The sequence below is a fragment of the Hippoglossus hippoglossus genome, chromosome 13 (genome assembly GCF_009819705.1).
Source record: "Hippoglossus hippoglossus isolate fHipHip1 chromosome 13, fHipHip1.pri, whole genome shotgun sequence".
Lineage (NCBI taxonomy): Eukaryota > Metazoa > Chordata > Actinopteri > Pleuronectiformes > Pleuronectidae > Hippoglossus > Hippoglossus hippoglossus.
This window is the reverse complement of record NC_047163.1, coordinates 28,765,150-29,053,507: the sequence shown is the minus strand read 5'-3', so window position 1 is coordinate 29,053,507 and position 288,358 is coordinate 28,765,150. Positions and strand designations below refer to the sequence as shown.

At 40.9% G+C, this 288,358-nt stretch overlaps 3 protein-coding genes and 1 long non-coding RNA gene across 4 annotated transcripts; 1 reads left to right on the top strand and 3 right to left on the bottom strand.

The window, feature by feature from the left end:
* Positions 1–37,311: 37,311 nt before the first annotated feature.
* LOC117773160 lies at positions 37,312–38,715 on the bottom strand. Its single transcript, XM_034604865.1, has 2 exons — positions 38,325–38,715; positions 37,312–38,276 (listed from the first exon to the last, which is right to left on the bottom strand). The coding sequence occupies exons 1-2, from the start codon at positions 38,713–38,715 to the stop codon at positions 37,312–37,314; spliced, it is 1,356 nt and encodes a 451-aa protein (XP_034460756.1).
* Positions 38,716–50,640: 11,925 nt separating this feature from the next.
* On the top strand, positions 50,641–77,002 carry LOC117772579. The gene is made up of 3 exons (XR_004615806.1): positions 50,641–50,655; positions 68,439–68,443; positions 76,820–77,002. It is a non-coding gene; the product is annotated as an uncharacterized LOC117772579 (long non-coding RNA).
* On the bottom strand, positions 61,602–90,765 carry kcnj13 (potassium inwardly rectifying channel subfamily J member 13). Its single transcript, XM_034603789.1, has 3 exons — positions 90,427–90,765; positions 71,846–72,408; positions 61,602–62,366 (listed from the first exon to the last, which is right to left on the bottom strand). The coding sequence occupies exons 2-3, from the start codon at positions 72,360–72,362 to the stop codon at positions 61,792–61,794; spliced, it is 1,092 nt and encodes a 363-aa protein (XP_034459680.1). The 5' UTR covers positions 72,363–72,408; positions 90,427–90,765; the 3' UTR covers positions 61,602–61,791.
* Positions 90,766–102,277: 11,512 nt separating this feature from the next.
* Positions 102,278–259,422, bottom strand: LOC117772532 (neurofibromin-like). The gene is given in 59 exon segments (XM_034603738.1): positions 102,278–104,526; positions 105,549–105,775; positions 111,306–111,352; positions 111,492–111,634; positions 120,371–120,471; positions 120,583–120,701; positions 120,776–120,898; positions 121,023–121,183; positions 124,734–124,869; positions 125,721–125,852; positions 126,175–126,301; positions 126,496–126,636; positions 128,483–128,584; positions 133,839–133,980; positions 134,070–134,131; positions 134,455–134,669; positions 134,850–135,129; positions 137,154–137,294; positions 137,372–137,565; positions 138,910–139,112; positions 139,517–139,857; positions 139,941–140,373; positions 152,991–153,101; positions 156,398–156,544; positions 156,667–156,813; positions 165,489–165,586; positions 166,187–166,345; positions 173,564–173,626; positions 184,097–184,232; positions 186,953–187,050; positions 187,149–187,310; positions 188,156–188,367; positions 188,471–188,652; positions 189,501–189,617; positions 189,888–189,945; positions 189,948–189,970; positions 190,166–190,178; positions 190,181–190,287; positions 193,217–193,356; positions 194,801–195,190; positions 197,404–197,487; positions 198,833–198,906; positions 201,982–202,228; positions 202,325–202,448; positions 204,903–204,982; positions 207,482–207,595; positions 207,741–207,878; positions 210,466–210,597; positions 210,689–210,763; positions 210,851–210,979; positions 216,746–216,919; positions 217,011–217,168; positions 219,411–219,486; positions 223,413–223,480; positions 223,776–223,882; positions 224,641–224,831; positions 236,604–236,687; positions 237,319–237,462; positions 259,144–259,422. Coding segments are annotated over 59 exon segments (8,478 nt in total). The 5' UTR covers positions 259,204–259,422; the 3' UTR covers positions 102,278–104,240.
* Between the last annotated feature and the right edge of the window lie 28,936 nt (positions 259,423–288,358).

The window sequence follows — 288,358 nt, the reverse complement described above, 5'->3', positions numbered from 1 at the left end:
AGAGTAGGATTTGTTTCCATTTTTTGGCAGTGTTTTGCATGTAGTGCTTGAGTTCACATAACTATGATTGGTGAATTTTCATTAAATTGGGTCTGAAAGTCCTCTTTTTCGGCGAGACAAAAGCGGCAACAATATCTGGCACTGAATGATTCTACAAATCCGAATAAACAATGAAGACCAAGGTTGTATCCTGTTACTTGGACTATAGTTCCAAACACTGGCTGATCATATAAGTGGAACCTAATTCCGTCTCTCTCCAGTATTTTTATATCCTGTACCAGTGGATCAAGTATTTTTGAAAAGCCATACGTTTTGATGTCTTGGGCATGAAATAAAGCGACAAAATGAATATTACGCAAACTTGAGTTGTACTTTGGAGAAAAATTATGCAAGGTGAAATAGATTGCTCCTTACCTGTTTTGATCCCAGAGGATTTGCAGTTTCGAAATCATCATAGAAAGGCTGAATTTGTAATGCATACTTGTGTTAAAAGATCTCCATCATAAAGAAGATTTTCTTTAGAACTGGAATTAGTCTGCATCATCTCTTGTATATTAGGATGTTTGCAAATAAACTGTAATGTTTTCAAAATTGGAATGTAAACAAATTTATCAGCAACAACAACCTGATCATATGCTCCAGTAGTCCGATTACGGAGAGTATCAAATCTTGTACCAAGAACAACTTCCTCTGGGTCTAGCCTTCCCCACTTCTCTGTAAAATAATGCCTTCTTTTACTTTCAGAATTTAATTCACCAAAAGGATTTTCCATTTTTCAAAACACTGATCAATTTTATCCTCAATGTCACTTTTGACAGGCTCCTGTAAAGACAGACAACTTTTCACAGATTCTTTTAGTCAATTATGGATATCATCGACAATCTCTTCCATGGAAATGATCAAAGAGTTAATGGTTGTTTCACTGACACCGGCCACTTTAAGTTCAGCTATTGTTGCCGCGCAACTGCCTACAAGACTCTTATTGATAAGAACCGAGTATGAACTTGTTGATGGCAAGACTTCAACATGACTTGTTAACGCTTCAGGTTTAGATGGGGCTTCACCAGGATCAGAACAAGGTCTGTGTGCTTTATTGAGATGCTTTCTAAACCCAGAAAAAGTGCCATAAACTTGTGAACAACCAGCCTGACCACATTTAAGATGCAGTGTTTTCCTCAACAAAGTCCCTAGATCAACTTCAAGTGCTTTGTCAGGGAATTGGCATTTGCCTGAGGGCTTTTGCCAACAAACCATAACACCTCTGTATGAACTCAATGCAGCATCCGAGCCCTCAACTCTGAAACCCTAGGATTCACCTTAGTGGTACCAACATCGATTTCATAAATGGTGGTTTGGAAGAAGTTGGGCACATTTAACAGATCCTGGTTGTATGAGGTACAGATGACAAAATGAGGTTTGAAAAGCTTATCGAAACTGGCAAGAGAGTCTGATTACTTGCAAGGTATTGCATGTTTGTCAATCACATGAAGAGCTTGTGAATCACACTCTTCTTGGTCCCCACAGCAAGCAGATAGGGTTGAAGGCTTTCCATGATGCTGTCCAGATGCCCCTGGATGCTGGTCCCAGTCCTGTAACACAAGAACTGTTTTAGTATGGAATTGCAATAAGATACATTTCACACAGTTTGAGAAACTGTTCAAATTACAGATAAAGATTTTTTCTTGTAATTTCTCTGAACTGGAAACTCGCCTCGATGAACTTCACAAGATGGTCACAGGCTTGACTGGCTGAGAGTTTTCCTGGTCTCTTGCGGCCATGGGGTGATGGTGGTAGAAGGTGGACAAAGATAAAAATATAAAATATAAAATTAGTATAATTATTTTATTGCAGCGTACCATTTTCTATTTCCAATGTGGATTCGGCATTTTGAACCAGGTCTTAAAGCTCGCCTGTCTGTGCGAGACCACGGCTTTGTTCAAGGACTTTCTGCTTGTAAACAGTAGGCCACTTCTCCAGTAACTTTGCAGAGGCAGCATCAGACTGAAATCCTGCTCAATCTGTACACAGGATAGCATAAGTCAAGACAGAATAGTAAATGTTATGGTGTGGAACTTTTGACAGAGATATAACAGCCATATCCAGACTATTGTAGTACAGAAAACAAACTGACACGACTCACATACCATTCCTGCTATGTCCAAGAATCTTTGAAACGCTGCGAATATTTCAGAGGACTTCACTGGGTCCAGAACCATCTTTTGGCGATAGGCGAAGGTCTGCCTCATCTTCTCCTTTACAACTGCTTCATCCGTGCAATGGCCTCACAACAAAGGCTGTGGTTAGCCAGCTTTCTTATCTGAATTTGTCTCCTGTGAACAACTATGACATTGTCACCGATGATATAAGAAAAAATGCATGGAAACTCTGTGGGGATGGCTATTAGGTCTGACAATTGTCCTCTATAATCCCATTCCAATTTCATTCCTTACAAATTGTATTATTCAAATGTTTCCAGTACTGTACTTCACCTGGTTCACTGTAGCCTCAGCCCAACCTTCAGTGACACAGAGGTGATTCAAGAATCTTGACCATATCGCGTCTTCTGCTATCCGTTAGACTTTTTGCCCGAGCATACTCATTCATGATCCTCTCTCCTCCAGGTTTGTTCTTCAGAAAGCCTTCGATCATCTAAGTGGAGGCAATAAAAACTGAATGGTCATAGAATTAATAAAATATAAAATATTATATAAAACACCACGACTTTCTTTCAGCTGTCATTATCACTCAATCTTCAAGTTTGCCATTTGTTTAAACTTTCTGAAAGGGTGCAGGGAAATCTGTGGGGCTTACTTGAGCTAGATGAGTATCTGCAGCTCTATTTTTTGTTACCGGACTATGCTCCAACATGATGGTGTCATCAGAGTCTACCTCATTGTCTCCATTGGCGCTTGCAAAGGAGCTGTTTGTAGAGAAGCTCCACGAATCTAGTAATCATGTTGACATTTAATAGTTGTGGTTAACACCAACTATGACACAATTTAAGTCAAAACTTTAATGTGGACTTGTTTATGACAAGCAGTAGGGTTGGGCTGGTGGACAATACCATCATCAATCGACGATGGCTGACAGCCATCATGATGTTGGCTCAACATTGTGATATATCTGCTTGACCAACATATTCAGAACATGTTGGGATAGCCAGTAATAAGCGACTCACCACTGGAATCTGGGCCTTGAGGTAAACAAATCTCCAGGACACCGATGTCTTGTTTCTTTAAAAGAAACTCAAACACCTCCTCATCAACTTCAGTGTTTGATTCATCATAAACCTTTAAGTCCAAGGTTGGAAGGTCAAATTTCCTGGCAACTGTAAAAACAAAACAAGTTTGCACAAGTTTATAATATTTAATATTTGGTTGAAGTTTTATATATTATATGTGTAGAGAAAAACCAGAACAACAATGAAATAACAAGGTAATTTTTACCTGAACATTGAACCCTGTTACCATCTTTCATCATAGCAGACAATGAGTACATAGAACAGCAAGTAATTATTATTAATTACACTGTGTTTTGCTCAAATAATTCTTACTGTCACACAATGCATTTACGTTAGGGGCTAAGAGAAGACACAGGACAGAGGATATGACCCAGTGGCCAAAGTCTGTGATAATTTTTAAGATAAACAAAACCAACAGTGTCTATTTTAAAATGGAACTTGCCTACCACAATAGCATGACACATCTCAGTCCGACTATGTGAGACAGAATGTGGAGACACACTTGGGCTACATCTATACTGCTGTGCTTTAGTTTGAAAATGTGCTGGTTGTTTTCTTCCGGAAGGGGGTCAGGTGATAGGAGCATGACGAATTAGCGAAGGCTACGTCATGACCAAATAATGGAATAATCTGTAGAATGGAATACAGCTTCTTATAAACACATATACAAGGAAAGCCTCTCTCATTATTTTACTTACCACAATCCAAAAAGGATTTAAAGGTCAGTTGTGCCTCATAACAGATCAGAATCAGAATCAGAATTCTTTTTATTGCCAAGTATATTTACACATACAGGAAATTGCCTTGGTGTGGTTGGTGCCTTTGGACATAAAAACAACAAATTGGACATAAAACAACAATATATACAGAAAAAACAATAGGTTATGTTATGGGCACGTGCGGTGCTAAGGTGCAGTGATTGGTTCCGGATAGTGCCAACAATATATAAGTTATAAGTTATGTGCGGGGGGGGGGGGCAGAGTCAGTGTGATGCAGGGGGCTTGTTTGTGAGCCCCACTGCCATGGGGAAAAAACTGTTCAGGTGGCGCGAGGTTTTGGTCTTGATGGCCCGGAACCTTTTTCCAGATGGGAGTCTCTGGAATAGGTGGTAGCCGGGATGGGAAGGATCAGCAATGATCTTGCCTGCTCTCTTCCTGGTCCTGGAGTGGAACAGGTGTAGGAGAGCCGGCAGGTCACAGCCGATGACCTTCTCAGCTGACCGAATGATCCGCTGCAGTCTGCCCTTGTCCTTGTCCTTGGCAGTGGAGGCAGCGAACCAGACGGTGATTGATGCAGTGAGGATGGACTCAATGATGGCTGTGTAGAACTCGACCATCACTTTCTGCGGCATGTTGAATTTCTTCAGTTGCCGCAGGAAGAACATCCTCTGCTGGGCCTTCTTGGTGATGGTGGTGATGTTCTCAGCCCACCTCAGGTCCTGTGCAATTATAGTCCCCAGGAATCTGAAAGACTCCACTGTTTTAACTGGGGAGTCGCACATGGTGAGGGGGGGCGGTTTGGGCTGGGCTCCTCCTGAAGTCTGCTATCATCTCTACAGTTTTCGAAGCGTTCAGCTCCAGGAAGTTCTGGCTGCACCAGGAAGCCAGGCTGTCAACTTCCTCTCTGTAGGCGGCCTCGTCCCCATTGGAGATTAATCCAATTAGGGTTGTGTCGTCTGCAAACTTCAGGAGTTTGACAGAGTGGTGGCTGGAGATGCAGTTGTTGGTGTAGAGGGAGAAGAGTAGAGGGGAGAGCACACAACCTTGTGGGGCTCCAGTGCTGATGGTCCGGGGCTCAGAGACAAGCTTGCCCAGCCTCACGCGCTGCTTCCTGTCTGTCAGGAAGTCAGTGATCCACCTGCAGGTGGGCTCAGGCACGCTCAGCTGTGTCAACTTGTCTCGGAGATGTACTTCTGATGATCTCTGTATTTCAACCGCACAGCCTGCATTCTTGATGACAAGAAAAATTACAAGAGGGCAATTACAGATTAAGATGAGCAGTACAAAATATGTATATAATTTTACCTATTAAAATTAGGATATGATGCATGGAGTAATGCTATGCCTCCATTGTGGTAAATACAGTATCTTCATTATAGGATAAATGAGGTTTCAAACACATATATTACACTGTGTGGACACTGAACAAACCCCATAAAAGATGTATCAAAATTATACATTTCCATCTTGACAATAAATGCTTATGATTGATAACAAGTGTCAGCTATTGGTCATTTATCGGTCAACTCTCTCTGCTGTTGTTCTGCATTTATGGGGTGGGCGTGTGCTCATGTCAAGGCCAGCTAGATTTATCAGTCAACCCACAGCCATGCTCTATTCAGAGTCAAACACACATGTAGCACTGACCGCTAACTGACCACCTATTGTAATTATCCTCTGTTCAGAGTAAAACACACGTGTAGCACTGACTGCTATGATCCTGTTCAGAGTAACAAAAGTGTAGCACCGACAGAACAGACCACTAACTGACTGTTATTAACCCCTACGTTCAGAGTAAAACACAGTTGTAACTGTTACAGGTACCGGACTGTGGCACCCATAAACAGCTATTCTTTATTAACAATTTGTACTGTCCCTTTTTGGTTTTTAGAGCAGTTGCACTACTGTACAATAATTGTCTCTTCAGACACATGTTATCATGTTCACAGAACACACAAACAAACACAATTCAACCCTTTACACCATTCATCACTGTCTCTGTCATTGTGACATATTTGCATCATAAATGCACGCTCAATGATACCACAGTATCCCCAGGACAACACAACAGCCCAAACGCGTACACTTCAAACCTTTTATACACACAATGCAAAAATACTGAACTTATTCAACAGGAACAAAAACACACAAAATCTGCCTTTTCATATCGAGCTAACAAGCTAACTTTCTTAAACTAGCATGTTCGCTAACTACGTGCACCAGGTCACTCGGCCATTCCGGCTACACTCGGTGAGCACCAAACTCATATCAACAACACAAACACAAAACAAAGTTAATTCTCACTTTCAACCAACACACAGCTGTAAATTCACTCTGTTTTCGTGACATGACAAACCTGAAAGACAGGAGACAAGAGTGAGAGACATGGAGACGTGGCTTGCCTCTGCTGAGTTCCTCACAGCTATGAGAAACAGCTCAGCTCACGCTAAAAAGTAGCAGTGCCTTGGGCCAGCCATGGTCTCACACTGACCCCTACTGACCGGGAGGTGCCGCAATAGCTCAATCATCTTGGTCGTGACTTTAGTTTTTGCGCTCAAAAATAATACAAAAGATCATAGTTCCAAAAGGCAAAAGAAAATACACACACTTAAAAGTTATTATTAACAGTGTTAGGTTTCTGTTAATATGTGCCCTTATACTGAAGTCTATGCTTTATTATGAAATGACTGGAGCGTGCGCAATAAAGGGAATCACTTCCGGTTCAAGTAAACACCGATGATGGCTGCGTGTGTTATTCCTCCGTGAAACAAGGATATCGGTGCCCGGTTATTCAACCCTTAATGATGGCAACCCTAACAGGTTATAGGCCCAGGAGGGAAGGTGGAAACCGATGGAACCGTTTATGATTCGACAGAGATGAAAAGAATTACAAGCTGTGGGAAACAAAGTTTTTGGGCCACATGCGACTTCTCGGACTGAGAGCGACCATCTTGGATATGCAGGACAATACATGACTTAAGTATAAATAAATAAATGTATAAATAAATAATAATAAATAAGGAAAGAAATACAGAAATACAGAAATAAATACAAAAATGTATAAATAAATGTCTTAAATATATTTCCACATTTATATATTTCTGTATTTCTGTGTCCGTATGCTAATGAGAAAGGCGGGCCTAACCTCAGTCTCATGCAGGATTGGTCACAGGAGTGTGGTGATCCAGTCCTACTACTTCTGCCTTTCAATGCTGACTGGTGTCCAGTAGCTGTTTGCAGTGTTGAGCCAGTTCACACTTAAAATTAACTAGTTAGTTTAGGTTATTTTTTATTGGGATGATTTAGGTGTCGGTAGTCCTGAATGTGAGCGTCACGTCTCGTGTTGTACTGAGCACAAGGAGAGAGCAGAAAGGAGGAGGAAACAGAAACTCCAGCTCGGTACAAACCAAGTGCAGCTTCTGCTCTGAACACCGAGCAGCTGTGACCAGAGAAACCCACAAACACATACAACACATTTTTGTTGCTCCTAGTATTTCACTGATGGTCTGTTACGATGATTTATAAAATATATTAAAATAATAAATAAATAAATATATATATAAATAATAATAAAACTAAAATCATAAATTAAAAACAATCTTAATTAATCACATTCTTCATATGTAAATTGATTCGTTCAACGCATCGTTCACAAAAATAAATAAATAAAAATAAATGAACGCGTTCACGTACGCGTTAATATACAAACGGTCTCCAGAGGCGAGATAATAGGCACGGCGTGATTGGACCAAGGTGTAAGTGACCTATTTTTCAAACTGTCAGACGCGTGTTCCTGAGAGGTCCTGCTGTTTTCATCTGTTGGATGATTCCCCCCCGATAGTTCCCCGGAGTTCAGGTGCGTCCCTCTCCAACTAAACGCTTCAATCACTCGGTGTCCCTCAGTCTGACTTGAAATAATAAATAAAATCGTACAGCATATTCGCGACATCACAAAATCCTCCCTTGCAGCTAAAACATCACAAAGCAGCACCAGCTGCTTTCCTCAGCACTTCGCGATGCGCATCATCCCTCATGAAGCCCCTTAAAATTCCATCTATGGGACACGGCATCTCGCGCAAAAAATGTGTATATAATATGCTTGATGAAAGTGCCGATCTGACCTGCATTCTGGTCCCATCTGCACGATCACTGAAGTGATATCACTTTCTTCAAAAAATAGCTAGTGCATCCCTCTGATTCTCTTCAGTTATTCACAAATGCACTCCATCTGTGAGTTTTTGGGGATTTTCAAGGATAGTGGCCGCAAGCGCTGGCCCCCTCCTTCCCAAGTTGCAACTGGCTTCTACAAAACGGACCTTCTCCTAGCCATTGTCCTGTATTCCTCATCCCGGAAACTTCCTCTATCAAAAACAAAACATGGTTCTTTCACCAGCATAAACAAGTCTAATTAAAGCAAACTTTTGCCTGCACTCTATTCAGCTCATGCATTCAGGATAGGAGCTGCTACTTCTTCAGCCAACCAAGGTGTTTCCTCTGGTTCCGTACAACAATTGGGAAGATGATCTTCTTCTGCCTTCACTTCCTATATCCGTCCTCATATAAAAGCACTCCTTTCGAATCAAAGTTTTAAAAACCTGATGTCGGTAAATCTTGCATATAACTGGTGGTGGTTTTGTATTATCTGCTCGCTCTTTTGAGTCATGCTAGCTATACAGATAACTTCTCATTAAACACACACCTGGGCACTCTCCTCACTCATTGCCTACGCGGTCTTGGTGACCCTGCTTGGTCTGAAGGACCCCATACGTGCTTCGCGACGTATGTGTGCACACTGTATTTAATTTCGGTCCAGCGGACCTTAATTTCTGTTTGTCATGCGACTTAATTTCTGTTACGGGGGCTGTACCGATTTGCATTTCTGTTGACATTTCATTTTATTTGGTCTTGGACCTTAATTTCAGTTGGTCAAATGACCTTTTATTTAAGTTTGGTCCTTGCTGACCGTTTATTAAGTTCTACATTTAGATCTTGAACTCACCATGGCTTTAACTTGGTCCAGCGGACCTTTATTTAAGTTTGCCATGCAACTTAATTTCTTTTGGCGGTGGCCGTACCGTTTTAATTTCTGTTTGTCATGCGACTTAATTTCTGTTGCGGTTGCTGTACCGATTTGCATTTCTGTTGACATTTTTATTTTATTTGGTCTTGGACCTTAATTTCAGTTTGGTCAAATTACCTTTTATTTAAGTTCAGTCCTTGCTGACCGTTTATTAAGTTCTACATTTAGATCCTGCACTCACCACGACATTCACTTTCGGTCCAGCGGACCTTAATTGTGGGTATCAAGCAACCTAAATTTTGTTGCGGTTGCTTTACCGATATATATAATTTCGTTAGCATTTTATTATTTAGTCTTAGACCTAACTTTATTTATGTCTGATAACCTTTAGTTATGTTCTACATTTTAGATCCCATATCATACCTGCACATATGATCTTTTACTTGTCGGTCTCCAGACCTTTATCTCATGACATGTTCACTCGGGCTGCAGATGCACTCTAACGAGTCATCTCTATAATTCTATCCGATAAATGTTATAACGATTGTCTGTTTTACCAAAGCATGTATTATTTTGCCTAGAATACTACAACACGAGGTAAGACTCATCATTATCTCACTTCTCCTGATCTACCTTCTTTGTCTTACTTTCTTTTGGGGGTATTCCTGTTCGATGCTCTGCTCCACCCCCTTCTAATCCTGATGACATCTCACAGGGGTCTAAAATGCCAAAGACTGTAAACATTCACTTTGCTTCTGTGCATTTGTCAAATAAACATTGTTAAATTATGAATCAAGTCTCTCCTGATTGAAATGAAGCTTAAGCGTAAATTCAGTCAGGAAGACTTAACCTGCATGCTGATCAGCTGATTGTGGGCTTAACCTGCATACTGATCAGCTGATCGTGGGTGTTCCTAAATGTCCAATCAGGTCTGCCGCGGTCTCTTTCAGCCAATCATTCAGCACCTGTCAAACTTTAAAAATCCCTTCTCCTCTCTTCCGCAGTCAGCCGTCTTTCAGTGACGCGCATAACCCCTCCTCCACCTCAATCTCCTCCAGTCTCCAGCAGAATATCATCACCTCTTCCGGATCCCGACCTCAATTGATCGTATGCATAATCCCACATTGGGCGATCATGGACCTTGATGATGGATCCCAATAGTATCAGTGGATCATGACAAGGGATCATGGATTACGGCGGCACCCGATCATGGTGGCAGCTGATCGCAGACTAAAAAAATCAACAAGACTGCCTGACAATATACCTATTACTCGTGGCATCCATTGCACTTCTGTCCGTCCTGGAAGAGGGATCCCTCGCATGCGGCTCTTCCTGAGGTTTCTACGTTTTTCCTGTCAAAAAGGTTTTGTAGTTTTTCCTTACTCTTGTTGAGGGTTAAGGGCAGAGGATGTCACAATTGGCGAAGTCCAATAGGACAATTCTCACGAATATGGGCCATCCAAAACAATCGATTGACTGATGAACCACCACCAGTGTCTAGACCCCGGGGGGTATTCCTGTTCAATGCTCTGCTCCACCCCCTTCTAATCCTGATGACATCTCACAGGGGTCTAAAATGCCAAAGACTGTAAACATTCACTTTGCTTCTGTGCATTTGTCAAATAAACATTGTTAAATTATGAATCAAGTCTCTCCTGATTGAACTCTTAGTTTCGATGCTGGTAATATAAGCCAGGTAAAACTGTGATTTGCATACAAAAATTTTGATGGAACAAATTATTTATTTCATCCACCATGAATAAATCCAAGTTTGACTTGCAATGATGCTGATTGTTTATTTAAAACTGTAGATGGGCCCATCTTTTGTAACTGCTCTGGATATACAGTATACTGGGGAGTAAGTATCTTACAGTAATAAAATCTATAGTGAAGTGGATGTTTATCTAGTAAATTTGAGCAATACTATAGATGATTCATGTTTTTAAGATACCTTATCAGTTTGTGATTTCCGTCGATATGCCATAAACTGTTCAGTGCTGGTACAAAGTAATTCCTGCGCCTTCGTGGGTTCAGCTGAAGTGTGCGCATCAAAACTCCATTAGGATCCACGCGCCTCATGGATTCCTGAACAGCCAAAATCTGGAATAGCAGTCTAAGAAGGAGCTTCTATCTGCATTATAGGCAATTAGGACACTACTTCATTCATCAAAAACTATATATGCATATATATATATTCTTCAGAGAGGAAATGTTATACCATTCCTAATATAAAGAGTTATTATTGTAGGGGTATAATGTACGATGGAACAATTAAGTTAATACTAAACGCAGTACAATTACAATGCCATCTTCCGACGAATGGTTCTCTCGCTCATGCTGAACAGGTGTGCTATGTCCCCAGCTGTGTGCCCCAAATGGAGGTGAGCTTCGATAATATCGGGGGGCAAAAAGTATGACGGATGTCCAAAGGTTGCGTCTTCGTCTTCTGTCTCTGAGAGGATGCAGAGTTGCCGGGCAACTTCTTGAAGACTGGTCCACACTGCTGGGTCAACTTCCACTTCCATTTCAGCGTTGAGCTGAGCTAAATCGTTCACCAATCCATCCAGACGAAATTGAATATAGTCCTTGGGTGCATGGTTCTCTACATCGTTCGCTAATGACCTTAAACCGTTTGCGATGCCTTGTAAAAAAGACGACATTTATAAACCACTGGTGGATAAAATACATACCTAAAATGTAACTGGTTAAACGGGCTAATATCAAACAGCTACTGGTCAACAGTCAGCATTGAAAGGCAGAAGTAGTAGAACTGGATCATCACTCTCCTGTGACCAATCCTGCATGAGGCTGAGGTTTTAACCGCCTTTCTCATTAGCATACGGACACAGAAATACATAAATAAATAAATGTGGAAATAAATAAATGTGGAAATATATTTAAGACATTTATTTATCCATTTCTGTATTTATTTCTGTATTTATTTATCCATTTCTGTATTTATTTATACATTTATTTATTTATTTATACTTGAGTCATGTATCGTCCTCCATAATAAATCAGCAATAAATATTTAACTAAGCACACTTTATTCAAAAAGTGCAAAAATTCAAATTGCAATACATCAAAACTGATGTTTTATTGTTTTTATATAGCAGATACTTTAAGAAAAATACAATTCTGGCCTCAAAGAAACATGTTTTGCCTCTGTTCATTCTTTGATAGTACTTGTAAATGAAGAAGCCAACATTGCAATCAAATACATCTGGATTTTAAGAAAATACCATTTACAATTGTTGCTGAGTTCATTCCAGCAGAATCTACACCAGGGACTAGTAATACCACACGAAGCACAACCATGAGACCAAACTTGGTATTACTAAAACATTTAATACCAGTGCTATAAAGATAAAATTATCATGCAACCAATATCAATTATTTAATTAATTTAAGTGGTTTACTGCATTTTCATTTAGGCTGCCTGTCCAGTATGTCAGATGGAATACCCACTGGATTATTTACAAACCCATGCCAGCTCATGCGGAGACAGGTGAAAGAATATTATTTTTTCTCTGTAAGAGATAAACAGAAAATTCCTATTTGGAATAAAGGACCGGGTCATTAAAAGTTGAATTTCTACTGGATGGAGAAATTCTGCGCTATTGGTATATATGGCCTGAGAGAAAATCAATGACATTAATTAAGCACTGTTCTGACTCTGGTTATTTTGATACCATCAGAATCTGAATATAAAGTACATATTCTGGGATACATAACCCCCCTCAGGGAACTGCGGGACACCCCGAGGCAAAGAGACGGCAATCCAACCCTTTCTCGGCCCCCAGGGACGCGGTCTCAGGACCGCCGCGCTCCCCGGGTCTCCCCCTGTCCTGAGGGCCGGGCCCCAGGCCCCAAATATTTCGTGGCCCCTCCGCCCAAAAACATGAAAACGCAGCTGTTCGGGCACCCGCTGCCAGAGGGCACCTGTGAGGCAGCGCTGTCTAAACGCCTGCCACTGTCCCGAGCTTCATCTCCGGGCTCCCCCGGGGGCCCCCGACCAGCTAGAGGTCTGAAATTTGGCACACTCTCTCCCCTGGGTACCCCGATGGCTCAGCCCGGTTTTCAAAGCTCTGACCGTTACAGGGCCGGAGATATAGGCAACGCCCCCTTTTGCTCCCGGGGGCCACAGCTCAGGTCTCGAAGCACCCAGCGGTCCCAAACTTGCAGCAAACCTTCAGTCAGGCACCCAAATGGTGCACGTAAACTTTGGTGGCTCTAGCTCAACCGCAAGTATAAACACACCTCCATCTTTCACTCGCAGCCGCTCAATGCAAAGCAGGCCTGTTAAAAAGCAGTTCAAAGGGGCCCCTATAACGGGACCCCGACCGGCTAGAGGTCTGAAATTTGGCACACGCTCTCCACTGGGGCCCACGATGGCTCAGCCTGGATTTCAAAGCTCTGCCTTCTACGGGTCCAAAGTTATAGACGGCGCCCGTTTCAGCCACCGGGGGGTTATAGATCAACCGGCCGCTGCTTGGGCCCCGAAGCACCCAGAAACCCCACATTTTCATCTGGGGCCCCAGGTCGGGCACCTTTATTTTCGTGATCCTAGCTCAACCAGAAATAATTCCCCCACTTGTTTCCATATCAGAAGCTACAAAGGGTGTCAGACTCCCTAAGTCCAAGAGCCTGTATTTTTCCCCAAACTGGACAGGGCAACTTTTTTTCTACAGGGTCTGCGGACACGAGGCCAACATATGTTAACAAGCTATGCGTCTGGAAGGTGCACGTGGTGTTTTCAAAGCTCTATGTATTTCGTGGCCCTTGCGGGAGGCGGGTCATTTGCAATTCACAATGCATGGGAATGAATATCCACATGTTAAATGCCTACAAGTGTCCGGGGCCTAGTTTCAGCCTAAATAGCAATAAAATGTTGGAAACTTACTCTGATGCACTCACATGATACCAAGTATACACATTCTAGCACATCAGACCTGTATCTACTCTGTACGGCTAACTCCTGAAAGAAGCAATGTACTCCTATGAAAATCTAAAAGGAACCCTCCTAAAATTGATTAATTGATACAAAGGTCACAAAAGGTCACGTTGGCCCCTGAGTACTTTTTACTGAAATTAGAAACGCAGCCTGATAGAGCACGTCGGGAAAGGCCCTCAAGCTGGTGGTAATGGTCCCCAATGTAAAAATGCCTCCAAGTGTCAGAGTGTGTCTTTTGGGCCCCTGTCTGGGCCCCTGAGTAGCTAGAGGGCTGGGATCTTGTATACAGCTTCAAAAGTGATGACCCACTTGTGTTTTGAAAGCTCTGTGAGTTACATGTCAGAGAGACAGAGCCTGTGCCGGTTTTGCTGACAACACACCCAGGGGAAGTTCAGGCCCCTAGGCACCCAGGGCCCCCAAAATCGCAGCATTGCTTCAGCTCGGCCCCCAGGAGGTGCATGCAAAATGTGGTGGCTCTAGCTCAACCACAAGTACCAAAGCAAAGTTGTCGAACAATCTCAGATCACCAAACACCATCATCGAGCGTCTACTCGAAAACATATGGGTCGAAATCAAGGATGAAGATTTTGAGATCACCCCAAAAATGATGAAACACCTTGACAAAGCCGTTTTCAAAAAAATCTGCAAAAAGTGGCACGGTGTTGTAAGTGTGCTGTTTGAATTGGAAATGGAAGACCCAACACTGGACAAATATATTGTCTCTGTCTTCAAAGATCTGCTTGTGACACCACCATAAAGATCCAGCGCCATCAGTAGATTTTTCTCCTCATTGTGCTTCTCCAAACTCTTTTCCTGATTATTTCTGTTTCTTTGAGAATCAAACACTTAAAAACAGAAAACAGTAAACTAATAAAAAGATATTCAATATATCCTCATTTCTTGGTGTTTTTATTTATGCCTCTTAAGCCCTTACTCCTTTAAAAGATGTGGTCTCTTCTCTATTACAAAAGATTTAGGAATATACATATATAAATATCCATAAATTGTCTGTCATATAACCCCATATGTATCTCTTTTCCACATGACAATGTTTCCTTGTATAGTTTGCTGACATTCTCAACAAGGTTGTAGAGCAGGTTTTTCTAAATTGAAAAAATGAAAGAGTTGGGCACCAGACAGGGCTTCTTCACCTGTCAAAAATGTTAATATCTCCCGGTAAGAGAGTTAACCCGGATAGCTTATTTACCTAACTACAAAAGGCATCAAAGAAAAAGAAACCACAAACAATCAATTCGGTTAATCAATATATATTCCATTGAATTATTCAATCAAGTTAACAATCAAATCAAAAAGGTATAATTGATAAACAGACAGAACTCATATTGACCAAAATATCCAGTAATCAATGCAAACAAATTCATTTCCAAATAAGAACAATTAACCGTCCATCAAATGAACATATGAAAGAAGCTTCCATTAAGAGTTCATGATGAGTATAGGTCGAGTTCAGATCAAGTGTGAGATTGTGTGTGTGTGGGGAGAGTGTTCAGGAACAAAACCGTTTGTATATAATATGCCATTCAGTTCATAATTCGATTTGTAAAGAGGGATATGTGTGTGTGTGTGGGTGTGTGGTTGTTGGAGAGGGGAGTTAGGGTCCAATGAAAAGGTAAAGTGAGGGAAATGTGTGTTCTTTATGGCGGTCCTTTAATCTCCACGTAGAGGGAAGATGAGGGGTGAAGTTTCTAGAGGCCAAGGGAATTCGGTGAAGCCAGGAGAGTTTCAATAGGGAGACTTAGCTTGTTTGGTTCATCCAGGAAAGAGGGAATCACGTTCCAATCCGAGCAGGTTAGATGGTTTTTTTAAATCCACTTCAGGCTCCTGGAATCAGCTTTCTTGCCTCATGGTCCAGGACGATTGTGAAATAAATCCAGCCGGTTCTGGGATCATGCTTTCCAGAAACTAGTTTATCTTTTTTTATGATCTCCTTCCTACATTTTCTCTCACTTCACATGCTTCCACTCCATGCTGCCTTTGTTTGAATTTCCCTCTTCTCTCTGGCTCACAGGTGTGTCCCATTTATCATCTCCCTCGCCCCTCCTTTTCCTGTTGAGGAGTAAAGGGCCATTCTGTCTTTTTAGTTTTCTCCTTTTCTGCTACACTTCTCCCCCTCTTGACAAGATCAAGCTTAGTGGCGGCTCAGAGTTCTGGATCCATTTTTCAGGCTCAATCTAGAAACCTAGGAAATCTTCCTCCTCTGAGCTTTCCTGAAGGATGTCTAGTACTCTTTGTTTTTCCATTTTCTCCAAGTCTTCAGCACTAGGGTAGAAAGGTTTAAGGTTACAGACATGCACCGTTCTTACATCCTGACCGGAATCCTCCAAAACAACTTGATAGTTTAGGGGTCCAAGTTGTCGAACTACACGGTAGGGTCCTTTCCACTTTTTTGCCAGCTTAGAGGTGAATTTCTTCTCAGCATGGGACTGAGGGAAATTTCTAACCCAGACTCTTTGTTTAGGTTTGAATCCAACATCACGGCGGTTTTTGTTGTAGTTCCTCAGTTGCCTTTCTTTTGATTTCCTTATATTTTCCTCAACATCTGCTTTGAGTTGTTTTAGTTGATGGACTACATCATAAACAGGTGCATCAGGTGGGTAAATCTTTCCCTTCAGAACTTTATCCATTGGACTATTGAGCTTCCTACCAATTTGAAGTTCTGCCGTTGTTACCCCTGTAGTTTCTTGAACAGCAGAGTTTATTGCAAATCGGAACTCTGGGAGGTACTGATCCCATTTACCATGATTGTCATTTACATAACATGCTATCATACATTTAAGAGTACGATTCACTCTCTCAGTCATATTAGTCTGTGGATGATATGCTGTGGTAAGCTTGGGAGTCACAGTCCATTGTTCATAGAGTTCACGGAACACAGAGGACACAAACTGGGGACCACGATCAGACAAGATGTAATCAGGTATGCCCCATCTTGTAAAGATTTCCTTCCTTAGGAATTTAGCCACTGTCCTTGCTGTAGCAGTTTGCAGAGGAGAAAACTCAACCCAGCGGGTAAAGTAATCTACTACTACTAATAGGTATTCCTTTCTTTCTGAACTTCTTGGTAGTGGACCCATAAGGTCAATGCCTAACATCACATTAGGGCCTTTGACAGAGGTTTGTTGCATCTTTCCAGCAGGTTTCTGATTACCTGCTTTGATACTTTGGCAAACAACACAGTTTTTCAAGAAGTTCTTCACATCTGTCCACATTCCCGGCCAATACACTACTTCATAAAGCCTTTTATAGGTTTTGAAGATACCTGCGTGTCCACTTAATGGATTCTCGTGATAGTTTTCAAGTATCTCCTGAACCAGACTCTGGGGAATGTAGAGCCTATAGTGGATCTGATTTTCTGCCATCTGTTTTTTGTGATATAGTTTATCTTCCAGGACAACAAAATCCTGTTTCAGTTTTTGGTTGTCAGCTAGCTGCTTCATGATTTTCTCCACATTAGGTTCTTTATGTTGCTCTTCCCAAACTTTTTCCAGGGAAATAGGGATATTCCCATCTTTTTGATTAGAGTACAGGCAGCACTGGCTGAAAGGGGGGGATCCTCGAAAGAGCATCAGGAGCACCATTTAGTTTTCCTTTCCTGTATTCCACAATAAAGTCGAAACGTTGCAATCTTAGTGCCCATCTGATCAAACGACTTGTGGTTTTTGTTGATGAGAGGACCCATTTCAAGGCAGAATGGTCTGTAATGACAGTAAAGACATTTGGCTCCAGATAGTGTTGCCATCTTTTTAGAGCCCAAATTATTGCAAGGCACTCTTTTTCTGTTACAGAAAATTTCTCTCAGCTCGGTTTAAAGTTCGACTGGCATAAGCAAGAACGACTTCGCTTCCAGTCTCTGCTCTCTGCGTCAACACAGCTCCAAGACCTGTATTACTTACATCAGTATAGACAAAGAAAGGAAAGTTAAGATTTGGGTGGCCTAAGATAGGTGGTGAGATCAAACTGGTCTTTAGTTTGTCAAAGGAATTCTGGCATGCTTGACTCCAGAAGAAAGATCTTCCTTTTTTCTTGAGATCATTTAAGGGCTCAGCAATTTTTGAGAAGTCTGGTACAAATTTATGATACCATCCGGCAAGCCCCAAGAAACTCTGAACCTCCTTGAGGTTGGTCGGTGCTGGATAGGACCTAATTGCCTCGACTTTGTCAGGATCAGCACTGACTCCTTGACCAGAGACAATATGTCCCAGGAATCTGAGTTCTTGCAGGCAGAATCTAGACTTCTTGAGATTTATGGTCAGATTAGCTTTTTGGAGTCGATCTATTACAGTTCGCAGACGTTCAAAAGGCTGAGTCACAGATGATGAATAAACAATTATGTCGTCTAGATATACTAAACAGATTTCTCCCCGTAGGCCCTCCAGGACTTTCTCCATTAGTCATTGAAAGGTGGCTGGGGCATTCTTGAGACCGAAAGGCATGCCATTGAAATGATACAAGCCAGAATGAGTGACAAAGGCAGTTTTTGCTTTACTGCAAGGATCCATGGGTACTTGCCAGTATCCACTATTTAAATCAATTGTGGAGAAAAGGGAGGCTCCAGAAAGGGACTCCAGTATTTCATTTATGTTTGGGAGAGGATATGCGTCTGTTTCAGTGACAGCATTGACTTTCCGAAAATCGACACAAAATCGATGTCCCTCCATCTTTTTTCGGTGGTAGGACTACAGGGGACGCCCATGCAGAATAGGAAGGTTCAACAACTCCAGCAGTAATCATATCTCTTAATTGTTCTTTCACAATGGCTTGCTTACCAGGATTCATCCGGTAAGGCCTTTGTTTGATGGGTACACAGTTGGTAGTATAGATGGTGTGCTGAAGAATATCAGTTTTTCCAGGCTGATTGGTGCAGACCTGTGGGTTAGACTCAAGGAGCTGTCATAACTGTTTCTTTTCTCCATCTTGCAAGAGAGCATGTGACACAGCAAGGTTGATGTAATCTTTGGCTTCCAGTCACACCGGTTCCAGAGAGAGAATGGGAGGTGGAACAGAGCTTATCAATGAAAGATTCCATACTGGACTGGTCTTTGACGTTCGGATGTTTGATTGATTTTCATGAGCTCTTTTTCCTGGGGGATGGGCACTGCCTGGTTGAAAGGGATAAGTAACAGGGGGGTTGGACTTGAAACTGTATACATTGTCAGCCACATTGATTATCATACCGACACTACAAATGAAATCAAGACCAAGAACCATACCATAGGCTAGAGCTTCTGACCCAAGTACAACTGTAGGTAGAGTGGACACTTGTCCTTGAAGTTCCACAGAGAGGTTTTCCCATCCAATAGGAGTGGCGGCTTCGCCATTGGCCAGATACAAGGGACCTTCTACCCATGGCTGGAGGTCAGCCTTTTACCCCTTTAATTCCACCCAGAGGTACTCATGAATGAGAGTGTAACTGGCTCCGGTGTCAACTATGGCTTTTCCACGCCAAGTATCAATGGAAATCAGCACAAGGAGTTGATGGGGACTGGATGAGGTATCAAGAGGTTCGCATGTTGTCTCTGAATTTGCCACAGTTGAGGTTTCATGCACTCGTTGAAATATCGGTTGGACAGGTTTTTTGGATTTCACAACTGACACAGAGCCATTGCCAGGCAGACCTTTTGGTTTTGGAGGTCGGGGAGGGTGCTTAGGCACCTGCTGCTGGTGATAATTAGTGAAATTGCCAGGTGAGTGGTAATGTGGACAGGAACCAGGAGGGTGGTTTCCTTGACATCTCCAGCACAAAACTAAGTGTCTGGTTTGATTTTCAGGTTGAACTGAGGTGATATTTTTGGGAAAAGGGTAAGGATTTCTAACACCCATTCTCTGATTGTATCCAAGATGTTGTTCATGATCTCTTTCTAGTTGGTGACCAAGGCGTACTAAATCTTCAACAGTTTCAACCCTGCCCCTGAGCTGACTAGCAAGTAGAGGTTTAATGTTTTTCAGAATCATTTTAACAATGCTAGCCTCTGAGAGAGTGGGGTTCCATCTTTTACAGAGAGCTCTATAAGAGAAAGCAAAGTCTCTGATGGTTTCTTTCTCTTGTTGTCTTCTGGTTCTGACACGTTCAGCTAGCTCGTCCTCATAATCTTCTGATAGGAAAGCTGCTAGAAAAACAGTTTCAAACTGGCTCCAGGTGGTTACCGTTGATCGGGCAATTTCCCACCAGTCACGAGCAGTCCCATGGAGTACAGTTCTGAAGGTGGCCAGAATCTCAGCATTAGATAATGGATGCAGAGCAAGAAAGTCATGGCATTTTGACAAATAAGTGAGGGGATCAGGGTCATCCTTAGATGTTCCATAAGTAGTAAAGGTCAACCTGATATGATCACTTTTTATCATAGCTGAGGTTGTGGCTGCAGCTGAGGATTGTTTATCCAAAGGATAAGCACTAGAGCTTGAAGGAGATGGGGTAGATTTGGCTTCTACCATTAGAGTCAAGCTTTTCTTTCAGAAAGGAAGTTTTCTGTTCAAGACTTTGTAACCGTTCTTTGCTTTCCACCTCCACTTTCCCAAGGTTTGTAGTCAAGTTAGTTTGCTCACTGTTACTTGCTTGAATCTTTTCTGATAACTTGCAGAGTCTTTCTTCAGTAACTGTGTGAAACTTTTTGAGATCTTGTTGAATCTCCACTTGAAGTTGTTCTATCATAAAATGGATCCCTGACAGAATGGAGGTTTCTGAATTTTTCAGTTCCTCTTCCAGCATCAGTTTGACCCCCTTCACTATCTTATCCATTTCAGTTTCCATAACTTCTTTGTTGGATGTAATTTTTTTTAAAATCTGGCGATAATTTGCACTTATTTGAGCTACCAGATCTTTAACTTGTTCATTTGATAAGTTTTTATGTCTTTCCAGGCACACTCTCAGCTCTTTGATGGCTAGACTTTATCCTTCCATTTCTTCATGCATTTTGTCCCAACCCTCTTGGGTCTTTATTGCTAAAAAATAAAAGAGTTCGGCGCCAGACAGGGCTTCTTCACCTGTCAAAAATGTTAATATCTCCCGGTAAGAGAGTGTGATGGAAATCTGGAAATACAAGAGGCTGGAAACCACCAAAGTTATCCACGTGTATTTTAATAGGGGCTTTCTGCAGAAAGGATCAACACAGAGAGTCACAAGGATCTCAGAGTGAAGATGCAGGACACTCAAATACAAGCATCTTATATAGGAGAACTGAGGGCTGTCTCTCTGAACCAATCCAGACTGGTTCTCTGTAGGCGCAGGAGAGAGAGGAATCTAAACACAAACAACTGATTTACATGTGTTTCCTAAGGAGATAAGCAGACATACATTCCGTTCTTTGGAGGGTAAATAAGTGGCAAAAGGGTCTGGCAGTTTTCAGGTCATAAACAGTTCAGACCATAAAACAGCTCAGGTCATAAAAGTCTTTAGACAGGGATGCAAAAGTTACTCTTCAACTATAAAATAGGTTTCAACCACACTTAGTTCATTTTTCCAGTACATTTCCCTCCTTTTTGTCATTTATGACAACATAAGAGAACTACTGTAAAAAAAATCAAATACATCAATTCACAAAGATTCAAAATGCATCATCATCATCACTAGTGGTGCACCGATGTATCGGCCGTATATCGGTAGCGGACGATATTCACCTCGTTTACTGCCATCGGCGTATCGGTAATAAACTTGACTTTCACCGATAACATTGGCCGATGTTCATTGGTATGTTTTCTGCAGCCTGCCAATCTGGCATCCAGATTATGGTACACTGGCGCCGGGTTTACACCGGGCGCTGAAGCACCGCGCAGCGCAGTGCCAAGGAAAGCCAGGCCCCTCCCATCCACCCCCCTATTAAACCTTTGTGCGGTCACATGGGCTGCGATGCGCCGCGCCAGCGCCCTTCACCGATGGTTTCGGCGTGTGAGCGAGCGTATCGCGCCAGGAAACAGACTGAAAAATGATTTTAAACGATATAAATTACATATTTTATATGATATAAATGATCAAATATGCATCCCATACTTTGTATTCCCCTTCTGTTGTCCTGGAGTTTTAATTTTCCCAATCACATAATTAAATGTCCCCCTCTGCCCATCCACTACAAGCACACAAGCAGTCATATAGATAAAAAGAGAGAGAGAGGGGGAGGCTAAAGGCTGGCTTGGAGAATACGTCATTTACCCCCGACACCCGACATTGAACGGGTTACATACAACAACAAGCGGAGAATCGCGGGCTGACCGGCGCGGAGAAATGCGGGTCCGGTGTGCACATGCGCAACAGGTACTACATACAAACAGCAGAGACAATGTCGGCAGCATCGGCTGTGTGGGATTTCTTCACTGTCTCAGAGAAAGATCGCCGTTTAGCAATGTGCAAGACATGTTCAGCCGACATTTCAAGAGGGGGTAATACCACCAAGGATTTCAACATGGCATCTAAAGTTACACTTGTCACTTTTTCTGTTTTTCATATTATTCAAGTAATAAACAAATATCGGTATCGCTATCGGCTAGATTGTTGTTTTAAATATCGGTACCGGTATCGGCCAAGAATTTCCATATCGGTGCATCCCTAATCATCACTGTAGTGCAAAGCAAACTGCCATTGTTGTGGACACAGGTATGTGTCGCAAAAGGGAGTAAGGACTGATAAGAGCCGACTAAACAGCCAGTACAACATCATCACATTCTTCATCGCAGAGAGTTATTCAGGGCAATTGCCCTTGTTTGCTGGACGTCCGAACAGAATCTTAAATGGGCTCAATCCATATTTTGGTCTAATTCTCATCTGTATGAGAACAAGCGAGAAAGATTTAGTCCATGACAATCCAGTTTCCTCCTAAAATTTAGCCAAATTGTTTTTTAGTGTGCCATTTTCTCTTTCCACCGCTCCACCACTGGATGGGTGGTAGGCACAATGTTGTCTCAAATCAATGCCCAAATATTTACTTAATTGTTTTAATGCCGTACTAACAAATGGAATCCAAATCATGCATACGTGACAACATTTCTGAAAGTAGTTGGAAAACCCCTTTGTTAACCAGTGTTGTAAAATTGCAGCCAACATCGATCCTTTTGAAACAGATAGTTTGGCAGACAAGGTTTATCATCAGAGCCCACCCACACCCCATCTGTGTACGTGCAGCCAACATCTCCTCCAAAGTGCACGCTCATCTGCTGTGGCTCTAAGTTGGAGTTCCTGCAGGTCAGCTGTGGGGGTGGTTGGGTCGACCTGAAAGAGAATGTGTGAAGCAGGTAGTGGCTGGCGAGCAGTTGCTCTTGCTGTTGCATCCGCTCCGGCATTACCTTGTGATACTGGGTCATTATTAGAAGTGTGAGCATCACATTTACATACTGCAACCTGTTTGGGGAGGAGGACAGCATCAAGCATCAGAGACACTAGAGCATGGTGTGCAATTGGTTTGCCTCTGTTTCCAAATCGTGAAAAAATCATGTACTACACCAAATGCATATCTACTGTCAATGTAGATTTTCACCCCTTTCCCCTTAGCCAATTTGCATGCTTCAATGAGATCAGTGAGCTCTGCTGCTTGTGCAGACAGAGAAGCAGGGAGAGGTCTTGCAATCAATGTATCATGTGCTGTTACCACAGAGAAACCAACTTGATTTGCTCCTGTGTCTGAATTGCGAGATGCTGATCCATCCACAAACAGTTCAAAGTCTGGATTCTGCAAAGGTGTTTCCTGTAAATCTGGTCTGGGGAAACAAACTTCAGTTATTGTTACTACACAGTTACTTCTGTTGGAAAAAGTGTAGCCGGGTTTAGAACATTACATCTTTTTACTGTGATATTAGGCATTTCCAACAGAATAGCATGATATCGAAGCCACCGTGCAGCAGACAAATGAGATGTCTTTTGTTCGAACAAAATCATAGACACAGCATGTGGGACCAGCAGGGTGAGTGGGGAGTATCCTACTAAATCCTTGGATGCCATGACAGTCTTATCTGAAGCTGCTACAGCTCTAAGACCTGTATCAACAGGATCAAGTTTGGCTGAGAAAAATGCCACAGGTCTCTGTTTGCCCCCATGGTCTGGGAGTAGCACTGATGTCATGTAGCCCCCCTTCTCGTCAACTGCCTGAGTGAAAGGTCGGTCAGGGTTGGGTAGTCCTAAAGTCGGGGTCGATTGTAAGGTCAGTTTCAAGTCAGTGAAAGCTTTCTCTGTGTCATTAGTCCATATAACTATACTATATGCTTGTAGGCCTTGCCCGTGTGCGATTGCGCTGAGGGGCTGGTGTTATCTCTAATGATCTTAAGCTTTCTTTTAGTGCCTGGTTGTAAATAGTCGGTGATTCACAATAGCCTTAACGAAGGCATGTGAATGTATAACTTTCTCTGTTGAACTCAAATGCAAACCAGTATTGGCTGTCTTTATCAATTCGAACGCTGAAAAATGCATTTGCCAGATCAACAACAGAGAACAATTTACTATCCTTCAGAACTTGCTAAAGAATTGTTTAAGGATTTGGAACTGACAGAGCGCTTTGTTGTACTGTGGCGTTGACAACTTACAAATCTCGGATGAATCGCAAATCATCAGGTTGTGATTCATCAAAAATATGCTTGACCGGAAAAATCGGAGTGCGCACTAGTGAATCCTTGCAAAGAACAATTACACCTGCCTTCAATAGAGAGTTGAAAACTGGTGTAATACCATCGATGGCTTTCTGTTTCAGTGGATATTGTCAGATCATGGTCTGACAACCACAGGTTCCATGTTTTAAATTAAACCCACTTCATGATTGAAGGGCTATTGAAGGGCTATTCTACGTACTACGGTAAGCGAGTCGCGTCATTTCCTGTTTTCCTGCCGCTGGTGGTGGTCGCTGTCTCTGAACTAGCTCCTCTGCTAACACAGATATTTCTCTATATCACTACGGCTAAGTCTATAGTTAAACATCAACACATACCAACTCCTACTCTTTGGTGCTTAGTGATTCTGTGTCCTTACATCAGCGTGTCACCGGATTCTTCTGTTTGAGCTCACCCTCGTAGTCTAATATAGAAGCGATGGCATCTCTCTCTCCCTCTCGCTCCCCTGCTCTCTCTTGCTCCGAGTGTCTCATGTTTACTTACTCCTCTGCCTCCTTTAACAGTAGTGGTACATGTAATAAATGTAGTGTATTGGTAGCGATGGAGGCGAGGCTTAGCGACTTAGAAGCTCGGCTCCGCTGCTTAGAACCTCCGTTAGCTGTAGTTAGCCAGCCCCCGCTAGCCGCCGCGGAGCCACCTAGCTTAGCTTCCGCTATCAGTCCCTCGACTTGTCCCGTGCAGCCGGGAGCCCAGGGCGGCTGGGTGACTGTCCGGAGGGGGCATAGTGCTACCCTTAAAAAGCCCACGATTAAAGACCCACCAGCTCACATTTCAAATAGATTTTCTCCACTCAGCGACGCACCCGTTGAGAAGCAAACTCTGGTCATTGGTGACTCGGTTCTGAGAAACGTGAGGTTAGCGACACCAGCGACCATAGTCAATTGTATTCCAGGGGCCAGAGCCGGCGACATCGAATCCAAACTGAAGCTGCTGGCTAAAACTAAACGTAAATACAGTAAGATCGTAATTCACGTCGGCAGCAACGACTCCCGGCTTCGTATGTCGGAGGTCACTAAAGTTAATGTGGAGTCGGTGTGTGCTTTCGCAAAAACGATGTCGGACACAGTAATTTTCTCTGGCCCTCTCCCTAACACAACAGGTGATGACATGTTTAGCCGCATGTTGTCTTTTAACCGCTGGCTGTCGAGGTGGTGTCCTGTAAACGGTGTGGGCTTTGTAGATAATTGGCAAACTTTTTGGAGGAAACCTGGTCTTGTTAGGAGAGACGGCGTTCATCCCACTTGGGATGGGGCAGCTCTCTTATCTAGGAATATTACCCAGTCTATTAAATGACAACCCAGAGTTGGGACCAGGACGCAGAGCTGCAGTGCTAAACACTTCTCTGCGCTCCCTCTGGATCAGTCACACAACCACAAACCCATAGAGATTGTGTCTGTCCACCGTCCCGTTACATTATTTAAATCAAACAATAACAGAGGGAGAATTCCACACAAAAATCTAATACAAATTAACACAACCTCTGCAACAACTCAGGAAATAAAGACTTTTAAATGTGGTCTGTTAAACATAAGATCATTGTCATCAAAGGCTATTTTAGTTAATGAACTAGTCTCAGATCATAAAATAGATTTATTGTCCCTCACTGAGACGTGGCTGCATCCTGATGAATATGTCAGTCTAAATGAATCTACTCCCCCAAGTCATGTAAATACACACGTTCCCAGAGAATTTGGTCGAGGAGGTGGAGTTGCTGCTATTTTTAACTCCAGTCTATTAATTAATCCTAAACCTAAACTAAGCTACAACTCATTTGAATGTCTTGTTCTTAGTCTTCCACGCCAATCCAAGAAACACCAACAGCCAATCATATTTGCTGTAGTTTACCGTGCCCCTGGGGCTTATACTGAATTTTTAACAGAATTCCCTGAGTTTTTATCAAACCTAGTCCTAAAGACCGATAAAATTATTATTGTTGGTGACTTTAATATTCATGTTGACAATAATAAAGATAGCCTTAGCGTAGCATTTATTTCGCAATTAGACTCAATTGGTTTCAGTCAGTGTGTACACCAACCTACTCATTGTTGTAACCACACACTTGACCTTATATTATCATACGGTGTCAAAATTGAAAATCTAACAGTACTTCCGCGCAATCCAATTCTATCAGACCATAATTTAATAACCTTCGATTTTTCACTATCAGAATATATGCCACTAATAATGAACTCATTTTCAAGATGTTTACCTGATAGTGCTGTAGCTAAATTTAAGGAAATAATCCCGATTACATTTAAACCCGTACTATCCGTCGATATAAACAACAAATTCATTAAAAACCCTAGCTCCACTGAGATTGACCATCTCGTCAATAGCTCTGTAAGGTCATTACGATTAACATTAGACTCAATAGCGCCTCTAAAAAAGAAACATATAAAACATAGTAAATTAGCTCCGTGGTATAATTCCAAGACACATGAGTTAAAACAAGTATCAAGAAAACTAGAAAGGAAGTGGCGCTCCAGCAACCGTGTTGAAAATCTCCTAGACTGGAAGAATAGTGTTAAAGCATATAAGAAGGCCCTCCACAAAGCAAGAGCTGCCTACTACTCAAAACTAATAGAAGAGAATAAAAACAACCCCAGGTTTCTCTTCAGCACTGTAGCCAGGCTGACTGAGAGTCACACCTCCACCGAACCCAGTATTCCTCGATCCCTAAATAGCAATATCTTTATGAATTTCTTTAATGATAAAATTCTAACCATTAGAAATCAAATCAACCATCTCCTGCCCTCAATTGGCACTAATACCCCATCAAGAATAGAAAACTCAGAAACGGCCAAGAATCTTACCAATTATTTAGACAGCTTCTCTCTGATCAGCCTCGATCAGCTGACCAAAATAATCTCATCTTCTAAACCAACAACTTGTATCTCAGACCCCATTCCTACAAAATTACTTAAAGAAATTCTGCCCCTAATTGACAGTTCATTACTGAACACAATACATCTGTCATTATCATCAGGATATGTACCACAGTCTTTTAAAATAGCTGTAATCAAACCCCTCCTCAAAAAACCCACCTTAGACCCAGAGGTTTTAGCCAATTATCGTCCGATATCTAATCTCCCCTTCCTGTCTAAAATCCTAGAAAAAGTTGTAGCCAATCAGCTGTGTGAGTTTCTCCAGGAAAATAATATATATGAAGACTTTCAGTCAGGGTTTAGAGCCAATCACAGCACAGAGACAGCCTTGGCAAAAGTCACTAATGATCTTCTAATAGCTTCAGATCAGGGGTTTGTGTCTGTCCTCGTTCTGTTAGATCTTAGTGCAGCATTTGACACAATTGACCATAATATTTTATTACAGAGACTAGAACAGTTAATTAGCATTAAAGGAACCGCCCTAAAATGGTTTAAATCCTATTTTTCAGACCGCTCCCAATTCGTGCAAATTAATGATGAGTCATCTGTGCGCACCAAAGTTAACCATGGTGTTCCACAAGGCTCTGTGCTCGGCCCAATTTTATTCTCATTATATATGCTTCCACTTGGAAACATTATCAGGACACACTCGGTAAATTTCCACTGCTATGCGGATGACACCCAGTTATACTTGTCAATAAAACCTGAACAAAGTAATCAAATAACTAAACTCCAAGCATGTCTCAAGGACATAAAAACCTGGATGACCCGCAATTTTCTCTTATTAAACTCAGATAAAACAGAGGTTCTAATACTTGGCCCTAAACACCTTAGAGATGCATTATCTAACGATATAGCTGCGCTAGACGACATTGCCCTTGCTTCCAATGAAACAGTCAGGAACTTGGGAGTGATCTTCGATCCTGATTTATCCTTTAATTCTCACTTAAAACAAATTTCTAGGACAGCCTTTTTTCACTTGCGTAATATCTCCAAAATCAGACATGTCCTTTCTCAAAAGGATGCAGAAAAACTAATCCACGCCTTTGTTACATCCAGACTGGATTATTGTAATTCCTTATTATCAGGCTCCAGCAGTAAGTCGTTAAAGACTCTGCAGCTTGTCCAAAATGCCGCAGCACGTGTCCTGACAAGAACCAAGAAAAGAGAGCACATTTCTCCAGTATTAGCTTCGCTACACTGGCTTCCGGTTAAATCTAGAATAGAATTTAAAATTCTCCTCCTCACCTTCAAGGCCCTTAACAATATGGCACCATTATATCTTAAAGAGCTGTTAGTACCTTATCAACCCACTAGAGCACTGCGCTCCCAGAATTCAGGCTTACTTGTCGTCCCTAAAGTCTCTAAAAGTAGAGTAGGAGCCAGAGCTTTCAGCTATCAAGCTCCTCTCCTGTGGAATCATCTCCCACTTTCAGTTCGGGAGGCAGACACCATCTGTACGTTTAAGAGTAGGCTTAAAACCTTCCTTTTTGATAAAGCTTATAGTTAGAGCTGGTCCAGGCTTGTCCTAGACCTGCTCTTAGTTAGGCTGCTATAGGTTTAGAAGGTCGGGGGACACATGACACACGGAGCTTCTCTTTCCAGCTTCTCCTTCCTCTTCTCAATCTTTATCACATCAAAGTAATTCATATCCCATCAATACATGTTACTGACTTGACTTCTTCCCCGGAGTCCCTTTGCCTTATCGTCCGCAGATCCAGGGCCGCGGCTGTGGCCACATCATGGATTAGGATCTGTGGATCACGTATCAGAGGTCGTAATGGTGGATCCAGTATGGCGGATTCTGCATCGTGCTGGCTGATCGTGATAACAAAGGCAGATCCTTTATCGTGTTGGCATCAGATACTGGTAGTGGACCACGACCGAGGTGGCAGCTGATGATGGATCCTAATGGCGGCAGTGGACAATAACTGTGGACTATAGTGGCATCCGATCTTGATGGTGGATCATGATCTTGCTGGCTGCTGACCATGGACTATGATTGCAGCAGGACTGCTCGATACATAGTATTTCTCCTCAGACACTTGACCATTAATGACATTAATCCACCAATTCACTGACCTTCAGTTATACTTCAAAATGTTTACCCTAATCAATGCTGCTAAAACCTTTATCTTGATGTTCTCCTTTACACTTGACATCCATTGCACTTCTGTCCGTCCTGGGAGAGGGATCCCTCACATGTGGCTCTCTCTGAGGTTTCTACGTTCTTTTTTCCCTGTTAAAAGGGTTTTTAAGTAGTTTTTCCTTACTCTTGTTGAGGGTTAAGGGCAGAGGATGTCACACCATGTTAAAGCCCTATGAGACAAATTGTGATTTGTGAATATGGGCTATACAAATAAAATTTGATTGATTGATTGATTGATGATTACCTTGAGCCCTTGAAATGTTGTTTGCATAATGTAAATATACATATGCATATTGGGCATCTATATGTGTGTCTGGTACCAGTTAAACAGTCCTGAATGTGTGAACAACAGATGTAAATCATTTTCTAAACACTTTCAAAAATGGATTATACTGAACCATAGGATCTGATGTCTTTTCCCAAACGTCAGCATTGACACATTTTTTTTATCCACGGTCCCAAGTCTTGCCATTCATCATTTTTGTGTTTTGACAGCAAGTCATGAGTGTGAACCAGGAACGTCAAAAAAGAAAAGCATCCTCTGAATATCTGTGAAGGAATTGAGAGGGTGACTTATTTTCTGGTTGGAGTAAAATTACAGAAACAGCACATCTATGTTCATTCCAGAACATGCAACTTAGTGTTAAATTCTCTTTCAAACAACTTTCTTCACAACTTTCTCTAAACCATCTTTTTTCAAAACATGCATCTCTCCCTTTGTGTTTGAGTGCAGTGCAGTGTAAATCTTCTGGATGCATATACGTGGTGTCTGTTCTTAGTGTGACTGAATGTGCCTTATCCACTAGATCAGTGTTGATTGATGTGACAACAGATGAACAGAGCTTCCATTCATACGCATATAACAGTGAAGCAGCATTACACTTAATGCACGTGTAAATCTGTGGTGGATCCAGATCAGCCGTTCGGATCACTATGACTCCTGATGGGGTGGAAACGATAAAAATATCCACAAGACAAATTACATCACTTCCCATCAAATTAATTGGACAACATGAGGATAGCAAAAATGAACACATGAATTTTTCAGTGATGCCATCACTACATATTAAGGGAGTCATGTATTTTTCAACCACGGTGCTTCCTGAATCCAACACAGATCTAACAAATCATTCGCTCATTTTAGGATGTCTGTCAAACATATCACTCTTGATGACAGAATGTGTTGCTCCTAAAACTATAAGGAATGTAATCTCTTTCCCTAGCACTGTGAGTGTGTGCGTTGGCATATTAGCATATACATCTCATTGATATTTAACATATGTTCCTATCAGTAGTTTGTCTTTCTCTTCTAAAAAATCTTTACTTCTGTGATAAGTGTTTGTGTTGGTGTGGTGCATTCACCCTCTTGATGTTTGAGGTGTTCCTCACGGTCTTGTTCTCTGTTCAAAGTTGCTGGTTCCTCCCTCTCCTCCATCCCCACCTCGGTTCAATCAGCCTTGTCAGGTTGTTGCTGTTGTATATTTAAGCAGCAGTGATGTTGAAGATGATGATGAAGGAATCTCCGCGGACACCGTTCTTGCTTGTATAATAAGATTTATTACACAGAAGTTACAGGTCAGGACGGGTACCGGCACACCCGGAGACGTTCTCGGCCAATTCAGAAGTCTACCTCGCCGGTGCCGGACAAGCCTTCATATAGGGAAGTTGTTTCCGCCCAGGAAATAAGATAAAATGACATCATACATAGGGGCCTCTAATACAAAACATGCTTCCTACTTAAAGATGGAAACCCCTCTATCTACTTCCTACTTAAAGATGGAAACCCCTCTATCTAACAGGTCAAAGAGAGTTTCTCCGGGTCACAGAGAACTTAGCGAGTATCATATCGAATAATAATTAGATTCCTCTGAGAGTCAGGAAACGAGGGGCCCCCTAACCATGAACATGTCATTAACGAGGGGCCCCCTAATCATGAACATGTCATTAACAATCTATGTTAGCTGAATATACCACATATTTCCCCCCTTCGAGACTTCACAAAGTCTCGAAAGAACAAAAGAAGAAAACATACAGGTGTATAATCATGACAAAAATAACAATCCGTCCTGTAACATAATTGTAACAATAAAGCAACTGTATGGAGCGTAAAAGTGAGAGTGAAAAACCCGTCAGGCAGCTATCTTTCCTGAAATATCCATCAAACAAACTAGACGGGAAAATTCTCTCACGGCCCCTCTGCCTAGGCGACCATACATAGTACTCCATACCAATGAAATTAGGAATTTTTGCAAATTGTGTAAGGAAATGACTTAAGCAAATACATATGGAACCCTCAGCAAATCAAAACAAAACAAATGTCCAAAGTCAGGCTGGTCGACCCATCGCACCTTCCAACGGACCTTTTCCTGCCTAGCCCCACTATCCCTAAACACCAAGAAAAAGAAAACATCTGAGGTCCCAGTATATTTACCCAATAACAGAAAACATCATCATCATCACTCATGCAATATATAAGAGAAAACATAAGAATGTATAACACTGTAGTTTCTCAGCAGCATTGATTCTCAGTTGTAGTATCGATGACGTGTTGAATCTGGATATCGTATCATAAGTCCTTGTTCAGAATCCTTCAGTCCATTCGTATTGTCCATGTTTGAAGTGTCTGAATCCATTCAACACATCGGAGTCCCTGAACAATCAACCACCCTCACAGTGGTCTTCCCCCAATATGTTCTAGAATGAAAGAAAAGAAAACCAGTATCTTTTGCATACAAAACAGATACAAATCAAACATCAAATATAGATTAACACTCTTTAAGTAAATGTGAAATTATAAGTCATATTGTCCATTTCCCCCCTGTAACACACCACTAATATAAGAAGAAACTACAAAATAACTAAGCAATAACAGAGGTAAATGTTAGGATTATAATAACATCAGATATTCAAAATGGATATACATCCACCCTTATCACGTCGTCCTCATCAAGGTCCGTGTCAGCACCACATAATAATGGCATCTGAGTTTGATCACCGGGCATCACAACTCCAACCCATCTCAATATCATAACCTTCGCAAAGGTCAACAACAGCGTACAAAAACAAAACATCACACTCAACACTAGAACAAGTGCTGCCAAAACCTGAACTAACACTGCTCCTACTGGCCCTAATTTGTCTTGCAACCAAGCATTTGCAGACCATCCAGCGTTTTCCGACGGGCCAAACGCATCCCTTATAAGCTTCAATGCATCTATAACACTAGTCATATTATCAGAACTATCAGGAATCAAAGTATAGCAAGCATTCCCAGTTAAGTTCAAAGCCACACATAGGCCACCTTGTTTGGCCAAAATATAGTCAAGAGCCATGTCATGTTTTAGCAACGTCAGTCTGTGGCTTTTCTCAGTATTTGACAAATATTCAAAACCTTTTATGGTTTCGTTTGCAAAACCCTGTAGGGTATAGGTAATATTATCAATGTGATCTGCCAAGAATGTCACCCCATACCATGGAAATAATCCTATAGCCCACTTCTCTGCTAGACTTATTCTCCAATGGTACGATTCCAAATTGTTAAACTGTGCCATCTCCCTGTCTGGTGTATGTTCTTCCACATTGTCTTTTGGCACTCTTGAGCCTTCAACATCTTGGTTCTGTAAGTGTGGCGTCTCTTCACTTGGCGCTTTGACACAATGTGATAAATGATACCATGTTGAAGACCCTTTAACCTGGACAGCGGTTCCAGTACTGCGAACCACTTCAAATGGTCCTTCATGGCGTTCGTTATACCACTTCCTTCTAAACACCTTCAAGAACACCTTGTCTCCAGGTTGCACTGTGTTCCTTTTTTGTTCATCGAGCTTCTCCTGCACCACCTCTTTTCTTTGCCTGTCAGAAACATATGTGGATATTCTTTTATGCAGATTAACCATATATGTAACATACGCTCGCATTTCATCTTCCAAAAGGGCCAGGCTTGGACCCTTTCCACTTGTAAGCAAACAAGGCGTTGGCATCAGCCTTCCTGTAACCAACTCATGAGGTGTCATATGCAAATCGCGCAGCTCACTAGAGCGACATACCATTAGCGCCAGTGGAAGTGCTGCTATCCAATTTAAACCCGTGTGCTGACATATTTTGACAATACGATTTTTCAAAACACCATTCATTCTTTCGCACATCCCTTGACTTTGCGGATGATAGACTGCACCAAGACGCTGTTTAATTCTTAGTTTTTGCAAAATCAATTTTACTGTCTTATCCACAAACTCTTTCCCATTGTCTGAGGATATTCGATCTGGAAGTCCCCACCTGCTTATGACCTCTCTACATAAAAACTTGGCCACTGACTGAGCATCCTTTCGCTTGGTTGGACACGCCTCAGGCCATCGTGAAAATCTGTCCACAACGACTAGCATATATCGCTTACCTTCAATCGGTTTTATCATGTCAACATAGTCCACAACTAGTTCACGCATAGGACCCCTCTGAGTTGGAATGTGACCAGGAGGAACCGTCACTCCCCTCCGAACATTGTTTTTCAGACAGATAGTGCACCTGCCTATGACATAATCAATCTGTTCAAGCAAACATGGTGCCCAAAAACCATACTCCTTTGTAATTTTTCTCCTAACTTCCCCCCTTGCAACGTGAGCCAACCCATGCGCCTCCTGAATCATTAGACCCAACAAGTCTGGAGGTGCTATTATCAGCCCCTCATGATTTCTCCAAAGTCCAGTAGAATCTTGGGTGGCACCTCGGTCTAGCCACAACTGTTTATCCATTTCAGGAGCAGCTTCCTGAATTAAAATCACATCCTTAAGCGTAATTTTGTCTTCCAAGTTCACTTCATGAGTGACCAGAAGAACTTTGCCCAATTTATCTGCTCCAGTGACTGCTTTTGCAGCTTCATCAGCCGCTCTATTCCCTTGTGAAACCTTTGACGCATCAATCTTATGTGCCGCGCATTTAGCTATTGCTATTTCTTTAGGCTTCATCATAGCATGTAACAATTTCATGATTTGGGCGTGATGCTGTATTGGAGAACCATCCGTTTTCTTAAACCCTCGGTTCTTCCACACCGATCCAAACAAGTGACACACATTATGTGCATATGCAGGGTCGGTATATATTGTCACTCGCTTACCTTCTGCCAACAAACACGCTTCAGTTAGCCCCACAAGCTCAGCAAGCTGTGCAGATGCAGGCTGTGGTATCACTTCAGCCTTCTCAACAACAAATCCAGTTCCTTGGGCTTTTACTACTGCATAGCCAGCACTCAATTTGTCTCCCACACGATAACAGGACCCATCAGTCCAATACTCCAGGTCCGCCTCACGCAATGGGAGGGCTTGTAAATCTGATCTAAGCCTAGAGTATTTCTCTGCTTCTTGAACACAATCGTGTGGCTCACCGTCTTCTGGAGTTGGCAAATTCTCAGCTGGATTCACCGTGGCACACCTTGCTAGGGTGACATCTTCCTGCTTTAAGAGCCTATGATAGTCTCTGAGCCTAGACATAGTCAATGTGTATTTACCATAATTCAAAAGATTTCTGAGACTATGATGTGTAAGAATTGTCACTGGATAACCCATTGTGACAGATGATGCTTTATTGTACATTAGAGAAACTCCCACCATTGCTCTGTAGCACAGTGGTAGCCCTAACTCTACTTCTGAATAAGCAGTGGAATAGTAAGAAATAGGTTGAGGACTCGTCCCCGTACCTGTTGGTTGACAAAGAACTGCACATGCATATTTACCCCCAGTAGAAGTAGATACATATAACAAGAAATTCTTAGAGTAATCTGGAAGTGCTAGCGCCGGAGCCTCTTGCAACTTCTTTTTGGTCGTTTCAAATGCCAAAAGGCCATCCTGTGTCCAAGAAAGATTACAATGGAGTTGAGCATTCCCAGTATCTTTAATCATAGCTCTTAAAGGCCCAGTCAAACTAGCATAATCCTCTACCCATGCTGAGGAATACCCTGCGATACCAAGAAATGTCATCATCTCTCGGACTGTTCTGGGTTTCGGAGCCTTGCGAATAGCCTCCAAATGACTATCAGAAATGCTTCTGTGTCCCTGCGTTATTATCTGACCCAAATAAGCTACCTTCTCCTGACAATACTGCAGCTTTTTCTGAGAGGCCTTGTGCCCCTTTTCTGCCAGTATTTGTAGCAATTTAATTGAGTCCTTATGACATGTCTCCTCATCTGGTGAACAAATGATAATGTCATCCACATATTGAACAACAGTGCTTTTTAATACCTGATCTATCCCTACCAAATCATCCTTCAATACTTTATTGAAAATGTGAGGACTATGTTTGAACCCTTGTGGCAATCTCTCATACTCATAAAACTGTCCATTGTACGTGAACCCAAATAAGCCTTGACTTTCTATACTAAGTGGAACACTGAAAAACGCACCACATAAATCTAACACTGTGAAATGTGTCGCATCTGGAGGAATTTGGGCTAACAAAGTATGTGGATCCGGCACTTCTGCTGGAAAATCAGCTACCACTTCATTCACCGCTCTCAAATCATGTACCAGGCGATATGAATCATCTGGCTTCTTTACAGGCAACAAAGGCGTGTTACTCTGGGGATTCTGTGTTATCTTCAAAACACCTGCTTTCGAAAGTCCTTCAATCTGTGGTTCAATTCCTCGGATTGCCTCTTCCTTCAGTGGATACTGGTTCTTCCAAGGAGGTTTGACTCCTGGTCGGAGTTCAGCTCTCACTGGTTGGGCTGACTTCACAAGTCCAATATCGGTACTATGCCGAGACCACAAACATTCTGGAACTTGTCGCAGCATCTCTTCTCTCATTAAGTCTGAGTCCATCTTAGCACTGCAAATTGACTCATGTGTCATCCGCACAGTTTGTGGCTTTCCTTGTCCTTGAGCAGAGATCATGATCTTAATGAATCTCTGATCCTCACTCCTCCAGATGGCAAGATTCTCTTATACCGGTATAAAAACAGCTTCTTCTGCTTCTGCCATCATTTCTCCTATATGCTTCTGCGTATATTCTTCACACACCAACAAGGTCACATGTGGCACACTCTTCTCGATATCAAACTCTTTATCCAAATAGTCATCTCTGTGTATCTTCATAGCTGCTCCTTGTGGTCCCAAAATTATACAGCCCGAACTGAGTTGAACTTGCTTTGGTTGACGACTCAATCATTCCTCTGTGTTTGGTTGGGCATCATTATTGAAATACTTGAGCGTGCAGTGAAATGGATACTCTGGAAGCTTCGCATCAGGCATATTGGCAATGTAAACTTCTCCCACAATTTAGCTGGCTCAAAAAAATCTGCATTAAGACTTCCGATCCAAAATACTGAAGAAGCTTCAGTCTCCGTTGTCATCAATGATTGGTGAAAAATATCATTTGGCACTTCCACCAGACAGCCGTCTGGTGTAAACTTTATTGTACACTTCAATCTACACAAAGCATCTCTTCCCAAAAGTGCAATAGGTGTATGTTCTGATACCAATATGGGTATTGTAATCTTCAGATTTTTATAGCTGAGCTCAATTGGTTCTGTGAGAGGAATCAGCTGTTTCACTCCCTCAAACCCGATTGTCCGAATCAATTGACCGGACATGGGGAGATGTATAGCATCTTCAGGCTGAATACAGGTAAAAGCAGCTCCGCTATCCACCATCACTTCCAATGGTCGATTATTTATTTTCACCTCTATTATTGGATCTCTCTCCGGCCCTGACACTATCAGCTGACACCCCCCTTTCGAGTCTTCAGGGCATCTCTAGAATCCTGGTTCCGGGCCTCTGTAAGGGTTCACCGGTCCCCTGGATGGCCCTGATTGGCCCCTGAATCCTCCTCTGAAGTTTCCTCTGGAGTTCCCTCTGAAATTCCCTCTGAAGTTGTTGCACTCACGGGCAAAGTGGCCTAATTGTCCACAATTATAACATTCTTCTGAACGCTGTTGAAAATTTGGATTAAACCTTCCTCCTCTTCCTCTTCCGAAATTTCCTTGATCCCTTCCTCTCCAAGTCTGCGCTTGACCAAAAGTTGGCTGTGGGTAGGAGACGACTGGAACCACCGATGATGGCTGGAACGATTGGAGCTGAACCTGGTTCGGCTGTAGTTGTGGTAATGGTTGATTTAGTGGAGCCTGATTCTGCATAACCAGAGCCTGCTTCTTCTCCATCTTCTTATTATCCACCAGTTGTATTTGATTGAGTTTTCTGAGGGTCTCTTGGTCCTGTTCTTTCTGGTCATGTTCCTTTTTCCTATACAGCACCACTTGATGGGCTATATGATCCGTATAGACACCCTTTGCCATGCTTCCAAGACCAACCACCTCTGCCAGTTTGCTCCTCACTGATAGGGGCAACCCCTTCTGTATTCTGGCTCGCAAAATTGACTGCTCCATTTGATTCAAATCCGGGTCATTTCCTGTGATATTTCTCCACACTTGATGAGCTCTCGACACATAGGCCCTCTGGTTTTCTTCCTGTCCCAGTGGTTCAATAAAAATGTTGTCAGGATGTACGTTTGTCGGAAATGTATCTTTCAGCGCTCTCCACGCTCGACCTCTATTTGCAGAAAACAGCTCTGAATCATTCACAGCAGTTCCCACATATCGATTAAGTCCAGCTTTCTGTAGAATCTCTCCCATAGCATGAACTCCAAGGAGATTAGCCAAGAGTCTCTTAATATCTCCAATGGCAGGTTGTTCTCCCACCATAATCTCTTCCAACTTCGAAATCCAATAATGTGCTTCATCTTGGAGAGTAGGTAACTTCTCAAGTATGTTTGACATATCTGTACTCTGCCAAGGCTTATACTCCAAACTCTGCCCTCGGATGACCACTGGAAACATCTTCTTGAGTGTCAACTGTTTTCTTGAGCGCAATGCATTTTTCATGCCTTCTTTCTGCAGCTCTTCCTTCCGTATCTGCAACTCCTCTAACTGGTTCACCAGTGTTCTTTGTCTTTCTGGACTACTAGTTTTTCCCAAGTCATAGGAGCATCGGTCCATACTTCTTTCGACCTCTCTTAAAGTCCTCTGTAAGTCCTCTTTTATTTCAGTACTGGATGTCGCAGGACAAAACCTTCTTGAAGATGAAGGAGTCCTGGTCTCCAAATCTTCATCGTTGTCTTCATTCTCACTGTCATTAGTGGTATCATCTCCTCTCTTTTCCATCCTTTCCTTCTCCACCTTCTCATTTTCCATCCTTTCCTTGTCTACCTTCTCATTTTCCATCTTTTCCTTGTCCACCTTCTCATTTTCCATCTTTTCCTTCTCTGCCTTGTATGTGGACACAAGTACCTCCATTATTATAATTACATCTGGGTTAAGAGTCCCCTCTACTGGCCATGGTTGGTCAATTTCAGGCCAGAATTTATGCCATTTTTCCGATATTTTTGCAATGTTTGCGATGCCTTTACTAAAGGATTATTCTTCTGTACTACATCAACAGGAGTATTTACTTTTGGACTTTTAGTGCCCTTTTTCCACATTGTAACGGCTTCCTTATGTTCCCTTATTGTAAATTAAAAAGTAATTGCTAAGATTAAAACTACTTAAAGCTATTTAGATTACTTATCTCCCCCCCTTTTTTTTTTTTTTTTCAATCAATCAACCAATTAACCAATCAATCAATTAAACAATTAACAAATTAGTCAATTTACCAATTTACTTCACATGCTTCCACTCCATGCTGCCTTTGTTTGAATTTCCCTCTTCTCTCTGGCTCACAGGTGTGTCCCATTTATCATCTCCCTCGCCCCTCCTTTTCCTGTTGAGGAGTAAAGGGCCATCCTGTTTTTTAGTTTTCTCCTTTTCTGCTACAAGGTCATTTATTTATGTTCTAGTTTATATTTCGAAAAAAACAAGTCGGCAAAATAAATCTAAAGTACAAAAACACAACCTACATGATCATAACTAACTTCACACAAACAATCTCCTGAACAAAACTGTTTTAACGACTGAAAATTCAAACTGTAAAGTGTAAATAGAAATTGTCAGGTAGAGATTAAAGACATCTCATCCTCTTTGGAGAAAAATAGGCAGCAGGTAGTTGTTCTGAATGTGTAAGAATATAACGTAAGATTCTTCATGTGTTCAGCCAATCAGGACAAAGTTATGTTGTCACAGGGCTGGTTCCATAGACTGTGGTTCCCAGGTTCTGCAGCTGAAGGAGAACAACTGCACGGTCTGATTGCAGCTGACTCGCTCCCACAATATTTTAAGGTCATGTGACATGGTGATGTTTTGCAGCGCTGGTAAAAGTCAGACAAAATTTCTAACCAGCATGCATCACGTTAAATCAGTGCGGTGCAGAGTCACATGAAGTCAAAAGAACCCATGGTAGCTACCGCTGCTACAGCAACAGTCAATATTTGGGGGCGTGGCTTGTTGGAAAGCCTGGTGCTATGATGTCAGACTAGCTGCTTAGTTATCTTTGATGTGTGTGTTCTCTTTGGTGTGTGCTATAATCTCATCTCTGATATCTCCTTTGTCCTAGTTGATCAGTGTATGGTAGGTGTAGTACACAGAGAACAGAGAGAGCACTTCCGACAGGAATAGTACGATTTTCAACCCGATTTTTAAAAACTAAGCCTAACAATATCAGAAACATGAAGATGGACATCGACAGCATTCTGCCCATTGTGACGTCCTTTTTCAAAGGCATGACATCAGAACAATGGAATCTTTCGAAAGCAGGCAAACCTGATGTGGCCACAATGACCATACTCGGAGAGAAACTGCTGGAAATTGTCATTTTGATGACACAATCCATCATGAAGGGTCTTGAGAGCACAGCTGTGCCTGTGTCTGAGAAGAGTGTGATTTGCTCTTTGGGCAACACACTTCCTCAGGTTTTTGCACTGGCTCTTGATGTTCCAGATGAGATCAATCTTGTAAGTTCAGAGAATTTGACCCAGTTGACTGCTAAAGAGATTGCAGAGTGTTTCAACTCTGTCCTTTCCATGAGCGTGGACAGTGTGAAGGCAACTACTCCTCGTGTCACACCTCCAAAAAGACTACAAGGTATGATTCAACAGGCCGGCAAAAATTATCAAAGGACTCATGAGGAATCTGAAACGTATGTGTGCACATTCTAAGAGCAAAAAGAAGGTCTACCAACAACTGGTCAATGAAGATGACAGTCAGTCATCATCCTCATCCCAGAAGACAATCTCAGAAGACAGGGAAAGTATTCTGTCTGCAACATCCAAAACTGTCCAGGAGATCATTAAGGAGGAGGTCTCTCAATACACAGAATCTACTTACGATGAAATAACCGACTATGATTATGATCAGTTGGAATCTGGCTCCACTCTGGGGATTAAGAATTGTGGTGGCAGTTTCTGTTTAATAATGATACTCTATTGTATAATAATACACACATAACATTGTCTCTCGGAAAGTTCAACCAAAACACCTGCAGGTGGGCTCACCCCACACAGCCACCTAGTGTGACGTGTATAGAATGAGCACAGAGCACAGGAGAATCACTTCACTTATACAATCAGAAGCCCCTCCCTTCGAGTAGCCAAAAGGTATTCTTCAGTCTCTTGATGTCTGACCAGGTTGGGCAGAGTTCCTGTCTCAGATCTCCGTCTCAGACCCCTGGTGTGCCTTTCTGGTGTGAGACAATCTGTCTCCGAGATCCCCTATCTAGATTTACAACATCAAAAGACTCCAGTCCTGTATACAATGCAGAGTTCCCCTCACCCATCTCTATCAGACACACTAAGTAACACCCCTGCAGTGAAGCATTTGCTAAGACACACATGTGGGGGCCATAAACACTTATAGTCCCCTCTGCAACTTTTGTAAGTCACAGAAACACATTTGTTATCTACTTCTTCTAAATACATATCTGTTCTTCTATTAAACATTACACAAATGCAAAATCTGCCATTACAGAATGTTGCAGATGACGTTGCTGAGGTGATTGTTGATGAAATCATGTCGCAAAAGAAAGATGATCTAGAAACAGCCCAGAGCACACCCTCTCTGAAGAAAGTGTCTGAAAGGATGAAGACATGCGCTGCAAAGCAGTTTGCCCAAGCGTCCATTTGTCATATTGTGGGCAGACTGAATAACAAGTACTTTGACAGCCTTTACAACCCAGCCTTTGACAAGGTTTTAAGTAGGCAGTCAATGCAATCTGTCATGAGTGATATTGACACTCTGCTTCCAACAGCAGTTGGTGAGATACAGCAGGGGCAGAATGGGTCTCAATGGATGGATGATATTTTCAGTGGTGAAACCCTCGAGTTAACCAACAAGCTGAATAATATCCTAAACAATCACATAGATAGGATGAGATTTAAGATTACCTCACGACCAAAAGCCTCACAACCACAGTGCACAAGCATAACGGTTTGTCCGCCACGTGCTATCATATCAGCTGACATCCTTGCCATTGTGTGGTGTTTCCTTGGAGTAATGAGGTGGTGGCTTCACACACAGTCAGAAACTCTCACTTCCAGGGTGATAACACATACTTTAGAAAAAGCTGTGTCAGAGGGCCCGATCGGTGGGGCCAGTCTGCCTTCGGCACCTGGTAAAGGGTCTGGCTCAGAAAGCAAGGTGACCACTCCTGAATTCAATGAAGAATACAGAGAAGAGCAAGAACCAACAGTGGAAGGAAGGAAATTACCCATCAGGATAATTGTTCTGAAGCTGGTTTCGAGGATCTTTGCTAAAGCAAAGTTGTCGAACACTCTCAGATCACCAAACACCATCATCGAGCGTCTACTCGAAAACATATGGGTCGAAATCAAGGATGAAGATTTTGAGATCACCCCAAAAATGATGAAACACCTTGACAAAGCCGTTTTCAAAAAAATCTGCAAAAAGTGGCACGGTGTTGTAAGTGTGCTGTTTGAATTGGAAATGGAAGACCCAACACTGGACAAATATATTGTCTCTGTCTTCAAAGATCTGCTTGTGACACCACCATAAAGATCCAGCGCCATCAGTAGATTTTTCTCCTCATTGTGCTTCTCCAAACTCTTTTCATGATTATTTCTGTTTCTTTGAGAATTAAACACTTAAAAACAGAAAACAGTAAACTAATAAAAAGATATTCAATATATCCTCATTTCTTGGTGTTTTTATTTATGCCTCTTAAGCCCTTACTCCTTTAAAAGAAATGGTCTCTTGTCTATTACAAAAGATTTAGGAATATACATATATAAATATCCATAAATTGTCTGTCATATAACCCCATATGTATCTCTTTTCCACATGACAATGTTTCCTTGTATAGTTTGCTGACATTCTCAACAAGGTTGTAGCATAGGTTTTTCTAAATTGAAAAAATGAAAGAGTTGGGCACCAGACAGGGCTTCTTCACCTGTCAAAAATGTTAATATCTCCCGGAAAGAGAGTTAACCCGGATAGCTTATTTACCTAACTACAAAAGGCATCAAAGAAAAAGAAACCACAAACAATCAATTCGGTTAATCAATATATATTCCATGGAATTATTCAATCAAAGTATATTTTGGACGATATACAAAACTGAGTTTTTAGGTGCTTTCTCGCGACTTTTTGACGTTTTTAACATATTTTGGACGACATACCAAAGTATGACTTTTTTTCATTTTATTTTCTCATATTTTGGACGAATTACTAAACTGTGTTTTTAGGTAGTTTCTAGCCACTTTTTGACGTTTTTAACATATTTTGGACGACATACCAAAGTATCACTTTTTTTCATTTGTTTTTCTCATATTTTGGACGAAATACAAAACTGTGTTTTTAGGTGATTTCTAGCCACTTTTTGACGTTTTTAACATATTTTGGACGACATACCAAAGTATGACTTTTTTTCATTTTATTTTCTCATATTTTGGACGAAATACAAAACTGTGTTTTTAGGTGCTTTCTAGCCACATTTTGACATTTTTAACATATTTTGGACGACTTACCAAATATCACTTTTTTTCATTTTTTTTCTCATATTTTGGACGATATACAAAACTGAGTTTTTAGGTGCTTTCTAGCGACATTTTGACGTTTTTAACATATTTTGGATGACATACCAAAGTATGACTTTTTTTCATTTTATTTTCTCATATTTTGGACGATATACAAAACTGTGTTTTTTAGGTGCTTTCTAGCGACTTTTTGACATTTTAACATATTTTGGACGACATACCAAAGTATGACTTTTTCCTCATATTTTGGACGACATACAAAACTGAGTTTTTAGGTGCTTTCTAGCGACATTTTGACGTTTTTAACATATTTTGGACGACATACCAAAGTATGACTTTTTTTCATTTTTTTTCTCATTTTGGACGATATACAAAACTGAGTTTTTAGGTGCTTTCTAGCGACATTTTGACGTTTTTAACATATTTTGGACGACTGTTACGACCCTGAGGTCGTGGTCTTTGGTGAACGTGCTGTTATCTACTGTGCCTGTGGTGTGGATCTCTCTCTCTCCCTTTCTCTCTCTCTCCCTCCCTCTCTCTCTCCCTCTCTGCTGTGATGCTTGGGTGTGATGTGTTTCAGGTGTGTCTGGCTCCACAAGTGACTGAGTGGATGAGTGACTGAGTGTGTAGGTGTGTTTCCAGGGAGCTGATTGGTTCCAGCCTCCAACCTTGAAGGATAAGAGGATGGCTTCCCCCAGCTCCTGCGCTCTCTCCTTTCGCCACTGCCAGCCAGACCTCCAGCCGGAATCACCTTGTGAAGCGTTGTCAGAACTGTTCTTTGTGTACCAGCCCGGTTTTGGTAAGGGTGGGTAGCATTTCTGTTTAAGCCATGTTTTCCCCTGTTTTTGGTTGAGGAGTTAGGTTAGTACCATGTCTTTTTGTTTCTTTAATTTGAGTAGGGAAGTTTAGGTTGTTCGCCTTAGGATTGTTTTCGTTTATTGTTTTGCTGTTAGCCCACCCTGAAGCAAAAGAGTTAATAAACACAAACGGGCTGTAAATTGTTTGTTGCTGGTTCTTCTTGGGAGCTGGGAAAGGGAAAGGGACTCGTGTATCATGTTGTGACTGGGTTTTCTCCTGGGCGGGGTCGTAACAACGACATACCGAAGTATGACTTTTTTTCATTTTTTTTCTCATATTTTGGACGATATACAAAACTGACTTTTTAGGTGCTTTCTAGTGACATTTTGACGTTTTTAACATATTTTGGACGACATACGGAAACACTGACTTTGATGGCGAGCTACCCGTATGGAATAATATGAACTCAACCTCCCTGCCATTACGAGTGGGAGGAAAGTGAACTCTTTTATTTATTTATTTTTCTCCTTTTACATTCCAACGCGGACTTCCTTGGACAAACTGAAAATATATGACTGAATTGAAAACATAATAATGAATTGAAAATATATGAATGAACTGAAATGATATGAATGAACTGAAAAACTAGAAATGACCTGAGAAAAATATCTATTGTTGTGCAATAGTAAGCAGACTTGATGTTGGCTAATTATTAATTATCATAAAATATGATTATTAAAATAATAAAATTATTTATTAAAAACGATAAAGTTATCAATTAAGAATAATGAAATTAGTAATTATAATTTATAAAAGATGGGGCACCACCCTGGTATCAGGGACCAACAATCAATCTGTAAAGATCAGTCTCAGTTTGATCTAGTTCAATTAGTAATCTCAATATTTACTATTAATGATTATATAATGAACAGTGAAGGTTTTAAGTTCGAGCACTGACTATCATAATCCAGCTGTATTCACATACATATGCACAAATAATCACAAACTACCGGTACTTTAATTACACTAGAATTTATTAAAGATAATAACATCAATGTCAATCAATGACTACTATCCTAACAAAAATCCACTATATCAAAGATAACAACACAAACACTTATTTATAACACACATGCAATACCTATGGTAGGTGTGTGTGTGTGTGTGCATGTGTGTGCATGTGTGTGTGTGTGTGTGAGAGAGAGGAGGGGGAGTAAAAATGGCGTACGAAGTCACGCGGGTGACGTCGTATGGCCGAATTTACGATGGCGGTGGAACCACGTGGTTTGTACAAAAGGGAGGTCGAGAACAAAGGATACTTTGATCTATCTCGTGGTTCAAAGCGCCGAATGGCGTCGAGATGCGACCACACTATCTAGGTCCCAGAATGTGTATAAAACACGAGTATGTGGGTGCGGGTCGGAACGTGTTCGGCGGGTTAGGAGAAAAGAGAGAGAAAGGGAAACATGCAAGGAATGATCAGAGGAGATCTCAAACACCGCCAGAGACAATTTTGCGGGGACTTTACCACTCGGTACCCAAGCGGACGAACTAAGGTCCGTCCAGCTGTGTACCGATCTTTTAATGGTAAAAGGTAAAAATCTCCGCTATTGGTCTGACGATAACAGTCACTGGAACAATGTGGACACGGCGGTCCTACACAAATATACACTCAAATAATAACACGCTAATTATTAAACTAGTCTCTGCCCAGACATAAGCCTCTTACTTGTAGCTGTTCCACGGTACGTTCATGCGCCATCGGCGCGTTCCGGGAAGACAAGTGGATTGTGTGCGCGGCCTCGAGAGCAGCGATCAGCTGATTCGCGCGGTGGCAGCGGGGATCGAGCTGTTGCCAGATAGGAGAGAATTTGTCTCGTTCTCCTTGGCGAAGTTTCTTCGTCCTTCTGCAGGGATAAACAGCTGAGGAGCAGCTGTGGTTATGGATCTGGGAAAAGTCTGTGAACTCGGCCTGCGAGTGAAAGACTTTTGCCGCGGTCTTTAAAAATAAAAATCAAGTAAAAAGAAGTTTACAAAAAGTGGGAAAGGTAAACTTAAGGTAAAAATAAAAATACAAACGTCTGGATGATTGCTCCCTTTGAGCAGCTGGATCGTCTAGAGCACATGTCAAACTCAAGGCCCGCGGGCCACATCCGGCCCGTGAATGAATTATCTTTGGCCCGCATGATAAAATCTATTTACTATTAGAGCTGGCCCGCCGGTATATCGCATGCACCACCATAATACTACAAATCCCACAATGCACTGCCCATGTGTCGGCACGTCAATCGCGGGCCCGCGAACGCGCGCCTCACAGTCTGTATTATATACCACTTGTGTCAACTTTCAACTATCCCTCTCCCCAAAAAATGGCTAAACGAAAGGTGGAATTTGAAAACAGGAGTTTTCAAGACAGGTGGGAGGCACAGTATATGTTCGCGGATGTAAAGGGCAAAGCTGTGTCTTCTGTGCGGAGACAGTGTGGCTGTAATGAAAGAATACAACATAAGAAGACACTATGAAACGAAGTACCAAGACAGATACAAGCATCTGGACACGACACAAAGTCTACAGTAGGTAGAGGAGTTAAAAAGAAGTCTGGTGTCACAGCAGGCTATGTTCACTAAAGCCAAATCACAAAGCGAGGCTGCTGTTAAGGCCAGTTTTATTGTGGCAGCAGAGGTTGCAAAATCAGCCCGGCCCTTTACCGAGGGGGAATTTGTCAAAAACTGCATGATTAAAGTTTGCGACGCCGTGTGCCCAGAAAAAAGGCAAGCATTTTTAAATGTGAGCCTAAGCCAAAACACCGTTGCTGACCGTGTGCGTCACCTTGCTGCCAATCTCCAACAACAGCTTGTGGGAAAGGGAAAAGATTTCATCGCATACTCCCTTGATGCGGATGAGAGCACCGACACTTCTGATACTGCCCAGCTGTCAATTTTCATCCGTGGAGTGGACTCAAGCCTTTGCGTAACAGAAGAGTTTTTGGGATTACACCCAATGCATGGCAGAACTACGGGGAAAGATCTCTTTGAAGAGGTGTCCAGATGTGTAGATAAAATGGGGCTGCCGTGGGATAAACTTGTGGGACTGACAACAGATGGAGCGCCTGCGATGTGCGGTCAAAAGAGTGGATTGGTGGGGAGGATCCGAGAAAAGATGAAGGAGGAAAACATCACAAGTGAGTTGACAGCTTATCACTGCATCATACACCAGGAGTCGTTGTGTGGCAAAGCCTTGAAAATGGAACATGTGATGAGCATCATAACATTAGCGGTTAACTTTATCAGAGCCAAAGGTTTAAATCACCGCCAGTTCAAGTCTTTTCTGGAGGAGTTAAGTACAGAATATGGTGCCCTATCACACAGAGGTGCGATGGCTAAGCCAGGGAAAAGTGCTGGAAGATTTTTCCAGTTGCGTGAGGAGATCTGTGAGTTCAGATCTACCCCTCAGATCTACCCCTCAGCCACAGCCACAGGGCGGCTGAGGGGTAGATCTGAACAATGAAAGAGCAGGTCGCTGCCTTCCCAACTACACAGTTTGCTGAAAAACTTGGCATACTTGGTGCTGACTTCATACGGCGATTTGCCGATTTTGAAGCCCAAAAAAGCAGGTTTGAACTGCTCAGTAATCCATTTGCAGCTGACGTGGAAAACGCACCATCAAACCTACATCTACATTGGAGCTGATTGAGCTCCAATGTAGTGACACACTGAAGGCAAAATATGAGTCTGTGGGCGCTGCAGAGTTTCCACGTTTCATCCCCGACACAATGCCCCAGCTGCGCTCCCAGGGTGCTCAAACGCTCTCTATGTTTGGCAGCACATACTTGTGTGAACAACTGTTCTCTTTGATGAAGATAAACAAAACTTCACACAGGACTCGTCTTACTGATGAGCACCTTCACTCAACCCTGAGGATTTCCTCAGCTCAGAGCCTGACCCCAGACATTGATGAACTTGTATCCAAGATGAGACACCAAGTGTCTGGCTCAGACCAGTGAGCATCACAGAGCAGCAAACGGTGCTTTGACGCATTTTCAGTTTTTAATGCAATTTCATTTTTGCATTTTTTTTCTCTTGCTACTACAGGACATTTGATTTTTCTTTGAAGTAAATTATTTTGGCTGTTTGCCTGTAGAAAATGTTTTCACTTGAAATTACTCTGGAAAAACTGCAGATAGAGCCATAAGCAATTAATGAAACTGATTTTATTACTTTTATTTTTATTTATTTATGTATTATTTATTATTTTTATTTCATTAATTTCATAATTAATGTTGTTTTATAGGCAATACTCTATAGGCCTTGTTAGTTCCAGGTTCAATATGTGCACTAAGGTTCTTTCAATAAGTTTTCAATAAACGTTGAACCCGTCTGGCCCTTGACTTGTAGCAATTTTTTAATTTCGGCCCACTGTGTATTTGAGTTTGACACCCCTGGTCTAGAGTAACTGTGAGAGGTTCTCGTCCTATCTTCAGCGCACGGGAAAAAGCAATGAGTTGCAGGGGTGCTGCCCTATTTATTACCTGAGAGGTGTCCGGCCTCCCTCCAGGGGGGGCCGTGGGGTCTGTTGGCTCTTAGCCAATGGAAGGCCAGAGTTTAAACTCCAGCGGCAGTTAACAATGGTGGGGGTCCACAAAGGAATTTTGGGTGTGTTCCGACCACATGGCAGAAAAACTTTAGGTCAGGCTTTTCAAGTCCCATGCAGGCCTCTCCATTGTCCTTTGTCTGGCTTCGATCCCAACACTATTCTTGTTGTATGTTTGAATTACTGTTTATTATTGTGGCTTAAAGCAATACAATTTGTATTTAAAACCTACCTGTGTCTCCTGTGTCTTGGCATTCATACCTTGGGTATACCAAACCTAATAGTCTGTAATAATCTGCCTAAACCCAATTGGCTACACATGACTCAGAAACTGAAGTCTGAACTGCACTGTGGATTTGGAGAATTATTACACCCCTAGTATGGAATAGGGATAGTATAGCCAACAAATCAATCAATTAATCAATCTTTTTTTGTAGTTTTTCCTTGCTCTTGTTGAGGGTTAGGGCAAGCCCTATTAGGCTAATTATGATTTGTGAATATGGGCAATAGAAATAAAGTTTGATCGATTAGTTGATTGATTGATCAGCGCAGGCATGGTGACCCACCTTTTGCTGGACTGCCAGGGGTACCATGGTGTACTTGTGGCAACTGTAAGGCCATACTCAAGGACCAGGAGAGGAAATACTGACGCCTGGATCCTGAAAACAGTGTTAGTAGACTACCTCACTCCCACTACTGGGACAGAGCAAGGGGGCTCGGGCGGACGGCCCAGAGGCCGGTCAGATACAGATGCTGGGAGCTCGGGCGGATGGCCCAGAGGCCGGTCAGAGACAGAGCATGTGGGCTCAGGAGAAGTTCGCTGCTGCAGTTCAGATACAGGGGTCTTTGGGGAAGAAAGCAGCTGCTGCAGTTCAGATACAGGGGTCTCTGGGGAAGAAAGCAGCTGCTGCAGTTCAGATACAGGGGACACTGGAGGAGATGTTAACTGCTGCAGCTGTTCAAATACGGGGGACACTGGAGGAGTTAGCAGCTGTTCAGACACAGGGGACTCTGGAGAAGATAGCTGCTGCTGCTGCAGCTGTGGAGACACAGGAAGGGGTTTGAGGCCTGCCCCCCCGTGCGATTAGCAGAAACAGGAAGGGGCGTCGGCCTGATACCCTTGCGTGGGGCAGGAACTGGAGTGGCCCCAGCCGGGACCCCCAAGCGTGGGGTAGGAAGTGGAGTGGCCCCTGATTGTGGGGCAGGAAGTGGAGTGACGCCTGCCGGTACCCCCTTGCGTGGAGCAGGAACTGGAGTGACGCCTGCTGGGACCCCCGTGTGTGGAGCAGGAACTGGAGTGGCGCCTGCCAGGACCCCTGACGCCAGGACAATTCAAAAACCTATGATGACCCTTGATGTTATGTCTGGTGTTCTCAAACCATGCTAGTCTGTACTGGGGAGTAACAGGAGAGCTAAGTAGGAGTTGATGGTGGGGAATTTCAGGAATGTCTCCAGTGTATCGAAAGTAAGTAAAAATACACTTGTATTTCAGTATATTAATAAGAAATTAAGGTCACTGATATATCCATTTTATCCTTTACGACAACATGAAACGGAATGTTCATAGCTATAAAGTAGATGCTAGAGAAGTGAGGTGTTCACAGTGCATTAGTTTTCACAACCAAGTAAAAAAACTCAACAACTATATGAATGGATTTGAACTGTAAAATATTGTACAGTGTGAATGTTAATGTTAAAATACTCATAACGTGTAACATTTTGTACACTTTTTACACAAGTGGACATTTCTTTGGTTACTACAGGGCTAAAATTATTTAAGTTTGTCATTCATTCAGTGATACAAACTGCAGTAAAATGCTTAATACATTAAGGTTAAAACTTCACTTTTGGTTAAGATGGGAAGTTTCTCATTCACATATTTATACAAATTGCAATAAAATGCTTAAGATGATCAATTAAGGCTCAAACTCCAGCCTTGGTTAAAATGGTAAACAACTTAATTAAGATTAATTAAGATTCCTTTATTGTCGCGCAATCATGCACACACAAGCATTACAAGCAATGGGGAAATTGACCCTCTGCTTTTAACCTATCCTTGTGAACACAGCACATGGAGCACAACACACACAGTGACCAAATGGAGCAGTGGTCTACTATGGAAAGCGCCCAGGGAGCAGATGTTAGGGGAGTAAGGTGCCTTGCTCAGGGGCACTTAGACAGTGGGATAGGGAGAGTCCATCTGTCCTCTTGGACTTGAACAGATCCAGGTCTGGTCCATCCTCTGGTCCAGGTATGTTTTGCCAGTCCATGGCCTCGGAACCAGCGACCTTCCCGTATGATGTCCCTCTTTTCTAACCACTAGTCCACAGCCGTTCCTAATCAATCATTTATGCAAACAGTATACAGCCATATAATACTTAAAACAGTAAATAAAGCCAAAACAACAAATTTGGTTACAATGGTGAGTTCATTTAGTCACACAAAATCCATAAACACAATTAAAACAGCAAATTAAAACTTAAACTACAGTATTGGTTAAGTGTGTGACTTTCTCACTCAGTCATTAAGACAAACTTTTTAACACGACAACTTAAAAATGTGAAAAAACTAAGCTTTTGGTTAAGATGGTTAGTATATCAATCATTCATTTAGTTACTCAAAATGGAGAAAAACGCTTAAAACAGTGAAATAAAGCCAAATTTGCAAAAATGGTCAATGTGTGGAGTTTTTATTAATCATTGAGTTACTCAAAATTTAGGAAAATACTTAAACAGTGAAATAAAGCTAAATTTGTAACAATGGTTAAGATGTTGAGTTTTTTTTAATGACAGAGTTTGTCAGAGTGCAGGAAAATGCTTGAAATGGTGAAACAAGGCTAGATATGCAAACAATAGCTAAATGTTTAGTTTTTCAATCACAGCAGTACTTATAATGCATGAAAACACTTGAAATGGTTAAATAAAGCTAAATCTGTAACTATGGTTAAGATGTTGAATTTTTTAATGACAGAGTTGATTCGAATGCAGGAAAATTCTTAGAACGGTGAAATTAAGCTAAATGTGCAACAATGGTTCAAATGTCAAGTTTCTTAGTGAGAGAATTGCTCCTAATGTGGGGAAATGCTAGGCACGGTCGAATAAAGCTAAATTTGCAACTATGGTTAAGATATTGACTTTTCTGTTTAGTTTTTCAATCACAGCAGTACTCCTAATTCATAAAAAAAACACTTGAAATGGTTAAATGAATCTAAATTTGCAACTATTGTTAAGATGTTACATGTCTTAATCACAGAGGTACTCAAATTGTAGGAAAACACTTGGAACGGTGAAATAAAGCTAAATTTGCAACAACGGTTAAGATGTTGAGGTTTTCAATCACATTATTGGTCAGAATGCAGGAAAACACTTAGAACTGAGAAATAAAGCTACATTTGCAGCAATGGTTATTATGTTGAGTTTGTTAATGATAGAGTTGCTTACAGTGCAGGAAAACACTTAAAATGGTGAAATGAAAATAAATTTGAAACAATGGTTAAGATGTTAAATTTCTCAATGACTGAAGCTCAAAATCAGAGCGTTTGGAATGCCATAATGAAATGACTGTCCCTTTTCCCCCCATTTTCTCAAATTCCACGTCTTCATCATGATGCATTGAAAAAATGATAAATTCCCCCACCCTAATATGTTGCCACATATATGTGACCTATTTAGTTAGATCACAGGAGCAAACATAAATTCAAACAAAAACAAAACAAATTGCCTGACCCAATCTTATTTTAGGTGCAGGCTCCACTCTGCCTGTGTCAGACTCATCTTCTCTGTGGCAGCTCTCCTCCTGCCTTTTAGGCTGGGTTTAATCAGCTAACTGCCATCAGCAGCACTGATTATCCCCTGCTACAGCTGGAGGTGCCACCTTCGCACCCACAGACCCTATTGGGATTGATCTGATTATTATTAGGGCCTGAGTACTGACAGTACTAGGACCCTATGGTTTTTTCTCTGATTATTAGGGCCCAAGCACTGACAGTGACCCTACTGTTTGCTCTTCTTCTTCTTCTTCTTCTTCTTCTTCTTCTTCTTCTTCTCCTTCTTCTTCTTCTTCTTATGAACGAATTGCCTTTTTGAGGAACTCAACATCCAACTTTCCAAAAATGGCTAAATAATGCCCCCTACAGTTTTTCCATGATGGTGTTCCTATTCATTTATTTTTGTCTAGAGTATTGGAATTTGGCAAACTTGTGTATCATGCTAAAACACAAAAAATCCTCAAGCTACTCTTTGCCACAACCAATAGGAAGATGGCTATGGATCGAACATGCAAATTTGGAATGATTTGGGGCATTTTCACATGTGCAACAAAATCCTACTCCTTCATAAAAATCAACTTCACATTTGGTATATGTCATGTTAGGGACTTTTCAATTGAAAGATATATTTTCAGTGAGTTTTGTTCAAGGGACGTGGCCCTGACATGGCGGCAAATTTCAATAATTCGCCTCAAAAGAGTAAGTGCTTATAACATCCATGTATACTGTCCAATCTTCCACATTCACATGTACAACGAAGGTCCCGCCCTGAACAGAACCATATGATAATATTTGAAAATAGTCATAGTGCCCTCTACCTGTAACAGGAAATGTTATGTTTTATATTTGGTGTCCTGTGGCTAGCCCGTTTACCCGATGCATGTGACATTTGGTCAGGAGAGCCTAAAGGAGTTGGTGATCAATCAATCAATCAAATTTTGTTTGTATAGCCCATATTCACAAATCACAATTTGTCTCATAGGGCTTTAACAAGGTGTGACATCCTCTGCCCTTAACCCTCAACAAGAGTAAGGAAAAACTACTAAAAAAAACTTTTAACAGGGTAAAAAGAACGTAGAATCCTCAGAGAGAGCCACATGTGAGGGATCCCTCTCCCAGGACGGACAGAAGTGCAATAGATGTCACGTGTGAAGGAGAACATCAGCAAGATAAGGGTATTTACAGTATTGATTAGAATAAACATTTTGAAGCATAACTGAAGGTCAATGAATTGATGGATTATTGTCAGTAATGGTCGAGTATCTGAGGAGAAATACTATATATCAAACAGTCCTGCTGCAATCATAGTCTATGGTCAGCAGCCACCACGATCATGATCCACCATCAAGATCGGATGCCACTATAGTCCACAGTCATTGTCCACTGCCGCCATCAGGATCCACCATCAGCTGCCACCTCGATCGTAGTCCACCACCATTATCTGATGCCAACACGATACAGGATCCGCCATTACAATCATGATCTCTGATACGTGATCCACAGATCATAATCCACGATGTGGCCACAGCCGCGGCCCTGGATCTGCGGACGATAAGGCAAAGGGACTCTGGGGAAGAAGTGAAGTCAGTAACATGTATTGATGAGATATTAATTTCTTTGATGTGATAAGGATTGAGAAGAGGAAGGAGAAGCTGGAAAGAGAAGCTCTGTGTGTCATGTGTCCCCCGACCTTCTAAACCTATAGCAGCATAACTAAGAGCAGGTCTAAGACAAGCCTGGACCGGCTCTAACTATAAGCTTTATCGTAAAGGAAGGTTTTAAGCCTACTCTTAAACGTACAGATGGTGTCTGCCTCCCGAACTGAAAGTGGGAGATGATTCCATAGCAGAGGAACTTGATAGCTGAAAGCTCTGGCTCCTACTCTAGTTTTAGAGACTTTAGGGACGACAAGTAAGCCTGAATTCTGGGAGCGCAGTGCTCTAGTGGGTTGATAAGGTACTATCAGCTCTTTGAGGTATAATGGTGCCATATTATTAAGGGCCTTGAAGCTTGAAGGTGAGGAGGAGAATTTTAAATTATATTCTAGATTTAACCGGAAGCCAGTGTAGTGAAGCTAATACTGGAGAAATGTGCTCTCTTTTCTTGGTTCTTGTCAGGACACGTGCTGCGGCATTTTGGACAAGCTGCAGAGTCTTTAACGACTTACTGCTGGAGCCTGATAATAAAGAATTACAATAATCAAGTCTGGATGTAACAAAGGCATGGACTAGTTTTTCTGCATCTTTTTGAGAAAGGACATGTCAGATTTTTTAGATATTACGCAAGTGGAAGAAGGCAGTCCTAGAAATTTGTTTTAAGTGAGAATTAAAGGACAAATCAGGATCGTTGTTTCATTGGAAGCAAGGGCAATGTCATCTAGCACAGCTATATCATTAGATAATGTATCCCTGAGGTGTTTAGGGCCAAGTATTAGAACCTCTGTTTTATCTGAGTTTAATAAGAGACAATTGCGGGTCATCCAGGTTTTTATGTCCTTGAGACATGCTTGGAGTTTAGTTAATTGATTACACTGTTCTGGTTTTATTGACAAGTATAACTGGGTGTCATCCGCATAGCAGTGGAAATTTACAGAGTGTGTCCTGATAATGTTTCCTAGTAGAAGCATATATAATGAGAATAAAATTGGGCCGAGCACAGAGCCCTGTGGAACACCGTGGTTAACTTTGGTGCGCACAGATGACTCATCATTAATTTGCATGAATTGGAATCGATCTGAAAAATATGATTTAAACCAGTTTAGGGCGGTTCCTTTAATGCTAATTAACTGTTCTAGTCTCTGTAATAAAATGTGATGGTCAATAGTGTCGAATGCTGCACTAAGATCTAACAGAATGAGGACAGACACAAATCCCTGATCTGAAGCTATTAGAAGGTCATTAGTGACTTTTGCCAAGGCTGTCTCCGTGCTGTGATGGCATACAGTATAATGAAACTTTCATCAGGGGGCATGTCCATGTTGTAACGGGGAAAATCAATGTTTTGCCATGCAACTTCAAGTTGCTGTAATTTATGTGTTTTTGCTCCAATCACTGTCAAACTTCATATGTGGGATTATTCACAACTGCAAATTTATTTATCCAACTTCCTTAAAGAGACACTGAGTGGTGATTCAGTTTGACCTACTTTTGGTAGCTCTTTCCACATCCAAGTCTACAAGTAGAGGGCTGGACCACACTTCCTCCTTTGTCTCTAAACTTTTCACCCTGGCTGTTTGTTTGTAGGTGTTTGCCATGAGTCTTTTGAGTAACCTTCAATGTAAGTAACAATTCTTTAACTTTATTTGCATTACGTTGTATTTAAGAATGAAGGTTACTGGGAAATGTTTGAGAAGTTTGATCTGATTTGTAAAATATTATGTTTAAGCACATGTCTGGGTAATTATTTAACATTTATCGTACTTTAATTTGAACATATCTAACTTACTTTAAAGGCTGGATTTATGATTAGATAATTTGTTCGGCAAGATATTATACCTTCTTTATCTTTGTTTAGAACCATGGCAATCATCGAAGAAATCATCATTTGTCATGATTAGGTTTGATCAAATAAATGGGCATTTGATGACCAACACTTGTCTCCTGGTGGTTTGTGGCTCCAGTTAGAACCTTATATCCTCAGCAAATGGTCCTTTGATTGGGAGACTGAGCCACACTCCACACAGTGACCTAAAATAGCTAATTCAGAGACTGGTGGTGCTAAGCCTATTAATGAGCCCACTACTGAAGGTCAGAGTCTTTATCCTGAGCTTATAGATGGATTCCTAGATGTAAAAGACCCAACCAGACCCATGGCTGGTGATGGTGTTTCTTGTGACACACAAGATGGTATCCCGTGTCTGTCAGCTGGTCGCTCTCCTCTAAAACTAACTTTTACCTAGTTTTTTATTAGTGTATTTACGCTACACGTCCTATACTAGGATTGTTTTAAATGATATAATTTACCTGGATTTTAAATACAAACCAGCTCAAGTTCTTCATTCATTCACTCAGCCAGTTGACGAAAGCTGGCTGCTAGATCTGTTTGTTTGTTTTTAACCAGGCAGCTAAGACAGCTGTTTTGCACTAAACAGTGGATTAATCTCTGAGAGCTTTGTGGACTGACTGTAGATTCTCAGTTCTTAGGCATTGTAATGGACAAACTAACTTTATGAAGGCTGGATCTGAGTGTGAATCTTGCAATCTTACTGTGTCAAAGTTGAGGGAAAGCATTATTTCTCTGAAGGCTGAACTCAAGGAGAAAGACAAGCTCATCATGGGCTTCACCACTATCGCCATGACTCAGGCATCACACATTGCTGCCTTAAAAACCTCTGGTTGCAGTTATCACCTGAACGCAACCAGGCCAAGTCTCCATTGCCACTCCGCTCCAGGGTCGGATAACAAACTACTCTGCCGTGGCTCGGCTCCACCGTCACAGGAGTTCCAGATCCCGAGGCTACTCCAGCACAGCCTGATGATCCGTGGGTGACAGTGGGAGCACAGCCTAAAATAATAGCCAGCTTCACTTCGTACCATGCTCCAGTGGAGACGCGTTCACTCCAGGGTAGTTGTACCGCAAAGGCCCCGACTGAAATGACCCCTTGCCAACAGGAGCAGTGGATTGTAGCAAGCAAGGACAAGCACAGTGCTGGGCGCCCGTCTCCCACTCATCCACCTCGAGACCTCCAGCTGTCCAACAGATTCGACATCCTGAATACTCAGGACTTTCCGCCTCTGGAAGGACCCCCACTCCATCCTGTGGACAAGTCCTCCACCCACGCCCGCCGCAGGTTGTTGAAGGAGGCTTTAACCAGGCGTAGCTCCGGAGGTTTCACTGGTTTGGCCACAGCAGGGAATCCATCCCCTTTGGAGGAAGACGCCGCCTCGCTTCTGCAGCCCACGGTCTCTTCCATTCCACGTACTGGTGCAGCAACTCGGCACTCTCCAAGATTGTCCAAACCAGGAACATCCCCTGCGTCCTCTAATCTCTCCAACTACCCTGATAATTGGAAGCTCCGTAGTGACAAATATCCGCTTCATTAATGCAATCATACACTGCTTTCCTGGGGCTACAATGCTGGACATCATCGGGAAACTTCCCGGCCTCATCACCTCACTCCCAACTACTATTAAAAGAGTAATAGTCCAAGTCGGATCAAATGAGCCAGACGACAGCAGTCCGAGCTGACAAAAGCTGAAAAGCTCCGCCATGGACAGAAGGTAAAAATGGCTCTTTTAACAATCGTGCACTTACTAATAAGACTTTCATCATAAATGATTTTATCAGTGAACTTAAGTTAGATTTTATTCACCTGACTGAAACATGGCACAATTCAGATGGAGCTGCTCTCTTAAACGAAGCCTCCCCCCAAACTTTAGCTATATACAGACAATACGTGAGGGGAAGAAAGTGGGAGGTCTAGCAGCCTAGGCAACCACCTATGTCGCCTATGCCAGGAGCCGCCCCTGGTCTAGCTACCTTTTAATATCTTTTGAATATCAAGCCTTTAGATTGGAAAGTCCAAATCTAGTGTTTTTATCTCTATTTATCGCCCTCCAAAACCCGTAGCTTAATTTTTAACAGAAATGTCTGAGCTGCTGTTACTCTGTTTAATTAACCATGACAGGATTTATCATAACTGGTGATTTTAATCTGCATATTGATGACACCTCGGACTGCAAGGCCATGCACTTCATGAGACTTCTAAAGTCTTTGGATTATACTCAACATATTGCCGGGCCTACTCATAACCATGGCCACACACTAGATTTAGTGATCTCCAAAGGTGTATATACTGTATGTTTGTTAACAAGATCTTTGATACTAACCTGTCAGATCACTATTGTTTGTTTTTTGATGTGATCAGCATTTTATGTATGAAAGGCGCTGTATAAATACATTTATTATTATGATTATTATTATGATGATGATGATGATTATAATAATCATAATGATTATGATGATGATGATGATGATGATGATGATGATAATTATTATTATAACCTAGCCTTCAACCCAGCCCAATACGGACAGGGCCACCTAAGAAATTTCTCAAACATTACCGAAGCCAAATCCCTTTCCCATTAGTATCTTGTGAAGTATCAGCTAAAACCAAGCCAATTAGCCATGACCCCAAGGCTAGGCCTAAAAGGAAAAAACGCCCCCCTGACTATTAGGGGATTCAGCAACAGCCAAAGCAGAAGGCATTCACACAGTCCCATGGCTCAAAGAGTTGTCACAGCAAGAGGTCTTCTTACACCAAGTCAGCCCCTACTCTACCGACAAGATTTCAATTTAGTAGATATTCCAGGAGCAGCCATGCCTCTAATTTGAGTGATCTCCAAGCCAGCATTCATGAGGAAAAGAGGACGAAATATGAGCTAGAGGAGCTAAAAAGACAAAGAGAAGAGGAAAGGGAGCTTGATGATCTATGTTGATGAATTATGAGCTTGATGAACTATTAATGAGAAAGCAAGAGCTGCCCAACACATGCAATGGTGCAGCTTGGGCATTAGCTACGGAGACTAAACTGAACAGCAGCAAAGCTTTGCTGTAATAGTTGAAGATTTGCTCTCCCAAATTTGATGTATACTGACTCTCAGTCACTCTTAACTCCCCTGCTTTCCAAACTAACATTCCCCAAAGGAAAGCAAAGAGGAAAAAAAAACTCCCCAGGCTTCAACCATTACAGCAAAGTGTTGCTGCTGTTCAGTTTGGTCTCTGTAGCAAATGCCCAAGCTGCACCCTCTTTGCCTTTCATAGCTTCTGCTCAAGCTGCACTGTTGTCCATTCTACATGCACCTGTGCATGCACCTCCAGTCACTGCCCAAGCCTCTAATCATACTGCATCCATGTCTGTGCCTGGAAGACCCTTAAGAGTGTAATGAAGACATCTTGTGAATGTTGTCCGTTTTTATAGAATGTTGATCTGCATTTTTTACAGTTGATCATAGCCAGACTTACCGATGTAAATTGCTGATTTCGATTGTGATGTACAATTTTTGCTTGGTTTTTGCTATTTGCAGGCATTTATGAACTCCTCCTACAGACTAAATCACAACAACTTCAACTTGGTCAGTGCAAATAAACAACCTTGACAATGAAAAGCTCTGCTTATCATTAGTTTTCCTTCAATAGCATGCCTGGGGCCATATCACCATGACACTGGAAGTTCCACTAATTTGACAATACAATGTCCAATCTGCAGAATACTTAACATGTTTGATGATCTGGCATGACCACATTTACATGTCAAAATTTAACATAAACATAGTATCACCTACTGGCAGCAGGATGCACGCCTCAAACCAAATTTAAATAAATGCAGGTATACCGTTTTTGGTTCAAAACTAAGATGGCAGAATGCATTTTAGAGAAGAGCAGCATACTAATAAAATGTTCCGATACCTATTTTACCTTCCCGATAGCAATTCCGATACCTGGACATTCGTATTGGCCAATACCGAGTACCAATCTGATACCAGTGCATTTGAAAAACAAACAACTTGTATAATGTACAGGGTGTATTAACAGCTGTCTGCTAGTAACCCTGTATGGAAGTGATGACACTATTGTTGCTGTATGGCCGAGCTCAGGTTTAACCCTTTGAAAAACAATACATACAGATAATGAATGCCATAGAACTTTTTTTATTATCTCGTTTGACAGTCATAACTGAAAAAGAACACACATAAATAAATCAAGGAATACACAATAATTACTTCCTTCAAATAGGTTGCTGTTTTACTTGTGGGACTTTCCAGCATGAAATATTGTCAAATTCCTGACATTTTAGTTAGCTCTGGCAAACACTACACTACTGGAAACCACTTCTTCTATACCACTCTAAAAACATTACTTGCCAGTGGCAGTAGAGCACAACTACTGGTATAGGGTTGGTACAGGCATTCGGATGCTGGTATTGGTATCAGAACATCTCTAATCAGGAAATCTCAGTGTTATTCTAATACCCCCCACATATTTATTTGATCACAATATAGATGATTGTCAACAAGGTCAGAAATGTTCAAATGCACACAGGCATTCAAATTAAATTAATATTTTTCTTAAAGCAAAATTTTTGACAAGAGAAGAAGCTGGTAGATTCCCCTGTCACATACTATCATCTTATAAACAAATTGTGTTTACCTGATTTATACCGCCCTATCTTTTATCTTTGTTTTGGTCTCCACCACCTTCTGAGGGAAATACTTGTCTCTCAAATGCTTCACTAGGTTTATCAAAAACAGTCTAACCAGATGTGTTTGCTTTGTGCTACTAAGTAGTGGATACTGGGTTTTTAGAGCTTGTTTAAAAAATCAGTAGCTGTGATGAAGGTTGATGGAGATCATGAAGCCTGAATCAAGAACCAAATTAGATACAACAATAAGTGGTTAAAAAAACCCCACAATAATAATAATTTGTGACCCTCTGTGTGTCCATTTCTATGAATTTCTAATTCCATGCTAGATATAACAATTGATTATTTATGATTAAATGTTGATTACAGCTGCTGAATTTGAAATTGATTGTGCCATCCCAACCAAATCAAATATTTTCAAATATAGCTTGACCTCACAATTTCGCCTTATGCAAAAATAGGAATAATAAAAGACAATATCATTTTGATAACATTTAAACAGAAGTGTTTTATTATACCTTGGATTTTGTTTTTGTGTTCTGGCCATTGGTTTCATCAATTATAATAAGACTATATGAAGAATAGCTCAAAATGCAGTCATATTCTAACAAGCAGCTACAGTAGCAGCAGGTCAAAGTTGAAACAGGATGTGGGTCTGTAAACTGTTAGAATAAGTTTTTCCTCAACCTGTCTGATGGTCTGACCATTCCTGTTACTTGCCCCTCTAGATGACTTTTAAGTGGTGTAACCATGTCTTGAGTTATTAGCATTTCACATGGTAAGAATGTTGTTATTCTAACAGACAGAACCAAATGACAAAAATAATATAATGGGGTCATTATTACACTTGGTGTTGAATTAGGGCCTCCAGGTGAGGGAGTCCACTGTAGCACCAATGTCTGTTACACATTTTAATTTATAATGTTTAAACATAAATTCAGATCTATCAATTTAAATCAAGTAGTTTGAGACACTTCTCCACGAATGTTTTGATCTGTCCCTATGAGCACTGTCCATCAGCATCTTTACTCCGTCCTGTCGCTGCCATCTCCATTGATCTGCACAACACAATCCTTGTTAAAAGGCTCCTTTGAGTGGGCCGTATCAAAGTGTTGGGTGCTCACCATGTACCTCCCCCGAGCATCCATCCCCAACGCTGGGACAAAGCAACGGTCAAACTGGATTTCTTGGCGCAAGTAGGAGGTCCTCTTCTGACAGGAGTCGCCAGTTCCCTCTTGCAAAGCTGACAGAAAGACCACCAACTCAAAGTTGTTTGATGTGCCCTCACACAGTGTGGGGTAAAGGGGGCTCTGGCGATCCAGGGGGTGGTAAAAGGTTAGTGGGAAGATAAAGAAGGGACAGGGCTGCTGCCCCAGATGATCCAAGAGGAAGTCCAGAGAAGTCTGGTGGAGGGCCTGACCTTCATGCTCCTCGTAGAGCACAGCACTCACCTTTACATCCACCAGAGGTTGCTGCAGTAGGTTGGTGGCTCGTAGCATGAGGCACATTTGGCCCTGGTGTTGGCCCACCACTGCCTGGGGGCTGAATTGGATGGCTCCTGCTCGCTTCTGGGGGCGTGCAATCTTGGCTACAAATGCACCTGACAAAAGACAGTGAGACATCAGTATAATATGTTAATGAGATGTTTTGACCTTGCCATTGTCTCATTCAACTTAACAGTAAATTGCAGCAGAAGAAATAAGGAGAGATAAAACCACATATGGAAAAGATCTATGTTGTGGAAATTTCGTCCTCACATAACCTTTCTCACGTAACCTTTCTCTTTCAGCTACTTTCCAATTGAACTAATACCCTCTATGCAATTGTCAATGTATGAATGAGTTTTTTAGCGAGATCATTATACTGTTACATAGTCCAGTTTTTGATTTACTGATTCGATTTTGCTGCAGTGATACTCTTTAAACACACAGGGTGAATGGTTAGACTATGTATTTTTGTTTTCCACAATTAACGAAAAACTTTGCTAAATCACCCTTAAGAATCAGGTTTGTTTGAAAGAATTGAACATTATGAGTTATATCCTTGTTTGTCATGAGAGGTTCTCCCGGGTGTTCAGTTCAGTTTGAGTAGATAGTTTGAAAAGTCTTTTTCCATCATTTCCGCCAGCATGAAGTGCGGTTTTTGGCTTTTCGCCAGTAGGTCATGTATGACATGTCACCTCTGCTAATAGCTCCTTATACACTCAGTGTTATGGGGATCCTTATCGTTTAACATTTTCTCCCATGACGACCATATATATATATATATTTTTTTATTTATTAAATAAAATGTTAAGTATTAAATTCTTTATGAATAAACAAAAGGGAGAAGAAGGGGAACAATTGTTCATTCCAGTAAGCTCTTAATTGGTGTTCCTTCCCTCCCTATGACATGTAGCAAAACCACATGCTTCATCCAAGGTTGTTTCTCTCATTATATAGCGGTACTAATGACTTTGTTTCTTATCGACACACACAGTGAAAAGTTTCTTCTTAATAAAGATATCACAGACAATTTCATTGTTTTTCAGATTTCCACCACAACTTTGTGTAAGAAGTGGGATTCGCAGATAATTGTGCATATCCTGAAGAAACTTCTTTAACCTCATCCTCCCCTGAAAACTACGTGTTGAGACAGAGGACCTGAGACCGGTGCCAGACTCGCTCACACACTGAGATCAAAGAAATACATTTTAATATTATTACATTTTCATGAAACATTCAAGCTTGTTAACCTGATATTAAGATATTGCACACTTTTAATATAATTTTGGGTCCCTATCTGTTGGGGTTTATAGTCCCTGCGGGTTCATGGCCCAAAAACTGTTTTCAACTAAGGTTTAGAAGAAACTACAATGAGTTTACTAAGACCACAATAAGGATGATTACTATTTGTAATAATAACATTGTGTGAAGTAAGACTCCAGTAAAAAAGGTGCTAGAGGCACAAACAGAAAAAATTCTTTCTTCAAAAATAAAAATTATATTGACAATTTACAAGATTTACGTAATTTCAAACAACAGACACAAATTGGTCATATTATATTTGGTATAACAACATTGATTGCATTCTAGGGGTTTCTAAAGGGGTTTACTGGAGACTAGTCAAAGAAATAACTTAAAAAATATATATATATTTAGAAATTAATTTAATATATATATTTATAATATTTATATAAGAATGTGGTTTTCCAGGCAAGGAAGGTTTCAGTCTCAGATGGGTAGAACAACTGCAACAGAAATTAGAAGAAAAAGGAGACAGAGACGGCGGGAAAGAAAAGCCACAAGAAGTTTTTTGCAGATTGGAAAGGATTTAATATGTAGCACGAAATAGGGATAGATGACAACAGGCAGAAACAGCAAAATTAACAGCAGTGTCTCAGTGTTTAAATCAGGATGACCTCGACCAAGCCCTGCCAAGAAGGCTCTATCCGTCACTGCACACCCTATAACCCACCACAGAGTCAGCAGACAGCTGCAGCAGACACCATGCCATCTACATCCAGAGTGCTATCGTCAGCCACACCCTCATCAACATCTGTAACATCAGCAACTTTGCTGAAAAGCTGTTAAACGAAAACCAGAAAAAACAAAAGCAGAAAAAAGAAGACCAGCTGCACATGGCAACACTGACAATGTTTCACGGGCATGCGTAAGGGCATGGTCGTGGCAGAGATGGCTTCAGAGTGGGCAGAGGACGAGGCAGACATGTGGACAACGATCCAGATGCAGGAGGGTGAGCAGCCTAGTCAGGCTGGTAATTACACTGACGTACAAACACACACCTGACACCCTGACAGACATATGTGTATGAATGGAAGCTCTGCACATCAGCTGTGAATTTGTTAAATGCTGATCTCATTCAGAAAGCACTTAAGCCCACATTTCACACAAACACAACATGAGTGAAGACAGCTTACATTGCACTGTACATGTGAGTGAAGGGAAAGTTGAAGAGTTTGAGAAGAAAAATGGTTAAGGGAAGTTGGAAAGAGAAGTTGCAAAACAGGCAAGCTGATGTTAAAATGCATGTTTGGACAAAGCACAGATTTCCTGTCTCAGTTTCAAAACCCAAAACCACAACTATAGCAAAACGGAAACTCAAAACTTTCAATGATTTGACATTTCACAAATCTCATGGATGGTACGATCCTGATGCACTGTTTGATGTTGTTGATTCATAGCCACACATTTCTTTACATGACAAAGACAAATGGCAAGATTTAGGCCATTGGGTTAAAAGTGTGTTGAAGCTGAAATCTTGGAGCCTACTGCAGATCTACATGTTCAACATAATTCCTCGATGAAAGTTTTGTGTATGCCGACAGGACAGTCACACTCACAACGCATCTTGAACACATATTTGGCAGGGACAAGTGACGTCACCCAACATCCACCTTGCAGGAGGTTCCTAGAACACTGTGGGCTCAAGTAAACATGGTGTTGGTCTAATCAAGAATATGAAACCGGTTGTGATCAATCCAAAATCAGACTTCTGGTCAGGTCAACCTTAATATCCTCTAAAACAAGAAACCATAAATGGTATAACACCTGTTTTTGAGGCATTACTGTTCCTTCTGAAGATTGTCCTCTGCGCAATTCAATATGTCCAGTTAAAAAGATCAGACCAGAAGGAAATGGTGTGATGTTAAATGGTTTTCTATTGTTGATTTAGCAAATGCCTTTTTCAGTGTTCCCATTAAGAAGGACCGTCTTGGTTTGCTTTCTCCTTTAAAAGGAAAAGCTACACCTTCACAAGCTTAGTTCAGGGCCTGTCTTTATTGCCTACGCTGTACAATGCAGCATTGTGTGACAGTTTGAATGCCTTACAGCTAACACCAAGCTCAGCTCTTCTCCAATATGTTGATGATTTGTTGATAGCAACACCAATCAAAGAACGGTGTAAAAAAGACAAACTGTTGAAACTCCTAGCTCAGGAAGGTCACAAAGCTAACTTATCAAAACTGCAGTTTGCTTAGCAAAATGTAACATTTCTGGGTCATGTGATCACAGCTAAGGGGAAATCCCTCCAAACCAATTAGAGTTGAGGCAATCCAAAACATTCCAAAGCTTTTAACAAAACAAAAATGTGATGCCATTTTTGTGAATGTGCTCTTATAGCAGGTCTTTTATTCCAAACTATACTGTACTCGAGGCACCTTTTATCGCACACGGGCGAGGCTTAAAAGCACACAGGAAAGTGACGTGGACTCCAAAAGCTGACAAAGCTTTAACTGACTTGAAACTGGCACTGCAGTCAACACCGACTTTAGGGTTACCAGAACCAAACAGACTATTTACATAGACTGTTGATGAAAAGAATGGTTGTACGACATCTGTTAAAGGAGCATAGAGGCAGACAACGCCCTGTCACCGCCGTAAAAAAAACAAAACAGAACCGGTTGTAGCGGGTTTGCCTATGTATCTCAGAGCCGTGGCTGCTGCTGAAAAGGCTATTCAGCGCATCCAGAGATATTTTGAGTTATTCTCAGCTCACCCTTTGGTGGCTCATTCTGTATCATTAATTTTACTTGAGCAGAAAACATCACTGTGGGCGTGGAGGGAGCACCTCCAGCTGTGCCAGGGAGATAATCAGCATAGCTGAAAGCTGTTGGCTAATTACTTCCCTGGTTAAAAAGGCTGCAGAGAGCTGCCACACAGACAGAAACACATGGACAAGAGACACAGAGAGACTGACGCACAGAGGATCTGTGACAAAGAGAGGAGTCACAGACAAGGACAGACCTAAGCAGCGACCTGAAAGGATGTGTTTGCTGTCATTAACGCTAACTGCAGGTAATATCCCAGGATGCAACCCCTGCATCTGAAACATTAACCCGGTGTTTGTTAACCTTAACAGAGGAGGTAGTGTAAAATCACACTCAAGCCACATGGAACACAACCTGCCTCACAGCAGTACAAGGGAGAACAACTGACATCATGTACTTCAACAAAACAGAGTGCAGTCTCCTATGTCATCTGAGATGGATGATAACTCAACTGACTCTGGGTTAGGTGGTTAAGCTGGTCGTATACAACAACAGCACCATATGGTATTTGCAGAGGTATGAATCAGACATGTTATAAGAGTACACAGCTTCTAGCTGGTAACTTTAAGAGACAAGGGAAATTTTGGGGGAACATCATCATGTTTAAAATATGAAGCATGTCAGAGTCTTATTGATGGAAACACTGCCTGCATGTCAGTTGATGTTAAACTCGAAGATTCTTTCAAACCTAAGTTGTAAAGTCCACTCCAGGTCTTGGTACAGTTCAGGGTCATTATCGGGTTTGTGCAGATCAATATTACGGATCCTTGTGAGCTGTGTTATTTCAGATTCTTATTCCCATTTTTGCTGTTTTGGCCCTTGGTATTTGTTTCTGCACTATGCTTATGAGGTGTACGTTGGTCAGTATGTGCAACTAACACCGAAAGATGCTGATGAACTGAAAAACACTTGTACCAGATTCCTGATTGGATTCATCCCTTCGACAACATGGACAATGACTTTGAAGACATTGTTGCATAAATTATTTTAATACTGATGATGTATAAATTATTTAAATATTTTTCACACTTTTAGCTTTGCTATGAATATCAGGGGGCTTTTCCCTACAAAAACAGCCTTATCATATTTTAAAGTTGCAGTTTATGAAGTATTAATTTAAACCATGTCTTTTCTTTTTTTATGACTCCATATGACATTGTTACATGATCACACTAAGAACGTTTGTTTTATTTGCTTTTTCCCTTCTGTGTGATGGGTGTAATTAAACTGCAGAGATAAGGTTTACACTCTGATGGTATTGAAGGGTTAAATTTATATTCACTTTGCTTGCTAAGATTATTAGAATGCTGTGTGCTTAATTTATTTATTTATTAAGACAATCTTCATAATCTATTACAGGAAGGATTCATTTCATTTTAGTTTAATTACACATTTTTGTTTTGAACTAATAATCTATGCAATTGTCAATGTGCATTTTAGCATGATCATTACACTGTTAAGTTGTTCAGTTTTTGATTTACTGTTTTGATTTTGATGCAGTGTTACCATTATGTACATTATGAAAACTTTTGGTGAGTCACCCTTTAGAATCACGTTTCTTTGTAAGGAATTAAACATTGTGGGTTTTATCCCTCGTCGTCATGAGAAGTTTTCACAGGTGATCAGTTCAGTTTGAGTAGTTAGTTTGAAAAGTCTTTTTGCCTCATTTCCACCAACATGAAGTTATTTTTTGGACTTCTCACCAGTAGGCCATGTCTGACATATCGCCTCTGTTAATAGCTCCTTATACACTCAGTGTTATGGAGATCCACCTCTAACCTCACTGTAACCCCACTTCACGTCTCTCACCACTTCTTTATCTCTTACTCTCTCCCACTCTCACAATCTGACAACCTTGTTGGGACCTAGTATTTGTGAACGATAGTTCGGCCCACATAAATTCCTGACCACATGTTGGTTTGTTCTGGGCACAAAGTAGAGCCTCCAGAACTCAGTCTCCCAGGGTGCTTCAACTTCACACCTAGGTGCCCCTGGACACAACTTTCAACCATTATTGGTCACTCTGGGCCCCATGACCCATCACGTCATCAGGCCAATAAAAGCCCAGTTCCCTCTCTCTTTTTTTTCTACTCACTGCTCTCTTTCTACTCACTTCTCCTGGAGGAGAGGTGTAGCTCTCCAGCTCACCAAGCCAGGGAAACTTCCTCCCTACCCAAGCTCTACCAACCTTCAAGCAGGCCTGCCTGGAGCATACTGCTAAAACTTTCCAAAAGGCAGCGACGCTAGAGCCTGCCTAAGAAATTCAGCACAAGAGCTGCATCGCACCGCAGAACCACAACAGGAGCTACAAACCAGCAAGATGACTTCACTGGACTTCAAACAGCACATCAACATTTTTCCCCTTTTCATGGACGGGTAACACAACTGGGCTTAATAATTACACTAGGCTAAGCAAAGACTGTTCAATTCTATTCATGTGATGTTTGATTTGTGTGGTTGTGATATTTGGAAATAAGTTATTTGAAAGCTAATGTTAGTTATGTTATGCTCTTCACAGTCTATCTTTGCATGCAACTAACTTCTTTCTCTAACCTGGCACCAACACACACACACATCTTCCCAAACTTAACACATACATGTGACCTCAACCACATGGTGGAAACACTCCAGGGGGTCTTTTGTCTTAATAGTGGCCAGCCGCCATTTTGAAAGCACACTCACTCACACATATACACAAACACACACGCATACTCATATATGGTAATTTTGGTTATAGTTATTAATTATATTAATAATCAGAGTTCCAAATTTGTAGTTAGTACTTTTATGAGACTTAATTGATAAATTGGCTATTTTTTCCCTTCCTTTGAAGGGTGGTGCCCCAAGGTAGAAAATCTAAACAACCTGATGACCTGCTCACTTATCAGTCTCTTCTCTCCTCTTTCTCTGCCTCTATTTCCCCCCTCTTCCTTCCACTCTTCTACCAAGCCACGTTGTCAACTATTTTACAAAAGAGATAGATGACCTACGCTCCTCATTCTCCAACCCACCTTCTGTAATTACCTTTCTATCAACTTCATCTTCAGCCCCTTCTCTTTCCTCTTTCACCCCCGTCTCCCAATCAAGTTTTTACTCTGGTAACCTCAGCCCGCCCAACCTCCTGCCCCCTTGACCCCATCCCATCTCACATTCTCCAGTCTATTGGTCCTGACCTTCTTTTTCTCACCCATCTTATTAACACTTCCCTGACAACTGGCTGATCCCCTAACTCTCTTAAGAAGGCAAGATAAACCCTCTCCTGAAGAAACCCACCCTCCACCCGTCTGAAGTAAAAAGAGCAGCCTCTCTCTCCTCTGTCCTTATCCTTCTAGACCTCTCTGCTGCATTTGACACAGTGAACCACCAGACCCTTATTTCCTCCCTTCAGGACCTGGATGTCTCAGGCTCTGCTCTCGCCCTGCTCTCATCCTACCTCAATGACCGCACTTACCGGGTAACGTGGAGAGGATCTGTATCAGAACCTTGTCCTCTCACTACTGGGGTCCCTCAAGGTTCCGTTCTAGGTCCTCTCTTCTTCTCTCTGTACACCAACTCTCTCGGCCCTATCATTCAGTCACATTGATTTTCTTGCCACAGCTACACAGATAACACCCAACTAATTATCTCTTTTCCCAAATCTGAAACACAGGTAGCAGCACAAATCTCTGTCTGTCTGATTGACATCTCTCAGTGGATGTCCACACAACATCTGAAAATTAACCTTGACAAGACCGAACTACTTTTCCTTCCAGGGAAAGGCTCCCCCACCCAGACCACTAGGAACCTTGGTGTGACACTCGACAGTCAACTCTCCCTTACTGCCAACTTTACTGCAACAACCCGCTCGTGTAGATGATGTCTAATAACCCCAAAAATAAGTGTAATTGCACTTATATGGCACTTAGATGTAGCACTTGTAGTTATGCTTTTTTGAAGCAAATTGTACTTGATTTCTTGCACTTATTGTAAGTGGCTTTGGATAAAAGCGTAAGCTAAATGAAATGTAATGTAATCCTTAATCGTTTAACATTTTCTACTATGACGGCCCTAGTTGGTCTTGGGGAAGAACTTAGCCAGACTCAAGACGGGTTCTGGGGGAGACCTGTTTTTCTAATTATCAAGCTGATGAAATTCAGAATTGAAATTTGCCTAAAATTCTTTATAAATAAACAAAGGGAGAAGTATGTCGTGGATATTTATCTTTTAGCTAGTCTCTTTGGTATAAATTGTTCATTCCAATAAGCTCTTATCTGGTTTTCCATCCCTCCCTAAGACATGTTGCGAATCCACCTGCTTCCTCCAAGGTGGTATCTCTCAGTCGGTAATAATGACTTGGTTTCTTATCGACACTCTGACAGTATGCTGTGCAGAGCTCTGGGTAAATCATTTTGCAAGAGCTTCTTCTTAATAAATATACACAGACAATTTAGTTGTTTGCTCTTGATTCTCAGATTTCCACCACATCTATCGACATATTTTTTAAATATCAAAGTTAGCAGAACTTATCTCCTGTGAGTGATGTTTGAATCCATTATATTATTACATCATTCATGTATGCATAAGCAGCATTTTATTGTTGTAGCTGCTTGAGGAGGAGCTATTTATCTTAATTTAGATACAATCAGACAAATTTTCCAGTGGTTTCCAACCTAGGGGTCACCAGATATATTGGGTGGTGAAGTTTATTTTTTGTACTTTTCTAGTATTAATGGTCACTCAAAGCACTTTACACTAAAAGTTACATTCACAGAGCACTTTTGTGTAATGCGTACATTCCATTCAAACATTGACGGTACAGCCATCAAGGGCAATTTGGGGTTTAGTGTCTTGCCCAAGGACACTTCGCCACATTGACTGGAGGAACTTTGGATTGTACCCCCAACCTTCCAATTACTGGACAAACACCTGGTGGATGACCACATCTACCTTCTGATTCACAGCTCTCCCTCTTTTTCAGAGTGGTAACTAACTAAAGATTACATAAGAAATAAACATTGCATAGTAGTGTATATCTGAGTTCCACCTCAGCCAGCAAAAACATCATCAATGTTATCATCAATGGTAATAGACCAATATAATAGAATCTATAATTAACAAACACTTTGAGGTTAAGTAAAGTACATTATGTTGCAAATACCTATATAGTTTTACTAATAGATTTTACTCAAGATGTTCAGGACTTTTGCAGTGGGATACTGCAACTTTTACTGAAGTAAAAGATCTGAGTAAATCTTCAACTGGAGTTGGTTGGGATTAAGGTAAGTGAAGGTTTGGTTGAAGTTATCATCACAAAAGATGGGGGTTGGCCTAAGACTGATGGAAGGGGTAACAGACAAAATATTAATTACATTTAACACAATATATAACATAATACACAAAAATAACAACACTTACGTAGTCAAATGAAATATCCAGAAAAAATGTGTTTCTTTTAAAATTTTGACCAATATGATGATTAGATTGGGTTTTCTTGTGTCCAATACACAGTTATTAATCTGATTAAAGAGAAGATTTTAGTAGGAGAGGTGTACCTGTGATGAATGCTTCCAACATGAGCCCCAACAGCATCTGAACAGCCAGCAATGCAATGGCACTGGGACAATCCCCACTGGGGAACATGGTGCCATAGCCAATGGTCAGTTGTGTCTCCAGGGAGAAGGAAAAGGCAGCAGTGAAGCTAGTAATGTGTTTTACACAAACTACATGCCCCTGGGGTGGGGCATCGTGATCCTTTACAGCCAGGTCTCCGTTGAGGTGGGCCAGTAGGTACCACAGACAGGCAAACAGCAGCCAGTGGGTGAGAAAGGAGGTGCAGAAGGCCAGCAGGACCCATCTCCACCGTAGACCCACCAACAGTCCCCACAAGTCCTGCAGAGCCAGCAGCCAGGCTTTGCCTGATGTCCTGCACCATGAGCCAGAGGGACACATAGGGGAACTTAGGGCACAGTGTCCATCTTTAGTGACCAGGCGCTGGTGAGGTGGAGAGGACAAGAGAGGAGAGGACGAGGCTTTGCCACCCAAAACACTGCTGGTGGATTTGGTTGTCATGGTTGCAGGTGGATGTCAAGCAGGATAGGTCAAGGTGAAGATTATCCTGAAATTAAAAGATGAAAGACCACCAAACACATTTCACAAGCAGTTTGAGGCATACAATTATCAGTTAATAGCAGTATTATGTCCATCTCTTAGTCCAGTGCAGGGATCGATATCATATGTTGCAGCTGTGACTCAGGAGGTAGAGGGGGTCGTCCATATACCAGAGGATCAGAGGTCTCTGCATGCCAAAGTGTCTTTAGGCAAGATAGTGAACCCCAAATTGTCCCTGACGGCTGTGCCAGTGATGTATGATAGAGAAAGTGCAGCACATAGAAGGACTGTATGAATGTGTGTATGACTGGGTGGATGGGAAAGCTTTACTATAAAACTTTTGAGTGGTCATCAATACTAGAAAAGCACTATATAACTACACACCATTTACCATGTTCCAGCCTAGCCTGGCACGAAGAATGAGAGCAGATCCCAAAGCCTTTGACTATTGTGAGCTGTTTTAGATGTTAACAGCTAGATTGCTCAGCGTTTAGGGAGCTTGGAGCACAAACCCGATTTTTTGATTATATGAGAACTGTTGCAATCTGCTAAACTGTATTTTGGCATTCATACACTGTCATCTCAGGGGCAATTTGGGTCTCAGCATCCTGTCCAAGGACACTTAAGAATGCAGACTGGAGGTGCTGGGGATTGAACCACTGCCTTCTGGTTAGTGGATTATTTTCTACATTCTGAGCTACAGGATGAATTTTTATGATCTCTAAATCTATAGCCACTACCATTATCAGGTCAAAGTTTAAATTCATCCATATCGGTTTATGATCAGACACCAGTAGAGTTCCATTCAGCCTCAGCTGCACATGGAGTGGAGTTTAATGCTAAGTTCCAAATATTAACGTGCTAACTAGCTAAACTAAAATGTTGAATGTGGTAAAAATTACAACTGCAGCATGATAGCATACTGATGTTAGCATTTATCTCCACTAACTGGTGTACTCCAGCCTCACAAACGGGCTATAGCATGGCAGAAGGCTCTTCGTGCTGTTTGTTATGATTGCATTAATGCATCCTACCAAAAGTATTAACATTTAACATTTTTGACACACCAGGATAATACAAGCTTTGCAGACTATAGCAGTGTTAGCAGAAGTGGCATGAAATATGCCAAGCACATTATGTAAGAGTTGGCACATAATCATAGTCAGTTCATAGTGGGCTACGAACTCAAGTTTTCAGTCCTCAACAATGTGAGTTGCTTTTTAAATATTACTAAGAGTAGTACATTAAATATATATATATGTGCGAGACAACCAATTGTAGCATTCTGACTGCTTACAAACTCTTCTATCATATGTTAAAGTCTAGCTCTGTTGACGATGAAGAGCTGATCTTCTAAAAATGTGATTAATATTTGTGTAGGATAAGAAGTCATTGCATGTCTGCCTGAGCCAATAAGTCACTGGCCTTCAAGTCTACGTTAAGTTAAAGTTTAGATTTTGTCAAATCAATGTTGGGACCTAGTATTTGTGAACTATAGTTGGGCCTACATGTGTAGCCAAAGCCGGCAACCACATGTTTCCTTTGTTCTGAAGACAAAGGAGAGCCTCCAGAACTCAGTCTCCCAGGGTGCTTCAACTTCAAGCCTAGGTGTTAAAACTGCCCCTGGACACAACTTTCAGCCACCATTGGTCACTCCATGACTCATGAGGTCACCAGGCCACTATAAGCCGAGTTCCCTCTCTCCTCTCTTTTTTCTTCCTACTCACTTCTCCTGGAGGAGAGGTGTAGCTCTCCAGCTCACCAAGCCAGGGAAACGTCCTCCCTATCCAAGCTCTACCAACCTTTAAGCAGGCCTGCCTGGAGCAGACTGCTAAAACCTTCCCAAAGGCAGCGAAGCGAGAGCCTGCCTAAGAACTTCAGCATGAGCTGCTCCGACAATGTCTTTCCAGCAGAACCACAACAACAGGAGCCACAAACCAGCAAGACCACTTCACTGGACTTCAAACAGCACATCAAAAAGGACCTTTCCCCCTTTTCATGAACGGGTAAAACAACTGGGCTTAATAATTACACTAGGCTAAGCAAAGACTGTTCAATTCTATTCAAGTGATGTTTATAAGTTTGATTTGTGTTGCTGTGATATTTTGGAAATAAGTTATTTGAAAGCTAATGTTAGCTTTGTTATGCCCTTCACTGTCTATATTTGCATGCAACTAACTACTTTCTCTAACCTGGCACCAACACCTCACACACACATCTCCCCAAACCTAACACATACATGTGACATCAAACACATGGTGTAAACACTCCAGGGGGTCTTTTGTTTCATCGTGGCCAGCCGCCATTATGTAACTTACTCGCTTACTCACAAATACGCACACATACTCACGTACACATCTGTACATCTGTATATAGTAAGTACACCTTTAGTTAGTTTGTGTGTTTATAGATGTTGAATGCACTAATTGTAAGTCGCTTTGGATAAAAGCATCTGCCAAATGACATGTAATGTTTATACTTTTATTACTTTCATAATAAATGTTTTTCTTTAACACAAATGTTGTCTTCATTCATGTTGCATAAGTGTGAGTTAAGTTGCCAACCTCTACACTGTCAAGAACTCCATATCCTTCAACTTTGCTAACTACTTATGTGGTAATTTTGGTTATAGTTATTCATTTAATTATTAATCAGAGTTCCAAATTTGTAGTAAGTTTCATGAGACTTAATCAATAATTGGCTATCTTGTCCCTTCCTTTTAAGGGTGTTGCCCCGAGGTAACTCTAATCAATTAAAGTTATTATTTAATATTAATATCTTTATTATTAATATTCAATATTTTTCTGATAACCAAATTTATTGAATGCCCAAAGGCACACCATTGAATAGTGTCACGCTTAAGGCATAATAATAATGGTGCCCCGTGTGAGGCAGAGTACAGTTGGCAATAATTCATAATTATGCAATATAATTATTTTAATTTTTGGCCAGAAATAAGTGGAATCTTGTCTGTCACCGGAGTAGACATTCAACCGTACTTACAAACAAGTGCATTGTGGTGAAATTTAATTTAATTCATAAATTAACTGTTTATTAATAATAAATTAATAATAACTACCACTTTAAGTCCTCATAGTGTTACGCTAAGAGCTTGCTATTGTTGCTAATAACTCCAGTTGAATATTCTTTGTTGAATTTTAAGAATTTCTTTTAACAGTTGAATATCACATATTCAATGTTAACTGGTCAAGTTGTAAAAAACCCAACTGTTAAGTGCGTTTTAATTAAGACATAGCGTGCCACTGGCCCTATGAAACAGAACTTGTACCTGGCTGTTACTGCCATGCATTTCAGCCTAAGTTGAATAAGAGAGCCTGAGAAAGAGCCACATCGTGCTTCCAGCCCTGTGAATTTATAGAACCCCTAACTGTCACTGCCCTGCATATCAGTTAACATACCTAGAAATTTGATAAACTGATTTACACCATATTTTTTTCAGTAAGCCTAGTGTACAACCAAAACTACAATACAAGGTGTCTGCCAGTGCAACACCAAAGCCAACCACACTGCTTTGTTGATTTTAAAACTTTTAAATCTAACCCTCCTATTACAGACCCAACAATGGAGTACCCCTATGTAGAACAGTTTGTTTCTTCCCTAGCACAGAGCCTGACCCCTGGCTATCCTGGATTCATCAGCAAGGTGAACTTCAGTGAGTGTAGGAAAGAAATATACTCACTACTTAACGACAGGTGTGATGCACAAACACCATCCAAGGGTCCATTGTTGAGATGTTTGATTTTAAATTTCCACAGGCATGCCAACATTGCCTGTCAGAGCAAAGCAGCCCTAGAACAGGGGGTAAAAGCCCTAAGGTTGCAAAATGTTCTTCTCCTCCAGGAGGTTCAAACGGCTAATAAGAAAGCCCTGCACTATTTAGAAGACCTGCATTTAGCTGAGTCAGATCTCTATTCAGACAAGGAGGAATTGTTAAAACTTAGATTAGAAGACCCTGCCTCACATCAGTTGTTCAGCCAATGTGATTCTGGTTATTTCGATTCACACTCCTCCGATAGTGTATGGTTAACTCCCTCTTCACTCCCAAGATGGGACAGAATCCCATCCGATCCTAAGTCTTTGGGAATTAAGTCACCTCCTGAGCCTCCACTGACAGGAAGAGGGAACAGCCCACTAACTTCCTACCTCTCTGACACTGACATTGATGACACATGTAATTTATCCTCCAGAAGATATTCTGCCACATACACTTCTCAGCTACTGATGCATGACACATTTATCCGTGCAGGTGTAACCCTCATGAAATTAAGGCTACTAACCTCAGGAGTAGTAAAAGTTATTGCCAAAAGGGGGCGCACTATGCGTTCCATTCAAGCGAACTCCCCACGAATAAGAAAGCCCTTTTTTCTCCTCCCAAGATTTTCCCATGAAACGTGTAGAGAAAGAAGCTCCCGGATTTCGGTATGAAATAACATAAAACACTCGAAATATTACCATAGTCTACCTGTAATTATACTAATAAGGTTATTTTCCAACTAGACGTCCAACTTGAGAGTGTCAACTGAAGTGATTCCATAGAATAATCCGATACTGGAAACTCCGGTGAGTGAACACGTTAGCTAGTCACTGCTAGTCACTACTAGAATCATGCTAGCGAACTTGGGAGAGAACTAATACTGCTTTTAAGTTGCTATTTGAAAGATTACCTCTTTAAAACCAATCGGAGTAATAACATAGTAATCATCAATGTTTCCAACTAACTTTAGCAGCCTGTTATCATAGTTACCACCATGTTTAATGTTATAGATGGAAAGAGTAAATGTTAACCTCCCATACTGGTGCTCACTGTATCGTGGAGGTAACGTTGAGACTAACAGCTAATGTCTTGACTGACTAGCGCAGCTAGTCAGCGTTGCGATTTGGAATGTTATAGGATGTGTGGCACTAAGTTGTTTACGGTTCAGCCACGCAGCTTATGTTAGTAGCGGATAGCAATGGTTTACTATGCAAGTGCATTACAGGTGCATAGAATCTGAATAGCCAATGCATATCTTAAATGAAGTTCAAGTTACACTGTAAATTATTCTCATGTTTAAGTCAAGTATAGTGACATGATATAGTAATGAGTTATCACATAACATATTACTGGAAAAGGATGTGTAAAACAGATAAGCCCTTTGCTTAGAGATGTGAAATACTTTATTGTTTTGATTTGTACATTATTATTTAGTGAAGCACATTGAAAATGCAAGCTTCCAAGCAAGTGAAGTTCTAATGTTATATTAGTGGTTACTGTGATGTTGTTCTATCATCTCAATGTAATCTGAGTGCACCCAGGTAATGGTTACACATATAGAAAAGAAGTTAATGAGATCTCATGTAAGAAATAGAATTAGAAAACAGACACTGATTATTCTGCACTTTGTGTAGATTGGTTTTTTATTCATACTAGAAGAATCTGAATCCTGTGAATCTGAATGCTGAGATGGCGAGCTAAACCCAGATCGTGGATGTGGTGTGGCCTACCGTATGATCCAGACCGAACTTGATTCGCTTATCAAGAAGACATCAGACCCCAGTCCTGCCCGTCAGGTAAACAGGTAGTAAGGTAGTTTAGAGATACAGTACACATAAAGACCCGGACCAGAACGGAACTGGTGGAACCTTCAAGCACACACTATTCATGGACTGAACGGACTATATCCTGGGAACTGTACATATACACACACTGAAAGGACTGAGTTCTTTTACAAGAATCATACAATTTCCAAACAATCTACTCTTTTTTATTTTACACTGTTTTATATTGTGGTTGTTGCATGACCGATTGTGAATCAATAAACTGGTCATTTGTTCAACTTGTTCTTTGTCTTAAGCCTACCTCTCCTTCGAATCTAGGTAGATGTTTAGTGCTTTTTCTAATACTGGCCCCAGACAAGTGCTACACAAGACTCTCCAACGGGGGGACTACAACATTGCAGGATAGTTTAGCCCCTCCCCCTCAACCAGAGAGACTGTAGCAGGTGATGCATGCGCCCGGACCTCACAGTGTCCTCGCTTTGATTTGCTTGAGTTTCTAGCTAAAGATATTGAACAATTTGATAAAGACAACTTTGATTACAATATTGATAATTACTTTAGGGAACTAGATCTCAGCCTAATTGATGTGCCAAATGCAACAGAAAGAGAGAAGGTTAAACTTGTGTTGAAAACCAGCTCTACAGCTGTTTACAAGTTCATTCAGTCACTTCCTTCCAGTGTCACAAATAACTACACAGAGCTCCGTCAAGCACTAGTCAAGGAATTCTCTTCTACTGCTGACGAGATAACATCCATCGTTACAGCATCCCAAATTAAACATTCATGTTGTGAAAATCCTAGAGATTATTTCAGACGTTTCAGGCATGTTTATTTTCAGGGAAAGAACGCACCGGGCCTAGAAGAAAATCCCACCTTCAAGTCCTTGTTCTTACGTAACCTAAAATCCATGTATATATATACACATATCATACTGATGACACAGCAAGGTAAACATTCAATGCAGCAGATCAAGAAGATGATACAGGTGGCTTGGGAAACTGTTGTCACTTCCAAGGCTACAGTAGGTGCAACTGAGCCTGTCAAAACACACAACAAGGTGTCAAGTACATCCGCCGCCTCAAAACTTCACCCTCACAACAGAACAAAGGGGGGTGACAAAAGGCAGCGTAGGGACACTGAGCGTATCCGCCATGTCCACCAACTTCCCAGAGATAGGCATTCCCACAGTAGAAGCTGCAGGAAGCCATACTCTGACATTCTGGGGCAGACACATTACTATCCACTAGACTGCTCAGATGATGACCACAGCATCTCTGAGTACAATTCAAAATATGGTTATAACCGAGCACACAGTGACAGCGCCTCTGAAATCCTCTTTGACTCTGGCTCCCTGGAGCGTTACAGCCCTGAGCCACGACACAGGCGATCCACAGCTCGCTCCTCACGGACATAACCAACACAGTTAACCGCTGTACTGACAGTAGGTATTACGTTTTTTGCAGTTAATAGGCAAACTGTTGGCAACAGCAGCATCCCCAAAACCTAAATTCTGATTGAACTTAGTGAACTTTGTAAATATGTTTGGACCAACTACTTTCCATTCCATAATAATGTAGTCCATACAACACATGTCAGGACGTGAGCACATTATTACACAAAACAATGATACAGCCATTTGGATTTTGAGATTTTGGAAAAAATGATACCCTTCCGCAGCAAAACCTACCTAAAGGTTAAAATAGTTAAGTCTGTCAGATCAGACCGAGTACTACATTGAGTAGAATCCAATGAGTGAACACAATTCCATGCCACTCTCTCTGCATCATACCTTACAATAAACATTTTCTTTTCTCACCAACCCAGGGAAGAGCACAGGTTATTCATATTGTACTGCCATTGTAATCTGAATTATTTGTCTAACTTCACTCTTGTTTAGCCAAAGCAGTTAGTGTAGACAAATGCCCAGATGTTACCACCCAAATGAACAGAAAATTTACTTTTCCAGCTATGGACTACACATGTTCAAGTTTCGTCCTCAGGAACACACGTCAGGTGTGACCCTGAGACCGAAGGAGGGATGTTGGGACCTAGTATTTGTGAGCTATAGTTGGGCCTACATGTGTAGCCAAAGCTGTCAACCACATGTTTCCTTTGTTCTGAAGACAGAGGAGAGCCTCCAGAACTCATTCTCCCAGGGTGCTTCAACCTAGGTGTTAAAACTGCCTCTGGACACAACTTTCAGCCACTATTGGTCACTCTGGGCCCCATGACCCATGAGGTCACCAGGCCAATATAAGCCCTGTTCCCTTTCTCTTCTTTCCCTTTCTACTCACTTCTCCTGGAGGAGAGATGTAGCTCTCCAGCTCACCCAGCCAGGGTAACTTTATCCCTACCCAAGCTCTACCAACCTTCAAGCAGACCTGCCTGGAGCAGACTGCTGAAACCTTCCAAAAGGCAGCGACGCGGGAGACTGCCTAAGAACATCAGCACAAGAGCTGCATCGCACAGCAGAACCACAACAACAGGAGCCGCAAACCAGCAAGACCACTTCACTGGACTTCAAACATCACATCAACCTTTACGACCTTTCCCCCGTTAATGGACGGGTAACACAACTGGGCTTAATTATTATGCTAGGCTAAGCAAAGCCTGTTCAATTCTATTCATGTGATGTTTACAAGTTTGATTTGTGTTGTTGTGATATTTGGTAATAAGTTATTTGAAAGCTAATGTTAGTTATGTTATGCTCTTGACAGTCTTTCTTTGCATGCAACTAACTTCTTTCTCTAACCTGGCACCAACACCTCACACACACATCTCCCCAAACTTAACACATACATGTGACATCAACCACATGGTATAAACACTCCAGGGGGTCTTTTGTTTCATCGTGGCCAGCCGCCATTTTGTAACTTACTCACTTACTCACACACACACACACGCATACTCACGTACACATCTGCACATCTGTATATAGTAATTAAACGTTTAGTTACACAAATTTTGTCTTCATTAATGTTGCATAAGTGTGAATTTTGCCAACCTCTCCACTCTCAAGAACTGCATATCCTTCAACATTGCTAAATACTTATGTGGTAATTTTGTTATAGTTATAATTATTAATCAGAGTTCCAAATTTGTAGTTAGTACCTTCATGAGACTTAATCAATAAATTGGCTATCTTTTCCCATCCTTTGAAGGGTGGTGCCCCGAGGTAACTTTAATCAATTAAAGTTATTATTTAATATTAATATTTTTATATTAATATTGAATATTTTTTTCGATAACCAAATTTATTGAATGCCCAAATGCACACCATTTAATGGTGTCACACTTAAGGTCTGATAATCACAACATCAAAATCAATCAAACTTCACATCTTCAACCTCACTTCAAAGCTTTTGGACTTGTTTAAAATTTGAGAATCAAGTTTATTAGGTCCTTTTAGCTAAGCCTCATAAGCCCCATGAGACAAACAATGATTTGTGAATATGGGCTATAAAAATACAATTTGATTGAATTTGAGTGATTAAGCTAGGCTAGTCCTGGCTGGTCCTGGAAAAAGATATGATATTGATATCCATCTTTTCATTAAACCTTAGATAAAACTTCACAACAATCACATTTCGTAAAATGCGAAATTGTTCCTTGGAATCTCAAGGTTAAGCTGTCTTTAAAGTATCACTGTATATACAGAGAGCATATGTGTAGAGGCACTCTGAGCACCAGATGTATGTGCAGGCAGTCAGACAGCTAGAGTTCTGTCCTCTCCAGGGTTTCTATTTCTATGTCAATATTGTTGCCAGGAGATTAGAGCAGGTCCCAGCTGGGAATCTGTCTGAGGAACACAGCAACATGCAGAGTAGGAATGTGTCTTTCATCTGTGGGGGGCTTTAAACTTACTGCACGGCATGGCTCTCCACTCCTCATCTTCACCAATTACAATATACATTTACCAGCAGTTTATGCATGAACTCTTTATGCACATGTAGCTTCACAGTATTTGCTGTGAAGTTAGCATAATTACACATATAAAAATGTCAGAGACATAAAACTCTACAAAACCTAAACTTTAGTGTGAGGGTATGAGGAGTTGTGTTGTAATTTAAAAATTAATTTAAGTAACATTATATTATCAGTATTATTGTTTGGAAAGAAACATACTACAATAAAATAATTTATATTCAAATACCTGATAGTTTTCTAAAGTATTTATGACCAGTTTAAACTTTAAAATCACGAATGGAAAAACTTGGCTTAGATTTGAATTACTTATAATTAAAACTTCTTTAGTTAGTTCAATAGTTCAACAGAACATCTGAGCACTTTCTGTGTTCATCTGAGAAAAAAACACCAACCGAATGATGACTAGTATGTGCTATATAAGCTTAAATAATTCTGAGTAGGGGATGATGTAACATTGATTTCTAGGTAAGAAGTGTTACTTTTTGCTGAGGCTGGGGGAATCAGCAAGGTTGTGACATGAAAGCCATGTGCTGGCTGGGGGTTGATTAATCTAAGTGAGTGTTGATTTGATCTCTGATACAGGCATGATGGTGCCAAGCATGGCAACATCACTGGCAACATGAATTCAGGAAGCTGCACAAAGACTCTGTGAGTAGCTGCTCTTCAACAAGAATCACTTTGAATTAAACAAATTATATACAAGATGTCAATGAATTAACTTCACAGGTGTTGACAGATGTTTCCCCCAGCTTCCAATCTTAAATACTAAGCTATGATAACCCTGTCTGGACTCCAGCTCTGTACTCAACACACAGACAACTTATCTAATGCTGAGAAAGAAAGTGATGTATATTTCTCAAAAACAAAAACATACTGGTCCTACATAATAATCCATACTTTAGAATAAGTATCTCTTTTTTGGTTATTATAGGAGTTTCACTACATAAGAGTATTATGCCTGCAAGTTGCTTTAATGTCAAAAACCGGTGACACTGCAAGTTTACAGTGCTCCCACAATGTTGTTCTCTACAATATGAAGACTATCTCTCCCCTCCGTTACATATTCCATGTATATAGGGAATGATCCCCTGCTGTCAAGGTGCGTAGATATTCACAAGGTACACTGGCTTGCCTGGCCACGCCCTACAGTTATGTATAAAACACTGAATAGAATTCAAAATCAGAATCCTGTTCCTAATGGCAGCCATGGTGCAAGTAGTCCCTCATGAACCACATGAGAAAATGGGGGTCTGTGCACAAATGCATGAGTCAATTGAGTTAGACTGGCATAAGGTGACCCAACACATTAAAGTTCTGGAGATGAAAGCTCACCCTTCACAGTTCCTGGAAATGTTGAGGACTCATTGTCAGGAACAACAGCAGTCCACATCAAAAGACAGGGGGCCTAGGCTCCAACAGCCTGTACAAGCTGGTAATAAAATGATGGCTGACCCCCTCTTCTACTCGCCCCTAGTTGTAGAGGTGCCAGGGTTGTCTGACAAAGCAGCCAACATAAGGTCAAGAGATGTTCCAGACGCAGGAGAGTAGAGACTCCGTCATTAGGAAGTGAAGGGGTGAATGTTGACTTTTTTGCTTCCAGAGTCAACACATTATTGACTCTTCTTCTCCATAAGAACAAGGGAATATAGATCAGAGACCTGGTTCAGCAGGTGCCCCACGTAAGGAAACTCCTGCTTTGGCCGCAGTTTCAGTTTGGACCTGGCCCTTTGCTGCATGCCTCCCAGATCAACCTCTGGGATGAAATGTTGCTGGCACACTTGTGGCACCAGGGTCTGCTCTGCATGTCCCCTCTCTTTCCACCTGCTGCTGGGGCAGCAATTTACCACCTGTTATGGGTAGACACTAGGTGGATGCTTACTTGGCTACAGCCTAGTACACCCTGCCATTTTTTTGGATTCAGCTGGAGGCAGATGAATCAAAGACAAGCAATTACTTTACAAGGGATGTGGACATACTGAATGAGGAAAAGTGCATCTTGATTTCCTGGTTCCGTAGGTGTGCCCAGAAGCTTACAACACACAAAGTTGGAAGGGCGTTTCACATGAGGAGGCTTGAGTGGACCTGCAGTGATAGCAGGTTTGGTTTCCGACTTGGCCCATTGCTGCATGTCTTCACCCATCCCTGTCCCCTTTCTAAAGAGGGACAAGGCCTCCTGTTAGCCATTACTTCTGCTAAGAGGAAAAGCAAGCTCTTAGCACTGTCAATCTCTTTTTGATAAAGCTTTTAGTTAGAGCAGGTTCAATTGGACCAGCTCTTGGTTATGCTGCTATAGGTCCAGCATGTCCAGGGACACATAACACATGGAGCTTCTCTTTCCTTCTCTTCCTAACCATCACATTAATGTCTCATCAATACATATTACAGACTTAATTTCCCCCCCGGGGTCCTTGTGTTTTATTGTTTGCAGATCCAGGATCACTGCTGCAGCCACATTGTGGATCATGATGGTGGATCTTTATGGTGGACCATGATGGTGGATCGTGATCGTGATGGTGGATCGTGATCGTGATGGTGGATGATGATCGTGATGGCATTGTGATGGTGGATCAGTGGATCATGATCGTGATGGTGGATGGTGGATCGTGATCATGAATGGTGATTTTGGTGGCAGTTGATCGTGGACCGTGGTGGCAGCTGATCATGGATTATGAATACAACTAGATTGCTCCCTTTATCTCTGTTAGACATTTTCTTATGTATAAATACTTAAAACATTGATAAACATCTTCACCTATGTACATGAACAACATATGACATTATGAACATATATAAAAGACCCAAAATTAAAACTGTAAGCGGATTACTTGATCACTATAACCGAATTATTTAAACAGCAATTGAATAAGAACAATTTTGTCCCAAGCTTCTTGATCCATATAAACGGTTGATCACTATATCTGGTTTCCAGTAGAATCTGAAATTATAGTCTGTGCAGAGCATGGCAGGCTGCACCCCTCTGTCAGTGTTGAATGGGGGGCGGGGTATCATGATGTTTACTCAACATTGTGGTGGCTGTCAGCCTTCGTCGATGGATAATGGCATCCTGCATCAGTGCAACCCTAGTTCGAGCACACTTAACCTGTAGTGCAGCACCTCATGGACCTTGTGACTGGTTGTCTAACCCCGTTTATGTACTAGCCTGCTGCTGCACACGATCATCTCAGTTTACATTTAAAGATTCTTTCATCTACATGTGGCAGCCAGTCCCTCTTTTGGCAAGCGGGTGCCAAGTGTGACCTGATAGCCAGTCCACGCATAGTTTTTATGGTTGGTATAGTGTCCCTTTGTCAGGCCAGTGTGGCCATCCTGTTCTCAGGTTTAGCCTCTGTGTCTGAAAGGAACTTATCTATTTCCTGGGGTCAGTCTTGTGTCTTGCGGACTAACCTATGCAGCCCGTCTGCCTCCCTGGCTTGGCCTTTGTGTATTATAGGGCTTTGAACTGGTTGGTATGTAAACAGTGTAATTGTAAAATGTGCAATTGTCACATATCGGCGCATGGGATGCACCAGGATGTGAGAGTTAGCCCATACATATCGAATCTGTAACAGAGTGGAGAGATAGTCTTGATAAGATAGAGAATTCTTTCTAATGTTGTCACTCAGATAAATCAACTGATTTCATTACAACCTTGCGTGGTTTGAGTGTCTTAGTTTATTTAATTTAATCATTCATTTAGACTGGTTTGTCATCAGTTCTGCTTGTAACTCTACTGTCATTTCAGATCTAGCAACTCCCACCAGCTCACGTCTACTATTGTCCATTTTCTCATTAGCTCCTCTCTATATATACTGGTCCACTTCCTTTGGCTCTGCCAATTGTCTTAATGCCAAGTGCCTTAGCTTTCCAGTATTGTATTCTTGCTTAGGTCTAGTTGTCTAAATCCAGATTACCTTGAGTCTAGTCTTTTTGTTGTTGACCTGCCTGGATTTTTGTATCCCTGTACATTTACAACTTAACTCTGCCTCCTGAGTTTTGCATTTGGGTGCTGTTGTGCCTATCTTAAGCGGTGATAGACAAATCTGACCAGAAATGAACCCAGCCAACTCAGAGACAATAAAACAAGCTGTACAGCTTAGGCAAATGCTTTATACCAACATGAGGGGCAACTTTCCTCCGTTGCTGAAGCTCTCCAGGAGTCCTCTGCACATCATAATAAACAATTGGAGGCTCTCTGTGACCAGATTCAGCAGCTTACAATGTTCTAACAAAGACCTGTTGAAGCATCAGGTCCGGCAGTTTCTGCTTCACCTTCCAATCCTTCAATTCAAGTCACTCCTGGTTCAGAGCCTTGCGTTTCTCTACCTTAACGCTACTCTGGTGAGTCGGGCGGTTGCAAAACTTTTTGATTCAGTGTTACCTGGCCTTCGAGCTTCAGTCTTCCTCTTTTCCTACATAACACTCCAAGGTAGCTAACATAATTTCCCTGCTCCTGGATTGAGCCAAATTGTAGGAACTGCTGAGTGGGAGAAATCAGTCTCTGCTGAGGCATTTTCCACTGAGTTACGGAAGGTTTTTGACAATTGCATGAGAGAGAGAGATTCCATCCATAGTTTTCTGTACCTGTCTGCCTCTCTTTCGTACACCACTGAGCCAGACAACCAGTTACGAACCCTGTCCAGTAATCTGGATGGCGCTGGTGAGCCAGGCCAGTGGTGGACTGAAACAATAATTCAGGCCGGGAATTCGACTCCATCCCAGGCCACTGCCACCCTGTTCACTTAAACCACCAGACCACTTATCCTGTAGGCTAAACCTTTTTGTTGATGTAACGGGTACCAGACTAGTTATGAATTTGGCCTCTATGTTCATGTGGGAGGAAATTTATCCAGATTACAAAATACTGCAAAAAATGTGACTGAACGACAAGTAATCTATCTGAATACTGAGTCTGCTAGCCTGCTATTCAAATTCACCCAATACTTATTTTTATATGCTTAAGACAACAGACAATAACATTGATATTGTAGTTTAGGGTACACTGTCATACAACACAGTCCATAAAACTGAAAATCTGAATTCCTGGTCAATCTTGCTTGTCATATTCTAAGATTTAACTTTTTTGCTTTTTTAAAACTTCAAACGCTATTTTTTAAATCACTTTTGGATCCCCATTAGCTTCCAAAAAGTGGAACCTATTTAATGATAGCTAGCTAGCCATACTGAGAATGTCGTGTGTGTCTGTTTTATTAAGTGTTTTTGACTGACCTGCTGCTCCCTTACTTGCGAACATGTCCGTAATTTTACTGTATTTTGCTGCTTCTGCAGCCAAGGCTTTTCGTTTTCTCATCTTCTCTCTCTCTGCTCCACCTTTCCTCTTCTGCCGCTGACTGCGGTCCATTTTGACTGACGTCACTTTCAGAACGTGGCTCGCGCTGAGATCTCCGCTGGGATAGTGCATGGGCATGCAGGGCTTTCCACTACGGTGGTGGTGGTTCATGCGGCACCGCTGCGCTCTGAACACTGTGATTGGGCCTGAGTTCAGCGTTCATCACAGCACGCTGTGGTGCGCTCAAAGTTCGCTGAGCAGCGCGCTTTGCTCGGCAGTTGCGCAGCGCAAGTCGGCAACCAAGAACGAGCATCAGGCCAACGGGAAATGTCCCGGTGCTCCCGATGGCCAGTCCGCCCCTGGGCCAGGCCCTACTCCCTGAAATGCCCTACCAATCACTCATTCATGCCGAGCTTTTCCTGAATGGTAACGCACATACTGTGTCAGTTTTAATTTTATCGTGTTGCAAGTCATTTTTGTCAAGTCAAGTCTGAAGTAATCAAAATTGTCTGACTCGAGTCCAAGTCAGGTGACTCGAGTCCACAACTCTGCCCTACTTTGTATATCTTGACGATAATCTAGTTATTTCCAGGAGCATGAGGATCACGTAAGGAAGGCTTTGCAGAGACTTTTGTGAAACCAGCTTTTTGTGAACGCAGTGAAGTGTGAATTCTGTGTGTCTGAAGTTTAGTTTTGGGGATTTGTGCTCAGGGAGGTAGGCATTCAGATGAACTCAGCCAAGGTGGAAGCAGTCATGAACTGACCTCAGCCAACATCCCGCAAGCATCTGAAGCACTTCCTTGGGTTCGCAAACTTCTACAGACGTTTCAACCAGAACTATAGATCCGAGGTAGCCCTCCTAACTGCCCTCACCTCTGTCAAGTGTAAGTTCTCCTGGTCCTTAGCTGCTGAAGCAGTGTTTCAGGAGCTCAAGTAAAGCTTCACCTTTGCTCCCATTCTTACTCTCCCTGATCCTGCCAGACAGTTCATAGTGGAGGTGGGTGCCTCCATCACAGGTGTGGGGGCCGTTCTTTCCCAGGGCTCAGCTGAGGACCAGAAGGTGCACCCCTTTGCAATCTTCTCCTAGAAACTGTCTGCTGCTGAGAAGAATTATGACATAGGCAACTGGCAGTCAATTCCATGACAATGGATTGTGGACTATGGTGGCATCTGATCGTGGACTATGATTGCAACAAGATTGCTTGATATACAATATGTCTACTCAGATACTCAGATACCATTACTGACAATAATTCCTCAATTCATTTACCTTCCATTATGCTACAAACTGTTTATTCTAATAAGTGCTGTAAATACTCAATAAATATTTTTTCTGATGTTCTCCATTACATGGAGAACTTGTACAGGCTGTTGGAGCCATTACATGGATCCCTCCCTCTCTAAGGTTCCTACTTTCTTTTTCCCCTTTTTAAAGTTTTTTTGTTGTTGTTTTTTCTTACTCTTGTTGAGGGTTAAGGGCAGAGGATGTCACATATTGTTAAAGCCCTATGAGACAAATTGTGATTCGTGAATATAAACTTTACAAATAAAATTTGATTGATTGATTGAAGTTGGCATTAAAGGAGTGGAGACACTGACTCAACGGAGAATAACTCCCCTTTGTGGTTCGGACGGATCATAAAAACCTAGAATACATCAACACAGCTAAGAGGTTGAACCCCCTGTCAGGCCTGGTGGACCTTGATTTTGTAACCACTTTTGTTTCACTCTTTCCTACCACCCAGGTTCCAAGGATGCCAAACTAGATGCTCTCTCCCGCCAGTTTCAGATGTAAGAGAATACCATCATTTCCCTTTCCTGTGTAGTTGAAGCTCTGATCTGGGACGTTGAGGTAAGGTCAGGCAACAGAAGACATTCCTCAGCACCTTGTTACACTCCTGCTCAGAGATTTGGGCTTTTCATTCCCAGCACTTACGGAATATGTAACATAGTGGAGAGATAGTCTCTTCACTCAGAGAACCAACATAACTGAGCATTTATACACCACTGATAATATGTTTCGGATGAACTGCAACTGCTGCCTGGATTGTGTTTTCCAATTCAGGAAGTATTATAACTGTCAAGTGTTAAATTAAATATAATTAAAGTTAAACATATATTTTACCCAATATATAAAACCATCATCTTACCCAATGGAAACTAAATAAATACATGGTCAGTGAAAAAACATGTATATGAGGTATATCAAACTTTCCAGATATGTTCATTGCAAACGTCTGTTTCCTCATTCAGTTCTTTTTTTATTATAAATTTGCTAATGTAGGATATTGCCACATTGACAGTGACACAGATTAGTCTGTGTTGTGTGTAAACTACTTGTTGCTACCTGTCACATTAAGCTCAAACCCTCCATACATAAGAGTGCTGTTATATCCTGTTTCTCTATGCACAGTAGATGATATTCAATTCTTTGCAGAGTTCATTGAAATGCAGTCAGTTCCAATGCTGAAATAACGTCTGTCTCACTGAGTTATATTAGCTGTTTTCAGCTTATACTATGATAACAATTAGAGAAATGCTAATTTTAGGTCTAAGTGATGATCATGGGGTGCTTGAGGGAAATTTTCCTGTACTGTGTCTTAGCTTATTTTCACATATGTATATTTTTTATGATTTTGTAAATGCTTTCTTGCTTTTAATGAAGTAAAATTTCGAATCTTTAATTTCAGCTTGACAATGATAATTACTTGTATGTTATGATATTAGGATATTTTTCCTCACTGTGAGTTCTTTAGATGTATGAGGATGCAAACAGACAATACTTTGTGTAACTGCTCTGGGGAGCATGAAACCCTTGAGGGCTGGTGAGCCATTTTCACATTAAGCTATCCGTGTTAACATACAGTTAAGCACTAACTTATACCAAGTATCCCTTTATGGCCATCTTGGGGTGCAGAGAGTTTTTTTTAACATTCAGTCTACTGCTGTTCACTTCTTTCATTCCTTTTTAACGCAACTTAAAGCCAAGTTTAGCCAATGAAAAATATAAACAGAAAAACATGTATTTACTGTAATCATTGCTGCTAACAAAGTCTATATAGTATATATTAGTATAATCAATGTGATCTGAAACATTATTTTTCGTATTATGGATTCAACAAGTTACATGAACCTTGGGCTGCTTCACAGACCCCACCATAGATCTTATCACAGCTGATAAGAACAATGACTTCAGCTGCACTCACGCACTGTCCTGGTTATCAACATCATTACACTGGATTGTGTACTCACCTGGATCTGCAGGCAGGGCTACACAGGGGCCCTCTGAACTTTTCACCTAAGTGCTGAATAGAGGTCTGCCAAGCAGGCAAAAAGGCTAAGGCAGATGAAAAGAGTGCCACTAGTTCCTTGGAGGACAGTTTGTAAAATCCCAAAGCAGTCCTGAGCAGAAAATTATGAAGTGCCACCCCTGAGAAGTTTTCTCAGTGTGGGAGCTAGTGTGAGTGGGGTGCTCTCTGCGCCTCTGATCTGCAACCTTCAGCTCCAGGGTGAGGATGATTCAATTGGTCACATTACTCTGCATGAAGCCTATTAGTGTTCCCAGAAAACAGAGGACAGGGGGGGCGGGGGGAAAGAACAACACCTTGTCACAATTCATTCAAAGAGCTGCTTGTTGCTGGTTGATGTCCCACAGCTGCTGTGACAAATTGTGTATGCTAATAAGGTATGGTGTTATATTTGTGCCTCATTTCTGAGTGAGAAAATGTATTATTTGTTTGCGATAAATGTACTGTATATGTAAGTTTACCATTATCCATGTTAACATGCAATAATTACCCATCTCACGCAGTTTTACTCATACATTCAAACATCTCTTGCTTTTTGCAGTCAGACTGCTGCACCCTTGACTTCTCTCTTGACTTCTTCACTCTGTGCATTTTTTACTTTTCCTGCACACATGCTCAATCTGGCACAGCATTATTAGACTGTTCTCAGGGAAGCAGTCTGTTCAAGACAACACACAGACTAGCAAAGATAAAGATAAAATAATTGTGATAAAAATTATAATATATTATAATATAAGAAATCCAGGCCTACAGTCTCTTTAAAATCACTGTCTGCCGAAACACTAAGTTCATGTTTCCAGTCCTTTTTTGGTGAGCTTTGAGCTGGGTCAGATGCAGGAGTGAGGAGGTGAATAGGGCCTATGTGCAGATAAGCCATGTTAAGTATAGGATCTTCACAGTCCTTACTAATGGTTGCTAATGTCCCTCATATGTATCTTAAATAAGCAGCAATTCCTCAGCCTATGATCTACTAAATGCAATGGGTTCCTGAATACTAATAACAGTAATAATGTACATGCAAATCAAACATGTCTTTTAGTCAGGTAGAATCAATGAGAGGTACTTCGCTGGTAGGAGGGGTGAAGCACGCTTCACCCCTCCACGTATCCCTCCACGTCTGTCTCTCTGCCTTTGTCTGGTATGCCCCACCAAGATCCACTGCTGAGCCACCGTTGCCGGGTGTCGTTGCGTGATTCGCACTGCTCTCTCTCAATCCAGCATCTCTCATCTGCCATCCTGCCACACATTGGGCCCCCATCCCCAATGGTCAGTCCCCATGCTGGCAAATGTGCTTTGTTAATCCTGCCACTTTCAGTAACAGCAGTCTTTTGTTGGGGGTCATGGATGCATAGCAACAGGTGGTTGCAATGAATGGATCGTTCAGGACCATCTTTTCCTTCTGGCCTGATTTTATACACAGGGCGCTCTAGGTGTGGTCAGCTTACGATTACCTACGGCTCCCACCTGTCCCACCCCTCTGGCAAACTCAGCGAAACACACTCTCCAGGTAAGAGAGAGGCCTCTTGTGAAGTTTGTTCATAAACTCTTTGTGTACGTTTTTTTTTATAGGCATATAGCATCATTGTTCTTGCTGCCTGCTCACCCAGTCCAACGTCTTGCTAGGCATGGCAGGTCCCACAGCTCCAGTCTGCAAGTCTGTAGGAATCTGCAGGTGCCAGTCAAACATAAGAAAGGCTAGTACGTATCCTGTGGACTAGCCCAGGTAAGTAATCCAACCACTTGTTGTGTTTCTCCACTTCAAGGGTGCCAAGGAGGTTCAGGAGGGTCTGATTGAACCTTTTGCAGGCCCCATTTACCATTGGATAGTACGGAGTGGTACAGCTCTTTCAACAAACAAGATTGGACACAGTTCTTTGATCAACCTTGACTCAAAGTTAGGAGTGAAACACTTAAGGACAGCCAAATGGCGGAATAACATGAGTCCAAATGGCACGAGCTGTTGTGAGAGCTGTTTGATCTAGAGTCGGAACTGCCCATGCAAACTTTGAAAACAAATCTGGGATTCAATTCAAGTTTATTTTATCTGTATAGCACCAATTCATAATAAAGTAATAAATTCTTTACAAAGAAGGTCAAGACCTTAAAAATTATAGAGAAATCCAACAGTTCCCACAATGAGCAAGCACCTTTGCGAGTGTGGAGAGAAAAAAACTCCCTCAATAACTGGAAGAAACCTCTAGCAGAACCAGACTCAATGTGGGCGGCCATCTGCCTCGACCGGTTGGGGTGAGCAGAGAAAAATGGGGAGAGGAGAGAAGGGTGGAAAAGAGGGGAGAGAAGTGAGAGAGATGGGGGGGGGGGGACCAGGAACAGTTGTGTACCATCAGCTCTGACAGACTAGTTGTTATAATGAACATAATAAGAGTGATAATTATGGATGTAAATATGTTATTAATGATAGCAGCAATAGTACATATAATAATAATAAACACTTCACCAACCCCTCCATCGGCATAGTGGTGCACTGAGAAAAACTTTTTTGTTTAAATTCTACAATAAAATATTATTTAAGCACTTTTACTTCAAAATACTGTGTGATATTTAATCTGCTAGTTTGTTAGTAATTATGAATCATCATTTTGAAGTAATCTTTATCATTCATGCCAAGTAATATTAACTACCCTTCTGTATTGACTGCACGACCCGACACAATGAAGTAAAGTTTACTTGGGTAACTGGAGTGAAATTCGAAACCCTCCTCCTGCTCAGCCAGTGACGTCAGAGGACAGTTAGCGCTCCTTTCACACAATAGGTTAGACACTGACCAGAGCAGCAGCACCTGACCCAGGAGGACAGACAGCACCTGGATGATTTTATATCTCATTTGATGAGACAGTTCGTGGATGTGAAGCCACTGGGGTAGGTTTTCTGCTTAATTTACTTTGTACATTCATGTTAGTTCATCTGATGAAGTCAGTGTGAGAGTAGGCCACAGACTACTTTGCTAGCATTAGCTTAGCTTGCTAGCTATTATCATTCTGGCACATGTGCTGCTTTTCTAGACACACACCAGCTCATTTTTGTGGACATGTTTTCAGTTGCTGAAGAAGGGGTCCCAATGGTGTAAGCCAGAGGTCTTCAACAGGGGGTCCGCGACCCCTAGGGGGTCCGCGGAGGTACTGCAGGGGGGTCGCGAAATTTTTGGTTTATTAGACAATTTTTTATATATTTTTAATTAAAAATATATATTTTTAATTAAAAAAAATTGTGTGACTTTGGGAATCTGAACTGTCCCTAAAACACTGAAGTCTCACAATAACACAAACAAAAATATGTGGTTTCTCCTATGGCGTTTAGTTGGTCTTTTAACTTGCTAAAATACCTTTTTTGCTTACCCCGTCCATGGCACATCATTGCTTAGCTTTCATGCTGTTTCTCCATGTAGCGAATACACTGACTATTGATAAGGACCTCATACAATCACACATAAAATTATCCAAACTAACCCTTTAAGTATGTATATGCAGTTCATTACTTAGCTTCTGTGCTTGTGCCCATCTCTGCTTCTTCTAACTGGGGATGTGCTGACCACTATCTACTGTAGCTAATTCACTGACTACAGAAAAATACCTCATACAGCTACACATTTAATAATCCTATCAAACTGTTTAAGAGGTAAAATGCATCAGAAAGGTCACATGTCCTATTTGACAATGTTTTAGTGTGACTAAGTGTTTCAAATGAAAGTCTGCGGTAGCTGCTAGCACTGATTTAGATATGTTTAATGCCCACCAGATTGTATGTGTAAAAAGCAACCTCTTACATCAGTGTTGAAGGGGGAATAAAAGGTGCTGTTTCTGTAAAAACATCTGTTATTTCATGTTTTATAGTAAGTCTTTACTTAAAACAATCGTATTGACAAAAGTAGCTCATGTTAAAAATGCAACAAATCCATAGTATAATAGTGCTGTAAAGTATATCAAATAATATGTAAATATTACTTAGAAATGTCTGGATATAAAGTAAATAAAAGCTAGTTAATTTAAATATTTTCAAAATTAGATACAAACTTAGTTTAAGTACAATTTACTAGCAAAATGTGAGTATATTTTATACCTAAGGGTTAAAATTGCCAGTAAAATCTACTTAAGTATTCTGTATCTACCAAGTCTTACTAGTAAGTAAACTTTACTTGAGGATTTCCCAAGTAAAAATTACAAAGAATTTCTGAGTGAGAATTGTTACCTAGCTTCTGTTAAGTAAATGTCACTCCAAATTTTTCTCAGTGTGAGTAGATGAGTGAATTTTCAGTGGTCATTTTTGATGATTCACACGAATCTTACATTATCACACTCCTCCAAGAGGATTATTCAGACGGCGCAAATTATATACCTTGATTATGAAAAGTTGTGTTCTTAATAATTTTTTGTCACCAATGATGCGTGGCATCAAATTTCAATTTTTCACCATGAAACAGGACGTTGTTGTAACTTCAGTGCACATTATCCAATCTGCACCAAACTTTATATGTGAGTCATGGCCTGAACACATCTACATACAAATATTCTGTCATAGTCATAGCTCCCCCTACTGGCAACGAGAAATAACATGTTTTATACTGTGATATACTCCTTCAAGCAGGTGGACCACATCCAGCTGACGAGAGAGACTTTGACAATGGCAAGTGATGACTCCTACACTGTAAGTTGACCATATAATGTATATGTTTACAATGTTTTCTTGTCATGTGTTTTTTTTATACCTGTCAATCTTAGCTAGATTAGCTATACAGGGCAGTCAAAACTAAATTATCCTGTTCGCCCATTATCCCGAAAACAAAAGCCCACTTCTCTGAAAATACACACCGTACAATGACATGTGACTTATTTCATTTCACAATTATTTAGTAGTTTGTAACTCTTCTTCCTTGTTTCAACCCGACGTAGACCTCAGTTATGAACTTCCCCTCACTGATGCCAAGTGAAGCCAGTGAGGTCTGGTCAGGAGCCGCTGCTACTGGAGGCAGAAGATAGAGAGGACGAGCTAGAGGGAGAGAGTCAGAGTGGGGAGACGAGAGTGCAGGTACGAGTGGTACACGAGGCAAAGGATGGAGAGCTACACAGAGAGAAGAGAGTGCAAGTCCTGGTGTGAGAGGCAGCGCAAAGACTCAGATAGGAAGAGCCAGAGGAAGAACGACAGAGAGAGGAGATAGTGCAGGTCTTAGTGAGAGAGGTGGCGGGAACCAGAGAGAGAAAAGGAGGCAGAGGCAGAAGATTCAGGGAGAGAGGTGCTAGAGATGCAGATCAGGCCTGGATTACTCAGATATTTTTACTTCTAAATTCAGATAAAACTGAAGTCATTGTACCTGGCCACTTCAGAGAGACATTCTCTGACCAGATAGTCACCTTGGATGGCATTAGCATGGCCCCAAGCTTTGTTTGACCGGAACATGTTATTTTACCAACACATAAAACAAATCTCTAAGATAGCCTTCTACCACCTGCACAATATCAAGAAAATTGGAAACGTCCTGTCTGAAAAGGATGCTCAGTTCATGCTTTTGTTACCTCGAGACTGGATTATTGTAATTCTTTATCATCAGGATGTCCCAGTAAGTCTGTGAAAAGTCTCCAGTTGGTCCAAAATGCTGCAGTTTATAGGAACGAGAGGAAGAGATTATATTCTGTTTTACCTTTTCTGCATTGTCACCTTGTAAAATCCCGAATGGAACTGAATTTTACCGGGATGCCAGCACATAAAAGGCATAAAAACAGGCAAGAACAGGATAGCATAGCCAATATAAACCGATACCTCCGGGTAGTGAACAGTATAATCTGGCGACAAGTGGAGGGAAGACCAGGGTTCTTATACTGCCTCAAGTGAATAGTGAGAATCAGCTCCAGGAACCAGCAAAGGAGAAACTATGCCCATGCCCAGACCTGCCATGCCAATCACACACACAGTCACAAATGCTAGACCATTCAAAAGACATTAATACTTACTTACACACTAGAGATGCACGGATCAGCTCCATCCAACATCCAACATCCAAATCCATATGTATGCTTGACTCATCCACCCATCACCCACCCAAAGTTATTATTTTCTCCAACTCAACCTCTACTGGAGATAATATGGTAACATATTACACTTAAGAAGGCTGGTTTCAATTAATTCACATTTAAAGCAACATGCACAACACAGTGGGAGGTACTCTGCACAGACAGCACCAATCCTCCAAATTTTTCAGGTGAGAGATGGAGCAGTGGGGTGCAGCAGGCAGGGGCAGGAAGTGACGTATTAAATCAGCTGCATAATGTCATTTTGTTTACAGCTCCTCCAACACTGTCGTCAGCTATTATCACCACAAACTCTCTTGACATCTTCGTCTGTGCCTTCTACATGTGTGACACAACTTTTTCACGGGGAGGTATTGTTTTCTTTTCTTTTTTTTATTTTTGCGTCTGCCGCATTTTACAAGCGTCATCAACTCCCCCCTACTCACTCGTGGTGATTACAGTGGGGGATCTCCTGGATTTCTACAGACTTTATTGTAGGAGGCCAGGTGGATAAAGTCAATAGAAACTGCAGAGCGTCTTACTCGGACATTTGCGTTCACACATGCATCTCCTCCGAAGAAAATACAGAACAACTGCGGAGTCCAGTGCATGTCTGAAAGCAGCTAATCACACATCAGCCAGGGTGCACACCATGACAGTGGTCAGTCCCTTAAAAATTACAGCCTGTAGTGCACTGCCTGTAGTCCACCCCAGCTAAGCTGCTAAAGTAGGAAATTCAATGGAGTAGGGTTTACTCTAACACTGTGAGAACCCTGAAATAAAGACAGCAGTCGACCACAAGCGTCACTTCCACTAACGGGATGGTCCAGAAAAAATTTATTTCAGTGATGATTGTGCTAAAAGAAGAGCTGGTTTCGGCTAAACTGCTACTGCTCCCCAGGTCCTAGCCCTCCCTGTGAGTAAGCCAGTCACGTTTGCAATATGATGGCCTCTTGGCCTCTGACTTACTGTTTGAGTTTGGTTTGAGTTTTGGGAACTGGGAGTGACTGATTAAAGTGATGCTTGACACCTGAGTGGGTGCGAATTCATCCCTATCTATGGGTGCCTTAGCATTCACTCTCTCTCTCCTCCCCTGGTAGGTTGGTTGGTTTGGTTTGATTTGGGTTGTTATGTATTTGGTATAGTTACATCTCAACATAATCAAACATCCACAAACATTACTGATTAACTGAAGGACATATTTCTTGCTAATTTAATGTACTTAAGGGGATCCCCGCTGGCTTCTAACACGTGACACACACAAAGATGAGAGAACAAAAAGAAAACAAATATATCCCGGTGAAAAAACAGTGACTCACACGTAAAAGACACCGACAAAGATATCAAAAGAGTTTGTGGTGATAGGGGTTGACGACAGTGTTGGGGTATTGTAAACATGATCATGTGATCTCGGCAGCGGAATTAATACATTACATCCTGCCTCCGCCTGCTGCACCATCTCTCCCCTTAATAATGCGGAGGATTTGTTGCTGTTGTGAGCGCGTCTGTGCAGAGAACTTCCAGCTGCCTTGTGCGTAAAGTCCGGACTCAATTCTCCGGACTTTACCAGCAGGTCATGTATGAAAACGGCTTGTCTTTCTCTCGCTTGTGCAAGCATACACTGACACCGGCTCAGCTTACGTCTTTGACCCGCATGATGATCGATGATCTTTTCTTAAACTAGTAAAAAAAAATCTTCATAGCTACGAGCATTCATTCTTTTATTCAACCCTCGGACTCCACTCGCTCTCTTCCTCTCTCTCTTGCACTGATATGAAGACACAAACACACGCACTTAGACACATACAGTATCATCGGACACAGGTGTAAACTCAGACTGGGTAAAAACTAACTTATTTTGGTCTTCACCAATACAAATGTTATTTTTTCATGCAAAGTGGTGAAGTGCAATCCGATCAGATCAAAGTTTTGGTTGGTTTTATTCGAAACGATAATCCCCCCTCCAGCCTCTGAAATGCAATTCTTACTTCTAGACCAGCAACTAGTTGGGTCTACTGTGGGACCAGTTTTTCTGACTAAGAGACAGTTCTTTGGCCGTCTAAACACAGAGAACTGGTTCCAGATTAGGCAATGGCTCCAAACAACAAGTGGGTCCACGAGAATTTCTCCACAAGCATAGTACTCCAGCCTGACTGATATATCAGTTGGCTGATAAAATTATCGGTTGGCTGATAAAAATTGGCAGATGTGAGCCTTTCATAGACATATTGCTATCTGCGTTATGTCTGCTGGTATGGAAACTTACGGAGTACACAATGCATTTCAAACACTTGTTTGCACAACACTGTTTGAAATGGTGTTATTAAATAGTTTGTTTACAATGAGTGTATTCATTCTCTTCATGTAAGTTTTATATTTGGTTGTATTTCAGTTTTAGTTTTATTTAAAGTTATTTATGATAAAGTATAAGGTTAAATTGCAAAATATCATGCCTCAATTACTTTTCTTTGTCAGGAGGATATCTTATTTATTTAATATATTGGCCGATAAATCAGTATGAGAAACGTTTTTCTCGCTAATATTGATATCGTCGTCAGATCCCAAAAATAAAAATCAGTTGGACTCTGCATGTTAGAGTCTGCTCTTGTTTTAAAACTGCTGCAATCACAAAGTTTCCTCTGTAATTTCAAAGTGGAGGATAAATACGATGTAGTCGTTCTGCTGGGTAGGCTACCAGGGCTGTCTTGTGACGTCTCCTACCTCAAACCAAAGTTCTGACTGGACCAACACATGTCTTTGTTGGAGAACAGAGTATACATTGATTGTAAAAATCTGAATTTGAGTTCAGCTTTTAAACTCATTTACATTCATGTTGTGATTTGATGTAACAGATTTCAGTATTCCATTTATTTAGTCTCAAAATTCACACATAAAAAAAACCATGCCCATACAAGCGCAAAACCATACTCGCGAAAGAGCAGCATTTCAGCATGTCTGCCTTGGTACATGTATGTGTGCGTGCGTGTGTGTAGATAATGACTGAGAATACGGGTTTTGAATGCTTTATCATGAATGACTTGTCTCCACAGAATAGTTAAAAAATCGATTAAATCAACTGAATAAATGCACCTGTTTGTGCGCATTTTCACTCCCAGAAGCACAGATAAAGGAAAATGCACCCTTTTGCACAAAAATAATACTTCACACTGATGAAATGTGTTTACAATCCGCGTTAGGAGCCTTTACTGAACACAAACATATGCGATAATGTGAAAAAATACTGGATATCACAGTTTTATATTCACCCACATTGGTGATGTTGCTCAACAGTTGGGGGGGTCAGATTACATGGAAGTCACAAATTGTGTGTGTAAAGTGATAGATAAGCCACAAGAGCAGAAAGGCTTTCTAGACGTGTAAAATTGTCACATTCCTCACACCTTTGTTTTAATAATAGTATTTGTACAGTAGAAAATATGATTACTTGTATGATTATATGTATTGTCCTCACAATTTTATGATCACGCATTACAGTTAATAAAACTGAATATATTTCATGTTTCAACTAATATACAAATACAAGTAGAAATGAGGTTTTCAGAACTAAAGCAAACCTTACTCATAATACTTTGAGGACACAAAACTAGAAATAAAAGTATGTAATCAGTCAAATTACTTAAGTCATAATTAAGTATGTAACTTTGTTGATAGTTTTATTTACTAAAGGTCTGAATTTACAGTCGATGAATATTGTAGATGGAATAGTATTTACAACACTGATAAATCTGAAGTTTTAAATAATAATGAAAAAAACCCCAGCTTCCAGCATATTTAACCTTCACAAAGTAAAATCATACTTTTTTGTTTATCTTGCTGTGTTGAAAAATAAAAGCTTGTTTGTGTCATTCAGATAGATTCAACCATTGTGGAGAGAAAAACATTTTATTACTAACACAGGAATAGTTCAATTTGTATATTATTATACAGAAACTAACTGCTTTACAAAAAACTAAATGATACAATATCACATGTATGTACAGTGTAGTAAATATACCATCTCAAATTGTACACAAAGTATTTACAATTATCACACATACTGCATTAAAAACAAAGCTCAGACTAATACTCTACAGACATTAGATTTTGCATAACATCAAATAAAACATGCCACCCTTTGAGGTTTTGTTTTCATCTTTACAAAGCTATGACTGTTTTTAAATTAGTGCAAGTCAACCACTTTTTTAAGAGGTTAAGGATACATAATCCTTAGTATTTCCATTCACATACCAATATAAATAGAACCTGGAAACAATGGAAATTGATAAAACAGTGCTTAAATAAAGCTTGCCTTCAGATTATTCCTCGTAGCGTTTTGTTACATTCGCCAATTGTGTTATTTAGGCTTTGGACACTTCTTTGAAGGATATCAGGGAGAATAGCTTTAATAACAGTGCCTGTGAAATTGTTTGCGAGGGATGGATTAAGTTTTGTTCTGTTTCTGTGGAATCTGACACTGAAATTTGATTAAATATATAGCTTCAGCAGCCCTGACATTAGACCCGAAAAAGTAGTGACCTCTGTAGTGATCCATAACTGCTACACGCATCCTGTGTTGGAAAATATGACTTTGACAACTTAAAGGTAATGACACTACATAAGTGACTCAAGGGGTAAGCCTATTTACATGAGGAAGGATGACTCATTTATTAACACATTAGCTGGTCAGTGTGGTCCAGCTGTTTTTTTTTTGTTAAAGTTTGAAAAACCCCACATTAAATAGGACTTGTGGCACATATAAGTTATTACCTTCCAAAACAGACAAGCTGCTCATCACTCACACTTTTATGTAGGGCAAGGTGCTGACATTGACCGGTTTTAAACTTTTCTTTTGTCCAACTAAGCTACACCATCAACACCTTCTAAGTGTTTGCTAATATCCCCATTTGTCAGATTCATCTCTCTGTGACAGGATGCTGTTTGTCCTTTTGAGTGTGACCTTTGCAATCAGATGTATTAAAGACACATTACACAATGTAGTTTAGTTAAAGTATATGAATCCGAGTGGCAATCATCCAGTTCTTTGAAATATTCAGATATTTTACCTGTGGAAAAAAACATTTTGAGTTCGAGTCCTGATTCACAGAGCAAATCTGAGATAAAGGCCAACACGAAAAGTCAGGATTCTTCAGGCTACGATCCACTTCCACAGCTTTAAGTGGACAAGCTAATTTATTCTCTTTAGTATTAAAACACATTTTTCCCTTTATGCTGTTCTTTGGGCCTGAACTACAAAATATTATTTCTGAGGCTATCTAATGAAAGTACCCCTCGCCATAGCATTCATCTCGTGAATGTTTCGAACCTCCATGGACTGAAAAAAACAACTTAAACATCTCCTCAGTCAACTATTATACAAGAAAAACTCAAGTCGTAAACTGATTCATACATGCGTCCATACACTCACATGAACACTGAATGAGCAGCAGAAGTATGGAGTTGTTACTGACAAAAAAAAATTCAATCTGAGTTGTGCAATACCTGACTCTTACCATGCATACATGATAAGGCAGGATAGAGGCATTTTGACAAATAAACCACATCTGAGGTGTGGATGGAGGTTGCTAGTGCAGCACTGATAAGCATATCTCATTGTGCACCTGGTCAACTGAACAAAACTCAATCTATGGAAACGTGTTCACAGCTGCTACCTGTCTGCCAGTTTACAATAAACCAGTGTGTTGAATCTGTCAGTAGGTCTCTACTCTCTAGGCAGCCATTAGTTTCCAGATATTTTAGTCAACCTGCAGTTTTGATCCCATCATTTCATGTTAAACGTTGCAAATCAGCTGAACATTTTACGGTGTAAAAATTAAATGCTCTCTGGTGGACAAATTCTGGGATGACACTTAACAACCTAAAACATAATTTTTCCTCTTGACATTTCATCTGTTTTTGGTCATGGCGATGTGTTGGGTTCTGCCTCACATTGCCTTGTGTACGGTGTACGGTAGAAGCACATGCAGTTCTAGAATCTCTGTAAGATGTTTAATAAAACGTGATGACTAAGCCAATGACTGCCTGTAAGTTTAGAGAGATGTTCAGAAAAAAAATCTGAAATACTACAGTCTTCTTCAGAAAACACTGATTATGTGTAGCTGAGTAGTAAATGTGCCCAGAACAGTCGTTGAAAGTAAACTACTGTTTCCCTCTACTGTAACAGAGCATGTGCTCTGGGGGTACAGAGGGCTGGTTTGAAAATCCCATCTGCACCACCAATAACCTGGGGGATTATAATTACAGATCTTAAAGGAAATTCACAATTTCACACTCACTGATGAATCAATTGACGCATTCTTATTTGTGGGAGCTGTGGAATCTCTTGAAGGGAGGGCGCTGAACTCCCTACTGATGTTGAGTGTTCGTGTTTCACATTTCTCAACCCTGCGCTGGAATTAGAGAATACATGAAATCAGAAAGAGTTATTTTCAGAGTGAAATGTTTGTAGCTGAAAGAACATTAAGAAGTCCAGGGATGAAATTAAATGTTTGGTTAGATTCCTTGTCCTGGCAACGTCTTTGATCAGATTATTATTTAAGGCTAACTGATCAAGGCTTTTGAGAAATGTGGCATATATTTTTTTACCACACAAGGAGTCAAACTGGCTTACATTGGTGATCAATACTATATTTCTGAAGAAAAAATTGTTTTTACTCTGTAAGGGCTATACTGAAAACTGTCAAATCTTCTTTTAGGTAAATTTTTCATTTAAAAAGACCACAGGGATAAAACGTCTAACTGTGCATTGGCCCTTTTTTATTCAAATGGTCACTGGAGGTCATTAGTATAAGGTAATTATCACATTAACAGTGATGTGTTGCTCCTGTTCACTGTAAAAAAAATCAAATTGGTGGTTGACAAATGAGTTGAGGATTATTGCCTGTTACACTTTTTTTTTCACTGTGTAAACAAATCAAAATGCTTTGCTGCTGAAAATTCAGTTCATACTAAATGTAACCTACATTAAACAACTAAATAGGTTAATAAAAGCAACTGCACAAAAAACAAACAAAAAGCTTGGCGGTATTTACACTGTTGTGTTACCCCTAGTCTTTTACAACCTTCATATTTAAACTTTGAAAGTGTTTTAAAAGATTTGTGTAGCAATATCTAGCAATACAGGATAAATACTTTTAGGCAATAGGGTATATGGATGATTGTATATTTGACGATCATTGGAGGCTGGTCATGACACAGCTTGTGTGAACATGTGGTGATATGGAAGGCTCACCTCCATAATTAGTACCTGTTCTTTATCCTCAGCAAGGTTTTTTACTCTTTTACTTTACAAATTGTACACAATGAAAAACCCTGACCAAGGCACACCATGGAGAAAAAGTCAACATTGAAATTAGCACTAGGGACTGGTTATACATAATCTGTCTATGTAAAATATGTACAGAAGTGGGAGAGGGGGACTGACATGTCAAAGCAGGACCGGGATGAATGTCTCATCATTTTGGATCATGTCACTGACAATAACTGTTTAGTCATGAGAAAGGCAAATGGATGTGGTACAGTCAATACATGTCCCAAACTCAACCTTAATGTCCAGTTATTCCAAAAGACTTATCTCCAGATACAAAGGTAATAAAAACAAAAGATATTGACTGCAGAAGTGAGGAACAATTGAACAGAACCTTGTCCTCCACCATAGGCTGGCTCACATAAAATATTTCAAGCAAAACTCTCCTCAAAGCAGAACACAATATCACTTGTTCTACTGCCAAAGCAACAAGCTTGAAGAGGGAGGACATTTTAAAGTCGAGTGCAGTATGAGGCCTTGCAGACTGAAGGAGGGGCAGAGAGAAAGAAGAGATGGAGGAGGTTGGGAGAATAGATGGGATGGCATTCCCTGGCGCATCAGACAATCTTCTTGATACTGGGTCTCTTGAAGCTGCCGGCACTGCGCTGCTTCTGGACCTGACTGGCTGAACCGTGGCGAGTGCGACCCCCAGTGGACAAAGCAGAGCTGGGGGACAGCTGGACATTCTCCTTGTCCACGCCTGGAGGACCATAGGGAACACACAAAAAATACACTGTTTTAAAAGCTTGACATGAGGCAATTATCCACTGTTTGTGACCAGTTCAGGACAGCATAACATTTTTTTTAGATTTGAGTTTCCCCTAAATCAGAGGTTCCTAACTGGTGGCTCAAAGTGAACTGCCAACTCCTTCTCAGTGGGTCACAAGCGTAAGGGTCAACATCATGCTTCAACTGTTTACTTCGAAGTGAATTACTCAACAGTGTTGTCATTCCTAAATGTTCTATCCTGATACAAATAGAGTATGATCTAAAAAATGTACACAAGTAGCCTAAGGATGCTGTTTCTGTCAGTGAAAGCAGCTCATAGCAGAGATGCAGAAGAAACTAAAACTCTACATGTCAAAGGATCAAACACAATATATATTAATTTTGGTTTTATTTACACTGGACACAAAAGAGAAAAAAAATATTTTATCCAGTGAAGTGCTGACACTTTATTTTCAGCACTGCAGCCATGTTTTTATATTTCCTTCCTTTTACATACAAACTCAAATGTTTCCCTCCGACTGTGCTGACGTTACCTTATTATTTCTTCACGGACTGTAAAAAATATTTATTTTCTCTCATACGGTAGCAGTCCGACATCAGTAAGCAAATGTCAAAAAAACAAAAAAGTGACATCTCTTTTCAAGTGCTAATCACACTTGAAAAACAGTACTTCATTCATTTTTCTCCTGGTTCCAATATGTCTTAAACAATATATCTTGCTGTGTCATAAGTATCTTGCTTTCTCCCTGCATTTATTGAGGCAACATGACCATTTAGAATCCATCTCTTCTGGAGTTCAGGGAAACTGGATATCATAGTATAAAAGTGTGGATGTCACCCGTTGAGTAAACATCTGATAAACATCTTTAATGACTTGAATATATTTAGAGGTCAAGAGAGTTATTAAAAAACAGGAAGCCTAGGAGGAGAAAAGTGTAATTGCTCCAGTAACATTTTCCATTCAGGGAGTGAGGGTCTGTCTACATGTGAGACCTAGTGAGACCTGGTGAGTGCTGCGAAGTGGCCAGTGAAGTCATAGAGTTGGACAGGTTGAGGTTGGCAGTGATGCTGAGCTGGCTCTGACTGGTGGGCGGGTAGGGGGAGGTGGGCGTCCTCAACTGCTCCTCTCCTCGCTCCTCGTCAGCTGTCGGCAGGTAGCTATCAATCAGTGCCTCCAAAAACTTAACAATCAGCTCGGCATAGTCTGGTATCTGGGTTTGCTGCAAGGTTAGCAGAGAATATGAAAATAGTTTGAGTGATGTGAGTTTCAAACAACAGTGTTAACACTACTAATGATCTAATATGTGTTCAGTCAGTCTAATCAAGGTCTGTACCAAACCAAGAATTTTGTCAGTCAAATCATATTTGACACATACAACTATTAATATGAATTATTAAAATGCACTCCGTGGGTTTTCAGAGTGAGAGTGATGATGATGTAATAGAGTTGACAAGGCAATTTATTCCTTCAAGCTAATGTATCAAAAAATGGTAACAATGTATTAAGATGCTGAGCTGTAAATTCACCAATTCTAAGCAGAATGGAGAAGTCTGACCAACCCAGATTCACCCTCGGTCTGGGTTTGCATTGCAAACATCTTCAGCAAGCAGACAGAATCACTTGAGTAATGTTTTTACCTTGTTAAGCAGTATTATGCAGCTAGTTCTGGGAACCAAAATGCCCCCAGAAGTAAACTACTACCCAACTTGAAGAATCTCAGTTGGCTGTTTTCAACTAGTGATTTGAATCACTGACTCTCAGGGGGGACTAGTTTAATCTGATGATTTCCATCCATATTATAAGTACTGGGAGAGTCCCACATCAGTTGTGCTTTTCAGCTAATTTAATCTGATATCAAATAATGTATATACTAAATTGAAGTACTGAGCCTCAAGCTTAATGTGAATGTTTACATTATTATAGATAGAACTTTGTTGGGAATGTGACCCTTTTTACACAACCCAAAGTTAAGGGCAATGGTTGGCTAAAACTGGCCCGCCAGATAATTTTGATAAGATTTTGTTTATATTTCACAATATCGGACAGACACAAAAATGCATGGGTACCACGGTTTCCAATCTCCTTCGTGGGAGCAACAGTTATTGAATCCTAACCTCTTCAGCAGTATATTTACAAAGCAATGGTAAAATGTTGGTATTTTGGCTGCAAATGCTCTCAAATGCATTCTCAATGTGTCTTGATTGTGTCCACTTATGTTAATGTTAACACAAGGTCGGAACGGAGTCTTAGACCTACAGATTGTGTCGGATCGGTCCCCAGAACGAAAATTTTAAGGAACCTATTGCTTTTGAAGAGATTATTATTAGGGCAGTAGATTTATTGGAGATGAAAAATTATAATTAGTTACATGTAACTGCTTGGTTTAAACAAATAATTAATAATGCTAGAGAAAAGCAAAAACTCACGAGAGCATTGACATCTGAGGTAATCATTTATGCAGAGCCTTATTGAATTCAAATAACCCAGACCCATTTTTTTTATTTTTTATGTCAGGGTAACAAAAATGGCATGCCTACTAAGAGTGGGAAGCAGATTACAGATGACTAGCTGAAAACTTGAATAAAAGCCTCAATGTATTGTTTCTACCATTTTTTCTAAGTTGACAGTGAAAAAATTTCATCAACAAGTGATGCCTACTGGTCTCCAAGACACCCTTAATAAAGTGAAAGAAGACAACTGACCCACAGTTGACGCAACTACTAATGAATAGCATTGTAAATGTTTCTCTAACCTGTCGCAACTACAAAATTAAACCTGCTCAGCAGATATTCAGCAATTATGAAGAAATCTAAATTATTTTCACATAAGTGGATGCAGTTATTAACTCTTCTCATCACTTACACCCCCACACAAGTAGCGGGTTCAGCGTTTTATAAAACTACCCCTGGAGTCAGTCTCTTCATCCAGGAGTGTGTTGCAATCCAAGCATACCTCTCCAGTGATGTAATATCACACACACACACACCTCAGTTATTAATTAACCAATTTTCTTGAGGGTGGGTTTTTGTATTTATCAAGTTGTCTTAGTCTCAGATGAGAGCTGTTAGGGTTAAGCTTATGTTGATAAGAAAATCATAGGCCATCATATGATATATCAGGAGGTAGAGCTGGTTTATCAATTGAAAGATTTGTGGTTTGATTCCCAGCTCCTGTGATAGCATGTCAAAGTGTCCTTGGGCAAGGAACGGAACCCCAAATTGCCCCTAGCGGCTGTGCCAGCAGGCTGGGAATGGGGTGTGAGTAAAAGACAATACACTTGGTATGGCAAACAATGTATAAATGTGTGTGCACCTTGAGCACTATATAAATGCAGTCCATTTGTCATGATAAGTGACATCATTAAGAACACACAATGCAATCAGAAAATGACATCATGGATAGTTCAAAATAGAATTGAAGGTATCTCTGCATCCTAAAATAGATTGAAAACAATTAATCTCATGGTAGGAAGTATTAGTAGTAGTCAATATATAGTCAGCAAATGACATGATATAGTGTAATAATGCATTCACTTTTGCAATCAATAATATTACAGACACAATCTACATCTTAACTTCATGATGAATATTATGAAATGGCATTATTACAGTACAGCTAGCATTGCCTAATTGGGGTATATACAGCACCAGGCTTATTTGGCCTTTGGTGTAACAAAAAGGGCACAAAGGCCACTGAGTGAAATAAAAGGATTTGGAGCTTATTCAAAACAGAAATTACATGAAAATAATATTTGATTTCATAGGTCAAATTACTGGTAGTTAGATAGTAGTGAAGTGAAGCTTAAACATTGTGTTCAGGTGGCTGATTAACACATTTTTTTTAACACATCGACAAACCCTGACCCATGCATCACTACAGCCTGTTGGCATTTATATCCTAATAACAAATCAGCAAGGAACTCACAAAATGCTTCAGCATACTATTTCCATGTTCATCTTGGGGAAGCTGAGTCCCCTCTTTAGTCCCTTATTAGCGCTGCATATTACTGTTACTATTACTCTTTCAGGGGCGGCACAGGCAGCATGTACTAAAAATATTTTTAACTCAATGTTTACATTCATGGGTTCAGTTTACTATTGCTCATTGAAATCATGTTGTTGTAGTGGGTGCCTTAGTCCTAGTAGGTGAGCTTGACAGACTTCTGTCGGCTGTGAAGATCTCACATTCAGTAGGATATGTGGAGGAGGGTGGGGGTAGGTTGACCCCCAAGTCCACTGAAAGCTTGAGGTAGTTCACACTACATAATTTTAGCCCATTTTTTTGTTGCTTATGAGTTTTGGAAGTCTTAGACAAAAGCTCCAGATCGGAGCTAAATAAGCGTTCGATCAGCAGTTGCCAATCGCTATGTGTGAACTCTTTAAATACTGCAAGTAGGTTTCAAGCATGCTAAGTATCTAGATAAATCAGTTACAAATACTGCCAATCAGAGTGCAGGACGGGTTGAAGGTGGGGAAGGTACATGCAGTGGTGAGATTCCCCTCTGACTTTTACATTGCACATGTCTGTCTAAATCCAGGCATGGGAGGGACAGGGTAACACAAATTCACTGCAGCTCACATTAATTGTAGCGGGTTTGGGTCGGGTTCGGACACAAAAAACAGAATGCCTTTAGGGTTTTGGTCAGGCTTGGATTCCAACAGAAGAATGCGGCCCAAGTAACACTCTATTATATACAATTAATAACGACTACGAACCTTACAAAAATTTGCTAATTCTTCAAGAGTGGCTGAACTTAATATTTGATATGGTTGTTGACCAGAGGTGTGGCAAAATGGCTGAAGGGCATGCCCTCGAAGTACTACGTGTCACTTATGTTTGTGAAATTTGATATACCTATGGAACATCCCAAGACGTACAAAACAGCCTCTTGGAGCCATATCTTAATCCCAACTCTAAATAGATTTTGTATTCAGTCATTTACAGGGATCCTACTTTAACAAACTTCTCTTACAGAATTAGATCAACATACAATTTGGTCAGTTCAATCTAAAGCCTTTTCATGAATGCTGTTGTCATGCCACCACAATAATGCAGTCCACAGTTGTTGCAACTGACATATACTATGTCCAATCTCCCCTAAATTTCCCATGTTTGATAAGAGTCCTGGTATGAAGACATCCACATACCACTATGCAGTTGTAATCATAGCAAAACCCACTGGCAACATGAAATGACATGATCTCAGTTTTATATGCTTCTCCTAGTGGGTTGACCATATCTCCCACTGACATGGGCATGATATCTCCAGTGAGGCAAATGGGTGTATGTAATTGTGAGTGAGAGAGAAAGACAGTGACAATGACAGCAGGCAGAATATCTCTGCACACAGCTCTACAATGAAGCAACAGCACAAAACATTAAGTTTCAAATAATTCTGAACTTTGGCAAGGGAGGACAAACTGAACTGTACATTTTGTCTTCGGAAAAGTAAAGATGGCCGCTGAGCCTGACATAACCATCCCAAGGCTGGAACTGTGTGCAGATGTACTTGGCATGGAAATCGACAGTTGATAAGATGGATCTGACACACTTTCCATCAATGCCTTTACAAGTTCACCACCCTCCTTAGTAGCAGTAGCATACCTCATCCAAATAGCTCACTCTTTATTGAAGTCTGTCAAGGACAAGTGTCATGGTTGGCACATTTGTCATCCTACAGATTACAGACAACACTGATGGCTGAGGTGACAGCAGTCATGAACATAAGACCTCTCATCTCAAGTATCCTAAGATACAGAGTTGCCTGTCATCCTCACTCTTAGAGGGGCTTCTGACCTTTAAGACTGGCACTGCTCATCACCTTCCTCCTGCTAACTTTGAAGAAGCAGACATTTTCAAAGAGGAATGCAAGATCAAAAGCCTGTTGGATACCTTTTGGATTGGGTGGAGATGCGAGTACCTTAAGACGCTGAAACTTTATCCCAAGTACCAAGAGAAGCCAAATGTTCCAGAGGGGAACGTTGTTCTCTTGAAAGACTACAGCTGTATGCTAGTGCAATGTAGCTATGCTAATGCTGTGTGTTAATGTATTTATGTATGTGCAGTTTAAACTGCCTTATTCATTATTTATGTTAAATAGATAAGGATTAGCAAGACAGTGGGGGAAAAGTAGCCAGCTAGGGAGGTGCAGGGGGATAGTTTTTATATATAGATTTAAAACAGATTTGTGACTACAGACAGACCACCTACGTTTTAACTTAAGCAATTGAAACAAAATAAATTCTGGCAGCTCTCTGTTTGTGTTCTCTCTGCACGCTGTTGTCAGTACTTGTCAAAGAAGAGTTGTCACTCTGTAACACTATACAGAGTACATAGTACAATCAAAGGTTCCAAGAACCCTTCAACTTCTTGCAAGGAAATGTTGGACACATATTTAGCATATCAGTTACACTTGCTTTTACTCTTTAAAGCTACCTGCCTATGATAATGAATGCAATACTATTAAAGTACAAGGTCCATTCATCAACCTATTAACTCTATTGGGGTGACAGAAGAAGCTGGAGACAATGTTGCTTTACTCTTTTTTATATTATTGAACAGCTGGTGGACGTGGTAAGAACTGAAAACTGGACTTCAAATGATATGCATCCTCTCTGATACTGCTATGTGTATTGCATGGCAACAACCTGCAAATTGGTGTGGTGATATTGAATTTCTTCGTTGTAGATGGCAATTGTACCTGAGAAAAAAACATGTTTAAACCAACAAGAGGACAGAATTATTCATACCTTAGAGAAGGGTCCGGCAAACCTCCAAAGTCCATTGAAGCCAAAGCCTGTCAAATGAGAGGGAGGGGAAAGAATACAGTTGCATAGAGCTGTTAATATATTTCAATTAAATGTCAAAGCTTGATGTAGGTCCCTATTTTAGGCAGCAGGTTGTGGTCAGAAAGTAAAAATGTCAACATGTATTACTTTGTAAATAGGATGGCTGGTACTGTGGTGGCGATTCCTCATGGTAAACCACACTCTGGACAATGCCATGGACAGGGTTTAGGAGATTGGTGTCTTGGCACATGGACAGCACAGTGTTGATTTTTGAATCCAGCAGATTGTGGCTGAGGATGAAACATATATAAAACAACCTTTCATAAGTCTGTATAAATTTTCATCTGTAAACAGTTCTGTATATGCATGAACTCTGAATGCCCATTTCAAATGTGGCATTGGTGAAATGGGTGGTTTCCCTTTTGTAACAGCACAAGTATTTCTTAGATTTTGACTTTGTGACGGACAGGTAGTTAAATTATTGATTCATTGTATAGAAGCCAAAGGGACTTTATGAAATCACATTCAGGTACATAAATTAGACATGATCAGTAGGTATGTGAAAAGATCAAAGAGGCATAAACCCAGGGGAAACAAAACTGCAATGCAAGCAGCAATAAAGGGCCTTTGCACGTTTACACATGTCAGAGCAAGGGGAAAATGTAAAAGTCAGAAATAGATATTTTCTGTTCCCAGTGGGTGGTGCTATGACAAAGACTGATATTTGACCTGGACTCTATCAGATGATGTGTGGCCAAGTTACAAAAAATGTTTTTTTTTACAGTTTTTAATTCAAGTTCAAAGCATTTATTGTCATATATACAGCCCTGTACAATAAAATTATTTCTTTGCCTTCCAGTGTGAATACTGTGCTTTTATATTTTAAAAAGCTTATTTTTAAAAAAATATCAAGAAAAGGAAAAATATAAATGTACAATAGAGCATCTGTGCAATGTAGTGCAATAGACAGAAAACATGGACTTATCCAGTCTGTGCAAAAACACATTGTCTGCAGTTGGGTTGTGGGATGGGATTTGTCTGTGTGTGTGTGTGTGTATATGTGTGTGTGTGTGTGTGTGCGTGTATGGGGAGAGGGGGGGGGGGGGGGGGGGGGTTGGAAGGCAGAGTGAAGGATCTGTGGGTTGAGGTTGTCCAGGGTGGCGTAAGGGCTAGTGAGTATGTAACAGTCTGATGCCTGTTAGATAGTAGCTGTTCCTCAGTCTGGACATCCTGCATTTCACACTTCTGTACCTTCTACAAGAGGGCAGAGGTGTGAACAGTCCGTGTTGGGGGTGGGTGGAGTCCTTGACAATAGAGGACTCCTCAGGAAGTACAGCTGCTGTTGAGCTTTCTTGACCAGCTGGGTGGTGTTTCGTGTCCGGGAGAGGTCATCACTTATGTAGACGCCCAGGAATTTGAAGCTGCTCACCCTCTCCACCTCAAGCTCAAGGATCAACAGCAGCTGATGGGTTCTCCTCTCCTTTTTCATGTCCACGATCATTTCCTTGGTCTTGTCTGTGTTGAGGGTGAGATTGTTCTCTTCACACCATGTCACAAGACTTGCCACCTCCCTTCTAAATGCTGATGCCGCCAGTAATAAGTTCAATGACTGTGGTGTCGTCAGCAAATTTCAGGATTGTATTGTCCTTGTGAGAGGTGACGCATTTGTATGTTAACAATGTGTAGAGCATGCGGCTGAGAAGACATCCTTGCAGAAAACAAAATACAGACTCCGGAAGAGAATCGAACAGGCCAAAAGACAGTACAGACAAAGGCTGGAATGTTTCTACTCCGCAGCTGATGCCAGGCAGATGAGGCAGGGCCTGAGACACATCACAGACTATGGTGGCACTAACTCAGGAATAACGAATTATAACACCTCCTTACCGGATGAGCTGAACACATTCTACGCTTGCTTCGAACAATCCCATCAGCCACAGAAGTCCTTAGAATATGGAACACACAACCCACTGCTCACTGTGTCAGCAGCTGACGTATGCAGAACCCTGAGGAAAATCAACCCCTGCAAGGCCATGGGCCCAGACAACATCCCAGGACGGGCCCTCAGGGTATGTGCTGCAGAACTCACTGATGTCTTCACCACCATTTTTAACCTGTCCCTCGCACAGGCCACAGTTCCATCCTGCTTTAAAAAGACCACCATTATCCCAATCCCCAAGAAAAACCCAGTAACCTGCTTGAATAATTACAGACCAGTTGCACTTACACCCATTATTATTAAGTGCTTCGAGTGGGTCATACTGGGTCACATCAAATCCACCATTCCCTCCACACTGGACCCCCTGCAGTTTGCATACCGGTCCAACAGATCTACTGAGGACGCAGTTTGTACTGCCCTGCACACTGCCCTCTCCCATCTGGAAAACAAGGACACCTACGCAGGGAGGTGGAGCTGTGGTATCAAAACAATAACCTGACGCTCAATGTCAGCAAAACAAAGAATGTGATAGTGGACCTGAGGAAAGGGAGGAGTCAACACACACCATTACACATTAGTGAGACTGAGGTGGAAAGGGTCGACATCTTCAAGTTCCTCTGCGTCCACATCAGTGAGGACTTCACCTGGATCCACCACATCACTTAGCTGATCAGGAAGGCACAGCTCCTCTGCAACTTCTACCGGTGCACCATTGAGTCCATTCTGACCAGCAGCATTACAGCATGGTATGTCAACAGCACACAAACAGACCGCAAACACCTGCAGAGAGTGGTCAAATCAGCCCTGTACATCACTTGAACGACCCTCCCATCTCTGCAGGACATCTATCAGCAGAGGGTCTTCAGAAGTGCCCAGAACACCATCAGAGATCCCACACACCCCCAGGGTTGTGTGATCTAGGTGTGTGAGTGCTTCCCCTGTGTGTTGCTGCTGGAGGTCTTGAAGCAGGCGTAGAATTGGTTGAGCTGTTCAGGCAGGGTTATGGTGGAGTTGGTGATCTCTGTGGTGGTGCCCTTATACTCTGTGATGTGTTGCAGGCCCAGTCCCATCCACCCGGCATCCGCAGTAGACTAGAAACTGTCCAGTTTCTCCCTGTACTGCTTTTTATCCTCTTTGATGGTTTTCCTCAGTCTGTACTGTTTTGTATTACGTATATCTCTTTCCCTGATCAAAATTCAAGAGATCGGGCATGCAGCATGTGACGTACCTGACTGATCATCCAGGGCTTCTGGTTTTGAAACTTTCTAACTTGTATGGTGGGCACAATGTTGACAACACAGGTGCTAATGTACCCAGTCACACATTCAGAATGCTCCTGTATGTTGATAGAAGAATCCTCCAGTGTGGCTGCAGCTTTAAACACATCCCAGTCTGTCTGTGATAAACAGTCCTGCATGATGCTCTCAGTTTCTGAAGACCAGACTTTTGATCACTGGGTTTGTTCCTTTGCAGCCGGGTACAGGAACAGGTTTATAAAAATACGTTTTTTTACAGACTTTTCAATATTTTACTGCTCCTCTGTGTCTCTATCATGCCAACTGAATTGAGCCATTACCTTTCCCTCAAGTTCCGGGACTATCATACAGAAGCAATGCAATTCGGTTACAGTAATCAACTGCTTATAGAGATCAATTTGACCCGGGACAAATGGATCACTATAAATGTTTTCCACTGTACTCAAATTTGGAGGCGAAAAGCCGCCCAATCGCAATTTAACGTAATATATTTTTTAACGTGGTGAGAAAAAAATCCATACCATCCCAGCCCTAGTCATGGAGTCATATGAACTGGCCCTGTGTGAGTGTGGTTTTGCTTTCTAACAGTGAGTGTTGAAGGGAGGCTTTGATCAGGTCACAGGCCTGCACTGTGTCCAACCACTGCTGAAGGTTGCAGGGGGAGGGCAGAGAGTCTCTGGATTACAAGATGGGTGGGTCAACCCATCTAATACCAGCCCACCCTATCTAAATCCTGTCCATAAATTCCTCCAGCTCATTCCCCTGGAGGAAGTGTCCCTCAATCTCTCATCCACAGATTCCCTGATGGATTTTAGGGGTAGATGAAGTGCTTTCCACCTGAACAGGTTTGCTGTTGAGAGGTACTCCAGGAGCCCTTGTCTGAGAGGCTAGATGTAGGCTGACTTCAGATTGGCAAGGAATGCCTTCTCGCCCGAGGGGAAAGATGGCCTGATCATTTCACACCCTTTTTTGCAAGGAAAGGCTTCTTGACTTACATGTCCTGTATTTCATTCATGTTCCACACAACCTGGGAAGCCTGGGATCAATGTAATGGAAACACAAACAAACTGTTACTGTTTACCGTGAGTGTGTGAACGGCGCAGCAAGTGGCTGCCTACACAGCAGCTCTGTCTCCCACTTTACCCTTAAGAGCTTTTTAAACAAACTATTGCCCTCCCACTAGAGAACACGAGCCAACAGGCACCTTCATTTTGAAGTTTTTAACTTTGTACCATTCAAACAACTATGTGCAAGTCAACAGACACTGCAACCACCACCAAGACAACAACAACACTGTGCCGTGGTCTACTCACGTGAGGAGCTCCTACAGCACAAAGAAGTGGAACTAACTGGCTTCTCACTGGTTAGAGCGGACAGGGACAAACAGAGCGGGAAGAAGTCGGGCTGAGAGCTTGCTGTCTTTGCTAATTCCAAATTGTGTAACCCTGGACATGTAACACTAAAGGTAAACTCTGCCCGCCTGATATTGATAACCGGGGGGGATAAAACCTTGGACTTACTGCATGCAAATGTAAACGAGGCATACAGAGCTGCAGCTCTCCCCCCTCTGGGCAGCCTTGACCACTACTTGGCCCCATACACACCTGGTATTAACATGTGTTTTTTGTGATCCAATCACAAGTGGACAGCTCTGGGTGCATGCATTCATACACAGTATTAACATGTGGCCCTACATGCGTCTCGTGATCAGATCTCAGTACGGATCTCACTTGCCCTCCTAATGTTCAAATAAACATGCACATCATTTCTGTTCACGAAGTCCAAGTTATATTGTTTTTACCAGATCCGAGTACACAAGTGTGTCCAATGTCACTTTGTGTGTGTCCACACAAGCAAGCGAGCGAGCGAGCGCGAGAGAGAGAGATAGAGAGAGAGAGAGAGAGAGAGAGGAGCTGAATGAATCTCGTGCAGCTGCGCTGTGAATAAAGATTTGACCAATTTAAGGAAAGTATCGATCATTATGCGGTGATCAGTGTTGATATTGTGGATGTGGTTACAAACAGAAGTAGAAGAGAAAAAATATGTTCGATTCGTAGGGAAACTGTAGTGAGTCAGAGAACATCAGCTGAGGAGGCGGTCCTTCATCTGCCATCCAGGATAGATTAGCGTTCCCCCTGCTAAAAGAATGTGGACACATGGGGTTATCCGATCTGAGTGCGTTCACACCTGTATTGAGAGCTGTCCGCTTGTGATCGGATCACAAAAAACACATGTTGATAACAGTTGTGTATGGGGTCCTTGATACAGCTCACTCCTACATATGAACCCCTTGTTAGGAGACGGCCCATCACCACCAGGACTGTGCAGCCGTGGTCTGTGAGGCACAGGACGCCCTGATGGAGTGCTACAGGGTTACAAACTGGGATATGTTTCGGGACGACTGCAGAGATGACCTCGATGGTCTCACCGAGTGCATGACTGACTACATAATTTCTGTCACTGATTCTGTGAGGAATTTGTTGTCCCTACCAAGGAAGTCTGCTGCTTCCACAACAATAAACCTTGGATCAACAGGGACATTAAAGCTCTGCTGAACAGTAAGAAGAGGATTTTCCTGGAGGAGGGCAATGAGAAAGAAAGGGCATCCAAGTGCTCCAAGCATTTGACACCGTTCAGCCATGCAGGCTGGCCAGGAAGCTCTCTGTGTTGCAGGTGGACCGGGACCTTGTGACATGGATCACAGACTATCTAATTAACAGGCCGCAGTATGTCAGGCTGCAGGACTGCTTGTCAGATGTGCTAGTGAGCAACACAGGCACACCCAAAGAAACTATCCTGTCACCATTTCTTTTCACCTTTTACCCCTCGGACTTCTGATACAACACAGGAACCTGCCAACTACAAAAGTTATCTGACGACTCCTCCATTGTTGGTTACATCAGAGATGAAAAGGAGAGGGAGAACAGAGACCTGGTCGAGAGCTTTGTAGGATGATATGGAAGAAATCACCTGCATTTCAAGATTAGGAAAACCAAGGAGCTGGCAGTGGACCTCCGACGCAGAAGGAGATTCCACACCCCTGTTGTCATTAATGGGAAGGGGATGGAGATGGGGAATAGCTACAAGTTTCTAGGGGTGCATTTAAATAGCAAACTTGACTGGTCAAACAACACTGAGGCCCTCCACAGGAAGGGACAGAGCAGGATGTTCTTTCTGAGGAGGCTCAGGTCTTTTAACGTGTGCATTAGGCTTCTACAGATGTGTTACCAAACTAGTGGCCAGTGTCATCTTCTTTGCTGTGGTGCGCTGGGGAGGTGGCATGGGGAGCTGTTGCACCAACAAACTAAACAAGCTGGTGAGGAAGGCCAGCTCTGTGATGGGGATGGAACTGGACTGAGAAGAGGAGGAGAGGAAAATTAAACGCCATGATGGACAACCCCTCTATACCCCTCACTGCTGTGCTGAGGCAGCTCAGGAGCACATTTAGCCACAGACTCATCCAGCAACGTGCCTCAAAGCGCTTGGGCAGGTCCTTTGTGCCTCTAATCAGTAATTAGACTGCACAACACCACCTACAGTCAAACAATGAAAACTATATTTCAGGAACGTACTGCGGCACATTGTACATAAACACAAATGTGCAAAAAAAATATTTTATGGTTATTTGATTTATATCGTGATATATATTGATATTAACTGATATGAATAAATTATTGTGATAAGATTTTTTTCCATATCACCCAGCCCTACTTCTCAGTATTCATATGTTGATTTGTTTGTGTCCAACAATGCATCCAGGGCCGGGGCCAGGGAGGCACTGGCCCAAGCTAAAATCTGATTGGCCCCTGAAGAGCCCCTGTCCTTTTTAATAAACTTACAAACAATAACAAAAATGAATATCACAATTAGAATTATTTTTCCTCCAAGCTTTTGAAGGAACACAATGTGCTTGAACAAGAAAAATGTCAACAATGTACTGCGGCTCAGGGGTTAGAGCGGTCATCCTCTAACCAGAAGGCCTGCTCTTCGATCCCAGTCTTCCCCAGTCCGCATGTGTCCACATGCTAAACACCCCTTTTATGTACACATGCTCATATTTAGATAAAGAAAACCTGGGTTGACCTACTGAGTTGATGACCAACGTTGTGCTTAGCCTAATGTTAGGTTAAGTTAAGCTGGATGACGGAAAGGTATCCTGAGTATGTTGAACCTGCTTCGTAGTACAGGCCCCTGGCATTAATACCTGTCCTGAGTGATCCATTTACAAGTGGTCATCATCATCATCATCAGTGGTCAGTGCTAAGTACACAGAGGTGGTCTGGTATGCATGTGGCTACATTCTTTTTTCACTGTGTAACGTAAATGTGTGCTGGGTCATATGTGAAAGACCATGTACAAGTCTCAAACAAAATGTTACGCTTCTTAGTAGGGCTGGGCGATAAAACAATAGCGATAATTAGTGCGATATAACTTTTCCTCGATAGAAATTTAAGACAGGTCGATATAACGTAGATAGTACTCATCCCATCCATGTTTTGACAAAAAACACGATCAGCCAATGATAATGAGAATAGCACTGCTCCTGCAGACAGAGGTTCTTCCGCAGATTCGTTGAAACGCAGTGTTTTAACTTCATTGTTGCAGAAGAAACGATGCCCCGTTTATCCAGGAACATAAATATGAAATCAGCAGGTATTTATAAACATCAGTTTTACATGTGATGATTACAAAACATCAGAGCAGAGTCACTTGTTGACCAGTAGAGTAATGCACACTGCAGTGGCGCTCATTTAAGAGTAAGATAAGATAAAACTTTATGTATTTCCGTCTAGATGAGTCTAGTTGTCCCCTCTATTAAAAATCAACATGTTGATGTAACTTCGGTGGCTAAGGTTTGTGTGAATTCCCCAGCAATGATTAAAATACTGTCAGGATGGGAAGTGTGTAGCTCACTGATGGCACTGTAAAGTTACCACAGTGCTGCTTGGCATTAGCACTGGCCAGCCATTCCCTTAGGACAAGAGTCGGCAACCCGCGGCTCCGGAGCCGCATGCGGCTCTTCAGCCGCTCTGCAGTGGCTCTCTGTACAGTGTTCATGACTATATTTTATATTTTTCGTGAACGATGAACTGAATGAATCAGTTTTCATATGATGAACGTTTACATTCATTTTTAAAATCATCATCATATCAGACCATCATGTAAAATACCAGAAGCCAGAGAAAATGTGTGTGTGTGCTCCCAGACAGTGCGCGCACGCGCACGCGCACACACACACACACACACACACACACACACACACACACACACACACACACACACACACAGGCCCTAGGGCTCCGCCCCCCACCCCCACTCACTCGCTGACACACGCAATGAGATCAGAGCTCGTTCACGTGAAGCAGCCGGTAAGTAAGCTGCAGTTGGTTTGTACCGAGCTGGAGTTTCTGTGTCCTCCTCCACTCTGCTCTCACTTGAACTAATAAACACTCATCACTAGTTATCAGGACCTGATCAGGACATGAAGTAACTTAGTTTTTGTTTGATTTCAGAGTTTATGAGACTGCATTTAAAAATCATGAAAATGACTCATGTTGTGCTCAGTACAACACGAGACGTGACTCTCACAGCCAGGACTCACGGTTAAAGTGAGGGGAGCGACACACACATGATCCGACACCATCGATTAATAACTAAACACATGACTGTACGTTTTTCACCTAAATTAACCCAATAAAAAATGGAACAAATGAACGTGAACTAGTTCATTTTTGTAGTAATTTCTATGTGATGTCAACTATGTGATCAGAACTAATTCTGACAGCTTAGAATAGAGCTTAGCCCAGAGAGGCTATATATTGGCTACTTACACAACTGGGAAAACCTTTGGGAAGACGACGCAAGCTTCAGCCAAGTACTCGTACAAAATCCGTTGGTCAAAGTCATCAGTAGTATATTTGACCTGGGTTGCCTGGAAAATCAGAGCAACGGTCTGTTAACTAACAGAGTCAGAGATGAAAAGAAATAGCATTTAATTACTATCAGTCATGATCCTCTGGTCTGAACTGTTATTTTTCCTCACCAGCACAGTGAGGAGTAGAGCTTGGATTTTTGGATCAGTCAGCACCTCCTCATCCAGCAGAACGTTGGACTCTGATACAGACACTTTACGAAGGTGAGAGTTTCCAATTCTTTGTGTCTCTGGAATTGTAACATAGAGGAATTACATTAAATATCTCCATATCTATCAGGATATGCCAGGATGATACGCTCACCTATCTCGTAGTCGTTTTCTGCTACACGCCTCATCTTGGGAGGGGTGGTCATACCCGACTCCATCTCTGGTCTTTTTGGTGCTTTGGAGTCTGATATGAGATGATCAAAGCTCTTCCTGGTGCCTGGCCAACAAACAAACACAATAATTACATTTACAATCTGGAGGTTTATTATGAACTTTTCTAGGGATGCTTCACCCAAAGAAAGATCAACATGTATTGTAAAGAGCAGAGAGAGAAATCATACCCAGAAGCTTCTTGGTGTTAGCTTGTGAGGGCTGACCCATGTCAAGGCTCATGGACTTGCGTGTTCGTGGGCTGATCTGGCCCACTGTAGGGTAGTGATGGGTTGAAAGATACCGCTCTGAAATCTGAGGTGATGTCCACGGCTGAGTCTCTCGCAGACTTCTGAGAGAAAGGTGAATAGACAAAGGCTTGACTCATTTAAAAGCTAAAACCCGGACATTGGTTGACATAATCCAAACTATGACACATTCTCACTTTGTAAAGTGGTGTGTATATATATATATAGTGCTGTTCTAGTCTTTGCCATTTACCTATTCACACACACATTGATTAAGTGCACTCATTCAGTGACACAGGCGATCTGCAGTTTGGGGTTCAGTATCTCGCCCAGGGACACTTCGGCACACGGAATGGGGTAGACGGAAATTGAACAGACGACCTTCCATTTAGTGGACCAGCTCTACCTCCTGAGCCACAGCTGCCAAAGCTTTGTTTCAATTATCTATCACATCACATCATAATCATCACCCAAGCACCGATCGCTAAGACCCTATTGGAATTGCTCCAATTATTAGGCCCCGAGCAACAACCGCTGCGAGGACCCTATTCGGTTTCTTATTTTTTATCCTAGTAATGAATTGGATATTTGGCGGCCTGAAAATGTGTAACTTTTGCTGAAACTTTGCACAAAATTCCGATGTGCGAGAAAATGATGTGTCAAATGGTTTTCGTGCATGGGCGTGCCCAATTGACTCGATAGCGCCCCACTAAAGTCCAGCACCTGCTGTGCATTTGACCAAAATGCATGAAAATCATTGGGCATATGTTTCATGCCCACACGTACAACAAAGTCAGGGGAGCAATATTCCAAACACAACAGGAAGTCAGCCATTTTGGAATAAGTTGTCACTGTTTGATTCACACACATCGTTCTTTAACAAAGGATTAATCAGATCAAATTTGGTCAGTGCAATCTAACCACATTGTTGATGAAAAGCTCTGCTCTTCGTGAGCTTTTGTCAGAGAGCGTGGTGTCAAATTTCAAATACAGGAATGTATAATAACTTCAGTATACATTATCCAATCTGCACCAGACTTCACATGTTCGATAAGAGTCCTAGCCTGAACACATATACTTGCCAATATTCAGTCATTGTCATAGTGCCCCCTACTGGCAACATGAAGTAACATGTTTTTTATTGTGATGTACTCCTCCGAGCAGATGGAACACGTCCAGCTGAAATTTGGCCAGAAGACCCTTTAGACTTGGTCGATAATAGGTTATGAATCTAGTGTGTTTTTGTTGAATGCTGTTGCCGTGGCGACACACAAAAAGTTGATGGTTAGGATTTGCCATGACACAGGAAGTTGTTATAACTCCACTGTGCATTGTCCAATTTTGAGAGCCCCAATTTTCTCACACATGATCACAGTCCTGGCCTCAACAGATCCATATGTTACTATTAACTCAGGGTCATAGCACTACCTACTGATTTTGCCATGAAACAGGAAGTTGTTATAACTCCACTGTGCATTGTCCAATCTGCCCCAAATTTCTCTCGCTTGATCAGAGTCCCGGATTGAACAGATCTGAATGTCAATATTGACTCATCATCACAGTGCCACCTTCTGGCGACAGGAATCCATGTTTCATACATGATGCAATAGAATTACATTACAATATATACCTTAAATGTGCTCAGAAAAGCCACAAGACCATAAGGATATTTCATTGTGAAAATTGTAAGTGGCAGCACGGTGAGGGTTGATGTTTCGCAATGAAACAGGAAGTTGTTATAACTCCACTGTGCATTGTCTAAAAGTAGAGTAGGAGCCAGAGCTTTCAGCTATCAGGTTCCTCTCATGTGGAATCATCTCCCACTTTCAGTTCGGGAGGCAGACACCATCTGTACATTTAAGAGTAGGCTTAAAACCTTCCTTTACGATAAATCTTATAGTTAGAGCCGGTCCAGGCTTGTCTTAGACCTGCTCTTAGTTATGCTGCTATAGGTCTAGAAGGTCGGGGGACACATGACACTCGGAGCTTCTCTTTCCAGCTTCTCCTTCCTCTTCTCAATCGTTATCACATCAAATTCATATCTCATCAATACATGTTACTGACTTGACTTCTTCCCCGGAGTCCCTTTGCCTTATCGGCCGCAGATCCAGGGCCGCAGCTGTGGCCACATCGTGGATTATGATCTGTGGATCACGTATCAGAGATCGTGATCGTAATGGTGGATCCAGTATGGCGGATTCTGTATCATGCTGGCTGATCGTGATAATAATGGCGGATCCTTTATCGTGTTGGCATCTGATAATGGTGGTGGACCACGATCAAGGTGGCAGCTGATGGTGGATCCTAATGGCGGCAGTGGACAATGACTGTGGACTATAGTGGCATCCGATCTTGATGGTGGATCATGATCGTGGTGGCTGCTGACCATGGACTATGATTGCAGCAGGACTGCTCAATACATAGTATTTCTCCTCAGATACTCGACCATTACTGACAATAATCCATCAATTCATTGACCTTCAGTTTTGCTTCAAAATGTTTACCCTTATCAATGCTGCTAAAACCGTTATCTTGATGATGTTCTCCTTTACACTTGACATCTATTACACTTCTGTCCGTCCTGGGAGAGGGATCCCTCACATGTGGCTCTCTCTGAGGTTTCTACGTTCTTTTTACCCTGTTAAAAGGTTTTTTTTAGTAGTTTTTCCTTACTCTTGTTAAGGGTTAAGGACAGAGGATGTCACACCTTGTTAAAGCCCTATGAGACAAATTGTGATTTGTGAATATGGGCTATACAAATAAAATTTGATTGATTGATTGTCGAATCAGCCACAAATTTCTCACGAGTCCCGACCTGAACAGTTGTATTTGTCTGCATTTAGTCATAGTCTCAGCGACAACTACTGGTAACAGGATGTAAGCTTAGTATGACAACTTTGATTTGATTTGCATAAAAATTTCACTGTGTGGTCTACACTTGATGGCATGGACCGTAATGCACGATTAGTGGTCATGGTCTAGCGCCTAATGAATGGACACAGGAAGTGACACATGTATTATTCCTGCAGTGCCCAAACATGAAAACGGGCTCGATCTGTGCTGCTTGCAATCCTTGTTACTTACATTTGTTGTATATATGGGTAGGGTGGCTGTGGTTCAGTAGAGCGGTCGTCCTCTAACCAGAAGGTCGACAGTTCGAGGGAACTTTTAACATTCCCAAATCATTGGGACTATTCAGACATTTGAAATATTACAGAGACGAGAGTTCACTCTAAACTAGCCCAAGTTCTAATTTGATGTCATTCACTTTTTGCTATTGCATAAGCTACAGAGTAGATTATTTCAATCTACCATTTTAACTTAGAGAGGGAAAACAAAAGTTTTTTGTATGGGACAGAGCGGTTGTGGAAGGCTATAAATCCTAAAAAGGTTTATCAGGACACAAATCGAGGTCCTCTTCACTTTATAAATCAAGTTATAATAACTGGCCAGAGAGCAGATAACAGAAGGAAATATGTAAGTAAATTGCATGAGAAAAGGACATCACAACAGCTTGGTCAGTGTTACAATCTAACATAGAGTTGTGCCTTGTGCCATGCTGAGGCCAAGCTTTGTACCAAAAATATGTAGGATACTTTTTATAGGTAGATCAGCCAACTCCATCCTTTGTATTCCTCTCTGGTACTGGCTCACCTGCAGCTGGGATCAGCGATGTGACTACAGTAGGTATCCATGGGTACTGGGTCCATGGACAGGTCAGAAATAAGTAGTGACTTCCTGTGTTTGAGGCTGCAGCGGCTTCGGACCTCCTCAGATACAGTGAGCAGTGCTGTACCATACCACAAAGAGATAGCAACAATAATCATTAATAACATCAGGGCAAACTCAAACCAACCACCACCATAAGTAAAGATAATGGTTCAGAAATTTGTACTATATTCTGTAAGTAACAGCTCTCCCCTAAAATAAATAACTGGATGCAGAGAGACAAGGTAGGTGTAATTGAGACCCTCAAATATTTTTACCGTTGCTTTATAATATTTTTCAGTAACAGAATATGATACATTGAAACAGAATTTTAATAGTAGGCATTATGGATGGATGATGCATATACAGTATGACAGTAAGTGTGTTAAGCAACGTTCACACTGCAAGCCTTACCGCTCAATTCAGAATTTTTTCCAGATCAGATTTATTTATGTGGCGGTTCACATTATCTTTTCAAATGTGGCCAATTTCAGACTCCAATGTGAATTGTTCATGGCCCTAATGTGACCCTTATGCGCAAAAGCACAACAAGTCATCACACGCAGCACGCTGTGTACGGAAGTAAACAAGGAGAAGAAGTCTGTAATAAACGCAGGGGCCATAAATGTGAGTGTTTAGGGTTTCACTTTTCTTTTGATATGCTTTCCATCGGTCTAAAGCCTAACTGTCCCTCCAGTGACTACCTCTGTCACAGCTGTCTTCCATGTTTATTTTCGCTGGGGGACTCCTGACGCCCCATCTCCTGTGCATAATTTTGAGCAATGTCGATCTAGCGTGACGTAAAAGTCGCATTGAATTCTGATACGGGATTCTTGCTGTTCACACTGTAATTAAACAATCCGATCTGCGTCACATAGGGGAAAATCAGATTCAGGGCACTTGGGCCCGCTGTGTGAATGTAGTGTTACTTACCAGCCAGATAGGCAACACTCTGGGTGTTGACCTCAAACTTGTCACATTTCAGATGTTTACTGATGAGAGTCAAAAGTGTGTGCAGGATTCTCACTGTTCTCGCTACTGTGGTGGGTGATGGGTGTCTGTAGCCTAAAGACACAAGTTAAAGACATAAAAACAGACTCTCAGGGACAGCATGCTGATCCAAAAAAGCCATAGTGCTGAAGCAAGACACATTACACCCAAACACAGCGGTAATATCACATATAGTGGTGCTCACTAACTTTCTGAAGATTATTGACTTTCTTTTGAAATACATTACTAAAACACAGTGATGGCCGCATTGTGTTTTTTCTGTTGTCAACGTGGCTGATGTGAATATGTCCACCCAGTGCTCTAACAAAGACTACAATGTATTTGTTGAACATTGGATGACTGCCATTGAATGTTTATCTCTCAGCAGCTGCTTTACCTTTGAGTAGGTGGCCCACCAGTGCAAAGTTGAAATTGGCACTAAAATTGAGGCCCACAAAATGATCCATCTGCTTACAGTGCCACTCTAAAGGATGTCTAATTTCCATGAAGACTTCTTCTGGACTCTGGAGGAGAAGAGACATATAAAGTAGTGTACTGTGTCACGTCAACAATTTAAAACCATTTACTGTCTCAACTACACAATGAAGTGTACTGGTTTTTAGTTGGCATCAAACATCAAAATGTGGGAATGGGTAAGCACTGGAGACCTTGTCCTTCCCAATGTTAAGGTTAGGCGTGTGTTTATGCATTTATTTACCTTGTCGTTGAAGATGCGCATTGTGTCCAAAGTGTGGAGGTTCTGCTCCAGCAGGGCAGTTCCAGCAGAGTACAGATTTACTTCGTCCAGCTGCAGCACAGCTACTGCGATCCAGAACAGAGCTTTGTGCATGGGGGACTCCTGCAAACACACACAGAAGGGGCTCATATGCACGGTAATTCCTAGACAGTGTGACTGGCTGTAAACGGAAGGGGAGGGTTGTGCTGATATTGTCAGGGACATAAATAAATGGGTAATTCCTTGACATGTCAACACACGTTTGGGCTCAACCACCACAAGGACTCATGAAACCTGGATTGTTGATTTGGTCATATGAGAAACCTATGGAACTCTGATTTCGACAAGCCGTACCTCCCTTAATATAAATAGTCTCATATTATTTTAAAGCAATATGCTATCTACAATAAAAAAAAATTACAGCATTATTAGTGACTATAACAGATCAAGTAAATTTACAAGAAAAAACTATATTCTAAAACTGGTCAAATTTTCACCAAAGTTAGAAAATAATGTCATCAGGACATCCAGAAAGTTTGGTCTTTGCTTCTTGAGTGTTGGTTGAGATATAATCAGTTATCTAAAGATGCTTCACAGAAGAGGTATTACTGAATTCTTACAATATTGTTGAGACACAGTTGGAGATCATTACATTTTCAGGCCCATTCAAAAGCTCAATGAACTACTTTGTTGATGGGCTCCAAGGCTACTGGGTAGTGTGTTCAAAAAAGTGTACTGGTATACTTGTTTGAATGTTGAGGTGATCTCTCTCAGCTCCTAATACAGACTGAGCGAGCATTCCTAAATACGACCAAAGTGCTACAAGGGTGGGGGGGGTTCAAAGATCAAAATACTCATATATATTATATAATATTCATATTAAAGTAAAGAAACACGAAATATGAACCCATTTGTCAGTAAAGAAAATCTATGAATTAATTAATTTATATAAGTACAAGAAATCCATACTCCCCCCTCCTCTTGTGGGCAAATGGAACATCCCACTGAAACAATACCAAATCACTTAATGTATAGGGTCTCAAAGTTGGCTGGAATATCAAACCAAAACATTACATACAGCTTTTTGCATCCATCTTGTTTGTAAAAGATGTGGAGTTGGCGAGGAACAGACTCGGGAGTGCTAGTCTGTAGGGGTTATCCTTTAGCCTAGCACGTAGCCCAGCTCGCTTCCCCTGCTTCTGTTTCCTCTGCCTCCGCATAATTATAGGCCTTTTATAGACTGACTGTCGTAAATCGTTGCTCTGACTTTGCAGGTAATCTCTCCTGGCAACAGAATAGTTTATAGAAAAAGACAATTTCATCCCTGATTGTCTAATTTGCTGTTGTAGGTCATCAAGGGGCAGAAATATTATAATTAGAGCATTTCATGACCAGTTAAAAACTCGAGACACATGAAATTTTGGTTCCTAAGGTTTCTCATACGATAAGATCTGCATGGCAAATTTCATTAGTATCTATGATGGTGAAGATGAATGAACATTTGACACATACCAAAGGGATGATCAGAGAATCATATATGATTTGGTGACTACTCAGCTGATAACATTTGCATACATCACAATTTACAAAATGGCCTTAAAAACAAATTAAGCTTAGCAATACTAATTCCCCTTTAGATAATTCATAACTTCACTCAGCCTTGATGAAAAAAATTATCCAAGCTGACAATTGCCACATCAATTGATAACTGGGACCTTCTTTCCATCTTAGGAGGTGGTTAACTGCTATATATTCAGTCTTGTCCTGTCAATTCCATTTTATTTGCAAATGAGTCAGTAGCAGCTGGCAAAACACCACACAGAGACATAGCAGGTATACAATTTGTTAACATTTCAAATACTGCAACAATTTTAATTTGTAGTAAGTATTAAGTAAGCACAGCCTATTCTTTGTACACAAAATAACAGCTGTAGTTGTGGCTGCAGGTGGATTTAGAGTGGTTGTATACCTTGCTGAGAAGAGGCTGCAGCTTGGTTAGAGCAATGACTGTGGCTTCAATTAATACTTGGCTGTTGTAATTGTCCGGTCCCTTCAGACAGCTCTCTAGACCCTGTTATGGTGAGATGAAGACAATGGACTAAAATTACCACTTTGCAGTTGTATGTCTCCTCCAAACAGTCAAGTTGCAGGAAAAAGTGTCATAAATATGTACTGTAAAGTAAATATGGTCATATATATCAAATATGGTTTTGCTGAGGTGTGGCATTGAATAATGGCCAGAACATTTTATGAACAGTGTATGGAATGCACAACAATATGTCACAGTAAAGTTTGTCTGACCATTTGGGTGTAAAATGTCATCACTTAATTTTATCCCTTCGTATTATTATTATTTGCATTAGGGCTTTCACAATATAAGATTTTCACTAAACTGTGTTTAAAATAATTCATTATAACAATATCTATAAAAAAGTTTTAAAAAATGATACCATTACCCTGTTTCATCTTTTACATGGTATATTGCGTATTTCATCTCATCTTTGGCAAGTGAATTAGTCTCAAAATACAAAATACAATACATACAATTTTACACCTGAATTCAAAATACAATTTTTCTATTTATATGCTTCCTCTTGGCCAAATCATCCAACCCCACAACATCTCAATCCACTGCTATACAGATGACACACAGATATACCTTCCGCTGAGACCCCTGAAAGCCACCTAACCCCATCAATCAGATTGAACAATCAATGTAAAGCCTGTTGCCAGGTACCTAGGAGTTATGTTTGACCAATCACTCACTTTCAAACCACAAATAAAAAAAGTAGTCCAGTCCTGCTTCCTACAAATCAGAACCATCTCCAAAATCAAACCCCTACTTTCACACCAGGACTTGCAAAAAGTAATTCATCTTGTCTTCTATAGACTGGATTACTGTAACCCCCGCATAAGCCAAAAGTCACTCTAACTAGGTCAGAACGCAGCAACTAGGCTTCTGACTGGTCTTAAAAGGCAACATCACATCACCTACTCTCTTTATTGGCTCCCTGTCCGTTTTAGAATTGATTTTAAAATGTTACTGATCACTTTAAAAGCACGCCAGAGTCTGGCCCCAGGCTACATCACAGAATTACTGACCCCTTAAGTGCCTGCACGCAGCCTTAGACGCTCAGGTGGAGCCCTGCTTTGCTTGCTGTTCCAAAGTCGAGGTTGAAAACAAAAGGTGGCTGTGCCTTTGCCATCAGGGCCCCTCGGCTTTAGAACGGCCTACCTGAGGAGATAAGGCTTGCAGAGTCAGTGACTTCATTTAAATCACTTCCTAACACCTATTTTTATATACCTGCTTTCATGTGAAACTGTGATTTTCACCTTTTATTTTACTTGTTCACTTGTTTTTATTGTCATTTTAATGCTTTTAAGTGTTGAAGTTTTAATTTACTTTTCTTGCTTTGTTGTTAAAGCACTTTGTAAACTCTGTTTTTAAAAAGTGCTATATAAATAAAGTTTATTATATTATTATTATACGAGATACTAAACTATCATGATCTCACAGTTGACATTAGAAAAAGCAATGACAAGAGTGAGACAGAGTGCAGCAATGAAAAAGCAACTGCCAGTGCCACGAGGGACAGAGCAGTTGACTGTCTCTCTCTCTTTGCAGGTATCTCTGACTCCAGAGCTTCAGGATTCAGACAACAACAACAACTATTATTATTATTATTTTAACTGTTGCTGCTATCATTAATAACATCTTTACATCCATAATTATCACTTTTATTGTTTTCATTATAACAAGTAGTCAGAGCTGAAACCTGATGGTGCACAGCTGTTCCTGGTGTCTCTCTCCTCCTCTCCAAAAATCTCTCTCTCTTCTCTCCACTCTTTTCCACCCATCTCCCCTCTCCTCCCCATTTTTCTCTGCTCAACCCAACCGGTCGAGGCAGATGGCCACATAGTGCTTGCTCATTGTGGGAACTGTGGGTTTCTATATCAATTTTAAGGTCTTGACCTTCTATGTAAAGTGCCTTGAGATATTGTATATTATGATGATGGCTCTATACAAATACAATTCTATTTAATTGAAAATTGAATTTGAGGCAAAACACAAAAGAAACACCAGGGGGCCAAAGGCAGCGAAGGAGAAAGCCGACACCCAGTCATCTGGATGCAGCAGGTGCGGACAGGTGAGGAAACATCTCTGGAAGGACTGCCCTGCTCGTGATGCTGAGTGCAGGAGGTGTGATGAAAAGGGGCACTTTGCAAAGAAATGCAGCTCAACTGGTGGTGTTCATGACATTACTTAGGCACAAACAGAGAGTAAAGAGGAAAACAGAGGAGTGTAACAAAATGCTGCAATTGAATGGAGAAGAGACTGTTTTCAAACCAGACACCGGACAACAGTTACAGCAATTCCAAGCAGCACTTTCTCCATCAAAAAATATGGGACTCTGCAGCCGCCATGTAAAGTGCTGTATGGTCCAGGAAATCACAGACTGGATGTTAAAGGCCACTTTAAAGGGAAGCTGAGTTTTTAAAGGGAACAACAGAGCAAGACATTTATGTCATTGAGGGACTGTCTTAGCCGCTACTAGGTCTCCCTGCAATAAAAGCTCTCATATTTATACAGAGGGTCCACATATTTCAAGCCCAGCAGGAGGACTTTAAAGCCCAGTATCCCACAGTATTTTCCGGCTTAGGGAAATTAAAGGAACCCTTCAAAATCGAGTTGGAGCCCGGTGCTGTCCCATATGTTCTTTCACATTATCAAGAGCCCCTGTGAACACAAAAAGACAACGAGGCAGATGTCAAAGTGTTTGTGGATGCAGTCATCCATGGACTTATCCTTCTTCTTCAGTTGCGTTGGATAAAGTGCTGCAATACAGCGGTGAACTCTTCAAAAACTTTGCCACAAAGAACGGGTTTATACATATAACTAGCAGCCCAAGGTACCCGCAGGCAAACTGGGAAACGGAGCGTGCAGTGGCTACGGTAAAAGGACTGAAAAGGAGGAGGTGAGAAACTAAAGGCTTTGATGACATACAGAGCCACACCTCTGGAAAGTGGGTTCTCCCCTGCACAACTCCTCATGGGGAGACAGCTATGCAGCACCATACCACAGTTCCCAAATATTTGCTCTCCTGGTGGCCAAACATCAATGATTCAGGAAGTCTGAGAGGCGAGCTAAGGAGAACCAACAACGCAACTACAACCTGTGACACAGAGCCCGTCCCTTACCACTACTGCAGTACAGCTAAAATGTGTGGCTCCCAAGAGAGGAGAAACAAGGAACTGACATTCATTAGGCTACAACACCCTGGTCCTACATTATACACACTGATGGACAGGTCAGGACAAACCGCAAACATGTTTATTCTTGTAACACGGACCTTATTGGTATTATCCTTTGTTAACCCAGGCACAGTCTTGTTGTTAACTTAACTAATAAAATATTACCATGTTGAAGTGTGTACCAGATAATTACTGTTGATGAACAGAAATACAGGCTCTGGATTGACCAAGAGGTTTTGTATTGATTTATATGATATTATTATATGTGTATAATTAAAATAATATCAATACTGCTATATTGCGACACTGCGGAGCGGCGGTGGACCAGTGGTTAGAGAAGAGGGACATCGGACTGGAAGGTCACTGGTGCGACTTCACGGACTGGAAAACATGATACCTAGACCAGAGGATGGACCAGACAATGGATCTGTTCAAGTCCAAAGGGAGCGAAAGATGGACACTCCTTTCCCTATCCCCCTGTCTAAGTGAACCTGAGCAAGGCACCTTACTCCCCTCTAACATCTGGTCCCCGGGTGCTATCCAATATATAGCAACCCACTGCTCTGTATGGTCACTGCCCTTGTGTGTGTTGTGTTCCGTGTGCTGTGTCCAACAACGGATAGGTTAACATCAGAAGTTGAATTTTCGCAATTGCATGTAGCATGATTGTGTATGCATGATTGATTCGGGACTTTTTTAGATCAGAGTGACGGTGCCCTCTGACTACCAAATTTTATTCAGTTCGTCCTTGAGTCAAATAGAAAGTTTGTGCCAAATATGAAAATTTGAAGAAGGCAAGGCATATCTGAGACATTGCATTTGCAAAAATGGGTCAGAAGGACATCCTGAAAACATAAAATTCTTAAAACGCATTTCTTGTGTACTCACAATAAAGGAAGGTTAATGTCGGAATTAGTGAACTTGGGAAGATGCAACAGCAATGATTTACCTCTGGACTGCTTGAAGCTAGGGTTGGCAAGCCTGAAAAAGCCAGCAAGAGCGGGTTACATTTTGAAAATATGCAACCGATACGCACCCCCTCCCATCAGCCCTCTTGCCAAAGCTATGCCCATATGAACACACACTCCTAACAACTGCTAGAAGCCAACTTTTCTGGTAATTGTCTCTGCTTTAGCTGTGTATCCCTCTCCGGGTGACGACTCCGGTCATTTGCAGTGATTGCAGGTAGGTCAGTTAATGACAAGTCAATAACAATAACATCGCTCAGCTATATTTCCTTTTACAGAACACCTCCCCATTTTAAGTAAGGACCCTCCCTGATGGGTTGTGGAGGGCTTGACACCTAACCTAAAGCTGTCACATATGGTGTATTACTTGCCTTACACTCTTACACTCCTCACACTGTCAGAGCGAGGAGTGTAATACCTTTTTTTTTACTTTATGTATTGATGGCTATTGGGACGTGAAGAGGATTTCAACAAATACGATAAAAAGTGTTTCAGAAAAAAACGTACCAACCCTACCTTTAAATGGTAAATGGTTTTGTATTTATATAGCGCTTTTCTAGTCTTGATGACCACTCAAAGCTCTTTACAGTACAGTTTTACATTCACCCATTCATACAGTGCATCTAGTAGCAGCACTTTGTTGTTCTATGAGGGGCAACTCAGGGTTCAGCATCTTGCCCAAGGACACTTCGGCATGCAGATGGGGAAGACTGGGGATCGAACTGCCGACCTTCTGGTTGGAGGACGACCGCTCTACCCCTCAGCCACAGCCGCCCATGTTTAAGACAAACAACATAAAGTATAATGAGCAGTTTCAGTGTAAAAGTCCTCAGGTTCTCCAAAAAATGGTTCTCCACTGATAGCTGCTGAGTAAATCTGCTGGCTATGAGGTGCTTTAAAAAATGAATTAAGTGCTTGAAGTTGACAACAATCTGACAAAACACATCAAGGCAATGGAAATGTGTTCCTCTCCAGATGACAAGCAGGTTGGTACTGAGGTTTCGGTGGAATCCATTGGTAAAATAGTTGAAGGAGTCCAGCTTGACAACAACACACCATTCAATTCTGACAGAGATGGTTGTATAAGTGAAGGTGGGCTCTCACCCGGTCTATGCTGAGCAGAGGGCTTGCCTTGCTGAGGATTCGGATGATCTGCTTGATCTGGCCATGGCTCACTCTCTTACTTATGCAGCCAAAAACCACTAGCGCTCTTGGTTGAAGAGACGGGTTATACTGGAATGCAAACCTAGAATCCAACCACACACAAACAAATATGATACACAGTGTAATGTTCTTAGCATTGATGCATTAAAATAGGATGAAGGAAGTTTATACTTCTGTGCAAGCTCTGTCCACTGGTCTAACCACTTGCAGGCTGGGATGTCCCTCATACAAGCCTGAGAAAAGACAGAACGGTGCAAACAGACTGAAAACATTGGCCAGAGTTGGAAAATCTCTTAGACAGAAGACAAACAAGTAAGGTGCAGACCAAAGTGAGCTTGTACATGTTTTTAACATTGATAATCTAGCGTCAGTAAGCTGTCAATGTGTGGTAAACACAGAAACCCCAAAGACAATTACATTAGTATAAATTGTATTTACTACTTTCTAACACTCACATGCTGGACTATATGAGGTTGTCCTACATGGAATGAATGCACTGGGTTAAGAGTATTATTGAAAAGCCTATGTCGAGTAGGCTTGACTTTCTCTTACTTACCTCCATGATTTCCAATAAGGCCTCAGTGACGGTCTCCAGGGAGGACAGGGCGAATGTCTCCCTCTCATAAGAGCCTGGTGAAAAGGAACGGTCTCTGTAGCTGGAGCGGAAGGCAATGACGGCAGCTGACTTGACTTTGCTGATGCCAAACAGCAGGTAAAACTTTGGCAGAGAGAATTCGGTCAGGCTTAGCCTCAGCACCTGCTTTGTCTCCTCTGGAATCATTAAACACAATAACATACGTTAATTTCCACTGTGTAGTGTGTGTGTTCCCTACTGTTCAAGTGGCTTGAGTGTACAAGCCTTTGGATTGCTCTTTTAAAGTTTGATGCAAGTCTGATGCAACTATGGCAGCAGGGTGCTGGCCTAAACACACAGATGATGTCATTGCTCACCACTGAAGTTAAGCTGTGAGCAGGTGCAGAGGGAGTGGATGATGTTGATGACCAAACCATGGGTGGAAGCCCTAAGCGACAGCGGCCCTGTAGCTACCAGCAGGGTCACCACGTGGAACAGGTAGGGCAGGTGGGCTGCAACATCCAGGGAGTTATTGAAGGACAGCATGAGCATGTAGCGTGCCAAGATGGCAATATCGTCCCACATTAGGTGCTGTTCCAGTGTGGGTGTTGGCGACAGGCATGTCTTGTCAATGATCTTGCACATCCGACCAATAACCTAGCAAGAGAGAGAGAGCGGTCGCAAGAGAGAGAGAGAAAGAGAGGCCTGACTGAATCATGTGCAGTTGTGTGATGAAAAAAGATTTGTACCAGTTTAATGGGCCCATATTTTACACCTTTCTGGGATTTAATTTGAGGTATTGGTACCCCTAAGATGATTTATCAGTGGTTTAAAGTAGAAAAAACTGCTACAATGTGTATTTCTATGTCCTCTCTCTGGAGCTGCAGACAGGACAGGCTGTTTTCGCCTGCCTCTTGAGCCCCTCCTCTGATTGGCTGACTGCACTTAGTGACACGCAACCAGGCCTATCAACGGTCTCATTCTGGCGCATTTACAATGGTAAACACAGCTGAAAGAGACGTTATGTTTGGATACCGCTTTAGAAGAACAGCCACATATTTACAGTCGGTTACAACAGGATGTTTCTGAACGGTAAGTTACACCGTCCTCATGTACGTTCAAGTTTTAGCAGGACAGTCAGCCAATGTAGGAGTAACGTCCCGAGTTACAGTACGGAGTTTACAACGGAGTTTCAACGGAGTACTGAGCACACCAACACGGCACGTCAGAAGAAATAAAGCGTAATCGCTGGTCTCGAACAGTAACATTCTTAGGAGGAATGTGCACGGACACATTCTCTTCCTTGCATCCCTCCACGCTGCAGTGTTTCTTCAGTGTTGTTGGCTGTGGTTAGCCTGTGGTAGCTAACAAGCTGCTAGCTCAGCAACATGTCAGCTTGGTGTCGCGTTCGGTGTGGAGGGGTGGTGGTGGGGAGCGGGGGTGATGGGCTCAGAGGCTGGACTGGTACCGGCTGGGTGGGGCTGAGAGACGAGTGCGATCCCGAATGACATCATACGGATAGGAAGTACGAAACAAGACTTTTCGATAACATATTTCTTAGAATGGACTGACTGAAAAAGTCAGCAGAGTGACTATTTTCATACTTTCAGGGTACCTACTGACCCCCTTCAAGTAATTACGGATAGTAAAAGCCCAGAAAATGTATTTTACACAATATGGGCCCTTTAAAGAAAAGTAATTCATTCATTCACCTTGTCAGTTGATCTATAAAACAATGTTGGTGCAGAAATAATTTATTTATTAAATTTATACATTGCGGAAAATTACATTTAGATTTTCCTTCAGAAATATGTTAAAGTATCATTCAAACTTACTCTAGAAAGATTTTAAGTGACAAGTATGTTGCCAAATTTTGTCAAAATTTGTAAAATTTCAGTGGGCTGGGAGTGGTGTTATTTGTATGCCAGCGTGCAAACTTTGCTGCATTTCAAGACAAGCTTCATGCAGCATTGTGTCAACTGATGCCTAAAGCACATGCCAGATGCTCTATACAGACAGAGGTACAGTAACACTACAGAGCCACTTTGTTGAGTGCACTACTAGGTTGCATAGTTGACCTGCTAATGTGGTGCTGCCTGTTTGGAGCTGCCTGCAGTGTATTCCTGAAGAGTGAGATATCTGAGTAGATGAAGTTGCCTTCCAGTAGGTGGGATGTGTTAATGCAGGAGAACATGTGAGAAATATAGCTGCTTCTCAAGAGTGTTGACACATGAAAAGACACCCCCATTGGATCATACAAAACTAAAAATACTGCAAAATTCTGTTACTTTGGACAAGGCAATCTTACTGTTGCTTAATTAGTTAACCTCATTCAAAGTAAAAGTAACTGAAAATAAGTGTAAATGACTCATGACATTAGGTACCTACATGTAAATGCATGATCCTACATATATTACAGGTGTGTGTGTGTGTGTGTGTGTGCATGTGCTTGGTCCAGGTGGAGTGCAGAGGGAGAAAACGAAGCGTGTACATGCAGTGGCCGAGTTACATGATTGTTTGACATTCCTCACAAACACTGCTCTACTCACTGATTGAAAAACAATTTCCCCTCTGAAAATATAGAGATCACTAATAGCATCATATTAATTTAAAAAGTATCTCCAGGTTAAGATATGTGGAGAGAACGACATGCACTATGAGCTCACAACTAGGAGTCTCACCTTGCTGGAGACCAATTTGACATTCCCAGAAGCCAGAGCCACTGCAGTATCAGCCATGACCTCTGCTTTGATGGAGCCCAGACCTCCTGTGGCACTTGTCTTAATAAAACTGTCCAACACCACATCCAACAGGTCTGTTATCTGAGGAAACAGTGGCAAAGTCAGAGGCCTAAACCACAAGACATTTTTTACTCAAACAGTTGGTGTGGGGCACATACCTGACCCAGGCTTCCCCAGATCTTGGCTTGGATAGAGGGATACATCTGCTTTTCATTAATGGTCATGGTAATGAGTTTGTCCAAAATTGCAGTAACACGCTGGCGCTTGGCATCATCGTTGTGCTTACAGAAGCGAACTAGGTTGAGCAGCCAAGGTGTCATGTACTCCAAGCAGAGATGCTTCAGCTCAATACCTGTAACAGACGACACAGAGACTTAACACAACTCCTGGTTTACTTCATAACACAAGGTACATACAAGTTCAGAGTTGGGTCAATGCTGCAATGCAAGAGAGATTTTCTCACTGTAACAGTAGGTTAGAAGTGGTTTACAGTAGGTTGTACTATTGTAGTTTGTCTTTTTGTAGATAAACCATTCCTCTTTCAAGTTAGAATCATACAAGAGTAATCTGTGTTGGAAAACAGCTGTGTAATATCTTCTAAAGGTCTGGAGGACCTTTCTAAAGTTTCAGAAAAGAACTGCTGATGCCATTGGGATGTCATCAAGACTATCTCAACTTGGGTTGGGATATTACATGATTATGACAGAAAGCCTGTATATAAATTGTAGGCGGGCAAGGAAGGTCTAAACGAATGCCATTACTTTTTGCATTATAGGAAAAGTAGAATCCCATTCAACAAACGAAAGAAATTACAAATCATAATCAATTTAACAGATATTACCATTTCTAAGACACAATTTACTATGGTTGGTCTTATTTATATAATCACAAACACAACTTTGTTCACAACCTTGATGTGCAGGATCACATAATGCTTTAACTAACACAACAATTACATGCAACTCTCTGTGCTGTGTAATGTCACCCTCTGACACCTGCTTCACATCATGTATATGTGCTATTTTAAGGGGATAGTTCACTGAAAAATGAAAATTTGTTTATTATCTACTCACCACTATGCCGATGGAGGGGTGGGTGAAGTGTTTGAGTCCACAAAACACTTCTGGAGTCTCAGAAGTAAACTTTGTAGCAGCCGAATCCGATACAATTGAAGTCAATGGTGAGTCCTTCTTCAAATGTAATAAAATAGAAAAAAAACAACATGCCTCCATACTGCTCGTGTGGTGTCATTTAAGTGTCAGCTAGCCCCGACTTCATATTCGACTCAAAACGAGGTAATTTACACCGTGTTTTAAGCCTAAAAGTCCACAGGAAGTGGCTAAGCTAGCGGCCATGGCCACACAATGGTGTGTCAGAAGGTCCGCGAATGCACCACGTAGGAAGATATTAAAACAAACGTGTAAATTACGCCATTTCGAGTCGAATATGAACGTCGGGGCTTGCGGACACTTGTATGACACAACACGAGCAGTATAGAGGCATGTTATGTTTTCTGTTGTTTTTATTACGACTGAAGAAGGACTCACCATTCACTTCAATTGTATTGGATTCTGCTGCAACAAAGTTTACCCCTGAAACTCCAGAAGTGTTTTGTGGACTCAAACACTTCACCCACACCTCCATTGGCATAGTGGCGAGTAGATAATGAGTACATTTAAATTTTAAGTGGACGTACTGGACTTGCTGAAGCCTGAGATGCACTCTTCCAGAAACTCCAGTGTTAGATGGGGCTCATTGGCAGCAAGAGTCTTGCTGATGGAGACTATGAAGAGGGTGTTGTTGGCTGGGATGCAGAGGCCTGACGTCTCCAACAGCTGGCCCTCTATCTTTAGGTTAAAGGTGCAGGTCAAAGCACACAACAGATTGTAAGCTGCAGACCTGAATGTGAGAAAGACAATAAGTCAGGTGTTAAGTTCATTACATGTCTGACGTTCTTTTGGGCATGTAGAATAACCTTACATACCTTGTGTGTCTACATTATTAAGAACACACAAGGTCATTTCATATTTGCAGGGCAAAACAGAAGTGATATGAAATGTTGGTACCTACAATTCCTGATACAAAAAATAATACTAACTAGGCGAGCTTTCTCTGGAAAGAAATTGTTTCACTATTCACAACAGTTTAGAGTACAGAAGAAATTAAAACTTTTTGGGAAAAAAGAAAAGAAAATGGTTTCTTAATCAAATGGTTCAGAGTCTCCTTCCCTTTGTAGCCCCACTTATTCCATTTAAGCTGTTAAGACTACTTGGGAAAATATCTACTTGCCCTACATGACTGACCTGAGGCTGGGATCAGAACTGCCAAGGTTGAGCAGAGCAATGTTGAGCAGAGTGCCAGGAACATCTTTTGGACGGATCTTGGTGTGCTGTGGGATAGAGTCGGGCTGCGACAGCTCCCAGCGTGTCCGTATATGGATGATGGACTGGACGATGGTGTCACACTCCTGGTGCATGAATGTAAGAGGTGTGCCCTGATTGGCCATTGTGAGGGTGAACTGGCTCTCATCCACGAGACAAATCTCCTCAATTTCTGAAGCATAGTAGACATCATTGAGGAAGACTGGTTGGCCAAGGACACGGGTCCGCTCAGCTGAGGTCACCTGAACTGCTGTCGAACCCACCTGATTAACAAGAAAATGTGAAGATATAATGCTGTTGAGGTATTCAGCACCTATAATTACAACGGCTATGGCTGCATCCTCACCTTTATTGAGACCTTGGTGTCTTTATGGGCCAGCTTGAGGGCATTATGGAACACTTTAAGATCTTCCTCCAGGGTCAGGGTTGCAGCAGGCAGCTTCTGCTGGTCAGGTTCAATATGCTCGGCCAGCTTAGCTGGAGAGTCAATAAACTGGAGTCGCTTGCTGCCCTTCAGGCCTGTCAGAAGCCGCTCGTGGTACTTGGTATACTCTCTCACCCATGTATTGCAGTTGTAGACATAAACAGCTGCTACGTTCTCATAGGCAAAGCCAGGAAAGACCACAAACCACTTAGATAGGAAGTCAGTCTTGAAGCGATTGCTGGGTCCTACATGAGTTAAGTCTACTACTATCTCATAGGGCTTGGCATAGTAGGGTTTGAGGGTAAGGAGGACGTGATAGATGAGCAGGTCACCATTGATCTGCCCCGTTTTGAACCTACAGAAAGAAGACAAATAAACAAGACAAACTCAAATTTAAATTCAGGCCTTCTATACTAAATCAATTGCATTTTTAGGTGAGTGCTGAGTTTGTACACATGAGCAAGACCAAAATTGCAAGCATAATATATTTTGATTTTTTTTTTTTTTAAATCTTTTTTCTTGTAAGAGCTCTTTAGCTTCTGTGGTATCAAACCAGAGACCCTGAAATGGCAAGACCACAAAAAGTCCCAAGATTTGGATTAAATTAACAACATCAGCAACAATGGTTGTAACCAGGAAAGCCAGAAACTCAACCACAACTACAGGGCTACTCAATACTAAGCAGCTACCCCAAAAGCCAAGACAAAGTAAAGGGGCTGCCCGTCCTATAGACGATTGATCAAATGAATCATCGATCTACACATCCGGCACAGTCCACACAACTAATCTCTACCGTAGCCACCTTCCCCATGCCTACTGACAAGTCTAAAAGTACAAGCTGAGTCCCAGGTGACATTGTTATGCATTCCACAGGTTTATACAAAACTTTAATGGCCACGACAATTCATCCACATGACCAGTGAAAAGGAAAGAGGAGATCGACCAGAAAACAAATCAATCAAATCAAATCAAATATACTTCATTGTCCCCATAGGGAATTTTTTCTTGGGCCAAAGTGGTACTGCAGCTACAGTGGCAGGCAGTATAGATAGAGTCCTTGTACTGGCCATCTATATAAATAAATGAAAGCTTCAAAAGCAGCATTGATAACTATTACAGACGGGGCAGGTATTTCACCATTTCTACAGGGTGGATCTGGCCACATAAATCTGAGATCACCTGACCGAATTTCTCTCATAAAATGTTGTCTTTACTTTCAGAAACATATGAAGAGTTAAAAGACATGACACCATGATGAACTCATAACTGAGTTTATCAATTCAAAATTACAACCCAGAGTTGGGACCAGGAGGCAAAGTTGCAGTCCTATACACGTCTCTGTGCTACCTTTAGACCAGTCAGACAGCCAAAACCCCACGGAGGAATTCTACATAAAAACCTCATCACAATTAACACAACCTCTGCAAAAAAGACAATAAAACATCTTTATTAAATGTGGATTCTAAGATCATTGCCATCCAAGGTTCAGTAAATTAATTAATCTCAAATCATAATAATGATTTATTGTCTCTCAATGAGACCTGGCTGCATCCTGAAGAATGTATCAGCCAAAATAAATCTACACTCCTTAGACATGTAAATACTCACATTCCTCTAGGCCAGTGGTCACCAACCTTTTCGAGCCCAAGATCATTTTTTAATTCCAAACGTAAGCCGAGATCTACAACCCTGATATCTTCCAAAAAAAACACTTAGGAGGGTCATATTTATTATACCTGCACCTTTAACCTAGAAAGTGTTGCAACCATTTGTTTGTGACATAAATTCATCAGATAAACATTAAAACTCAGCTAAGATTATGTTCTCTGTATATTCTGCTGTGAACCACAATGTTTATCTGTTAATGACACAAATGTATTTACAACACTTTCTGAACCCGTTTCAAAGTAAAAGCACTCCAGCGTTTCACTTTCTGAATCCACTCATTTGTTCCAATGGGGCTTTGATTGTTATCGACAGACAGAAAGATAAGCATCTTCATACCGTAGAGTCCTGACATTTACTTTACTACATAAACCAACTTGTTCTTGAAGGAAATGCAGGAGATAAACCTGCAACTCCACCCCCAGTAGCGGACACACAGCGCGTGTGAAAAACAGACAACCGACACACAGCTGATCTGCGGCGCGACGACAGCCAGTGAGTCCAGAGAGTTCGGGGGATCGACAGTGAAGACTGCAAGATCGACCGGTAGATCGCGATCGACGGGTTGGCGTCCACTGCTCTAGGCTATGGCTGAGGAGGTGGAGTTACAGCTATTTTTAACTCCAGTTTGTCAATTAATACTAAACCTAAACTAAACTACAACTCATTTGAAAACCTTGTTCTTAGTCTGCCACACCCACCCAGGAAAACACAACAGTCAACCCTACTAGCTGTAGTTTACCGTGCTCCTCAGGCTTATTTTGAATTTTTAGAAGCACAGAACTCGGCTGAGAATCTTGTTATTTATTTAGACAGCTTCAGGGTGGGGACAGTCTTAACCACTGCATAACTGACAATATTCATTTCTGGGTGGAGAACACTGTGCCCAACCGGATGGTATGGTGCTTCTCCAACAACAAACCCTTGCTGACCCCTACACTAAAGGCTCTGCTGAAGGAAATAAGCTGATTTTTAGAGCAATGGATAAAGTGGAACTGAAAAGGGTTCAGAGGGAGCTAAGGAGGAAAATAGGGAAGGGCAAGGGCAGCTACAGGGGGAAGTTGGAGGAAAGGCTCCAACAGAACATTTCAAGAGGCTCCCAGAATCTGGTGAATGGGAGTGGGCAAATAAGCTGAATTTGTTTTTCAATAGAATTGATTGTTCCCCCGCTCCACCACCCACCCACTGGAGCCAAGACCTGTCCTTGCAGCTACCATGCACTCCCCGCTCCTCCTCCTCCTCCTCCTCCGTAGCAGCTGGGACATCATCAGCTGTATCCCCCCCCCCCTCTTCAGAAGTCACCCCCCACGCCCACTATCCCCTTAACAGCTGATCAGGTTAAGAGGGAGCTCTGAAGAGGATCATGGCCAGGAAGGCTACAGGCCCTGATGGCATCAGTTCCAGACTACTCAGGGATTTTGCGGAGCAGCCCTGTGAGGTGGTTCTGTACATCTTTAACCTGAGCCTCAGTCTGAAGAGAGTCCCAGCCCTGTGGAAAACTTCCTGTGTGTTCCCTGTACCAAAGACTGCGCACCCCAGGGAACCAAACCACTTCAGGCCGGGAGCCTTGACCTTTCACCCGATGAAGACCATAAAGAGGATTATACACAAGCACCTCCACCATCGGGTCGATGATTTTACATTCTGTGCAATCATCCTGTACCACTGCATACTTTATTTATATACAGACAATATGTTTTCTGTAGTGAAAGGTATATTTTATGTACATATTCTATATTTTTTCATTTTAATTTTTTTAATTCTGTCTACTTCTTTTTTAAATATTTTATTTACATTTTTCAGGTACATAACAAAGAGTTGAAAGGACATATAATACAAAGTCAATTTACCTTACACAAAACCTAACAACAAGCAAAACAAAAACAAAAAAGATGCCAGACTGATTACTCAATTACATATATGGTCTTTTGGAAATGTTCTCGCGATAGAGTTATCTCAGAGATAAGGCCAAGAAACATGAACAAGTGAACAGAGTAATATACTACATCAACTGATGAAGCCAGGTAGGTCAGAGTTGCTGTGAACGTAGAGATATATTCCACTGAGCAGGTCCCCATGTTCTCTCAAATCTTTTCTGTGTGTTGCCTTTGTGGAGACGCAGATCTCCTTGAGCCAGTGTATAAAGCAGGGTGGAGAAGAAGACTTCCAAGTTAGAAGAATAAGTTTCTTAGCGACCACCATCCCTAGGTGTAGAGCAATTTGCATATCATAAGGAAGCTTAAGAGTCTCTGCAGAGCACCCAAGGATGACCAGATTGTGGTTTGGCTGAATGTCTCTAGAATAGGCTTTTGAGAGCCACTGAAAAATTGTAGTCCAAAAATTATACAGAGTAGGGCAAAACCAAAAAAAGGTGCGCCAGTGAACCCTCAGCAAAGCCACATATATCACATTGAGAAGAGACCGATGGGAAAATGCAGTTTAGCTTTGTTTTTGAGTAGTGCAGTCTATGCACCACTTTGTAATGGATCAATCTGTAGCGTGAATTTATAGAACAATAATTAATCAGAGTCATTGCCACTTCCCAGAGCTCAGCTGATATATCTGAGTTCAAGTCCCTAGCCCAGGCCTGCCTAATGACGTATGAAGAAACCTGACCAGCCAGACATTCTATGAATTTTTGAGGTGCTTGGAGTCAGGAGGGAGCAAGAGATTTTCAAGGAGGGTGAGTGGTGGTGGGGGCTTTAAAGTCATGACACTCTTCCTGAACGTAATGCCTAGCTTGAAGATATCTAAAAAGATTTGAGTTTGGAAGATTAAACTTAGAACTTAGTTGACTAAATTAAGCGAATTGTCCATCAATATACAAATCTAGGAAAATTCTGATGCCCCTCTCTCTCCAAACATTAAAAAAACCATTTAGTTGTCCAGGCTTAAATGTGTGGTTTTGGCAAATTGGTGCATGTGAAGAGACACTAGGGGCCCAGCGAGCCACCTTTATCTTATTTAATATTCGCAAAGAATTCTTTCGGGTAAAGTTCTGTTGGATTGACTTGTCTATGAGGGCAGGGCTGGAACACAAAGAGTAGGAAGTGAGGAATTTTTAACAGCAGAGGCCTCAAGTTGTAGCCACAAAAGGTCTCTCCCAGCCTCTGCACCATGCAATTCCAGTAGGTAAGAGCCCTGGAGTTAGCTGCCCAATAGTAGTGTTTCAGAATTGGCAAACAGAGACCACCCTTTTTAGTGGGCTTTTGTAGGTGAGACTTGGATATCCTGTGTGATTTGTAACCTCATATGAAGGAGACTATGATAGAATCGAGCTTCTTAAAAAAAGGATGCATTTAAATATATGGGCAGGTTCTGAAAAAGATAAGGAAACCTAGGTAAGCTTACCATTTTGACTGCGTTTACCCGTCCTATCATGGATAAGGGCAGTATTCTCCAGGACTCAATATTTTTCTACTGATTCTTTAAAGTAACATTTAAAAATATGTTTTGGATCTCTCGTGAGCTTAAGGCCAAGATATGTGACACGATCTTTCACTACACGGAAAGGCAGTTTTTCCAAAAAGTCGTTGGTGAAATTATCTACTAAAGGCATAAATTCGCCCTTTTTCCAATTCTAAAAGAATGGGGATGGAGGATGCTGGTTCGCCAGGACAGACGAGAAGGTCATCGGCATACAGGGTCATACAGGTCTCATTACCTCCCAGTTTAATACCTTTAATGTCTTAAGCGCAATGTAAGAGAGCAAGGGAGACAATGGGTCCCCTTGGCAAAACCACATTGCAAAGGGAACGGTTTAGATTTGTCCCCATTTGTGAAGGATGAAGGATTTTGGATAATTTTGACCCATTCTATGAATGTATCCCCAAATCCACAAATCCCCAATTAAATAGGGCCACTCTATAATGTCACAAACACCTTGTGCGCATCTAGAGATAGTATAGCAGGGTTATCATGCTTTGGCAGCGTAGAAAACATTTTTCGGACATTACAAAAGGAGTATCTGTCTGGAACAAAACCTGTTGGGTCTGGGTGGATTATGTTTGCTATGTGCTTGCCCAGCCTTTTTGTTAATATTTTTATTATTTTCAAATCACAATTTAGCAGGGCAATGGGCCTGTAATTGCCAGGATAAATTTCATCTTTATCTTATTTTAATATAACACAAATGTTTGCTTTGTTCAAGGAGGCTGGGAGCCTCCTGTTTTTAAAAGTGTCGCAAATCATTCCCATTAATATAGGTGTGAGAGCATTTTGAAAAGCCCTGTAAAACTCTGGCCCAAACCGGTCCGGTCGCCTTTCCAGAAGGGAACGCTTTAATTGCCTGCCAAATTTTCCCTGAAAGTGGCATTCAATTGTGGGAGTTGAAGCGATTCAAAGAAACGATCAAAGTCTTTCTGTGTAGCAGTCGATTTGGATGTGTAAATTTCAGAGTAAAACTCCTGAAATCTATTGTTGATATCTTTCAAGTCTGTAAGCATCAGGCCAGATTTGGATTGTATTTTGTAGACGGCTCGTTTTGCTTGTCCCTTTAATTGTCTCGCCAAAAGCCTCTGTGGTTTTTCGCCAAACTCAAAGTGTCTCTGTTTAAATTTGAGTCATAGGACTTGTGTACATTAGAATAAAAAGAATAATCACGATCAGATGGATGTTGCAGTCGCCAAATATCCACTACCTTCTTTGACATCATCAAATTATTGAGAGTTGTAACAGCCACAATACTGGGGGGAGGGGCCGAAGACAGCCTGTCCAGATATGGGTCAAGATAACAATTAAAGTCACCTCCAATTAATATATGGCTCAAGTCATTATCCGGAATTGAATCAAACAATTTAGAAAAGAAAGCGGGTCATCTGTATTTGGTCCGTAGAAATTTTCCAGTGTAATGGGGAGTACATTTATATATCCAGTTAGGATTAGAAACCTGCCATTTGGATCAATTATGTATGACTGAAAATGAAAAGGTATAGTCTAATGGAAAAGGATGGCCATGCCTCTAGCCTTAGATGTGAAAGGAGACTGATAGACCTGTGAGATCCAATTAGCCCTCAGTTTCCTGTGCTGAGTGTCTTTAACATGCGTTTCTTGAAAGAAAATTATGTCAGATTTCATTGTCTTCAAGTGTGTAAATACTTTACCACGCTTAACCGGGTGACCTAAACCACGAACGTTCCCGGAGACTAAGGCTATAGAATCAAGCATATTACTCATTTATGATACCTTAAAAACACTTGATTGAGCATTGACCAACATAATAATAATTACATTATAAGCGAACACAAACTTAGCATTAAGCCTGGCAGGCAGCATCATCAAACAAAACATAAAATAAACAGTTAACAGGTACATGACCATAACCCCCACCCAATGCTTCCCCAAATGAAGCAGAGTTACCCTCATCCACATCTGGGACCACCGGCTGAAAAACACAGCCCCTCATTTGCACACATGGTATAGAACAGATTACACAGGAAGAAAAGAAAAAAAATCGCCTTGATAACAGTTCAGTGTTTATGAAACGTATTTCGCATTGTAGCCTTTCCAAGTTTTTTGTCTATAAAGCTCTTGGCTTCAGCCGGGTCGTTAAATACCTTCACTTGCCCCTGATGATGAACATGGAGTCTGGCCGGGAACCGCAGCGAGTGCCGGATCTCCTTCTCTCTCTCTCAGCAGCTGTTGTACCGCACGGAAGCCCCGCCGTTCCTCCATCACCTCCGCTGTTTAGTCGGGGAAAATAAAAATTCGGTTTCCTTCGTATTCCATTGACTGCTGCCTCCTGAGCCGTAGAATCTTTTCCTTTTCCTGTGCGAGGTGCACCCGTGCTATTATCGTGCAGGGTTGAGAGCCTTCTGATGGTTTGGGCTGTTGTGTGCGGTGCGCCCTGTTTGTGACTACCAGCTTAGTGAAGTTGTCGTCCCCCAGCAACTTGGGAATCAAATTGGAGACAAACTCGGTTGGCCTCCCGTTCTCCTCACCTTCTGGGATGCCAACAATCTTTATGTGTTGGCGCCTGGATCTCCTTTCTAAATCACACAGCTTGGCTCTTAGTTTCTTGTTTTCCTGCTGTAACTCAGTGACTGAAGTTTCCACGGCGTGAATGCGCTGCTCGTGGTCAGCGGCTTGATTCTTGGTGGCGGACAGCTTTCAGTGAGCACTTGCTGGGCAGACAAAAGACGAAAACTCTGTTCGAACCGCTCGTTAAAGGACTGCAGGAGCTTGTTTGACATTTTTTGCCATATAAGTGGGAGCTCATCCTCCTCCTCGAGCAGTGACATGTCTGGAGGTTTCTTGGTAACGTGATCACGGCTAGCGGCAGCTTCGGCTAGCGGGCGAGCTCCCTATCCGGCTTGTGTAGTTTTAAGTGACATTTTAACATCCGTTTTTTCGAAAAGATAAACTGACATCGAAGATTCTTAGAGCAAAAACATCTAGCATTCAAAAAGGCTTAAAACCTTGATAAAGCTTTAAGTTAGAGCTGGTTCAGTTCTGTCATGGACCAGCTCTTAGTTATGCTGCTATAGGCCTAGATTGTCAGGGACATATGGAGCTTCTCTTTCCTCTTAAGATTCAACTTTATTGTCATTGTGCAGAGTACAAGTACAATGCCCATGAAATGCTTCTCACTCTTTATCACAATAAGGTCTCATTCAAACATTTTACTGACTTCACTTCTTCCCAGAGACCTTGTGCTTTTATAATTTGATGATCTTGGATCGCAGCATTAGCCCCATCATAGATAGTGATAGTGGATCTTGATGGTAGATTATAATCCTGTTGGTGAATCGTGACCGTAATGGTGGATCGTAAATCATGATGGTGTATTACAATCGTAATGGTGGATCATTGATTGTAACCATGGTGGCAGCTGATCGTGATGGTGGATCATGGATCGTGACTGTGATGAAGGACCATGATGGTGAAGGCAACTGATCGTGGATCATGGTGGTAGTATACAATGTTGGATCGTGATCATGACTGTGGTGGCAGCTGATCGTGGATTATGACTAGATTGCTTAGTTATACAATATGCCTACAAACATATACTACTATTATTGGCACTACTGCTATCATTACAATTGTCATTATTGCTCCATTCATCTGTCAGACATTTTCTTTTGTAAAAATACTTTTAACATTGATAAACCTCTCCATTTATGTTAGACATTCACATCAATGTTGTCAATATTGTTATTTTGTTGATGTGCTCCTAATACACGTGGCATCTATTTCACTTCTGTCCGTGCTGGGAGAGGGATCCCTAACATGCGGCTCTCCCTGAGTTTTTTTCCCCCTGTATTTATTTTTGGTAGATTTTCCTAAGTCTTGCTGAGGGTTAAGGGCAGAAGATGCCGCACCTTTTTAAGCCCTATGAAACAAATTCGAAATTGTGAATATGGGATATAAAAATAAAATTTTAGTTTGATTTGACACCAGGTATGACATTTGGAAATAAACCTACTAAAAAACCCTTTTAACAGAGTAAAAAGAACATAGAAACCTCAGAGAGAGCCACATGTGAGGGATCCCTCTCCCAGGACGGACAGAAGTGCAATAGATGCCACGTGTAAAGGAGAACATCAGAAAGATAAGGGTATTTGCAGCATTGATTAGAATAAATATTTTGAAGCATAACTGAAGGTCAATCATGTGTAATGCACACATCAATGTTACAACCGTGAGTCAGGTAAATTAACTTTTTGGAAGCTATGTCTGTGAAAATGGGGACATAATACACATTACATACATACTACCCATTGGTATTATAAAAATAATGATCAGTACAGCTTTAAAAAAAAGCATATTTTAAAATCACCAAAATATTCTCAGGACAAATCAAAAAGTCACCAAATATGGGGGAAAGAATTTCAACCAATTAAATCTCTGTTTCGGTCTCCTTTGTCCTATGACATGCTGTGACGTTTCCACCCACCCACCCACACACCCACACACACAGGTATTGCATGTGTGTTATAGGTCGTGATAAGTGCTTGTGCCGTTACCTTTGGATATAGTGGATTTTGTTGGGATAATAGTCATTGATTTACGTTGATGTTATTGTCTTAAATAAATTCTAGTGTAATTAAAGTACCGGTATTTTGTGATTATTTGTGCATATGTATGTGAATACAGCTGGATTATGATAGTAAGTGCTCGAACTTAAAACCTTCACTATTCATTATATAATCATTAATAGTAAATATTGAGATTACTAATTGAACTTTTTCAGATTATGAGACTGATCTTTACAGATGGATGCCATTCACGTGACTTTCCACTTAAAAATGTGTTAGCCAACACATCAAGCCAATGTCAATGTTTGGATGCTTTCTGGCCTACTTACTACAATGTGGGCTGAATACAATTAAAAAGGTGAGGAAAAGTTAATACAAATCTGTCACACAGAAGCCTTGCAACCTTTAAGTGACGGAGAATCAAATGTAATAGGGTGCCTGTAGCGTTGTCCAACCCTATGCCTGACCTGTAGGCAAATTGGAAGCATGTATCCTATTCATAATAAGTCTGTTTTTACAATCTTCGAGTTAAGTTGTACATACAGCAGGATTTCCAGGCTGTACTGAAGACACTCCCCATAAACCTACTCCACTATCATTTTCTGTGAAGCTATAGTTGCTTGTTATTTCACAAATTAAGAAACAATAAAACACTGCTTTTACATGAATGCATGTGTAATAATAACAACAACATACATTCATGCATTCATTGTGAAAATGGTCAAGTTAATGTACACCCAGCATAAATGGAAATCAAGTTTAAAATGTAATTGTTAGAATACGATTCAGATAGCTAGCCTAGTTCAATGCGGCTAATAACAATGTCTTACAAATTAAGCCTGGTTGAAGTCGTCAAACTTCACACAGGCATTTTGTAAATTTGACTGATAAAAAAGCAACCACCCATTTGCGACCTATAATGTTTGCCATGGTTTTTTGGTGGATGTTTGAAAAAGTGACAGATCTTCGTCCCTAGGGTTGGGTATTGTTTTAATTTTATAGATTCCGATTCCGCTTATCGATTTGCCATTTCGATTCTAAAATGGTAAAAAAAAAAAAGGGGTCAAATGTTTAGATAAAAAACCAATGCACAGTAGCTGTGCTTCATGTTACACCGGGGCAGCAGTAGTAATGCCTTGTGGTAGACAGGCAAAATTACAAAAGAAAACCCACACAACTCATCTCAGAACCTTATCAGACATGCTCAATGTCTTTAACCCAACTGTGTAGATTAGTAGTAACTGAGAGAGGCAATGTTGAAACTTTTTGCCTTAGAAATGCGGGGGTTTAAATTAACTAAACAACACAGTCGTATTTGTGGATAATAATTGTCCCTGTAAACTAATGTTACATCAATAATTGTCAACTTTAAGATCTGTAATGAATATTAATCTCTCATATATTCCATAACAACACAGTGGAAATCAGTAACAGTTGAACCATTTGTGGATAATAATCTTTTGAGCTGCTTGTTGTACATCTTATTTATAGGAAACCTACTGACATAAATCATACAAGTCATGTTAGTCAGCTTTCCCTTGAATGCCAGTGAGAACGGCGTGTCACTGTTGTCGCGGCATGCTCTCCCTAGCTCTACTGGAGGTGCTAGCGAGGTGCTAATACAGCTAGCTGAAGATGACACACTCAAGCTCGGAGACCGCAGGACATTAAACACTGTACAGTCTTTCAGATAGATCCTTGCATTTTAGGAACCGATAAGCTGAACTGAAATTCAATTTTTGTTTACGGAAAACCAATACTTTGGTTTCAGTTCTAATTTGGAACCAAGTTTCGGTTCCCAACCCTATTCGTCCCTGTCGCTATATGTTTAAATGCTTCTGCACTCAATCTTTAATGACATCACTGGCACTAAAAAGGCCGGGCCTATGTGCTCAACACGTTGATAGTTGCAGTATTCTCCGAAACTCCAGGGGGCATACACAACCACAGACCAAACATTCAGTCAAGAAGCACGAACCAAGTCACCCATGTTTGCAAACCAACAGGGCTAAGCACACAGCCCTCTGTTGCCTTAGGTTACAGCGTCTTACATCGGAGGAACAGCTGATCTGTGTATGATTGTTAAAAGGGAAAGTCCACCGTAGACTGTGCCCCGTTCTTATGAGCTGCTGCTTCATACGGAACTGTTCGTATACAATTAAGATTCCTTTATTGTCCCGCAATCATGCACACACAAGCACTACATGCAATAGGGAAACATACCCTCTGCTTTTAACCCATCTGTGTGAACACAGCACACGGAACACAACACACACTGTGACCACACGGCGTGGTGGGCAGCTATGGAAAGCGCCCGGGGAATGGAAGGACCCACAGAAACTGTCAATTTGCAAGAGAGACTGGACTTTGAGAGTGTTCAAGCAGCGAGGGCACGCTGAACTGTCAAATAATGCTCAGTAAACAATGGTGTTGAATTTGACTCAAACTTAAAAAATTTGGCAAATAAGTGAGTAGACCAGCATAAAAAGGTGCCTAAATGCTATTTTGTATTTAAAAAGCCATGTTGAAAAATGACACAATGTTAAATAAAGGGAAAAACTATTTTTTGCACCTGCCCCCTGAATCTGCACCAGAATTGAATATGTTCTTCCCTGACTCGTAACGCATCCTTCCACCAAGTTTCTTGGTAATCCATCCAGTTGTTTTTGCGTCACCTTGCTCACAAGCAAAGAAACTAACAAACAAACTGACAGGGTTAAAAACATAACCTAGTTGGCGGAGGTAAAAATTAAAAATAAGATGTAAAAATATTTTTTACAAGATGATTTGTATGTGTGTAAATCATGGTAGTATTCACTAGTTAATGTTAATGTAGAGTCTCCTGTAGTTTATCTTATTGGACTGAAATATACTGTAGGGTATGTCTAATATTTTCTCAAGGTTACATATGGAGGGGCAAAATATTAGAAACACCTTACATTATAAAGTACACTAATACAAGAATACTTTACCGCAGACTCTTTATATTACATCAAACCATATTTATAACTGTTCTAGTTTACTGCATTATAAGAATACCAAGATGTGTACAGTACATGTTGACTGAATGTTGGGTTGAATGTTCTAGCCATAGACAAGGTAACGCAGTATGCACAACTGGCCCGTTTTGGCTGATATATGTTTCCAAATGCTAATGTCTGCGGAGTTGTTCAAACAAACAAGGGATGAGTTATGCTGAAGTTATATAGCTTTAACAGAAATATGATAAAGCACTGTTTTGCACTTCCAAAAATATAAAAAGCTCCAGACAATCCACAACAAAATCCAAATGTTAATAAACGGAAAAGGAAAATGGACATTCAGGTCCTACCTGCGAGCCACATAGTAGAACACTGGGTTCCCAGTTTTGGATGTTCCTGCCTGGTAGAAGATGTTGAGCGTCTTCAATGCTTTGAACTCTTCCTTCTCATGGACCTGGTGCCTAAAGAGCAGAGACTTTTTATACATAGTAAATGGATTTATATGGCACATTTCTAGCCACTAAATAATGAGTGAATTTTCATTTCTGGGGGAAGTATCCCTTTAACAACTCAAAGCATTTTACATCACAGCCTCACAGTTTACATTCACACTCTATACCTAGCACCTTTTCTATCAATCACACATCCAGTTCTCTCACTCCTTACTTACACAGCTAAGAGGGCCAATCTGAGGTTCAACAGTTCGGCACGCAAGTTTGGAGGAGCTAGGGACTGAACCACCTAACTTTTCATCAGTGGATGACCCATTATCCCGAACCACAGACACCAACTGAGGTTTGTTACTCAGTTTTATATTTTTTATTTATTTGCAACCATCCTAGCTAACAAATGTTTCTATAGCAGAGAACGGAACAGACAAGCACAAGCCAAATTAAAAAAAATATCTGAGAGGGTTACATTTGTAAATGCTCCAAACTTTTTATATCTTTTGTTTAGTGTAGATAACCATTTAGCCTAAAACACTGACAGAAAGACTGATGGAGGAAACAGACTAATAAGAGGAAACACTGGAAAAACCGTAGTTTTGACACTATCATCAGCATTAAAGGTTTAGTGTGTAGAATTTAGCGACATCAAGTGGTAAAGGTGAATGTTGCAGCTAAATAGCCCTCACCTCACCCTCCCATTCCAAACATGAAAAATAACCTGTGAAGGCTACCTTCAGTTGTCATAAAAACTAGTTAGTTTGTCCAGTCTGGGCTACTGTAAAAAACATGGGGACCTCCGTAGAGAGGACCCGCTCCTGATGTAAATATAAAGTATTTATATATAGGGCCCAGTCTAAGGTAAAGAAAACAACAATTCGTACAATCTAGTGAAAACATCACTAGTATTATTTTATATTCAATTTCTGCCAATAGATCCCTTTCTCCTAAATCTTACACACTGAACCTTTAAATAATGGAGAAAGTTGCTTAAAGACAACTAAAGAGGAAACATGGAATGTAAGAAATATTATGATAAAATCTCAAAGCAACATAGGCAAATAACAAAGAACTTCTATCATCTGCATCTGTGAGAACAACCAAGAGTATAAATGGCAAAGGTCTTAGCATCTGCCAGCAAGACGAAGGGAGATGTCTAAATGCAAGGAGTGATTTTGAAAGAAAAAGGTACAGAATGCTAAAGCTATATATTACTCCTGTCATCAAAACGCTGAATTCAGAGTTATAATATGAAGGAATTCAATTCAATTCAATTTTATTTGTATAGCGCCAAATCATAACAAATTATCTGACGGCACTTTACATAGAAGGTCAAGACCTTAAAATTTATAGAGAAACCAAACAGTTTCCACAATGAGCCAGCACTTTGGCGACTGTGGAGAGAAAAAAACTCCCTCGTTTACTGGAAGAAACCTCTAGCAGAATCAGACTCAATGTGGGCGGCCATCTGCCTTGACCGGTTGGGGTGAGCAGGGAAAAATGGGGAGGAGAGGAGAGATGGGTGGAAAAGAGGGGAGAGAAGAGAGAGAGATAGGGGAGAGAGAGACCAGGAACACTTGTGCACCATCAGGTTTCAGCTCTGACTAGTTATATTGAAAACGAGTGTAAAGAAGTATTTAATGATAGCAGCAACAAATCATACAATAATTATTAATAAGAGGTATTATTGTTAATAATAATAATAATAATAATAATAATAATAATAATAATCATCATCAGAAAAAATATCATAATAATCATAACTAGGGCTGCGAAGCATCACTGTGCGGGCCCGAGCACTGTGCAGGACCTGACGTGACCGCGGGGAGCTGGCAAAACTGCTCCGCATTGCATGGTTTTTATGCACCATGGAAAGGAGAAACACTTCCCTTCCTGAGTCAGTCACGCAACGCTGAACCATCACGCATTACGGTCCATGCCTTCAAGTGTAGACCACACGGTGAAAATTGAACGTAAATCGAAATAAAGTGGTAAAACAAGGCTTACTTCCTGTTGCCAGTAGGTGGGGCTATCGCTATCACTACATACAGACTAATCGATCTGCTAAGGTCGGGGACTCTGATTAAGCGTGAGCAATTTGGGACTGATTGGACAATGTACAGTGGAGTTAAAAAAAACTTCCTGTTTCACAGTTAATTAGTAGGTGGCTCTATGACCCTGAGTTAACATTGACATATGGAGCTGTTCAGGCCTGGACTCTGATCATGTGACAGAATTTAGGGGCTGATTGGACAATACACAGTTGAGTTATGATAACTTTGACTCCTTTGGCGAAGGATCAACATTCGCCGCACCTCAATGTTTACACGGTCTGAGGAAAAGTCACAATTCGGACAATGAAGGACTTATGACTTGTCTGAGCTCATTTGAGCTGTATAGTGTAAACCGGCCAGGAGCATTGCGTCAAAGTATATAACATGTCACATCCTGTCAGCAGCAGTTGGCGCTGTAATGAGTCAATATTGACATATGGATCTGATCAGGGCAGGGCTGTGATCGTGTGAAAGAGGTTTAAGGCTGATGCACAGAGGAGATATACAGTAACAAATCCCTCTTTTTTGGCAAATCATCAAAATTCGACTCCACGCGACAGTCAGACTGTGTGACGTACACTAAGAAAACAAGGTAGTTTTAATCTCCATGGAGTTGAGATGACACTCACTGAATTTAAAGTTGATCTGATGAAAGCTCTAGGAGGAGAGCTTTCATGTAAAAAAGGTCAAAAATGGCCACTTGATTCAAAATGGACAACTTCCTGTTTGGTCTAGCAAAATCGATCCAAGAGAGTTTTGTGACATGTAGTAAAATAAATTTTCTACGAGCTGGAGGCTTTTCACAGACTTACTGTGACATCCTGATGATAAAGAATTTTGAAGATGTCGAGATTCGCCATCGTGTATTTTGGCAAGGAGAGAGTTCCAGAGGGAGGGGGCTGTGACACAGAAGGCTCTGTCTCCAAAAGTTCACAGTTTGGTGTTCGGGATGGAGAGCAACATGCTAGATGTAGCCTAATCTTCTCAAACTAAACAAAAATAGGTCTGAAATAATATTTTTTAGTCCCAACCCCCTAATTTAATTCAATGAAGGTCATGTCTGAAAACAGCGATATAATCACAACATCCATTATACATTTAGCAATAAGGTAGAAGACTTCAACTACAGAATGAAAACAGAAAATTAAGCTCAGCAGTGACTTAAATCTGGACTTACTTGTACAGGGCATGTGGAAGAAAGGGAGCTTAAGAAAAAAGTCCATTAGGATACATGTTACAGACCAGTCGTACACCAACCTTGTCATGAACTCTTCAAACTTGGAGCTAGTCAGGTTAAGACTGGACCAGTGAGTGTCAGCCACAGGTTTGTGTTCAGGGGGTCCTAGGTAGGCTAGCAGGGTTGCCATCTTGTCAAAAGGTCGTCTGCCTACAGCCTTGTGATCTCTGGAAATCAGATCGTAATTCATACTTTCACAAACATATGAAGAATTTAGTTTTAGTATTGAGATCATACAGCAGAACACAATAGTATGTTGTCTGATAAAGATAAAATGATGTATTCTGACCTGTTACTGGAAAGGTACTGGCCAATCCTCTCCTGGTTGTTCCACAGCAGGCGGTGGAGGGCCAGCACATTACCATCACTGATGAAGGACAGACTATGATTGACAGTGTCACTGGGTGGAGAGTCGGATGCTATGTCCAAGAAAAACCTGTGGTGGAGAGAGAGGAGAGGATTAACTCGACCTTCAGACAGAATATACTTTTTATCTGGTGTACCACTGTACTATTTACATATATAGGTTTTTATACACAAGTGACACTGTTGTCTCTGTTTTTGTGTACCATCTTGAACCAAAAATGCCTCGCAGGATGTAGCTCTTGTAAAGCTCTTTCCTCCTTTCTGATTCTTCGAAGAAAGATCAACCTTCTTGTGATAGCAGTACAATAATCCTGTTAACCTTGTCAAAACATCTAATTTAAAGTTACAAAAGGCAAATGGTGCAATGCTCACAGTGTGATATAAGTTCTTTCCAGCTGAAGCAGTTCCTTTTCTGAACAAACTGCACGTTTTGAGAGCAAGCATCAGCTTTTGGAAGTAAAGCCACCTCTTTCCTTTTCCTCTCTCTTTGGTCTGATAAATAGCACTGGTGCTTGAAACGTCACTGCGATTACCTGCTCCTCTCTGTATAATAGCATTGTAAATGGAGTATCTCTGTGGTTTAGACTGCAGGTCTAACAAAATTTAAATATCACTGTAGATGCTGAGAAAAATGGACATTTGTTTACTGTTTGACATTTTATAAGTTTAATGATTAGTAGAGAGGGTTATAGTCTGATAAATAATTAAAGTAATTGTGAGTTACATCCTCATTTTAAGGGAGTTTAAACTTCTTCCTATTATTCTAAAATAGTAACCTAACGAAACACAAAGAAAAGAGAAAATACTTAATTTTGATTATGCATCGCTAAATTAATCAAGCAAAGATGCAAAACATTGTCCGGTTACATTGTCTCAAATGTGAGGATTTGCTGCCTCTCTTTATTTTAGATTGTAAATTGAATATATGATCAGATAAATCAACCTTAGCTGAAACCAGCAAATCTTGTTAAAGTCTGAGAAATTGTGATCGATACTTACACTCATTTCATTTAATGAACAACAGTTTGGATCGTTGTATCATCAAATATTCATTCTGAATGGTTTCATATTCCCATACTCTGGTTGTGATTTAAAATGATCTAATTCATAAATGGCACAAATGTGAATTTGAAATTATCAGTAGCCTCAGGTTCACTCAGCTCACCTCCACTACCAAAGAAAACGACTGAATCTGTAACATAATGCTGCACCATCATGTCAGTGTCATAGTAGCTAATGTAACTTTACTTCTGTATTAGTATTTGTATGAATTCATACTAACAGACAACAGTGCCACCAGGAAGAAAAACTTGAAAAACAACATCAACCCATCTATAGCACTTATCAATAACAAGTACCATCAGAATTTTGGCAACAGTTTTGTAATTAAGTATTGAATATTGTGCATGTATATACAGACAAGATCAAAGAAACCATACAAAGACCATGCAGAGGGCTAACTTCTTCTGTAAAGTAGGGACTAAATATAACCCCAAAAGCATTTTCATATTTGATTACAAATCTCGCTGGCACTACATTAGCCAGGCGAGGTAAACGGGATACAAAAACCTTTAAATCTGCCTTTAACAGTTTTAATGTATAGGCTCCAGAGATGAAGACAAAAATAGAATTATCACCCCTGAATAATGTGTCTGCCAGCCTGTCAATAAGCAGATCCCACTATCTCAAATTAAATAACAAATAACAAAAGCTTTTGAAACAGATAGTGAAAACTGTGCTGAAGCATCTCTAAGAAGGCCTGGCAAGGATCGACTGAAGCCAACTCCCTGGAAAGTACAAAATGTGGTGCTATCAGTACACACGGTACCAGAGGGTAATGTGGCCAATAAAAAACTGTGTAATCCCTTTATCCCAAAAAAGTAATAAAATTAATAATAATAAGTATAGCACCTTTAATACAAGAAATGCAGCTCAAAGTGATTTACATACAATACACACTGCTCAATTAGGGGGAACACTTAAATCACACATCAGATCTTGATGAACAAATTATTCAAGGTGAAAATCTTTACCGGTGTACATTGTTTAATTTGTTGAGAACAAAATGACACATTATTATTACCATCATGATATATTTGTTTTGTTTGTAGGTCTCTTTCTCCACACACTGTGTCCTACTAATTATCTATAGCCCTATCTATGTCTATATATATATATGCACTAACTGGTGAGCAGTAAAAAAAAAAAGAAAAAAGAAATCACAACGAAAATCAAAGCAAATAATTTAAATCACAGGTTGATCCAACTTGCGTTAGTTTCATCACTCCAACTCATAATGTGACTCAGTATCCTCAACCTGAATACATGGATAAAAGAAGCATGCCTCAGCCATGGAATGCATTTTATTGACAATTAGATTTTTTCCTGCAAACACAAGGACGGCTTTCAGCCTGATGGTGTACATCCAAACTTCACCATGTCATAGCCAACAGTACCCTGGCTGCTGTTAGGAACCGGGATGAAATCCTCAGAGCGATTTTCAGACCTTAAACTGGTGCAGTTGGCCCTGGGTTCCTCCTGGTGCAGGACAATGCCCGGCCTCATGTGGCCATAGTTTGTAGGCAGCTCCTAGATGATGCAGGCATTGATGCCATTGACTGGCCCTTACGTTCCACCATTCGCCAACTTATTAGGGGCATGCCCAGACGTTGTCGGGGGGGGGGGGCGCCAATATGAAATCTCGCCTAGGGCTCCAACATTGCCAGGGCCGGCCCTGGGAGGCAGTTTTAAGAGGAAATCCAAAAATGCATGTATTTTCCGTCTCTGGAAAAAAATTCAGTTTTATTTGCACTGACTACACTATTTTAATGAGAAAAATATTTGCAAACAAAAAGAAGTTGCAAAAGTGCCTTTTCCCAGAAGCAGATAATGGTTGCCATCTTAAAGCAAGTAGTTCATGCACATTTACCCAGTGACAATTAACTAAAGATTGCAACACAGATTGTCTACATATAGAATAAATAGTAAAAGCCTCAAACCATTACAAGGTCAAAAAAGAACAACAGGGCCCACAAATAACTACTATATGTACCAATATGTGAATGAAAATAAGGGATAAATCCTCAATGAAAAAAACAAACAAAAATTGATTTTGTAAGACTCTTTGGGGGTATATACAAATTAAGCAAAGACAGCAGATCAATTGGCTTTGTGAAGAAGAAGTTTGTCTTGTAATACTACATTTCTTCTACATTTGTTAATATGGTGAGTTCGTACGAACGTACATGTCATATCCAACAAACGCCTCTAACTTCAAAAGTGTGCATAAATAAATTAACCTTCATAAATTGTATTTCCTCTCCCCTTCAATCTCATCTATATATATGTTTTTCATTATCATTTATTTATGTGACATGTTTGAGACCAGGAACATCACATTTGAACTCTGTAAGACTGGTTGTTTTAATCAGGTGTTTCAGCCTTTTAATCGCAATAACGTTAAAAGTCGAACCTGAGTGTAAGCTGAGGCTAAGGGGAATCTGACTGCTACTGGCTTGTATGGCAGTGCTATGAAAGCACTGCTACTTTGAAGTAGCTAGCAGGCCAGAAGGAGCAGGGTTTATGAGTCTATTAATGGTTTTAAAAAGGAATCTGGGATTATGGTGATTGCTGGTGATTAGTTTTGAGATATAGTTTGCTCTTGCTATTTTACTTTTATTATTATAGGGAGTCAGTTTATATTTGGTTTGGGAGTGCGATAAATCACTAGGCCAAGGACTGGAGCAGTGCTATACATTTTTAACATAGCAGCCTCAAAACTAGGCAATGTATCTGTGATAATGGGGCAGCAAGTAAAGAATTTATTTTAAAAAGCTAGGCCAGCCCCCTGGCCATTATCCCTGGGTGTGCTTAGATATTCATAGTTGGGTAGGCAAAGCTCTAGCAGCTGGGAGTGATCACCAGAAGACAACCAGGTCTCAGTTAATAATAAAACGTCTATATTGGATGAAGAAATAAGATCATTCAGTATAAAATACTTATTAGAAAGGTACCTTACATTTAGGAGGTCCAGTCTCACAGGTACCCTCTGGCCAGCAGAAGGGGATATCTGGATAGAGATTAGGTGATTGGACCGGCGAGCTGTATTTATATGTTTTTTGTTTGGCCTATTGTTAATACCAACAGGTATATAATAGTACCCGTAGTATGGGAGTGGGACAGAATATTAAAATCCGTGACGATTTGTGGCTGACTGGGAATATGGATGGGATTTGATGAATGGTAAATGGCTTGTACAGCGCTTTTCTAGTCTTGATAACCACTCAGGGCGCTTTACAGTACAGTTTGCCATTCACCCATTCACACACATATTCATACAGTGCATCTATTAATAGCACTTTTTGTTTTTCTATGAGGGGCAATTCGGGGTTCAGCATCTTGCCCAAGGACACTTCAGCATGCAGATGGGGAAGACCGCCAACCTCTGGTTGGAGGACGACCGGTCTACCCCTCAGCCACAGCCGCCCTGAGATTTGAGGTTGATCATTTATTTTTGGTCTTTCATTGTTTAAGTCATATAGGTGAAGGATGCTTAACACTAGTTCAGGAACGCTGCCTATTTTAGTTAAGTTATAATGAAATGTAATATTTTTCAGATGCTGCTTATATTGCTTAGTTGGTGGTGGGTGTGGCCTTTTGGGGGAGCTAGTGGGTGTTTAAGAGTGAGTTGGGCGCTTCTGCTAAAGTGCCTAACTCCGCGTTCCAGTTTGGAGATAGAACCGGAGATGAAGACAGATTTACCACCAAGTCTTCAAGAAGTTGAAAAGGTGTTCAAAATCCTTCTTGGTGAGCTCAGACTGCTGACGAGCCGTGTTGTTGGTTCCCACATGAACTATTACTCGGGTTATGGACAGAGGGAGAGAGCGCAACAGCCTAGGGAGCTTTCCAAGGATGACTGGGACCATAGCTCCAGGGATGAAATGACTGCATTGAAGAAGCAGACCTTCCTAATTATGGAATCGCCCTCTATAAATGTTTGTGGGGAGAAAAGAAGGGCGAGGAGAAACCTCCTGTGTGTTCACATGGCAGGAGTGAGCCTGAACTGCTTCCACACCACTGGCTGAGGAAGTGATGACTGTGCAGGTGAGCTATGTGAGGAGGGAGCAACCGCTGACTTGGATGAAGGATTCTCTCCCGATTCTTGGTAGGAAGAGATCCAGAGCGTTGGAGCTCAGCCTCTTTCAGCATCCTACAGTGGTGTGAGGATTTTGATCGTGATGGTGGCCAGGTGAGCTTCGGGTATGTTTACAAATACTAGCTGCAGAGCCAGGGTCCATACACCACTCTTAAAGGGGACATAGCATGCAAATTCCACTTTGTTAGTGCTTCGACAGGTTAATGTGGGTATCTGGCATGTCTACCAACCCAAAAACTCTGGGGAAAAAACACTCGCGCGTTTTGTTATGGTTCCTCTAAGTCAGAAACGTCATGCTTGAGCGACTCGATTGAGCTTCCTGGGTTTTGTGTCGTAACAAGGTACTGGAAGTCTCCCTACATGGTCTTGGCCCACCCCCCACCTCAGGGGGTTCGGGGGTAAATGATGGTCTTCATAGCCCCCCCCCCCCCTCTCTTTCTCTTTCTCTCTCTGTCTGTCTGCTTGTGTGCTTGTAGTGGATGGGCAGAGGGGGACATTTAATTATGTGATTGGGAAAATTTAAACTCCAGGACAACAGAAGGGGAATACAAAGTATGGGATGCATATTTGATAATTTATATCATATAAAATATGTAATTTATATCGTTTAAAATCATGGGGGGGAGAGGGGGGAGGGGGGAGCTGGCTCATTAGCATTTAAAGGAACAGGCACTCAAAACAGGTCACTCTGTGGAGGGCTGTTTTATACAGGGTAAAAAGGGTGCTGTTTTATATGATCCTTGTGGTATTTTGACCAAAGTATGTTACAGACATTTCATTAAGACCCCAAGGAACCATATCAACTTGTGGTAAAATGGGCATGCTATGTCCCCTTTAAGAACTTCCTAGTCAACATCATCTTTTTAGACCAATAATTTTGGTCTTAATAGTTTTGATGTGCATTGTTTCCAAATGCAAAAAGTGGAAGAGGAAACAAGTGAGCGATCATTGGTTTCCAGTAAAGTATCCCGATATGCAATGGTTGATGGGAGCTAATAACCCCACATAATGAGAGAACAATGCAATGGAAAGTCTTAACACTCTCGGAGTTTATAGTCTTCATTTCAAACAGGAGGACTGCAAACAGAAAAGGCCACAGAGTTCACTTCAGCACTGATTGAAAACCATCAGCACAAACACACTGGATCTTCGCTGCTCAAACAAATCAAGGGAACACTTAAATCAAACATCAGATCTTGCTGAACGAATTATTCAAGTTGAAAATCTTTACTGATGTGCATTGTATAATTTGTTGAGAACAAAATTACATAAAAATGGTCAATGGAAACCAAAATGATCAACCTATTGACGGCTGGATTCAAAACCACACCATAAATCAAAGGAAACAGTTGAAATCACACCTGGACAGTCTGTGGCGGTACCTACCGATACAAAACATCCCACAAGTGTTCAATTGGATTTAGGTCAGGGGATCGTGAAGGCCAGTCAAGGGCATCAATGCCTTCATCATCTAGGAACTGCCTACACAATCTGGCCACATGAGGCCGGGCATTGTCCTGCACCAGGAGGAACCCAGGGCCCACTGCACCAGAGTAAGGTCTGACAATCACTCTGAGGATTTCATCCTGGTACCTAACAGCAGTCAGGGTGGCGTTGGCTATGACATGGAGGTCTGTGGACCCTCCAAGGAGATACCTCCCCAGACCATCACTGACCCACCGCCAAACCGGTCATGCTGGATGATGTTACGGGCAGCATAACGTTCACCACGACGTCTCCAGACTCTTTCACACCTGTTACATGTGCTCAGTGTGAACTGCTCTCATCTGTGAAGAGAACAGGGCGCCAGTGACAGACCTGCCAATTCTGGTGTTCTCTGGTGAATGCCAATTGAGCTGCACGGTGCTGGGCTGTGAGCATAGGTCCCACTAGAGGATGTCAAACCCTCATGCCAAACTCATGGAGTCTGTTTCTAACAGTTTGGTTAGAAATATGCACACCATTAGCCCTCTGGAGGAAATTTTTTAGAGATCTGGAAGTGCTCCTCCTGTTCCTCAAAGGAGCAGATACAGGTCCTGCTACTGGGTTGATGCCCTTCTACGGCCCCCACATTGTGTAACTACCGGTCTCGTGGTAGTTCCTCCATGCTCTTGAGACTGTGCTGGGAGACACAGCAAACCTTCTTGCGACCACACATATGGATGTGCCATCCTGGATGAGCTGGACTACCTGTGCCACCTAATAGGGCTGCAGATACCGCCTCATGCTACCAGTAGTAAAAACGACACTAGCAGAACACAAAACCAGAGAAGAATCAGTCAGGAAGGATTAGGAGAGTGACGTTTTCTGTGGCCACCACATGCAAAACCATTCCCTTTTTGGCGGTTGTCTTGCTTTTGCCTCTCCATTGCACCTGTTGATTCACAATCACTTGTGCTTCCTAAATGGACAGATGACTTTGTGTTATACTGTGACGATTAAGTGTTCCCTTAATTGTTTTGAGCAGTGTATTTATAAGCTATTTATTAGAAGCTTACTGTTGCATACTAATTGCTTATTTTCACCCCTGCTACTACAGCAAAGAGCTGGTCAGAGCTAATAACTGTAGAGAAACTCTTATAGCACCGCCGAATAACAAATACACGTGCACACTGTTTGTGTATGTGTATTTATCTATGACAACATTCACGTCTATTCTCTCGCTGGCTTTGGTTTTGTCCCGGTTCCCTTCTGGGTCCTGAACTACATTTCTAGTACTCCTCTTTTCAAATGTGGCCTCTGCGGTGGCAACATGGTGGGAAATTAAACATTTCTCATCTGTCACTGATACGGATAAACAATATGGGCAATTATAGGTAATGTTACAGTTGCATGTTTTCTGCTAATGTTGTATCAGACAATAGAACACCTTCATCCACTGTATTATCATACAATTTGCAGTAGGTTAAGTTCATTTAATATTATTGTAACAGTTTGTCAAGGCATATCCACCTGATCTTTACAACAAGTTTGCACTCTGCCATAGTAGGAGTGAAGGTATGACGCTTGCTATATGGATCTTTCTGTCTTGTCTGTGGGTTGAATAGAGGTTTCATGAGACAGAGATTTTAAGCATAACATTAATCACTAAGAGAAAATTTCGAAATTTAGTTAAGTTATCTGAGAATAGCTTAGATGGCGACAATTAAGTCCAGCCAGCCATCTCTGTCTGCACTTTGCGCAAGATACATACCAACTACTTATTTTTGGAGCACAAAGAAGTTGGGCACTCCCCTGAACTTTGAGACATTTTGCAGGATTATTGGCTGAGTGGCATCACCTGAGATGATTTAATACGCATGCCATTGGTCTGTGAGTGTTCTTTGCTGCAAACTAACTTGGTTGTGAATAACCAGTGAGCCCAGTCATGGAACATGCACCATGATCGCTACACCAACAGCCACAAACTAAACCCCAAGGAATGTACATATGTATTTTTTAACCAAAGCGACACAAAATATCCATAGCAGATTAAATGGTCTGGTATTGGTCTGGATTATTTTCTTATATGTGAAGAAAAGCAAGTGGTTCTGGATTTCGTGTTTACAGAACAAATGTGTATAGGCAGCAACATGCCCCAAATTTCTTACCTCCTTGCAGAATCAAAGTTGCTCTTCACAAAATCATTAAAAGGCCTCATGTATTCTTCTTTTGTGAACAAGACGTGGTTTGCAATGCTCTGCAGAATCTGAAAAAAAAACAAGCATATTAAAACTCTCCTGGCAAATCTATTCTTCTTTTACCTCCAATGGTTGTCTACTTGTACTGTTACACTGTGTTTAGCACTTCCTGTTTAGTAACAGAGTTGCATGATCTTGCTTTGTGACTGTTAGTTACTTGTTCATAGCGAACGTAAATAAGTTGAGGTGTTTGGGTTTTTTGGTGGCTTTGTTGTCTCATGCCATGATCAGTATGTACGCATTGCAAGAAGCCACTCATTATGGATACTTGCACTAAGATTAAAGGATTGTAGAAAAAAGGAAAAAACTATTGTTTACTATGAAGGGTAAACAATGTCAAGTCAAATTTACACAACTACTTAATTTTCTGGAGTAGTTCTAATACTTCCACTTAACTAACGTTGCTATCTCTGAAATGGTAGGAAGCCAACCATAATATGGAACTGGGCTACCAAAGTTGGTAGTATTAACATGATTTGGAGAATGACTTCTTGCTCTTTATGTACTATATTCTTCAAGCAAATACAAAGACGGACCCAACATACAAGAACATACAAGCTAACAATCCCAGGCTCCAAAAGTTTGCCTATTATAGGAAACAGACTTACCTTGGACATAAGTTTGAGACCTCGTTCTATCCTGGGCAAGGGCTTCTTATCCAAGATGCCAGCCTCATATGGGGATACAATAGCTGGGTTGACAAACCGAAGAAACATGGCACTGCCCACAGCACCAATGCTGTTCTGCGGGAAGCGCTGACTCACCACCTACATGAAATAGGATGGCGGGAGCAGGGTACAATATAGGGAGAATGTGGAATAGATGGAACAAAAGACAGATGGTTGAGCAGGTTTGAGCATAAGGTATGAGAAAATATTTAAAATGGATTTCAGTACATTTAAGAGCACAGGAGGGAATGATGAGAATAATAAAATGTTTCAATATGTGTAATAGTGTTGAGTGAATGTCTTGCTCAGGAGGAATTACAGTGGGGGAAGATACATAGAGACTTTTAAACAATGCTAGTTCATTCCAGTAACAAGAGTGAGGAAAAGTGTTACTCGAGTAACGGCACAAGAGAGACACAAAAGGAAGCGCAAGATAAGAAAGACTTTCTCTGCTCCTGAAGAATAAAAATGAGAAGCCCTTACAAAAGACACAGAAAGGTGGATTACAGAGGACAGAAATAGAGCTGAAATATTGTGTGAGGTACAGGATTATTTTAAGTTGAAGTGCTCCACAGCTGTTTGTCTATTATTTTCTATCAAATCAACTGCTCTGTTGAATTTTAGACTTTTTTGTTGTCCGGCAAATGCCAATTTGTCCTCGCAAAGTCAAGTTTAATTACTCATCTAATCAGAGCCTAGTCCGATAACAACCCAGCAGAAGAATGCCATCTGCATAGCTAAAATAATACATCCACCGTGCCTGAGATTTCTAGACTCCATCCTCCAACAGCTGAGACCAGAACCACCATAATAGGCAACTGACAATGCCTCCGGGGAAGAACACCTGGATCTGAGGTCAGTTTACCAACCCACCAACCATGGCTTGTCAGGCTTTATGTTAAGTAGTCCTTAACATTATACTAATGTTATGCTTTGATAGTTTAATACATAAAGAATTCAAAATAATTCAGCCTTGATTATCATATTCTCTACCAACATCATCCATTCATTCCTCATTCCACCGCTATTGACAGATCACAAATTTATTCTACCGTGCATGTTCTTTGATTCATTATCATTTATTACCACCATTCCTCTACTTCTTCTTTCAGTTTATTGGCGGGTAGCAACCAACGTCAAGGTGCATTACTCCCACCTACTGTGTTGGCCAACTACCACCATTTCCTGTTGAAATAGTTTATATATTTTATCCGTACACAGTTGTAAGTAATTATGAATAATGCAAAGTAGATGGCAGTAATGCACCTTGACGTTGGTTGCCACCCACAAATAAACCTTGCGCCTAATGCCTTGCCATCTTTTAGTTATTTGATCATAAGTCAACGTAGTTGTCAAATGTTGACTTAATGATGGCAAAAGTCAAAGGATCACCAAAGAAAAATGTAATTTCATCCACAGGGGAACATGAATATATGGAGCAGTAGTTGATATACTTAAGTTGGACCAACCGATTGTCAGAACATCACCTCCATAGTCATGATGTTGACAAGGCTATAGAAATGTTTGCTGAGGATTGTACAAGGAAAAGGGTTATGATTTGATTGGTTATGACTTATTGTAAGTCGCTTTGGATAAAAGCGTCAGCTAAATGAAAATAAAATGTAATGATAAATTTAGCACTTCAGGGCTCAACTATTGCAGCCAAATATACATGTGTGCAAGTTGCAAAATGTATTTCGGAACTGGTATGAAAATAAAATATCTTATCTAATTCAGTTTAAGCTGCCTTTTCTTTTTTCAACAGTTAACCTGATGCAGCCACTGCACTTCACCAATGTCCAGTCCACTGGGGCCTGTAAGCAAGTACAACATCTGATATTTTACATCTGCCATTCTGATACTACAAAGCTGATGAATAAACTATTATGTACAAATAATGAAGATATAAAAAGTAAATGTGAAGGCGGACATGTTGTGCTGCCAAAGTAGAAAGGAGAGAAGCGAAGTACTTAATGTGTGATGAGCTCAGTCTGTCTGAAATATTCATTTATAATATGTGTGTTGACGATTGTTATTAGACCATAATTTTCTTAACCAAGGTGTAGTCGGAAGAGATATTGTCAAGTATTCTTTATTTATTGTGATTAACTCTCCCTCCATTTGATAAAAGCTTGCTTTTAAACCGGAAGGGCTACATGAAAAGTCGAGAACAGAAAAAGGATTCCCCACATCTCTAAAGATGTGGGGAATGACTATAATGAATATTATTTATCTCTTTATTGTAGCCTTAACTCTTTTGTCCATGTCAGGATACTGTAGTTTGTTGACTCTGGTTTTCCTGTGATCTGATTGGTCAGTAGTTTGGCCGTTGACGGGTTTTGATATCTTATCTTGATGTTTACCTGATACAGAAAGGGTTAGTGGTTCAGCATGAGTTACAGTGGTGATTTACCTCGGTAAGAAGTAAACCAGTTTCCTAAGACTGAAAATGCTGGTAAACAGAACAAAAGTTCCTGGCGGTAAATCACATCAGCAGTCAACTTTGTATTTCTGAACCATGAACATCAGTAATTAGAAAAAAAAAATTAATTTCAAGATTAATTCTACATCTGTGTTAATTTAATGTGTCAGGGCTGGGAGAATGTCAAATTTTCACGACATGATTATCATGGCCAAATAAATTCATAATTATATCATACCAACATTGAGAGAAAGTTTGAAAAATTATAACAGTCAATTTCAACTTTGCTACCTCTGCCGAGGAGGTTCTCTTTCTTAGCATTCGCTGCGATGTCTCACTATGGGGGACCCCCCTCATGTATTCACAGAAGGTCTTGCACCAATATGCCAGCCCTGACTGGCATACCAGTTACTTCTTCTGACTTCAGAAGCAAGCTACTCTGACCTATGGCAATGCTATCTAGCTACTGAAATTTGACCGGAGCAGACACCCATCACAGACAACACAAGTTACACAAGACACTGGTCACAGAGAGCCTGCGGTCACCACACTGCCGGCCCATAGGAGCTAGGTAATAGGGTTATTTGCCTCCCTGTAGCACACCAAGTTAATGGATCCAGCTCCCAAGCTTCCTTCCACTTTGGGGCAAGGTGATGCCTCTCGCTTGTGCAACTGTGGAAAAAAGATTCCAAGCAAGGACACACACCAGGTCTGCTCTGAATGTCTCAGACAAGAACGTGCAAGACCTGCCATCAGCAACCCTAGCACGTGCACTTACTGCATTTGCTTCACAGCAAAGAGCTTCCACTGGAGAATAGCCCGCCAGGCTATACTCTCTGAGAGGGACCAGATCCCTTTCAGTGCCACAACCAAGGGACCCCAGGCCAGCATTGATGAGGAAGATACACCTGAACCTAAGTTTCGACGCTGGGGCTCAATGCTTGACATGCTGAACCCGCTAACAGACACCCCTCTTGTTGTAACACGACAAGAAGGAAGAGTCAGAAAGGGAGGATTGTGACAACAATAATCATGGCCCGCTACAAGGGGAAGAAATTACTTAAAGCTAAGCGGACTGTGTCAGAGCTTCACACCCTCCCAACCTTACGGTAAAGAGTTGGAAATATTTGAGGTCTGCACTTCAGGACACAGTGTACGAGTACCTAGTACTTCCTACCCTCGCTCGGGCCTTCAGGATCCGGCTGGCACATTCTACCAAGGGTCTTGTGACCTTTTGGGCCTTGTTCAGGTTGTTGTTATCATTGATGGTATTCCAGGGGGTGTTGGTGAGAAATGGGTAGACACTGAGCAGAAAGTGCTTGATATCTCAGGGAAAAGCTGGACGTTGGGACCAACAAAGAACTTTGGTCAGATACAAAATCTGACATGCCTTGGTCTATAGTTTTTAAGCTCTCAAAATTGAGGCATAAAAAAAAAAAAAACTGTGCTTCAAAAGGCAAATGAACTGAAGGGGACAAACATTCAGGATTATCCTGAAGCTGTCAGACTAAGGAGAAAAGAACTACTACCAAAGATGATGGAGGCAAGGAAAAAAGGACTTTGTGCTGTTATGAGCCTGAATTTTACTAATAATGGCATTGTACTGGTATTATCTATATACTAAAACATATACATAGGGCTGAGCGATATGGAAAAAAATCTTACCATGAGCATTTTTTTCATATCAGATATCAATCCATATATATCACCATATAAATCAAATCACAATTTCTAGCATCTCTGCTTCTTTGTGGGAACTTGCTTTCAATACAATTTGCAGTGCAGGCTACTCTGTTTCTTGTCAGGCTTTAAATAGCCAAAATATCTCCACGCTACCGAATTTCTCTGACCCTTCTTTTCAAAAATGTCCTCATCTTTTGAGCCTTGGACTGTGTCCGTTGGGTTGTCTTCTTTGGTAATACTGTCGCTCGAGTTTCCTGTCATCATTTTCTCTTTTATCTTGCTCCCACTCCTGACCTAATGCGGTCCTTTGGGTTGTCTGTCAAAACATGGACAGAATGAGTTATATTGACCTTGTATCGACCATGTCTTATATATCTATTGAGGAAAAGTTATTTCATGATAATTATCTTTGTTTTTCCGATAATAGCTCATCTAAATGTATGTCGTCTCAGAAATAAAGTCAAGTACGTTGAGTGTTTGGCTCTACAACATAACATTCATATTTTAATTTGGTAATGAAGAGGTCTCTATACAGGTTTAAAATATATTCAGAAAAGAGAGTTACAGATTTGGTGGTGGGGTGGTGGTCTGAATCTAAAGTAATATAACTGCTATACCGAGGGATGATTTAACTATCCAATACATGGAAGGATTATGGGTCCTTGTTCATTTACCACATGCCAAACCGATCATTGGATGCCGCTAGATGCCTCCAAATGCAGATGTAAACTATCTCTCTAGGATGTGTAGCATGGTTGATATAGCATCTGATGGAAGTACAGAAATATACTGGAAATCCATTAAATATACTTAATGGTAGACATGAACATTGATTGGCTTTCTAACAAGTGTCTCACAAAATGCTAACCCTAACCCTCTTTACCAACTCTCCAGCACACTGTTCTAAAGCCGTTTCCTTGGTAGTAGGATTCAGCGATCATAATCTGGTGGCCCTGTCGAAGAAGACTAAAATCCCTAAAGAAGGTAATAACATCATCCATAAGAGATCTTACAACTACTTCAATAAAAAAGCATTTGTAAATTAAGTAGAACAGGGGAAATGGTCTGTAGAATGTAATTAGAACAACCCTGAAATGGCACTCAGTGTATTCATGAACTTGTTCATGGAAATAGCAAATAGACATGCGGCACTTAAAGAACTCACTGTCAGGTCGTGGTGTGCTTTTTAAACATAGGTAAAGTGAACAAATAAATAGTGGGGAAAAACGAACTAACTTTAAAAAAAAGGAGTTGATCAGATAAGAAAATTCTGTCGCATTGACAATGAAACAGTTTTTAAATAACTCATGTCACAAGCCGGTTCCACTCCCCCTTGCTTAGAGGACCTAGATAGCAAAATGCTTAAACTTGTAGTTAACTCTATTACTACTCCAATATGCCATGTTTTTATCTATGTCTCATTAATGGGGTTCATCCAACTGCATGGAATTAAGCAAAACAATTATTCCACTGACGAAAGACAAAAACAATATTTCTAATGGTCCCAACAGTCACCCGTAAGTAATTAAAAAAAAATGTATTCAAACAGTGATGGATTACATTTCTGACAACAATCTACTTTCCATCATTTGCATCCATACGGAAAGGTCACTTAACTACCACTGCACCTAATCATAGACTGTGGGATTCCACAAGTTAGCTGTCTAGGGCCCTTGTTATATTCCATTTTCACCAATGATCTTCTGTTTTGTGTAAAAAATGTCAATGGAGATATGTTTGCTAATGAGCCTAATTATAACCAACAACCCGACAAGAGGTGAAGCCTCTGACAACTAGCGACTAACTAGCCATATAAAACATTATATCATGGACCGAGCATCAACCGCTGCGAGGACCCTATTGAAATTCAAGGATTTTTTTATTTTCCTTCCTAGTAATGAATCATATATTTGGGGGCCTAAACATGCATAACATTTGCTGCAACTTTGCACTGTTTTAGAGCAATTATGATTAAAGATGTGCTGGATTATTTATATAGTATCATATATTAATTATTTAAATGATATCAATCATACATTTTTCTAATATTAAGATGATCATCAATGCTCATATTTAAAAACACCCATAGTGTCAGATGTGCAGATAATTCAATCACACATTAAAGGACTGATTGTGATCAGGGCCAAATAATGTTGATCAGACCATCACTTGTAAATAATGTTAGAATTAGAAAAAGTTTAAAATCCTAGTGTATTTTCAATCTAATTGTAAATGTATCTTCATATCCCTTAATAATTAACAATTTTTATTAATTTTCATTACCCACCTTAGTTTATTATTATTAAATTTAAACATTTAGGAGTACACGTGCTCCTCAAGGCTTGCACTTGACTATCAAGTATACCAAGTTCTTGCTTTCCCTAAAGAACCTTCAATTCAATTTTATTTGTATAGCGTCAAATAATAACATACATCATCTCAAGACACTTTACACTTTAAGGAAAAACTACTTTTGTGCATCCATGATAAAGCATATGATTTTTTTTGGCACAGACTTTGTAGTAGTAGAAATTCATACAATGAAACTGAATTTCCTTTGTTACTGTTCACGTGTGACTCAAATAGGTGGTCAAAATAGTAAGTAATAGTAAAGAATTGCAGCAAAAAAAAACGTAGTGCTTTTGCTTTTTAGGCAGAATTATTTAAGGAGGTGATTTTTTTATGATTGTTGTAAAACAAAAAATTCATAAAGATTATCTAGTGGTCCTGATATCATTACAGTTGCCATCCACTGTGCATAGGTTATGCAGCATAACAGGCCTAATGTTATGACACTTTGTTTTGAAAGGCAAGTCAGCTCAGTCCCTACACACAAACAGCAGGCTGTCATGTATCGAAATGAGTCATAAGAAGTGAAGACGTGATTTGAGGTCAGATGAAATGTTCAGAAGAAAATGTCTCCTTGAATGCAACAGAGTGTCAAGAGAGAGACAAGAGAGAATGTCCCTATTCCAAGGAACTGTTAATTGAAAATAAATCAAATGGTGCCGATATTAGTAAAGCGATTTTGAGAGAGGGTTGTAAACAAGGTTGAGTGTGGAGCCTATAAAACATTTCCAGAGAAATACCAATTTAAAAAAAAAGGAAAAAAAGATGAAGAACTTAAAAAAAATCAAATGGGTAAAATGCAAAAAAAGGATTTTTTGCTTCAGGGGAAAGTGTCTTAGGGAAAATAGATTCTCCAAACTTACTGCTTTTTTGTTTTCCTTTTTTTCTTTTACTGTTGCTTTATTCAGTAGAGAGTGACAAGTAGCCTACAGAACAGAGATGAGCACAATCATGGTCACAGCACCAGCTTCACAAACATACACACACACACACACACATACAACAAAACCACTCAACATTGAAACACTTTCCTATCTAGTTAAACACAGAAAAATCTAAACTCCTGAAAGAAAAGTGTTTATCACTGCTCTGGCGACTTCAAGCATATCTATGCATGTGCTGCCATGGTTTGACTTCAGCAAACTGTAGTAGAGTGTGTGTGTGTGTGTAGCATTGTGTTAACAGTTTTAGATTGAGCAGACAGAACTGTGAAGGTGTGGCAGCAGCATTAAACTGCTTGGATTAAGGTTACACTCAGAAATTATCTGGAGATATATTTGGTGAGACATACCAGTCAGCTTCCCTCCTACTATGATCCCAGATAACCCATCCTGCCGGTGATCACAACTAATCCATGTTAGTCCCTATCGACTAACTGACTGTGAAGTTTTTTGTTTGATCAGACCGTGACCTTCAGTAGGCATTGGGGCAGTTTTCACCTGACTGCAAAGAGACTGGGATGGGACAGTCGGTATCTCCAAGTGTGAAACCGTAGGAAGGAGTGAAGGAGTTAAACAATCTCCAGGTCGTGTTCACAGTGAAGGTAAAATGGAGCATATTAAGTTCACCAACTTAAAAAAAAGTCTGTCACCTTTCAGAGTCGAAGTGTTTATAAAATCAGTTTGTGAAAATGGCTTCATAGAGTGGACAGAGAACGGCATATCATTTTGTAAGAATTCAAAGTGTAAAGTCACATAAAACCTCATGTCATCACTGCTTATAAACTGAACAATGCATAGCCACTATATTTCATTCTTTGTAGCCAATGCAGTTCATACAGTATATTGCACTGGAATTCCAGCTAAAACACAGACTAATATATGTGCTAAGGCAGATGTTGTCTTGATGTGGGATAGAAATCATTCTACAGCTATGTAGGCATGGAAGCTGTCTTGACTTACAACACCTGTTGCATCTCTGTCCTGCTCTCATTTCCAACATCTCTAAAGATGCAAAGGCATTAAGTAATTTGAGATGATTACAGGTGCATCTCAATAAATTTGAATATCATGGAAAAGTTTGTTTATTTCGATAATTAAATTCAAAAGTGAAACTCATATTATATAGATTCATTACACACAGAGTGAAATATTTCAAGCGTTTATTTCTTGTAATTTTGATGATTATGGCTTACAGCTAATGAAAACCCCAAATTCAGTATCTCAGAAAATTAGAATTATTGTGAAAAAGTTCAATATTGTAGACTCACGATGTCCCACTCTAATCAGCTAATTAACTCAAACCACCTGCAAAGGTTTCCTGAGTCTTTAAATGTCTCTAAGGCTGGTTCAAGTAGGCTACACAATCATGGGGAAGACTGCTGACTTGACAGCCTTTGACACCCTCCAAAAGGAGGGTAAGCCACAAAAGGTCATTGCTAAAGACGCTGGCTGTTCACACAGTGCTGTACCCAAGCATATTCATAGAAAGTTGAGTGGAAGGAAAAAGTGTGGTAGAAAAGGTGCACAAGCAACAGGGATAACCGCAGCCTTGAGAGGATTGTGAAGCAACGGCCATTCAAGAATTTATATATACATACATACATACATACACACATATATATATATACATATATATATACACACATATATACACACACACACAGTACCAGTCAAAAGTTTGGACACACCTTCTCATTCAATGGTTTTTCTTTATTTTTACTTTTTTCTCGATTGCAGATTAATATGGAAGACATCCAAACTATGAAGGAACACATGGAATTATGTGGTAAACAAAAAAGTGTTAAACAAACCAGAATGTTTTATATTTTAGATTCTTCAAAGTAGCCACCTTTTGCTTTGATGACAGCTTTGCACACTCTTGGCATTCTTTCTATCAGCTTCATGAGGTAGTCACCTGGAATGGTTTTAAATTAACAGGTGTGCCTTGTCAAGAGTTAATTTGTGGAATTTCTTGCCTTCTTAATGTGTTTGAGACCATCAGTTGTGTTGTGCAGAGGCAGGGTTGGTGCACAGTTCTATACAGTGAATAGGCCTATTCGACTACAGTTCTAATCCATATTATGGCAAGAACCACTCAACTAAGTAAAGAGAAACGACAGTCCATCATTACTTTAAGACAGGAAGGTCAGTCAATCCGGAAAATTTCAAGAACTTTGAATGTATCCTCAAGTTCAGTCACGAAAACCATCAAACGCTATGATGAAACTGGCTGTAATGAGGACCGCCCCAGGACAGGAAGACCAAGAGTTACCTCTGCTGCCGAGGATAAGTTCATTTGAGTTACCAGCCTCAGAAACCGCAAATTAACAGCACCTCAGATTAGAGCCCACATAAATGCTTTGCAGAGTTCAAGTAGCAGACACATCTCAACATCAACTGTTCAGAGGAGACTGCGTGAATCAGGCCTTTATGGTCGAATTGCTGCAAAGAAGCCACTACTGAGGAAGAACAACAAGAAGAAGAGACTTGCTTGGGCCAAGAAACACAAGGAATGGACATTAAACCAGTGGAAATCTGTACTTTGGTCTGATGAGTCCAAATTGGAGATTTTTGGTTCCAACCGCCATGTCTTTGTAAGACGCACAAAAGGTGAGCGGATGGTCTCTACATGTGTGGTTCCCACTGTGAAGCATGGTGGAGGAGGTGTGATGATGTGGGGGTGCTTTGCTGGATGACACTGTTGGTGATTTATTCAAAATTCAAGGCATACTTAACCAGCATGGCTACCACAGCATTCTGCAGCGACATGCCATCCCATCTGGTTTGCGCTTAGTGGGACCAGCATTTGTGTTTCAACAGGACAATGACCCCAAACACACCTCCAGGCTATGTAAGGGCTATTTGACCAAGAAGGAGAGTGATGGAGTGCTGCGTCAGATGACCTGGCCTCCATAATCACCGAACCTAAACCCAACTGAGATGGTCTGGGATGAGTTGGACCGCAGAGTGAAGGCACAGCAGCCAACAAGTGCTCAGCACCTCTGGGAACTCCTTCAAGACTGTTGGAGAACCATTCCAGGTGACTACCTCATGAAGCTGATTGAAAGAATGCCAAGAGTGTGCAAAGCTGGCATCAATACAAAAGGTGGCTACTTTGAAGAATCTAAAATTAAAACATATTCTGGCATTTTTTTTGTTTACCACATGATTCCATACGTGTTCCTTCATAGTTTGGATGTCTTCAATATTAATCTACAATGTAGAAACAAATTTAAATAAAGAAAAACCATTGAATGAGATGGTGTGTCCAAACTTTTGACTGGTACTGTATATATATGTATGAACATACTTTTCAGTAGGCTGACATTTCTGTATTAAAAATCCTTTGTTTTATTGGTCTTATGGAATATTCTAATTTTCTGAGATACTGAATTTGGGGTTTTCATTAGCTGTAAGCCATAATCATCAAAATTAAAAGAAATAAACTCTGTGTGTAATGAATCTATATAATATATGAGTTTCACTTTTTTAATTGAATTATCGAAATAAATGAAGTATTCCATGATATTCTAATTTATTGAGATGCACCTGTAGTTGATGTGGCACAAAAAGGAAGAATACAATTTTGCAAATAATTGTATTCTGCAACTGCTTGATCAAAGCAAAAAATAAGGTCTTGTGGGACTCAAGACTGACACCATTGAAATGTAATGGATTAGGTGTGATCACAGGTTGACATTATGCTTGACAGGGGAACTGCTGCAACAATACAATTGTTACCAACATAAAACACATCTTACTCAATCTCAACTAGTTTTTTCTTCAAGCAGAGCCTCATTTGAAGAATTTTTGCCATCATCAGTAAACATCTTATCTTAAATGTATCCGTTTTTGGTCTAACTGGAAAGCAGTCCTGATGGCAAAAGCTAGGAAAACAGGTTCCTAGTTTAAATCAAGTTGTAATATTCCATGATTGTTCAGCTGCTTTAAAATCTTGGGGTGTAAAGACCAAGCACATGGAGCTTTCATGCTATGAAAATCATAGCCTCTATGTATGGCTCCAGTGGAATTATCAGATTTAATATTCAGTACAGCTGTTCACTGTGATGCCACAAGTGATGTAGAGAGCAGTGAGTGGAGCAGCATGAGGAGACCTGGAAAGTGGAGATGCAGAAGCTTGAGATGTGAAACATACACTGCACACGCAGGGCAGAACTGCTGAGTTTGAATGGAGTCAAATGAGGGTCACTAACATTTTGAGCTTGTGCAATTATATATATATATCAAATTATGTTCTATGAATGTAAAGTATGCATTCACATATTAAAGAGTGAAGTTGAAAAACAAAAAAATGTCAAATCATGGTTATGAATGTGTAATTAACTTTTACAACTGTAGAAATATTAAGTACATTTGTGAAAATGTTTCATGCACACAGGTATATGTAGCAAAGAGCTTATAAATGATAAATATACAAATTCTTGTATCTTCAGATAGATTTTGTGCATATGTAATTAAACATTTGGACAGGGTTATTTTCATCACAGATGTTTCACAAAGTCCGACACACAGAAACATTATTTTACTATCTGTGCATGTGACACTCAAGTTACCAGATGCAAGTTACAAGCGGCTGAATTTGCCAGAACTGTGACTAGCTAATAAGACAAATGTCCAATTGGGGCAAAAGAAGAACCACCAGGCCAAAAAGTAAATGGGACAGAACCTTTGAAGTCAGGACTCCAAAACTCTGGAATGACCAGCCTAAATCAGGCTGGCAGATTCAGTGTCATCTTCTAAGTCCCAACTTCAAACACACTTCTTCAAGACAGCATTTCCGGATTTGATACATTTTTTTATAGTGACTTTAATAAAAGTACCTTGAAAACATACTTCTACAACAATGCCTTTCCGACTTCAGTTGAACTCAGTCCACAGAACCCTAAAGTAAAGACTGATACTGGGACTTGCCTTGACACTGCTCCACTGCTTCTTTACAAAGAGCTGTTCACCTTTTTAGTAAGATCGCAAAACTGGAGAATCAATAGTCATTGCTGTGACATCTTGTTTCACTGGAGGTTGTTTTTTCGATATAGTCTATTAGGGCAACATCGGCCTGGACATATCAAGTCTCGTAGAGGAGTTTAAATGTACCAAGACAAGGGTGGAGATGACCCTCTCAGTGTCTATACAGGCTTATGGACCATCACTGACAACAGGACGGAAATGGATACCAAAAGAAGCAACTCAACAAGAAAAGCAGCACGCTGACATTGTGGGCCACGTTCAACAGGGAAGAGGAGGTTTGGGTCTAGGTCAGAGTAGACCCCTGTGGAACAAGGCAACTCCTTCACAGCAGGTAAATATGGGTAGTCCTGGGAATCCGGCTTCAGGAAGAGGCTGCAAGATGTGCAAAGGCTGTCACTCAAGTTAGACAGGGGCAGTGGATGAAATGGGAGAGCATAGAGAAAAGGAAGATCAGCTGAAAGGACCTGTGTGGAATGGAAGCAAGCAGAATTAGCTTCCTGCGTATAGCAACCTTTGACGTCCTTCCATCACCCAAAACCCTACAGCAGTGGCTGAACGAAGATCCCTCCTGCCTACTATGCTTAACTCCAGCTACCCTCAGGCACGTCCTCACTGGTTGGAAAATAAGTCTCTCCCAAGGGAGGTAAACGTGGAGACACAACCAGGTACTAAAATGTCTTGATGCAGCAATTGAAACAAAAAGCCTGCTACAAATGCCTTGCAAGAGGTTGTGATTAAAAGGCTGAAAGATGACACTAAGGTACACAACTCAAGATCTGCCCTAACATCCGCTGGTGGTCACTAACATCCGATAACATTGACTAGCGGTAGGCATTAATTAGTGTGGTAGAACATACAAGGGATATTCTCCATCATGTCCTATGTTCTAAAATGGGAAAGCGTTTAGTTCTTAAAAAAGGGCATAGAGGTAATGATGTGCAGAAGACCTTCAAACGTACAAGGGATATTTAACATCTTGTCCTATTTTCTAAATATAGTGCAGAGTGAAGTTTGAAAACTGTGTGTTCATCCTACCTGGTTTATCTGCAATGAAGACGCTGTGAGTCTATGATCAACCAGATTCCATTATTTTTTATTTTAAAGTCAAGTTTTCCATAAAATGAAATGGAGTTTGCTTGATTACTGTTCACATGTGTGGCTTATATTTAAGTTTCATAGATTTACTAAACAGGTAATATTTTTTCATACATACATATTTTAGAGGTCTATTAAGCAATCGACTATATCCTCAGACCCAAGTTAACAATTTTCAAAATAAAAGCTCTGTAATTCAGCTCTGTATCAACAGAATTTACTTGTGTTTTACTTTGTAGAGATAGTCCTGTAGAGGAAGTGATTCTATGAATGCACCTGCGACACCCGCGAATGTCTATTTTGGTGTGCGGGCTGCCAACCACCGCTGTAGGTTATCTGGGGATGTAGAAAAAGACATGTTCAATTCTGTTAAGTATTACTGCTAAGGCACACTGATGCTACAGAGCACCTGTCACGTGTTATTCAAATTTTATAAACTAGAGCAGTGCCCATTCTACAAATGCTAGATAAAAAGTGCTGCCCATGGATGCACTGAATGAATGTATGTGTAAATGGCAATAAAATGTAATGTAAACCATTTTCTAGTCTTTGAGTGGTAATCAAGACTGGAAAAGCGCTACACATGAAATAACATAACAGAAACAGCCCTGGTAAAAATCACCAATGACCTCCTCATGGATACTGACTCCGGATTGTTTTGACCATTCTTATCCTCCTTGATCTGACTGCAGCCTTTGACACCATTTCTCACCAGGTACTCCTCAACAGACTAGCCTCCATTGGCTTCACCAACACATCCTTGGATTGGTTCAGATCATACCTCTCTGGCCGCACTCAGTTCGTCCAACTGAAATCTTTCAAATCCGAGCCATTTCCAGTCACTACTGTGTTCCCCGGGATTCTGTTCTGGGGCCCCTTCCGTTTATCATCTAATTACTTCCTCTTGGCCATATCTTCCGTAAATCTAACATTCATTTCCATTGCTATGCGGATGACACCCAGCTCTACCATTTAAGCCACCCCGTTCTCCTGGGGCCTATTCTGAATTTTTAACGGAATTCCCTGAGTTTTTATCAAATCTAGTCCTAAAAACAAAAAGTTATTATTGTCGGTGACTTTAATATTCATGTTGACAGTAATAATGATAGCCTTAGTGTAGCATTTATTTCAGTACTAGACCCAATTGGTTTCAGTCAGTGTGTGCACCAACCTACTCATTGTTGTAACCACACACTTGACCTTGTACTGTCATACGGTGTCAAAATTGAACATCTAATAGTACTTCCACATAATCCGATTCTATCAGACCATCATTGAATAACATTCTATTTCTAATTATCAGAATACATGCAATTTATTAAAAACTTATTTTCTAGATGTCTACCTGATAGACCAGTGCTGTAGCTAAATTTAAGGAAATAATTCCAATTACATTTAACCCTATATATTTATATTATAAAAACCCTAGCTCCACTGAGAGACTGTAAACTCATTACGATTAACATTAGACTCCATAGCGCCTCTAAAAAAGAAACGTGTAAAACATAGTAAATTAGCTCCGTGGTATAATTCCAACACATGAATTAAAACAAGCATCAAGAAAACTAGAAAGGAAGTGGCGCTCCAGCAACCGTGTTGAAAATCTCCTAGCCTGGAAGAATAGTGTTAAAGCATATAAGAAGGCCCTCCACAAAGCAAGAGCTGCCTACTACTCGAAACTAATAGAAGAGAATAAAAACAACCCCAGGTTTCTCTTCAGCACTGTAGCCAGGCTGACAGAGAGTCAAACCTCCACCGAACCCAGTATTCCTCCATCCCTGAATAGCAATATCTTTATGAGCTTCTTTAATGATAAAATTCTAACTATTAGAAATAAAATCAACCATCTCCTGCCCTCAATTGGCACTAATACACCATCAAGAACAAAAATCTCAGGAACAGCTGAGAATCTTACCAATTATTTAGACAGCTTCTCTCTGATCAGCCTTGATCAGCTGACCAAAAATAATCTCATCTTCTAAACCCACAACTTGTAGCTTAGATCCCATTCCTACAAAATTACTTACAGAAATTCTGCCCCTAATTGATAGTACGTTACTGAACACAATCAATATATCATTATCATCAGGATATGTACCACAGTCCTTTAAAATAGCTGTAATCAAACCCCTTCTGAAAAAACCCACCCAGGACCCGGAGGTTTTAGCCAACTACAGACCGATATCCAACCTCCCCTTCCAGTCTAAAATCCTTGAAAAGGTTGTAGCCAATCAGCTGTGTGAGTTTCTCCAGGAAAGTAATGAAGACTTTCAGTCGGGGTTTAGAGCCAATCACAGCACAGAGACAGCCTTGGCAAAAGTCACTAATGACCTTCTAATAGCTTCAGATCAGGGATTTGTGTCTGTCCTCGTTCTGTTAGATCTTAGTGCAGCATTCAACACAATTGACCATCAAATTCTATTACAGACACTAGAACAGTTAATTGGCATTAAAGGAACCGCCCTAAACTGGTTTAAATCCTATTTTTCATTATCCATTCCAATTTGTGCCAATTAATGATGAGTCATCTATGGGCACCAAAGTTAACCACGGTGTTCCACAGGGCTCTGTGCTCGGCCCAATTTAATCTTATTATACATGCTTCCACTAGGAAACATTATCAGGAGACACTCTGTAAATTTCCACTGCTATGCGGATGACACCCAGTTATACTTGTCAATAAAACCAGAACAGTGTAATCAATTAACTAAGCTCCAAGCATGTTTCAAGGACATCAAACCTGGATGACCCACAATTTACTCTTATTAAACTCAGATAAAACAGAGGTTCTAATACTTGGCCCTAAACACCTTAGAGATACATTATCTAATGATATAGCTGCGCTAGACGACATTGCCCTTGCTTCCAATGAAACAGTCAGGAACGTAGGAGTGATCTTCGATCCTGATTTGTCCTTTCTTTTAAATTCTCACTTAAAACAAATTTCTAGGACCGCCTTCTTCCACTTACGTAACATCTAAAAAATCGGACATGTCCTTTCTCAAAAAGATGCAGAAAAACTAGTCCACGCCTTTGTTACATCCAGACTTGATTTTTAGAAGACTAAAAGGGACAAATTAGAATATGGCGGGCCGCCACAGTCTTGATAATTAAAGAGAAACACTGAATGTTGCTGCCATGACAGAGATCAGCACCCGTAACATCTGTGAATGTTTTTGTTAGTCTGACATGGAGAAACGAAAAAAGCCAATTAGTAACATGATCTGGCGGGCCAGATATTATTGCTGGAGGGTCACCACTGCTGTAAGTTATCCAAGGACATAGACATGTTCAACTTTAGCCCAGCTTCCAAGGCACTAGTTGCATGTTTTTCAGGGTTTATTAATACTAAACATATTGCGTGTCAAGAACACAATACTTCTTTGGGCCCTTAACCATACAGTTGCAAAGTGTTAAGGTAATAACATGTATAGTTCTTGAGATAAGCAAGACATAATCATACAGACAGACCGAGGCAGCTGTGGCTCAGGAGGTAGAGTGAGTCGTCCACTTACAACAGGGTCAGCGGTACGATCCCAGTCTCCCTCATTCAGCATGCCAAAATTTCCTTTGATGGCTGTGATGGCAGTGTGTGTGAAAGTGCAGCACACAGATGCACTTTATGAATGTGTGGGAAAATGGGTGAATGGCAAAACTGTAAAGAGCTTTAAGTAGTCATCAAGACATTTTATGATCCATATAAATACAGACCATTTTCTGTGCTCAGGCCTGGTACGTTAATGTGCAGCATGAGCACAGGTCAGCAGGGGAGTAGTAGTGTGAGTGCGCCCTAACCTTGAAGTAGTGGCCCTTATTCAGCTGTAGGGGCTCAGTATGCTCTCCTCCCAGCCGTGTCAAATTCATGACACCAGATAACATCATAGCTAGGCAAATGTTACCAGTTAGGCTAGGTAATTAGGAAAAAGAAATTAGAGGCAGGGTAGGGGTGCGTCCTCTTCTGCCCTAATTTTAAAGTTTGACTCTTTCTGATTAGGGTGTCAGCTCAGTTTTAAAAACAGGGTCACAATTAGTGCTTGTAACTTCAGCTCCCATGCACAGAAACGAAAATTTGTGTGTCCATCTCTTGGACTTTGTGAAACATCACTGTTGAAAATAATCCAGCACAAATTTGAATTACACACACACATCTAAAAATATGAATTACATGTGTGCTCAAAGCTTTTTCATACTGGTATACAATATGTCTACAGCTGCAAAGGTTAACTCAAGATTCAATGTGTAAAAATGATTATGTTTTACAAACCCACATTAAAATATATGAATGCACTTTAATGACTCATATTTTACTCTATAGGTGTGCAGATTTAAGCTTTAGTTCCATGGAAGAACGGGTGGTATGAATAACCCTACCTGGTAGAGACAGTGGCAGACACTGCGGAGCTGTGGGGGGAACTCGCTGGATGAACCAATGATGGCCTGGAAGAACCGCTCAGTGATCTGCAGCAAGTTCCTCTGGTTCTCCTCCAGGTTCTCAACTTGTTCCAGCCTGAAAAGAAAAGCAAGCAGCTTCAGTTATACACACAGACACACACAAATATATACGTGTGTGTGTGTGTATGTGTGTTTGTAATGAACCTTGAAAGTACTGAATAAATAAAATCCTGTCAAACTACTTCAAGCCCTCCATGTAGCTGTTTGAGTGTCAATTTGTGTTTTGAGCAACATGTCACAAAAAGTGTCCAATGTTGTTCTTTTAACCTCAGAAATATAGCAAAAATGTATTTCAAATTCTAAAGATGCAGAAACTTGTTTTAGCCATGTTACTGTGGTTTCCTGTATGAATTTAGGATTGATTTTAAGATTTTATTGTGATAATTATAACTATAATTACTAGGGCTGTCAAACGATTACAATTTTTAATCAGATAAATCACATGGTAGCTGTGATTAATCACAATTAATCACCATTTCTAAGTGCCCGATTGTTATGGGAACAGAAAGATAAATAGGCGGATATATACATTTAACATTTGTTTATTTTATTGAAAATGTCCAAATGATAATTAAGATTGAAAATTCAAATCAAACTAAAACATACCACACCATAATTAAATTTGGCTGTCTCTTTGCTATGCCTCTGAGCAAACATGGGATGATGTTATTTAGAACTTTTTTTTAATTTTTTAAAATCAAACTCAAAGATAACCTTTATCCTAAACAATTGGGGCATCTTAGCCTTTGCTCTTTTGTTTAAAAAAAAATATGGGATGGTTGAATAAAACTTTTTTCTTTTCTTTTTAAATCAAACAAACAACCAAACCTTTACACAATTCAATGTGAAATCTGAATCTGAGCCCATCTGCAGAAGCAGTGTTGAGCCACTTAAAAAGAACGAGTTCCAAGTTCAGTTCATGCAGATGAAAATGAACTAGTTCAAGTTCATAGTTCATTATTTACTGGGATGATTTAGGTGACAAACGTACGGTCATGTGTTTGGTTCTGAATCGATGGAGTCGGATCATGTCTGCGTGCTCACTTTAACACAGAGTCCTGACTGTGAGCGTCACGTCTCGTGTTGTACTGAGCACAACATGTTGACGAGTCATTTTCATGATGTTTAAATGCAGCCTCATAAACTCTGGAGCGAATCAAACAAGCACTAAGTTACTTCATGTACTGATCAGGTCCTGATAACTAGTGATGAGTGTTTATTAGTTCAAGTGAGAGCAGAGTGGAGGAGGACACAGAAACTCCAGCTCTGTACAAACCAAATGCAGCTTCTGCTCTGATCACGAAGCAGCTGATCACTGAGCAGCTGAGACCAGAGAAACTCTGTGTTTCACTGTTCTTCTACAAAGACACTGACTGGCTGCTTAACGTGAACGAGCTCTGATCTCACTGCGTGTGTCACTCTGAGCGAGTGAGTGGGGGCAGGTATGGGTACATGGAGCGGCTCATTCTGCGCATGCGCTAAAAAAACAAACGTGCTAATTCCACAAATTAATCATCCCGCGGTAATGCGTTAATTTTGACAGCCCTAATAATTACTATAACTGAGTATATTATAGACCTTCTGATCCCATACGAGGCTCTGCGTAGCTTGAAATCCTTATGCAGAATTCTTGACCAGGCTAAAAACTGGACAGAGCCTTTGCAGTCAGGGACACAAAGTTCTGGAATGACCTGTCTTAAGAAATCAGGCTGGCAGAATCAGTTCCATCTTTTAAGACCCTTCTTTAAAAAAATATTATATTAACACTGATGTAAGCACCTAAAAACAAACTTTGATCAGAAAGCCTTTCTTGATTTTATTGGTTGACTATTTATTCTATTTCTGTCCTTCGATTTGTTGTCTTTCTTTTGTTAATTAATTTGTTACTGTGTTTTGAAAAGTGCTGTATAAATCTAATGCTTCCAATACTTTGTTGGACTGGAAAACTTCACATGACTCCACTGCCGTTTGTTAAATTTTTTTACATCACCTTAATTAAATAAAAGATTTCTAATTTGTAAAATTCTAGTTATCAAAACTATCTTTTAAGTGTCTTTGGGCATGATACTGAACCCGAAATTGCCCCTGACGGCTGTGCCTGCAGCGTGTGTGATAGAAAAAGCAAAGGATTCTGTAGCAGAGTTTGTGTGAGTGGGTGAGTGTGGCGTGTACTGTAAAGAGAGTGTTGAGTGGTCAATAACACTGGAAAAGCCCTATATAAATCAGTCAATTTACAAATTCCATTTAGGATTGTTGCTAGATTTCATGCAGACTCAGTCATAAGCTTCTTTCAGACATGCACTAAACTCATTTTTCGGAGGGACAGTATGTGTGAATGTAAATGTCTGACTGAGGGCCTCTGGACTTTCCAAGGAGCCGATGTGAAAACACAGCAGGAATACTGCAATATTTTCCTTTATTTGTAAGAAAATAATTCATGGATTATGATGGTAAGGGGACTGATATCTATGAGTATGTGTGATTTTGTGTAGATCTGAAAATAAATCTGAATCCAGTGAATTTAAATGTTTCATGAAGGACAGTTTGGCCTTGGTGAAGGTATGTGCTCAACTGAGTGCTCTAATAGTTAATGCAAGTGTATTTAAAATGTTTGCATATAATTGTGCATGGTCTACATCTGGTATAACCTATCTTACTGTGACATCTTCTACAATATCCAGTTTGATTATTTATGAACTTCTTGTCTGGATTATTTCGATCAAAAAACTAAATGCTACCAATGAATTATATTAGAGCAGTGGTGTAGGTTCTTACCTGGTGGGGTCCACCTCAAAGATGATGTGGTCAGGAGTGGTTATGACCCCTCTTAATAAAGGCTCCAGTAGCTTCTGCAAGTATGCTGCCCCATATACCTAGCATAATTCAGCATAAAATAGGGTTGGGCACTATTTGATTTTGTAAATTGACATTTCAAGTTATTTGAAAACAAAAGTTTTGCTGTGTCCTCTACCTTAAAACAGAAGGTCATTATTTTGCTAGCTAGGCTGTTTCCTCTGAAGAGAGTTTGCATGGAGTCAGCCAGCTCCACCTCTTTAGAGAACATGTTCCACAGCAGCTGGTAGAGGAGGTGACGGGAATCAAACAGTGTCACCAGGACTCTGGCAAGTTCATCCTAGGATTAAGAGAGACACCACACACACACACAACACACACACACACCACACACACACACACACCACACACACACACACACACACACACACACACACACACACACCCACACACACACACACACACACACACACACACACACACACAGCTATTAGGGCTATAATGATTCTCGAACCAAACCGTGGTCCAGACATCTACGCTATCTGTTTGCGACACGCAAAGACGGAACGGCGACACATCTTACTGCCAAACCCCACACGGTGCCGCAGGTGCAGCCTGTTGCGGATTGTGCGCGTATGTGACCAATCACACCCCCTGGACCATAACCCTGCGTAATCTGAATCAACACAGAAGTGACTAGTATCTTCAGAGCAATGAGTACGGAGGTCAGAGAGGATCGTCTGTTTTACCTTTACAAAAGTGTGTTGTAAAGTCTGCGTGTTGTCGCCGCTCTGAAGCAGAAGCCTCGTCTCTGAAGTTGGAGTCCGGAGGAAATCAGGTGTCGGAGTCAGGTGGATTGTTTATTCCTTATAGAGTTTCCCTGGAGCTGCCGGCCAGTGTATGCCCGATTTACTGACCAACTTGACCATCTGTTTACTATCCTGAGTTGTTGGTTCATGAAGATCTGCGGTAAAACTCTGAACAGATTATTTTTGTTGTATGAACTGGATTGAACTGAACTGTGCTGGGCTTGTGGGGGTGACTGAATCAGACTTTGTATATATACGGATTGAACTGGACGTTGAGACTGGGGCGACACATGCACATACCCTGTTGCATATAGCAAACATTCACAATATCAACATACTGTTTGAAACCAATCCTAAATTAACATGTGGTACACACCCACTGAGATCCAGGAACCACATTAGCCAGAGCCATGGCGATGGGCAGCTCTCCCTGGTCTCCCATCATGGTCACCAGCTCCACCAGCCTCTCAAAGCGGTCAGCAAGAACAGTCTCTGCCAGCGTGTCAAACTCTGTTCCTTGCTGCAGGATCTTAGTCAGTACCTCCATGAAGGTGGCTCGAGTCTGCAGGTCCTTGTGGTAGCCCAGACCTTAAGAGGAAAAGAAAATCTACATTTGCACTCCTGGGAAAACTCTTCAGGACTCTTAACTATTAGCAGAATTTCCCCCCCATTAATATTGTGGCTGACTTACCGATTGAGTGCATGAGACCACTGTCTACGTTAGCATTGAGCAGGTTGGACATGGCCAGGACGGTGCAGTGGCGAAGCGAGGCCAATCGGCGAGACATTCCTCTTTTTCGTCCCCCCACTGCCTGGCCCTCATCCTCCACCTCACTGCAGTCATTCAGCAGGTTCATGAATAGAGTGAAGTACCTGCTCAAACAATAACAGATCATCCTTAACAAAAGGCTTCTCCATGCACATCATTTACCATCATTTCCTTTTTACATATTTCAGCTATCCAACGTACAAACAGCAAGTTTGAGATTCTCTTCTCTCAAATCTGTTCATAGACAGTCTTGACTGGTCTAAGCATGGTATTGTCATCACAATTTAATACAACAGGCTTATCATGCAGCTGCACATACAACACTGACTTCTCTGCCAAATATAGAGGTAACTGGGCTTCTAATGAGCTTTTTACATGTGAGCATGTGCAGGACAGAACACTGCAGACAGGAAAATTAACAGCAGAGGGGCTGTAGGAAAGGAAAAACCATTATAAAGAACTTCAGCGTTTCCTCTTCTATCTTGGACCAGCCAAAGTGTCATTTGTCCCACCAGACTTTCCAATCTAGAATGGCACTCAGTAGAGTGCATACACCTGCCAAGGCCCAACAGTCCCCTATTGAAACCACATTTGAATTCACCAGATCCATATTTTTTATTTGGATCTGCAGCAAATTGCACACTCAGACCCTGAATAAATGCCAGATTTTGTGGCAATCCGACCAGTACTTTTTGTGTAATCCCGCTAACTAACAAATGTAGTTGAAAACATTACCTGCTCGACAGAGAATTGTGTGCTGCAAAAATTCTTTGCTTTCAAAATGCTTAAAGACCGCATCATAGTTTGTGTTTTGTGTAGAGTGTGTTCCCGAGAGAGGCAAAGAACAGCTGGCTAAAATCACTAAAATAACAATGGACTCTTCATCGAGATAAATTTAGCATCAGATGCTGCAGTGCCATGGAGGGGGTTTTAAATGCAGTTTAGTTCTTACTTGAGGAAGAGCTGAGATTTGGCCTCCATCAGTTCTACTCCATCGCCCTCTTCTGGCTGCAGAGGAAGACCAGCTAACAGAGACACTACTGCCTCCATGCTGGCCTGGTCCAGGTCTCTGCACAGCACACACACACACACACAAGCGCACACACACGCACGCACGCACGCACGCACACACACACACACACACACACACACACACACACACACACACACACACACACACACACACACACACACACACACACACACACACACACACACACACACACACACACGCACAGGCGTGCACGCACGCACACGCACACGCACACGCACACACAACAATGAGGAGGAAGCTCTCAGTTTCTTACAATGTAGCTATGCACATGAAACAGACATGCACCTTGTCAGGCACTTGATGTCATCGTCAGTAGCCTGGTTGGAGGTTCCCATCACCCAGCTGTCAGGTACTCTACCATCTTGTTCCTTGCAGTATGCATCAAAATTTACTGTAAGACAGTAACTTTCATCCCTTTCTCACAATGTGAACATGTTCAATAAATACATGTACTCCCATTAAGAAAAGTACAACCACTGGCACAGGTTGTTGGTTTGGAAATGTAGGTGGCCTTGTCAAATTTCTAGACTGATGTGTGTAAACCATTAGCTGTTTTCACTGACCTAAATTTCATCCCTGGCAGAAAGATAGGTCATCTCTTCTCTCCATCATAACTTCCACCAGTTGGCACAGCTTGGTTTTGATCTGGATCGCATGTACCATATTTCCCAGGATGCGCACATACCTGAGGGCAGAGAGGGAGCAGATTGGTACACATCAGAACACTATACTCGCTTTTCTAAGAGCACTTTACAGTGAAAATTAACTTTCAAAGTTAGCCGATTCTCCACAAGCTTTGGTTAACAAAAATATATACGTAGACAAAGACTATCATTTTAAGTACTGTTAGCATTTTCTGATCAGAACTAGAGCTGCAAATGTTGCTCCACAGTACTGCATATATCCGGCTGTAATTTTTTATGTTTCATTTATGTGTCACTGTGTGCATGGTTCTCTTGCTACTTTTACATCTTTTTGAGCTCAAGATAATATTCCACTCTGCTAAAAAATGTACTATTATTAATTTCTCTTCTATTCTTGTGACCCGTAGTAACTCATATGTATATGACCAGTATTGAATAATTTTTACTTCACTATATAACTTTAATTATTTTTAATCACTGCTGTAGCATTCATTGTGTTTATATTCTGTAACACAATGCAAGACTTGCTCTTGGATCCACTTGATATCCCCCACGGGTGGGATGTGGAAATCACATTTTTATCAGTGTCGTAAATACAACCTGCTGATGTAAATAGAACCGACAACCTCAGAAGCCAATCCTGTGATGTTAAAGGACTTAAAGGAAATCTGACTTTTGCACTGAAATCATAGATAAAACCTAAAATGGCTCTCAGTTGAGTGCATACCTCCGCCAAGGTCAATAGGTCCCCTTATTAAACCACATTTAAATTCACTAGATCCAGATTTTAATTGGTTCTGCACACAATCATAAATATCAGTCCCCTAAACATACCTGATCTTTTTTCAAACAATCGATAAATCAATCAATCGTTATTTGTATAGCCCATATTCACAAATCACAATTTGTCTAATAAGGCTTAACAAGGTGTGATATCCTCTGCCCTTAACCCTCAACAAGAGTAAGGAAAAACTACCAAAAAGGGGAAAAAAGAAACCTCAGAGCGAGCCACATGATAGGGATCCCTGGCCCAGCATGGACAGAAGTGCAATAGATGTTGCGTGTAACTGAGAACATCAGCAAAATAACAGCATATCCAACATTTATTAGAAGAAACAGTTTTTAACATAATGTAAAGTAAATGAATTGAGGAGTTATTGAAAACAGCTGAGAATCCTACAAATTATTTAGACAGCTTCTCTCTGATCACCCTTGATCAGCTGACCAAAATAATCTCATCTTCTAAACCCACAACTTGTATCTTAGACCCCATTCCTACAAAATTACTTAACAAAATTCTGCCCCTAATTGATAGTACGTTACTGAACACAATCAATCTGTCATTATCATCAGGATATGTATCACAATCCTTTAAACTAGCTGTAATCAAACCCCTTCTCAAAAAAACCACCCTAGACCCGGAGGTTTTAGCCAATTACAGACCAATATCCAACCTCCCCTTCCTGTCTAAAATCCTTGAAAAGGTTGTAGCCAATCAGCTGTGTGAGTTTCTCCAGGAAAGTAATGAAGACTTTCATTTGGGGTTTAGAGCCAATCACAGCACAGAGACAGCCTTGGCAAAAGTCACTAATGACCTTCTAATAGCTTCAGATCAGGGGTTTGTGTCTGTCCTCGTTCTGTTAGATCTTAGTGCAGCATTCAACACTATTGACCATCAAATTCTATTACAGAGACTAGAACAGTTAATTAGCATTAAAGGAACCGCCCTAAACTGGTTTAAATCATATTTTTCAGATCGATTCCAATTCGTGCAAATTAATGATTAGTCATCTGTGCGCACCAAAGTTAACCACGGTGTTCCATAGGGTACCGTGCTTGGCGCAATTTTATTCTCATCATATATGCTTCCACGAGGAAACATTAACAGGACACACTCTGTAAATGTCCACTGCTATGCAGATGACACCCAGTTATACCTATCATTAAAACCGGAACAGTGTAATCAAACTAAACTTAAAGCATGTTTCAAGGACATCAAAACCTGGATGACCCGCAATTTTCTCTTATTACACTCAGATAAAACAGAGGTTCTAATACTTGGCCCTTAACATCTTAGAGATATATTATCTAATGATATAGCTGCGCTAAATGACAATGCCCTTACTTCCGATGAAAGAGTCAGGAATTTGGGAGTCATCTTTGATCCTGCTTTGTCCTTTGATTCTCACTTAAAACTAATTTCTAAGACCACCTTCTTTCACTTACGTAACATCTAAAAGATTTGACATGTCCTGTCTCAAAAAGATGCAGACATTTTTTTCCCCTTAAAGGCTCTTAATAATATAGCACCATCATACCTCAAAGAGCTCATAGTACCTTAACAACCCACTAGACCACTGCGCTCCCAGAATTCAGGATTACTTGTTGTCCCTAAAGCCTCTAAAAGCAGAGTAGGAGAGAGTCAGAGCTTACAGCTATCAAGCTCCTCTCCTGTGGAATCATCTCCCAGTTTCAGAACTGCTCTTAGTTATGCTGCTATGCTATGCGTGGAATGTGGAAAGCAGTATAGAGTAGCTTATGGCCTTGCTAACAGCTAATGGCTTATGGACTATATTTTATCAAAGGGGCTGAAAGAGAAGACAGTTGCCCTTGGCAAACAAGCCTCTATATTATTTAAATAAAAAGTAAAACAAAATCAGTAAAACACTTGGGAGTTAAAAGTCTCCCTTTAATTGCATCACTTCAAACAGCACAGTATTGTTAGATAAAAGTAAAAGGCCCCAATAGTTACCAAAGGGGGCTGCCAAAACCACAATAACAGAATCCTTGAGCTCTAAAAGGTTTCACTGCTCTCATGACCAAAAATGACTACTGAATATAAGTGCACTAAACAGAGACTAAATGATGACTGGAGTAGTCGTAATTCCCAGGCTTATGTTGAACTGTCAGTGATGTACAGCAATGCAAACTCCATTCAGACAGTTTCTGGGCCAATGGAAAGGTCCTGACCTGACCAGGTTGAGCATCATGGTCTCGATGCTGGCCTGTCCCAAGTGTTCGGAGCTGCCCTCTGTGTGGTTATCTAACAAGTTCTTCATGATGGCTATGGTCTGCTCCACAAACTGGGTGTTAGTGTCGTTGATAGGAACCTGGAAAAAGAAGAAGAGCTGAGATTTTTAATAATTTGTCTAAAGTTATAGAGATCATCCATTAATCAAATCCTATAGCCTCAAAATGAACTCTTAATATATTTTTAATATAACCTCAACTAATTAATACTACCGGCTATGTTTCATCACCTGAATATGTCGATAATTAGCATATATTCTTTGTTGTTGTTGCTTGGTGTAACGTAGTTTGGATTCTTCGATAGATTTACTATCAACCCTGTTCTGTGTCTTGAATGTTTTGTTTATCGTCATTGTTATCATTTAATTTTTTTCAGGGGCAATTGTGGCTGAGGAAGTAGAGCCGGTCATCCACTAACCAGAAGGTCGGCTGTTCAATCACAGTCTCCGTTACGAATGCCTTAGTGTCCTTGGGAAAGATACTGAACCCCAAATTGCTTCTGTTGGCTGTGCCAGCAATGTGTGATAGAGAACGTGATGCACATAGATTCATTCTATGAATGTGGTTGTGAATGGGTGAAGGGCAATTTTTTTGTAATGTAAAGCACTTTGAGTGGTCATCAAGACTAGAAAAGATCTATATAAATATTTCCCATATTGACATTCTTCTTTTTCTTTCTTGTATTATAACCTCAGTTAATTTCTTGTTAGATATGTGGATATTTGTTAAGTGTGTTATCCATCTATCCAGTTGGGAGCCAATCCCAGTCGATATTGGGTGAGAGGCGGGGTATGAAAACCTGTAAACCACCGCACCTAAAATACTTGCATTCTTCTAAAACTTAGCCCCAGTGTGCTAGGTGCCACATGCGAAATTCAGTGCAGCTCCCAATACCAGCTGTGCTCAGAACACAATTGAAATCATGTATTAGTAGGGCTATATCAAAAATGAACTCTTTTGACATGGCAACAATTTGTTCTTATATATTCAAATGCCCCATTGCGGTCAGGCGAGGTTGAACACTATACATTGCTCCTCTTATCTTTGGTTCCTCCTCCTGTGTTTGTTACTTTGCCATCTACAGCAAGTGAAGCTAAAACACTTAGAATTAATTTTTTTCAGTATTTGAAATGTTTTCATATATATTTAATTCTCATGAAATTTGGTATACTTCTTGTACAAACAAAGCTGACAAAAAGTCATTATTTTGAAATGTCATGTCACGTTCGCAGCTACATGCTCCACACACAGGAAACTCATTCACACAGTGCTGCGTCAACTAACATTCTGTCTGCATCCCTGACATCCCAGCCAACTGCTTGTAGCTTTAATTTCTACATGAATTAGTAGTGCTTTCCTCTAACACTACATCAGTCTAGAGAGATTTGGGATGTGGGCATCCAAAAGTTGACTACAAATTGACCACACTCAACTGTTTCACTGTTTTCATACCAATGCAGTGCAAGCCAGGGTGTGAGAATGAAGAACAGTTACATGATTACAAACAGCTACATCTGCACTTACTGGTCCTTGTGTGTCAAAGAACTTTCCGATGCTGTTCCTCAGCTTGTTGAAGAGCATGGGGTAGAGGGCAGGGCTGAGCTCCAGCCCCAGCAGGTCTTTAACACTGGTGCGAACATGGAGACCAACCCTGTCGTGGCCACACACAAGCAGGGCCAGCAGCCGGTCCAGGAAGCGGCTAACAGGCGTCTCACTGGACGCCGATGAGGAGCAAGATGAAGCTGAGACCATGGAATTGGACACCTCGCAGGGGCCCATGGATATCATGGAGTGTTTGCGTTCACTCATTGGGCCCATAGGTGGGCTGTAAGTTGCTGGGCCTGGGGTGCTGCGCTGCTGAAGACACACACCACCCAGAGCACATAGGAAGCCTGTCATGTTGATCCACTCCTGCTGTGGGGGGACACAGAGATACTGAGAGGCCGCAGCACATCACCGAAGAGAAGAAATTGATACATGTGTTATTCAACACAATGTCTATGTTAAGAAAAGACAGGTTCAGGTGCAAGAATTTTGGGTCTTCTTAACGGTTCCTAAAAGATAAATACTTTTTCTATTTTTGGAAACAAAGGCTACATATGTCTGCAAGGACGTTGCTACCTGCCATGAGTTTTTTATTGATCTGCCTACATCGTGCATTACCATAGCAGTGCCTGTATTTTGACAAGCTGCCGCTTAGCATGCATGATTGAAAGTGCAGCAGTGTAAAAGTCAGGCAGTACCTTGACAAAGGATCAACGAGGCAAAGAGCAGTATACGCAGGGTTTATATTATCTGCAAAGGTTGCAGCTCAAAGCTAGCCAGTTGAGGCAGTTTAGCATTGATATAGTTATATTCCGGTGTCCATGTGTGAGTGTGTCAGCCTGCTAAGCCAGCGCAATCACCTCGCAAGCACCTCCAGTCCGGTCTCCAGTAGAGCCAGAGAGCCGCGAGGGTATTTTACACTGAATGCACTCTGTTCTCAAATTTTCCCCCTATTGCTTCCTTAATGGACTCTTATTCTTCTTGACCATGTCTTGTATGATTTATGTCAGTAGGTTTCCTATTAATATAATGTAGGCCTACAAAAGCAAGCAGCTCAAAATGTATATCATGTTATGTTAATGTTCAGCTGTGAGGGTCAATCTTTGTCATATCAGTTAAAATTTGTATGCTGATTTGGTCAATGAGAAACCTATAGAACCACAATGGCATGTGGCCTGGATCACAATTAAAGATGTGGGTTAACAGAGTTCGACTGTTTGTAAAGACTTTGTCAGACTTTGACTGGCCATATCTTGTTTAATATAGGTCACACAGAAATGTGTGGGTTAGGGTTAGGGTTTCTCATGTATTTTAAAGCTATTATCAAGCTCCATATTAAAATTTCATATCTATATATATTTTATATTTATACATTCAAATCTTCACAGAGTTTAGCTATAAATGTCATCAACAACTCAAACAATTGTTTGGTGTTTTGTCTTTGAGTCATTGCTGAGATATCATCACTTACTCTGAATAATGTTGTTGAACAGCAGTTAGTGATCAGTCCATGATCAGGTACATGAATGTACTCAATGCACTGCTATGTTGATGTGTTCCCATGCTACTAGATTGTGTGCTCAAAGAAATAAAGAAGTGTGGAATCTGAATATTTTAGCTAAATGTTAATTCATCTTATTGAAAAGCAAATTTGAATGTTGAGGTGGTAAGTAACTTCTTCGAAGCAGTGGGCATTCTTAATTTATGCAACTTCAGATAAGAAGAATGTTAACGAACAGTTGAAATAGTGAAAATACCGAGTTTCTCTGGTCACAATTGCTCAGTGATCAGCGCCGCTGCGTCATGATCAGAGCAGAAGCTGAAGTTGGTTTGTACCGAGCTGGAGTTTCTGTGTCCTCCTCCACTCTGCTCTCACTTGAACTAATAAACACTCATCACTAGTTATCAGGACCTGATCAGTACATGAAGTAACTTAGTGTTGGTTTGATTCGCTCCAGAGTTTATGAGGCTGCATTTAAACATCGTAAAAAATGACTCGTCAACATTTTGTTCTCAGTTTAACACGAGACACACAGTCAGGACTCTGACTGTTAAAATGACTGGAGCGACACGCATACATGATCCGACACCATAGATTAATAACTAAACACATGATTGTAAGATTGTCACCTAAATCATCCTTAAAAAAAAAAATGGAACAAACGAATGTCAATTAGGTCATATTTGGAAACGTGAACTTGTTTCAAAATTAAAAAAAAATAGCTATGAACGCGAACTAGTTAATTTTCATGAACTGCATGCATGAACTGAACTTTGAACTAGTTCATTTTAAGTGTCAACTGGCACAACAATGAGTATTACTATATGTAAAACTTTCTAAGATGTGTTATCAAATATGTTTTGCGGGTCCAGACGAATTTTATTTGGTGGAAGAGGGGGCAAAATGGCTCTTTTGATAGTAAAGGTTGCCTACCCCTTCTCTAGACCCTATGTGATGGCACCACCCTGGCGGGTCAGGGGGCTGCTTGATCAAATATGATAGACAGACTGATGACCTTCAGTTCACATTACATCATTTAAAGAGGACAAGAGATTAGTTATCTTCTATGTAACATCCCTACCTGCCCATCATCAGCCTTGTTTTTGGGAAAGTTGAGAATCTGTTTGGTGGCCTGGTCCCATTTTGCGTATGTGTCCTCCCAAGCCTGAAAGTAGAAAAACAAAAGATAAACAACTGTAGGTCTATAATACAGCAGAAATAGAGATAATGCACACTGCAAAATTGATATGACACACATGGAAGTATATGGGTTTGAACCAAATCGTTTGGTATATTGAGAAGGGTGAATATGGACACTTCCGGTGGCACGTTACTTGGTATGACAGCATTCTTACTGAGCTCTGGTTTCAGCCTTAAATTTCCCCAAATTCAAGACTTCTTATCCATCCAAATCAACATACATCACACATACACTTTGGACTCATTCCGCGAAGTGATGAGCGAGGCTTAGACTGATGGCAATGCTCAGGACCATACTGAAAGAAGATCTCTCGGAATTCCGCAAGGGCTTTCGAAAGGACATCAAAATACAAATGAACAAATTCATGACCAAAATAAACTGTCACAAGATGTGACAGCTCAGATAGAAGGCGCAGTGGAGAGAGTGGGAGAGATTTAGGAAAATATGGACGATACGGAACAAAGGACATTGGTATTTAGGTGATTATTATGTATCAGCTCAGCTAAGACCTCTTGTATATTGGTGTATACTGGTGTGGCCTGGGAGATAGTCATTTACCACCAACTCCATGGTCTGGTGAGACTTCTGCTGGAAAAACTTGATTCGCTTTTTTTTTAATCAGCCCCAGACAAAACTCTAAACAAACTGGTATGCAGCTATGCTGCTGGAGTGAAAGTGGAGAAATGATGGTTGATCATGCACATGTTTTTTGGTCAGGATTTCTGAAAGGAAATGGCAATGATAATTTCAAAAACCGTTGGTTTTAGAATCAGTATATCATTTTCGTCCCGTTATTTGGTTAATCCCAGATGGCCTAAGTAAAGATGACACTTATCTCTTAAAGGTTCTATTAGCAGCAGTTAAAACAGCCTTTACTAATTACTTGCTTAAGAAAGATTGCCCTACCTTCTGCCTCTTTGTCAATAATGTTAAACAAGTACACATTTTAGAGCAGATGACTTACTCCATTAGGCTCCAAAAAGAACTGGGAGAAAAACGGTTGGGTAAATGGTGGGTTTATTTAGCCAATGAAACAAACTCTCCATAATAATTATGTATATTATTAAGTATATATGGAATTTTTTATTTTATTTATTGAAAATCCCATGACCTCATTTTTGTTTGTTCCTTTTTATTGTTACTTTTTTTTCATGGCTTTTGTTTTTCTGTCTGTCTGAATTAGTTGTTATATGTGAAAAAAGATTACAATTAATATATCTTTATTTTTCTCTATTTTTTTTTTACATAAGGTGAATATGGATTTTATGGGGAATTATTAAAAGAAACTGGAATTTGAACTGAATCTTACCTCAATGTTTCCTGGTGTGGGGTGCTCTATTCTCCTTAACAAGGCCATCACCCTCTTCTGCAAGGTGGATCGTCCTGTGAAAACAAGAACCACACAGTTAACAGAAACGCCAACAGCTATCTAATATATACTTCTTTTACGAAGCTTCCTAACAATCATCATGATTGCAATTCAGTATTACTAAACTCTATATGTCTGCTCCTAAACCTCTGAGAGCTTATCTTCCTGTCCTCTTCCATCCATCGAGAGAAAAGGTGTAGATTTGTTCTATGTGCACAGCAAAAGGCTGTAGTGTCCATTTTATAAAAGACAGTTCATGTAGTAAATCTCCTTTCATAGATTAGTGTTTCAGCTACGCTCAGTTATTGCCACTGCTGCGTCAGGGTCACGGCAGACGCTCATAGACCCGGTATCCTTGTACTTTGCTGTATTACCCTGCCGCTTTACACTTTAACAATAAACATGAACACTACTCAGAAGTTATTAAGCCACTGTACTTGGAGTTTACTGTGTGTTATTTGATTCACTCTACGTTTATGAGACACGCATTTCAACATTTTGCACGCAGTCCAAACACAAACAACACAAGATGAGACGTGCTGCGCATAGCCAGGACACCAGGGTTAAAGTGACCGGAACGATACAGATTCATGATCCGACATCGATTAATTACTATATAAATGTGATAGTTTTTGATTGTGTGAAAAGTGACTGAAATGGGCAGACACACACACCTGCAGACAGGAGAGAAATTCTTCCTGCAGATTATGATACAACACAGTGTTTAAACTTCATTGTTGCAGAAGAAGCGACGCCATGTTTATCCATGAACATAAATTTGAATTCAGCAGGTTTTTATTAAGATCAGTTTAACCTGTGAGTGATTAGAAAAGGACAGAGGAGCAGAGTCTCTTGTTGACCAGTGCTGCGTAATGCGCCTTGATGCAGTGGCACTGCCAAGAGGGGTGCTGCCACAGGGGGCACCTGGATACAGTAAAGGCTATAATCAGAGTTTTTCACCACACAAGCCTTTTGCAATTTTGCTAAAAAGATAGGTTTTTGGAAGATATCAGGGTGGTAGATCTCGCCTTCCGACAATGATTCACTGACGGAAAAACCTGTCAATTATCTGAATGTCTTTCATTTATCATCTAAAGCGGCCAAATATATTGACATGCAGAGCGTGAATGCGTGGCACATGGATCATCATTATTGATAATACGCGATAACGTGAGCTCGCACATCGTTAAAACAACAAATAAGATATTATCGTAGACGATATATATCGCACACCCCTACGCCGCGCTGAACCAATCATGTGGCTGGAATAAAGTTAAACTCTCAGGTTAGGTAGACGCACACAGCACAGAGTGTAGGAGAAGCAGGAGAACACGTGCTAATGTTTGGGCTCCTGCAGCGAGGTGGACGACTCTGCATCGTTGCAGTGACTGAACATAATGATTCATGTTTTCTGCTACGTTCATAGTTTTAGCGGTTTTCCACTGCTGAATAATTATAACCAATGCTGCTTCAGGGTCTGGACAGACACTCATTTAAGGTCCGGTCGTCCTGTGACGGACTCTATGTCGTAGTCTGACTCCTCCTTACTCCCCCTTTGACCTGCGCTTACTTTACACATTAACAATAAACACCATAACTGATCACAAGTTATTAGGACACGTAAAGGACTGATGTTTACTTTGTGTTTGTTTGATTTTCTCTAGAGTTTATGAGACCCATGTTTAAACCTGCTACACAATATGATACGTAACGTGACGTGAACAGACAGGACATCAGGGTTATAGTGACCGGAATGATCCTGAGTCATGATCCGACATCGATTAATAACTATTTTAGAATATAGGACTAGATGGTGAATATCCCATGTGATTATCAGTTTGTGTGTGAGGAGGGAGGGAGGGAGGGAGGGAAACAAACAAACAAACAAACAAACATACAAGCAATCAAACACACACACACTCCTTTAGACAGAGGTTCTTCCCGCAGATTATGACGTAACGCAGTGTTTTAACTTCATTGTTGCAGAAGAAACTCTGTTAATCAAGGAACATAAATATGATATCACCAGGTTTTTATAAAGATCTGTTCTAAGTGGGATTAGAAAACATCAGTGGAGCAGCATCACTTGCTGACCAGTGCAGAGTAACACGCCTCAGTGCACTGGTGCTGATTTAAGATAAGATATATCTTTATTGATCCACACAACAGGGAAATTCAGTTGTTACAGCAGCAGGCATGTCAGAATGAGGTAGACAAGAGGATAAGGAAACATAAAAAGACAATAGAATACAAATTTGTATTAAATAAAAAAAATGTATGTATGCGAGTATGTACATTTGTGACGGCCCTGGCAGTATGTGTTTTCCTGGCTGTTCTCTCTGTTGCAGGTAGTATGCTCGCCTCTGTGCTCAGTCTGCTATGCCCTGGTCTCCTGCTTTGTTTTGCCTGACCCCCTGCATGGTTACTGGGAGACTCCACCTACTCATGATTGATGACTCACTGCACCTGCAAAGCAAAGTATAAAAGCCAGGTGGCATTCAACTGATCCTCTCTCCCTGGACAGCCAAGCTCCTGCTCCTTGTTTGTATTTTTGCTCTTCATACATTTAGATATTCTTTGATTGTAAAATCGATTATATTAAAGAAAGATTGCTTTGATTCAAGCTGTCCTTGTAGACCTCCCTTAATTGTTGTGTCCTAAAATGAGCTGGCCATAACACATTATATACACCCTTTTCACTGCAGTGGTTTGTATTAAATGTTATAAGTAAAGTGCAGTGGCACAGGATGATTGTAACAGCAAGTAAAAATCTGTTTGTGCATAAGAAAAATGTTTGTACAGAAGAACATCGTACATAAACACAAATGTGCAGAAAAGTTATTTTCTGGTTATTTGGCTTAAATAGTGATATATATCGATAGATATGAAAAAAATTATCATGATATGATGTTTTTCCATATCGCCCAGCCCTAACTGAATAAGACTTTTGAATGTGAAGGGAAACGCTTAACATTTTTGCAGACTTAAGTCTTCTAGAGCATCATTTGTAAGACACATTTCCAAACTTGTTTAGTACTGTAGTATTAAATAGTAAACTTTAAGACCTGAGATTGACTAACAGTACTGACCTGTTCCCATCATGTTGCTTACAGAGGCCAGTTCACTGAAGGTGGCGTAGTTGGGCAGGATGTTTTGGACAGGCACTTCGTCAGCGGCGCTGCGGATGTCAGCCTCCTCACAGAGGTGGCGGAAACATGACATGGCCACCAGCACTGCCTCCGTGTCTTGACTCCACAGGAACATGTACAGACTCACCTCCAGCTTTGTCTGCGCTTGCCGGCAAATGGGAATCCCACTACCCATAGTGGCACACTCCTGCCATGATCAAGGACCAAATATAAAGTTCACACATTCCTTGACTTATTGATTGGTAAATTCCGCCTGTTATTGCAATTAGGAACAGAACCGTACCTTGTTCTTGAGTAGAAATTTGTTCCTGCAGATGAGGATCTCCCTCAGCCATTTCAGAACTTCTGTCCCATTAACCATCTGCTGGCCAATCAGCTTACGGCAGATGAGGAAAAGCACCTGTGAACTGAAGAGAAGCAAACAGAACAAAAAGGAGTCACCAGGAGATATTCCACTGGCATCCACAAAACCTGAGAGTAGATCATTTGGAACCATGACACTTTAAGTGGTAATATTTCACTTAATGCCGACTGCTGAAAAAAAGACTTGCCAGACTAAAGTTGCAATCATCTAAAACTATAATGAAAGTTTTATTTTGTACACACACACAAACCATAACCTGTACCTGCTCCCAACTACTCCAGCTCAGAGGGTAATAAAAATGTCACAAAACTTTATCAAGTATCAACCAGTACCAAAAGGCACCACATCACTGCCCAATGCCTGATCACTACCATCACTGCCAACACATTACTTTAATTATGTTTAGTGAATTTGATTGAAACCATAATTTGGCTGAGTCAAACTCGTTGAAAAACTACATAAAATGTTATGAAACCCAAATTATCAAAAGGCAGCTCTTCACTATGTAATGAAAATAAGTTTCATGAAATATTTCCAATTGCTTTTTGAGTTATGCTCCAGGAATTAAATGGTTAAAGATGGCTGGACAAACATATGGACATACTGACCACTGCGTAAAAAGGGTAAAGAGGAGTGGTCAGACTCCTGTAAACTTCAAGAATAAATTGAAAACAAAGATCACAGAAGTTTCCCCACAATGCACTTTCTGAGATCAAGTATGGTTGTGTGTGACCCAGACTGTTTTTTTCTGTAGTTACCCGAGGTGGGAACAAGTCATTGTTTGTCAAGTCTCAAGTCCTAACGATCAAGTCCTGAGTCAAGTCCAACGTAAAGACAGAAGTCCAATGTACAGTAAGTCCCAAGTCAAGGATTACCAAGTCCAAGTCAAGTCCAAGTGCTTTACCTTACTTTCAAGTCCTAAACAAGTCATTGCTCACTCTTCGACTAATGAATGTTTTTTTTTGCATTTTTGCCTACACTTAGTGTACTAAATTAACACAAACAGTGAATTACTTTTAAAATGTTTATCATTTCATTGATGAAACAGTATATTTTCAAATTACACACATACATCGTCTCACAGACGAGACAAATGAGAGTACTGCTTCTGAACACTGCTGAATACTTACTTTACTGTAACCTAACACTCATGCTAATAAAGCAAGTTGATCTGAGTGGATGGGCGGGTGAGGTGCGAGGTGTGGGTGAAGTGTGAATGACTGAATGAATGAGTGAGGTCTGTGTGGGGGAGTGAGTGAGTCAGTTGCTTTTACAGTATTTGATAATGTTCTCATTCATCAAAGCAAGACTTAATATTTCAATAAAAACTAACCAATGTTTGATATGTGTTATGACTTTGGAAAACTCCCCATTTATCGTAAAGCACTGTTTAAAAGGGAGGCTAGAAGGGATGGAAATGCATAGCAAAGGAGAAGACAGTGCACACAGCAGAAAAGAGAAGAAATCTTCGTCTTTATTTACACCTAAATATATATATTTATATATGAGAAAATAGTGAACAAGGATGATATTTTTTCCTTTCTTGTCTTAACTTAGGCACAAAACATGGCCTAAAAATGTAAACTTGAACAAAACAACTCCAAATCCAATTTACAATTAGCCTCTGTATTTGGACTTCTCTCAGAGTTATGCAATATGCAATGCGCGCGCATATGCAATGCTTCTGATTAATGGTTGTTTAACTGTTAACATGTAAAGTGAGCACGTCAGCGGAAGAGTGAGGACATATGGCAGGGTAATACAGCACATGACGCCGCTGCAAAATGAACGTAGGGAAATCCCAGAGATAAATAAATGTGATTTTTACCAATGAAATATGTCAAGTCATTACAAGTAAACAAGGTCAAATCAGAGTCAAGCCTCGAGTAATTGGTGTTTAAGTCCAAGTCGAGATGAAAGTCATTTTTGACAAAGATATTCATTTATGATACATTTTGCTGTTCCCAAATCAGAGGAAGAGCCTGTGTGCGATTGGCAGGGGCAGCACTCACATATACAGTATGTCAGATAGTTTTCAGGTGTGTTATTTATTCTGGCAACATAGAGCCCACACAGAATTAACTAAACCAGGGACTGGCTACAGTAACCATTAGCCAGCTGATAGTTATAGGCACGTTCATAAATTAAATCTGAAATGGTCAGAGAAGCATCTTTACTTGTTCAGAAATTCCCACATTCAGGTTCAGATCATTTAAAGCACTCAAACTGCAGCACAAGTACTGGATAGATAAGCATTATCCGTAACAGTTGTGGCAATGTTAAAATCCCATCCATCTAATATACTTCTCTTTGAACACATACTGTGCATGCTGATTTCAAGTTCAATGTCATCAAAAGAAAATATTTTAAAAAGAGGTTTCCAAAGATGCTGCAAAGACCCCATGTCATCAAAAACAGTCACAGCAGAAAACAGTATCTCCATCTGTATCATTGTTGATTAATATATTTATAGAAACACGATAAGACTGATGAGTACCTGATGTCCCAAAATGTCTCTATGGGGGTATCAGGATTCCACAGCTCTATCGTCTCTGGCTGGTGTAGAACCAACAGTGCCTAGAGACAGACAGAATAAAAAGAGCGAGGAGGAGACCCAAACAAAGCTTTGTTTAACACACTTTTATAGCAAATAAGACTTCAAAGCTAAAAAGCCTTAAGATCTTTAATTGTTGACATAAAGTTTCACATTCTTTTACTTCATCAATGTAATGTCTCACATAGATAACATATGCATTTAGATTCCTAAATTTCAGAGAATCATCAAGACCTGGATTTCTAACTGTGTGTCACAAGTATGTTTAATCATACTTTAGTAAGCAGCCTCCCTGTTATTAAAGTACCAAAAATCTATTCACATCTCTAAATCCTTCGGACCAAACAGATTCATGTGACTGTCTTTTGTGACACGAATAGTTTGTTTGTATGTTAATTTTTTTTCCAGTTGACTTTAATCTGCCAGTTTTCAATCACTGTGGAGCTCAATGAAAAATACTGGTGAACCTAAAACTTTCTAACCAATTCAGTGTTTCCCCTAGAATATTTTTCAGGCCCAGTGGTGCTCGCAAAAGCAAAAAACTTCAATCTCAGTAAAAACAATTACAGAAATATTTCATTGCATAAAATAAGCTGTGTTATGACCTTTGCAAAAATTGCACATCATGAAAACAGCATGATTCATTCCTGCACTTCATCTTGCTTGACTTCTAAGAAAAATTCACCATGGCATCCTGAGTTTTGCTACTTGTTATTTCTTTGGTGTTATTCAGATAAAGAGTACCAAGCCAAGAAAAAGTATGCAGCTAGGGGGTCTGGGCTGTGCATGCCCAAATCTGGTGCCTCTGGTACATTCTAAAAGTTCTACCTGACATGTGAAGAATTTTAAAAATGAACACACACTGAATTTCACAAAAAGCCAGAAAAAAACTATTTAGTTAAAAAAAATTTAAAATATATATTGTAAACTCTATACAAAACGTATGGAGTAGTGAAAAATATTGATCATATATACACTGCTCAAAAAAAATCGTCACAGTATAACACAAAGTCAGTTAAACTTCAGGGATATCAATCTGTCAATTTAGGTGATTGTGAACCAATTTCACCTGCTTTGGTGCAAATGGAAGTGACAACAGGTGCAATGGAGAGGCAAAAGCAAGACAAACCCCAAAAAGAAAATGTTTGAAGAGGAGCCATATGAATCAGTATTCGGTCGTCTTTCCTCCTCTCTGTTTTAGCTTCTCAATAACATTTTGCTATACAACCACTGCGATCTGGTTGTTTAGAACATGTCTCCTGTAGCCTGCGGACCAAACAGTTAAAACTACCGCTTCCAACGTGTTTGTTGAACAGCTAGTTTGATCAAGATCTTAATTGGCCTTTTGCTTTTTACTGCACAAACATTGGCGAGCATAGTTCTAAACTCGAATTACTGTCATTTCATCTGGTTGACTATGTCCACTACAACTGCTTTCAGACATGCACTCAACTCCGGAGATCCTGCTGACTTTCTCTGGAGGGCCGTATGTGTGAATGCAAATGTCCAACTGAGAGGCTCAGGACTTTCTGCTGACTTTTCCTGGCTGGCCCCCTAGTATAGAGTCTGGAGGAGCCGATATGAGAACACAGCAGGAGGTCCTCCGCAGAATTCACCATGAGCGAGTGGGAGTGTTGATGATGTTTCTAACACGCAAAAGCTGCAAAAGTGAAAGAAACAAATACAAAACAAACATCTCCGGATAAAAAAGCAGTGCTGTACATGAAGATGTCACAGACGAAGATGTCGGGAGAACTTTTGGGGATAAGGGCACGCGCCTGCTGTGTTGTGCATGTGTGAAAGGCAACCTCCACAGATAATCCAGACCCAGTTCTCTCAACTTCCTCCAGAGGTCATGTCTGAAAACAGCTCATGTCACTGCTCTGATCGTGGTGTGTGTTTGAGAGAGTGTGCCCACGACTTTAAATCAAGCCACTTATACAAATCAATCAGGAAATAAGAATTAAAGGCCACAACGAGCCTTGATAAAGTAAGTGACAGGGTTTCAACACCGCGTGAAAGACAAATAGCGTTTGTGGAAAGCACTGGATATTTTTCGTTTTGTAAATAAAAATAATTTTCTTAAGCCTGGCAGCCCACCAGGCTTGTAATATATAATAGGGGAAACACTGCAATTGTTTTATATTATAAGTATTTCAGCTGTTTAAAAGGCATTATTCTTCCAACTCCTGTTAGGCTTTTCATATAAAACATCAGTAGGAAGGGTTGAAAAAAGTCAGCATATCACAGCCTGTACTGCTTCAACTTTTACTTTTGATCCATTCTTTTTTTTTAGTCACAAAAATCATTCCAGCAAACTGCACTTGAAATTTGTATAGTTATAGTAGGATTTCAATGCTATAGTCTAAAGAGTGCAATTATTGATTGAAAATCTGTTTTATTTTGTTGAGAAAAAGGTTCATGGTGAGAAAACATATTTTCTTCATGTCAGAATTGGACACATGGTACCCTTGTCTTGTGCCATTGAATGAGAAGTGTTACTGTTGGCTTTGGTCTCTGACCTCCATAGCTTCTTGTGATAGTTGGGTGGTGTTGGTTAGAGGCACTAGCTGTACCAGGCCGGTGATGAGCTCTGCTGTGCTGCTCTGCATCTCTGGAGCTTGCCTTACTGGGTTCTAACTCACAACAATACACACAAGAAAAAGTTCAGCAAGCTTTTAGTCATTCCAAACACCAATGAACACTGAAAAAAGTGACTGCACCAAGTAAGTAGTATTGATCATTGTGTCCTGGAAAATGAGTCATATTGTGCATACTCACGTGCAACATGAGTTTGGGGTCAGCATGGATGAGTTTAACCAGAGCAAGAAGGAGGCACTTGTAACTTCGAGTGTCCAGGTCTGTGGCTTTTTCTTTGAACTTAAGGCTGGTTGTCATCTTCCCTTTGAATGTAAGACTCTGTGGGTGGGAGCACGCACCGACCGGTTAGGTTCACAGTGTGTCAGAGCATCCAGAAATATATTCAATATTTCTACATTGAGAGCCTTGTTTAATTGTTTTGCATCCAGAGAACATATTGAATTAGGGCTGCCATGGTTGTTGCAATACAGCAGTTATGGCCATTATGTCATACCAACTACCAGGTCACTACAATAGATAAGAAAAGCATAACGATCGAAACGTTTTTACACAACATGAAAGACCTCTAACTTAGTATTTTGGGCTATTGCTTTATAGAACTGTGTGCAGGGCACTTTGCTGCAGTATCACTGGCTTGCTCTCCCCCTCTCTCTCTCAGTAGATACCACAGGCAGCCGGCAAGTAGAGGGTCTGACATTTTTCAGATTGATCACTGTAAGCGGTTGATTACTATAACAGAATTGCAAAGCTTCTGTATGATAGTCCCAAAACTTGAGGGAAGGGTATAAGTCTAGCATTTCAGCTGTTTTGAATACATATTGTTCAATGTTGTTGTAGTGTGCTCGATTTATAAATAGACTGATGGTGCCACTAGCATTTGCTCAGCTCATCTCTCTGACAACATATGATACAGACATCCACTGATTCTTCACCCAGTTAAAGTAAATAGCTAAAATCACCAAGATCTAAAAAGTGGCCTGAAACTGGATAAAATGTTCTGGTAGACAATCACTATTGTGATGGCCCCTGGTGCCCTCTTGGGGTATGAACTGGGAGTGAAGTTCTGTTCTTTTAGGTTATCTTCATTTCTTTCTTACACCCTACAACTACATCCTTCACTCACGCACACCCTACACCACTGACTTTACTGACTTCCACATCTCATATGTTAACTCTTTATTTGGCATGTTTATTTGGTTTGATTTGGGTACCAAATAAAACATTCTTTAATTAGTATACTGGTGTGTCTCCCTTTTTGTTGTGGCCACTTGAGCCAGGTCATGACACTATGCAGACACATGCAAAAAGGGGATACAACGACACTGACAGGCTGACAATTTAAATAGACAATTACCATGCTTAAACCTAGGAGGTACCAGGCTGCAGTTTTCATCTACATAACATTTTAAATTCATATAAGGTAGCAGTGACCTTTGCCTTTGACCACTGAAATCAAATCATTTAATCTCTGAGTCCAAGTAATGGAAAATGGTCTGTACTTGACCACTCAAAGCGCTTTACAGTACAGTTTTTGGCATACACCCACACATTCATACACTGCATCTACTCTATGTGCAGCACTTTCTCTATGAGAAGGAGCACTTTGGCATGCAAAATGAGGAAGAATCTGCAACCTTCTGGATAGAGGATGTCAGCTCTATCCCCCTCAGCCACAGCCACCCAAGTGACAGCTAGGGATGTCACGATATAAAATTTTGGTGCCACGATAATTGAGAGGGGAAATATCATGGTTTCATGGTTTTCACAATAATCGATACTATAGAAGGAAAAAGACACAACAAGCAATATATAGCTAATAGAAAACTAATAATATAGGTAATGAACTAAAATATTTATAATTATCATCAACTATATCCAGTTAGTTTATATAGTGTAACGTTTGGCTATTTAAAAATAATTCATGTAAGCTATTTTATTTAGTTGCCTTATTGTGGAAGGTTGGTCAGTGACCGGAGCTGGTCAGAAATCGAAAGCAAAGAAGGATTTCTGCTGCCGCTGGGAAGTCCTCCGATGGAGTTGTTTGGCCAGTGTTGGGGCAGATAATGCTGTTATGTCCGTTCCCTCTTCTCAACTGAAGATTCAGTGGCTTGCACAAACAAGCACACCACGTACACACAAAATGTAACTCGCTAGAGGCAGGACACCATAGTTAGATATCGTAGTTTTTACAATTCTTACGGTTATGAAACTGTGACGTTATGACACCGCGGTTATCGTAAAATCGGTTAATCCCGACATCCCTAGTGACAACTGAGCAAAAGCTGAAGAAATTCCCTTTAGGCGGTTTGATATAATATATCACATTCAAGGGGCAAAACACATGTTTTGTGAGGCCACTCTGACCTTGCCATTTGACTTTTGACCACATATATAGTAATATAATCTGTGAGTCTTGGTTAACACGTAAGCCAAATTTGAAATAATTTCCTTGAGTTGTCACTGATATATCGCATTCACAAGGCAAAACATGTGTTCAATTATAATTAGGTCATCCATGAGTCCATATGTAATGAAATGCCCTGTGGGCAGGCCTAATTTATCACATTCACAGGAAAGTGAGGTCACCATAACCTTGACCTTTGACTTCCAGGCACCAAAATCAGTTCATCTTTCAGTCCAAGTGAATGTTTGTTTCAAATTTGAAGAAATTCCCTTAAGGCGTTCTGGAGATGTCGCGAGAGACAGAAGAACAACCCGAAAACTGGTTGTCACATCGCAGAGGCATAACAAAATATAAGACATATCTCTTGTTGTTTTTGGCCTTTTTAAAAAGGAAGACATTAAATCTGCCCTTTCAGGAATTAAACTATCCCTCCATCTCAAACTTTCATCTGACAAAGATTTGACATGTTTCATGTAGTAATGTAGCATTATGTCCTCTCACCGGTGTCATACGTAGTGGAGCGTGGGTACCGATGCCTTGAATCACCCGATTGAGTGTGTCTGAGAACATAAAGCGAAGCTCTCCAGAGTAGCAGTACACTGCATCAATCTTAGGCCACCAGTCAAGATGGGACTAAAAGTAGACAACACAGGACCATAAATGAGGTAAAATAACACATAAAATCATTCTATCATCACGTTGTGTAAAAGTTCTGCAGACTTACATTGGTGATAATTCTGTGCAATGAGTTGACCAGGACAAAGTGAAAGGTGGAGGGGGAGGAGGAGGCCAAACAGACCTAAAGGACAAGGGGGAAACACAAATCAGAGCGACTGCTACATGCTGTTAACGATAGGAAACATTACAAAAAAACTTTTCAGTCCACCTTAAAGTGCTGGTTGTTGTGAGGATTGATGCGGAAACAGGAGACAAAGCAGTCCATCATGAGCTCCACATCAGCATTCTGGCTGCCTGTGCCCCTCCAGAAAGGTTTGGCTGGGTTGAACAGCAGAGCCTAGTTGGACAGAGAGGACCAAAGGTAATTTTAGGCAATGTAATAACAAATTTCAATTGCAGAGGTCAGTAAAAGGATGACCACGGTGCAGAACCGGACCCAGACACTGTGCTAATCAGACCTGGTTGTAAAATCAAATGTTTTTTGAGAATTGTCCAATTTTGACAGGGCGTTTCTATTTTTGATCGGTGCAGCTTTTCAAGCCTTTACAGCACTGGTTTGGTGGCCATGGAAACTCGCAGACCAATTGCAAGTGTTGTAAATCAACTCACATGACCACAATCGAATCTGTGAATTACAATGACAATTCTGATCCTGTCTGTATCTCACTCACATAGAGTCAGGGAGAAACAAGAGAAGGAAGAATATCGTAAGAGAGTCCGAGAAAAGTAACTTCACATTGCATTCTCCCCCAAAAAAACAACGTTTTAATGAAGACTGGACAGACAAAATACAATGATAAATGTTCATTCTTAAGACCAGCATGTCTCATATGTTCTAAGATTTTTAAAAGCAGCAATGTGAAACAACACTACACCACTCCAGCCCAGATTTAAAATCCTGACAGGACAAGCTAGAGCTAGCGTCTCTGAATAATAAAAGGAGGATAAACGAGGAAGTGAAAGGAAGAGAAAAGCAGTTGTTAATATGTTGAAACTGTCAGAAAATTGGTTTGGACTGTTGAAAATCTGTCTACAAATAGAAGAGAAGGGAAAATTTCATTTACACTTTTGGTTAGTTTTTTTCCTCTAAAATGAAGCACTTCATTCTAAGACGCACATTTTTTTTAAAGCTTTCTTTTGTGATTTTTTAAAAACTTGACATTATTAGAAATAATGGCATTGTGATGTTCTGGACCTTTCCTTGAGGAAATCTATCCCTATCTGGATCTCTAATTTTACCCCTGGTCAAGGGGCATTCATAATGCTAAAAATAATTAAGGGAACACTTAATCGTCACCAAGTCAGTTAAACTTCAGGGACTTCAATTTGTCCATTTAGGAAGCACAAGTGATTGTGAACCAATTTCACCGGCTTAGGTGCAAATGGAAGTGACAACAGGTGCAATGGAGAGGCAAAAGCAAGACAACCCCCAAAAAGGGAATGGTTTTGCATGTGGTGGCCACAGACAACTGCACTCTCCTTATCCTTCCTGACTGATTATTGTCTAGTTTTGTGTTCTGCTAATGTCCTTGTCACTACTGGTAGCATGAGGCAATACCTGCAGCCAAATCAGGTTGCACAGGTAGTCCAGCTCATCCAGGATGGCACATCCATACGTGTGGTCGCAAGAAGGTTTGCTGTGTTTCCCCCGCACAGTCTTAAGAGCATGGAGGAGATACCAGGAGACCGGCCTTTACTGGTATCTCCTGGAGAGTTGGACAGAGAAGGCCGTAGAAGGGCATCAACAGCAGCAGGACTGGTATCTGCTCTTTTATGCAAAGAGGAACATGAGAAGCACTGCCAGAGCCCTACAAAATGGCCTCCAGCAGGCTACTGGCGTGCATGTTTCTCACCAAACTGTCAGAAACAGACTCATGGCATGAGGGCCCGACTTCCTCTACTAGGATCTCTGCTCACAGGCCAGCATTGTGCAGCTCAATTAGTATTTGCCAGAGAACACCGGAACTGGCAGGACCTATATTGGTGCCCCGTTGTCTTCATAGATGAGAGCAGGTTCACACTGAGCACATGTGACAGGAGTGAAAGAGTCTGGAGACTCTGGAGCCATGGTGAATGTTATTCTGCCTGTAACATCATCCAGCATGACCGGTTTGGCAGTGGGTCAGTGATAGTCTAGGGAGACATATCCTTGGAGGGTCCACAGACCTTCATGTCATAGCCAAAGCTACCCTGACTGCTGTTCGGTACCGGGATGAAATCCTTAGAGCGATTGTCAGACCTTACGTTGTTGCAGTGGGCCCTGGGTTCCTCCTGGTGCAGGACAATGCCCATCTCATGTGGCCAGGTTGGGTAGCAAATTTCTGGATGACAAAAGCATTGATGCCAAAAGCATGACTGGCCCTCACGTTCCCCTGGATAAAACCAATGAGGAACCTATGGGACGTTATGTATCGTGTATCCGACGCTGCCAAGTACCGCCACAGACTATCCAGGAGCTTAGTGATGCCCTGATCCAGTTCTTGGACGAGATCTCGCAGGACACTATTCGCTGACTCATCAGGAGCATGGCTAGACGTTGTCGGGAATGCATACAGGCACGAGGAGGCCATACACACTACTTAGTCACATTATGAGTTGGCGTGATGAAATTTGGATCACCCTGTGATTTAAAATTTTCACTTAGATTTTCAGTGTGGTTTTGAATCTAGTCCTTAAAAGGGGTAGATGAGTTTGGTTTCCATTGACAGTTGTTACGTCATGTTGTTCTCAACAAATTATACAATGTACATCAGTAAAGATTTTCAACTTGAATAATTCGTTCTTCAAGGTCTGATATGTGATTTAAGTGTTACCTTAATTTTTTGGAGCAAAATTCTTTTTTCAGAATTAATAAACTACACTAAAAGCTGAATCAGTAAAACTATGGAATATGTAAACACCAGATTGAAAAATCTAAAAATTTACTATTTTTGTGACTAAACATTTTCCACTTCAACAAGTTAATCTGTTTAAAAAGTGTTATCTTTAGCCGTATAGACCAAATATTCTGTCTGTGTTCTCCTTTTCAACATTTCCATGCGCTTATTGCAAAAATTATGATTTGGACTGAAACATGGCTGTCTTTTATTAGGGTAAAAATTATAAAATATTTTGGTAATTTAAATCTTATGATGCAACTGTAAAATTTAAATTATAAAACACAATTTCTGATTATTTTACAAAAGCATTTCAGTTGTCAAGTATGCGTAGTGCTCTTCAGTGTGCGTACATTCTGTTCTTTCATAAAAACAAATCCCCGATAAGAAAACATTGGTGAATATCAGAATCTTCGTAAAAACAACGAAACAGTGTATAATCCTGACTGACAGTGCTCTCTGACGAGTTCCTGACTGGAGGTAGCCATTTATGTTGTTAGCTAGGCCATTGGTGTGGAAGCAAGGCATATATCAAAAATCTATGCACCTCAATGTTGATCAACAAGCAGATCAACCCTATGAAACACGGTGAATGAAAACCCCTCATTTGCCTTATGAAGCTAAAATGGGGAAAAAAATGTAAAATAGAAATTAAATACGTTTGGGAGAATAATCGAGGTGTAAATACGAAGGGAAATCATAAAAAAAAAAAAAAGATAGATAATTTTATAAAAAATAGGGATGTTGATAATTAATTCAAGAATTTACCAGCCAGACAGAGTTAGACAGTAACACAGTTAAAGTTAACAGTAAAGTTAACAGTATGAAGGCTACATATGTCTGCAAGGAGGTGGCTATCTGCCAGGAGGTTTTTATTGATCAGCCAGCACCTGTGTGTCTACATCTGTAATCAACGTAACAGTGCCTATGACTTCAATTGAGCTTAGCATTAATGTCAGAGCCGCAGTGTAAAAGCTGAACTGCAGCAAACGGTCATGAGTCAGTCAGTACTTTCAGACAGCGAAAGCGACAACAAAGAAAAGTGCAGTAAATGTGGGGCATTACCAACTGAAGGTTGGGTTGCACTTCGAATATAACCAAACATTTAAGGCAGCATGGTATTGATTTGGAGCAAAGTACAGTTTTTGAAGTCTTGCAGTGTCTGTGTGCGAGTTTCAGCCTGCGCAGCCAGCACAAGCACCTCGCAAGCACCTCCAGTGTCAAATCATAACACTTTAGGGCCACACATCAAAAATTTTCATACTGATTTTCTCACATGTAAAACAGATTGAACTGAAAATGAATTTGTCTCAGATAACAATTAAAGGAGATATGGGCTTACAAAGTTAGCTTTTTGTAAGGACTGATTTTGACTGGTCATATCTCCTTTAATATATATATATATATATATATATGATTCTTATATCGTTTTAAGGCTCTTATTTCAGCTCCATATTTATCTAAATAGAATGTTATGCGCAATATAAAATTGAATTACAAAAAAAACTAGAATTGGTCTGATTTTTACCAAAGTGGGCTTATAATTAGAGGTGTGGAAATTTCTCGATTCTTAGGTGCATCGCAATGCAGACTTGGATGACTCTGCATTGATGCAGTGACAGAACATAATCGATTTATGTTTTTCGCTACGTTCATTGTTTAAGCGATGTCCCTCCGCTCAATAATTAAAACCACTGCTGCTTCAGGATCAGGACAGATGCTCATTGAAGGTCCAGTCATCCTCACTCTGTCAGAGTCTGTTTCCTCCTCACTCTCCCTCTGACCTGCGCTCACATTACACTTTAACAATAAACACCATCACTGATAACAAGTTATTAGGACACAAACATTACTGACATTTACTTTACTTTGTTTGTTTGAGTCGCTCTAGAGTTTATGAGACACATGCAACATAACTTGACACAAAAAGTCAGGACATCACAGTTAAAGTGACCGGAACGATCCACAATCATGATCCGACATCATCGATTAATAACTAAATACATGTGATTATCAGTTTGTGTGTGAGGAGGGACAGAGATGAACATACACACACTCACAGACACGCTCCTGCAGACAACGCGCCTCAGTGTAGTGGTACTGCTAAAGGGGGCCAGGCGGGGACACCTTGATACAGTACAAATCAGAGTTTGTCCTTTTAGGTCTTAGGTGACGCACACAAGTCTAAACTGAATGAATGTCAAATCAGTGTGGAGAGCACTGACCACTGTCATAGACTTACTCTTGTAGTCTGATTTTCTAATTGAAAACCTTATTTTGTAAATGACGGCACAATTGTATTATCAGTAGCAGTCAATAATATTTTTAAAGCACTTTCTAAATAAAAACAGAGTTTATGTTTGTCTGACTGATTTTATTAATGGATGAAAAAGCAGCCATGTGCAGTAACAGAAAATTTTGGATGTGATACATTGAAATGCATCATTGTGAATCGAATTGTTGACTTCTGAATCATATCGATAAACGATTCGTCAGGCTAGTGAAGATGCACACCTCTATTTATGTCATCAAGACCTCGAAAAAATTAAGTCTCTGATTTCGGAGTTGTTGAGATTTATCACTTGGCATCAAATCACTTATTCTTAATGTTGTTGAACAGCAGTTGGGAATCAATACATGGTCAGGTGCAAGCAGAATACCACTGCACTTCTTTGATGATGTGGACTGAAGCTACTAGATAGTGTGTTCAAAGAAATACAAAATGTGTGGAGTAAGAATTATTTTAGTTAAAAGTTAATTCAATTTATTACAAAACTACATTTGAATGTTGACGTGGTAAAGTCTGCTCCTTCAGAGTCTTTGATGCAGTAACTGACTTTTCTCATGTCTTTGTTTCTTAAAAGACTTAGGATATATTATCTTAATATTTGACACATATTATGTATAAATATATTATTTAAGATATATTATCTTAATATTTGACACATATTATTATTTATAAATATATTATTTAACATATTGGAGTTGATTAAAACTGGAATCAATAAGCAGAAACAGAATCGATATGATTCAAACGATAACCCTAGAAGGGATTAAAAGTGATTTTTGAATATTCTTACACTAACGTTTTTATTCTTCTGCACACATGCATAGCCGTTATTCAATGTTGAATATTAGAATTTCCTAGCTGCTGTCAACAAATTGGATACAGAAAGGGAAAACAAACAATAAAACACGACATGACGAGAGAAAAGCCAATTTCAGACCTTGAGATCTATGACAATAGACTGGACCAAGAGGAAAATGGTGGAGTGATCCTCCCAGTTGATGTAGGTGGAGGCTTTGCACAGCTTGACACAGGCGATGGCAGCACTCTCCATCAGCTGCTTGCCACCACCCTGGCCTGCTAAGGCTTTTCGCAAACTGTCCAAAAACAGCTTCTGCAGACAAAACAGGACAGGAAGGTGTGTATTAGTTCAGTCAGCCAGTCATTGCTCTCTCTGTGTGTGCGTGCGTGCGCTTTCCTCCCACCTTGTTGGCTTTGCTGTCTTCAACAGTGTCTTTGGAGATTGTGTGAGTGATCTCTGGACAAAGGATGAGGAGGATGATCTGCAGTGGCCACACAGCTGCCTTCCTCTTGGCACTTTCTGCAAAGCTGTCCACCAGATCAAACAACTTCTCTGCAGCTTCTGAGCACACACCAACATGCATATATACAGACAGACACAGTTAATACAAGCAACATCACAGATTTCCTGTAGGGAATCCAAAACATCATTACCACAATCATGTTAACCATTATGTGCCATTATTCAATAAAAACCTGAACAGCTGACTGTACTGTCTATAATTCCCCACACAAAATCTATCTCAAAACTCTGTCATTTGTAAAAATGTGCAACTTGTTACATATCACCAATCAATGATCACATGATATAATGATGTCGAAGAAATAGTCTCAAGAACAGTTTCTTTCCCTGGGCCATTAGAAATCTAAGCTCTACCCTTTCAATATATGGGTTAGGATTAGGATATATTGAAAATACATATTTACATCAATTTTAATTGCAATAAATTAAATTCAAATGGGTAACCACTGTGCTCTTTTAGCAGCATTTAAAAAATGTATTAGTCTCGTATTTATTGGTTTTCTTTTGTCAAGATAATTTTTTTTTTAAAGGAAATGTTGTACTGCTTTCTCTTGTACAGTGAAAACAAAGGCTTTCTATTTCATTATCTTCTGTTCTATGATAAAAATAAACCCAGACATTACTAAATTCTAATGGGTTGTCTAATTAACCACACACTGACTCTCTTCTACTCAACTTGCTAGTAAGTGCAAGTATTCTTGACTAGGTAGCTCCTCTTAAAACCAAGCACCCCAGACCCAAAACTACGCTGTGGAAAAATGATGCCCCAGGTTTCCTGAGACAAGTCTGCAGAAGAGCAGATCGAAAATAGAAAAAAAGTCTACAGGTATCTTGTTATATAGTGTATTTAGGAGCTCTTTCTCTACTACCAGAAGGCTGTCTGGGCCGCAAACATTATATAAATATATATCTGCCAATTAGGTATAAAGCTGTGACCCCATTTAAGGGTCTAATGGAGTGCCAAGAAGATGGCGTGAAACTTGGATGGCACAAAACTTTCGAAATATAAATGAACAAAATTAGAGGTTGTGTTGTTTGGACTGTTAGCCCTTTGCTCTCTCATTGTAAATATTCAGGAAAAAACCTGCAGTCTTGCTCTGAGGTCTGCCAATGATATGCTTCTGGAAGTCACAAGGTCCAGACTGAAGCATGAAGGAGATCGGGCCTTTGCTGTAGTTGCCCCTAATCTTTAGAACAGTCTGCCCGTCCACATCGAGACTCTTGACACTTTTAAAACTCACATTAAAAATGTGTTTTACTCCCTGGCTTTGAAACTGGTCAAGACTTTTTAGTTATGTTATTTTATCAAATTTTACTGTGTTTTGTTTTTAATTAAATTTTAATTCATGACATTATAATTGTTAATATTAAAATGTTTTATTGTTATCTTCTTTGCTGTTTGTTTTATCTTTTAATGCATATCTGCTATTTCAGTTGTACAGCACTTTGGTCAGCGTCCGTTGTTTTTAAACATTGGCATATTTCAAAGCTAGAGATGTGGACTTCAAACCACAATGACGTTTTTAAAATGTAAAGGCTAATTTTGAGTCATGGCCATAGGGCAACCTGCTAGCAACAGGAAGTTACAACGGCTGTGGCTGAGGGGGTAGAGCGGTCATTCTCTAACCAGAAGGTCAGCGGTTTGATCCCAGTGTCCATGGGCAAGATACAGAACCCAGAATTGCCTGTCATAGAAAAAAGGCTGCCCAGAGATGCACTGTATGAATGTGTGTGTGAAAAAACCTTCATGAATTTTTTTTAAATCTTCAAGAAACTTTGTTACCATGATGATGCAATTCACCATAAAGTAGGAAACAATTTTTTCGAAGGGCCTGGCATGCTTGAAAACTCACCAAATATGTCACACACTCAAGAAAGCCTTGCATAGTAACTGCTTTACTACTCATATTGACAGGGAAACCAACCTCATTCTTAATTCTCAATCAGCTCTGAGCCAGATCTGAGCTCTTCTGTGCACAAACTAATGAGCAGATAAACAGCTGCCCAAGACAGAGATAGTAGCCAAGTGTTCAAGTACTTTTGAAACCTTGCATATTTGGACACTTAAATGTGTCCATTACTTTAATTCAAACTGAATGTACTGAAGCTGAGAGCCTGAAGAAAAAAAATATGTGCAGTCTGTGTGAGGTAAAACTACGATATATTGTAAAACATAAAAATAAATTTGTGAGAGCAAATGTGAGATTTGATCTGAGTGAATCTGCATTAAAAGAAACAAAAACAATCAAAGTGTTACTGAATGTTTTTTCTCGGTTCATACCTGCCATATCGGCCTGTGGTCGCTGGTAGAGCATGGTAAACTCATCGGGGTAATTCTCCACCCAGTTCCAAAACGCCTGCAGAGAAGGAACCACAGTAGTAGAATAATGCACATTCCAATATTTACCTATAACAAATATGAGAGTCCTCACCAGGCAAAAAAATATTTTTCTTAATAACAAAACAAAAAATAACCAGTGACAGCCAGTGACAGTGGACTTTAATCCTAACGCCCTGTTTGATTTGTATAATTGGTCATATTTTAAAGGTTCAGTGTGTAGAATTGAGTGACATCTAGTGGTGAAGTTGCCTGTAGCAGCTGAACACCACTCACCTCAACCTCCCCTTCCAAACATGAAAGAGAACCTGTGGAAGCCTTCAGTCGTCATAAAAACTCAAAAGGTGTTTAGTTTATCCAGTCTGGGCTACTGTAAAAAAACATGTCGACCTCCATAGAGAGGACCCTCTCCTGATGGAATTATAAAGTATTTAAATATAAGGGCCCATTCTAGGGTAAATAAAACAACAATTAGTACAATTTAGAGAAACACACTAGTGGAAACATTACTAGGATTAGGATGCAAGGACCTATTGTTTTCATTTGTGTTTATTAGGTCCCGAGCATGACAGTGCAAGGACCTATTGCTTTTGCTAAGATTTGTTTTCTTCTTCTGCATGTTGAAATGCCTTTTTGGGAAACTGAACATACTCGAAAACTCACCAAATTGTGCATGTGGGTCAGGTCTGGTGGAAATTTACGTATTTTGACGTGGTCAGGAACATGCGTCCAAAAATGCCTTGATAGAGCCTCCTACAAATTTTCAATGAGGGTCTTCCTATTCATTTACTTTCGTCTAGAGTTATGAAAATAGGCACACATGTGTATCATGCCCAGACGAACAAAAACACCTTGAAAATGATATTTGGCGTGATTTTTGGTGTTTTCACACATACTTCAAATTCGTACCTTTCCTAGAGATTTCATGCGATCGACTTCACATTTGGTTGATGTCATGCTAGGGACTTTCTGATGAAATTTTTTCGTCAGAGGGCACGGCCGTGGCATGGCAGTGAATTTTGATGATTCGCCACAAAACAATAAGTGCTTATAACTTCCATCTATATTGTCCAATCTACCTCAAACTGAGTATGTAGGACAAAAGTCCCGCCCTGAACAGCTCCATACGAACATTCTCAATATAAATCATAGCGCCCCCTAGCTGTAACAGGAAACGTCACGTTTTACATTTAAGAAGTCCTTATAAGGTCCATGTATATTGTCCAATCTGCCTCAAACTAAGTATGTAGGAAAAAGGTTTTACCCTGAACAGCCCTACATGACAATATTTGATAATGGTCATAGCGCCTCCTACCTGTAACAGGAAATGTCATGTTTTACATGTCGGTGTCCTGCAGCTACCCCGTTCACCCGATTTAGGTGAAATTTGGTCAGAAGAGCATGAAGGAGTTGGCGATGCCATAGTATTAAACTTGTGAGTTTTCATCAGGGGGCGTGTCCTTGGCATGGCGGCGAATCTCAATTTCTTGCCAACAACCTTCAAGTAGCTGTTACTTCTATGTTTTTACTCCAATGACTCTCAAACTTAATTTTTGGAATAAGGAACCCGCCCTGAAGAGTTCAATATGCCAATATACTATGATAGTCACAGCGCCCCCTAGCTGTGACAGGAAGTACCATGTTTTATACTTTGGCATTCTACACCTACATTTTTCATTTGATCCACCTCAAAATAGGTCAGGGAAGCCTTGACACATTGGTGAAGCCATATTATGAAACTTAAGCCTCGAAGTTAATGACGATTGCGTGCACTTTGATGGAACGCTAACAACCAGGAAGTTGCTGTAACGTCACTGCACATGCTCCAATCTGCCTGAAAATTCACATGTACAATGACAGTCACTATGTGAACACAAGGACAATATTGGCTAGCTGAGGCAGAATGGCTCAACAGCTCCACCTAGAGGAAACTGGAAGTAGTCCCTCTGGTTCAAGCATCATTTGAATGAGCCAACACCAGACCTCACGGCTGAATAGTGAGATGTGATCAGCGGGCATTGTCCGGCACCAGCAAATGGATGCGGAGACAAGCTCTGACATCCTTCCTGTCCAGTCCCGAGCGAATGTCTCTTCGTGGGGAGACGGGGCAGACCCAGTTGCCTTGGCGCGGTAGCGTCACTTCCCCGTGCTGGCGAGGCTCGGGACCACATTGTACTTGCTCGCAAGTCTAGTTTTATATTCAATTTCTGCCGATGGATCCCTTTCACCTAAATCTAACACACTGGACCTTTAATACCAAGCCATTTTTGGATCAGCACATGTGTACATACAAGCTCAGTGGACAAAGTGAACTAGTTTAGGTGACAGCAACTTGTGTTCGTTTTTGTGCAGAAAAAAGTTAAGAGGCCAATCTTCTTTATCAAACCACATGTTCAACAAACAAAAGCAGATAGAAAGCGAACAGAACAGAGATAGTTTCATTGGGCCTCATTCACCAATATCTTCTCACTAATTTTCTGATTATTATCTTAGCTGGAGCTGCAAATCATTGGAAACACAGCACTGCAGGTGAACCTTCAGCTGAGCATCTGTGGATACACAACCTGAGCCTGCCGGGTCAGGTTCAGACAAAATGTCTTGAATGGGAGCAGTACACACTGCATGGTGCAGTTGCACCTCCTGAACCATCTGTCAACTCAAAACAGAAATAAACTCTGTTTTCAGAATTAATAGGCTACACTTGGACGGAGCATTTTAACTAAAAGCTGTAGCAGTAAAACTATGGAACATATGACACATTTAATATGTAAACAGTATGTAAAACCTGTATGTAAAACCTTAAGATGGGTGACTATATTTGTGAATAAATATTTTCCTCTTCAAAATGTTCATGTGTTTAGAAAAATCATAATGTGCACAGAAATTTGGCAGACTTTTTTTTTTTTACATAAACATGATCAAATATTATGTTAATTTAAATGTTATAATACTATAGAATAGAAAGTAAAAATCACAACAACTGATTATTTTACAAAAGCATTTCAGTTCTCAAGTGTGCGTAAGAGTGCTCTTCAGTGTGCGTACATTCTGTTCTTACATAAGAACAAGTCACAGATAAGAAAACATTGGTGAGTGTCAGAATCTTCATAAAAACTGCATAAGTGGGTTTTAAGAAGAAATTTCTTCTTAAAAACGGTTGATGAATGAGGCCCATTGGTTTTATCCACAGTCTGCAGGCGACATATTTTACATAACCACAGCACGGAGGTTAAGCTGAAAACAAATTGCTATGACGTAGTGGATCTTCTTGCATTAACATAATTATGATAAATATTTTTGTCCACAATATACATTTTATCCATGGTTTAAATTTGTGGTTTGACACATCAGTGTGTATGAATGCACAGCGCCATTAGAATGTAGCTACGGCACCAAATTCAGGCTAGGTACCCCCCTAGCTGCATACTTTTTCCTACTGGCTTGCTACTCTTGATCCTTGAGAATAAAAGCAAGTAAATAACAAGAGAAGTTTTCATATCATGGTGCCAAGTTTTTTTCTTTCCAAGCCAAGGAATAAATGAGCCATTATTGCGAAGCTCATAGGTTACACAACTTATTTTTATGCAATAAATTATTTCTCTAATTGTATTTAATGAGTCAAGTTTTTTCGCTCATTGGTTCTGGGTTTCTGAGCACCTTGTTTTTTCTCAATTCTGTCAAGATAGCCTTTGATTTGCTCAACAAAATACAGATGGGGCAGAGTAACCTTCACTTACAGCAGATTAGCTGGTCATAGACAACTTTTTCAGCATTTTTTGAAGCTATTGGGAGAATACTAATGTCTTCTAAACTTCTCATGACATACAATGTCCAATAACCTGGGTAGTGTGACCCAGGGCTCTAGGTGCGAGGGGGTAGAGCATATATATATATTTCAAAATCTTGTCCGGATTCAAAATGATTACAAGATGGTAGAACAATTACCTTCTCTAAACTGTTGATGACTGCTAGCTGGGCAGGCTTCTTGAGAGCTCTAAACTTTAGTACAGTTTCTGAAAGAAAATAAAAGTTAGAACAAACAGAAACAAACGCAAATACACACATGCATCACAAACCTCAATCTTAGTGTCTTTTTAATTTCTTCGAATCTAAAAGATAAGGATTCCTTGCAGCAAGAACTCTTAAAAAAGAACTAACCCAATACTTTACCAGGCCCTAACCATGGACAGCATTGTTACACTCTAGTAGAATTTCCAGTGGCGAACCCCCAAGATCAGCTCTCAGAAAATAAGACTTTCAGAAGTTTTAGCTCAATAATCGAAACCTGTAAGAACGTCAGAAGCAAACCTTGTACCAGCCTCTTCAGCTTGGAGCAGTCAACATTGATGTACTGCATCAGCTCTATATCATGAACATCCACATTGTCCTCAGAGCACACTGTCAGCTCCTGGAGCCTAGCAAAACACACAAGCACACATGAATTCTGCCTCATTTGATTTAGTCAACCAGATCAAGAAATGAATTCAAATATTTTTTAGCCCTCATTTGGAAGTGTACATTAATAGGTATGGAGTATTCAGAAAACAATCTCAGTGAAAACAATGAAGGTTGCATTTTCATTTTCGTATGGTTGATGTTGCAAAATTAATTCTTAAGTTCTTCAATATCTGTTAAGAAATACCATTAGAAATGAAATGAATGGTTGGGTTTCAAATATTTATGTTTGAAAATCTGGACCCAATGTATTTTTTGCATCTACTGTAAATACAGTCTATTATGATCAGTTTATGAATTAACTGATAATTTCAACTTTCTGGACAATACCCTGGTAAATTGTGCTACTGTTGATCACTAAGACAGCTCTACTGAAACGGATGGGAGGTCTTACGAAGAACTGAGATCAACTACATACTGACACTCAATATGAGTGTCACAAGGCCAATATTAATTTGTTGTAAATATCTCCCAATGTGTGTAGAAATCATTTATGATTATGCCATCTCCCAGAATAGAGCACAGTGGGTTCTTATTTTGGTGCTTCGTGTGCAGACATCTCTATCATTTAAGTTTACCCAAACCTAAATGTAGGGGCTTGAAATAAGTCGATATAACATTAATTAGATGTCACAGATCTGAGAGAGAATATTTTTGCAGTTCTCATTGAAAGGACAGTGAGCTGTTCTGAAAGACTGGGTTATGCTATGGCAGCTACCTGGTGGAGATACGGCTGAAGACGGCATTGAAGTTGTTGCAGCTCAGGGAGAAGAGGACAGCTGAGGCCGAGGCGCGGAGCTCAGCGGCATGCTGGTGGCCCTCACGGTATGTATAGATGAAATGGCAGATCTCTGGCAGAAGCTGTTTGACCAGCATGGTCTCATCCAGACGCAAAGAGTCCTTGGATTGCTGAGGGGAAAGAGAATAAAGATGAGGGAAGAGGCCAGCCAGGAAAAACGCCTTGGTCTGTTGCGCTGATATGATCCTCCTAAAATTGAGGGACACTCATGGCTGAACTAAAAACTAACAATCATGGAGAGAGGTACAGCAGCTGAATATTAGTACAACTAACTGTACAACTGTAGTACAACTGTATTGGGTATTGAGATGTGGAAATTTGATGGTATCGACAAATAAATTGTTGGTATTGTGACTTCCCTACTTGAAATAAAAGCTAAACTAGAATTATCGTCCTATAGTTGTTTGCCTCCATCAACCACTGCACTTCCTTTCTGTATAGATTTTTTCCAGACTCATATGAGGTCACCATGAACTCTACTTTTGACGAGTAAAAACTGGTCAATTTAAAGAAATAACCTGAAGGCAGACTTAAGATATCATGTTCAAGAGACCAAACATTTTTTGTTATGCCACCGTGACCTTGACCCTTTGACTTCCCAAATCTAGTTAATCTAAATCAGTTAATACATGAGGCTGTGTCAATATTGGAGCCAAATGTATTTTAATATATTTTTTTATCTATGTATTTAAGTATTCTCTCAATTGTTCTTAAGATATTGCATGCAGGGGCGGCAGCTCTACCAGGTGACCTATACACCAACGAGGCAGGGCCTCCCTGCAGAGGCCCGGGTTCGATTCCGACCTGCGGCCATGTAGGCATGTCCTCCCCCACTCTTCTCTCTATCCCCCTTTCACAAGCTTACTCTGTCCTATCCTTTAAAGGTGATAAAAAGCCCCCAAAAAATACATAAAATTCAGGAGGAAAAAGAGTTTGTGAGGTCAGTGCTTTTCCAACAAAGAACATGTTACATTAAATTGCTGTATTGTATGATACCAGCAACATTGTAAAGGCCAAGAAATATACCTCCAATAAATGAAAATAAATAAGTCGGACGACAAAATAAAAAAAAAAAGTTGAATACAAAAGAATAATTAAACAATTTGATAAATAAATAAAAGTCCACCAAATTCTAATCAGGCCATCCATGAGTCAAAGTGAAATGTGCCAGATGTAATTCCCTTTCGGCATTCCTGATATACTGCGTTCAAAACAACCTAGAGTCCCATGACCTTGACCTTCAACAACCAAAATCCTCGAGCTGATCTTAAGATATCATGTTCAAGAAATACATTAACATACTTTGTGAGGCCACGTGACCTTGACCTTTGGCTACAAAAATGTAATCAGTTGATCCCTAGCTACAAGTGAATTTTTTAACCAAATGTGGTAGGATTCACAAGACAATAATGTGCTGGGCCACAGTGACCTTGAACTTTAACCTCTAAAATATTATCAGTTCATCCTTGAGTCCAAGTGAATATTTGTACCAAATTTTAAGAAACTCATGGCATTTTAGAGATATTGCGTTAATGAGAATGGGACTGACATGTATATAAATAAAAAATATATGTGTATTTAATTATATAAATATATCAGCTGTGTCTGAAATCTATTGTAAGTGTGCATGGTCAACTCCGATTCACAACAGGCCTTTGATCCAATGAGTAAATGTGGATGGGTGCAACTTTCCATCTCAATAGAATCAGGCACTGGGCTAGTAGTGTAGTAAATGCGATGCAGTCAAAATGCGATTTAGACAGTATGTTAGATTCCCATGAAGCACCAAAGTTTGCACTAAATGGACATGGGTTCTAGGATATTTTTTGATATTGTGATATTGTTTTAAAGATGAGTGACCAAAATTCTAGGGTTTAACACAGGACCAGAACATATGGGCATGAGTAGTGGACGATGAGTCTAAAGTTACATAAGGGACTGACGTCTGGGAAGTGTTTTTTTGTTCGGTCCAATGGGTACAATGTAGAATTTCGCATTGCATGGTGCCATATTGAGGAGGCGTGAATTTTTTAAGAAAAAAATAATTCCTCTGTAATATCCAGTCCATCCTAATGCTAAAGTGAGCAAAGCACCTGTGTGATCCTGCAATACAATATGGAGATTACACCCTTAAATGATGGCGCCTGCTCCAAGAACACATCACATGAGTGTTGGGATCTAAAGCCATGTAAAGAGAACAATGGAGGGGCCTACATGTAACTCCAGAAGCCTGAACTAGAGTTTTCAGAATCTTGATAAGCGTGCGTCCGAATTCATAAACCGCTGCTTGATTTCGAACTCTGGCCTCTCACTGGCTGAGAGCCAACCGACGCCCATGACCCCCCTACGAGCTGCCTGTGACGCGACTCAGGTGATAAAAGGAACCTGGCTCCACAGCTCCAAGCTTATCCCGTGCGCCGTTGTTACTAGAAGGACCTCTCCAAGTTGCTCCGTGTGACCCGGTCGCTGAAAGGGAGCAAACACGCAGACGTTTGTTTTATCTTCAGTTTCGTTATTAACCTCTCTTTTTTGAGTTAACCTCGTATCTTATTTTTACTATTGTTTTTTAAAAGACCTAGGCCACGCGTATTTAACTCGCGGGTCGAGTTCACAGACTTTATTGGATCCACAGCCAGCTGCACACACAGCTGTTTTACCTGCAGAAGGAGAACAGAAAGAATTCCCTCCTTTCGTCGACATCGCTCTTTCCCACCACTGCCACTGAGGAAATCAGCTCATCACCATTCATTCTCGGGACGAGCTAACGGACACCGCCCTGCTTTCATTCACGGACCACGCCGATTACGCACGGACGAACCGCGGTGATGATTAAGATCTCCTCTTATTACTTGTTACATGTTTCTTCTCTGTCACTCTTGTTTTTCTCCCTCTCCTAACCCTCTTCCACACACACATTCAGACGTACCTACACACACAATCACTCTTATATACATTCTGGGGACCAGATAGCGTGATCGAACCACGTCGTTATCCATCGCCATTCTGGCGAGTAGAGCCACGGGTTAGGTCACATTGGTTCTTTGTTCTCGACCTCCCCTTTGTTTAAATCACGCGGTTCAGCCGCCATTTATAAGTTGGCGATACGACGTCACCAGCGACACGCACACACCTTTATAGTCGCTTGTGTGGTTAGTGTTTTTGGTATCGTGGATTTTGTTGAGATAGTGTTTGCATTACTGTTACTATCTTTTACTAATTCTATTTGTAATTAAAGAACTAGCGTTTGTGATTATTTGCACATGTGTATGATTACAGCTGGATTATGATGGGCAGTGCTCGGACTTAAACCTTCACTGTTCATTTTTATAATCATTAATATTACATATTGATATTGTTAATTTTCAACTTTCCAAATTGAGATTGATTTTGATTTTTACAGATTGATTATTGGTCCCTGATACCAGGGTGGTGCCATGTTAATAATCATAAAATATGATTAACAATTAGCCAACGACTCAATCTGTTCCTTCGTGTGCACAACATGAGTTGGTTGTCTTTCAAAGAGAAAGAATGCTGAAAAGCAACTCTTTCGTCTCTGGCTGAGTGTGGGAGAGCCCCGTGGCATGGTCAACTGCCACACTGCATAATTATGACCAGCGCTGCTTCAGGACAGACGCATATTAAAAGGTCCGGTTGTCTTGTGTCAGAGTCTCTGTTGCAGTCTGTTTCCTCCTCTGACCTGCGCTCACTTTACACCTTAACAATAAACACCATCACTGATCACAAGTTTTTAGGACACGTAAAAGACTGACGTTTAGTTTGTGTTTGCTTGAGTCGCTCCAGAGTTTGAGACATAAAAACACCTTGCACACATTCCCCTGCTTCACACAACACGAGACGTAACATGACGTGCACAGCCAGAACATCAGTGTTAAAGTGACGGAACGATCCGGAGTCATGATTCGACATCATCGATTTATATTTTTAATTAATAAATTATTACCTTAGGTTATAAGTATGCTCATGTTGCTTTCCAACTTTGATTTAAGTGATTCACTCATCTTCCCACCACTATTCCAATAGAGGGGCGGGTGAAATGTTTTGAGTCCATAAAACAGCATTGCAGCCAAATCCAATACAAGTAACAGGTGAGAACGTCTTCAATGTAAAAAAAACCCATTAGAATAAAAACATAAAATGCCTCCATACTGCTCCTCTGGTGTCATCCAAGTGTCCATAAACCTCGACATTCCAATTTGACTCGAAACGGCGTCATTTACACCATGTTTTAGCCTAAATGTCCGCTCTCACACACACACACACACACACACACACACACACACACACACACACACACACACACACACACACACACACACACACACACACACACACACACACACACACACACACACACACACACACACACACACACACACACACACACACACACACAGAGAGAGGATACCTTCTTTACGTTACATAACTTTTAATAGAACTACATATTCTCTGAGGTTTCTGGTATAACTACAGCATTTCCTTGTTTAAAAGTAGTCCTGTGTACTTAAAAAAATACCAGTATTATACAGTATGAAGCCGTGCATCTTCCGCTCCTGCACATTTTTCACAATAATGCTCTTTTAAAAACAAATGAATGGATTCAGTCAACAGAAACGCTGGAGTGCTTTTACTTTGTCCTACAGAAAGTGATCCACAGCTGCTGTGCTCCAGGTGTGACTGTTTAAATCTTTATATACAGTCTATGGTTTAAATACAAATCGTATATTTCCTGTGTCTGCAACCTGCAGTGCCTCCCTGTAAACGTGCGTTTTTTTCACTCACTCAGTTTTCTCACAATCTAATTAGGCTCTCTGCTATGATAAATTTATCACCATAATTTTTTCTTACTACAGAAGTCTGGTGATACTGGCTCTGAAAGAGAAATTTTTTTTTTTCCAAGTAAGGGCTTCTGCACTAATCCGAATGCCTTATGGAGGAGAGACACAAATTCAGTCAGCGTTCCCTTCTTAGTCCTCCGGTATACCCATCGGTTGTATGTTGTTCCTCCTTGACCTGTTTTTTTGAAGTCTTCACATTTGGCTTGGAGTTTATTGACATCTGATTGGAGTTTCAATAGGAGATACAGAGTCCCCAGTTGCAGTTGCTGAGATTTCCAGCTACTTTGAGCGCCCCTCATGCACTTCTATTGACCGCTGTATTGTGGCTTATCTCTGACTGCAGCAATGTCTGTCTGAACTCCACTAACAGCTGTTTCTATCTTTGTGCAGAATGTTAGAGCCTTAGTGAACATACCAGCTGTAAGTTCTTCCTCTTCTCTCATGTGTTCCAGCTTTGGCTCTTAAGTCAGTATGTAACAATTCAACCTACTTTAAAACAAAGGAAAAATCATGCACACTATATTTAAGCAGAATGGGTGGATCTACCACGCTGTGTACGGATGCAGCCAGCTGACCTGTTTACAATGATCGAAAGAATAAAAATAATTTGACCACAAATCTTGCTCTTTGTCCCATTAAAATATGAACAAAAATATAATTGAAACAGCTTGCAATTATCAGTTTGTATTGCAGAATATTAAAAATTAACTTGTCCCACCAGGACGGCATATTGGAAACAAAAACTGATAGGCGAGCAAAACACTTCAACCCCCATAATACCAGTACAAACAAAATTGTTCCCCAAAATCCAAAGTTCATATAATACCCTTAGTTTATCAATTTAAATTGTCAGTTTTAGTCAGTCCCATAACGAAAAAAGTCCCAAACAAAAAAAGTCCCAAACAAATAGAACACAATAATACACGCAATCTCATCACCTCCGACCGTCCAGAAGAAGAGTCCTGGTTCCACGGTTATTCCCAGAAGTTTCTGCAAGGTAATAATCCTGTTTTGAAGATTATCCTTTCTAGTGTTTTAATTGTATTGCAGTGAACTGTATTGATCGGATCTGCCACTTGACAAAACTCTGCGGGTCTCTGGTTCCACTTTTAACCGATTGAGCTTTGGTCCAATTGTCTTTTCCATCTACCTGCTTCCACGAGGTGACATTATTCAAAAATACAACATACCGTATCTTATCACTGTTACATGGATGATGGATTGATCCTCATTCTGGCCCATGTGATGTTTTCTTCAAGTTTCCCTAGCAACCGTCTGGTGCTGTCGTGGTCAGGGTTGTCATGTCGGATTGGTGTTAATTGGACCCCCGACTTTTGTCTCTCACCACCTACTACCCATTTTGAAGCTCCAATAATCATCTCCATCACCATGGTGAACGCTAGTGGGGAGATAACCCAGCACAAGAGTGCAGCCAGCCATGACTTCTTTGAGACGCTGCCATATGGTGGTAAAATCTGGTACGGTGAAGCAAAATTTCAGATCTTCGAAGTTGGCTTTAATCAAATTTATGATGGGCTCTTTGAAGAAGTCAAAAGCAGCCCAGCTCCTGCTTCGAGGTCCTCAGGGTTCCTCCCTTCTTTATGGTGAAGAGAGATTTCATGAACTTGAAAGGGTCTTTAACCCTTGTGTTGTTCCTGGGTCGAATTGACCCAGAGTGTGTGTGTGTGTGTGTGTGTGTGTGTGTGTGTGTGTGTGTGTGTGTGTGTTAGGGTGACCCAAGGATTGTCATTATCCAATTCTCCTGGGGTAATTGAGACCAATGGATTGTCATTCTCGATTGTCATGGGAGGGGTCATTTAGACCCCCAGAGAGGGCACTGTGGTGCTCTGTGGGGTCATTTAGACCCACACCTGATTCCAATTGAAATCAAGGGGGGGTACATTAGACCCACATATAAGTCTCAGTGTGCCACTCTCTCACGGACCATGGCACGATGTCGCATCAGGAGCGTTTCACCAGAGAACAGGTTCTCCAACAGCTATTCTCCCAGCAACCATCCTCTGAACCCGAAGAGGACGCGAAAGAGCCAGACCGAGAAGCGGACGGACAAGGAGATGGAGAAGCAGACCGAGAAGCAGACAGAAAAGCAGACCGAGAAGAAGACAGAGAGGACGGAGACAGAGACGACGGCGATAGCGACGAAGACGGTGACTACGAAGACGACGACGGTGACGAAGACTACGACCCAGTGGGTGATGCTTCTGCAGATTCTTCATCCTTGGAAGAAGAAGAAGAAGGAGGAGGACAAGACCACGGCGACACCACCACCACCACCGGACTCGTGGAAAGTGAGAGCTTCCCCTCAAGAAACGGGGAAATAACATGGTCCTCGAGGGCGTACGGCTGAGAGGAGGGCCACTGCTCCTCCTCCTCCTCCTCCTCTGCTGCGGCTCAAAGCGGGGTCCCCCGGGGCCCCACGATCCACGAGACGTCCCGCACCGGTGACCTAGCCTCGACGTTCCACCTGTTCATCACACCGACGGTAGAGAACACCATCCTGGAGATGACGAATTGGGAGGGTCGTCGAAAATACGGTGATGAATGGAAAGGGATGGACGAGACCGACCTGCGCGTCTACGTAGGGCTGCTGATCTTAGCGGGCGTGTACAGGTCCCGGGGCGAGGCCGCCACCAGCCTGTGGGACACCGAGAGCGGCCGGGCAATATTTCGTGCCACGATGCCCCTAAAACTCTTCCACACGTACTCCAGACTGCTGCGCTTCGACGACCGCGAGACGACCGCGAGACGAGACGAGCCACGGACAAATTGGCGGCCGTGCGAGAGGTCTGGGACGCGTGGGTGTCGCGGCTACCGCACCTCTACAACCCGGGGCCCGAAGTGACCGTGGACGAGCAACTGGTTCCGTTCAGAGGTTATGTTATGTTATGTTAGTTATGTTATGTTATGTAGATAGCGGCTGCTAGTCCTCGTCCTCATCTCATCTCCTCTCATCTCTTCTCCTCCTGTTTTTCTCCCTAGGCCGGTGTCCATTCCATCAGTACATGCCCAGCAAGCCGGCGAAATACGGGATCAAGTCGTGGGTGGCCTGCGATGCGAAATCAAGCTACGCTTGGAAGATGCAAGTGTACACCGGAAAGCCGAGCGGCGGACGCCCAGAACGGAACCAGGGGTTGCGGGTAGTGCTCGATGTAACGGAGGGACTGCACAGTCGTAACGTCACATGCGACAATTACTTCACCTCCTACGAACTCGCGCGGCAGCTCCTGGAGAGGAAGCTCACCGTGGTCGGCACTGTTCAGAAGAACAAGCCCGAGCTCCCGACCGGGCTGCTCGCGGTCAAGGGAAGAGAGGTGTTCTCATCCAAGTTCGCATTCACGCCCACTGCCACTCTTGTGTCCTACATCCCAAAGAAAAACAGGAACGTGGTGCTCCTGAGCACATGGCACCCCGAGGCCGACATCAGCGACCGCGAGGACGGGAAACCGGTCATCGTCCTGGACTACAACCGCAACAAAGGTGGCGTGGACAACCTAGACAAGGTGATCGGAACGTACAGCTGCAGGAGGATGACCGCGCGCTGGCCCCTGGTCGTCTTTCACAACATTCTCGACGTCTCTTCCTACAACGCCTTCGTGATATGGAGAGAGATCAACCCAGACTGGATGCCGGGCAAGCAGAACAAGCGGAGGGTGTTCCTAGAGCAGCTGGGAAAGGCTCTCGTGACTCCGTTCATCGCACGAAGGGAGCGCATCCCCCGCACGGACGCGTCCGCCGCGGTTGTGAAGGCTGTAAAAGCCGCCGCCGCCGCACAGAGAGCTGTTGACTACGACGCTCGACCCGAGTGTCCGGCCTCCTCCATAGCCCTAGCAGCAGCCCCGCTCGGGGCGAGTAAGAGGAAGAGGTGTCAGATATGCCCCAGGAAAAAGGACTGTAAAACTCACACCATGTGCCGCGGGTGTAACAAATACATCTGCAAGGGCTGCTCACTTGTCTATTGTGCTACATGTGCGTCCTAATATGGGGTGGGCTATGTGAGGGGGCCAACAGCCGGGGGAAGCAGGGACAACACATGGGTTAAAGAAAGAATTAATTAATCAAGTTTTAAAATTAAGCTTCATGCAGCTACGCACCATTTCAAAACTCAGATAATTTCTCAGTACTTCTGACCTGCAGAGAGTCATCCATGCCTTCATATCCTCAAGCCTTGATTACTGCAATTCGTTTTTACACTGCTCAAAATATTAAGGAAACAAATTTGACATCACAGGCTGATCCAAATTGCGTGAATTTCGTCACAGCAACTAACTATGCACTCCCCACAACGTCTGGGCATTCTCCTGATGAGTAGGCGGATGGTGTCCTGAGGGATCAGCTCCCAGACCTGGATCAGGGCATCAATGACCTCCTGTGGCAGTACTTTGCAGCGTCAGATGAACCGATACATCTTATAGGTGCTCAATTGGATTTAGGTCAGGAAACGTGAGGGCCAGTCAATGGCATCAATGCCTTCGTCATTCAGGAGGTGCCTACACACTCTGGCCATATGAGGCCAGGCATTGTCATGGAGGAGGAACCCAGGGCCCACTGCACCTCCATAAGGTCTGAGGATTTCATCCCGGTACCTAACAGCAGTCAGGGAACCGTTGGCTATGACATGAAGGTCTGTGTGACCCTCCAAGGATATGCCTCCCCAGACAATCACTGACCAATTGCAAAACCGGTCATTCTGGATGATGTTACTGGCAGCATAACATTCACCACGGCGTCTTCAAACTCTATGCCATCCTGAAGGAGCTGGACTACCTGTGCAATCTGATACGGCTGCAGGTTCCGCCTCATGCTACTTAAGCACAAACATCCCACCCAGTTCACCAAACTGGTAACATATAACTTGTACCAAATGTTTGATATATATTTAAGAGCAATTTTTGTTAACAGAGCCAGAGTGCCCATTGTATAAATTGTTTTGGTTGTATAATATATTGTTTTTATAGGCACCGCTCACAGCACTCAAGGTCACCTTACAAGGCAGAGATAAAAACAAAACAACAATTTTAGTTCTATTTCAAATGTCAGACTGAATATTCTTTAGAATTAAAAGTTATTTGGTCTTTGAAAGGGTGCGTGTATATAAATATTGAATGAGATGGAATTGGAAATCAAACCGAAACCTTGTTAATCAGTAACAAATTGATTTGGAAAATCAGTGGCGATAACCAGCCCTATTTACGATGCAAAAAAAAATGTTTTATTAAGTCACTGCAAGCTTGACCAGCAAAATCGAATAAGTTCATCCTTTAGTCAAACTGAAAGTTTGTACCAAAATTGTAAGAAATTCCCTCAAGGCGTTCTTTAGATATGTTCATGTTAAGATAGGCAGAAGGACTGACAACTCTTCTGCCACTGGAGTGGAGGTATACATTTAAAAAAAAAAAAAAAGGTGAATTGGTGAACATTGGTGAATAAAGGAAGGAAGTTTGATTCTGAACTTAGAAAATGTCTGTTAGAATGGAAAATCAATAGCTGTTAATGCTGACGGTGGCTGTGTAGCAATAGCTTTAATGTAAGCCTACTATAGACTATTACCTGCAAACCTGCAATGTTCTATATAGTTTTTGAAACAAGTCAGATTAGGCAGAACTTCAAAAGTACAATACAGTTAATTGCTTTAAACACAAGCTCAACTCTAAAGGAGTATATACACTGCAACATATTGTGACTAAGGGTGTAAATCAACAATACACCATTTAAATTCTTAACAATATGCCGGTATTATAAAATCTGCTACGAAACAATTCCATTTAATAAGATTCAGGGGCCTGCTATTTAAATGAATCAATATTAAACGGCCATTTTACACAATCAGTTACATCTCAATCTCTTGGCTCCACCTTTCCTTTTCTTTTGTCCATGGCTGTCCATTTCGCAGGGCGTCTCATCTAAAATGATTAGCACAGAGAAGCAGGTAGAGTTTCTCTGTGGCTCTCTAAGGGATGCAGCCAGTGTGATGATGTCAACCTGCTGTATTGATCAACTGTGTTACTTGCAGTCAGGCAAAAACAACCGCCAGGTAACCGAAAAACGCCCTGGTACTTCAGACCAGCACTGAATTGACGTCCGCTGACTTATTGTGCACTGCCCACATTTGGTGCATGCTGTGTGCGGCTAGCCCACATATAAACATGGATCAGATGGAGGAAAGAGACAATGGACAGGTCCATATCTGCCAATATCAGTATGATCCATCAATAATGCCATTGACGAAGGAGCATAGACATTCTCAATAGTCTCATTGAGGAAGATTACAGAGACTGTCTGAATGTGAGACATTCTGCAGGAAACTATGGATAAACTCAGCAACCAGTTTGTCAGGGAGAACAAGTGCAGACCAGCCTGAAATGGTGGCCATGGAGAAAACAAGTCAGTGCTTGTGGTTTTGTTATCCTTTGCCTTTTTCCTGTGGTATTGTATTTTTTCGTAGACAGAACCAAGTGTTCCAGCCTCAAACACAAGGGAGTAGGAAATGGTCACAGAATCTCAGACAATATGGAAGTATGAATCAATGTTCAACAATGTTTTCACTTTTGAATCCATACATTATATCACTGCTCATTGAATCGATATATAGATCCAGATCAATGAATCATTACATACTTAATTGTCATATATGTTTACATTAAACAATATCCTTAGAAGTATAGTCACAGTGGTTTTAACGCTAATGCTAAAAGCGTAACAGTTAGACCTTCATCCAAAAGGTACCTGGCTTCCATTTGACAATGTGGACTTGACAACCACCAAATGACTGCAAAAAAAACAACCAAGGAACCTCCCAGAGTGGAGGAGACCCTGATTGATACCATGAATACATTGCAAGAGGTTTGTATCTGGGTGAGCAGAACCCAGCAGCATAACATCTTTTATCATTTGAACATTAGATTTCATTGGCAGCACAAGAACAGTGAAAACTTGCTTAAAACTTCTTCAAAGAGATGAGATCACACAATTTCCAAAATCTGTTTATGACAGGATCGGACTCACCCCAGCCAGGCACTTCTCCAGTGTGTCCAGGATGATGAGCTGAGAGAGGTAGAGGTTCTTCTCAGAAGCTTCTCCAAATATCCGCTGTGATATCAATGACAGGACACAGCAAAAGGAAAGCTCATTCCTAGAATTATATTCTTATATCTAAAAAGAATGTATTCTGTATTATTCTAAGAATTGCCACTTAATACTTTTGTTTAGGAGGACCTGTATATCAGCTTCATCAGGTTTTAGATTTTGATACAAAGGTAACACCTCTAGAGTCTAGACTTTAATACTAGTTATTTTAGTCTTGAAAGTTGTATTAAACAAAGTCTGGCAATAATTAATACCCAAAAAGATATGTCCCACACTTCTGTCATCAACCCTAATCTCTTTACCCACTTCCTCTTCCCATTATTAGTGTGTTTTATGAATCTTATAGTGCTCAGTGTTTGTTGTTAATTCAGTTCTACATTTATCATTGAGCTAGTAATGTATTGGACAGCATTATGTTCTGAAGTGTTCCAAACATTCAGAACATGTTTGAAGGATTACAAAAACCAGTGAAGACAGTTGATGACTGGACTACAGAATTTATCCAGTTGCCTCGGCTAAACTCAAGGAGGAAGAGGAGAAGTCGGAGGAGGAGGAGGAGGAGGAGATGAAGAAGGAGGAGGAGAAGGAGATGAAGAAGAAGGAGAAGGAGGAGAAGAAGAAGAAGTCCACTCACCATGTTGTTGACATTTTTAAGGATGGTGGTAAGGCCACTGATGACGAGGGAGAACTTGTACTTGGATATGTTGATCAGACATTCTTTGTTGTGCTCTGTGCTGACTTTGGTGTGAGTATTCTGGTGGCCAACTTTAATGGGAAGCTGAAGGAAAAGACAAGAGAGGATGATGAGGTAGTCATTACTGTTAGCTACAGTCACTGTTCTTTATAGCTGCTTTCAGATGTACACTACCGTTCAAAAGTTTGGGGTCACTTAGAAATTTCCTTATTTTTCAAAGAAAAGCACTGTTTTTTTCAATGAAGATAACATTAAATTAATCAGAAATACACTCTATACATTGTTAATGTGGTAAATGACTATTCTAGGTGGAAACGTCTGGTTTTTAATGAAATATCTACATAGGTGTATAGAGGCCTATTTCCAGCAACTATCACTCCAGTGTTCTAATGGTACATTGTGTTTGCTAATCGCCTTAGAAGACTAATGGATGATTAGAAAACCCTTGAAAACCCTTGTGCAATTATGTTAGCACAGCTGAAAACTGTTTTGCTGGTGAGAGAAGCTATAAAACTGGCCTTCCTTTGAGCTAGTTGAGTATCTGGAGCATCACATTTGTGGGTTCGATTATACTCTCAAAATGGCCAGAAAAAGAGAACTTTCATGTGAAACTCGCCAGTCTATTCTTGTTCTTAGAAATGAAGGCTATTCCATGCGAGAAATTGCGAAGAAACTGAAAATTTCCTACAACGGTGTGTACTACTCCCTTCAGAGAACAGCACAAATGGGCTCTAACCAGAGTAGAAAGAGAAGTGGGAGGCCCCGGTGCACAACTCAGCAAGAAGACAAGTATATTAGAGTCTCTAGTTTGAGAAATAGACGCCTCACAGGTCCTCAACTGGCAGCTTCTTTAAATGGTACCCGCAAAACGCCAGTGTCAACGTCTACAGTGAAGAGGCGACTCCGGGATGCTGGCCTTCTAGGCAGAGTGGCAAAGAAAAAGCCATATCTGAAACTGGCCAATAAAAAGAAAAGATTGATATGGGCAAAAGAACACAGACATTGGACAGAGGAAGATTGGAAAAAAGTGTTATGGACAGACAAATCAAAGTTTGAGGTGTTTGGATCACACAGAAGAACATTTGTGAGACGCAGAACAGGTGAAAAGATGCTGGAAGAGTGCCTGACGCCATCTGTCAAGCATGGTGGAGGTAATGTGATGGTCTGGGGCTGCTTTGGTGCTGGTAAAGTGGGAGATTTGTACAAGGTAAAAGGGATTTTAAATATGGAAGGCTATCACTCCATTTTGCAACGCCATGCCATACCCTGTGGACAGCGCTTGATTGGAGCCAATTTCCTCCTACAACAGGACAATGACCCAAAGCACACCTCCAAATTATGCAAGAACTATTTAGGGAAGAAGCAGGCAGCTGGTATGCTGTCTGTAATGGAGTGGCCAGCGCAGTCACCAGATCTCAACCCCATTGAGCTGCTGTGGGAGCAGCTTGACCGTATGGTACGCAAGAAGTGCCCATCAAGCCAATCCAACTTGTGGGAGGTGCTTCAGGAAGCGTGGGGTGAAATTTCTACAGATTACCTCAACAAATTAACAGCTAGAATGCCAAAGGTCTGCAATGCTGTAATTGCTGCAAATGGAGCATTCTTTGACGAAAGCAAAGTTTGAATAACAAAATTAATATTTCAAATAAAAATCATTATTTCTAACCTTGTCAATGTCTTGACTATATTTTCTATTCATTTTGCAACTCATTTGATAAATAAAAGTGTGAGTTTTCATGGAAAACACGAAATTGTCTGGGTGACCCCAAACTTTTGAACGGTAGTGTATGTGTGAACGCAAATGTCCAAGTGAGACCCTCTGCAGTTTCTACGGACTTCTACGGGGGGAGCGTCCTGGCTGCTTCACCCCTGGCCTGAATTATGCAGAGGATGTGTTGCTGTTGTGAACGTGTCTGTGCAGAAAAAACAAAACAGCTGTGTTGTGCATGTGTGAAAGGCAAACTCTGGGTAAACTCAGTAGCCAATTCACCGGATTTTACCCGGAGGTAATGTCTGAAAACGCCTCAAGTTAAAATCCAGTCAATTCACCATCAAGATAGAAACAATGTTTGACAGCATTGTCCTGCTTTGATATTTTTATTTTGCCACTATTATTGAACACAGATTCAGAATATATCCCACACGTCCAAAACATATTGATAAGCTCATCAACTTGGTTACTTAACCTAAATGTAGGAAAAATTATTCAACTTCAATAGCAAGTGGGCCAAATAGGAACATCACAGGGGGTTCCTATTTGGCATAATATTTGAACATTAAGAGCATATTTTAATAATGCCGCGATAATACTGATTATGGTGATACAAAATTTTGATACTGTTTCATCTCTACAATGGAGTAAAGGATAACTCATATTAAACACACTTAGGTTGCTTGTTTTTGTAATATACTAATTCAGTAATCCTGATTCAAAAACAAAGCTTTATAGTCTGTTTGGATTGTTGACTAGCATTTTTACTTGCAATAGAGCAGATATTATATTGTAAATGTGTCCTACAACAAATTTGTATTATTAGATTGACAGTGAAACAAACATTTGTTTCACTGCAACCTCACTGCAAGTGTCATATGCAGTCAGATTGCCTCTGAGTTTTTCGTATTACCACATTTACTTACTATGTTTGTCATTTATGACATTGGTGTGCTGTCCTCTTGCACATTATCAGTATAACAAATAATACTATATTATTATTATTTTTATTATACAGATTGATATTCCTGAAGTTTAGTTGACTTGTTGTTATACTGTGACGATTAACTGGGATTTTTTCAACTGCTCTCATTTGCAGAGGGTCCGCAAACGCCTCATCAAGTCACCCACAAAATCTGTAAAATATTTCATTCAAACTATTAATTTCTTGTGAATTCCTGAATCCACCTTTGTCGTTTACTTTTTACTTAAAATGCATGACCGCAACATACAACTTACAATAACAGAATAGCAAAACACAAGGATGATGGAGGTGGCGGCTCAGCTTCTCTATACCCTTGATGACTCTCTTTATGCTCAGGATGTTCTCCACTCTTGTGTAACATTACAAAAATATTTTGTAGAAAAGGAGCCCATTACAACAGTATATCAATTATTTGGCACCATTACAAAAGATAAATGAAGTGATATTAGTGATATCTGGGGGGTGGTTACATATGCCAGTTGTGTATTATAACAGACCCGACTAATTGATGACTAAATTAATTGCCAACTAATAAGGCAATAAGGAACAAACACGTGTGCGTTTACTAAGGTAAACTATCTTGTTGCACTGTAAAGTAATGGTGTGCAACAACTCTGAAACACTAGTTGGTCGACAAGATTCCCCTTCTTGAGAGCGGGTGTTCATGCATAACTACTCTAAATTGGAACTGATCTGAAGTGACACAAATTTCTTATGGATTCAGCACACTCTTCCTTGGGGATTAAAGTACCCGCTGGCTGTTGAAAATGAACTTGTGGATTGGTAGCTTGCCAGAGCTGCAAAGCGTCCTTGCTTCACTGACTAGGTGGCTAGCTTCTTCTTCTGTCGACACACTTATCAACCCCATCATCTACGTAAAGGTTTATTTCGATGAAACGGATGGATGCTTCGCTGAAGCGACCTTGTCCTTGGGCAACAATGTGCTTGAGGCCGTAGTTTCCACAGCCAGGTGATGAGGCTGCTCCGAATAAGTGCACTTTTCATCCTGTAGACCAGACCTGGGCATTGTACGGCCCCCGGGCCACATCCGGCCCTTTGGCTGTCCGTGACCGGCCCGCGTGAGGTCAATGGAATATTAGGAATCACATGTAAATAAGTGTATTCTGTGCATGATGTACAGAATACAACGACATTTCTTTTATTTTGAAGGCGCCTTTGAAAAAAAAAAAAAATCATTTTTACCTCAAGTACGTCCTGAATGCACGCGCGCATATGATGTGTTGGCGAACGGAGTTTAGGAGAGATGTGAGTTAGCTGTTAGTCCTCAAAAATGTCAGCTCACGTTAAAAAAAAGAAAGATTGATACAGAATGTAGAGTTTTTAACGAGACATGGACTTCTAAGTATTTATTTCCTGAAGTCAAAGGGAATGCCGTGTGCTTAGTTTGTGGAGAAAAGATCGTTTTTAAGGATTACAATTTGAATCGCCATTACGAGACAAAGCACGGAGAGAATTACAAAAACTTGACCGATGAAGAACGTGCACGGACATCGGAAGCTTTGCTAGCTAAGCTGCAGAAGCAACAAGGCTTTTTTACCAAGCTTTCCACATCCAGGGATGGAGCTGTCAAGACCAGCTTTGTGATATCCCACAAAACTGCAAAAAATAGTAAGCCATTCTTTGATGGGGAGTTTATCAAAGAGTGTTTGGTGGACTCTGCTGCACTAATATGCCCTGAGAAGAAAGAAGCATTTGAGAATTTGCCCCTCTCCAGACGAACCGTAACGAGAAGGATCGCGGGAAATCTCGAGCTTCAGCTGCAAAAGAAAGTAGACGATTTTGACTTCTTCTCCTTGGCTGTGGATGAGAGCTATGATGGCCGCGACACAGCCCAGTTACTCACCTTGGACGTGGGATGACGAAAGACTTTGAGATTACGGAGGAGCTGGCAGCTCAAGAAAAGGGACGATGACTGGGAGTGATTTGTTCATGGAGGTAACTGCATGCTTGGACAGGCTGGGACTCAAATGGTGTTACAACCAATGGTTGTCCAAATCTGACAGGGAAAAATGTCGGACTTTTGAATGCGGATGCAAGATAAAGTGAGGGAAATTAACCCAGAACTTAAATTGCTATTTTTGCATTGTATTATACATCAGGAGGTGTTGTGTAAGTCAGTGCTAAAAATTAATCATGTTACATGTAACTAAATTAGTTAACTTTATCAGGGCAAGAGCATTGAATCACAGACAGTTTGTTGCACTTTTGGAAGAGCATGAGACTGAACATGGTGACATAGGCTACCACACAGCTGTCAGATGGCTCAGTCTGGGCAAAGTGCTTAAAAGAGTATGGGACCTGAGAGCAGAGATTCAAGAGTTTTGTGAAAAGAAAGGCAAGGACATCCAAGAGCTCTCAGATGCAGACTGGATGTCAGATCTTGCATTTGCTGTTGATGTCACTGCACTAATGAATGAGCTAAATACCAAACTGCAAGGCAAGGGCCTATTTGCACATGAAATGTACAGCCTGGTGAAGGCTTTCATGAGAAAGTTGCAGTTTCTTTCAAGCCAGTTGGAGGGTAACATTCTCAACCACATGCCAACACTGAAAGAGGCCACACCATCAGTTGATCACCTCCGCAGGTACTCATCCATGTTAGGGGCACTGCATGGTGAGTTTTCAAGGCGATTTCAAGACTTCAAAACAGTTGAAAGTGAAATGCACATGATTTCTTCTCCCTTCACGTGCAGTGTGGATAATGCACCAAGTGATGTTCAGCTCGAACTCATTGACCTGCAGTCTGATACACTACTGGCAGAGCACTTTAAGTCAGTATCACTGCTGGAGTTTTATTCTTCTCTCAAAGAGGAGAACTTTCCATACATGAGGAGGCATGCTCAGAAGATGTTGGTTCTCTTTGGATCTACCTACATATGTGAACAAACATTTTCCGTGATGAAGTTTAACAAATCCAGATACAGATCCTCTCACTGATGATCACCTGTCAGCTGTCCTTCGCATATCCACCTCAGACATTCAACCTGACTTCAGTGCACTTGTTCGTGCCCAACCCAGACTAGATTTCTCTCACTGAACAAGAAAAAAAGAACAGAAAACCAGCAAATAGGGTGATTAGACTATATTCAAATAGTAATAGCACTTTGTATAAGGTAAATTTAAAGCTGATCTTTGAAATACTGCAAAAACATGCATATTTTGTTCACAACTGTTCTTGTAAATGTTGATTAAATAGTGATATAATGTTGGCGTTATTACTTTGCCTGCCTCACTTTTTCATTGCCTAATCATAACATTTACTCTTACCAGTAGAAGCTTATCAAATTAATTAGTAGAATTGATTCAGCCTATTGGTCTGGGCCTCCACAACTGTGCCTGTTTCTCATGTGGCCCCTTGGAAAAATTAATTGCCCACCCACAGTGTAGACCGATGGCTGGGATGGGATGTCTCCATTGGCCCACCATAAAAGTCTCAAGTAGTCTTGGTGTTCTGCTCTTACGTGAAATTGATGGAACATGCGTTCGATATCACACATGGTTGCCACTGGCCCTTTACGAAACCGACAGAGGACACCTAGTAGGGTATTTGTCAGTTCTGGTCCTGTAAGCAAGTGATCATTCAATGACACACCTAGAAACTTTGCTGAACAATCTCGGACCTTTACTGGTTTCTGTGGGTTATACACCCCGTGGTGAGGGATATACCAGGCAGGGCGGTTGTCGATTTCTTCTTCCGGAACCTTTCCAGCATCTTCATGAGCTATTGTCTCACTCATGAAAGCTATGTAATCCTTATGGTATTGCTTGTCCTTTTCAAACCTTAGTTTATTAGTTCGTTTATTTCGATAATTCAATTCAAAAAGTGAAACTCATATTATATAGATTCATTACATACAGAGTGAAATATTTCAAGTTTATTTCTTTTAATTTTGATGATTATGGCTTACAGCTAATGAAAACCCAAAATTCTGTATCTCAGAAATTTTGAATATTACATAAGACCAATAAAACAAAGGATTTTTAATACAGAAATGTAAGCCTACTGAAAAGTATGTGAATATATATATGCACTCAATACTTGGTCGGGGCTCCTTTTGCATGAATTACTGCATCAATGCGGCATGGCATGGAGGCGATCAGCCTGTGGCACTGCTGAGGTGTTCCCCATGGAAGCCCAGGTTGCTTTGATAGCAGCCTTCAGCTCGTCTGCATTGTTGGGTCTGGTGTCTCTCATCTTCCTCTTGACAATACCCCATAGATTCTCTATGGGGGTTCAGGTCAGGCGAGTTTGCTGGCCAATCAAGCACAGTGATACCATGGTCATTAAACCAGGTATTGGTACTTTTGGCAGTGTGGGCAGGTGCCAAGTCCTGCTGGAAAATGAAATCAGCATCTCCATAAACCTTGTCAGCAGAAGGAAGCATGAAGTGCTCTAAAATGTCCTGGTAGACGGCTGCGTTGACTTTGGACTTGATAAAACACAGTGGACCAACACCAGCAGATGACATGGCTCCCCAAATCATCACTGACTGTGGAAACGTCACACTGGACTTCAAGCAACTTGGATTCTGTGCCTCTCCACTCTTCCTCCAGACTCTGGGACCTTGATTTCCAAATGAAATGCAAAATTTACTTTCATTTGAAAAGAGGACTTTGGACCACTGAGCAACAGTCCAGTCCTTTTTCTCCTTAGCCCAGGTAAGACGCTTCTGACGTTGTCTCTGGTTCAGGAGTGGCTTGACACGAGGAATGCGACAGTTGTAGCCCATGTCCTGGATACGTCTGTGTGTGTGGTGGCTCTTGATGCACTGACTCCAGCCTCAGTCCACTCCTTGTGAATCTCCCCCAAATTCTTGAATGGCCGTTGCTTCACAATCCTCTCAAGGCTGCGGTTATCCCTGTTGCTTGTGCACCTTTTTCTACCACACTTTTTCCTTCCACTCAACTTTCTATGAATATGCTTGGGTACAGCACTGTGTGAACAGCCAGCGTCTTTAGCAATGACCTTTTGTGGCTTACCCTCCTTTTGGAGGGTGTCAAAGGCTGTCAAGTCAGCAGTCTTCCCCATGATTGTGTAGCCTACTGAACCAGCCTTAGAGACCATTTAAAGACTCAGGAAACCTTTGCAGGTGGTTTGAGTTAATTAGCTGATTAGAGTGGGACATCGTGAGTCTACAACATTGAACTTTTTCACAATATTCTAATTTTCTGAGATACTGAATTTGGGGTTTTCATTAGCTGTAAGCCATAATCGTCAAAATTACAAGAAATAAACACTTCCACACAAATATTTCACTGTGTGTAATGAATCTATATAATATATGAGTTTCACTTTTTTAATTTAATTATCGAAATAAACCATCTTTTCCATGATATTCTAATGCACCTGTATATCCTGTGGTAGCTGAAAAAGTTCAACCTGCCAAAGCCGAAGATAGTGAACTTCTACACTGCCATCAATGAGTCCATCCTCACCTCATCCATCAACGTATGGTACGCTGCTGCTACAGCCAAGGACCAGGCCAGACTGCACTGCATAGACTGCAACCTACCCTCTCTATAGGACCTGTATGTCTCCAGGACTCTGAGACGTGCAGTTAAGATTGTCGCCGACCCCTCCCACCCTGGACATGGACTCTTTAAGCGACTTCCCTCTGGCAGGAGGGACCAAAACCTCACACCACAAAAACAGTTTCTTCCCGATTGCTGCCGGCCTCATCAATAATTTAACCGAACTTGTCTGATGTCCCTGCCTGTGACTTTCACACTTTAGGAATAACAATAACTCTACATTTTGCACAATCCCTCCCGCTTATATTATATTTTTTATTTGCCTATAGTATTTTCTATTTTAAATTTAATTTCCTATTTTTTTATATTTTCTCTATTTATAATTGCATTAACACACCACAGCAAATTCCATGAATGTGTTGACCTACTTGGTAATAAACCCGATTCTGTTTCATATTCTCGGGAGTCTAAACATGCTTGAAGAGTCATGAAACTTGGTCGACAAAATGGCTTGATAGCCACCTCTACAAAATTTCAATGGAGCAGCCTGGGCGGCATGTTTCAACAAAAGGTATGAAAATCGGTAGGTATATGTACCCTATCCAGACTTCCAAAAAAGTCTCTTGGACCCATATCCTAAACCTAACAGGAAGTGTGCCAATTTCAATGCATTGTACTTTAACACACCCCTCCTAGGCGATTTATTGGATCGGCTTCATATTTTGTCAGTGTAATCTTAACAACTTCAAGATGAAAAGTTGTACACTTCATGAGGTTTCATTGAACAGGGTGTCCGTGGCGTGACATCAAAATGTTATGTTTCGCCAGAACCAGCTTCAGTTTGGTGCAAAGACCCTTAAGAGTGTGATAAAGACATCTTAGGAATGTTGTGTTTTCATTGAATGCAGTGGCCGCCAACGTTGTTTACATTTTACAACTGATCACATTTTTTGGAGGTGTTGCTCAAAAAGCAACAAAACTCATCACCGACACATCTGAAATCACAAACATTTACTTCCAATATGGGTATTGCATATGGTCGTGGCAAAATGGCTCGAAAGCACCCCCCTACAAAATTTAAATGAAGTAGCCCCGGCTGCATGTTTCACCGACATATATGAAAATTGGTAGGTTTTGTATAATGGCCAGACAAGCAAAAAAGTATGTCGAACTCATAACCTAAATTAAACAGGAAGTTGCGGATGTTGATTATAACTTGGTCAGTGAAAACATACAACCTCGCCAATGAAAAGTTGCGCTAACCATAAGTTTTCCTTCAACAGCATGCCCGTGGCCATATCGCCATGAAACAGGAAGTCACATTTTTTTACTATGCATTGTCGAATCTGACCAAGACTTTTGTATGTTTGATGACCTGGCGTTACCACCATAATCATAGCACCACCTACTAGCAACGAGATGGACGACTCAACAGGATGTGACATTTAACTCCTTCATGCACTGTGCGAACGCATAATGCAATACCAAGCTGTGTCAACCAACCTCCAGCAACTACGTCGCAGCACACCACAATGTGCGGACTGTGAGGGCCCGACCATCGCAGCTTGCAGCTTTAATTATCATTATTACCTAAACTAGCGCTGTTATCATTGATAACATCATTACACCTAAAAATATAACTTAATTTTTCATTATAACAACCAGTCTGACAGAACTTAAATATGACTATATGATATATTCTTTTCTTAAATTTGTAAAATCTAATAATTGCCCACATTCATTCATCCAATCCAGACTTCGCACTCCTGACTCCCCTCACTCTGAGACACACACATACGATCCCAAAGGGGTGATTTTGAATTTTTCCTTGCAACAAGCTGTTACATTTATTCGTCCAAATGTGGACCCACACAAACACGCACACACACCTGCACCAATTTATCGTCAATGGAGGGTTGTTTCAGCATATCACCCAACCCTAGTGCTTGCTCGAGCTAGGGCTGCATGATATTAGGAAAACATGCAATATGCGATAACGTTGTTGAATATTGCGATGACGATATGACTTGCGCTAAATAAACAAATGCTTAAATATACAGTGTTAAAGTCTTTCTGCTTTGTTTCACTGCTAACATAGACCTCACAGTAAGTGGTCTATGCAGACACAAAAAAAAAGGAAATGCATTACTTCCATTCCAACAACAGGCTTTTATTAAAGAAGTTCCTCTCTTTTCATACACGTTTGGACCGTAAACAGTTATTTTTTTATAAATTTGACCATCTCTCAATAATTTACTGCTCCTCTCTGTTTCTTCATCATTTGTGCTCCAAACCAAGAGTGCCCACACCATTTCCTCCGGCTCTCCATTCCTTGATTTAGTTTACAAATTCTGTTTACCCAGTCTGAGTTTACACATGTGTCTGATCACACTGTTGTAGCAAGTCAACGATGCCAGCTGAGTCTGAGACCGAAAATGTTAATGGAAACTCAAGCAACAGTATTACCGAAGACACCCCAACGGACGATGAGGACATTGTTGAAAAGAAGTGTCCAAGTAATTTGGTAGTGTACAGATATTTTGGCTATTTAAAGTCCGACAAGAAGTAGAGAGTAGCGTGCACTGCAAATTGTGTCGAAAGCATGTTCCCACAAAGACAGGTAATACCACTAATCTTTCTGACCATCGGAAGCATAAATTACAGAAATAAATGTTATGAATTTATATAGCGATTTGGGATTCAGTATCTTGCCAAAGGACCTTTCGGCATGCAGAAGATGGGGTTAGACTGGGATCGAACCGCTGACCTTCTGGTTGGAGGACGACTGCTCTACCCCCTTAGCAAATCACAGTGATTGATCATGATTTTGATAAGCTTTTTTCCCATATCGCCCAACCCTGATGTCAACTCACACCAGATGCAACTACTTCTGACTGCACAAATCCTACTCCATAAATGAAAAATACAAATGTTTCTTGTTTTGCCTCTCAACACAAAGTGGCTGCCAGATTGCCCTTTCAATTGCAAAAAGATTTAAAGGGGACATAGCATGCAAATTCCACTTTGTTAGTGCTTCTACACATTAATGTGGGTATCTGGCATGTCTACCAACCCAAAAACTCTGGGGAAAAAACACTCGCGCGTTTTGTTATAGTTCCTCTAAGTCAGAAACGTCATGCTTGAGTGACTCGAATGAGCTTCCTGGGTTTTGTGTCGTAACAATGCACTGGAAGTCTCCCTACATGGTCTTGGCCCACCCCCCACCTCATCTCCCCCGCCCCCCCACACTCGTTACGCCGGGTTTACACCGGACGCTGCGAGGCAGCGCAGCGCCGTTCCCAAGCGTGCAGCCGCCTGGCTGTTCACACAGGACGAGCATTTCTCCGCGCTGGTCAGCCCGCGATTCACTCACATGTGGCATTTGTCTGGATCGTTGGGACTGGGAGGCTGCAGCAGTTGCTCGGGCGCGACCGCTCGCTCTCCCATGCATGAGCTGGAATTTGTGTCAACGCCACACAGCCAGCAGTGTGGAAGACCTCCGCAGTGTTCAGCACTACTGTAACACTGGCACAAACACACAGAGCCCCCACACTCGTTACGCCGGGTTTACACCGGACGCGGAAGCGCCGCTGCGAGGCAGCACAGCGCCGTTCTCAAGCGCGCAGCCGCCTGGCTGTTCACACGGGACGTGCATTTCACCCCGCTGGTCAGCCCCATAGACTGTATATATATAAGGTCAGCCCGCGATTCTGCTTTCTCCGCTTGTTGTTGTACCCGTTGAATGTCGGGGTTCGGGGGTAAATGATGGTCTTCATAGCCCCCCCCCCCCCCCACCCCTCTCTTTCTCTCTCTGTCTGTCTGCTTGTGTGCTTGTAGTGGATGGGCAGAGGGGGACATTTAATTATGTGATTGGGAAAATTAAAACTCCAGGACAACAGAAGGGGAATACAAAGTATGGGATGCATATTTGATAATTTATATCATATAAAATATGTAATTTATATCGTTTAAAATCATGGGGGGAGAGGGGGGAGCTGGCTCATTAGCATTTAAAGGAACAGGCACTCAAAACAGGTCACTCTGTGGAGGGCTGTTTTATACAGGGTAAAAAGGGTGCTGTTTGAAATGATCCTTGTGGTATTTTGACCAAAGTATGTTACAGACATTTCATTAAGACCCCAAGGAACCATATCAACTTGTGGTAAAATGGGCATGCTATGTCCCCTTTAATTTTGATGATGCAAACCATTTAGACTTAGTTACCATGTATTGTGAAAGTGACGGACATGTTAAGTTATAAAGCTTGAATATTTTTATCACAGTTTATCAAACTAGGGCAGCAAGACTTTTGAAAAAATTTGAATCACTATTATACTATTATACTTGCTCAGAACTGAGATCACGCTTTTTTTCCTATGACTTTTGTCTCAATATTGTCGTTTATTGCACTCATTGGCCTGCAAAAAGAAACTATCAATAATATGATTGTGCCTGATATGTTTTGTCAGGTGGCAGGCATTTTCTTTGTTTTTTTGGCCTACAGCTTTGTTATATATTGCACGTTTGCATGTTTAAGGTGATAAATTTGTGGTGTAACCGTGAGATGCTGCTACTATACCAAAAAACTTGTAATGTACATGGTTTTTACTTTGTCTTGTCTAAATCAAAAATCTAAATCCACACCACTGAATGGTAACCTTGATCTGATATCTAGTATTCAGCGTTATGTACAGGTCTGACTTCACCCAAATGTGTCCTTAATCCAATCACTAAATCACTTGACCTGATCACTCAGACAACATTTGGAGGTGGTCTGGGACCAATGCCGGAGCGCCCATACAGGCGAACAAGGTGATTGCACTTTGGCAAGAGCGGAAATGTGAATTGCGTAACGTGTCAATCAAGCTGCACCTGCAGCTACCTCTTTCACAGCCCCGAGCCCAAGAGGCAGTGGTCGATTCAATTTAACTTTATTTAACTGTATTTAAGACTCATACGTAGGTCCAGAGATTGTCTTTGAGAAAAAAATTGAGTAGGGCTGGGCGATATGGGAAAAAATCTTATCACGATATTTTTTTTCATATCAGTCGATATATTTTGCAAAATATCTAGAAAATAACTTTTTTGCACATTTGTGTTTATGTACAATGTTCTTATGTACAAATGTTTTTTCTTATGCACAAAACAGATCTTTACTTGCTCCTACAATCATCCTGTGCCTTTCATCACCACTACAGCGAAAAAGGGGGATATAATGTACATATTGACATGCATGCTGCTGTAACAACTGAATGTTCCTGCTGTGTGGAATCATAAAGTTTTATTTTATCTTGTTTTAAATCAGCTCCACTGCACTGTGGCGGATTACTCCGCTGGTCAACAAGTGACTCTGCTCCTCTGATGTTTTCTAATCACTCACATAGAACTGATCTTTATAAAAATTGATGAATTCATATTCATGTTCCTGGATAAACGGGGTGTCGCTTCTTCTGCAACAGTGAAGTGAAAACGCTGGGTTGCATCGTAATATGCGGGAAGAACTTCTGTCTGCAGGAGTGTGTGTGTGTGTGTGTGTGTGTACCCCCGCTTGTCTGTCCCTCTTCACACCAACTGATAATCACATGTATTTAGTTATTAATCGATGATGTCCGATTATGTCTCTGGATCGTTCCGGTCACTTTAACCTTGATGTCCTGACTATGCGCGCCACATTACGTTACATGTTGTGTAGCAGGTTTAAACATGTGTCTCATAAACTCTAGAGCGAATCAAACGAACACAAAGTAAACATCAGTCCTGTATGTGTCCTAATAACTTGTGATCAGTGATGGTGTTTATTGGTAAAGTGTAAAGTAAGCACAGGTCAGAGGGGGAGTGAGGAGGAAACAGACTCCCACAGAGACTCTGAAAATAGGACGACTGGACCTTTCATGAGCGTCTGTCCTGAAGCAGCGGAGTTATAATTATTGAGCGGTGGAGTACCAATAAAACAATGAACGTAGCTGAAAATTAAATATTGAATGAACAATATGTTCAGCCTCTGCATCGATGCAGAGTCATTCACCTCTATCATTATCATTGGCTGTTCGTGTTGTCTGTCAAAACATGGATGGAATGAGTTCTATCGGCGTTATGTCTTAAATTTCTATCGAGGAAAAGTTATATCGCGGTGATTATCGCTTCCGTTTTATCACCCAGCCCTTTCATATTGAAATCATCTACCAGCCACCAAGCTGTCAAACCAAGCATACTCACTGGACTGACGTCTGAGGTCCATATGTCCGTGGTAAAACTTACGTCGGCATCTATCAGACTATGAATGTGTGCGGCGACCACATCATACAGGGCAGGCAGGGACACATCTGAAAAGCAGCAGCGACTTGGCATTGTAGCAGGGCTCGAAATGTGCAATTAGCTGCCGAAACCTTAGTCTTCTACCATGGAAAATGGCTGGTCATCAAGAGCGATAAATTCCGTGATTCTGTCATTAATTGCTTTAGCCTGTGTACCGTCTCTTCCTTCAGTTCTCAAATGCCTGCTGGATAGGTACTGCTGGCACTCGCTTTGGCCTTTTTTTTTTCCCCCTCACCAACGCTGGCTGCAAGCACCTAGTTTTCTCGCCATACATCATCGTCGCGATGACAGACTCTTAGGTGACTTTTGAGATTGGTAGTGTTTAAATTTGCAAATGTTTTTCCCCCTCTCGGGACCTTTGCAAATTTGTTGCAAATTGCAATCCTGCAGTCGCTCTCAGACAACATGAAAAACGTCCACACCAGCGATGCAGTTTTCAGTTCTGACATAAACACATCACGGTGGTATGGACACGCACGGATGTATGATGTCATGAGCGCCACCAGGTGCACTGCGTTTATCGGACGTTTTTTTGGCTATAATGTCTGATTTCAATAAATAAATAATAATATAAAATTCCCATTATCGAGCTGATAATATATCGGGCCAATATATATATTGTGCATCCCTAAGAGCAAGCATTCCAAAAACAGAGGGGTTCGTTGTATTGATCCCGGGCTGTGTTGTGCATGAACGCTTTCAATGAGCCCTTGATATTTTTTGTGAATGCTGAACTGAACGAATCAGTTTACAATTGATTAATATTTCCAGTGTCCTGCCTCTACACTCCTGCTTTCCCTTTAACTAATAAACACTCATCAGAAGTTATTCGAGACTGATCATTCAGAGGTTTACTTATCGTTTGTTTGATTCGTTTCAGAGTTTATGAGGCTGCATTTAAACATCATGAAAAATGGCCGCCAACATTTTAGAGCTTAGTACAAAACGAGACGTGACACACACAGTCAGGACACAGTGTTAAAGTGACCAGAGGATCCAGATTCATGATCCGACACCATTGATTAATAACTGAATACATGATCTTAAGTTTGTCATCTAAATCATCCCAATAAAAAACAGAACAAATGATAGTGAGCTAATTCATTTTTGGAACTGTGAATACAGTTCAACATTTTTAAAAATGAACTATGAACGTGAACTAGTTCATTTTAGGTGTGTACTGGCACAACACTGAACATAATGATTATTTATGTTTTCAGCTACATTCATTGTTTTACCGGGTTTCCACCGTTAATTCCTCCTCACTCCCCCTCTGACCTGCACTCACTTTACACTTTAACCATAAACACCATCCCTGATTTAAGTAATTAGCACACGTACAGGACTGACGTTTACTTTATTTGTTTAATTTTCTCTAGAGTTTATGAGACACATTTTTAAACCTGCTACACAACACGAGACGTGATGCGTATAGACAGGGTTAAAGTGACCGGAACGATCCAGAGACATGATCCGACATCATCGATGAATAACTATTTTAGAATATAGGACTAGATGGTGAATAATCCCATATGAATATCAGTTCGTGTGTGAAGTGGGACAGAGACAAGCACACATGCACCCACGCACGCAATGTTATAAGTAAAGTGCAGTGGCACAGGATGATTGTACAAGCATAAGAAAAAACATTTGTACACAAGAACATTGTACATAAACACAAATGTGCAATTTGTTTTCTGGTTATTTATTTTATTTAGCGTTATATATCGATATCAACTGATAGCTCAATATTATACAATGTTAACCATATCGCACAAATACCTGTTTGATATGATTTGTTTATATATTTTAAACTTTTTTTTTTTCAACATAAAATATGTGTATGGGAAAAAAAGTAAGAATAAAAACGACAATAAATAATAAACAGACTTTCAATGAGAAAGATAAATTAACAAATGATGTCTTAAAAGGATTAGGGAGAAGCAACAATGCCTGTCCAGCCCTACCCCTAAGCTATATCAAAACATCAATAATTCAATTCATTATATAAATACACCCTACTCCCCATTGATCCTCCCCCCATTAAACCATTGTTCTTTATATAACAACTAGACTGCCCCTTAAAGAGTGTGAAAAATAAGAAGTCAATAACAGTATCACTCTTAATGTGCTTTACATTAATCTTCCTCATTACTGTACCTCGCAAAAACAATTTCTTTGTCCATAATTTTGAAGTGTGTGATATTTTTACTGTGTTTGATTTCATCACCCAGTGCATTACACAAAATCACCCCACAAATTAATTCGCACATGCTTTTAAGTTACAACCCCCCTCTCTGTCCATAGACACGAGTTGTATGTTGCCAGGAAGTAAATTATTTCTTGCTTTGTATATGATTTGTGCTGTTTTGAATTCCACCAGATCCCTGAATGTGATAGTCACAAAATAGGTTGTTAGTGTGTTCCTGATGTCCAACGTTCCTCATGACGCGTTTTTGCAGAATTCATATTGGTTGCAGGTTGCTTTTGTAGGTGTTTCCCCATACCGCTACACAATAATTCAATTGGTTATTTTAAAGAATAGGGATGTCTGGATTAACCGTTTTTACAATAGCCGCCGTTTTATACCATCATGGTAGAATTGTAAAAACTACAATATCCCACTATGGTGTCCTGCCTCTTGCGAGTCACATAATTTGTGTGTGCGCTGAAAAGTCCTGCGATTCACGCTCTATGTGTGCAAGCCACTGAAACGTTAGTTGAGAAGAGGGAACTGACGTAACAGCCTTATTTCCACCAACGCTGGACATCTCCATCGGAGCAGTTCACAGCGAGAGGAGAAATACTTGTTTACTTTCGGTTTCTGACCAGCAGCGACGAGCGCGCGCGCGCACACACACACACACACACACACACACACACACACACACACACACACACACACACACACACACACACACACACACACACACACACACACACACACACACACACACACACACACACACACACACACACACACACACACACACACACGTTGGTTTTAATGATGAATAATCTGGCTTCAGTTCACCAACTCACATCTGCATCGCCATTTTCCCCATCTCCAAAATGGACATACACATGGGTCGGAGAGAGCGTACAAGTGCGCACATTCTCCCGTCAAGTTTGTTTTTATGGATCCCAACGTTTGCGTGAGAAGTAACGTACGGATCTTTCAGGCCCTGTTTTGTGCGTACGAAGTGGTTATAAATGAGGGCCCTGGTGAACTGAACTGAAGAAGCATCTTGGATGAGAGATGAAACGTTTCACTTAATCTCATGATGTAGCCTCTATAATGGGCTTTAGTTTGACGCACATTGTCTGCACTGACTCCGAGGACACACTGTGGTGGAAACGTTTACAATTACTAGTCAATAAAAACTAGAAATGTCCACACGTCCATGGTTTTGGTTCGCAATGCGCGAAGAAGTTACTGCGACACGTCTCCCTGTCCAATCCCACACGCTGCAACAGCAGCAGGTGCAGGCTGTGTGTCCAATCACAACCCTGGGACCACAAACAAGCATATTCTGAACCAAAGAACAGAAGTGAGTAGTAGCTTCAGAGCAATAAGTGCGGAGGTTGGAGAGGATCGTCTGTTTTACCTTTGCAAAAGTGCATTGTAAAGTCTGCATGTTTTTGCCGCTCAGGAGCAACACCTTGTCTCTATAGTCAGGAGGATTGTTTATTCCCTACGCCGTTTCCCTGGAGCTGCCGGCCAGCATATGCCCAACTGTCTTGACCATCGACGGTAACGCGAGTGCCCGGTACATATTGTATATAGGAACGCTGTTATTGAAGCGACACGGACGCTTCACTTTCTATTTACTTTCATAAGTTGTTGGTAGGCCTGGGTGATATGGGAAAAAAATCTTACCGTGATAATTGATTTCTTATCAGTCGATATTGATATATATCACGATATAAATCAATTCAGCGCCACTGCACTGAGGCGCATAACTCTGCCAGGTCAACAAGTGACTCTGCTCTTCTGATGTTTTCTCATCACTCACACTTAGAACTGATCTTTATAAAAACCTGCTGAATTCATATTTATGTTCTTGGATAAACGGGGCGTCATTTGCATCAATGAAGTTAAAACACTGCGTCTGTCCTGGTTCTGATGCAGCGGTGGTTATAATTATTAAGCGGTGGTTATAATTATTCAGCGGTGTAAAACCACTGAAACAATAGACGTAGCGGAAAACATGAAACGATTATGTTCAGTCACTGCAGCGATGCAGAGTCTGCATAGTGACTCGGAACTCAGACTCAGAAATGTCCACACCTCTATGCAGGTGCCAAAATACTAGCACGTGTGCTGCTTCCGGCTGCTTCTCCTACACTCTGTGCTGTGTGTGTCAACCTAACCTGATGTGGCTAGAACTCTATTCCAGCCACATGATTGGTTTGGCGTGGCATTGTTCTCATTCTCATAGGCTGTTCGTGTTGTCTATCAAAACATGGATAGAATGAGCTCTATCGACCATGTCTTATATTTCTATCGAGGAAATGTTATTTCGAGATAATTATCTTTATCGTTTTTTTTCGCCCAGCCCCAGTTGTTGTTATATGAAATCCACGGTAAAACCTGTCACAGATTATTTTTGTTTTTCATTGTTTGAATTGGATTGAACTGAACTGTGTTGGCCTTCTGTGGGAGACGGAAACAGTCTTTGTAAACATACGGATGAACTCTGGACGTTGAGACTATTGGAGACACACACGCAATAAAACCCAGTCATTCACGTTTTAGAGAATGAAACAAATATTTTTACACATTAATGCTGTATGATGCCTATTTCCCCCACCCACACCTATCCGCTATTAATCAGAAATGTCACAATGGATCTAAAGTATTTTTACACTTCTAAGTGCCCATATGTTGACTTGTTTGTGTATCAACACTGACCACAATATGATTTTTATCTTTTGTAATGGGTAAAATCTTTCTTCATTGCAGATCAGTGTGGAGCTCATTATTCATTCAGCCCCTCCTGACACTTGCTCTTTCTCTTCTGCTTGCGCGGACACACACAAACTGACACAGACACAAGCATTGTCATCAGACACTTCTGTAAACTCAGAATGGGATGGAACAGTATTGTTTGGTCTTTGCGATACCAAATGACCCGTGTTTATTTTCTTGTAGAGGAGGGAAGTGAGATCTGATCACAAGTGGACAAGGAGACACATTCAAGACAGATTTTCATACCGAGTCTCAAAAGGGCAACATTTTTTCCCTCATACAAGCACAGTGAGGTTGGTTATCTGGTTCTAACCTCCTTCAACTGTGTTTCATTCTGGATTCATTTGGTTGTGGTTTTGTGTCCCAAAACTTTTCTCTCACTTAATCTATTTCACTGTCAGTTCTGTGCTACTCTACATCACTGCATTGTCATTGGTATGAAGTAGGAACTCTAGTTTCATTACAGCTAAAGTCCCTAAAATGCAGACTAATCCCTGTCAGTTAGAAATGAGGTCGCATGTGGGTGTGAATCGAGGTCATGATTTTATGACGATTAATCGTGCAGCCCTACTTCAAATCCTGCCAATATATCATAATTACAATAGCAACCAGTAAGTGTGAACTGTATAACAATGAAATGAAGATCATTGGGAATGTCAACTGGAACTTCAAGCTCTTTGAAAATGTAAAGATATAGCTTCTCTGTTGATGTTTCACCTTTCATATTCAACTACCTGAAAGTGATAATTGAGACTTCAGCTTGCAGGATAAACTTTAACCCTTACTACTGATGTTTCTTTATGTCTGTAACTCAAATCTATAAACATACAGGGATGTATTATAAGAATACAGACACCTGTACTACTAAAATATCCCCCAAAAAATTTGAAACATAACGGCTATAAATGGTAAACGCTTTGCGGTTGTTCTGTGTTTCTTTGGGGGGGACTTAAGCCTGGTGCACAGTAGAGGATTTTCAACTCTTGACCAATTTTTTAAATGTGGTAGTCCACAGACATAATGGCAGATTTAACCAATCTTTAATTCTTATAATCGTCAGAACACACACACTAGATGCTTTGGCCAGAACGTAAGACCACACACTTTCCGTTTGTCTGAAACGATTTCAAAGTGGCGATTCCTGAGACTTGGAATCTCACTGAAACTCGCAAGATTCTTCTTCTGTTTTTTATGGCGGTTGGCAAACAACTTTTGGGTGCATTACTGCCACCTTCTGAACTGGAGAGTGGAAAACTTGCATGATTGAAAGTGACTTCAAAAGAAAAACATAGATGGTGGAGGCCCAACATCATGTGTTTCAGCAGGAAACAAAGAACAAAAACTGGATGAAATCATGTCTGAGAGGGCTTATACATTTTGCAGCGCTAGCTGGAGGTGAGTTGGTAATGTATTTGTATCTTTAGTCGCAGCTGCACCAGTTCGCAACATCAGGTTGGTGATGCTTCCTTGTCAGCTCGCTCTTATTGGCTTTTGCAGGTTTCTGTCGCAGCCATTTCTCGTAAATATCAAACATGATTGATATTTGTGTTTCAAGATCAGACTCGATCGGTAGAATTAAGACCAATTTGTAAACCCTTCATACTATGGGATTATTTTGGCAAATAATCGGCAACAACTGACCTCCAGTTGGAAACACCCTCATGATTGTCGGAGGGGCACATCGGGTCTATAATCGGGCCAATTGTCCTCTAGTGTGCAGAAGCCTTTAAGTATTTTCGCTAAGCTCTGGGCTATCAATAAAAAAAAGCAAACAGTGACTTCAAACAGGGGATCTGGACTGGGGGCCGACCCCCCTGATCTCTTGGTTGCCCGGTTCAGTGATGCTGCACGGTGCTAACTCAGTCACATCTTATTTGTTTACATTAGACAGCTAGGCCTGTTAATATTAGCTCTCGTGCTATCGTAAAAAGCCATTGGCTGTGAAGTAGAACAAATTCACAGACGTTTGTGTGCTGCCATAATGAAGCATCATTGTGTATTATTTATCAGCTGACGGCTCGCTCCGTCATTAGCAAGGGACAAATATGGGACAGATGTGGGATAAATGTGCTATAAGACGGTGGAGAATGTGGTAGCTACAGAGAGATCCTCGCCGTCGTTATGTAGCTGAGACAAATACAGACACATCACTTCAGAGCATAAGCTAAATCGCTCCTTAAACCACTTAGTTAAATGGACCTTGTCTGCGCCGATGCACCGTCAACCCGACTGCTAGGCCCGTGGGACTGCCGCGGATTGCTACACCCATACCCGAGCAGCCCATCTTACCTGCTCATCGAATCTGGTGATCACGGCCTGGACCCACTCCACGGGTTTGTGAGCCGCCATGACCGGGCGGAGGGAAACTGCAGCGGCGTGCTGACTGATCCAAGGGGCGAGGCCGGAGCGGACACGCTTCTTTCTACAAGAAAATCGTCCCTGAACTGACCGGAGAGCAGGACGGGGAATAAGATTTATCCCTTTCTGTAGGATTCACCATGCCACCGCCATGACACACCACCGGAAGTCTTCTTCACACAGACTGGTAGGCTGTGTTAGAGATCGTGGTCAAGCTAACTGTAGTGACAAACACAACTTCCTGCTGCATTCAAAATATTCACTGTTATTGGCCAAATGTGTCTCCAAGCTATTATTACATAGTAAACACGTAAGGTCTGGTCTGCACCTCTTGTTTTCCTCTAGTTCTAATAGTTTAAAGCATCAAATTACACATCTGGACTCAGTAATATTCTTACATAGTGTATGTGATTATATGCTCTGCTCAACTACCTGCAACACACCTATTCTTGTGACCTTATTTTGTTTTATTTTGAAATAGGTTCATCTTTACATCCGCTACTTATGTAGATAACTCGTGGTACTTGTCAGCGTCTTTCTATGGCATGCAAATAGGATCAGACTTATCATAGTGTTGTATTGTTTTCATTTAAAAGTCAGAGTCCTGCAGACTTTTCTCAAGCAATAATACTCAGTCTTTAAAGTATAGGATATTAAGGACATGAGAGGTAATATGAATGACACAATGTAGCACCAAGCACAGAACACTGTATCGCAAAAGTTATCTGAAGGTGAAGGCTGGAAAATCAGCTAATTTGCTAATTAAATACAATTCTCACATTGACATGCGCTGAGTAATTTCAATGACAAGGCAGCAAACACACCTTGTTCAGATAAGTGCTATACAAATAAAGTTATTATTATTATTATTATTAAAAACATACATTATCTAATGGCACTTAACATCATAAGGTCAAGACCATACAATATTATTGTGAGAAACCCAACAGTTCCCACAATGAGAAGACACAATTTTTTTTTTTTGTTTAAAGTGTGCAATAGCTACGATCAATAGGTAAACAGGTTACAAGTTTACAAGTACATTGACTCATTCATATCCTCCATGCACCCAGGTAGACAAGACAGCCCAATGAAGGAAAGGGAAAAAACGTTATTGATAATAATAATAAATAAACAAACTATAAAAAATATATAAAGAGCAACATAAATATAAAAAACTGTAAATTGCAATAATGAGTCTATAGTTTATGGTGTCCATTTTCAATAGGAGCTCAGGCTCAAAAAGGCTCCATGTCGGTTTTTCATCAACTCTAAAAGTTTTCCAAGTAAGAAAATAATGGTGACCAAAGGTCTTGAAAGATATATCCACTGTTATATTTCACCAGACTTAATCTCTTTAATGGAAATAAAAATCTTACATTTGAGCAAAAAACAACTAAAAGTTTTTTCAAAATAAAAGTATGCATTTCTTAGCTAAATGTGTTAGTGTAATCAATAATCAGATTTTTTTTTTTAAATCTAAATGGAGACTAGGCAGGTCCAAGACAAGCCTGGACCAGCTCTAACTATAATTATAATATAATATAACTTTATTGTAAAGAAAGGTTTTAAGCCTACTCTTAAACGTACTGACGGTGTCTGCCTCCCGAACTGAAAGTGGGAGATGATTCCACAGGAGAGGAGCTTGATAGCTGAAATTTTTTATTTTTCAATCAAATACAAATGACAGAAATAGTGTCCAACAGTCCACTGAATGATTCTGTAAAACCGAGAATTGTGTGCATGCCCAAGTTATCCGCAGTTATCTAATACATAGTGCCACAAACGTTTTCAGTTGAAAAAGGTAAATCTAGGCCAAGACTCTCCAGTGTTTGGATGTCATTAATCAGAGGCTACAGAATAGGATAAAAGCCTTTTACATCCTCAGTATGAAACAGTGCAACCAAATCTACACCTACTAACATCTAGCAGAGTTAAACTTTGGTGGTAGATTTCTGAGGACAAAATAAAGAGCACCTATTTTGTGAACACCTCTGTAAGGTTGGCCCAAGCGGCTATGGCACAAACACTGAGACAAACCCAGTTACATGTACAGTGCAGGCCTTATTTAGAGAGGAAAACAAAGACAACGTGTTTTTTATTAGACATCATCTTCTTAACAAAGTTGAAGTCGGAAGAGATGTGTCTTTAGTCTGCAGCGGAAAATGTGTAGACTTTCTGCTGTCCTGATGTCAATGAGGAGCTCGTTCCACCATTTAGGAGCCAGGACAGCAAACAGTCAGGATTTTGTTGAGTGGTTAGCTCGCAGTGAGGGAGCAGCAAGCCGATTGGCAGATGCAGAGCGGAGTGGATGGGCTGGGGTGTAAGGTTTGACCATGTCCTGGATGTAGACTGGAACCGATCCGTTCACAGCACGGTACGCAAGTATTAGTGTCTTGAAACTTCCCTCTAATTCAGGGGTGGGGACCCTTTTTGTTTTTTTATCAAGGGCCATTTTAATGTTTACACCATCCTTCGAGGGCCATACACTGAGAAAAATTATTTCTTTGGCCTCGTAACTTTTACCTTGCTAGTTTGTTTTTATTCAAAAGTAATATTTTATCTAAGTGCTTTTACTTCAAAATGCCATGTGTTATTTAATCTGCTACTTGAAGTTTGTTAGTAATTATGAATCATAATTTTGATAAGTAATATTTTTCAACCTAACACAATGAAATAAAATTTACTTGGTTAACAGGAGTGAAACTGGAAACCTTCTGCCTGCTCAGCCAGTGACGTCAGAGGAGAGTTTGCGCCCTTTCACAAAATTGGAGAGACACAGACTAGGGGTCTCATTTCTAAAACAGTGCATGGGATTCATACTAAAAGTGTACATGCGCACAAAAGCCGGAAATGGGGTATGCATGCTCATGCACACCTAAATGCAATGTTCACTTTATAAATCACAGTCCGCCTGGAAACATTTGTATGTGGATCTGCCTCATATCCCGCCCTCTACACGCCCGCATTCAACCATAAATCAATGCAAAGCACCTAATGAATATTAAATTAGGCTGCTGACCAATGGGTTTCCATGGTGAGTCATGACAGAGTCACGCCATCGAGCGATGAAAAGAGGAAGCGAAAGTCTCTGACACTGACATTGAGGTTTTTGTTAGTGAGGTGAAGGTGAAGGTGAAGAGCGATTTTATGGGACAGCAGTGATGTCATTAATAAATAAAATACACTGATACAGTGAGATGGGTGAGAGTGCGGACGATAGAGGCTAATTCAAAGGCGGAGGCAAAAAAAGTATCGCTTCATAGTGTTAGAATGTGAGGGAACCTGTTGAATTGTCTGTTCATATTTTAATCATTCAAAACGGCCTGATTATTATATTCAGAGCAGCTGTGATGTCCCCAATCTATATAATTTAACAGAATTGTTATTATATGCCTGTGTTTGTACTGGGATGGTTCAGTTCAATCTGTGTAACACTGTACTCAGTTCAGCTCACAGATCGTCATGGGAAAAAAACTATTTGTGATCGCTGAACCCTCGTTTCCTCCTCATCCTTCCACTCACGTGCATCCATCACGCAGCATTAAGCATGAGTGTCACAGCAGTATTTATACAATCGGACCGATTACTTCACACATCAGTGGATCCTGACCTCCACTCTGGGATGTTACTTGAAAATAGAAATTTGAAAGTGAAAAGTTTTTCTTTATTTTTTGTAAGTGATCTCTAATGCGCTCTGTGCGCCTGATGGCACAGTCACGTTCACTGCAGCGATTTTACACACACTCATCCTGGATGATACACGCAGTGTTAGAAGATATTATTAAAAACTATTAATGACTTGGCTCTGCGCTGTTTATTATTAGAATAGAATTTAACCAATAAATCTAAGGTAACAATTTGCATTAAGTTTGTTTGGGTAAATTTCATCAAATTTTTTGAGTAAAAAGTACCTAAATTCAACAGCTATGAAACACTAAAAGAAATTAGGTAAAGTTTACCTAAAATTTCTCAATACATTACACAAATAATTACCCATAAAAATTGGGTAATATTTACTCTTGATTTGTTAGTAGGTAATTGTTAATTTACTTAATTTGTATTAATAATAATTCATCAATATGACTAGCTAAACATTTATTCAGGGAAGGTAGATTTACTCAAAAATATTGTACTCAGCTGGTATTGATCATGTCAACAATCTTTAATCAATCAAATCATCAAAAAATTAACAGGGTAAATGTGGATTTGAGAGACCTGCCCCCTAACAGTCAGCACAGTCCTCATGTCATTAACAGCTACAAATGTTCTATAGTTTCTGCAACAATGGATCACATAATATTTCAAACCATTTGGGGTATTTTCGATTGATCAAATAAAAAACTACAAATATTTTCCCCAAAAATATTCTACAAATTTCCAAAGATTGATGTGATCAATCAGTACCAACAAAACAAAGATCAGTTACAGCAAGTTCCTGAAAATATATTGAGGAAAAAAGTATTTTTGGATGAAGAGGGAAACATCAGTCTGTGCAAACAGTTAATTCCATTACCTTTTGAGGCTGTGAAATATCTTGAGCAGCGTTGCACCATCAAGCTACAGAAAAGGTCTCTGAAATACTTTGAAGACAGTCTTGAGCGTCTGGAGATACTCAAGGTTGAGGGCATAGATCAATCCCATCAACATCATCCATACCTTGGTTCGGTTTCCACTCCTCACAATAGACATTTCTTCTGGATTCCCCTCGGCCGTGGAATTGTAGATCACGCTCCTGTATGGTCCCAACGTTAATCCTCCATGTTAAAAACAAAAAACATATGTATTTTTAATTAAACGTATTCACAATATACTATTTCACTACATTCAGTTTTCTTGTTCAAGGTTGTTATTTAAACACAACAAGGCGTTTTGTAATAATCAGCAATTCAATACAATCAGATTAAAAGAAAAAACTTGACCCTAGTATCCCATTGAGGATGTACTGATTAATGTGCTGTACATTGTTATTATTAGGGCCCAAGCACGACAGTGCGGAGGCCCTATTGAATCTATGTTGATTATTGTTATTTTTCTTCTTAGAAAAGAAGTGCCTTTTTGAGGGCTTTATTATACTCAAAAACTCATCGAATTGTGCATGCACATCAGGTCAGGTGAAAATACGCATTTTAATGTGGTCGGGAACATGCGTCCAAAAATGTTTCGATAGCGCCCCCTACAATGTTTCAATGAGGGTCTTCCTAATCCTTTACTTTCACCGAGAGTAAAGAAAATTGGTAGACATGTGTATCATGCCCAGACGCACAAAAAAGCTTCTTGTCACTTTCTGCCACACTCAACAGGAAATCTGCCATTTTGGATTGAAAATTAAATTTGGCTAGATTTGGCGTTTTGACACCTGCTACGAAATCATACTCCTCCTAGAGCTTTCATCAGATCAACTTCAAATTCAGTATTCCCTGGAGGAGAGGATGACCGTGTTGGAAAGTAAAGCCGCGGGCCCAGTGTGGAGGAGTCGAATCGGAAAAGACGGGCGCACAATCCCCAAATTACGGTAAGAGCTAAATTACAGATAGACGCCATTGCTAACTGCTAAGCTAAGTAACTCGTAGATCTGAATAGCGTGTAAACAACTGTGGGATTAGCGAGAAAGTTGCTAAAAGAAGAAGAGAGCAATGAGTGCTTGAGCAGCTAGTGTATGTTTAAATATGTACGAACTGCTTAAACTTAAGAGTTTGTTCTCATTAAGTTTTTTCATAAAAGTGACTTTTTGTCCGGTTGTATTTTATAGGAAGCTGTCTTCACACCTCTTAAGCAAATGGCAGGTGCCACGAACCGGAGCAAGGGTAAGATTAAAGAAGAGACGCGCTGTGCTGTATAAAATACACTGTCTAAGTTTACTTTATCTGATCCATTTCATCATTGTGTTTTCACAGCCTGAGCTCCCCCACAACGAGGCAGTCACTGCATATTGCAAGTCCGGATTTGCAGTGTGGAAAATAACACCATTGTATGTAAGTAACTGTGTAGTAATTGTGTTTTTTACTCAATATTGACTCATTGTCACAGCGCCACCAGCTGGCGACAGGAAGTGACATGCTTTAAGCAAAAGTGTTGCCAACATTTTTCAGTTACCAAGAGGGGATTATTTGTTAATTTACCAGTAGAAGAGAAGACTCAGTGGAAAACAACTTTCCCTAAAACTCCCGTTTCGTTTTGCATCCTTGTTGCGTCAATGCACTTGTTTGTAGGTATATACAACCCTACTTTATATGGACTCAGTGCAAGGCCTCACTCATTTGAGTTTGCAAAGAGGTCATGATGTCTACTCTATTGAGCATGCCATATGGCTTTCATAGTACTGCCATACAAGCCAGTAGCCAGTCACATTTACCTTATGCTTTACTGCACATTTATGTTTACCTTGTAAAGTTGTAATTGAGTAGTCAAGGTTGTATAAGGTAGGTAATAGGTTAGATCTAATATAATGGCAGATTTATTAATAGGAATCTTGTTTCAGAAATGTACAAGCGCCAACAATGCATGAATGCACATTGCATCAACTGTACAGTTAATCAACATTCCTCTAGTCACACACATGCATTCGTAGTGTTTATATTTTGTATTTGTGTTTATATGTTTATATATTTAAATTATATTTCTGCATATTTATTTGTTTACAATAACTTTCCCAACATTTTCAGCTTTGTTTTGCAACCTTGTTGTGGCAAAGATTATTATTATTATTATTGGTAAGTATGAAAACCATACTATGAATTAACTTTATATAAATATCATATAATTTGTTATTGTTTATATATGTATTTGTGTATTGTGTTTATATGTGTATATATTAATATTATATCAATGCATATTTATTCTAATATATTCTAATATCTAGTAGTTCTTGCATGTCACCTTAACGTGTTCAATATTACATGCAAAACCCATACCCATGAATTGGTTTCTTTCTTTGCTTACCACAGCATTTGTTAGCATTCATGTATTGACTCATTAATTTCTCTTTTACACAAATCATACCATGACCAAATTGGCAACATGATGTGCCCTAATTAAATACTGAATATAGTTAATGTGAATGCCTGCATATTACATGCTGCAGCTTTCATTTAACATTGTATTATATTAATGATTTACTCTATGTTGTTGAATTCACTGCTAAATTTGTGTGTTGAATCTTTGCAATCACTGCGATACCCCAGAACTGGTTTCTTTTCCTGTATTACAGCATTTATAACCAAAAAGGAATATTGGCAACAATGTGTCATACATAGCACTTGTACAAAACTTCACCAAATTAAATAATCGATAATAGACCTTATCATGGGCTAATATGCCTAATACAATTACAACACAAATATAATGTTGCTAATGCAGGTTTTGCTTTCCCTTTCATGTAACAGCAAAAAGCCAACGGCACTAGTAATGGTACTCCTGGTTTACTGGGATGGAGTTCGATTCCCTATGGTGCCCTGCTTACTGCTTTGACATTTTCATGAAAGGCCACTTTGATATTACCTGTCTTAATATTGTATGTCACAAAAACAATCAAGAATTTCCTCTGCTCTGTGATTGATTTACATCATCTTTGCTTACTGGGTTAAATTGCTGTTGACACATTTTTTACAAGGGTATATTATGTTCCTGCACAAATGTATGTAGTCACTTTTACCTCTCAAATGGCCCCTTTACTGCACCACAGCCATGGGCAGTAAGGTGCACATACTGTTTGCTACTTGCTCAGACCTGAGATTAATAAACCAACCCAGCAGGACCCTGCAAGAGCAAAGTCTGCCACACTATATAGTCTGTGTGTTTCTGTGCGTTGCAAATATATGTGGATTCATCTTAATCAATACTTTTGTCTCTTCTGCTGCTTTTCTTTCCCTCAAACTGCATGGACCATAATACATGATTAGTGGGCATGGTGTAGAGTCAGACACAGGAAGTGGTTCATTTCTACCTCCAACAGTGCACAAAATGCAAACAACACTAAGCCATTTGGCCCAATCCGTGTCCGCTCGCCAATGTGGCAGCTGACCCCGATGTGCACAGGTGCGAGGGCCCGCAAGTGCTGCTTGGAGCCCAAGTTCTTTTTCTTCTTAGAAAAGAAGTGCCTTTTTGAGGCTTTATCATACTCAAAACTCACCAAATTTTGCATGCTATCAGGTCTGGTGAAAATTTACATATTTTAATGTGGTTGGGAACGTGCGTCCAAAAATGTTTCGATAGAGCTACCTACAATTTTTCAATGAGGGTCTTCCTAATCCTTTACTTTCACCCAGAGTTAAGAAAATTGGTACACATCCCAGGTGTATCACGCCCAGACGCACAAAAAAGCCTTGTCACTTTTTGTCAGGAATTCTGCCATTTTGGATTTAAAATTTAATTTGGCAGTTTTTGTGGCGTTTTGACACCTGCTACGAAATCGTACTCCTCCTAGAGCTTTCATCAGATCAACTTCAAATTCAGTGAGTGTCATCTTAACACTATATGTATTTAAGGTTGTTAAAAGCTTGAGTTTTCATCACATGGTCTGAAGGTGGCATGGCATAAAATGTTGATGTCTCGCCATCCAAACACGATGTTTGGTCGAACACAAGGTCGAATCTACTCCAAACTGGACATGTATGACAAGAGTCTCAGCCTGATGACATCTACACAGAAATTATGACTTAAAATCACAGCGGCCCCTGGAGGCAACAGGAAATGTCTTGTTTTTTTGCACGTCTTACCCTTTGGTGTACTCCTCCTCGTCCATTGACCACAACCATGTCAAACTTTGTCAGAAGGGTCTCAAGACATTGATGATTTAGGCATATGGAAACTGTTAGTTTTCGTCGAACACTGTGTTAGTGGCGTGGCGTCGAATTTCAACGTGTCACCATGACACACGAAATTGCTGTAACTTCAGTGTACTTTGTTCAATCTCCCTCAAACTTAATTTTTGTAACAACAGCCCCCCCGAAGACATTCATATGGTTTTAAGGAATGGGCGTAGCCAAAATAACTGAATAGCGCACCCTAAAGTGCAGCCCCGGCACCATGATTGACCGACATGTACAAAAATCGGTAGGGACGTGTGTCATTACATTATGAACCAAAAACCCTCTTGGATCAATATGCTAGAGTAAACAGGAAGTCGAACATTTTGAATTAAGTGGTCATTTTTGACAATTTACACATGTTGTATTTGGACGAAGTCCTGCAAGAGCTTTCATCAGATCAACTTTAAATTGAGTTAGTGTCATCTCAACTCTATTGAGATAAAAACATTTTGTGTACCCAGGAGTGAGAAGCACAATGTTCATAGTCAGTCAAAGATTTTGGTGGCCAAACATGGAGAGAGAGGTCAAGGGGTATGTGGCCGTTGTAAACCCTCCCACCAGGCTCCAGCTGGTCAGCTCCTCCCACTGCCCATCCCGTCACGCCCCTGGTCCAACACTGCCATGGACTTTGTCACCGGGTTGCCCAATTCTGAAGGTAACAGAGTCATACTCACCATAGTGGATCGTTTTTCTAAGATGGTACATTTCGTTGCATTGCCCAAACTCCTGGTCCTGTCCCACGTTGTCCATCTCCATGGCTTCCCCAGGGACATTGTTTCGGATCGGGGGCCCCAGTTCACTTCCCAGTTTTGGAGGGAGTTTTGTGGCCTGGTGGGGGCTAGGGCCAGCCTCTCTTCAGGTTATCATCCTCAGTCCATTGGACAGACTGAGAGAATGAATCAGGAGCTGGCGACAGGTCTTCGATGTCTGGTTGCACAAAATCCCTCACCCTGGTCCAAGCACCTCATCTGGGTCGAGTATGCACATAATTCATTGCCAAGCGTTTCTACTGGATTGTCACCTTCTAACTGTGTGTTTGGTTACCAGCCGCCTCTGTTCCTGGCCCTGGAGAAGGAGGTCACGGTCCCGTCAGTCCTGGTGTTGGTTCATCGGTGCCGTAACGCCTGGTATAGAGGCCCTCAGACACTGCTGAGGGCTTCCAAGTCATACAAAAGATGGTCTGGCTGGCGACGAGGGTCTTCACCGTCCCCTGAGTACCCCTTAAATTGACCCCATTTACTGTGTCTGAGGTTATTAATCCTGTTGCTGTGAGATTGAAGCTCCCCAGGTCCCTTTAGATACACCCCACGTTTCCCGTCGGGGGCTGGGTCGCCAATATCTAGTAGACTGGGAGGGAGTCGGCCCTTGATACTCATACTTGTCTCTGTCTCTTTAGGTAACTTCACTTCTGCCCCTGTGTGTCTCACTAATTACCTTCCCTTCTCTATTTGTTTCAGTTCAGTTTGTATACTGTATATGGTCTGCGTCTCCCACTGTCATGTGCCAGTTCGTCTCGTCTCGTACGTAACTTACCAGCATCTTACCAAGTCTTGTCTTATGTTTTTGATCATGTTTTCAGATTTAGCGACTTTGTCTTAGCCTCACGTTTGTTGGATACCTTTGCCCTGTCTCTTGCCTTTTGGTGTATCCAACCCAGACTGAATAAATCTACTACTGCTTTTGGAAACTGGACTTTGTCTCTGAGTTGTGCTTTTGGGTCCTCAGTTTACGTACACGGTCATTACAAATAGCTTGAAAATTCTTGTACATCATCTCCATTCATCAGTTTGATTTGTTTTTGGGGATTTGGCAAGATGTGAGTATTGAAAGGACTGGTGGTTTCTACCAACACACCTCAGTCCAGCAGAGATTGAATCATGCCTGTTATCGCTCTGGGAGGCAAGGGATACTATCTAATTGTGGGTAGCTTAGCATTAGCTTTTCTTATACTTTGTGAGGCGATAAAATTCAACATTAAGATGCACTATTTTTGCTAAAAGACTTGTTATTGGTCAAGCTGTTTGATTTTAATTGAGTGTAAAGAGATAAAGTGAAATTTGTAATTTCCAATTTAAATAGTGTTGAAACTGCAGATTACACCAAGGTCAGGGTATTGCCTGTGCTGTGCAGGATCCGAAACCAACCAACCACTGGTAAACAGATTTAGTGCAGACTAAGCACACTAGTACAGTGCATTATGACATTATAAATATAAAAAATCCAATTTTCACTACAGCTCAGTTTACTTCCTTTAATTTCTGCTCATTAAGTTTCGATTCAGATAGATCAATTTGGATTTGACTCTTGTTGGGCATGAGACCAGTCCTCTAAGAAAAAACAACACACACATACTGGCCTATGATCGTTTTGTTTTTTTGTTTTTTTTACAGTCGAATAGCAGACATTTTCCGGGTGCAGTGTGTCAGACTCGCAGCCTTGTTTCCAAAAAGAGATCCAGAGAGAGTGCATTGTTTTCTGTTGCTTAGAATTTATTGTAAAATAAACATAATACGAAAATAAGATGCAGTTGTTTCAGGGTTTCACTGTAGCATTACCAATGCTGATGCTTTCATAGCGCTGAGGCTGATGTGAAAGATGGTATCTGCTGTCACCCACTTTCTCTCTGCAATTGTCACCCCGAGTCTAATGATGTCTCCCACAGCATCCCCATATATCTTCCTCTACTTGTGTCACCCCTTCCAACAGCATATCCGTGAAAGGCTAGAATTGCTGTCACTCTCTATGTTATATGTAGGTTTCCAATCCTATTGGATAGTTAAGCGTAAAGCATGCATTCCTAAATCACATTGTGTCCTTAGGTCTTGCCACTGGTGAAATACGCAAAGGGGTTGAATACGGTGAGAGTTGAAGTTGGTGCCTCTGAGTTAGAAGGTCCCTCAGTGTAGACGCTACAATGCACTGTTGGTTGTCCCTTTATCTCTAGCCTGACCTTGGGTACTCCTTAGAGAGAGATGGGAGTGATCTGTGGAACTAGACAGGCACTATTCTCCTGTACAGATACAGTGTAATATACAATATACATAATATACAGTAGTGTGTGAGGATGGTCAAAAATTCCTTATCAAATAGTTTTAGTTTTTTTTGTGAGTGATCTCTGTGCGCCTGATGACACAGTCACATTCACTGCAGCGATTTTACACACACTCATCTTTGATGATACACGCACAGTGTTAGAAGATATTATTAAAACAATTAATAACTCTGCTGTTTAATGGTATCTGAACGTAATTTGCTGTAAGTTGTTTTATATCTTTTTAAAATGAAGGTTCCTATGGAAAAGTTATGTCGCGCAAGCACAGATAACGCTGTTGGTTTTAATGTTAATGATGAAGTGGATCAATAATCTGCTTCATTTCACCACCTCACGTCTGCATCGTAATTTTTCCGTCTCCAAAATGTATTTACGCATGGGTCAGAGTAAGTGTGAAAGTGCGCACATTCCCCCGTCAAGTTTGTTTTTAGAAATCCCAACGTTTGCGTGAGAAGTGGCGTACGCAAGTTTCAGTCTCCGTTTTGTGCGTACGCAATGGTTATAAACGAGGCCCCTGAACATTGATGAACCCTAACCCAAATCTGGATTTTAGAATCCTGAATTATAGTGCGGTTAGCTGTGATAGGGTAGAGGGGGTAGGAGGAAGGTGCACTACATTTATCAAGCTCATAGTAATTTGGTATGTATTAATGATGGGAGAGGGACAAGGATAGATGTATACCCAGGAAGCACTTCAGCAATACATTGGTATTAAGTGAGGTGTTAGGGAAATGTGAGTGGAAGTATGGGAAGACTCAACAATTGGAAGTGACCGTTACCCAATATTCAGTAATATACATACAGGACGGGAAGTAAAGGTAGAAGAAAGAGAAGTAAAGTGGATATTCAGTAAAGCTATATGGGATCAACTTCAGTACTTATGTGAGATGGGAAATGGGAAAATAGACCTAAATCAAGAGAAGTTGATGAAATGTTTGGAGAAATTGTACTAAAAACAGCAGAGTTATCAATTCCTAGAAGCAAAGGGAAAATGAACAGGAAATCAGTCCCATGGTGGGCAGATAAGTGTAGTAGAATCTACAAATCTGTTATATAATGATAAAACATTTGGGAAAGCAGACACAAACCAAACTTTTAGTAATATATATTAAAATATGGGAAAAGGGACGATTACCCACCAGCTGGAAAGAAGCAGTCATCATAGCTATAATAAAGCCAGTAAAGGACCCAACAATTCCAACAAGCTACAGACCAATTGCACTTACATCACTTACATCATATATTGGAAAAATAATGGAATGGATGATCACTGAGAGAATGACATTCCATATAGAGCGTAGGGGCTTGCTATCTCCTCATGAGAGTGGTTTTAGGAAAGGGAGTGGAACAATGTATCCAGTCATCTGTTAAGAGACAACAATTAGGAAAGCCCAAATTAATAAAGAATTTATAAGGGCAGTGTTCTCTTGCAAGAGACTCTTCTACTGTAGATCTTACATCATATTTAGGCACAGCAGACAGTATCTCATGCTTAACTTGGTGTGCATTCCAGTAGCAAGTTCTTCCAAATCACTAACAATTGTAGAAAAGATGTTATTTGCCATACTACTTCCTTGGAGTTTAGCAGTAATTGAAGCGCAAATATTTGTTGTATTTTCTTTGTAAAGACCATATCCATTGTCCTCAAACCACACCAAGCCTCTGTGCTCTGCTTGACACTTGTTCCTTCAACTTCTGTTTTATCTTGTAAACTGTGAAAATTAGCTTGAAATGACTCAATGTTTGCTGCATCACGACATTGACAAAAATCCTCCTCATAAATATTACTTAAATGTTTTTTGAAACCTGAATATATTGAAAACTGACGCCTGAAACATTCTTACAGCCTGACAAATGAAACACACTTTTCTAAACATAAGGAGTTTTGCCCGAAACTCACCAACTCTTGGAGACTCATCTGTTGTTGTAACATTGATGCTCTAGAATGTTGTTTGCAACAAATTGTAGAGCTGGACTAGGGACTCGTCGTAAGTCAGATTGAATGGCTTGGCAGGGGACGATCATTTTGTCCCTGATGATGTTGAACAAATTGATTCTGTTCAGGTCTTGGCCAACACCAAGGGTGTATGGTTGCTTACCCTGTGTTCCGCGCAAGTGTTCATCAGCATGATTGAAACAGAATAACATGAACACCTGTAGGGCTGCAACAATTTTCCCTGTTGATTAATTAAGTTGATTATTTTTTAATAAGAGTTTTTTAATCGGTATCTAGTTTGGTCTAAAAAATGCCAGGATGACGCATTCAAATGTCTTGTGTCCACAACCCGAAGCTATTCAATTTACTGTCACAGAGGAGTAAAGAAACCAAAAAGATATTCACATTTGAGGGAGTTCGAATTAGCCTTTTAGTTACTGCAAAGTTATTCCAAAGTTCTCGGAGAGTGGGAATATTTTGTGATTCTGTTGTTCTCTGCAGGTCATGCAATAGGTCCTGGGCATGTTGCAAGGTCATCTTCATCTGAAACACACTGGCTTCATCAGGAGAGTGAAAAAGAAATGATACAGCCTCCCTGCAGGAATCTCCATCAAGATGCTTAGGGACTGTGGTTGCCGATCTTCAGGGGTTTGGTCCTTGAGGCTCTGTGGCTGCTTTGACTGGACGTTGATATTTATTTCTGGACATGGTCTTGAGGTGCCATGCTAAATATCCTGTGCCCCCTATCCCCAGCATAGAAATGCTCCTGTTAAGTTATTTAGAAAAACATAATTGCTTAGTTAGGGCATTGAAATTACACAAGATGTTGAATGTTCACTACTTTTTATAAGCAAATGTAATGCCTATAAACTCAAATCCCCAAATGTTTTGTCTATAAAACTATTTCATTGAAGTAAAAATTTTGTAAAATTACATAGCCCTTTGGAGAAAAAGGATCCTTCAGCGAAGGGGAAGAGTATATAATGTAACGATTCTGTGGACGTGGTTTGGTGACCACCTCCAGCTTAACCAGGGAGAGTTAATTGACACTGGCCAATTACTCTACCTGGATAAAAAAGGCAGCAGGAGAGCTGACACAGAGGAAAACTCATGAGAAAGAGAAGAAAGAGACAGGGCTGAGCTGAGCTGCAGGTGATTTTAGTTTGCTACTTTTGAATTTATGTTAGTTGATTTTGCAGTTGAAGTTGACTGCGATGTCGACGGTCTCCCCTGCTCCTGGACCCACGTCGGCTGCGATGTCGACGCCGGATCCTGTTCCTGGATCAATGTCGGCTGCAATGCCGACAATGGGTCCTGTGCCAGGATCCATGTCCATGCTCGATTCTGTCCTCGGAGCGTGTCAGCTGGGACGTCGACACCTGTTCCTGCAGCGCCCACCTGCAGGGCCTCCTGAGAGATTTTACATGCGGGTTGGCTCCCTGGCCTGAGTTCGACGATGGGGGTATGTGGAGGTGGTTTTTGGGGGTATGTGGAGCTGCAGAAAGAAGGATCCTCAGTAAAGACAACTGTTTTCACATTGATAACATTATTGCATGTGTGCAACATCAATAACGGAGTGAAAAGCGAAAAAAGGGGAGTAGGACTTCAGGATTTCAAACGTCAGGATTTGAACATCAACATTTTTGATATAGCAAACTATGACCTTGTGTGGCATGGGGCAATCATAACCAGAACCACAAAAAACTGTTTTGGCACCTGGATGCAGATCTGCATTTTTCACAGTAGTCAGACGGGGACATAAAGGGGTCTCACTGTGACAATATTTGTAAAGCAGAAAAATCCTGAGTATTTATTAGAACAGATTTAATATTTAAACTTACCTTCATCAGAAGTGCTGTCACGTAATGTCAAACATATGTCAGGATGGGCTTCTATCAGTTTAAGAAGGATGTCTTCCTACAAAGCAGTATCAGTTTCATCAAAGATTTTAGGTTCAGCTGCATCAGGAAGCCCAAACTTGTTTTTGACAACATAGAGATGAGCCTGACACCTCATTACACACTATCTCAAATCTGAAATTTGCATATTGCTTCACTCTTTAAGAGCAGTATTGTGATGCTGCATTTTGGTCATCAACATTTGGGTATACAGGACAAAACAATAACTTTTAAAACCAAGTTTATCACTAAAAGCACAACCAGCTGTCAATTCAAATGCTCTTGTCTTTTATTGCTTTTACAAAGTGATTTCTAAATGAAATTACACTTTCCAAGTGAGTTAAAATAAAATTCTCACCTTAATTGATGAACTGCAAGCAAGGGAAGGCTGTCTGCAGCCTGATGTACTTATTGGTACTCGTATACTAGTATTTCACCTTCAGCAACATGACGACATCATAAAGAAACTGTACACGGTAAAGAAACTTGCTATTTTACTTTCACAGGAGCCGTAATAAGTGCCCAGCCCCTCATCCCATACCCTCACTTACTGACCATCATCCTTCCCCGAATTCGGCAAGTGCACGTTTTATTCATGCACATTACAAGTAAACAAAAAACACAGATAAATCATTTTTACAGACAAACTTGTGTTCACAACATCTTGGGCATCTCAGCAGGGTAAATATATAGACAAACTGTCTCTGGCATGGATGTATTATTTCATTTCATGCACTTCTGTCCGTCCTGGAAGAGGGATCCCTCACATGTGGCTCTCTAGAGGTTTCTACGTTCTTTTTACCCTGTTAAAAAGGTTTTTTACTAGTTTTTCCTTACTCATGTTGAGGGTTAAGGGCAGAGGATGTCATACCTTGAGACAACTTGATTCACTTATTCACTTGATTTGTGAATATGGGCTATACAAATAAAATTTGATTGATTGATTGATTAGGCACCATTTTAACATTCACTATCCTGTGTATAAAATATCATTGAAAATACTTAATCATTAATAATCGTCACAGTATAACACCAAGTCAGTTAAACTTCAGGGATATCAATCTCTCCATTTAGGACATGAGCCATCCTAGGTTTATTTGAGCAAGTTTGTCTATCCAAGCCAACTCCCCACAACCGAAGATGTAAAAGGAGTAGACAACTGTATCATATAGCACTTATTTTCTTGCTGTTCTTCAACAGCTATGAGAAAGACCCGGATACATCAACTCCAATGAAGGCAAAATCCTTTTCACCTTTATCTAGCAGTGGAGTTTCCAACGGAATGAGCAGGCAAGTCATTTCATTGAAAAATTATAATGTTGGTTTTCTTATATGTTTTAAAAAGTTTCTTTCTTTCATGCTTTGTTTCTTTGTTACTTTCTTTCTTTCTCTTTCTTTTTGTATCCTGATGTTTCTTCAAATGAGTGATGTGGTTTTTAAAACAGTCTCTGGTTATTTATTTACACAGATGAGCATCTGGAAGTCATCCCAGAAGAAAGGATAAGAGATTAAATAAGACTTTATTGATCCCACACCGGGGAAATTCCCTTGTGACAGCAGCAGATGAGTGAGAATGAGAAAGACAAGAGAATACAAATATTAAAGAAGTTAACAGAATAAAAAAATAAATAATAAAAACCAAATACAGAATATGTTGATAATATACACCTTTCCCTACAGAAAAAAATGTGTTTGTATAGAAAAAAGGTATTTCAGTAAGGTGCAGGATGACTGCACAAAAATGTAAAAGTATAAGATTATACTGAGATAGGCAAAAAACATGTGAATAATATAATATAATATGGTATGCTGCTACACAGGTAATCTGCAGCATATCATAATCATATTATATGCTGTACATTACCCCAGAAGTTCAACTGTGATAAATTCTTAGCATTACATGTGTGGTGTTTGGTATCCATGTTACTGCTCTCGCTTGGTTTGTGGAGGACTTAGGTGCATATTTTTGATGCACAGAGTCCTCCCCTAAGACTATATTGTCTTTTTTGATTAAAAAAATTGTATCCAATTTCCCATGAAGTTGACCGTCATGTTACCATATATATGTTTAAAAAAGTTAGAAAAGCTATATTGTATCATGTTTTTTTCCAAAGCTTACATGACATGAGAATTGTACAAGAAGACATGTAGGAGGATGTTTTAAATAACCTCTTGAACAACCTGTAAGTAGTATTTCTTGATAAAACACTTTAATATTAAACATTCTCTCATTTAAAACTCTAACAAATCTTAAAGATGGGAGGTTACCATGTGTCCTTGAAAAGCACAGATGAATCATGGTGCCTCGCAGGCACACCACCTTGTGTAAATATATCTCTTTATGTATACATTAAAAATAAGATACAACAGAAATAATAATATTATTATTAATAATAATATCAATAATAATAATAATAATAATTACCTTTAACCCCCATTATATCCTCATATGTTTGATGCCTTGAAGATGTATATGCAGGTGCGTGAGTACATGTGGTTCTGTTTCGCGATTCCAGTGGGCCTGGAAGGAATCTCAGTACAGGGACAGTACTTAGGTTTCATACTGTCATTGTAGATGAGGGAACTTGTCCCTGATCCTCCAAGCACAGCAGCTGTGGATGACAAGATGGTTTCCCTGGCCTTAAGAGCAATGTTGCCTATAAATAAAATGCCAATATACTGCATAACGTTACTCCCTGTTACTTCCTAATACCGTAACGTCCTCCTGGTGCTACCTGTGAATAGAAAAACAAGTGTAAAAAGCAGTACTGGGAGAAGTGCGGTGGTAGACTCACACAGTTTTAACAATCCTGGCCACAGTAATTTCTCTCCTGGCCCGAAGGTATGACCATACTAGGGCTGCACGATATATAGAAAATTTATCGTCGTCGCGATATCAACGTGTGCGATAGACGTATCGCAAAAGATGGCAAAAACTGCGAAAAATAGTGTTCCATGCGCCGAAGGAGCCCTGCTGCCCTAGACGATAAATGAACAACATTAAGAATCATTGTCGAAAGAAGAGAATAAGAAGAGAGAACAGAATTTGAAAACAGAGATTTGACAGAGCAACGTGGTCTTAACACCTTATCAACCATTGACTGCAAATATGGCGACGTATATCACTGTTGTCTTATTTTCCTTATCACCTCTTCTCTCGCACAGTGTCCAACCCTGTGCGATTAAGATACGAACAAGGTCAACAACGCCACAGGTGCAACCACCAGACCCTTGTAGCACCTTTTCGTGCTTTGTTGCCCCCCTTTGCTGCCAGACACTGTGCTCACTTGTTCCTTTGTTTGCTGTATCAGAATAATGTCTTCTGGTCTTGTAACAGGCTCTAATGACACCAACGGTGCTAAAACAGCAAATTGGCTCTTTGTAGCGAGTTTTCCTGCCTCATCAGCCGCATTATTACCTCTGATAATGTCATCATTACCTTTCCAATGAGCTTGACATTTGATGATGGCGTTTGGGCTGTATCATAGCGGATATTAAATCAATGATTTGTTCCTGGTGTAGAATTGGAGTACTGTCTGATTTTTTAAAACCATGTTGCCCCAAAAAAATTACAGACACCATGAGCATAGGCGGAGTCAGTGTACACATTAGCGATTTTGCCTTTAGCCATCTTACAGGCTTCGGTTAAGGCTTTGAGCTCTGCCAACTGGGCCGAGCATGGCTGGTCACATTTCTCAGCCTTCTCAGCCGGTTTGAACCCTCCTTCTTCCTGTTTCACAACAGCAAAACCAGCATTGTTGCCTAGATGGTCCTTAACCCTCGTCAATGCACTCATGAGGTTCACCTTCAAAACTGACTGCGTCTGTAGGATTTCTATTCAAACATTTCTTTATAGTTACATCAGGATAAGTTAGCAACAGCATATATTGCAAACGTCGAGTCACAACAAACTTGCCATGATCAATGAATGCAGAGATTGTGTGATGTGTGTATATGGTAACTGAATACCCCATAGTAATGGTAGATGCTTTTTCATATGCGTAATGGACAGCAGGTAGGCCTTGATAACATGGTGGCTCGTATATATGTATTGTTTACCTTTGTATGTGAACGCAAACAACTGTCTTCAGTCTTCAGCTAATGGAATGCTAAAAAGGCACAAGTCCAACACTGAAAAACGTAGCTTCAGGTGGCACATTAGTGAGAAGCGTATGAGGGTTTGGAACATCAGCTGGCCAATCCTGTACTACTTCATTCACGGCATGCAAGTCATGTACCAGCTGATACTTTGACTTTTAACACAGGTAACAGGGGAGTTTTACAGCGACTTTGGGTCTCAATTAGCACCCCTGCCTTTATTAACCCTTCGTTTGTTTTCCTTATGCCTTGCTCTGCTTCAGGCTTTAATGAATATTGAACATTCGGCTTCAACTAACTAGCTTGACTGACTAACCGTACATCAGTCTCATTTTTGCCCACAAACAATCAGGTACATGTTTGTGTCAGTTGTGATGCATTATGAAGAACAGTTTTCACTTCCTGAGGTTTTGCAAGCATAGACATACTACACAGGATTCAAAACCTTCATTCACCAGTAAGGTTATGTGTGGAGCAGATTCGGGTACATTAAACCAGACTAACAGCAGAGAGTTGGGATTAACATTTAATGCTGCCCCTTCTTTTCCTATGACAATGTACCCTGTTTTTAACTCCACACTCAAACTCCTGGGGGTTAGGGTTAGGGTTAACCCTCCTCTTCAAATGCTCGTGAACAACGGACGTGCTCCCATGGAAAGCAAGGTCCGCCTTACAAATATTGCAGGTAGTTTTTTTCGGGCTATGTTTAGGGTGAAATTCTCCCATACTTTTAACTTTCTGGTACGCGATGGTGTTGCAACGGACGCCGCCATTGTGCTATGTTTTGTCACTACGTTGATTAACCATTGCACCCCTATCCGACGAGTGACTCTGTTTTCGGTGTAAAAAACTTGCTGAAGTCGACACAACACTGTTTCCCTGGAGGAGAGGATGAGTGCGTTGGAAAGTAAAGCCGCGGGCCCAGTGTGGACGAGTCGAGGTGGAGAAGACGGGTGCACAATCCCAAAATTACAATAAGAGCTAAGCTACAGAGAGAAGCCATTGCTAACTGCTAAGCTAACTCTTAGATCTGAATAGCGTGTTAACAACTGTGGGATTAGCGAGAAAGTTGCTAAAAGAAGAAGAGAGCATCGAGTGCTTGAGCAGAACTAGTGCATGTTTAAATATGTACTAACTGCTTAAACTTAAGAGTTTGTTCTCGTTAAGTCTCTTCACACCTCTGAGGCAAATGGCCGGCGCCACGAAGCGGAGCGAGGGTAAGATTAAAGAAGAGACGCGCCGTGCTGTATAAAATACACTGTCTAAGTTTACTTTATCTGATCTATTTCATCATTGTGTTTTCACAGCCTGAGCCAGTATCAAGGAACTTCCTGTACATCCAACCGGACCTTGCAGCTCTTGCAGCAGCATTGAGAAGTTCAGGAGTCGACAGAGAAGAAAGAGGGTAAGATTAGATTCATTAGATCATGTTACATGTATAGGTGTATGTTGTCATTGAACTGTGCCAATTGTACTGATTGTGTTTACAGCTGATTGAAGCGGGACAGATGACATGGATCCATCCTTCCACAGCCAGGAGCTCACCGACCTGTGTGCCACACTTCAAATAAGACTGGAAGCTACACTGAATCTCACAGCTACACACCACAGACGTCTACACACTGGAGCAGATTCGGACAGAGTCCCACAAAGAACTTATTACCCAGAGGTGGCAAAGAGACATTTCAAGCTTCACCTGATTAGTTTTTCACTGGCTAGGCCAGTTGTGTTTTTACATTATTTGTGCTGAATGTAAATAAAGCTTTGACTCAACATATACCTTGTTAATGTTTTTTTCCCTCTACAATATGTTAAACATATAACATCAAGCATCACATGGATGAATGTATAGTCTTCAGTAACTGCAGTGGTTTTGGTAAAGGCTTACCAATAATTAATAATATATATTCATTAATAATAAATATATATTAATATATAAATTATTAGTTATAATAAATATATATTAATTATTATTATTATTAATATTGTGTGGGAGGGGTTTACCCACATGTGTATTATAATGACCCAGGGTCTGTGGTTTCATCCAATGGTGAAGTGAGATAAGTTCTCACAAGCGATTTCGCTGCGATTCATATGCTAATTAGATCACACCTTCGCTCCACGACTCCCGGCGGCACTCCCCAGCCCCCACCACTGCGAAAGCGGGGGTATGTTTCTGCCCGTTTGTGTCACGGGCGAACGCGGAATTCGCCTCCTGTAAACGGGCACCAACTGCCAGGAATTAGGCGAGTTTGCAGGCGTTTGAAAATTCGGCATTTCGTCTAGTGAAAGGAGTAACGAATGCACCAAGTACTTTCCAGCGTCATATGGAGAAATGTATGGGAGAAATGAATTTGAACGAAGTCCTTGTCTTCAACAACGACTTCATTATTTTCGCCCCTACTTTGGAATAGCATGAAACTGTCCCTTGAGAAGTGGTTTATTTTTCAAAAATCTTTTCGTTACTTTGGACATGTGAGTTCTCAGAATGGTGTTGAAAATGATCCAGACAAGATTATCACCCTCACAACATGGCCAGTGCCCAAAACCTTAAAAGAACTCATGTCAATAGATTTGTTATGGGTTATTCTGCCATTGCCAAACCCCTTCATGAGCTTAGATGTGGTTATCCACCAAAACAGAGGAAATTGAGACAAACATTAAAAGAAGAGCAATACCTGAACCCCAATGAACTGGTTTGAGGCTGATTGACCCCTGCTTGTCAAACAGCCTTCTAAACAATTATTCAGAAACTTGCCACTGCCCCAGTTCTGGCTTTTGCTGACCCCTGCAAGCCATACCTCCTTCATACAGATGCTAGCTCCACTGGTCTCATAGCTGTGCTATATTAGGAACAAGAAGGAAAGAACAGAGTAATTGGTTATGCTAGTAGAGGGCTCTCTCACAGTGAATACCGTTATCCAACTCATAAGCAGTCAATTAACGTTAGTAACAGACAGCAACCCTCTCACTTACCTTCTGACAGCCAAACTGGATGCAACTGGTTATAGGTAGCTTGCTGCACTATCCAATTTAGCTTCAAAAAGTATGTATGGGCTTTCTTGCAGGCCTCATAGTGGTCTGTCAGATGATCTCTAGTCTCAGAAGGAGAGGGAGAGAATATGGAAATTCACCCAACATCATTTGACTGATCCTCATATGGTTTCCATTGATCAAGACACCACACAATCCATCACGTCTACAGTTCCACCCACTCAGATTCCCAGAGCCATAATCTTGCCTTTGTCACTCTGTCTAGTGACACACTGCCTGACAATTTTGTGAACGAAAGTCTGGTTGGAACCTCCATCATTCCTTGGCTTACAGAAGCTGCACTGTAAAAAGCCCAACTTCAAAATCATTGGTCTAACTTTGTTTTCAAAGTTGAGTGAGCAAATGTTTTTTTTAAATGTTGAGCAAACCCAAAGTTTCAAGTTTACAAATAAGTAATGCAGTCCGCTGAAAATTTTAAGTTGAGGAAACTTCAAATAGTGATTAGCCAGCTCCGGCGGTAACTAAGTTCACGTTGAAGGATATGAATACATTTATATATGGAATATATCTACATTTATATATACACACACACACACACACACACATATACATATACATATACATATATATACATACGACTGCACGTCCTCCGGCTGCATGTCCTCCGGCCGCAAGTCCTCCGGCTGCACGTCCTCCGGCCACAAGTCCTCCAACCGCACGTCCTCCGGCCGCACGTCCTCCGGCCGCAAGTCCTCCGGCTGAACGTCCTCCGGCTGCACGTCCTCCGACTGAACGTCCTCCGGCTGCACGTCCTCCTCACTTTCTTCCAGCACGAACTAGGTAAGACTCTCTGTGCTGCAGTTACCGCCTTTTTACTGGTTATTCTGCGACCCGTTATCTTTTGAATGCAAAAGACAAAACTCACCTAAACCACCCTGTGGTTACGTTTATAAATTACCAACGTGTTACGTTATTGAGTTATCGATAAAATAATGGTAACTTTTGATGATCTTCTCCTTGTGCATGCCAGGGCATGTGTCGTCCTTTGGTGTCTTTTCTGTTTGAATCATAGCTATTGTAGTATTACTACTTTATACAATTAATTGCCTAGGATTTTATTAAAGTTTTAAAATCGTTTTAAAATAAAAATAGTAATTTTTTGTATGTTTTTTGTTAAAAAAAATGCTGTAAATGTTACACAAACATTTCAAAGGGCTTAGTTTTAGATTTGTATGCATTTTGATTTTATAATGTGAGCCAATAAAGTGACCTGAATGTCCTTAAAATTAAACTAAGTGTGAAATGTGATTGGGCCTTATTGTTTTGACTTAGTTTGCCTTAGCCAAATTGAGTTTGTTTATTTGGGTGGTGTTAAACTCATAAACCAAATGTGTTTTCTTTGTTTCACAGGATTTGGATGCAGTGCAAGGAGTGCTCTCACCCTAATCGGGATATTCTCTTGAAGCATTACAGACTTACCAGGGACGGTTCTGGCCACTGCCGTGCCTGTACACCAGGGATGCCAGGGTGAAATTGGACAGGGGGCCAGATTTTTTTCAAGTGAGACCTCAGGGGGCCGGATTACACTTTCGGACTGAAAAGGCCAAACACTGACTCAACACATGGATAGGTAGGCTATTTGAAATTATTCATGAAGGCCTACACATCAATAAGAAATTGCATTGGCACCAAAATAGCCTCACAAGGCCTACAATTACATAGCCTAAAGCAGGAGACAGTTACCCTCTAAAAACGTAACATTTTCCTATCCATGCAAGTAGCCTACATTTATAAATTAGAAATGCAACAAAATAGACTAGGTGCCAACAAAACACATTTCCTATAAATAACACAAGTGTAAACTGTTAATTACTTTTATTATATTTATTGAAGGCTTGCACATGAAAACACGTCAATGCATAATTAGGCCAATTAAAAGAAGGCCAGGCCAAGTAGGCCTAAACGAGTCACAGAAAGTAAGCGCCAGAATAAAGTAGTCCAACAATAGGCCATGTGATTGAATATCCAGTAGGAATTAGTAAAACAAAAAGGTTCTTGAAAAAATCTAAAAACATTAAATTGGCTCAACAACAGATGAGGCACATTAACTTTGCCAGTCATCACCAGTCAACCCCAACCCATATTTCCACACACCCATATGCCTATATGGCACTAGCCTGGCTATCAGTCAACCCCAACCCCTTTTATTCCCTCCCACCCATATCACACTGGATTATGATAAATGGGGAGACCAGCCTACTTCAGCTACTTGTCGAAGCCAGACACCTTTTAACTTTCACCAGCTTGTCCATATCGGGGGACAGTTTCTGGGCAGTGGCTATTTTCATAACATCATTCAGATGTCCGTGCGTCAGGCGATTGCGCACTTTCGATTTATTAATATTCATCACGGAAAAGGCCTGCTCACATAAATATGTTGTCCCAAACATACAAAGTATTTTACCTGCAAAGGCCGTGAGCATTGGGTACTGTGGTGGCAAGGATTGATAGAATGATTCGATTGCAACAGATGCGTAGTTATCCTTCAACGGTGCGCAACACTGCAGTTCTATCAGTTCCATTTGGATCGCCTCTGGGACCTCGGAAGCATCAATGGTGAATGGAGAGCGAAAAAGCGCAAAGTCCTTTTCCAGTTCAGTAAAAAACGTGAATCGATTGTCAAACTCATGTCTGAGTCCGGAAAGCAAGTTTGCGTACTTGTCCATACTCTGATGATTGACAGGCTGAGATTTTAGACAGGGGAAGTGGGCTGCATTGCGCTTGGAGAGCTGCGTCTTCCATAACACCAGTTTACTTTGAAAAGCACGAACACTATCATAATACTCTGTGACGAGTTTGTTGCGGCCCTGCATAGTAACATTCAACACATTTAGGTGTTCCGTAATGTCCACTAAAAAGGCAAGATCCCTGGTCCATTCTGGGTCGTCCAATTCCACCACAGGCTTCCCTTTACCCTGCATGAACTCGGCTATCTCTGTTCGTAATTTGTAGAAATGTTTGAGCACTGCGCCTCGGCTCAACCAACGCACATCGGTGTGATAGGGAAGGCCATGATGAATATCGTTTTCCAATAAAAAAGCGTCAAATTGCCTATGGTTAAGTCCTCTGGCTCTGATAAAATTCACAGTGTCAATAACAACACGCATGACATGGTCCATTTTCAGACTCTTGCAGCACAAAGCCTCTTGGTGCAGTATACAGTGAAAGTTCCAGAATACTTGCTCTGGATTAGCCGCATTTACCTTTTCTCTCAACTTCACAACTACTCCTGCCTTTCTTCCTATCATAGAAGGCGCACCATCAGTAGCCACACTGACAGCGTGACTCCAGTCCACCTCCAGTTTGTCCAGGGCCCCGACAAGGCTAACAAACAAGTCGTTAGCTGTGGTGGTGTCTGTCATTGGCACGACTGACACAAACTCCTCAGTGACATTCAGGGAAGCATCCACTCCGCGAATAAATATCGCTAATTGGGCTACATCAGTCACGTCCGTGCTCTCGTCGAGAGCAATAGAGAATGCGATGAAGGACTTAACCTTGTCTTTTAGTTGACTCTTCAAATCACCAGAAAGTTCTTCAACTCTCTCCGTCACTGTAGGCCTCAATAAGCTTATGTTAGCTAAAGCTTGTCGCTTGTCAGGACACACTAGCTCGGCTGCCTTTAGCATGCAGGTCTTGACAAATGCACCCTCTGAGAAAGGCTTGGATGCCATAGCAATTTCCCAAGCGATGATGTAGCTTGCCTTCACTGCCCCTTGAAATGAAATGAAATGTATTGTCATTATAGGTATAACGAAATTGAGACACTCCTCTTTCAGAAACGGTGCAGTAAAAAAGAACTAAGAGTTGAAGAAGATATTGTAACGTCCCCGCTTCACAGACGACACGGAACTTCTTCTTATATTTGTAACTTTATTAAAGTTAACATGAACATATCCTATCTCTTCACTCCTAACATCAACACTCGTCTTCTCCCTCCACTTCCTCATTCACCCCTGACCCGCCAACAAACCAGCCAATGAGAGCCTGTCATCCCACACAACCCCACAGCCATTGGTCAAGAACTGTCACATGTCCCACCCCGACCTGTTCACTGACCCTCAGGACATCTCAGTACTTATTCAACACAGTGTACTTAGCTGAACATAAGTCATAACAACCACATAGCAGTCAAACAGAACATAACTCAGCTATCAGTTTGTTACAATATGTATAAAAATAAAACAAACCTTCGTGTGTATCTCGACATTTGGAGAATACGGCTTGCTGTTTCTGTAGCGATGATGCTAGCTCGTTTAGCTTTTGAGTCCGAAGTTGCCCTGTGTACTCGCCGTATTTCTCGGCGTGGGTCTCGTAGTGTCGTTTGATGTTGTACTCCTTTGCTACAGCCACTTGTTGAGAATAAATAAGACACACGGGTTTGCCTCCTACTTCCCAAAAGAAATACTTTTCTTTCCATCTATCCTGAAAGATGCGACCTTCAGTGTCGACCTTCCTCTTTTTTGATAACGACATCTCGATCAGCACTACCGGCGCTGCTGCAGCTGAGGCGGGCAGCAGCAACAGACCAACTGACGGATTCCACCGAAAATTTAAAAAAAATATAATAAAAAAAATTTGATAAAAATAAAATAAAAAAATATATTCTCCCCTTATCACCCGTGGGCCGGATGTGACGTAAAGTTGGGCCGGGTCCGGCCCGCGGGCCGTAACCCTGGCATCCCTGGCTTAGAGGGTGAAGGGAGTATCTGTGGAACTAAACAGGAACTATTCTACTGTACAAATATAACGTGTAATATACAATATACATAATATATAGTGTCATATACAGTAATGTGTGAGGATGGTCAAAAATTCCTCAACAGATACCAATTTGTGCAAATTAATGATGAGTCATCTGTTTGCACCAAAGTTAACCACTGTGTTCCTCAGAGTTCTTTGCTCAGCCCAATTCTATTCTCATTATATATGCTCCCACTAGCAAACATTATCAGGACACACTCGGTAAATGTCCACTGCTATGCGGATGACACCCAGTACCACCTGAACAATGTAATCAATTAACTAAACTTCAAGCATGTTTCAAGGACATAAAAACCTGGTTACCCGCAATTTTCTCTTATTAAACTCAGATAAAAGAGAGATTCTGATACTCGGCCTGAAACACCTTAGCGATACATTATCTAATGATATAGCTGCGTTAGATGACATTGCCCTTGCTCCAGGAATTTGGGAGTCATCTTTGATCCCGATTTGTCCTTTGATTCTCACTTAAAACAAATTTCTAGGACTGCCTTCTTTCACTTACGTACCATCTCAAAAATCAGACATGTCCTGTCTCACAAAGATGCAGAAAAACTAGTTCACGCCTTTGTTAAATCCAGACTTGATTATTGTAATTCCTTATTATCAGGCTCCAGCAGTAAGTCGTTAAAGACTCTGCAGCTTGTCCAAAATGCTGCAGCACGTGTCCTGACAAGAACCAGGAAAAGAGACCACATTTGTTCTGTATTAGTTTCACAACACTGGCTTCCGGTTAAATCTAGAATAGAATTAAAAATTCTACTCTGCACCTACATGGTCCTTAATAATATAGCACCATTATACCTCAAAGAGCTCATATCACCATATCACCCCACTAGAGCACTGCGCTCCCAGAATTCAGGCTTACTTGTCGTCCCTAAAGTCTCTAAAAGTAGAGTAGGAGCCAGAGCTTTCAGCTATCAAGCTCCTCTCATGTGGAATCATCTCCCACTTTCAGTTCGGGAGGCAGACACCATCTGTACATTTAAGAGTAGGCTTAAAACCTTCCTTTATGATAAAGATTATCGTTAGAGCTGGTACAGGCTTGTCTTAGACCTGCTCTTAGTTATGCTGCTATAGGTCTAGAATGTTCGGGGGACACACAACACATGGAGTTTCTCTTTCCTCTTCTCCCTCATTATCACATTAAAGACCTTGAGGTCTCATCAATGAATCCCACTGACTTGACTTCTACCCCGAAGTCCTTGTGCTTTATCGTTAGTAGATCCAGGGCCGCAGCTGTGGCCACATCGTGGAGCACGATGGTGGATCGCGAATCAAAGGCTGTGATTGTATCCTGTTGGCTGGTCGTGATCATATTTGCGAATCCTAAATCGTGTTGGCAGCCGATCATGGATAGTGGTGGTGGACCTCTGAAGGACCTGGAGGTGGAAGCCAGTGCCCCTGCTGGCCAGATGGTCCAGGCCCTGCCCCCCCTCCTCCGTAGGAAGAAAAAGGACACTGTTGGATCCAGTGCATCCTGTGCCAAAAGAAATCTATTAAAACCCGTTGTACCTCTGTCAGGAGAGAAGGT

Excerpts from the sequence above, each read along its gene's own strand:
- LOC117773160 (XM_034604865.1), bottom strand. The coding sequence starts at position 38,715 with ATGGAAAAGAGAGGAGATGATACCACTAATGACAGTGAGAATGAAGAC. Across the intron at positions 38,277-38,324 it reads GCAGAGTACAGATATGTCAA|TTTCGAAGTTGGAAGAGATT; the intron begins ACATACTTGAGA and ends CACATTATTGGA.
- kcnj13 (XM_034603789.1), bottom strand. The coding sequence starts at position 72,362 with ATGACAACCAAATCCACCAGCAGTGTTTTGGGTGGCAAAGCCTCGTCC. Across the intron at positions 62,367-71,845 it reads GTTGGAAGCATTCATCACAG|GTGCATTTGTAGCCAAGATT; the intron begins GTACACCTCTCC and ends GTCTTTTGTCAG.